The following is a 282,004-nucleotide window of genomic DNA, read 5'->3' as shown; positions in this document are numbered from 1 at the left end:
AGTGGAGTGCCGTTAAGGAAAGCAGAGGTGTACGGCTCAGAAACACGGTGAATTACAGCAAAGAAAGGACCTGATCCGGACAGTAGGTCAGTGCTCGTAAAAGTACAGCGTGGACAGTCAGACAAAAATAACATGAGGCCAGATTTCACTGCTGTGTGAACATCCTGACTCACAGCACGTCTCACACATGAACCTCGCTGTCAGTGTCAAACTCGACTGAAGAAGGGGGGGGGGGGCAGACTCTTAATGTGAAATCACATCTCTGCTTCATTCCTGAAAGTCCTTCTTCGCGCTGATGCAGTTTTCCGTCTTTTTTTTTCCTCGGAGTTGGTATTTCGCCAAAAGCAACAGGATGAATTAACAGGCGACTCTAATCCAGACCGACGTGAGCCGGTGGATCCTGTCGTCCGCAGGTTAGCTGAAGGCTAATCAGTAAATTCAAACTGACTGCCGGGGAGAGAGAGATACTCAGCGTATCTCCTGAGGGAGAGCGAGAGGGGAGCTCATCTCATTATAGCCACCATGTTAACAGATTCATAGATTGATAGTCAGACAATTAATCTGCAACAATTTTGATTCATTATTTAAGTAATCTTAAACCATACTGCCAAAACTTGACTGGTTCCACTTCCTAAATGTAAAAATTAAGCCCGTTCTCATTCCAAACTTGTAAAATACTGCCGCCGTGACGGTGCTTTTGGCGTAAGATCGCGGCGGCAGAAGCCGCCTTTGGTGTGTGGCTGAAACGTCGCTGCGCGGCGTCAGACAGAGCTGTTCGCGGTGTTGTGATACGCCGGCGACCGTCCGACAGAACTAATCAAGATTTGTCAAGACAAAATGTTTCTCTCAGTTTCCTGATGGTCTGAATGAGTCACATCGTTTGTCACTTTTTAGTTATAAAGTCATGAAGTTGCTAAATCGATTGAGAAAGTCGCCAAATTGTTAACACGGGTCCAAATTGCACCAAATTTGAAACTGCGCGTCCCCGGCTCCTCAGAAATACACCCGCCAAGTGTGAAGTGGATCATATAAAAGGTCAAGATATTCAGCGGACACATTCACACACACAGATTTCTCGCTTTATTGTTTTTTGCAGAATTTTGCAGATTTTACAGGATACCAAATTTAAGCTCATATTTAAGTTCTCTTTCAGAGTCATGATTTTTTAATTTAAAGGACACAAAGATCATTTTGTCTTTATGAACTCAAAATCTACTGTAAATCACTTATTAAATGAGTGCATTTATCCCAACAGATACAGCTTCTTTTTCCCTAAAAATATAGTCTTTTTTTAATGTTTTGGTGGCTGTTTGCCTGCTGATGATCAGCGACTGGAGGTCAGAGGTCATTGCGCTTCTTAATTCACAGCTGCATGGCCGCCGGCAGCGAGGAGAGGAGGACGAGGAGAATGAAGATGTGGAGATTCGTAAAACTGAAAGTGATGGCTGGAATAACTGTGACCTCGGGGAAGAAGAAGGAGAAGAAGAAGAAAAGCGGGTTAAATAAAAACGATGAGGAGGAGAGGATGAAAGACAGCAGGAGAGAAACGGAAAGAGGAAGAAGTGAAGAAATGAAGGAAAAAGAGGGACGATTCAGATGGAGAGCAGAGCTGCAGTCCGGCTGTACTCGCTTCATTTATCCTGATGATCTAAACACACAACCTGAGGCCATAAAGACAGATAGAGCAGTGTGTGTGTGTGTGTGTGTGTGTGTGTGTGTGTGTGTGTGTGTGTGTGTGTATGTATGTGTGTGTGTGTGTGTGTATGTGTGTGTGTTGTGATTTATCATCATAACGCTCCTTTTACTTACTTCATTTTCCTCACATTGTATTTCATATTGAAGACATTTTAAATGTTAAAGGGGACGTATTGTGCCAATTTTCAGGTTCATATTCATATTTTTTGGTTTCTGCTGGAACCTGTTTACATGTTTTAACCCCTTGAAATCTGAGAAAATTGGCTTGATTTTTTTTTCCAAAAACATGCAGTAAAGGTGATGAGCAACAGAAAAAGAAATGTCCCAAAATTTAGCAAGAAATGATTAAAAACTACAAAAATAACTACTTGAAAATTATTTTATTAAGAAAAAAAAAAGAAAAAATGAATGATGAATGAAACTTGGAAAAGGGATGAAAAATATAATTTTAACATAATTTAATATAATTTTAAATATGTAATTAATATTTTCCCTTGCTTTTTTACTTCTATTTCTTGGAGGTGTTGTGGCTGTGTTTTAGTTATTAATTCATCCATCCATCCATCCATCCACTTAACCTTTAATCCATTCATCCAGCTATTTATCTGTTTTTTTGTCCATTTATCCATCCTGTCATCCCCTCCATCCATTTACCCATCAGTCTGTCTGTCTATCCATTTCTTATCCCTTTATTCATCTGTCCAACCAACCAATCAACAAGTGAGCTGTTCATCCATCTGTTCTCTCATCATATTCATCCAAAATTTAGAAAACTTTTTATTAAAAACTAGGGAAAAATATTTATTTTATTTCATAATTACATTACAAATAACTATATATTTAAAATTGTAATAATTTATGTTAAAACTACGTTTTTAAGCACTTTTTGTGGGTAATTTCCCTGTTTTTTCTTTTAACTTTTTTCTTTAATACGTTTTTCCAAGTAATTTTCTTGTAGTTTTTAATAATTTCTCGCTAAATTTTTGGCCATTTCTTCTTTTGTTGCTCATCGCCTTCTTTGCTTGTTTTTTTTTTTTTTTTAAATCAAGATTTCTCAGGTTTCAATGGGTTAAAGCATGTAAAAACAGTTTCTAGTGGAAACCCAAAAATGTAAATATGAACCTGAAAATTGGCTTTATATGTCTCCTTTAAGATTTTAAGTGTCTTTGTTATGAGAAACACTGTGAGGAAAATAAAGTTACATAAAAAAAATAATTATTTCTCAATCCATCCTCCATTTTTTAACCCTTTAATCAATCTATGTATCCATCTGTAAACCACTGATTCATCTTTTAATTCATTCATTCATCATTTTCAGTTCATCAGTTCGTTCTTTCCTCTTTCCATGAATTCATCCCTCCATTCGAAGAATCTTCCCCCTCATTAAACGAAGGACAGACAGAGACTCAGGTTAAAAAAAAAGAAAAAAAAAAAGGGTCTCAGACGTTGCATCAAATCACATCATCACGCCAAATTACCCACGAGTCTCTGCTCATTTGTCTCCCGTTGTGTCCAATCTGTCCGTCTGGCTGCGACGCTCCGCCGGGCAGCGCTGTTCGGCCTGACCGCTCTCTGGATCCTCCGCTGATAATTTGACCAAAAAAAAAGAAAAAAAAAAGAGGAAATGGATCTGCAGGGACAGGAAGGAAGTGACAAAAACCCTCGTTTGAATCTGTGGCAGTTTACAAACACGAGTAACGTTAAATATGGCCGGAAGGCGGGAAGACAAAGTGTGAAGAAACGGACGGATAAACTGGATGTCCCGAATTTCTGTTTTATTAAACAACACTGATTAAAACAAACTTTTCGGGGCCCTCGGCAGAATTTGCTGCCCTACCGCCCGTCATAAAAAACCCCTGCAGGGCCGCGGCACATAAACTGTGTAGTTATTTAACCCTTTAACTGGCTTGTTTTATTTCAAAAACATGAAAAGAGGGCGACTTTAGTTTCATTGTATGTCGTTGTTCGTCTCTCTCGACTGTTTGTATGCTGTCGTGCTTGTTTTCACCTGTTTAGTTGACACTGCAATTCACAATAAAAAAGAGAAAAGAAATGGCCTAAGAATAGCCAGAAAATGGTAAAAAGTTACAAGAAAAATAAGAGAAAACAATGCAAAAAGAAAGAGAAACAAAAACAAGCAAATGAACTCCAGAAAACCCCAACAACTCTTTTTTCTTTTTTTCTGTGACATCATTTTAAATATATAACTGAGAGAATTATTAGTGTAGTATTGTTGGCCATTAAAAAAAATCTAATAATGCAAATTGCTTTTTTTTTTTTTTTAAACAATTGTGAATTATAAATGTGCACACGATATGTTGACTGGTCCAGCAGTGAGATTGCTGATGGACAGACAGACACACACAGACAAACACACACACACACACACACACACTCATGACCAAATGCAGATTTTCCTGTAAACAAAGTTTAATTTAAGTCTCAGTGAATGTTTACATCCCAAGAGACAAATACACAACACGGAGTACGATGTTAATACAAATCCGCCGCCCCCACGAGTGTGATGATGTGAAACCAAAAGCGACCATAAAAGAATTCAGAGGAATGACTGAATAAACGCAGAGTGAGGTGTTTAATCAACAGACTTTATTTCTTCTGGCCTGTGTTTAAAAAATAATATCTGAGAGCGATTAAAAGTGGCCTGAAGGTAGAATAAATAATCACATCGCAGCGCTGACTCCGCAGTGTGTTTCTGATAAACACACATGCTTGTGACAGCACGCCCGCTCCGCTTACATCCATCCGCTTTTTATTTATTCATTCATGTCTTCCTGCAGTTCGGCTCCTCGTCGAGTCGTTTGTTTGTCAGGAGAGTTTTTGTTTTTCTCGCAGTGAAATGTTGGTGGAAAGATCCCTCAGGGTTTGTGTTTCCCTCCGCAGCAGGAAGTTCCACCTCAGTGTAAAAAAGACAGTTTATTCATTCATTCATACATACACTCATACATTCATTCATACATTCATTCATACATTCATTCATTCATACATTCATACATTTATACATTTATTCATACATTCATTCATACATTCATACATACATTCATTCATTCATACATTCATTCATACATTTATACATTTATTCATACATTCATTCATACATTCATTCATACATTCATTCATACATCCTGCTATCTGTTAATCTAGGAAAACATTTTTCATCCGTCCACTCGTGGACCGTCTGTCCGTCCATCCAGCTAACCAACTAATCAACCAACCAACACCATCATCCATCCTAGTCACCAGTCCATCTGTCCGTCAGTCTGTCTGTCCGTTGATCTCTCCAACAGAGAGAATAATTTCTTCTCAGCAATCTTACAGAGAGGTGCACAGAGAACAACCTACTGCTCAACGTCAGTAAAATCAAGGAGCTGATTGCTGATTTTAGAAAGAAGGAGGCAAAGACACACGCTCCTGTCTACATCAGTGGAGCTGAGGTGGAGCAGGTGAACAGCTACAGGTTCCTCTGAATCACTATCACTGAGGACCTTTATTTATCACACATCACCACCCAGGTTACAAAAGCACAGAAAAGGATCTACTTCCTACGGAGGCTTAGGAAGGCTAAATTCCAGATTAAGATTCTGGTTAACTTCTACAGAGGAGCAGTAGAAAGCATACTGACTGGAAACATCCCCAACTGGCATGGTTTGTGCACGGCCCAGGACAGGAAGCTCTACAGGGGGTGATTCAAACTGCCCAGAACTTCACTGGTTCCCATCTACAGGGCATCACTGGTTCCCATCTAAAGAGCATCACTCGTTCCCATCTACAGAGCATCACTGGTTCCCATCTACAGAGCATCACTAGTTCCCATCTACAGAGCATCACTGGTTCCCATCTTCAGTGTCCTCGGTGGACTGAGGTGTCTGCACAGAGCTCAAAGGACACTGAAAGACAGCAGCCACCCCAGACACAGTCGGTTCACCCTGCTGCATTCTGGGAAAGAAACAGAAATATCCGCTGCCGAACCACCAGACTACAGAGCAGCTTCTTTCCCCAGAGACTCCTCAACTCCTCCTTCAGTGCCAAAAGGTGTAGCAGGATTTAGGATCATCTTAAACTTAATTTCTTCTTAAACTGCATTTAAGAAAAATAACCTTAAATCTACCTTGTACCTTATTTTAGCTGTGACATCATAGTGTTAAACAGCCAATCACAGTGCTCGATGCACAAAAAAGACAAAGACTTGATCGATTTTATATATTTTTAAGAAAAGATGTAAGAAAGAGCAGCCAACCATCCATCTGCCTGCCTCCCCAACCAACCAGTCAACCAACCAACCAACCAACCATCCAACCAACCATTAACCAACCAACTTACCATCAACCAACCAATCAGCCATCCAACTAACCATCCAACCAACCATTAACCAATCGAACCAACCATCAACCATCCAATCAACCATCCAATCAACCAACCAACCATCCAACCAACCAACCAACCATTCAACCAACCATCCAACCCACCATATACATCTTCTGGGTATACTGGCACCGTATGTGGTGCAGACATTCATAGTTTTTTGGGCGCCTGTTTGGGAGCCCTGTCTGTGTCTTTCTTCGGTCACGATATAAAACAGCTTCAGTCCTCCGCGTGTTGCTGTCAGAGAAGTCGATAAAGAAAACTCATTAGGCCAAAATAACACTTCCTGTTGGCCGGTGCTGCGGTCTTTGTGTCGCTCACACCAGGCTGCTGACTCTGAAAACCATCCCTGCTGTAAGGAAAAAACCAAACTGTGCAACACAGAACAGGAGTTTTGGCTCAGCTGTGGTTATTTTTCGGGCCAAATCTTTGTAATGATTCATTCAGTTTGTGAAGTTCTGCTGGCAAACTGTGTGTTCCTCTGAGCCGTGCAGCGTGTTGCTGTTTTGATTCTTTTTCGGTTTAGGCCAAACAGCCCGCAGCGTAACACCGAGCCTCTGACGCTCACCGCTCATTTTTATTCTGGATAAATATTTACTCTGGGTGGTGCTGGAAGATCTTGTGGTTAAAAAACAGTTTGTTTTTTTTTGCATGAAAAACATGAAAGACTCCCATCATCCTTCATTTTTGATTTTTTCTAAATTTTATTTTATTTTATTCTAGTTTCAAGTCCCCAGATAGGATTTGAATCAACAAACCTTTTTTCTTACCAAACTCCCAACAGAGCTATCGATGTGCGTCACCTCTTAAAACAACGAACAGATTAGTCATACACAGACATCAGATGAGTTAAGCCTGTTAACCCTTTGAAACCTGAGCCATTTGGCTTGATCTTTTTCAAAAATGTGAAAGAAGAATTGACCCCAAATTAGCAGGAAATTAGTAAAAAGTACAAGAAAATCACTGAAAATTTGTAAAAAGAAAGAAAAACACAAGAAAATAACATGGGAAAGTAATTTAACAGAATTTTAAATATGTATTTATGATAATTATGAATACACATTTCTCTGGCTGCTCTTCTTCTCTTCTTTATCTTTTAAGGTAATTTTCTTTTACTTTAAGTAATTTCTTGCAAAGTTTTGGGTAATTTCTACTTAAGTTGCTCATTGCCTTCTTTACATGTTTTTTAAGAGGTCAATCTTCAATTATTTGTGATTTACAAACCATTTAAATGCACCTAAAACCTAGTAATTCTACATTAAAAATAGTTATTTTATTTTATTTATTTCTTCTTTTTTTAAACTCCTTTTCAGGTAGTTTTCTTTCACCTTTTTTAACCAATTTCTTGCTATTTTTTGGATTATTTTTGCTTTAGTTGCTCATTGCCTTCTTCACATATTTTTGAAAGAAATTCATTATTAATCATTTGGAAATTTACAGACCGTTTAAGTGCACTTTAGAGTCGGTGCATCACTTAAAACTACTAATTTCCTCTTAGGTTAGCACACATTGCTTCAGTTTACGGCCTTCACGTCTGTGTGATGACATCCAGCAGTTCCCCCTCGCCGCCGTGTGGGGCCGCCGGCGTGCGAAGCGTTTCTCACAGCTGATGTAATACAACTTTCCTGCTGTTGCTTCCTTTTGATTCTGATTCACTCACTTCAAAGGCAAAAGTCCTTTTTACAAGAGAGACGGAGAACCACCTGCAGGGCTGTCTCACCCTCAAAACTGAGTGTGTGTGTGTGAGGAAAGTGTGTGTAAACCTGCGTCAGTGTGCGTTATAGTGTATGTGTGTGTGTGTGTGTGTGTGTGTGTGTGTGTGTGTGTGGTGAAGAAACTCTCACTCCTCATCTCTGACATTTCCAGGTCACTCAGTTATAAAATGGCTCCTCTGCCTCCCGCCCCCTCTCTCCCTCTCTTCCCTCTCTTTCCTCCCCCCTCTGCCTCTCCGGTTTTACCTCTCGCCGTCTCTCGGAGGCAGCGAGGACGTGAAGAAGAGCTGGATGAAAAAAACAAGACGAAGAGACAGAAGACGAGAGGAAGTCTGGTGTCTTGTCTTCACCGCCGAGCTGCTAATTTAACTCATTTATTTAACAGACATGTTTCCTTTTCTTAATGAACTCTGATGTTGTTTTGCAGAAGTCGAACTGGAGCGCTCATTCATCACTGACACGTGAACTCAGAAACATAAATCATCAGATGAACAGAGTTTATTCACGCCGAATATTTCCATTCAATCAAGTAAAAACCAGTCGACTGTTTTCTGAATACCGAACACATCAGCGAAGAAGCTTGATGTTCCTTGATGTTTAAAGTGGGAGCTACGGGAGCCCTGAGGGTCAAAACACTGCAACATTTCAGAAAACACAATATTTTCTAAATAAAGCAACATTTCCCAAAACACTACAACTTTTCCCAAAAAACTACATTTCACAAAACATTTTCCAAAATAAAACATTTCAGAAAACAAAATAACGATTCTCGAAACACGACATTTACAAAAAGCAACTTGTTTGCCCCAAAATAAAACAACATTCCCCAAACATTAAGAAATTTCCAAAAACACTACATAATTTCCCCAAACAAAACAACATTTCAGAAAAGCAAAACGCTTCCCAAAATACTACATTTCCCAAAACAAAAAAGTTTTTTAATGCGATCTGTTTAATGATTATAACTATAACTAATACTAATACTTATAACTATTGTTTTTAATGTGTTTATGATAACTTGCAAAACAGCACTTTCACATGTATTTACATATAATATAATAAATATAATGTAATATAATATAATATAATATAATATAATATAATATACACACAATGATGGAGGCTGAAAAGCAAAACTGAAAAGCATTAGATGGAGAATGTACCTGTATGTAATTTTATTTTTCATATATTTTCCTGTTTATTCATCCTCTCCGTCCTCTTATTTTTACTCATCACTGCCGCCTCACCAGGGATGCTTTTTTGACATCACATGCATAGCTGCAATGCATTGTGGGTGATATAGACCTCTATTGAACCTCAGACCAGTTCATTATTTAGAGGCTCTGCACACTTGTTGTTCTCCACCTGTCCACCAGAGGTCCTCAGAGTTCCCCCCACAGGTCCAGGTCACATGACTCCACCTGCTCACCTGCATCTCATTCACCAATCACAGTCAGTATTTATACCAGCCTGCTTTTCCTGTTTGCTGCACAACCCAGTAAGATCACGAAACCTCTGAGCCCTAAGCCGTTTTTACCTAGTTTTGGCTCACCTGGACTCTTTGTCTAATAATGCACTTAAAACCTCAGTCTCTCAATGCACAATGAAGTTATATACATCTTTATTTTCATGACAGCCTGGGCTATCAGAATATTTAGGCTGCAGTGATGTGACTTGAATGTACAAATAGTTATGAGACCATAAAGACAAAAGAAAAAACAAGAAGGAAATTGAATTGTTCAGATTTTTAGTGATAAATCACCCAAAAGTAGTATGCAGAAGCTAATTTGCTGTAGAAAACCTTTCTCAGAATCAGAAAGTGAAAAAAAATAACATTAAAACTATTATATATTATTATGCTATTATATCATAGTTCAAAAAATGAACACACTTTTCCAAAAAAAGTCCCCTCCTTTTTGTTTTGCAGCAGTGTATCTCATTATCTGTGCCATTCTGCACAGCAGCTCCTCTCTGGGATGGTGCAGAGGGCCACGATTCTCCTGCCTGCTCTGCCTGCAGTCAACACAGGGTTAACATCCATATGAGGCCCTGCTGCTTCTTACACTGTCTCCCGATCTACCGTTGTCTCTTACTTTTATTTTTATTTTTATTATCATTTTATTTTTATTGTTATTGTTATTGTTATTTTTATTATCATTTTTATTTTTATTTTTATTATAATTTTTATTTTTATTTTTATTTATTTTTTTATTTTTGGGGCTACCAGCGTTTATTCTGATGCAGGAGTTTCTGCCAATAACACAGAGCGATAGAGGCAGCAGGATTCGGCCAATCACAGAGCAGTTTGCTCCAGATGACGTAGGCATACGTAAGCGGATACAAAGCGTCTGTCGGTCTTCCGATTGGACAACAAGACCAAAACAAACCTCTGATCTCTCCAAAGGAACTATGGGAAACCAATATGGCGTTTAGCATCAATGCTAATATACTTTTATCAGCGAAATATGATTAAAATACGGACGGAAGACACCCGATATCCGATCGATCCTCACGGATTTATTGATACGATGCCTCGGAGACATCCCCGTGAAGGACTCAGCCGGGATCTTCGCACCGCCGGAGACAGTAAGACGGTCCGGGCTCAGAGTTAGACACTGAAGCGGAGCACAGTTTAGTCTAAAGGGTTAAAACACACCTGCGTCTCTGCGTTTTGGACCGAGCTGTCTCGTCCTCTCCTGTGAGACACAAAGTTCACCATCACACAGATGCAAACAGTGGAGGGAGAAGTTTTCAGGCTCCAAACTTCAGTAAAAGTACTTAAACTACTGCGAAAACAGGGTATTATGACGTCATTTCGCTCTCTTTAACTCTTTATATCCCGATGGGTGGTTTCATCTACAGCGGTGCATCATGGTCCATAAGATCAGCATGTAGCGTGGCTGTCCTGTGGGAAACACGTCAAAGTCAGAAAAACAGTTCAGATCAGCATTTTCCAGCTGATCCATGAGAGTTTTTAACCCTTTAGGGCCCGCTTTAATATAACCCACTCACACCGCTCTGCATGCAAAAAAAAAATTACATTTATGATTTTCTGCTTTCAATGAGTTTATTTTTTCATCCATTTTCAGAAGTTAAAATATATATGTATATATATATGTGTGTGTGTGCGTATATATATCTATGTATTGTTTGTATTTTCTTTAATTTTTATGCATTTTATACACTATTTTTAGCCTTATTTTTATTAAAAATGTCAATTTGTTTCATGTTATTTATTTTATTTTCCATCTTATGATATGCATTCTGTGCATTCAGTTAAAATTTTTATTTTATTGTACTTTTACCGGTATTTTTAAGGGGGTTTTATCCTTATTTTATTTTTACATGCAGGTTTTATTATGTTTATGTCTTCTACGTCTTTTTATAAGAGGCACTTGATGCACTTAATTTTTTTTATGTGAAAAGCATGTTGAGCTGCATTTCTCGTATGAAAGGTGCTGTACAAATACAGTTTATTATTATTATTATTATTATTATGTTGCACAGGTCACAGATGGTGTTTTAGAGAGACTTGATACTGGACTTGTAGTCAACTGTGATCAATAAAAGTGAGTTTTCTGTCTGTCTGCAGATACACACTCTGCTGGAGTTACATCGACGAGGATAAAACCGGCGAGCAAGAGGTTAAACTATCTGCAAACGACCAGAAAAGGAAAGAAGGAAAGTGACGTCGTGGCGCCTGGTTAACGGTAAGATGACACTCCTGAACTCTCACGACAAATGTTCAGTCACAGAAGAATTCACTACGTTACACGAGAGACTTCTGAGTCCCGCGTTTCTGTGAAAAATGGCTCAAATACACAGTTAATACTACAGTTAACCCTTAGTGCTGCTTTAATATTGCACAGCAAAATGTGCTTTATGAATTTACAAAACCTTTGTCCACAAATGTGAAAATTTGCCTTCAGTTTCACCATTAAATACTTAATAGACTGCTCAAAGAGCATTAAAACATAAAATAAAAAAACTACAGCGATACATTTCACCTAAAAAGTATAAAATATGTTCGAGCAGATAAAATTCACAATAAGTAAATATTCATGTAGAATTATCATACCGTGCTGAAACCTCCAGCAAAGTCTCAGGAGCACCACCAGCCTTTTTTTAAAAGCTTGATTTTCAAAATATTTCAATCTCTCGCCTCCTTTCATGCTTCAAATAAAGGCGGCAAAAAGCCAGAAAAATAATCTAAAAAAAAGAAAGAAAAAAGAAATCATTGGAGAAGAATCAATGAACAAAAAAGTCCAAGAAATAAATAAGTAAAAGGTGACAATTAGGTGACAAAAAGGTATTTTTCTTGCTTTTCTGACTTTTTCTTTCACTCCTCATGGTGAAAAGTTTAAAAATACTGCTGACGGGCATTCTGGTTTTGTTTTCTTGCTTATATTTTATTTTGTTCTCCTATTTTATTTGGCATGTTCCTCAGAAAGATCGAACAAACTAACAAAAATCAATTTGATTTATTTTTTCTTTTTCTTTCTTTTTTTCTTTTACACAAAAATTTGCTTTGGTCTAATTTTAAATTTAATACGAGTTCATCCGAGCACATGTTTAATATATGTTATATAACCGAAAGCTCTGATGTGAGCGATGAATCAGAGGAATAACTGCAGATAACAGAGATGTTTTTCAGACAGTTTTACTTTTGTGTTTTTCTGATTCTTTGAAAGAAACGTTTTCAGCTGCAGGCGTCATCGAACTACAGCAGCCGAGCTTCTTCCTCTGCGAAGCAAACTGATTTCTGTTGTTTGTTTTCAGGCGTCTTGAATGGTCTCTACTCTGTTTTTCTCTTTTTGTCTGGGAGAAAAATATCTTTTTTCTCGCCCGTCGTTTTTATTGCTGCTGTTCTCAAAGCGAGTCCTGATTCAGAGCCGCTGCTGCTTAATTAAGTTCCTCACAGAAGTGTTTCATCTTGTGTTTAACATCCGAATGAACACCTAAAAGTAAAAATGATAAGTTCTCTCTCCAGTCCACATTAGGGTTGTTTACATATATTTTATTTATAGTGAAATTATTCAGCTTGAAAGAAATAAACTAAAAGAATAAAGAAACAAACAGAAACTGAAATCACATAAATATCTCGCTAATTAAACCAAAGACGTTGAGTTTGGGGAAATTGGTGTTATTTTTCATGATAATGGTGGCCGATGCATCACCGGAAATTAGGTGCAATTATGGGAACAACTGGTCTTTGATTTTACACAGAAACTAACAAAAGCAGCTTCTCATTTCTATCTGCGGCTCTGCGGAGGCGACGCTCACTCACCAATATCCAACTACGATTTTTTTTCTTCCAACTAACAGCCCGCCGGCAAAATCTGGCCCCCGGTGGTCCCCGAAACATTTCCTGATTCACAATCAAAATAAAGTGATTCACATGGGAAGTGTTTTGTACTTTTAGTCTTCATGAAAAGTCAGAGTGAATAAAACAGCATCAAAATAGAGCTTATTGATCAAAAAAAGAGCCAGTGGAGGATCCCCCACACCCCCGACAGAGGACACAGATAAGACACTAATGTCCTAAAATCCTAGAAACATCCTATAATTCTGTAAGTCCTAGAATTGTCCTAAATCCTAGAAATGTCCTAAAATCCTGGAAAAAATCCCAGGATCGTCATGAAATTTGGAAAACATCCTAAAATCCCCAAAATATCCTATAATACTGGAAATGTCCTAAAATCTGAGAAACGTTCTTTAATCCTTGGAAAGTCTTAAAAATTGGAAAACATCCTAAAGTCCTTAAAATGTCCTAAAATCCTAGAAACATATAAGAGGCTGCTGCTGCGGCGCCCCGGCCTTCTGTCATTCTTGCAAAATTGGCCTCAAAGCAGAGCAGTTTGAGCCTCCAGCTGAAGCTGCTTCATGTCAAACAAAATCGAAACACAAAAAGCATCTCTTTCAGCGCAGACAGCGCTGAGAAATATTGAAAATTCGGGGAGATTCTTCAGGCTGAGAATCACTGTTACTGTTGCATCAATATTAAAAATCAGAAAGCTGCTGCTGATGTTCGCTCGCTCAGAGCAGCAGATATCGAACAGTATGAGGGAAAAAGAGAATATGAGAGGCTGCATATTGTATACAGGACTACCACACACACATTTCTATAGTGAGAAGCGGTGTGTGTGTGTGTGTGTGTGTGTGTGTGTGTGTGTGTGTGTGTGTGTGTGTGCGCGTGCGTGTGTGTGTGTGTGTGTGTGTGTGTGTGTGTGAGCAGCTGCAGGAGGGGGAATACACAATTTGTTGTGTTTAGAGCCGAGATGCTGAAATCAGCAAAAACGTTTTGCTTCAGAAGAGTTTTGCGTCTGCTTTCTCTGCACAATTCCCTCTGAAACGGCCGAGACGGGCTGTAATTGGTCTGCCTCACCTGCTGAGACACACACAGGTGACAGCTAAACAAAACTGTCATGATGATGATGATGATGATGAGGATGAGGATGAGGATGATGATGATGAGGCTGTCTGAGCAGTCAGCTGAGTCCTGGAGGAGCAGCGGAGCCCGGCTCGTCCTCGTGGGGGACGGAGCCGATGAAATATTCAGCCGGCTGCTTGTTAAAGACACTCAGCTATTTTGGTCAAATTACAGGAGCTGGTGTGTAATATCAGTCTGAGTCTCCGGAGCTTCACAAGTCGACTAAAGAAATTATTGACTGTGGAGAGAAGAGGGGCCGTTGGGTCTTTGAGTATTTTATTCTAGTATTTAAAGACAACTCTTCCTGGGCTCAGCTTTAATATATATATTATTCTTTACAATGGCCGAATTTAAAGAAGCTCCACCAACACACGGCTGCAGAAACGAAGCAACACCTCCACCAGCGTGGAAAAAATGTTTGAAATATTAATACTAATAATTTGTTTTTCTCTTTCCCCCAGAATTTGTTCCCTAGCTTTTTAAAAATAATCTTCTCGCAATTTTTTCACAAATTGTAGAACATTTCTTACCAAATTTCTAGTTGCCTTTTTTTCACATTTTTTGGGAAAAAAAAGCACAAATTTGCTTTTTCAGGTTTTGAACCCTTAAATGCTTGTTAAAGACATCTGAAAGCAGCACAGACTAACCCCCAGAATCTAACACACACACTAACCCTAACCCCCAGAATCTAACACACACACTAACCCTAACCCCCAGAATCTAACACACACACTAACCCTAACCCCCAGAATCTAACACACACACTAACCCTAACCCCCAGAATCTAACACACACACTAACCCTAACCCCCAGAATCTAACACACACACTAACCCTAACCCCCAGAATCTGCAAGAAATTAGTAAAATCCAAGAAACATCATAAAAATCAGAGAAATAGCCTATAATCCTAGAAATGTCCTAAAGTCCTAGAAATGTCCTAAAATAAAAAAAAAACATCCTAAAATCCTAAAAGTGTCCTTAAGTCCTAGAAATGTGCTATAATACTAGAAACATTTTAAAATCCTACAAAAGAGATTACCTAAAAAAGAGCTAAAAAAGTAATAATAATTTTGTAACATAATAAAAATGTATATATAATATTAACATAATATAATAATATTTTTTCCTAACATTTTCCCCTACTTAAAAAAAAATTTTTTTTTTTTTTTTGTAATTCCGGGGACATTTCATTGCAAGTTGCTCATTGTCTTTTTTCCCCATTTTTTTTTTTTTTTTTTTTAATTTTAATTTAAATTTATTTAAAAGTGATGCTGGTCCAGGATTCAAAGGGTTAAAAACTTAAGCAGACCTTAGCCACAGAGCGTAGGACAGATGACCTACATTCAGCAGTACAGTTTCGGGGCGTAGTTAATGAGGCGGCCTGTTAAACGGTGCTAATGAAACCAGTAAATCAGGGAGACGTACGGTGAGCGGTCGGATCTGAAGCAGCTGAATATCGGACTCACGGGAGCGATTCGAGCAGAGTGTTTTATTAGCACACAGATCAATGCCTGTCAGGCGATTAAAAACCTTTTAGGTTGTGTCGATGTGTTCATTATCTTGTGTCCCGGCGCGTCGTCTGATGTGCTCGGCCTCAGGAGAGCTGACGAGCGCCCAAACACGGACTCAACTTTAACGTTTGTCACTTCAGAAAGAGACAAGGCGGCATTTTTACGCATTAACTATGACAGAAAGTTTATTAGACATCGTATTTTGAGAGTCGTTCACACTCTGCTGTATGTGAGGACGCTCGGGTGTGTGGAGGTTAAAGAGATAAGAACTTTATTTTTGAAGCACCTTTGACCCTTTGAAACCTCCAATCAAAAAACATGGAAAAAAGGCAATAAGCAACTTTAAAGATTTAAAAACTCAGTAAAGACTTTAAAAATGACCAAAGGATTTGCAAGAAATAAGTAAAATGTAACAAAGAAATTACTCAAAAGTGGTCAAACAAAAATAATAAGAAAAGTATTAAGAACCAAAACAGGAAGTGACCTGAAAAAGTGCAAAAATAGAGAAGAATTTCTGATAATTATAATAATTTTAAATATATATATATATATATATATATATATATATATTAGTATTTTTCCTTAGTTATTTGAAAAAGATCCCAATAGTTATCTGTCACCTTTTTAGCTATTTTTTTTTTTTTTTTTTTAAAGTAATTTTCCTGTCATCTTTGACTTTTTTTGTTTTTAGCAGTTTGCCACAAGATTCACTGCAAAGTTTTTTACTACCTTTATGGCCATGTTTTTTTTCTAAATCACAAAAATATCTGCAATGTTTGAACTGTATAAATGCTTGTGAAAGGCACATCCTGGAAACATTCTAAAATCCTAAAATTGCAGGAAAAAAGTAAAATAAAATTGCATAAAAACTGAAAAAAAAACAGATACAGAAAACAAAAAACAAAACAAGAAGATCATCTGAAAAAAAGAGCAAAAAATTAATACTTATTTTGTAGCATGATTTTAAATATGTAATGTTCATAATAATATAAAATATTCAATATTCATATGCTAAATCTTCATAATATAATATAAAATCGATCTTTAAAGAAATGGGCAGCCGGTGTAAATTCATTAAAACTGGAGTAATGTGTTCCCTTTTATTGATTCTAGTTAAAAGTCTCAAAAGTGTACAGTCTGAAGTCTATGAATTCACCTCTGATTTACACGTGTTAAACGAGCGCTGCGGTAATCCAGTGTGGAGGAAAGAAAAGCACGAAGGACGGTTTTGGTGTCATCAAAACTCTGAATTCTAGCGACGCTCCTCAGATGAAAGTAACACGACTGGATGTTTTTTTGGTACGTCCCTCAAAGTTGAGGCCGTCCTGTTGAGGTCGGGATGTTAAATCATTTAAAGCCGTAGATGACAGAATACCGTCCGAAACACGGAAAATTAAAAAACAGCAGCCAACAGTTTAGGAAAATGCTAAAAGTTACAGAGCTCAAGTCAAAGGAGCCGATGGATCACATTTTGTACCTTTTTATAATTCAATGTGACAAATAAAAGATTGATGAATTCACAATGGAAATATTGTAGATATTTACATATTTTATTAAATATGCGCCTTTTATTTGTGTTTATCTGAACGTGTTACTTTACTGTTAATAACTTTGTGCCAGTTTTCACCCCGAGTGTAAATTATTCAAGCAAACACACACACATCCATGCTGCTGTGTACGTGTACCGTTGTTTGTGTGTGTGTGTGTGTGTGTGTGTGTGTGTGTGTGTGTGTGTGTGGCTGGCCGCCCTCCTATCACTCCTGATTTCCCGGCTCTGCGGTGAACACGCTGCCAGTTTGATCCATATAAAACTGTTATGGTTTATTGATCAGTGAATATAAATAATGGAGGTTGTGTTTAAAGATTCACGGGGCCGCTGGGACGCCCCGGCGATGAAATATTTAACCTGCTGTACACAATAGAAGAATATGAATGTTGTTTGCGTAATGAAGCGGGTTTGAGGCTGCTGTGTGTTTTATGGTTGTGTGAATGGAATAAAATAAAGTTCCTGGAGGCTCGGCGGCCGCAGATGTGTCGGTAATAAAAGGTTTTGGTCTGACAGACGGAGCTGGAGGGAGCATTCAAATCCTTTACTGCACTAAAAGCACAAAAAGTTCACCTTTGTTTTCTGTTATTTAACAAACTGGTTAATTGACTTATTGTGTACTTGAATATTTTCGTATCTTTTATGTGCAAAAATCATCAGTCTGCATTTATGCCGCGTGGCTGCAGGTTTGGATTCAGCTGTCAGAGTGAACGCTGGGATTGTTCATTTCTGTAAACCAGCTTTCATACGCATCTTATCAACATTTCTACAGTGACGCCGTGTCTGAGCTGACTTTTTCATCAGGAGGTGGAGCAGCTGGTGGATGATGTGATGAGGATGTGTGTTTTTAGCAACCCGTCGCCATAACGTCGTCTTTTATTTACCATAATTTAGTCTTTTTGTGCTGAATTGTAACCACAAATTGACCTAAACGTTACTGAAGCACCATGTTTACAGTTATCCACCACATTAGTGACACTTGAGTTACAGCCTGTGGGCCGAATCTGGCCCCGAAACGTTTTCTTATTTACATTAAAAAAGTGACGCACACTGGGAATTGTTTTTGTCCTTTTAGTCTTCATAAGGTGTCAGAGTCAAATTAGAGCTTGATGATCCAAAAAGAGCCAGAGGAGGATCCTCCACACCCCCCCACAGAGGACACAGCTGAGACATTAATGTCCTAAATCCTACAAATGTCCCAAAATCCAAAAAAATTCCTGAAATCGTTGAAATTTCTAAAAATTTTAGAAATTCCTTTAAATACTAGAAATGTCCCAAAATCCAAAAAAATTACATAAAATCCAAGAAATTTCCTAAAATTGTTGAAATTTCTAAAAAATTTTTTTTTTTAGAAATTTCTTAAAATACTAGAGATGTAGTAAATTTCTAGAAATGTCCTAAAATCCCAAAAATGTACCTAAAACCCTACAGATTTCCTAAAATCCTAGAATTGTCCTAAAATCCTTAAAAAAATAAAAGATCAAAACTGAGCTTGTTTTGAAAAAAGTGCCCATGGAGAACCACACCCACCCCCCGACAGAGGTCCTTGCAAAGCCCCTAATGTCCGAAAATCCAACAAATGTTCCGAAATCTAGAAATGTAGTCCTAGCAGTGTCCTAAAATCCTAGAATTAGGATTCTGTTCTGGAAAGTTCTGGAAATGTCCTAAAATACAAGAAGTGTCCTGAAAGTCTTAAAAACGGAGCAGTGGGCTCCTGGTAACCTCGGCCAACAGCGTGTGAACGGGTCTAAAACTGTTCTGAGTATTCGGGAGACGAGAAAGGTGCTACAGGTGCGTGTCCACTCATCATTTCACGAAACGTTTGTCCGGAGTCTGTGCTCTCAGCGCTGTTACATCTGCGACTGAACGGCGTTTCTGAACCACGTTACTCTGTATTGTTTTGCTGACCAAACATCATGAACTGCGGTCAAGACGAACATGTACAGCTGAATTATTGAAGTCCACTTTAATCACGAGAGAGTGAACGCACATGTTAGAAAAACACTCATGAATAAAGCTTTGTCCCTGTGCAGCCATGATTTATTAAAGATGATCAAAGGTGAAAATACACAGTCGCCAAACCGCAGATACATTTGTACGTTTCATATTCATCACATCGACATGCGTTTGTCTTCAGGGTGAGGATGGTCGATTTTGTGACACCGCAAAGCTGCAGGCCTCTGTTCAAAACCAGCAAAAGACTTAATTTTTTTAACTCATTACAATATTGCCAGCAGCTATTGTATCCCAAAAAAAGATTATTTTAATTCTTTGAGACTTTGAGTGAAATAGTTTTCCTTGTACAGCTTCGCTTTTGCAAGTATTTACACCTTTTATCCTTAAATAAATGCCATTTCTTTCAAAAACACGGGAAACTTGGTAGGAAATGTTACACTCATTGAAAGCACTTAGTAGATTTGGAAAACTATTTTTAAAAAGCTAGTGGAAAATGTCTAGAGAATAAAGAAAAAAGCTATGGAAAAATTATATTTATAGCTAATTACACTAATTACATATTAAAACTATGTTACATAATTACTATAATTTTAAGCACTTTTTCCAGATCATTTTTTAAAAATTATTTATTTATTTTCATGTATTTTAATTGTACTTTTTTAAAAAAACTACTTACCTGCATATTTAGAAGTCATTCTTCTGTCTTTGCTCTTTGCCTTTTCCATGTTTTTGAAAGAAATTAAGCCAGTTTGTTCAGGTTTCAAAGGGTTAACCCAAAACACGATCTTCTCCTAAGCACAACCAAGTGGTTTGCAGAAATGTCTGATGCCAACATTTATTTTGGCGGTCAGGTCAGAACATGCACACCTTGATGCTGCACACACACTGCTGTCAGTTGTTTGTGTGTATTTTAGCTGCTGCATTATAGATAACTGACAGAACAGCTAGATTCAGATCTGAACCTCAACATCCTGCTGATTCTTGTGTTTCCTCCTCCATCGCAGGCCGACGTGCAGCTTTACATCGAGCGCGTCCTCTGTCTGACCCGCCCGAGAACCAAGAACAAACGTTCACAACCACTGCCGCAAACAAAGACGCACACGGTGAGTATTTGGGGCAAGACTGTCACTTTAAGGACGTGATTTCATGACTTTATTCAAAATGCTAGTCAAAATGTGGTGAGAGCGCGGCCGTCATGTGAGAACCAACCGCAAAGTCGACTTCTCACGGTGTCGGAAAAACAGCAGTTTTCAGCTTTGTGATGAAGCATTTTCCAGCTAATTCAAGAGAAACTTTCCACCTCTGCAAATGTGTCTGTTTCAGCGCTGTGGCTGTCAAACACTCAGCTGTTCGACAGTCAGAGTCCTTCACTGCATTTGGTTCTCTGATATCGTTATTGTTTTATCGCCTAGCCCTACCTAAGCTCCAAGAAACTTATTAAAATAACAGAAACATCTTTAAATCCTACAAATGTCCCCTAGACACATCTTAAATACTAGAAATGTCCTAAAATTAGAGAACCATCTTTAAATCCAAGAAAAGTCCTTAACTTTTAGAAATGTCCTGAAATCGAAAAAAAATGTCCTAAATTCTTACAAATGTCCTAAAATCCAAGAAACATCTTCAAATCCTACAAATGTCTTGAAATCCTAGAAATGTCCTTAGCTCCAAGAAACATTTCAAAATCCTAGAAAGGTCCTAAAACTTAGAAACGTCCTAAAGCCAAATAACATCCTGAAATCAGAATATGTCCTAAAATCCTAGAAATGCCCTTAAAATCAGATAAATGTCCTAAAATCCGAAAGACACCCTTAAAATCCCAGAAATGTCCTAAAATAGAAACAGGTATGGGGTGCTGTGACTGGCCCCTGGTCTCTGTCATTTTGGAAAAGTGGCCCCAAAGCAAAGAAAGTTGAGTGTAATATCTTTTCTGCTCCATAAAGTAAAGACAAAGACTTGCTGTCTTTTGATAACTCTCTGGTTTCGCTCCTTTGTGATCGTCCAGCTGACGGTTTTCATGTGAAGTTTACTCAAAATGAACATCTCTGATAAACAAACAGCAGCAGCCGACAGCAGATTAACCCAGACCGCGGCGTGACATGACATCAGTTCCCAGAGTCCCGCAGAGCTCGTTAAGACTCGTTAGGGCTGATTAGGCAGCTGACAGCCATGAGACGCCTCTGCAGCCCGCTCACTGTCTGCAAACTACTATTAAAATGTACTTTTATTTGTGTGAGCGCGCGTGTGTGTGTGTGTAATAAAACGTGTTTTCAGGCCCGTGTTTAACAGTCAGGTGTGTACGAGCGTGTGTTTGTGAGTGTGTGTTAAACGCCTTTTCCGCTGCTGCTGAATGTTTGATAGGTGGGGAGTGGCGGGCCCTGCCTCATGTATTTTTAAAGCAAAAGTTACCCAGGCGTTCTCTGTGCTTTGTTCTGCCTTTTCGTTGGCCTACTTTAAACTTTGCAGCAGCAGCAGAGAATCAGAGGTCGACTCCGCCGTAAACAACGGTTTCACACCTCCCGAGCTCCAAAAACCACAAACGGTGCGTTCGCTTCCACATGAACATGAATTTCACAGATTTCTAATCCCCATCCTGTCCACTGGAAACCGTCTTTCCATCCTTCCAGATGGTTCCTCTCCTATTCTCCTACTTCGTAACAAAGAACGTTTTTATTTTGGTAATTTGACTCTTTGTGATTTTTTTTTTATTTTTATATAATTGATCACATGACACACATGTTGCTAGTTGAGTTAGTGTTCATCGTAGCGACCGAATCACCAGAAAACCTGCTGGAAGTTCACAGATGTGTTGCATGTGTACGTTATTATGCAGCTGCTGTAGGATGAAATGTTCCTTTACCTTTCGACAACGCTGTGGTTAATGTGCGGACGGATCGGTTCAAACAAAACTGCTTTTTGTGGAGCTCTGTCGGCATGAAAAGCTGGGATGTGCGGTCTCTCATTGGTGGTGCTATTTCGGCAAAAAATACGCCAGTGGCACAGTTATAAACAGCCAGGGTCAATGTCTTTAAAAAAATAACCACTTTTGTGGCACTGTCTTGGCAGGAAGCGCAGCGATGTCTCAGTTAAAAAACAGCTGCTTTTTGTGGCTCTGTTCCTGCACGAAAGGCAGCGATGGTGTAGGTGATAAACAGCCGCTCTTGGCATTATCCAGGTGAACTACAAACACTTTTCGTGCTTCACTGGAAGGGAACACAGTGATATCTCGGTTAAAAAAAAAAGGATCACTTTCTGTGACGCTATCCTGACAGAAAATGAATCGATGTCTCGGTAAAAAACACCCACTTTTAGTGGCACTTCACTGACAGAAAACGGCAATGTCTTTGTCAAAAAAACAGCTGCTTTCCATCACACTATCTTGCCAGGAAATTATATTTTTGGTAGAGACTTGGCAACACGTCTTTGGTAAAAAAAAAAAAAAAAAAAAAAAAGGGCACTTTTCATTACACTTTCCTGGAAGGGAACACACTGATGACAAAAAAATCACTTTCCTGTTATGATAAGAAAGTTTCACTTTTAATGGCCCGACCACAGCATGAAATGCAGTGATGTCTGTTAAAATACAGCCACTTTTTGTCTCTGCAACAATCACTTTTCATGGCATGAAATGCAGCTAAATTTCAGTTAAACAGCTGCTTTTTTTCCTGGTAATAAACGCAGCGATGTCTGGGTGAAAAACAACCGTCAGAGGCTCCCCACATGCTGATGGTGCAGCCACTTAGCTCAGATCGATCACTCTGGAGGGAAATTATCTCAAAATCACAGCTGTTTTTTAGAAAGTGAAAATGAAAGCTGCGTGTTGATGCCTCAGCGGCGGCGGCGGTCTGTGCCGACTCTCACCTCTCAGCCTGTTGCGTGTTGTGCTAACATGATCTCTGCCGTCTCAGTGAAACAATCCCCGAGGCAACGCGAGACTCGGGTCTCCGGAGAACCTCTCTGTCATACGGCCTAAGTGCTGCTCCAGACAGGACAGATTTCTGCTGCGTGACGCTGAGCCGACACGAGTTGGGCAGGAAGTGGATTTTCATGTAAAGCGCGCGGCGCCTGGGTGTGAGGGAGGATTCCTCGGCAGAGGTTTGCAGAACAGCTTGTGAATCAGGTCTGACGGCAGAGTTTCGGTGGTTAACACGCTGGTTTTAAGGCCCTCCTTCACGTATTCAGCCGGACTCTAAGTGCTCCGTCATGCATTCGTCCCGCTGCGGCGCGCTCCTGCTTAATGAATGAATAATGAATGGCTGATTCTTTTTAATGCAGAGCTGCTGAGCTGACCTGTAACTGCTGAAAAGGGTTTCCTGTCTGCCGTCCTGCAGCTCGTCCTGCAGCACGGTTTCCAACCCTTCCTCTGAGCGGCTGAAACGTGTCTGTGGAGTTTTCAGTTCTCGTCGGCTCGTCGTGGTCAAACGTGTTTGAGCTCAAACAAATAAACAGTTTGTTTGGAAGCAGACTGATGTTTTCAGGTCGCCTCCGTCAGCGGCGTCTTCAGAAGCTTCAGTCCCGAATGTTTCATAAATAGCCACAGATTTAAACGTGTATATGTATATATTAATACATACACAAGCCTGTCGGTTTTTTTGGAGCCTCCCCAAAGCTACAAATATTTTTCCCTCCCTGAGTGACTTTGGGAAAATGGATGAAGTGTCTTTCCTATAAAATCACCCAAAAATTTAAAAGGAAAAAAAATGGTTGCCTGGTGGCTCAGTGGGAAAAGCGGGTGGCCCATGTACAAAGACAATGTCCTCGCCTTCAGTTCACCTTCAGCTCGTAGCCCTTTGCTGCATGTCGTCCCCTCTCTCTTTCCCCTTTCACGCTTAGACACTGTCCCATCAGATAAAGGCAAAAAGCCAAAAAAATATATACAACATCAGCTGTAAAGTACCTTTTTTACTCAGTAATACTTACTGACAACTACTAATATTTTAACATCACTGTTCATAATAATGTTAAAAAAAGTTTGTCAGGGTGCTGCAGATGTGGTCTACTGTATTTACAGCGGTTGTCGTGGTAACAGTGGGTCTGCAGTTTGTTGTTGTTGATGTGTTTTAGTCGGTGTGTGTGTGTGTGTGTGTGTGTGTGTGTGTGTGTGTGTGTGTGTGTGTGTGTGTGTGTGTGTGTGTGTGATGCTGCAGGGGGCGATCACAGAGAGACAGAGAGACAGTGCTGGTGTGTCACTCTGTCAGATGTGAATGAAAGTCAGGGACCAGCCTGAGGACACTGCTGTCACTCTGTGTGTGTGTGTGTGTGTGTGTGTGTGTGTGTGTGTGTGTGTGTGTGTGTGTGTGTGCTTACAGTCAGCAGTGATGTATCGACAGCTGTGAGGGTTTGATTACACTGAAGAGCCGGCAGGAAGAAAGAAACAATAAGCAGAGACTAAAAAGACTAAAAACAAATGTGCGTCGGAGGCGAAACTGTAAGAAAATATAACTCGACCTTTAATTTGATCTACAAAAATATGACATGTTTTTTCTTCATATTTCACAAAATAAAAAAGCAAAAGATATTAATCTAAAAAAAATTTAAATCTAGAAACAAACTTAATGTTTCTGAACACTCCATCAGTTATTTAAACAGTTTTCTAGCTGTAATGGATTCATCATTTATTCCTCTGGCGCCACTGTTGGGTTTTTGCACCGCAGGTAACGTAACGTAATGACGTCACTATGAGCGTACGGCGTGATGTCACGGAGCAAGAAAGCCTCAACTCTCTGCTGCAAAAAGAATAAAAGTCCCAGCTGATATGGTTCTTATTTTAGATCGAATCACGCAAACCTCCACAGCCGTCCACAAATCTGAGCTGTTCTGAACACGTGCTGCCTTTAAAAATAGATTACTTAAAGGGATTACTTTTTTGTTTTGTCTGCTCTAACACAGTTACTGAACGCGACCGAGCGAGCGTGCGACAGTTTGACACATTTATTATTCATGATGTTTTTTTATTAATATTATTATTCTGGCTCTCCGTCACCTCAGAGATCAGCTCTGGCGAGGCGGTTTGTTTTTGGATGACAATGCAAATTTGTGGGTCGATCTTAAAGTCGAAACAATAAACGGTCGAAAAGCTGCTGTGACTGCAGGTGTGAACAGATGTGACGATGGTCTGAGTCTCTCTGGTTTTAACTTTAACAGAAGGAAGCCGCTGAAGAAAAAAGTTTTCTGCCGAGAGACTGACGCGGTGTGTGTGTGTGTGTGTGTGTGTGTGTGTGTGTGTGTGTGTGTGTGTGTGTGTGTGTGTGTGTGTGTGTGTGTGTGTGTGTGTGTGTTTTGCAGGCTGTGTATAATTAGCTGTAGTTGTGAATTGTCTATAGTTATCCTGTCGGCTGTCTCCAGCTGTCCGCAGAAACCCTCTCTCTCTGCATCGCTCTTTATCTCTCTCACTCACTCACACACACACACACACACACACACACACACACACACACACACACACACACACACACACACACACACACACACACACTTCCTGTCTCCTCCTCCTGTAATTATTGGTGAGTGTTCAGTCATTTTGGCTCCTGTATGGCAGCTGGCTGACAGGGATTTTTGGACACCTGGCTACACACACACACACACACACACACACACACTGCTACAGGCTGATGTATGCTAATCTTGGCTATAAAAACTGCACAGTGTGTATTTTTTTCCTCTTCTGGAAAGAAAAAGAAGCTTCACTGCGTTGCTGTCAGAGTTTGGAAACAGGGAGAGATTTTGTTTTTGCGTTTCTAACTTTGAGTTGATCTAAAGTGCTGACATCACATCCTGTTTACTTGAGTGAAAGTAGTACTACCACAGTGTAGAAATACTCTGTTACAAGTGAAAGTCCTGCATTAAAAATCTTACAAAAGAAAAATGCCAAAGGAGGAACTTTTTTCTTTCTACCAAACTACAGCCAGCCTGAGGTTCAGTCTCTAGAGGAACATTTCCTAGAAACGTCTTTAAATCACAGAAATGTTCTTACGCTAGAAATGTACTAAAATCCCTATAGAAATATCCTGAGATCAGAGAAAAGTCCTAAAATCTGCGATACATTCTTAAATCTTAGATCCTTACATCCTAAAATCCTACAAATGTCCTTAAGTTCTAGAAATATCCTAAAATATTCCAAACATCCTAAAATCCAATAAATTTCCTAAAAATCCCTAAAAAGGTCCTGAAATCCTAGAAATGTAATGAAATCCTAAAAACTTCCTAAAATCCTAAAAACTTCCTAAAACCCTAGAAATGCCCTAAAATCCAAGAAATATCATAAAATCCGAGCAATGTTCTAAAATCCTGGAAATTCCCTAAAATCCACAGAAATGTCCTAATATCCAAAAGATGTATGGGGCCCCTGCGACTGGCCCCTGGCCTCCTGTGATGCTGCTAAAGTGGCCCCCAAGAAAAGCGAGTTGAGTATCTCTGCACTACATAATAATGTACAAATATAACATCTGTGGTTTGCAGAAACGTGCAACACCAACAGTTTTTTGCGGCGATTGTGTTGATCACTGCACAGAAAGAAACAATTAAAATCTTAGATCTCAGGCGCCCTCAAACATCGCTCACTAAATATGTTACGTTTAAAAAATTGGGATAAAATACACGGTTTTTAAACATTTTATTTCTCCCAGAACAGATCCTGAAAGTTATTGTTTACACACACACACACACACACACACACACACACGTAAACACCATCTCCCAACACGAGTCCGGTGCCAAAGAAACAACACGCAACATTTCATTAAAATTCTGCTGTGAACATCATGTACGTCATACATTATTTATCTTTGTAGGAGTTACACAGAAGCCAACATACAGTAACCCTCTGAGGGCTGGAAGGATTTCCTGCATCCCGTAAACTCCACAGCGAGCAGTTAATTAAGATTTTGGCGTCTCTTCAATCATCATCATTATGCGTCATCACTGACAGCTGTTTGTTTTCAAAACGGTGAATTATCCACTTTGAACCGGGAGAGATCAGAACGGCAGTTCACTGTATAGATACTGTACGTGTGTGTGTGTGTGTGTGTGTGTGTGTGTGTGTGTGTGTGTTCATAAATGCCTGCACGACCACTCATCGTTATCTTTGATGCCTGTTGCCATGGTTACAGCTGGTGTAGAGCAATCCCAAATTTTTCTTGCAGCTCCACACTTTGTGTGTGACCTGCAGATAGATGGAGCTTTACTGTAACCTGTCAGTGTGTAATCACACGTCCGCTCACACCGTCTGAGCTGAAGCCTGCAGGTGTGTGAGGGCGTCACGCCGACCGCCGGCGTGTAGAAAACATCATTATGTTCTCTGGAATCAGACGAGCACGAACAACCCTCAATCCGAACACACCCCAACCTGCCCAGGGCCGTAAATATAGACAGCGCAGGCAGGGTAGGTGCACGGGGCCCATGAAGTCGGGGCCCCTCAGCAATATGTCAGAGGGAAGATGGGAGCTTTTCAGAGAGCAGCACCATGGAAATCTACAAACATGCTAAAAATAAAAAAATAAATAAATAAAAAAATGAAATATATATATATATATATATATATATATATATATATATATATATATGTGTGTGTGTGTGTGTGTGTGTGTGTGTGTGTATATATATATATATATATATATATATATATATATATAAAATCATTACATATTTTAATTAGAATTTTTTAAAGCACCTTTTCCAGGTCATTTACTTGTGTTTTTTTGTTTTTATTTTGCTTTTTTTTAAAGCTAATTCCAAAAAACATGCTATATTTATAATGATCAAAATTCCACATTGAAATGATTTTAATTTAAATCATAATTTTTAACACACTTTCATCCAGGTCATTTTCTTGCTTTTAAAAAAAATTATAATGATGAGAATTACATTTTTAAATTATAGGTGTAATTTTTAAATTTTTCTTTTTTTGAGGTAATTTCTAGACACATCCTAAAAATTATACAATATAACATATTTAAATTATTTAAATTTAAATTATCTTATTTTTAAGCATTTTTTCCAGGTCATTTCCTTCTTGGTGTTTTGTTTTACTTTTTTTGCTTAAAAAAAACAACACTTCTAACCCTAACCCTAACCCTAACCCGTTTTTGCCAATTTTTGGGGGTGATTTTTTCTTTTACTGCTAATTACCTTCCTCCAATGTTTTTGAACAAAATAAAGCCAATTTGTTCACGTTCCAAGGGGTTAAACCATAATGTTGATTTAAGGGCTGAAACTAATTATCCTACAAAATGACAATTAGACACTGACTGTTTCGGGTTTTTTGTATAATTGGGTTCTTGAAAAGGATGTTTTTATCTCGGAGTGTTAACGTCAAACACAACATCATTACCATCATAAAACCCTTTCAAGCACCTACATGCACATAAGTGTTCAAATTGCAGCAAAGTGTGTAAAATGATTGTAGTTTAAAGTTAAAAAATGTTCTGCAATGTGCCTGAAGTAACAGAAAACATAGTTTTGAAGTCCAGTAAAACTTCAGTGTCCACAAATGTTCAGACTGTGATAAATCCCCCAAAAATACTGGTCATATTGTTACAAGATTTGGAGTAAACACACTTCCCAGAGGTTTCCCGCTTTTTGATTTCGATGGCCTGCAGGCACTGAAACAGCACAGATATTCACATTTGTATTGAGGGGCAGCTAACAACACTTTCACACGGTCCCCCATAAACACACGCTTTACAGAAACAGATTTCTCTCTGAAAAAGCTGCAGCAGCAGCAGTTATGCTGCATTCATGTGCCGGTGGGAAGGTCCGACACCAGGACTTTAAATAGAAACCTGCCAATGGGAAAGCAGAAGAGCTGTGAGTGTGACTCCACTCTTCCTCTCTCTGTCTGCATCAGTGTTTGTGGCTGAATGATAGATAGTGTCCATGTGTGGTCACTGAGAAAAGATTGTTTTCAGCAAAAAATCTATGGTTCAACCTCTGTAAAAATCACTTAAGTTAACATGCACAGCTGGAAGTACGTCGTCTTCCTGTACCTCAGTTTTCCATCGCCTGTTTCTTGAAAGTTCTCCTCAGCTCCGAAATGTTTCTCTTCTGTTTATATCCCGTAAATTTTCAGAGCTCGACTACAACGTATGTGTGCAAAGTTTGTCACTAGAGATATTTTCACTCTTTTAAAGGCGGCGATGTCTGTGCACCACCCCCGCACACGAGGTACGCCCAGCCTGCTCTCACTCCAAATTCGTCAAATAGTGCTGCTCTGTCGGTGCTTTCGGCATACGAGCATGACGCCACAAGGCGCCTCCTGCTCGGACAGAAGCGCTGGTGTTGTTATTATAGACTGGCGGATAGCTGGACAGCACCAGGCATGCCCACATGCAACGTGCACGGACGGCGTCACTGGATGCACGACCAGACAGAACTGGTTGTGTGTGCTCCTTTCAGGACACTATTACTTTTGTTTTCTTTGTTTTTTAATATGTTGTTTTAATTTTTTGGTTTGAAATAAAATCATTCATACATTTGTTCAATACACGCACACGTGAATGGTGCCTTTTGTCGCCACACACTTGTGCCTAAAGACAGAGCGGAGCTTTTATGTCAAGTTCGTAATGACACCGGGTGGGACCTTTGTGCTCCTTATGTCACGTCAAAACAGGCAGCATTTCACATGATGCAGCGTTTCAACGTGACGCAGAGCTTCAGTGTGACGCAGCGTTTCAACCTGACGCTGTCCAGCAGTGTATCATGCGGCTGCGACAGGTTCCAATAGTTGTACGCTGAAAGCATTGACGGGGCGGCGCTGTTTGACGAGTTCAGAGTTGGAATGATGTGGACTTACCTTGCATACATTTGAATCTCAGATTTTAGGGACGTGCACAAAAATAACAGCGTGAACCGCACTCTCAGCTGACGCCCTTCCTCAGCTGCGTATCACGCAGATGCAGCGGAAGTTGGCTTTCGGCGTCGGGATCTTATGCCAAAATCACTGTAAAAGTGGTGGTATATGACAACTCCATAATGACAACCGGCTACAACACAGGGTGGGATGGGCACAGATACAAAAGTTTAAGATAACAGTAAGTTGCAAATACATATAAATATATATATTTACAGTATGTATAGTGTCTACAATCTTATCTTATATCAGCCATCGATAATTTTCATCCTGTGGTGGCTTTTTCATTGTTTCCATCATAAATGTAGCAGTGACTGATGATCTCCGCTCTGGCAAATTGATCAGTTTGAGATGACCACTTGTACACTCTGTTAAACAATTTCCCAATGAACAATGGATTATGGGATACTGATTTCTTATACGTATACACTTTGATATATATTTCTTACATACTTTCTCGAAACACCAAATGCAGGTAAAAAAGTGTTGCAGCCCCGCCCAGCCTGTTTGATTGATGTGTCGACTGGAAGGTTTGCAGCAGAAAAAAACGACCACATTGATGCACGTTTAGCATCAAATACGGAAAGCCGGAAACCAAAAAAACACCATGACGATTGCCACTTAATGAGCTGCAGAAAGCTGCTGAGGAATGAAAATTAAAACTGAGCCGCTGGAGACATTATGTGGGCCACATGGAAGTATATGCAGCCTAATCTAATTACACACAAAGAGGTGTGTAGGAGAGCCGTGTATTGTATCAAGTGCCTGAGGAAGAGGAGGAAGAGGAGGAGGAGGAAGAGGGGGGTTGAGAGGTTTATCGGATGACAAATATATACGTCCACAGGGCTCCATTCACTGCCAGACAAAAGCTTATGGATCTCTGCGACGACACGCACAATAACTTCATTTACATAGAATGGAAACAAGCTCGATTGGACGTATGAATATCTGATCGATTACCGTGGTGACGGATACGTAGGAAAACACGTTTGGTGTCGGCTGAGTTAAAATAGATGGAAGGTGGATGGAAAACCACGTCATTTAATCAGCTATTGTTGTGTGTTTGTGCTTGTGTTTGCAGATTGTTTAAGAAAACAGAAAGGTTGGGAAGGTGTGTGTGTGTGTGTGTGTGTGTGTGTGGGTGGGCCCATTAGTGTGTGTGATTTGTTGCTGACTTCAGGATTTAAAAACCTCCTCTCGTCTCTCCTTTGTTTTCTTCTTCTCTTTCGCTCTAGTATCTCATCTCTTCTCTCCCCCTTTCTTCTTCTTCCTCTCCGTCTTCTCTCGTCTCTTCTCAGTCGATAAATTTTGAAACTGCTTATTATCTTTTGTATATTTGGACTCTTTTTTTATCTACACTCTTCCAACTTTGCGTTGCAGCTGCTGCACAGAAATTTCCCTCAGGGTAAATAAAGTTTTATCTTATCTTTGATGGCGCAGCAGCCCTAAAACCCGGTCCAGTTGCCAGGAGGAAATGTTGGCGTTCTGTGTTTCTGCAAACCATGAATCCTCAAAATCTGCACAGTAAACGAATCATATCAACATTTCTTAAGTGACGTAGTATAAGCGCTAATTAAAACAGACGACAAACCTGCTACAACCTGTCACTCTTTCTCCAGCAGCTTTTTAGGCATGGAACATGGGTGTTTTGTAGCAACCTGTTGCTTTTTCCACCATTTTTGTGTGGAGGTTTTATAGCGACCTGTCAGGTACCACACATGTTTTGTTCCGACCTTTTACTCTATCCAGTGGCTTTTTAGGCACTAAACATAGGTGTTTTGTAGCAACCAGTCCTCTTTTTCCTGTGGCAGTTTTAGGCACTGAACATGGGTGTTTTGTAGCAACCTGTTATTCTTTTTTCAATGTTTTTGCTTGGGTGTTTTATAGTAACACGTCACACTCTTTCCAGTTGCTTTTTAGGCACCAAACATGACTGTTTTGTAGCAAGCTGTCACTCTTTTCCCAGCGGCATTGTCTTGGTTGTTTTCTAGCAAACCAGCACTAATTTTTATAACAGCTCTTTTAAGCACTGAACATAGTATAGCAAGCTGTTGCTGTTTTTTCATCAGCTTTACAGACACTGAATGTGGGTATTTTGTAGCAACCAGTCTTCTTTTTCCTGACAGTATTTTGTTGTGACTAGTTGCTCTTTTTCCAGGTGCTTCTTAGGCACTGAACATGGGTGTTTTGTAGCGACCTGTCACTCTTATTCTAGTGTTGGGTGCATGGGTGTTTTACAGCAAAGTGTCCCTTTTTCTTCAGCAGCCTTTTAGGCACCACACTTAGGTGTTTTGTAGTGGCCCTGGCACTTTTTCCAGCAGCTTTACAGGCACTGAATGTGGGTATTTTGTAGCAACCTGTCACTCTTTTTACGATAGCTTTTTAGTTACCAAACATGGGTGTTTTGTAGTGACCCATCACTCTTTTTCCGGTCACAACAATCTAAAATGTGGACGTTTAGCAGCTGAAATGTTTACCATCATCTGGCTCCTCAGCACTGAAAACCAATACAGTGTGTAAAATGTTCTGCAGGTATTTTGTAATAAACCAAAGTATTGGACACATTAAGATTTTGACCTCCATGGTGGGGTGAGAGAAAAAGTCAAGACCACCAAAGTTTTTAGGAAACATCGCCTCAAACCCTCGAGGCATCGTGACTCAGTGGCCCCAGCCTGGAGCTCTGCAGCAGCTCAGTATCGAGCTGCTCTGAGAATGAAAAAAAAAGTTTTTTAACACCAGCAGAATATGATTTTGTTGCCAGCAGCACTTGTAATATAAAACAGAGGTAGAATGAATAAAACAGTGTGGACTCAGTGTTTTGATTCCCCAAATTCCCATGGAACAGGAGTGGAGATGGAAATATTGACTTTCATTGTGAACTTGTGTAACATTTATAAAAGCTCGCTGCTGCTCTGACCAGTGAGTCACGCCTGGTGCTCCCTCGTCTCTCTAACCGCTTTATTGGCAATTTCCTCCCCCTCTCAGAGACACCATATACGGCGTATCATGTCACAATGATGAAGCAAGCCTGGAAATAATAATACTTTAACCTGCTTATTAGACTCAATTCAATTTGCAAGTTATGAAGAAAATACGTTTGGAAGCCCGAAGCGCCGTTTTTAGTCCTTCAAAGGCTTCAGTGTTCAGGTAAATTTAAGACAGTTTTAAAGCAAATTGTGAAACAAAATAGGTCCTCGAGTACTACAAGAATAGTTCTCAGGTGTTATTTTTTTTGTGTATGATGTGTTTAGTTTGCTCTGTCTTTTCTTCAACATCAATAATAATTTTACTAGCTGTAGGGTCAAGTCATGTCTGAAGTCACTTGATAAAGTCCGTCCTGAGGACATCTGAGACAGGTCCAAATCAAATCTCAAGTTATTTGAGCCAGTTCATGTCTGAGGTCAATTAAAACAGCAACCTCCAGGGCAAAAACAATGAAGCAAAGAGCCAAAAACTGTCACTCAAGGCCGCTGCGACAGCGACAGCCACGGCTAAGACTATTGTCTGAATCTGAGGTTACACCAGGGCTGTTGGATATGACGAAATGTATTGTCTGACAAAAAAAAACATCAAGCGTTTCATATTATGCTATTAAAACATCAAAACTTCCAGCCTGAGATGAACAAAGTCCTTCAAAATAAAAACACCATGAAGTCCGCTTTGATTTATTTAACTATACAAGTCTGTGAAAACCATCCATTGTCATTTTTACTGTTAGGCGATTTTGCGTTAAGATCTTCGTCTACTGGAAAATGCATTAAAAATTAAAACCTAATAAAGTATACTTATCAAAAATAATTTTTTGCTCATGTTTTTTTCAGTGCATTTTCTTTTTTGGGTGTTTGGACATGATTTGGTTCTGAACGGGTTAAGATCTGTCTGAGTAAATTTTAGGTTGATGAAAAAAGCATCAACTGTCAATTTCAAGTCATTTTAGGCAAATCTAACTGACTGTTTTTATTCTTCGGGGTAGTTTTGGGAACTTTTGGTATCAGTTAATCCCTCAGTCGGTCCAGCTGGCAGCTTTTAAAAGAGAGAAGTCTCTCCTCAGATGTTTACCTAATTTGAATCGAAGGAGCCACTGGCCAATCAGAGTCCGGGATTATGACTATCCTGCCTTCAGGAAACAGTGTTCATATTCATTCAATCATTTTCTTTAAACTCAACTCTGACTGTTTTTTCAAAGAGCAGCTTTCTCGCCCTCGGGTAAACTTAAAAACGGAATAATCTGGGATCTTTTAAAAAAAATAATCCAGAAGAGACCTCATGTAGATTCTGACTGCACTCAAACTCTGTGACACTGAAGCAGCCGCTGAACACTGCTACATATGCATGAAATCGCCCTATGGAGCAAATATTCTTGCATTTACATTTAAAGCCACTCAAGGGGGAACTTTAAAGGGTGAGCTGAGTTCAGGGGAGTGTTGCGGCAGGGGTTCCTCTGTTTGGGCGTGTTGGGGAACTCCCTCCGGGCAAAAGAACCGGATTTGGCAGCAATTAAGCCAATCCGCTCAGAGCTATAAGACCGTGTCTGAGCGTTAATTCCTCCTTATAGTCTTTGAATGTAGACCTCAAAGCAGCTCCGTGGTCAAGACGGAGTCATAACTTACTTCATTAGCGGCGAGGAGGAGAGATCCTGTTATGGCGCCGAGGCAGAGGAGGGAGAAGACGAGGGAGAGGAGGGCAAAAGAGGAGGAGGATGAAGGCTCTGCAATAATGAGGCCAAGCAAGCAAACATGACCTCAGCCAAAATATGTCTGCATCATCACTGCCTTATTAAAGCTCGCTTCGGGGGAAAAAGAACAACTTGAAGTCTGCAAACTGCAAACAACGAGTGAGAAAGGAAAGAAAAGGAAACTGAAGAAGAGGAGGGAGGAGGCGAGCGGACAGAAGAGCTACCAAATGTCCTCTGGCAGCCAAATTTCCTCCTCGCCTCCTCTCGTCTGAAGGAGGACAGGTGTGGAAAATGCTGTTGAGGATTCTGGGAAAGGTGGGCGGTCAAATTTTCAGGTGCGATTGGAAACGTGTCCAAAAAAACTGAGCTCAAGTTAACTTTGTGTAAAAGTTTGGACGAATCGAGCAGCAGGTGTTTGTTCCTCTGGGATTAAAAAGAACGTCGATAATGTCACGGTGACGCTGATGATCGTCTCACTGTGATCGTCCGACACGCTCTCGTCACAACTCGCCACATGGTGCCGCTCTGTCTTTGACCCTCTGCGTCTACTTTTCACGTTTTACGTGTCCGTCTGCATCAGTTTCTGCTCCTGGATGCCGTTACAGCAGGTTTCCATCACATTGCGCAAATTGAAATTGCGAATACAAAATACACCAAATGGAAAGTCAGTTTTGAAAAAAACTCCTGTTTATCGCAAAAAAGTTTTTACGCTTGCATGAGGTGGTATTTGATGTGAAAAAGCCATGTTTCGCAAAACTGCAATGGAAACACATTTTTGGCTTTTCAACCCCATATGATGTCTAACACCTGGTGGCGGTTATACGACTTTATGGACGCCAACCGCCATTAAACCCAAAGAAGAAGAAAAAGGACAACAAAGTCACATGACATACAACAAAACATGACTCTGTATGTGAGGATGGAGAGAAAACGAACTCCAGACTCCCGCACAAAGGTCTGTTGTTTGTGGGGTCCGTCCACCTCCTCACCCACCCTGTTAGTGTGCTCCTGCTCCATATATTATGTGGTTACTAGCAGCGGTATTAGCTGACGCCGTCCTTCGGTATTTCATGTGCACGTGACCAGTTTCGTCTTGCTGCACTCTCAAGTGACGCTGCCCGTGTGTGTTGCATGTGGACACGCCCGGTGCCATCTAGCCGTCTGCCAGCATGTAGCCACTGGTTCTGTGTGAGCACGTTCTCGTCTGACGCCATCCAGCCGCGTTGTGGTCGGATGTGGAAAGTGGTTTTTGGCGTCTCCCTCGTACGGAGAAAATACTGACCGAACAGTGCCGAACAAGAAAATTAACCGGCAAAAAGACTTACAAAATATAATCAATAATTATCACAATTATAGTTTATTTTTAGACATTATCCCTAACTTTTTTTTAAACAAATTGCACAACTATTTGTAAAGTTGCTTATTGCCTTGTTATCATGGAAAAAGGCTTCTGAACTCAGCACAAGAAAAAAAATGAAATGAAAAATGAATCCACAGAGATGTCCATGTGATAGATGTAATGTGGCGCCCACGTTTTTATTTCTTGTGTGCTTAATGAAGCACAATATCCCGATGCTGCCTTTAAGATCCCACAGCTCTCCTGCTGTCTCCGTGATGTGAACACTTGATTCATCGCCCTCCCAGTTTTATTTTGAGCATTCTGGTTTTACTATAGAAATGCAGAAGTGCGGAACAAAACTGAATCTCAGTCAGCCGAGTAAAGACAGTTTGTCCAGCTGCAGTTGTTCCAGCTTCTCGGAGAAGAGCTGCTACGATGTTCAGATCAGAGTTGATGTAGGTTTAACAAGCGGATGCTTCAGTGGCCCGTATGCACCGCTACCGCCTCGCTTCTGGTGCGAGTTGTGGGTCAAGTGGTGTGCATGAATGATTGTGTGTGATTGTGCAAGTTTTTTTTTTTGGTTGAAATGTAAAGCAGCAAATCTCTTTTTGAACAAGTGGTTAATTGTGTATTTAATGGATGATAGGATATTTTGTCTCTTTTACAAATCCTCTCTACCAGCTGAGCTCTCAGGGCCTTTTGAGCTGGAGCAGCTTTCACGCAGGTTTAAGGCTGAGCATGAGGTTCGGACCAAACAATCAGCTCAACATCAGACACGTGACAATAAATATAAAGTCATACATATTTGATTTGCATGATTTCTTCTTTTCTTATTCAGCTGTTGCTCAGAGTGATCTTTTTTTTCTTTCAGTGTCAGTCTGGTTGAACCAGCGATAATCATTTTGCTCTCCAAGTACAAAACAAACTTTCATACTAAATAACTTATTTTTATGAAGTAGATTTCCTACAACGTAAAACCATCAAAGAGCATTCAAAAGTAAAGTCGTCCTCTCATACATCTGACTGGACGTCATCAACCTCTGTGGGAGGAGTTTACACATTTTTGAACATTATTTCGGTCCGCATGTGGACTTCAAGTGAAAGCATGTTTTATAGCGAAAAAACAAGGTAAGATTTAGTGTGCAGTTTATCAGATTTGACAGTCTTACTGTACATCAAACAACACGACCACCAGAATAAATGTTGGTGTTTTTAAAAGTCGTGTTTTGGCTTAAAATACCCAGTTTTGGTGCTATAATCACATCTGGAAATGCTGCCGATGCCTTACTAACAAATTACTCAATTTTAGTGCTACAGCTGCTGCCAAAAACGTGGCTATTGTCGTTCTACAAAACACCCAATTTTGTCACAATCTTTGGTGGAATTTCAGCTGATGTTTCACCAAAAATCCCCCAGTCATGTGTCACAAGAGCGGCTGAAAATGCAGCCAATGTTTTGCTAAACGTTCTCATCTCAGGTCATCACATGTTGCCAACTTGCAGTGGACTTCTGTGTCTACATATTACGCTTGAGATATCCGTCTGCGTCTGCTGTTGACGTTCCAACACAAGGACATAGTGGCATCATGGCAAGCAGCTTTATTTGTACAGCACATTTCATACAACAGGGCAATGCAAAGTGCTTTACAGAGTAAAATATGCAAATATAAAAGCATAATAAAAGATACAGATTTACAATAAATCATTGTGCTGCACGTGGTTATGTTTAAGTAACAACAGCACATGGCAGCCAACGCCGGGACGTCAACAAACACACATGCGGGCACGGCTGGTTAGAATTAGGAGGAGACACATGGTAAGGTGCAGACCAAAAACATCATATTCAGTTGGGAAGCGAACACCAGACTTCTGCATGAAATCCAGGTTTTTTAGACTCAACCACCAAAATGCAGCATTTAGCTCCTTATATTACGTATACCTTATATTACCTATAACCTTACCTATATACCTTATATACCTTATATTAATGGCAATTTGTCAACCTGACGCTGTCCAGTGTTTTATCACACAGACACGACATGTTCTCTCTGACCACATTCTCAAGTGACACCTCTTGTTTACGTGTTATGCGGACACGAAAGGTGGCTTTTGGTGTCGGGATCTTATGGCAGTTGCTTTTGTATTCTGTTCTTGTATTTGTATCTGTATTATTCATGTAAGTGTTTTCAGTATTTTTTAATTCTCTATTTTCTTTTCTTTTTGCAATTTGTGTAAAGCGTCTTTGAGTACCTAGAAAAGCACCATATAACTCTCATCTATTATTATTATTATTATCATTATTATTATTAAAAGCACCGCAAAAGCAGGGGGGTTTGATGGCTTCAAAATGAGAACAGGCTGGATATTCAGGCTCTGTCTTGCTATAAATCAGCCAGTTTTGGTGCCATAATTGCAGCTGGAAATTCAGCAGATTTCTGCAAAAGTACAGCCAGTTTTGCTGTGTGCTGGTCTTGAACAGTGCTCTGCAGAGGTCAGCAGCTTACCAGCTGTCTTTCTTTGGTGTCACACCATCCACCCCCCCTCCCCTCCACTGATATGATGCTTTTGAAATGTAGCGTATTTGGTGTTTAAACATTTTCATCTGGTAAATGGGACCAAATCCAACTGAATCTCTGCGGGTCCAGTTAGTCTCAAACACTTGTGAAGCGTTTAAATAAATCCCTCACAAGTCCTAATTTCCTGGCACATTCCCTGCGTGTCCTGGGAATTTGTCATGCAAATAAAAACCTGTTAGAATCCCATTTAAGTAATTAGGTTTCTCCACTGCTAATCTGGGGTTATATTTATTCACTTAATCTGCAAAATGAAAGCTGATTTCCTGCTTATACAAACATTTGTGAAATCAGGTTAGAGCTAAAACTGGAGAGCTTCTCAAAGTGCAGCGTCTTCGGCGGACCTTCACTGTCAGACCGTGTGACAGCGGGCTGCGTACGACTGTTTGAGCTTTGTCTGTAAATATGTGTTTAGCTGCGTAATACTTTAAATCTGCTCCTCTTCATTTGTCCTTACCTTCCCATCTCATTTCTTCTTCACCAATGTAGGTTAACAGTGAAGTTGGCAGCCGTGAAAGGATTTTTGAACGTTTTCCACTGCTGTGTCCTCACAGATGACAGCTGTTATTACCCGGTGAACAATAACGCAACAGTCAGCGCTCCTGAACGGTGCTTAATATAGCTGCTGTTTCACTGTCACTTCCACAGGAGGAGGAGGAGGAGGAGGAGGAGGAGGAGGAAGAGGAGGATACAAAGTGACAGGAGGCAGCAGGAAATATTACAGTAGAAGAAAAAAGTGGAGAGAAGGAAGAGGATGAGTGATGAGGTGAGTTTACACCCTGTTGGTGTAATTGGATTAAGATTAAATCGTTAATGTTAACAGAAGGATAATCCCCGGAAAGTGTCAACACACAGCGCTGCATCAAAACTATTAATTCAATCTAACACTTCCCACCGTACCACAGAATAATTAAAGAAAAAACAAAAATTTCAGTGGATGGTTCCAACAGTCGGTATAGTCAGTCGTTAACGTTTCAACTGCAGGAGAAATAAGACTGTGTGCTGTCATACAGGATGTGCGTCACCCTGTCTGAAGATGAAAATTAACACTTTCTATGAAGCCCATGTCTACAATGCATTATAAAGCATTATGTACATACTTATAATGCATTGTGATGCCTCTATAGTGCTGTATAACCCTAACCCTAACCCATGGTTGTCTTTAATGCTTTATAAAAATAATCATAAGTCACTGTGATGTCAATGTCTATAATGAATTATGAACAGACTTATAATGTGCATATAGTCAAAAGAATTAAATAATATGTGTATAACTGTATATCAGTGACACTCATGTGTTGTACTCTCTTATGCCACAGCTGTGGTTTCTTCCTAACCAGCACTCCCATTCAGTCACTCTGAGGTGTTCTTTCTAAATATTTATAAATGCTTATAATTATGCACAATATAACACATCATAAGTATGTTCATAATTCATCATAGACATTGGTGTCATAGTGAGTTATGATTATTTTATAAAGCATTACAAATAACCCTGAGTGCTTATATCTATTATTATACAGCACAGTAGAGGCATTAAGATGCATTATAAGGATGTTCATATTGTGTTATAATGCATTATAGACAATGACTTCATAGATGGTGTTATCAGCATGTTAGCACTGTCATTGTAAGCATGTTAGTGTTTACGTACAGGCTCGCTGAGAAGCTGTGGAGTCTTCTGCTCATGTTTGTTCCCTGCAGCTTCATAAATTAAGATTTGGTTTTCTTTCCAGCACTTAAATATTGTGGCTGTGATGAACTCTGCAGCCTGTAGGGGGCACCAGCTGTACTAGTGCATTCTTTGTTTCTCTGTATATGTGTGTGTATGTGTGTGTGTGTGTGTGTGTGTGTGTATGTGTGTGTAAGTAGCCACTCCTGACAGGTGTGTATTTTGTGTGTGTGTCTGCAGGTGAACTGCTTCAAGGGATGCTGACACTGCTGTTCCAGCTAAGAGCTCCACTTGGCTCCGAGGTACACACACACACACACACACACACACACACACACACACACACACACACACACACACACACACACACACACCATCTGGAAGAAAAGCTTTTTCATACGAACGTGCTGTCATCTCAACCTCGTAACACACACACACACACACACACACACACACACACACACACACACACACACACACACACACACACTCACTCACACACACACACACACACACACACACACACACACACTCGCTCACTCACTGACTGTAATCGGCGCGTGTGTGAGTGTTATATGTGTGTGAACGATTGTAAACAGCGGGGAATGTTGAATGTGAAATGGCCTCTGGACAGGTGGGACTGTGCAGAGGTGCATCATGGGAGCTCAGGGGAGCGGTGATTGAGAGCAGAAATAAACAAAGAGAGAAGGCGGAGAGGAGAAGGAAAAAGAATAAAAGAGAGAAGAAGCAGAAAGGTGAGAGGAAGAAAATGGAGAAAGGCAGAGAAAACAAAGGTCAGACTGTTATTTTCTAGATTTGAGGCACAGAAAACTAAAAGTCTTAGACTGCCTTCATGGGCTCCTCGGAAATATCGTATATATATCGATGTTTCAGAGCAGCAGAAATGGCGGAAAGCTTTGAAACAGTGTCAACAATTGATGGTAAAAAAATATGTATTTGGTTATTTTGTTCCTAGTCGCTGTCATTTACTTTTGCAGACTTTAGTATATGAATCTATTAGCTGCCGCAAGCAAGCAAACTCTGAAGTCTAAAGCAGCCAGGCGAGTATCCTAACACTGATAACAGTATTATTATTATTCATCTAAAAAACGTAGTGACAATGACAATAACCTGGCATTTAAAGGGTAAAAATCCCCCAAAAATAATGAATATTTGATATTTATGATTAGGACTGATTGTGTTAAATTAAATGAACCAAGAAAATAATATTAATGCATATATTTTTATTGCTTGATTTTGAAAAGCAGATTTTGTGTGCAGAGTAGTACAGGAATGTGTAATCTTAAAGAGGACCCTGAAGGTTAATTCAGTCTTTTTTAATCCGAAATCTAATGTATTTTCCACTTCTTTTATACTGCTTCACTGTGCCGTCCAATCTAATCTCACCTCGTCTTGTTTTCTCTAATGTAATCTGGTGTCATTTAATCAGAATAATCTCTTCTAATTGCCCCGCTTTGATTGCAGTGTTCAACAATAACAAAAAAAAGATCACTAAAGCTTTCTGATTGCCTCCAGAGTTGCCATGGCAACTAACGAAGAGCACCTGAGTGTGAAAATCAGTTTTACTCGCGTCGAGCCTAATCGCTCACGTCTGTTCATCCCGTAACGTCTAATCGTTACTAACTACTTTAACTGCATTTCACTGACCTTTTCCCCTCCTCCTCCTCTTCATCCTTCGCTTTCCTCATTCATGCATCTCCAAACACACACACACACACACACACACACACACACACACACACCTGTCAGTCCTGCTGCGTGGCTTATTAACCCTCGTTAGCCATTTCTCTCAGATATTAATGGGACGGTCTCGTGACTAACGCTCCCCGCTGAGCGCGCTGGGTTTGTGTTTTGTGGGCCTGAGAGTGGAGGAGAGGAGGTTAGAGATGAAGAGGGAGAACAGACGGAAAATCTTGGACGGGCTGATCAGAGAAAACGAGGCTGAATATGAGCCAGGACTCTGAGAAAAAAAAAAAACATCAAAAAGTATGTTTGATGTTTAGGAGCCATCCTATTTAACGTCACACTCCTACAACACTCAGACTCACCTAAAAAAAAAAAATCGATGCAGCAGAGCCAGAAATATTGCTTTTATCACAAAAAGTGCAGCAGGCGACGTACACACTCAGTGAAATACTGATTCGTTTTCAGGGTCACTGTGACCTTTGTTCTGCAAACTACAGATATTAAACATTTGTTCTTTTCCTGTTTCCTGCTCCTGCAAACTTGAACAGGTTCATCTCAAATTTTGGCAAAAGAGCCATAAGACCTCGTTGATGCTTTATTGTGAAGATTGTGAGTTTTCGTCGAACAGCATTCCCGTGTCAGTGTGGTGAATTTTGATGTTTCGACATGATATTGGAAGTTGTTGTAATTCGACACCAGATGGTCAGGTCTTCACAAAATTTCAGACATTTGATGACAGTCCATTTCTGAAGACATCCGCAGTAAAATTTTGAATCACGGTCATAGCGCCACCTACAGGCAACAGGGGTGTTACTATTATTAGGGCCCAAGCATGAACTGTGCGAGGAACCTCTTGGAATGCAAGGAATAATTATTTTCTCCCCAATGACTCGCATTTTTGCAGGCCTCAACATTCCCAAAAACTCATGAAAAGTGGTACGCTTGTCCAGCCTGGCGAAGACGTTTGTATTTTGGTGGTTTTCAAAATGGGCGTGGCAAAATGGCTCCACAGTGCCCCCCAACGTGTAGCCCCAATGCCCAGTTTAACTTACATTTACAGAACCCGACAGGAAGTCGGCATTTTTTAATTTTGTGCTGATTTTTGGGGATTTTGGGCCCGGTACTTTTGCAAACTTGTCCTAAAGGATTAATCTGATCGACTTCAAATTGGGTGTGTCCAGTCCTAACGTCTTCATAATTAAAAGTTATCAAAGGTCAGTGCAAAACTTTTACGGTTTTCCTGTGTTTGATGCCCTGAACACATCCGTATGACAATATTCACTAGTCGTAATAAGGCCACCTAGTGGCAAGAGCAAGTAACTCTTGAGAGACAATTATCATTGGATTTACATGACATTTACATGGTTTAATCTACAAATTATGTACACCAATATGACATGGAATTTGTGCTCCCTCCGCTGCCACCTAACTGCTACTGGAAGTACTACACCATGTGAAATAGCTCACTCCAGAGACCTTTTTTACTTTTATGTTCTCCTTTTAGTAGGTTAACCAGATCGACTTCAAAATTTGCGCAGAATAGTCGTAAGACCTTGACTATAATCAGAAACAAAGCTTTTGAGTTTTCATCCAACGCTGTTGCCATAGTGACGCATAATTCGCCATAAAAACAGGAAGCTCTGTTTGGGGTCTAGAGACTTTTTTTGCTTTTCTTTTTTGTTCCAAAGAGGCTCAGTACTGCCCCCTAGAATATTTCCACAAAGCAGCCTGCACCGTACATTATGTCTATAGGTATGAAAATTAGGAGGTGTGTGTAAAATCTCAAGATTTATGAAAAAGCCTCTTGGAGCCATGCCCTTAAGCGAGCAGGAAGTCAGGTGTTTTGATTTTACATTTCATTTTTAGGGCTTTTCTTTTTGGCATTTTGTCAACATGACTGCTTGGTAGGCGTCTCCCCATCAACCACGCCCTCCCTGTCCTCAGATGTAACATATCTGTGGTGTCATACGTATCACATCAACATTTCTGGCAAATGTGTCTTATTCTGGTGACTGGGTTAGATTCACATGGTCCTCAGTATTGTTCAGTACTGTTACACCCCGTTTGGACATCAGCTGTTTATCAGAGCATTCAGGTCCTCATAAAATTATAAAGTCAGTAAATGTCTCATCGCCACGTCCCAAACGTTTTATTGCTTTTATTCTGATGAATACGGATGGATGGATGGATGGATGGATGGATGGATGGTTGGATGGATGGATGGATGGATGGATGGATGATGGATGGATGGATGGATGGTTGGATGATGGATGGATGGATGGATGGATGATGGATGGATGGATGGATGGATGGTTGGAGGGTTTGGAGCTCTTGTGCTGATATCATTGCCTGCTAATGGATACACACAGCACACAGACTGGGTCATTACTGGAGCTCCAGGATGGGCCCCGGGCCCTGCAGAAGTGTCCCCCAGCTGCGAGGCCCTCGGGCCAGGCAGCTGACAACAAGAACATACCCCTCCTCCTCCTCCTCCTCCTCCTCCTGATTCCTGGTTCTCTCTATCTTTCAGAGAAATGAGGCAATGAAGGAAATGGAGAGGAAGAGGAGGATGTTATTGTGTATCTGCTCGAGAAAAAAACCTTCAACAATTAAAAAAAAAGATACAAAGCAAACGAAAGTAAATTAACTGGATGTGAGGGTCTAAGGACAGAGGGATGTCGTACACTGTAAAGCCATCTGAGGCTCATTGTGATTTGTGATAATGGGCTTTATAAATTAAAACTGACTTCACTTTTTCTGCATGTATTTACAGCTCTGGTTTAGGGGAGAAAAAGATGCTTTTACGAATTTGAGCAGGTTAGTTTGGACACTTTGTGAGACTCCTCTGCTGACGACAAAAGATCAGTGTTAATGACAGCAGGGGAACACTGATACTGAGAACAGCAGGCAATCAGACAGTGGAAGGACAGCGGCTGGCTGCATGGATGGAGGCGAAAGCTTCGCGTCAGCGCCCTTGAACCTCCTTCCTGCTGCAGCCGGCGATGCTTGTGGCTCCTCCGTGACCTTTGACCACGCTGCAGCAGCCACATGGAAGTGTGAAACTGGTCACAGTGAAGAGGATGTGGGGGGCTGAAGCGCTTAGATACAGAAACCAGAGCAGTGAGCCGAACACATTCACAGTCATGGAGCTTAAAGCGTGCAATCAACCCTTTACCATGTTCATACTGTGTGTGTGTGTGTGTGTGTGTGTGTGTGTGTGTGTGTGTGTGTGTGTGTGTGTTACTGATCATCCTAAAGCCTTCCATGTATTTCTGAACAAGCAGGATCAGTAGAGCATTAATGGAGAAACATGCTTATACGGTACACTGCACACACACATATGTAACTCCCACCGAGAGTCTGTGTTGTGGAAAATGAATCTTCAGGAGACGATGCTGAGCCTGTGCTCTCCTTACAGACGATATTAACAAAGTATACAAATCATCAGCTGCGTGTGTGTGTGAGTTTGTTGCGTGTTCTCGATTACAGCCTGAAAAAAAAAATCATGTTTTTTCAGGTAGCAGCTGATTTAATCTACAATTTTGAATGCAGGACCTTGTGGTAAAGTAATACATCTGAGCACTTCTTCCACTGCTGCATTCAACATTGTAGGTGTGTTTTCATTAACCCTCATATCATGCAAATTCAAATTTCAACTATAAAATACACCTAATGGAAACACGTTTTTACACAAAGTTTAGTTCTTTTGAAATTCTACGCTATAAACTTCTTTAAATGCTGTACCATAAGTTTTATCAACATCTGGAACGATGACTTTTTGGACCGTTTTTACCACAATCAATATAATAATGTTCTTCAGAATGGTATACTATGACTTTTTTTAATATTTTGAACAACTGTTTTTTTTTTTTCAGTATGGCGTTTTGCGACTCACTATAGTATGACTTTTTTCATCATTTTAATAAACCTGCTAATGTTTTGAACATCCATATTGTTAAGTTGCTCATTGCCTTCTCCCCATATTTTTTTATAATAAATAAGGCCAATAGATGCAGAAATAAACTACCAAAATACTTCAAGGATGATAAGAGTAATCACTTATCCATTCTTGCGTCTGTTTTGTTAAATCTAGCTAAAATCTGCCTTCAAAAAAAAGTGTAGACTTTGTTAAAATGTAACACTTTTGACATTTACTGCAAATTGAGTTAAAGTGTAACAGTAAAGGGATCTGCAGGGATCGGTTTCCATTGAAAATTCACCTAAAATATATTTTAAACCTTCTTCAGGAAATACGTTTTCTGAAAATAAGCCTGACTTACAGAAGTAATCTTGGTTTAACCGATAATGTTGTTGCACAAAACGTCTTTCAGACCAATTTAATTTCCTTCGTTCATTCCTCTATTTTTAAAGTAGAAATTAAAATAATAAGAAATGCTCAGGGATCGTATTGTAATTATATTTTTATTCTTTAATTAGAATATAAAACAGAATCAGAAGGAAGAAATCACTTTAAAATCTGATAAAAGATGCAATCATTGTTTATGATGCCGTTGGATGCTGATTAAAAATTTTATTATCTGTGAATTTTGTACTGCTCATTGGCTTCAACTACACAGTGAATCAAGACAGTTTCATTTTCAGATCTATTACGTGCCAGAAATGTTCAAGACAACGATAAAACAATAACAGACGGGAAGAAAAAAAGGAACTTCCCGTCTTACACGGTGAAAATCAGATGACCACTGAAGGTGGAATGGCGATTGTTACTGTCAAACACTATTGCGTTGCCCGGCAGATGCAAATATACAGCATCTCCAGCCTCCAGAAACAGGTTAGCGGCATTGGAAGCAGACCCAAAGTGAGAACCTTGTTTCTCCCACGCAAGAAAAATGTGCTCGGAGTTCCTGAACAGCGCAGCCGCTGTAGCATGAGCATTATCTCCACGTGCACCCACGCTCCACTCAAAGTTGTAGACTCCTCTCACCGGTGCAGTGAAAATACCTAATGGACATTTGATTTTGTCATTTTAAATGGAAAATTCAAGTTTTAGAACATCTGTAAACAAGACTGACATCAGCAAATTTAGAGTTAAGATGTCAGAATTTAGGTACCTGTTTCCGGGTTGTAGGCTTGTCCAACGTTTGTGGTGATACGACTGAAGATCAGCTGAATGTGTGTGTCAAAGGGTCCGAAAGTTTTGTCTTGTGAATCGACCAGAGAGGCTGAGAAAGCCACCTGTTTGACTGAGAGAGAGAGAGAGCAGTGTTCATGTTTTTTTAAATCAAATATCGTCTTGAGTTTAAAAAAAAACAGAAAAAAAAATTCACAAGAACATTTGAAAGCCATGTTTGACAGTTCGAAAGCTTTACAGAAGGTGAAAACTGTGGTGGTTGCAAGTATTTTAACACGTCTTTTCTAGAGTTTGAAAACGAATTATCTTGCAAATAGAGATTGTAACTGCAGTTTTCTTAAGCAAGCAAACACTGTTTCTGTAGATAAAAATCACGCTAAAATCTTAGACTGGAATCATCAGCCGGAGATTCCTCATTCGACTGAGATTGCCTCAAGTCGAGACGTCGCTTTTACGCCCTCTTAAGTTGTTATCAGACTCATAAAATCCCGTATCAGTCGAGCACTAAGTCACATTCATTTTCCCCAAACACAAACATTCTAGTCAGGTCCTGATCTTAAAGGAATAAACTGAAAAGAAATTACATGTTAGAATATTGATAGTCTCGTAAATTTAACTTAACAGTTGAACATGTATTATTAAAATATTCATTGTTTTTGGTCACATTTTCTATGAAGACCACATCTGTGATGCATTATGAGGTCATTCATAGTGAATTATAATGCATTCATAATGCCTCATGACTGCACTCATAAACACACATAATGCTTACTGATGCACTACATCAACAGTCATAAAACACTATAGATCTGACGTATGATAAATTAACCCTTTTACACCTGGATCGACATCAGTTTTGTTGTGATGCACTTAGATGCTTTTCACAAGCATTTAACCTCTAAAAATATGGGGAAAAATGAGCAATTTGGTAAGAAATGTCCTGCAAACTGCAAAAAAATGTAAAAGGTGACAAGGGGTGAGATAATTAGATACTATCAAAATACTTGTTTTTGGTTTTTTTTTCTTATTATTTTTGGGTAATTTTCTTTTTTTTTTTTTTTTACCTTTTTTTCTAATTTCCTACTGATTTGGGGGTAATTTCTTTTTAAATTTCTCATTGCCTTCTTCCCATGTTTTTTTTAATGAAATACAGCCAAAAAGCTCAGGTTTTAAAGGAGTAAAAGTGACAAGTGGACGAGATGTTGGCCACTGAGGCTTATAACGCATTATAAATACCTATATTCACCAATACACAAATCAACAGTTACCTGCAGTTAGGACTCATAGAGTACTACAAGTAAGTGTTATTGATGCATTTATAACAATTTAAGCTTTATCATAATGTTTGATTGTTGGAGTCGTGCAAAGTGAAATCATTTTCATGCATTTCTAAGAATCTATGCTGCATCATAAGTGATTAATACCTTCCATGCACTAGAATACTTTAAAAATACTATATATAATCATATACATTGCATGTATTTTTAATTTTTTATAGAAATGATCAAAGCTGTTTTTATTTTAACAAAATACCCTGCAACTGTTGCTTCAGCTTCTCCATCTCAGTCCTGTGCTCCTCCAGTTCTTTCAGCGTTGCTGCTTGTTCTGCAAAAAGGAGAAATAACTCGTGAGTTTGATTTCACTGCACCATCAGTTTCTTCCGTATGTTCCTATCCCCTTGTAAAAGGACTCCAAAAGAAGCGTTACCTCTGCCATTACCTGATTAATACTCTACCTTCATTCTCTCTTTTCAAGGAACTGATTTCCATCTTCTGCTGAGCACACATGGCCTTCACCTCTCTCAGCATAGCGAGGATGTCTTGCATACACGGCTCTTTGTTTGTGGTACTTTCATCCGTGGAGACGGAGCCGACCAGCAGCAGCAGCAGCAGGGAAATCACAGTGATCCGCATTCTCACTCTGGCAGCTTAAACTGTTGAAGTGTGTCATCTGTAAACCTGCATGAGCTTTATGTAGTAGCCGGCGGCAAAATGAGGCGTGAAGGTCAGGGTCACAAACAGGAGCTGTATTGTTCTTGAAGATTTCCTCATTCCCCAAAACTCAAAACAAACTGACAATGCATTTTTATAAAACGTAGTGTTTCAACATCACTAAGAGGAACAAACCACTGATGCTGAATTTCAGCCTCCTTATAGGCGTCCTCTTGCTCCTTATATAGCGTTGTTACACTCTGACCCCATCCTGATTCATTTCGGGACGTGACAGACTTCATCCGACCATGTTCTCAACTGACGCCGCACATGTGCATATTGGGCAGATGTGTCATGTCCTGTTTGACCGTTGGACAGTGTCTAATGCCGGTATTCAGTGTGTGATTCTGGGCTATCCCAGATGAAAGATGACCATTGTGAAAGAAATTTCCTGAGTTTGTTTCATTCATTCTTCGTGCTCCTTATATTATGCTGTAACGGTGCATCATGCAGCTGCGGCAGGTGCTATCTGGCTGAGTGGCGGCATTACAAATGGATCTGTCCGTTCTCAGCTGATTCTGTCCAGACGTGTTTCATGCGGACGCAAAAGGTGGCGTCTCGGATCTGATGCCGAAATCTGTGCAAAACTTTGAAGACTTTGAAACACAAAAAATCTGTCAAATCTCAAAGCCCACTGTGCTCTGCCACTGCCAGTCAGCTGCCACTCCTCCACAGAGGACGCTTGCTGCCACTCAACAAAATCTGAGACTGTTTCCTGTCCTCGCTCCACAGTAGTGAAACAAAGTCCTCACTGACCTCAGGACAGCAGAAACTCTGCACATCTTCACACTGAGTGCTCATCTGTGCAGTCTGCACCTGGGACCATTACATAAAAAGTAAAAGCTTTCTTTGTCTCTAAATATTACACTTAAAGCAGCTCGGCATATTTGCTTAAGTTGATGTTTGCGCATGATTCTTACTCTCTGAGGGCCGACATGGTTGAATGAACTTATTGTGAGAAACTTTTGACAAAAGTGTCGGCCAAGTAAAAGCAATAGAACAAATGAGGGGTGAGAAGTGATTGTGGTCCATTTTCTCACACTTCTGGCACATCTTATCAGTTTGTTTTGTGTTTTTGACAATGAGTTTGAGTTGAACCAGGAAAGCACCAGCTTCAGGGAAGTGGTTGCTGATCTGATACCCGGCTCGTCTTGTTCCTCTTCTTTTGTGCTGTGCACATTATCACGTAGATTCTCGTTGGTGTGTGAATTAAAAACAGGAAAAAGCTGAAGTTTAATTCATATTTTGATCTTCCTAACCATGGTAGCAGCTCTTCTGCAACAGTTTAATGGAACCAACTGCAGAATTGGCTCCACCAACTGTTTGTCTGCAGAAACCAATGATTTCATGTTCACACAGCAGAAGTGGATGAAATCGGGCATCCATAAAGAGACAGCCAGTGTGCAGAGGGAGTAACTGCTTGAAAAATAATCATCCAGACTGTAAGTCAAATGCTAGAGGCTCGCTGAGACTGTCAGCACGCCAGCATGCTCACTGTGTGCATGGATGTATTAGGAAGATCTGGATACAGCACGGAGGCGGGGCCCCCCATTAGTGCATAAAGCAAAAATATTTTGGAGTATGCATGTAAATGGGAATATTAGTGAAATATTTATTTTCATTTGTCACATAAACAGCTTATTAGGAATATTGTCATTTTCAGAATAAGAGCAAGAAAAAAATCTGAATATGATGCATGTGATCGTCGCCACTCGGCTCCGTGTCTCTGCTGCTCTGAGGTCAGAGGGCGAAGAGGAGATTAACGCTCAGAGCATTTTCTTTAACATGAAGGTCTGCTCCTTTTAACCTCGGAGTTAACGTGCTGCTGCGTCAGGAAACCCCCCCCCCCCGACCCCCTCACATCCACACACACTCATTTTAGGTTTGTTGCTGCACATTCAGAGAAAATGTTAATGTGTTGGGACGACACATGAACGCGTTTATTACAGACTGATTTGTTTTGCTAAAAAGGGATTTTACAAACATCATTTTCACAGAAAAAAGGTGAAACATTCTCATCCCGACTCGTCACATAGCGCCGCTTTGCGGACGTCATGATGGTCGGGATTACGCAACAAAGTCGCGGACGGTTAGATTTCGACAAAAGAGGCACATGATAAGGTGTAGAAAAAAAAATGCATCCACACAGGAAACAAACACAGGATTCCCACATGTTTTGGGTTTGTTTGATCCTTCCACCCATCCTGTAAGCGCCCTCACACTTTTTATATTAAGCCGTCACCAGCATCTTTTTAAACTTACTCTGCCCTTCCTGTTTCATACGCACACCCCCGGCTCCATATGGCAGCGTTCTCCGATGACGCCGCCCGTGTGTTGTATGTGGACGAGCCTGGTGCTGTCTGGCCATGTGCCGGTGTGTAATAAAAATGCCAGCGGTTTTGTACATCTGAGTTTTCAGCTGATGCCATCCAGCTGCGTTCCAGTTGGATGTGGAAGGTGGCTTTTGGCGACACACTCGTACTCTGAGAGCACCGACAGAGCGGACAAATATCTGATGACTGTGAAACGAGAACAGACTGAAAAAGGTTAGATATTACCGAGATACCTCAGTATGGCACAGATTTAACACATTGACACCCTACAGCTTCAATAAGCACTTTAACCCTTTGAAACCTGGAGCAACATCACTTTTCTTGTGTCCCTTTCACAAGAAAATTACCTGAAAATTAGTAGGGGGAAAAAATTTAAAAAGAAAGCTAAAAAAAAAAAAGAAAAAATGAAGGACATGACCTGGAAAAAGAAACATCTAATATTTTTGTAACATAATTTTAAATAAATATAAATATAGTTTTTCCCTTGCTTTTTTATAAAAATAATTTTCTAAATCTTTTAATTTCTTGTAATTTGTGGAACATTTCTTACTTGCTGGTTTTCTTTTCCCCAAGTTTTTGAAAGAGATCGCACCAACTTGCTCAAGGTTCAAAGGGTTAAGAAAGGAAGACTTTTGTGGTGTTTAATAGTTTCGTCTTTCAGTGGAGCGAGCAGTTTTACCGGCTCTGCACGCCGCGCTTAACACATCCTGAACCTCTGCACAGCGGTACAGATTAAACTGATGTGCTCTCGTCTGACTCTGTGGAAAAACACGACGCCTCAAACAGTTACAGTGGAGAGACTGTACAGCTTGGTGTGTGTGTGTGTGTGTGTGTGTGTGTGTGTGTGTGTGTGTGTGTGTGTGTGTGTGTGTGTGTGTGTGTGTGTGTGTGTGTGTGTGTGTGTGTGTGTGTGTCCCATAGGTATGAAAGGTGCTGCTGTCAGCTGCCTCCGCTGCTCCTCTGGTAATGGATATGACCCTCTGTGCCTCTGTGTGTGTGTGTGTGTGTGTGTGTGTGTGTGTGTGTGTGTGTGTGTGTGAGTGTGTGAGTGTGAGTGTGTGTGTGTGTGTGTGTGTGTGTGTGTGTGTGTGTGTGAGAGAGTGTGTGAGTGTGTCTTTGCGTTGCTAAAAGCAAATTCACACCTCTGCTATGTGATCCGAGGTGTGAAAGTGGAAACGTTCGTACATCAAGATGACCAGGTGACACTTTCACATGGACACAGTGAAACCAGCTGCCGGGAAACTGACTGTATTTACACATCAAACCAAAAAAAACTCAAAAAACAACAATAATACATTTATACAAATCAGATGTTACAAAATGTCTCATGCAATATTTAGTATGGATATGCACACATTAAAATTAATATTAAATAGAAGAGTTGGTAAAAAGAAAACCTTAATTTGCTTTAATATCTGCGACACTTTGGCTGCTACGATCATGTCTATTTTTTACATTTTTTAAGAAATATATCTATTATATTTTTATTAAGCTACTGTTCTCTTTGCTAAATTTAATTTGGCCTGCACACACACACACACACACACACACACACACACACCCACACACACACACACACACACACACACACACACACACACACACACACACACACACACACACACACACGGAGTAAGAGAGCTGTGTAGTCGGTCTGTAGCTGGGCAGGATCTGCAGTGATCTGCAGTGAGTGTGACTCACACAAACAGGAGGCGATTACATTAATGTTCGTCTATAAAACGATAACAACCCGGCGAATATTGTTAGGAAATTATGCAGGGAACGCCTCTGAGGAGACCGATCTCAGAGTGACTTCATGAAATATTTACACCGCAAAAAAAACTGTTTCTAACTTCAAGGTAAAATATCGGGACGATAAAAAGCAAAAGTAGTAAAAAGGGCTTTCATCCTTCTTTATCTCAAACTATTCAGATTTATTCAAAACAAAACAGAAACGTTAACCACATCGCTGTCCGTCTTTATGCACGATCTTTGGGTAAGTGAGCTCCTGAATCTCATTGTTCTTTCATTTAAAGCTGCTGCTCTTCTCTGTTTTAACCGATGCAAACAGTTGCTTTTTAAATATCCCGCGGTGGGTCGCATTCATAAATACGACATCAAAATGTCACACCTGTGGCGCCACTCATCACGTCTTTCCAGCTATTACACAGACCTCATTTCAGGTCTGTTACTACCTCTGTCCTAGGCTCAGAGGTGAGTCCCCCTTTCTTTCATCAGACGTAATATACAGAACGGCGAGGTATTCCCGCCTTGAACAGGCAGCGTAATCGTCAAAACACTACTGAACATAGTCAGTAGGTGAGTTTCCATTAACCCTCAAATTGTGCAAATTAAAAATATAAAATACGCCTAATAGAAATGCATCAATTAAAAAAAAAACAACTCCCATTTATTGCCCCAAAAAGTTTTACGCTCACATGAGGTGGTATTTCAGCCAGTTTAAAAAAGCCGTATTTCACAAAACTGCAATGGAAAGACTTGTTAGTCTTTTCGAGGTCACATGACGCTGTGAGGTCACATGACACTGTGAGGTCACATGACGCTGTGAGGTCACATGATGTAATGTCTATGTAGGAACTGGCTCCCTCATGATGCAGCAGGAGCTACAAGAGCTGTTATTGCATCACATAGCTCTGAGGAAGTTTTGAATCCACAGTTTCTCTGTGAAATCATGGACTACATCTCCCAGAAATCCCTCATATGTGGCCACTCCCACGTGTAAGGGGCTCTCCTTTCCATCATGGCTCCATAACACGCCTACGTTGCCTACGGAAATAATGACGGCTAGTTTGGTGGCTGCAATAGAAATAAAGCTCCTGATGTTTTGAACATCCATCGCCATGGTTACTGGGATGTTATCGCCAGAGGAGAAGCTGCAGAACATCACTCAGTAAAAACGCAGTCATCTCAAAATTGTCTTTTATCGACATTTTTAAAATATCCCTTAAGTTTTGCAGAAATATCTAATGGAAACCCTCTTAGTAGAAACTTTCAGGCGAGCACTTCTCATTTGAGTGATTGGCACCATGTCTGGTATCCAGTTTTAATAAAACATTCATGCAGTTTCTCCTTCTGATAATAGTTGTTGGGAAATTCAGTCTGAATCCAAAGACCGCCTGACATAATTCCCCCTGGAGCCGAAACCCCCCAGCAATTATTCTGTGGCATTTCGTACATCAGCAGTTCTACTCCGAGAGTCGGTGAAAACTCTGGTGTGAAATCGAGCTTTCTCAGCCGAGAACTCCACTGATGAGCCTTTTAAAACAGGCCATCATCTGTTTTCATTTGTGCTCTCCATCATGTTGTCGGGGCAGGTGACCAGCAGCTTCTCGCCGAGACTCTGCGGCCGGCTGACTGACGGCCAAAAACTAACCTGAGCACAGAGAGAGAGGAGGCTCGTTTCAGCATCTCGCTGCTGTTTGGTGTTTTGTTTACATTCACTTCAGCGGCACTGAGAAACTTTTTTTTTAAAACCTTAATTAATTCAGACCTTTTGACACTGAAATCATTTTTCCCCGCAGAGCTGACTAAAATCATGTTATGCAAACTAACACAAAGATAACGAGCGCAGAAAGGTGAAGAATAAAGACGTTTTTTTTAGTCTGAAGTCCTGCTGACGCCTCCTACAGGCTGCAGTCGTCATTACAACCACAACAAAAGCTGTCAGGGGTTCTTGTAGGAAGGCAATATTTTACCAATTTTTTTTTAAGAAATCACACTGTGGTTGTTTGAGTCCAGGGTATATGGTTATAATAATAATAATAATAATAATCATAATTACAATAATAAAGAGCAGAATATAGAAATGAAATAGAAAAAACAGCATTAAATTCTTAGATAAGAGAAGTGTGCTTCGGCTGCTGTCCGTGGTGCTGATTGAAGTAATGACTGAGGAGAATTCTGGACCCTGTGGCTCGACCAGTTATTTTTGATTTATTTCACTTTTATTTAACCAGTAAAAACCTCTTGAGATTAAAAATCTCTTTTCAAGAGTTTTTCTGTTGCTGCCAAGACAGCAACAGAAGTTACACACAGACATCATACGAGCCGATCTATGAGAATATGCTGCATCTGATTCTGTCAGTGTTTGAACCGACTTCTTCTTCCACAGCGTAGTGACTGTGCTGCTCAGAGTGTGTGTGTGTGTGTGTGTGTGTGTGCGTGCGTGTGTGTGTGTGTGTGTGTGTGTTTGCTGGCAGCAGGTCTGTGTTGTCTCCAGAGTGTGTCTGTAAATGGGACAATTACCCCGGCCTGCTACTGTACCACTGGATACACATAACACAAGTACTCAGCACATCAAAGTGTGTGTGTGTGTGTGTGTGCTTGTGTGTTTGCGAGTGTAAACATGCATGTGTATTGGAATGAGCATCTGTGATTATGTACAGCTGCCAAATTGTGTATTTCTCTCTCATTTGTTGGATTTCTTGGCAGTTTACAAGCATGAGTGTGTGTTTTGGCAAAAGATGCATGACTGTGTGTGTGTGTGTGTGTGTGTGTGTGTGTGTGTGTGTGGTCCATCAGCTGTTTTTTCCGCCGACTCCTCGGTTTTCATAATGACTGGACCTGAAGCACAGCAGAGGTGGAGAAAGTACTGCGATCCTTTACTGAAGTAAAAGTATCAAAATATATATTAATAATACACTTCAAAATGTACTAAAACTACCAAAAGTAAAAGAGTAATTATGCAGAATGACGTTTATTATATTTATGGATTATAATTATTGATGCATCACAGCAGGGATACTTGACTGGCTCTGCTCTGGAGGCCAGGGGCCAGTCGCGGCAGCCGCATACTTTTTTCTAGGATTTTACGAAATTTCTCAGACTTTGGAATATTTTAGGGATTGTAGGACTTTCTCGAATTTGAGAACATTTCCAGGATTTTAGGTCATTTCTCAGATTTTAGGAAGTTGCCAGGATTTGAGGACATTTCTATGATATTAGTACCTTTCTCAGATTTCAGGATGTTTTTACGATTAAAGACGTTTCTAGGATTTTAGGATATTTGATTTTTGAATGTTTCTAGGATTTTAGGACATATTTGAATTTTAGGATGTTTCCAAAATTTTAGAACATTTCTCGGATTTTAGGGCATTTCTAGGATTTTAGGTAGTTTACGGGATTTAAAGACAGTGTCTGTGATTTTAGGAAATTTCTAGGATTTTAGGACATTAGGGTCTTATCTAGGACCTCTGTCGGGGGTGTAGGGAATCCTCCTCTGGCACTTTTTTGATCAACAAGCTCTATTTTGATGCTGTTTTATGCTCTCTGGCATCAAAATTGTGATTTAGAAAATGTTTGGGCGACCATGTGGCATCCCGTCAGGGGCCATATTTGACCTGTGCGCCACAAGTTGAGTATAATTGCATGAATGTCACTTTAATAACTTTATATACTGTTGGGTAATTTAATCTGTGAAAATACATCTTCATTAATTTGTTGAGTGTTGTTGAATATTTGAGTCTGTAAAAAGCAACTAAAGATTTCAGATAAATGTAGTAAAATGTACTCATATAGAGTAAAAATACTTCAAAATTGTGCTTTAGTACAGTACCTGAGTAAATGTACACACACAGCTGTTTCTCCTCACAGCTGAAGTTGTGTTTCCCGTCACAAATTTGACTGCCGCCTCCCAAAATAAAACGTCTGGATCTATTTTAACCGAAGCACGGCTCTTTAATCAGGGTGAGAACAAAACAGTGAAACAACAAAACAATCTGCTGTCCGTCGCCTGAACATCGGCCTCGTTTCCACTCGTTTCTTCTCCTGCAGAGCGTTTGACGATCAGTCGCCTCACACACGTGCACGAGCACACACACACACACACACACACACACACACATACACACACACACACACACACACAGCTGAAGGTTTTTGGATTTCTAAATCAAGCCAGACTTCAAAGACGTATTCTGCTAAAATAGGAAAAGCGAAGCGGCACTCGGGTGTTTTGGCTCGATGGACTCGAATGTCTTCGGAGGAGTGACCCTTTTCTAATTTTCTATATTCAGAGTCCTTCTGTTTAACGTCCCGCAGTCTCGTCCTGAGTCATCAGTGTATCTTTACTTCTGTATTCTTATACTTACAGTCTTGACGGTGGGGGAGAGGTATTAATATCCTTTACTTTTACGCAGATTACCTTCATCTGTCAGAAGGTGAAACACCGCTGCATTATGTTGCATCTCATGAGAACAAAACTAACGTAGAGGGCTGTGCCTTCACTGTGGGAGCTCTTACTAACATTTGTACACATGAATAATTTCCACACGGAGCCTCGTGTCTGCGGAGGAACGTCACTTAAAATCACTGAGGAACATTTTGGGGGTTCTGAGCGCTGCCATATGTCAGGAAGTTTTTGTCTCCCAAAAATCCAGCCAGCAGACAGTCATGGTTGAAAAATTAACTGAATGTTTGGTGGAGTGTAAAAGGAAACTAATGGCTTCCAGGGAGGCTTTCAGAGCTAAAGTAGCTTCACAAAAAAGAGAAGAAGAAGGAAAAGAGAGAGAGAGACAGCCGGAGCAGCGAGGGAGGAAGAGAGGAAGAAACGGTGTCAGAAAAAGGACAAAAGAAGAAGTTAGAAGAAGAGATGGAAGTTAAAAATGAGACAAAAAGCAAGTTTGAGATTTGAAGCGAGCTTCTGGAGGAAGACGGAGCACCGAGTTGTTTTGCTTTTTTTGCTTTCTCATTTCACATCGAAGACTAAATAAGACTGTCCAAACAAAACGAGAAGGAGGACAGAAAGGAGGGAGACAGATGGGCGGATGAAACACAAACAGGAAGAAAAAAAAGGAACAGGAACAAAGAACGAGTTGAAGCGGAGAGCAAAGCGAGAGCGAACAGAGCGGAAGACGACGGCAGCAGAAGGTGTCGATAAACAGACAGTTTGAAGCAGGTTAATGAGCCGACATTAAACAGAATGACAGAGTGAGGACGGTAATTAACACCGTTACAGGCTGACCTGAGAGCTGCAGGTAGAGCTGCAACACCTCCGCTACCTCACACACACACACACACACGCACACACACACACACACACACGCACACACACACACACACACACACACGCACACACACACACAGGGAATCGGATTAGTGGAGAATTCAATAAGATTTAGAGTCATAATAACTAAAACATCTCTCAGGAGTGAGGTTTTGCAGATTTTCTCCATAAAATGAAAAGGAAAAGTTTGGATAATCTCCTGCGAGCTTTGCTCAGAAGAATATTCGATTAGAGACTATTGACAGAAAAGTTTGTCATTTTGGCTTCTTTGCTTTCTCTCTGACAGTAAGATGATCATATCCACGACACCCATGTCTGTACGCAAAATATGAGGCCAAAAGAAAAGGACTAGAAACGGAAAAAACAGTTGGCCTGGCTCGGGTTAGTTGCCATGGCACCCATCCAGTGGAGAAAACGTGATTTTGTGCCATCTAGGATGCCCTTCTATTGGGGAAAACATGATGAACTGCCCTTTAGGTTACCCATCAGTGTAAAAAAACATAATGAAGCATCCTTTAAGTGCCCAATTAGCGGAGAAAATGTGACGAAGTGCCCGCTCATGGTGCCCTTCTGGTGGAGAAAACGTGATGAAGGGACCCTCCAGTGAAGAAAGCATCATGGAGAAAAAATAATAATGTTGGAGAAATCTTGATAAGGTCGCCTCCAGAGCGGCCTTTGAGCACACAGATATAAATGTGTTGACAGAAGTGTTGATGACAAATCAGTTTAGTCACTTTTTTTATCGAAGAACATTCGTGGAAGTTTCAAATGAATCAAAACAAACTGTGCTGACAAATATCTGTAATTATGCATTTTGAATTAACAATATCTGCAGTGGCTTTGTTGAGTGGCTGTTTGTCCTTCCTTAAATATCCCGGATGGCTGCAGGTCACGGAAATATTTATGTGCTCCATCCATCACTGTCAGGGAGCTGTGACCGCTGACCTTTGACCTCATTGTTGTTGCTCTTTGCTACGCCTGAAATCCTGGAACTGATATGACTCTGCATAGAAAGCAACATGTCTGTGGTTTGCAGAAATGTACATTGCTTCAAATAATATTTGATTTTGGAGACTGACCTGGAAATCAAGTGGCCAAAAAAATCAATGCATGCTGCTTTAACCCCTTAGGGGTTATTTTTTTTATTTTTTTCATAAATAATTGTGGCTTGTACTCTATGTGCATGTGCACTGCACTGCATTTTGGTATACTTGCTCATGTGAATGCACTTTTCTGCTCAAAGTACAGCTATGAAGATATAAATTAGAGGTTATGATTATAGTTCCAGTAAATCTAATGAAGCCTGAAAATAAACAGGTGGTTTTTGCTGTTTAAATTTTAACTGTTTGTTTGTTTTGTGTCTCTGCAGGTGACCTGCTCAGTTTTTTACGTGTTGGCTGTGCGGATAAAGCCGTCATCATTTCTAACCACAGGCTCCACATCAAGTTCAAGGACTGTCATCAAAGTAAGTGCACGTCACAGATTTTAACCCTTTGACACTGCACAAAATCATACTATTACTGCTACTACTACTACTAATTTAGTGACTATCCCAGGCTGTGATAATAAAAAAAATCTACTTTTTATGTAGTTTATATTGTGTGTGTGTGTGTGTGTGTGTGTGTGTGTGTGTGTGTGTGTGTATGTGTAGGAGGGGATCATGGTATCATGACAAAAAACTGGCATTTAAAGGGTTAATATTAAGAGAATGAATGAATATTTAGTATTTATTATTAGGACTGATGTTGGTAAAAAATGAACTTGTGAAAGTTGAACATAATATAAATGATTCATATTTTTTTTAAGCTTGATTTTGAAAAGTGCATTTTCTGCACAGAGCGACACAAGTGTGTCATATTTCAGCGGTAGCTAAAGGGTTAAACAAGAAAACTCCACCTTTTGAGGACTTTCTCCGGAGTCATAGCCATTGTGAAGCCCCTGCAGGACACGATACCGATCTTAGACCATGACAAACGTTTTTGTGAAACATAAATTTAAATGTGTGGCTGTGAAGAGACAGAATAATTCGGAGGAAACAAAGTAAAAAACTTCAGCCTCATTGTGTCGGATTGCTCCCAGCGTCACATTCAAACACACGAGGACTCGCATGTCTTTGAGCTGTCAAGTTTTCGCGACAGTTGAAACTCCCACACGTCCTGAATGCAGCACGAAGCTGTCACCGCTGGCGTCGTCCCTCCCTTTCTGTCTCCTACATTTTCATGTCTGAGTCTTCACTTTTTGATTCCTGTCGGCGTTTGTGTTCTGGAGTTTGACTCGTCCTCTCTCGTTGAGGTCGGGCGTTGGGTCGCGGCAGCTGTCGGTAAAGTTGACAAATTAATGAATTTTGGTTAAACGTTCGATGGGTCATGAATGCGATGGAATAAATTCAGGCTTCTGCCGATTTTTACTGCAACAAACAAACACAAAAACCTCACTGACTGAATCTGTGCAGATGTGTGCAGATGTGTGCAGATGTGTGCAGATGTGTGCAGATGTGTGCAGATATGTGCAGATGTGTGCAGATGTGTGCAGATGTGGACCGTGCTCTCCGGCTAAAAGTAATATCAGCTCATAATGTGAAAAATTTCAGGTCGAGAGATCTTGGCGGTCCAGTATTAGTTGCAAATTATTCATCAGATTATTGGATGATTTATTGATGAGCCGGCCAGGAGAGGCCGAGGTGGAGCGGAGAACTCTGATAATGTGTTTGAAACAGGAGGGACTGTCCCTCAGTATGTTTTTATGATTCATACAGACGGACAAACTTGACTTGGACTGTGTGTAATATTTATTCATATTCATACGTAAAAACAACATTACTTTACTTTGTATCTTGTGGTAAATAACCTCCAAAGTGGTCTGAGGAGGAGGAATATCCTGGTGAGTTTAGCAGCGTATCGACCTCCTGAAGCAGCAGACAGACTTCAGTCGTCTCTGTGGTCGTTCTGCATCTCTTTAAAATCAGTAATTTTATAGTTTTTGCATTTGTTTTGTGACTCTTTGTGATCATTCTTCATCTCTTTGCAGGTATTTTACATGTTCTTTTAGTAGTTTTTTGTCTGTTTGCAGTTGATTTGTGTCTCCGAATGGTTGTTTTGCATCTTCTGTTAGTAGTTTGGCGTCTCTTTGTGGTAGTTTTGAATGTCTTTGTGGTCATTCTTGGTCTCTTTGCACTCATTTCGTGTGCATTTTTATTCGTTTTGTGTCTCCTTGTAGTTGATTTGTGTCTCTTAATGGTTGTTCTGTTTATTGAGGGTTAAATTTCCATTTAGTGAGTTGGATGCTGCAGAGTGTGTGAACGGGCATCATTACCATCATCATTGTTCTTACTGGACAATCTGTGGAGTCCGTTCACTCAAAAAATCAGCCGAAAAGCTTTAATTCATTCATCATCACTGAGGTTCTACGTTGGTACTCAACTACTTAATGCCTTTCTTACATTTTCATCTCTTGGTCGTAGTTTAGCATGTCTTTGTAGTATTTTGGTGTCTGCAGGTTTTTGGGTTCTTTGTGGTTGTTCTGCATTTTGGCCTCGTAGTTTTGTATGTTTTTGTGGTGGTATTGTGACTCTGCGGCCGTCTTGCATCTTTGTGGTCGTTCTTCATCTCTTTGCGGTTGTTTTGCATGTCTTTTTAGTAGTTTGTGTCTCTTTGTGGTTATTTTACATCTTGTTATCTTTTTGTGATTTTGTGCTCATTATGCGTCTTCTCGTGGTCATATTTGTAGGCCTTATGTGAGATGTTTTGCATCTTTCTGTAGTTGTTTTGCATCTCTGTGGTTGTTTTATGACTCTTTGGGGTTGCTGACTTTCCTTCAATAAACAGGCAGTTCAGACAGAGGCTCCAGCCTGGGGGCCTCCAGATCCCTTTGGTCCCTGTTCAGTAATCCATCCCTCACAGCAGACTGACCCCTTTCTTTCGGTGAAATCACAGCTGACCTGGAAACGGTCGCTGTGGTCGTTGTGTGATATGTTGGGAAGAAGGTGATCTGTGTGTGGAAATCTTCCTTTAACATGTGGAGGACTTTGCGTGGGACGAAGCACGCAGGGACACACGGCTGATTAAGCTTTCTGAGCGTGCGGAGCTGCACTCTCAGGGCTCCTCCGTCCATTAGGCTCGGAGGAGTTAAATCAGGCGTACGCCCCCGCCGCTCCGCTCACCTTGCATTAAAACAACACTGGACATTAACAGACCCCATGAATATGTAACGCTGCATGAAACATCATTTAGGTTTACAGTCGTTCTACAGCAGAGAAAATCCCACTGAGCACCAGCGCTGACTCGTGTGGTACTGTGAAAACCTGCATGTGTTGGTTTCAGACCAACAAATGCTCGCAGCAACTAAAGCTTTAAGAAATTGAAATAACTGTTAAATAACAGAGCACCTGGTAAAAGTTAAATATTAACCCTTTGAAACTTGTGCAAATTGCCTTGATTTCTATCAAAAACATGGAAAAAAGGCAATGAACAACAAAAGAAGAAATGTACCAAAAAAGCACATTTCCTCTTAGCAAGACATTGTGAAAAAGTACAAGAAAAATGCCTCAAAATTAATAATAAATAAATAAATACAAATAAAAAATATAAAAGGCTAAACAAACCCAAAGCAAATAAGACTTTAAAAATTGTATATCATATAATAAAAAAATAAAAATGTAATTATGATTATTATAATTTCCCTCACTAACGTTTTCCTTTTCCCTGTTTGTTCGTTTTTCCTAGCTTTAAAAATTACCAAGTTGCTGACTTGTTGTTGTTTTTGCTTTGTTTAGAAAGAAATCAAGGGATGTTGCTTCAGGCTTAAAAGGGTTAAGAAATATTAAATAACTTGAAACTTGACATTTTTTTAAAAACATTTCACCTTATTTTACGTGGTTTTAAATCAGTTTGTCTCTTAGTAAAAACACTCTGCTGTTTAAATGTTCCTGCTTCATCGCATTTGTCTCTTTCTGTCTGTCTTTTATGATGGACTCAAGGTGTGGACGCTCGTCTCTGGTGTTAAAGTCCCTAACTCACCAACCCTCTATCCTAATTCGTATTATATTAATAACAGACTGTATAGAAAAGTTTGGCCTTTTGGTCTTTTTTTTAGTTTATCATTATATTATTATTAGTATTTTTCAGTTTGTCATTAACATCGACACATCTGGAGATTCGTGGTTTTTACTGGACAGGAAGGGCAGGAATCCAAAAAGTAACTAAAGCTGTCCGACAAATGTGCAGTAAACAGTTCAGAGTTGACCTTTGACCTTTGGTGGAGGAGAGGACAGCGTTAAAAAGAATAAAATAAAGGGACAGCAGCTGATGGTGTCGTGTTTGAAACACCTCGACACGATGCAAACGAGCAGCGGAGCAGAGCGAAGCGAGGAAACAGCTTGACAAACCGTCTGCTGACAAGAAGGAAAAAACAAAATGCTGAATTTGTTTAGCTTCAGCCTGACAAGCTCTTTTCTTGGAGAGCAAACGTGTTTTTCCTCAAACTGTTTGGATGAAAGCGGATTTTCAGAACTTTTTGGCCCATATTGAAACAAACTTTCCGTACAACAGAAGAGCAGCAGGTGATCCAAAAAAAACCAAAAAAAACAGAGGAGATATACGAGGAAATGTGGGGTTGTTTAAATCGAGGAGCTTTATTAAAAAGATCTCCTGCTGTTCTCAAAGACTTCGTCTTCTCCATCATCCTTCAGTCTCTCCCCCTCTCTTTGCTTTTCAGAATAAAAGTCCTGTCTGCACACTTAAAGACACATAATAATTAACCGCTTGTCACATTAACTCTTTGAACCCCCTGGATTGAAATCACTTCTGTCGTGATGAGTTCAGATGTGTTTTACAAGTATTTAAATCTTTCAATCTGGAGGTTATCAATTTGATTTTTTTTGTTAAAAACATGGGAAAAATGTAGTGAGCAACTTGGCAAAAAAATAGTAGATTTAGAAAAGTATTTTTAAAAAGGCTAGGGGAAAATTTCCAGAAATGTGTATTTCTAATTGTCATTCTTATTTATTTTTTAAAATTATTGTACAGAATTAATATAATATATAAGGACTTTTTTAGGTTATTTCTTTTTTTAACTTTCACTTTTTTGATAATTTTCGGGCATTTTTTTTTGACCAATTTCATGCAAATTTTTGGGTCTTTTTTTCATTGCTCCCCAAGTTTTTGAAAGAAATAAAGCCTATTTATGTTTCAAAGGGTTAAGCATAATGTGCTTGCGACCTGTGGCTGCATCATTTCCAGCACTTTGCACAACCAAACTTGGATGTGTAGCGACCTTTAGCTCCATTTCCACTAGCTTTTGTACCATCAAACATGGATGATTTTTTTCCGAACTGTTTCTGCATATCCAGCGCATTTGTGCCCACCGACATGCAGGTTTGTAGCAATTTATGGCTGCACTTCCAGCAGTGTTTGCATTACCAAACAGGGATGTTTTTTAGCGACCTTTGGCTCCATTTCCACCGGCTTGTGTGCCACCAAACATGGATGACTTTTTTTGAAACTTGTACCTGCATTTGTGGCTGCACTTCCAGCAGTGTTTGCACTTTTGTTTGCAGCTTTTTTTAGCAACTCCTCTCTGCATTTCTATGGAATGTGCGTTACAAAATTAAAGTGTTTATTAGTAACCTGAAACTGCATTTTCAGCGTCATTTGTGCCACCAAACACAGGTGATTTTATCAACCTGTGGATGCTTTTCCTACAGTGTTTGGGCCACCTAACATGAATATTTATTGGTGATTTGAGACTGCATTTCTAGCGATGTTTGTCCCAGAAGACCCTGGGTGTGTTTAGTATCCCCTTTGCATTTACACCACCTAACATGCACATTTTTAGCGACCTATGGCTGCACTTCTAGAGGCGTTAGTGCTACCAAACACTGAAGGTTGTTTTGCCACCTGACACTGTATTTCCAGCAGTGTTTGTGCCATTAAAGATGATTGTTTAATGCCAAAGCATGATCTTTTCCTGACCAAAACCAAGTGGATTTGTTCCTGAATGCAACCACATGTTGACCACACCACTGTTGAATCGTACAGAAGCGTAAAGTTTCGATGTATCTGCTAATGCACAAATGTTGCCAGTGACACGTGTCCCTCCTGGGGACTTTTGGGGTCCTTTCTCAGTCCTTTAAGTGCTCTGCCTCTACATCCCGTTTCCATGGAAACACAACAAACCACAAAGGAGAATGAATCAACTTGACATTTAAGAAATAACTGGTGAGAGGAGTAAAACACTTTCAAATGCGGTGAGTGTTTTAAATATCGCTGATTGTTTGCTGCTGTTTTACTTCTTTGTTGGTGTTTTATGTAACGTTGGGGGGGCAGAGAAGTTCTTGAACATTGGTTTTGTTTGGGCATCTTATCGACGCTGCTATGTTTTCCTCTCGTGGGCTTATTAACCTTCTTGCTTCAGTTTGGTTTTATTTCTTCAAATGAAAGTTCTTGTCTTCTTGTTCTTTTGTTTTGGTACACACTTCAGCTAACTAACTCGGGTTAAAACAATTTCGCTTTTTATAATAAAAAGTTTCATTCACCTTCTCGGCTACAAAAGAAAATCACCCACAGCTGCTGACCTTTTGACCCGTCTCTCAGAGAAACAGAAATTCTTGAGGCCGAATATTCATGGATGAAAAATCAAATTGCAGGAGCTCATTGATTCTGAAAATCTCGGCCTCCTTTCCAACTTATTCACATTTTATTCTTGAAATATGTTGCAGTGAAAATACTGCTGTTTTAGAGTTTTCTGTCATTTAGGTTCGATGCAGTCATGCAAACAGCTTTACCAAACCTCTTTAAATGTTTATACGGCTCCTCCGCTCTGCACATTTGTTGAGCTATTTGTCGTCATGCTTCACTGTGATTGGCTGATCACCAAACTTTGCACAAAAATAGCGTGTTTGTTTGTAGTCCAACACTTGCACTGGTCTTCACAATAAAGCTCACATTCAGACAGACAAAGAAGAAAGAAGAAAAAAAAAGCTTATTTCTGAATCACTTTTTGTCACATCAAAGTTAATTTGGCTCACGTAGAGAAGAGAGGGTGATACATTATGTGGGATATGAGGAATAAAAGACACCTTGAAGCTTCTTTAATATCACGAGCATAAAAAAGTGTCTTTTTTTATCCTGTAAAAGCAGTTTCAGGGCTCTCCGTGATTCTGCGTTCAGGTGCTGCCGTGCTGTGATGATTTGTTCAGTCAGCAGTGAGTCAGATTTATCTTGTCAATCTGCAGATGAAGCAGCTCTGCAGTGCAGACCGCGGCGGATTACTGCGGTAATAAAATCTAATGTGCAACATTCATTTAGACTCCCAAATAATGGCTCGAATTTGACAGTTGGATCAGGATGGAGTGAATATTGTCACAGGAATGTAACAGTGATTCCAGCAGAGCAGATGAGATCATTTTCATGCCTCTGTGATGAAGCCGAAAGCCACAAAAGTTTTCTTTTTGTCCTTCTGTCATACTTATGGCAGACATGATTTCTTCTGTCTTCATTCCCGTCCTGATTCGCTGCCAATAAGGTAACAGCTACTCTTCCTAATTCAAAATAACTATAAGTGGTTAACTCTGTGAACTGTTTTTGTCCTTTTAGTCTTCATAAGGTGTCAGAGACATAAAACAGCATCAAAATAGAGCTTTTTGTTAAAAAAAAGAGCCAGAGGAGGATCCCCCACACCCCCGACAGAGGACACAGCTGAGACACTGATGTCCCAAAATCTTCAAAACGTCCAAAAATATAATAGAAATATCCAAAAATACTACAAAGACCCTAAAATCCAAGAAATGTCATAAAATCCTGGAAATGTGCCGAAATCCTAGAGATGTCCTAAAATTCTAGAAATTTCTTAAAATGCTGGAAATGTCCTAAAATCCTACAAACATCCAAAAATTTAAGAAATATCGTTTAATCCTAAACATGTCCGAAAGGCCTAGAAATGTGCTGTAGCTAATCCAAGAAATGTCCTAAAATTTAAAAAAAAGGCATAAAATATAAACAAGCTAAAATTCTAGAAATATCCTAAAATAAAAGAAATGTCTTAAAATCTTACAACCTTCCTTAAATCCTGAAAAAGTCCTAAAATAATAGAAACATCCTAAAATATAAGAAATGTCCTAAAATCCCAGAAACATCCAAAAATCTAAGAAATATCCTGAAACCCTGTAAAAGTCCTAAAGTCCTAGAAATGTGCTATAATCCAAGAAATGTCCCAATATCTTTAAAAGAAAGTCCTAAAATATAAATAGACTAAAATTCTAGAAATGTCCTAAAATACCATAAATGTCTTAAAATCTTAGAACCTTCCTTAAATTTAAAAAAAAATAAATAGAAAAAATAGAAAAAATAATAGAAACATCCTAAAATCCAGGAAATGTCCTAATGTGGACACCTGGCCGTCTCGGTGACTGCGGGTGTTGAGGGGGCGGCGGTGTCAGACTCTGAACCCTCCTGGTTTTAGATCATTTCGGTAAACTGGACTCATTTTCAGGCCGTCTGATGGCTCATGCGGTGATTTCTCGCCGAGCCTTCAGACATAAATCTGTCAGCTCGTCTTCAGATCTCAGCGGTGATTAGTGACTAAAAGACGAGGGAGGACGGACGTCCAAAACTATCAAAAAACCATCCAGATTTTTAAAAAACGAAAAGATGAAAACAGATTTAACTGTGATTTCTGCCCCGGAGCTGTGCGTGTCCCGTAAACCGCCGTCTTCTGTCTTCACCTGAATTTGTTCTTCATTTGTAGCGTTTACATTTCATCTTCTTAAGCTCTCGGGGCTGTTAGATTCTCCTTTTTGTCAGCGGAGGATCTTTTGTCTGACAGTTCCCCCCTTCATTACCGCATCGCCTCTTGATTTGCATGACTTTAATCCTCCCCCATTTTGGGATGTAATTCAATCTGTCAAGCAGAGGCTTTTTTGTACAAAGTGCCGTCAGAGCCACAGTTGTGAATTCCTTCCAGCTTTTCTTCCTCTGCAATCCAATTTGATGTCCTAATGATCACCCCCATTTCCATACTGACTGCTGGAGGGGAGCGCGCCCCCCTGCCATGAGCCCAATTTCCAGGTGCAGCCGTGCTGGGACGCGTCTCCGTGTTGGCTGAGACGTTATAGAAACAGACTCTGAGCCATAAGAGCAGAATTACTGTCTTTGCTGTTCTGTTTGGTTGCATTCTGGTACCAAATCACGTTCTTATGTCCCCAAAACTGCAGGACGGGCGGAGACCACGCTTTGCTAAATTAGCTTGGTTCGGAAGTGAAGTTAAGTTTGGGAGACCGTAAACGGCAGGACGACCAGCAGCTCTGAAGCTCAACAATTAGCATGTTATCTTTGTTTTTTCAAATCGAAATAATAAAAAGATAATCTGGGTTTTTTTACTGAGAAGTCACTGCGAACGGAGAGAAAATAGTTCCCCATAAAACCAGCAAATTGTTGCTTTTCTATTTCTGATGGTGTTAAAACTAAACAGACGGGACACGGCGTTTTCATAGCTTTATTTTTTACCTTGAGACAGATCCAGGTTGTCTTTTTAAAGCAGTAGTCACCTTTCTTTTCCAAACAAAGACGCATTTTTAAGTATCACAGAAATTACATCCACATCACGAGCTACAAAACCCCGGACTATGTTAAATAACATTTTTTTGGTTCCTAAATCTAACGTTTTTAAAAATTAAAAAGGGAACTACGGTACGTAAATGTAACAAGGTCGCACTTCCATCTCAGTGGTCCTTTGCTTTAGTTTATCAGTTTCTGATTGTTATATGCCATAGTGTCTTTTCAAAATAAACTTCTGTGTTGGTTAGATTTAGAAAAAAGATCACGCTTTAGGTTAAAAAAGCATGTTTCTTAAGTAACTTTCAGCAAGTTACCTCACAAGTTTATCACGTGATGTTAACTACATTACATAGTTTTAAAAAAAACTTCTCAGTTTTGACAGGACGCAGCCAGCTGAAACACTGTCGGTCACCACGTAACATAAAGAGTGCGAGCGCACTCACAGGGCCGGCGGGTTTGGGAGGTGGATGAATCACAAAAACAAGATTTAAAATTCAAAAAACTTTATTGTCTATCACATAGTGACAGAAAATTGCCAGTTTGGGGCTCAAACACAAAGAAAAAGCATCAACAAATCAATAAAAACACGTGTGCAAAGTTACGTTAAAAAAAAGTAGCGACTAACTGACAACTGACTTTTGTGCAGGAGTGTGTGTGTGTGTGTGCGTTTTCTACACTTTACAACGTGCCTCTTTTGCCTGAACTGAACCACTGTGACAGTCTGCGCTGTCATGTGACCATGAGGACGTGTGCATTTGTTGACATCACGAAAATGGCATCCCGGAGCATAAACAGCTGATGCAAACGGAAACCTAAAACACCATAAAAAGACGCTCTAGGTCACTGACAGAGCGGCGTCATGTGACGTGCTGGCATGAGTTCAGTAAACCCTGTCGGTAAATAAACCGACAAGGTTTACTGAACGGAAAACTGGATATTTTGATGGTGAATCACGTCTTTATCATTTCGAACTGATGCAGTAGAGATACATGTTTGGGTTTTTATTGGAAATAGATTGAAGAGAAAGACTCAGGCCATCCTGAATCAATAGTGTAATTTTAGTCATTTATGTTTTAGTTTTGTTACAGGCGCTCACAGCCTGTTCTTATTTTAAATTTGTCACATAGTGCCGCTCTGTTAGTGCTTTTGGCACCAAAAGCTGTTAGGAGGGGTTGGACCCAATAGCAAACACACCGGACAAAAAGTGGAAAAAGAAGACTGATTTAATGAAGGTATGAATGGAGGGAGGTTGGGCGTGGAGTTGGGGGATGGGAGCCAGGGAGCGCGCAGGCAGGTGAGGCTGGTGTGGCTGACGGTGGACGTGAGGCGAGGCGAAGCGTGAGCAGAGCATGGAGTTGATCCGTGGTGGTTTGGGTTTTGAATGGCTGATCTTGAGGCGAAGGGCTGGGCGGTGAGGCACTGGAGCCGCCCAACTCTATAAACCAACTCTACTTCCTCTTGCGATCGGACCTTTTGACCTCGGAGGATTTGCTGAAATGTCAGTGAAAGACCTGCAAAACTGGATATTTTCATAGTGAATCACATCTTTATCGCTTTAGACTGATGCAAGAGGAGATGAGTTTTTGGGTTTTATTGGACAGAAATTGAGTGGAGAGCGAGCGTAGGGACGTTCTGAATCAATAGCATCATTTTAATCTCGTCTTTTAGCTGCGTTACAGTCATTCGTCCAATCTGCTGCACACCCACTCTGACTCGTGTTGTGCTGCTGATCAGTCAGCCCGACAGAGAAACTGCGCCTCTATAACTGTGCTATTTTGATTTTAAAGTCTGCACATTCTTTTGTTCGGTGTTTGAATGAGTTGGTTTGTTTCCCGATCTCCTTTCAGCAGCAGCTGAGAGGAGCTGAAAGGACGGACTGTCTTTCAGCGCCGAAACTCTCGCTCCGTCGGAGTGGACAGAAAGAGTTTTCAGTGACGGAGAGTGACAGGGCTTTATGTCCCCGCCGGATTAAGTCCTCCCCGCTAAATCTGAAAACAGGAGTCTGTAATTAGATTTGTTGAGGTGGAGAAACAGCTGACAGCGTGGTAAAAAGATGAGGAAGAACAGAGGAGACGGTGTCGATGTTTTCAGAAAACGTGTCCGAGTGGATCATCCTTCTGTTAAACTGACGTCTCATAAACAACTTCTGTTCTGAGCGCTTTGTTTTCATAACGAGCTCACACACACACACACACACACACACACACACACACACACACACACACACACACACACACACACTCAGCGGTGCCTAATGTGTGTGTGTAAAGTGCTTACACTGCGTTGTTGTTGGAGCTCGTTAGTCCTGAGATCACTGATGAACAGCGGGAACGACACACACACGTGTACTGAGATACTTGTGAGGACCGTCGCTGACATGATGCGTTCCCGACCTCCCGCCACTGACCCGAATCCAACTGTGAGCTCCACTCAGCTCAGAGCCTCCTGCCTCAGAAGTGCTTTAACCCTTTGAAACCTGAGCAAATTCCTCTCAATTTCCTTCAAAAGTATGGAAAGTAAAGAGCAACTTATGATGAAATGACCCAAAAATTTGCAAAAAAATAAGTAAAAAAGGACAAGAAATTAACCTGGAATATAGCAAAAAAAAGAAAGTCAAAAACAACAAAAAAATATGACCTTAGTGCTTAAAAATAGTAAAGTAAATATAAAAAAAGATGATTATAAATAAAGTTTTCTGTAATAAAAAAATCCTTAGCTTTTGAAATGTAATTTTCTAAATTCAAAGTTTCTCTAAATCCAAAGGTTTATAAAATACTTGTGAAAGTTGTCTGTAAGCAGCACAAGAAAACTGATGCCAGTCCAGGTGTTTAAGGGTTAAGCCTGGTATACAGTGTGTGATTTTAGGTTGTCCCAGACGAGAGATAGTCATCGTGAAAGAAATGTGGCGATATCTTTGGTTGTTGGCTGCAGAGTGAGAGGATGAGCAGTCAGAAATGTACACGCCGTCCTCCGGCGGCTTTATTTGTTTGGCACGTTTCAAACAGCAGAGCCGTTCAGAGACCTTTACAGAGCAGTAAAATATCAAATAAAGGATACAGATTTACAGTGAAAGAGTAAAGATTCAGCATGTAAAAGGTAAAATTAACAATTTTTTAAAAAATATCGAATAAAAACCCTTATTTAAAAAAGCAAAAGTGCAGACGAGATGCAAAGATAAAAAGATAATTTAAAAATGATTTCAAATCCAGCTTAAAAAATAAGTTTGCAGTCATTAGCGGGTGGAGCAGGAGTGTAAAACAGGAATGTTTTTAGCTTCGACTTAAAAGTGGTCAGAGTCGCGGTTTGTCTGACATCACCTGGGAGGTTTTTCCAGGTCTGAGCTGCATGACAACAAACGCTGCCAGGTTTAAATGCTGCCGGTGACGACATCAGAAGCATGAGGGCTGATGGAGGGTCAAACAAACACCAGACTTTCATGTAGGAGTCCAGTGTTTGCTTCTCCTAATCCTAACCGTCCGTGTTGTTGCCTAAACATAACCACGTGCAGTTTCGTCCCACATGTGATTGTTTTTACATCACGGTAGCATCCTGGAGCATCAGCGGCCGTCGCTGAGGGACACCGAAGTAAACTAAAGAGCGGCAACACGGGACGATGTTGCAATGTATTTAATGACCGACACCCTCCACTACACTATCACGACCTCCTCGGCTGTAGCCTCGTTTGTTGTTGTCCAAAACTTCTGACTCTGCCCTCTGGTGCCATTTATTGGCTGTAACTATGGCAACATAAAGGACACATGGAGGTGTGCGGGCAGTGACATTTTTAGCAGGAGGATCTGTTTCTGTACGTTAAAAAAGAGGATAAACGAGCTGATATTTCTGAGGTCTGTGTTATAGCTCGTGGTCATCGCGCAGCTGTAGGTGTTTTTTGCTACGGAGCGTTTTTATCACATCCGCTGATGTGACGACGGGGATTGAACCTGTGAACTTCTCTCAGCTCCCTGCAGGCCGGCGGCTCACTGAGAGTTTTCCTGCAGATCTGAGGATTAAAACACTCGTCACTGCAGCTGCCTGCCTCCCTGCCAGCTCCGTACAACCACCAACACAGCGTGAACACCGCAGAGTGTGTGTGTGTGCGTGTGTGTGTGTGCGTGTGTGTGTGTGTGTGTGTGTGTGTGTGTGTGTGTGTGTGTGTGTGTGTGTGCGCGCGTTTTGCTGCACTCCTCTCTGTAAATTTGTGCCCCAGTAAATCTGCAAATCATCTTCAGCGCTGCACACACACACGCACGCACGCACACACACACACACACACACACACACACACACACACACACACACACAGTGTTTCTCTCGCTCTCTCTGAACCAGCAGTTTTCTGTTCTCTCTTGTCAAACCATTAGCGGCCAATCAGCTTTTAAATCACTTTCTAATTGCTTTTTTATGACAGTTGTCATGGCAACCACGCTACTCTTTGAAGCCCGTTGATGGTTTTTAGGCTCCTTTGGGGCTCCATGCCTGCGTGTGTGTGTGTGTGTGTGTGTGTGTGTGTGTTTTGAGAAATTTTACAGCCTCAAACATTTCTGTAACCCTTTTTAAGACATTGAACACGTACATTTCAGTGGTAGAAGAAGTATTTAGACCCTTAAAAGTACTTATACCTTGATTTTGACTTTATTACAGTACTTGAGTAAATTTACTTAGTTACATTCCACCAGTGATGGATTTTGTCTTTTTTCTATCTGCAAATTTGTCGGCTTTTTTGTTTCCTTCTCGGGAATCCACTAACTGATTAATATTCTGGTCAGTTTCATCATTTACACAAACATCCTAAAATCCTAGAAACGTCCTAAAATTCTAGAAATATTTTTAAAATCTTAGAGATGTCCTAAAATCCTGGAAATGTCCTTAAATCCTAGAATCATGTATGGGGCCCCTGGCCTCCTGTCGTTTTGCAGAAGTGGCCCGAAAGCTGCACGGATCTTAAATCATTACGTCATTATAAAGTTCCTCGATGCACAACACAGAGAAATAAAAATAAATCCTCTCTGAAATAAATGTGAACGTGATGTGTGTTGACCTACATATGCATCTAATTAAGCAGAAATACCATCAAAGAAACGGTTTTGTTTCCTCCAGAAAGGCCCACAGAAGTCGAGCTACCATCTCCTCCTCCTCCTCCTCCTCCTCCTCCTCCTCCTCCTCCTCTTCTTCTTCGAGTAAAAACAAGAACATTTTCTTTCGGTTTAGACGGATCACACAGATTATAACGTGCAGACGAGCTCTGTCTCTCACCGACGACCCTTTGAGCCAGGCAGCTTTCTTGTTTTTATTCCTGGTGGAAATCATCCCCCGCTCTTCTACATCAGTCATCTCCGTCCAATCAGCAGGCTGTCAGAGCTCACAGTGATCCTGACTGACAGCCGACCGTTAACGGACACGCTCTTTCTGATTGGACGGTAGGGACAACTAATAAACGTCCACGCGTGATCGATAACAGATCCTGCTTTTGTCTCTACCGTCTCTCTGATCTCCAAGCTTTCAGCAGGAAAAACTGCAGACGACAAAGTGAATCCGCTGATAACTCGTGATTAAAGTTACAGCTGAGGGTCTGTAACAGCCCACAGACGTAAGAAATTACCCACAGACGTAATAAACTAACCACAGACGTAATAAACTAACCACAGACGTAATAAACTAACCACAGACGTAAGAAATTACCCACAGACGTAATAAACTAACCACAGACGTAATAAACTAACCACAGACGTAATAAACTAACCACAGACGTAAGAAATTACCCACAGACGTAATAAACTAACCACAGACGTAATAAACTAACCACAGACGTAATAAACTAACCACAGACGTAAGAAATTACCCACAGATGTAAGAAATTACCCACAGACGTAAAACATTACTTAAACTTGTGATACTTTCTAACGAGCCGACTCAAACCCATCGTCTGGTGTTTAAATAAATAGTATAATAATAAACACACAACAATGACCACAGAAGTCATTTTTCATTTTCATGTTACATTACTTAACTCATCTTTGTACCTCTGTTCAGTTTGTTTGTTTGTTTGTTTGTTTGTTTATTTGCTCGTTTGTGTTACCTTTTTTTTTGCAGGAAATTACGTGTTGCATTTGTGGGAAATTTCTTACGTTTGTGGGATTATTACATTAAAAACTGCAGATTTATAGATTATGTTTGTGGGTGTTACATGGCGATCCAGGTTTTAAAGGGTTAAGTAAACATAACTAGGGGTGTAACGACACATGCAGTGATGCGTTGGTTTATATCCACATAATATCATCGTGCTATTTATCTTCTTAGTATCGATACATTCGATTTAAGCCTTAAAAATGATTTTAGATCCGTGCAGGTCGTCGTAACCTGACAAGCTAACATGAAGCATGTGTCACCGGTTGTTGTTGTTATTTTTTGTCTCTCAGACTTTCGGGGTCAGTCCATCAAGTGCCGCCTCCACTTCCTGTTACCGTGGAAACACAACAAAGCACAGAAGGAAATAAGTCCACTTGACATTTAAGAAACAGCAGATGAGAGGAGCAAAATGTGATTTTAACATCCCTGATTGTTGCTGCGTCTGAAAACTTCCCGCGTTTACTTCTTTATTAGTGTTTTTTTTTTTTTTTTTTACGTAACTTCGGCTGCTGTCGCTACGAAGGCAGAGAAGTCCTCTAACCTTCACTTCCTCTCTCTTTTTTAATCTCCTTCCATCTCTCCCTTGCTCTTATTTTGACAGGTCTCGCAGTAGGGGGTTCATCCCACAAAATAAATTACCCAAAAAGATGAATGAAAAAAAACTCAGCTCTTCCTCTTCTTCATCCTCCTCCTCTCGTCTCCTGCAGCTGTAACCACGACTGACAGCCGAGCAGGAGAGGAGCAGTCTGTCCTCTTTCCATCCTGCAGGAGACGAAAGACGGATTGGCAGCACAGAGAGACGACCTGAGTTCGTCCAAAATGTTTGTATCGTACATTTTTGTGAACCCAGAATATGTTTCTGCACGTTTTACAGAAAGTGCAACACATTCTCAGGCTGCTTTTACGTGCTCCACGGAAACTCACATTTACGAGTTACGAGCACGTGAACGGCCCTCCAAAGTCGTAATTACGAGGAAATTGTGACGTTTTGATGATACCGGAGTTGTGACGTTTGCGTGACGTTTACAGGGCAACAGAAATGGCGGCCAGCATGGAAACAGCGTTCAGCAGTGGACGGTAAAAATTATACACGTGGTTATTTTGTTCCTAGTAGCTCTCACTTACTTTTAGTGTCACATTTTCGTATCTGCATCTTTTAGCTGCAGCAAGCAAGATAAGTTTGAACTCTAAAGCAGCCAGGTGAGTGAACTAACATCAGTAACAACGTTATTTTATAACATGAGTCGCTAACATTAAAGTCCGAGGTTTGTTTGTACTGTTGCCTGCCCTAAAGGGACCTTCGTGCTCCGTACGTGACATCGTTATCGTCAGTGTTGCAACCTGACGCCGTCCTGCAGCGTATCACGTGGACGAAACAGGTTGTCTTCGGTCGATTTCACATCTGACAACAATTGTCCGCATATCATGCCGGCGTTCAGCGGCGTATCATGCTGCCATGAAAGGTGGCTTGTGGGATCTTATCCCAAAAACACTGCAAAAGTGGCAGCACTTCTAAATAAGAACGGGCTGTAAAGTGACGTAGTGTTTGGGCAGATTTTGTCACCTGGACATGGAGGGGATGTTGGATGTTGGATGTTGGATGTTGGATGGTGGATGTTGGATGTTGGATGTTGGACGCCTGCAGAACTTTATTTGATTGTCCAACAAACAACAAAATCGGATCTTTTCTAGCGATCTATCACTTTTTCAAGCAGTTTTTAATGAGTTTTTGGGAATCCGTCTCTGTTTTCCCTCCAGCAGTCACTTGGCCCCCACGTCGTGGTATTTTATACCAAAACATGATCCAACCATTAATGTTTTTTGTGCCTCAACATAACCACACGGTAACCACAGCGTTGTTCAAACTTAAAATTTTGAAATATCTGCTACAAAATAAAGTGCAAATGTATCCGTGGTTTGCAGAAAGGTGCATTGCCAACATTTATTCAGGCGACTGGGTCGCAGCACTAATTTTCACATTTCAGATGAATTAAACTCTTTTTTAACATTAAACTTACAAAACTGGGAGGAGCTTTTAGGAGGCTTTCCAGCAGCTAAATTAACTCTGAAGAGGAGATATATTTGGGGCTAAAAATCTGCAGGATGTGAGTGCAGATGGATGCAGATCATTAAAAAAGACTTTAGCCTGTTTCATTTGCCTTTCTGTCACGTCACAGTTTAGCTTTTGTTTGTTGACTGAAGACTGAGCTGAGTTTCATCATCGTTTTTTATTTTTTTAGAAGCTTCTTTGTTTAGTTTTCCATCTTAGAAAAAAGGTCACTGGTGAAAACTGTGCCAAGAGAATATTCATTGCCCTTTTTTCCCCACAACAAAAGCAAAATCAGAGCTGGAAAAGATGGAGAGTACAAACCGAGAAAAGAGGGAGGAAAAAAGAGGAGGGGGTGTCGAGAAAGAGAGAGAGGAACAGTGATCTCCTCACTTCACCTCCTCCCTCCTTCGACTCAGATCCTCTCCTGCAGTGAAATTATACCGACTCATTTTCTCGTAATGCGTTCTGAGTAAATGTTATTTTTGGCCTTCGACGTGCCACAAAGTGCTTTTGTGTCGTAAGTGCTTTTGTTTAAAAACTGCTTTGGCGAAGGATTCGGTGCGACGGCGAGCAGAAAGCAGCTGACGCCGGATTTCAACTTGCGACCTGAGAGCTGATGTCCTCTGACAGCAGCGATAAATAAAACAGGAACTTCCTGCTTCACTCAGGTGTTTGGTGGCACGATTAAAGGGACAGTTCGCCCAAACAATTAAATATTCGTCATGAGTTACCGTACATTTCCTGTGTTAGTTCACAGCTAATTTACTCATAAAGTTCTTTCATTTTTTTACTCAAAAATGTGCTTTCCTCAGTCGAATTTGTTCAAATTTGTATTTAGACTCCTTCTCCACTACAACTGAGAAAGAAATTATCTTAATAAGTTTGAAGAAATCATACAAAACATCAACCACAAAAGTAGCAGCAGCAGAGGTTAAAGAAATACTCTGATCCGTTTCTTAAGTAAAATTACAACTACAGTGTAAAAATACTCTGTTCTGCATTCAAACTCTTGCATAAGTAAAACTTAAAGTACCAAAAGTAAAAGTGCTTATAATTCAGAATACTTTTACCATATAACTCAGTTGTTATTATTGATGCATTAATCTGTTAATCGCTTTAATGTTGCAGATGGTAAAGGTGGAGCTCAGTTTAATTACTCTTTAATATTTCCAAGTAAAGTCTTATTTTTACTCAATAATCATACATTTATTTTTGATAATTTATTTGATTAATCATCTAAATCTAAAAAGAATGTAGTGCAGTAAAAAGTGCAATATTTCCCTCTGAGATGAAGCGATGTCGAAGAGTAAAGTAGTATAAAATAGAAAAACTCAAGTGAAATTCAAGTACCTCAAGATGTTACTTAAGTACAGTAGTTAAGTAAATTTTCTTAGTTACTTTCCATTACTCGCCAGCAGTGTAAACTCATTAAAATGAGCACCGACATTACCAGCAGCTGCATCAGTGATACACACATTAATGCATTTATAATTCAGTCAAATTTCAGAAGCTTTATTGATATATTGACACAAAGTTCACAGCTCTTTGTGGAAAAAAGCCCTCAGAAAATCCCTTAACATCATTTTTGGTGACCTAATGCCTTAAATATGCACGTCAAGCTTGTGCTTTTCACAGATGCTCATTTATGAATTTATTGACATTAAACCACTTCTCACGTGTCCGTTAAATCCTGTCGCAACTTTCACGGTTTCCTTTTTAAAACAAGCCCTCAGCAAATCTCTTAGCATCATTACCCGTGACTTATTGCCTCTTATAGACCATGATGCATTGCTGTAGATTCAACTACCCGACAGGATAGAAAGGAGTCAAAATGAGATCGACCTGAAACATCCGGAAAATGCAAAAAACACAATAAATCAGCAGGAATATTAAAAACATCAGAGAGAAAAAACATTTTACTGCAACATTCTGACTTTTACTTCAGTGAGGTTTCGAGTACTTTTACTTGTCTTGGAGTATTTTTACAGTGAGTAAATGATGTCAGTACTTCCTCCTCCGCTGGCGTTGTGTTCTCTTGTTCACAGTTCAGCGAGTCTCTGCAGTCTTGCCATTAGGACTAATTCCTTCACATTTATTGCTCTCAGTGTCTGATCTGATTCTGGGTCAGATTAAAGTCATTTTCAGAGGGAGAGCTGCCACTGCAGTCACATCTCTGCAGAGAGAAACGCCGCAGCGTCGCCTCTCTGCTGCAAACACGTCTCCTTCTGTCGCTGACTTTTACGGTGTGTTTGTTAGAAGCTGCCAAACACACCTTTTTATCGCTGAACACAGAGCGGCGGACGTGTTTCTCTCCTAACACTTTGAAACTAGATCGACATCAATGCTGCTCTCAGTAAGTATTTAACCCTTCAAAAACTGAAGAAATCGATAAAAATTATTTCCAAAAAATGATAGTGTTTTTTTAAAAAATAGTTTTAAGTGACTTGGTGACTTAAAAAGTGACTTGGTAAGACATGTTTCACAAATTGCAAGAAATCATTATATATTTTTTTAAAGAATCAGAAAAAAAAAGAAATTATTATCTCAATAATCATATTGATAATTACTATAATTACTAAATGTTTAAGTCTTATCTCAAACTTTCATTTTCTTTTTTCCCCTTTTCACTAATTTTCAGGTAATTTTCTTATTTTTTTTTTTTTTTTTTTTTTACTAATTTTTTGGCTCATTTGTAAAGTTGCTCTTTGCCTTCTTGTGTATTTTTAAAGAAATTTAGGTGATTTGCAGGTTTTAAGGGTTAAGGAAAGAGAAAGACTGAGTGAAGCTGGAGGTTTGCTCTCGAGCTCAGCTGGCAGGAAGTCACAATCAATAACAACAATGGCTTCACGGAGCAGTTAAATGCAGTTAGAGCGGGAACACGCTGGCAGACTGAATGGATGTGAAGCTTTGTGCTAAACTGCAAAACACAACCAGCAATATTTTATGTTGAAGGCAAATTATCGTTTCTGGGGAAAAAAGTTTGTTGCGAAAAGTGTTCATTCAGCTGAATATGAAGAAGTACACTTACTCAAGTACTGCACATAAATACAATTTTCAGGTACTTTTTTTGAGTATTTCCATTTTATGCCACTTTCTGCATCTACTTTATTTAATAACTTCAGTTTTCTCCGGGCAGGCCCGGTTTTAGACCGCTTTGGTGATATGAGTTAATCTGCAGGACTTTATGCCGAATTGTTTCATGTTTTTATCCAAAGTTAAATAATCGACTTTGAGGACATTTGGAGCTTAGACCTGACCTCAACAGAGGGTGCAGGGGATCCTTCCTCTGGGAAATTTTTGGATAAACAAGAGCAAATTTTGTGCTTTTTTATGCACTTTGACTGGAATACTCAACTTAGGGCACATGGGCAGAATCTGGCCCCCAGTAGGGTCCATATTCAAATTCATAATAAAAATCAAGTCATGCACACTGGGAATAGTTTTTGTACTTTTAGTCTCCATAAGGTGCCAGAGTGCATCACACAACATGAAAATAGAGCTTGTTGATCAAAAAAAAGTACCAGTGAAGGATCAAATGCTAGAAACATCCTAAAATCCTAGAAATGTCCTAAAGTCCCAGAAATGTCCCAAAATCTCAGAAACGTGTGGGGGTGCAGAGTCTGGCCCCCAAGCAAAGCAAGTTGCTCATTGTTGCTTTAGTGACAATAATTGCTCAAAGTGAGATTTTTTGGGGGACATAAGTGGGGCAGGCTGAGCGTTTTAGGGAGTACGAGGTTCCCTGTAGGGGCAGCAGCGGATGGATCCAACAAACAGCAGACTTTCATGCGTGAGTCCGTTGTTCGCCTTCCGTCTGATTGTAATTTTTTTATTCTACACTTCACGATCGGCACCTTCCTCTAATCCGTCCGTACCAGCGTGTGCGTTTGTTGACGTCCCGGCGTTGGTTGCCATGTGCTTTTGTCGACATCATGGAAGCAGCATCCTGAAACGTCAACAGCAGACCCAGAAGAATACCTCGAGCGTAACTGACGAAGCAGCAGCACGTGACGAGTTGGGATGGAAACGTCTGATGAGGAATGAGCCACGTGCTTCTGTTTGGCAAAGTGTGGCGTATTTTTAGAGAAACGGCCCCTCGGAGAAATGTGCTTTTGTTTGTGTTGTACTGAGGTATAGACGCACTGGATTTGGGTCTGATGGGACATTTATGGGACTGCTCGAGCTTCAGAATAATGTGTCGTTGAAACAATGGAGAGGCACAAAAGAAATGACTTATGTCTGAACCCCAGCAGCTGTTTTATCAGCTGATTCTCCAACATCACGGCGCTTTCCAGTCCATGTTACTGTCATGTAATCTAATGTACATGACTAAACTCCTCACATGTTCTCATCCACTATAATCTGCGTTCAGATCAAGATTTCATGTTGGTTTTGTTCCACTTTGTGTCGTCTGACGTGAATCTCAAACCTCCAGCTGCAGTTTAAAGCTCCGTTGTTGCCTTCAGGTCCGAAGTACGATCTTTCTGTACATTAAATTATCTAAAACAGCCCGTGGGCTCATGAAAGAATGATGCGTTTAATCTGCAGTTTTCCATAAAGGATGATGGGAGGATGAATAAAAGATGAGTGCATTGTGCCCACACAGCACTATACTGCAGCCATGCAGAGTGTATGTAGTGTGTGTTTATGATGCTCGGCGCTCAGATTCAGCTCTGGTGAGAGTTAATCGTAGATGTGGAGGAAAAGAGTTCCCACTCTGCTGATGCTGGAGCTTTGTTGTTCTGTCTCACCTGTCATCTGCATAACCGCCGAACGGCTGACGTGACCTACACATGTTCGTTCACATGTTGTAAGCAGGTCATCATGTAAGAGAACGGCTGCGGCGCTGCTTTGTTTTCACCACAGAGCGAGTTTTCCGGCTCAGAGGGATCTCCATCAGAGATCTGCTGCATCACCGGCAGGTTTCCAAAATCTTCTGATCAGGTTTCCCAAATCTTAAAAACTAAAACAGGCTGATTTTGGGGCACCTGTAAAAACTCAAAGGGCCTCTTTCACACCTCGTTTGGTCCGGACTCTTCGGTTTATCAAACGCCAAACTTTGGTCTGACAGTCCAACGTGTTCTCATCCGAACTCGTCACATAATGGCGTTTGGTCCAGATACCATCCATGTCGACCCACAGCGTTTTAGGTGTCCTTCCCACGTCAAGCTGTGGCGCGCATGGATCCCGCCACAGAAATGCACGTGGTGGGATGACGTCATAATGGGATGACGCAACCCGTTACCGTGACGTCAACAAATGCACGTGGTGGGTGAAGCAGCACGGTTCCTGTGTTCACGCGGCTGTCATGGTTGTTGGCATTAGGCACCAAAGTCACGGATGGCTACGTTTAGTCGAAAAAGGCACATGGTAAAGTGTAGAAAACACACACGCATACACCCACACGGGACTCGAAGGTGGCTTTTGGCATCGGGATCTTCTGCCAAAACAAATAAAAAATAAATTAATTAAAGTAAAATGTAAAAATATATATTAAAAAATATTAAAAATATATCTATAAAAATATATATAAAAAATATTTAAAAAATTAAAATATAAAAATATAAAATTTAAAAATAAAATAAAATACCAAACAAAAAAAATCTGCCAAAAAAAGAGCAAGACATGAAATTAAAAGACTATCAAAGAATTTACAGATTTGAAACCTGTAGACTCTGAAACAAACTGCTTTGGAAATGTGCCGATAAATATGGAAAAAAATGTCTTTATTTACAATTTTTCAGTTTGCTTTGTGACCTAAACTCCTCCACAGAGCATGATTCATAAGTAAAAGTTTACAAGTGATTCCAACCACTAAATTAGCACTTTAAACTGTCAGTTCGCTCCCCAAACAGCACAAAATAAATGCTGGTGCAGACAAAGTAAATAACAGCTAAGCCTCGGATTACGTCCGTTAAATAGAAATAAACAAAGCGGCCTCATTATGACGACAACAACGAACTGATGAATCAGCTCGGAGTTCGGTCCTCTGACCTCCAGCTGTCTGCTGCTTTTGTCTGTCGTGAAATTTAGTTTTTCACCGCAATTCTTCTCAGACAAAAGCAAATCTGTTCGTGCTCGTCCTGAGAGGACGAGTCCCGCCAAAATCTCCTCCAGATCTTATCAGCTAATCACCTCCGCCCGTCAGCAGGCAGGCGGCCGTCAGATTACACTGTTTGATGTCTCAGTGTGTGTGTGTGTGTGTGTGTGTGTGTGTGTGTGTGTGTGCGCTGCTTCAGCTAATTACACACTGCGCTGATTAGAGTCTAAATGAGCCGAGGAGGCGACGACAGTGGACGCCTCAACTCATCAATGACTGCTTTTACTACTGCTAACACTACTACTACTACTACTACTACTACAAATATGACTTGCACTGCTACCACTGCTAACATTACTTTACTACTACTACTACTACTACTACTACTACTACAAATATCACTGGTACTCCTAATACTGAATCTTCATAAGTATTATTTTAATTAATAATGATTATTTTGAATTTAGTTCATTGGAAATTGCTCCAAGAGCCTTTTCTAAATAGTCCTCAACATCTGCTAATCACTTTTTTTTGCGTCTCTCTTTATAACTATGCTGATAATACTGTCTTCTTTATTGTTCGTGGTTTCGGTTAATATTCGGCTCATTTTCTTGTAACTTTTCCACATTTTTTTGCTGAGTTTTGGGTCGTTTCTTGATGCCTTCTCCCCGTGTTTTGTAAAGAAACCAAACCAGTTGTCTCAGGTTTCAAAGTGGTAAAAGACAGAAATTAACCTTTTACTCAGGATTGTTTCCAGACCTGGCTGTGATTTATTTATTTATTTAATTTTATTTGATTTTATTTATTTTTTTTAGTTTTTTTATTCGTATGGTAACCATTTTCTACCAAAGTGGTCGTGGATGTTTTCGGCCAGTGAAACTAAAGTTATCAGGTAGTCGTTAGAGTAACTGAGCGTTTCTTGATCCAGATGTGTCGTTCGCAGCAGCTGGATGGAAACAGATAAAAGAGCTCAGAGGGAACGAGGCGTCTTCAGCTCGCGTCACCGGGAGTTGATGATGTGTCTTCAGTGTTTTCGGCGGATCCTCCCACGCCGCTGTTAGCCTGTTTGTGGAGTGCAGATAAATAAATTAGGCAGGGATGTGGATGAAAGAGGCTGATCATGTTCCTCTCTCTCGTTGTTTTGTCTCAGTAAATTGGCTGGATGGAGGCTGAATAAAAGGAGGATTACCGGCGTCCCCGTTATTCCTCGTGTGGGCAAACCGTGGAGGAGGGCGGACATTTTTTCTGTTAGACGCTGCAGAGACCAACAAGTTAAAGTGTTGGCTGTTTTTCCTTTGGAGCTAATAAAGAAATCCCCCTCAGCTCTGAGGACTTTAGTTTGCTTTTAGAAGAACTGATGGAGGATAAAGAGCAAGGATTTATTTATTCATCAATAATGCCATCATAAAATCACCACATTTTTTTTTAACCTTTGTAAATTTTCCTCATCGTTCATGCTCTCGTTAGGATGAACCAGATGAACTTTGGTGGAACTGATAGGTTAGGGTTAGGGTTAGGGTTAGGGTTTTTCTGTCCATCGAGGCAACATTTTAACCCTTTAACACCTGGATCAACATCAGTTTTCTTTAGCTAAATTTTAATTCCTTTTATACCTTAACCATATATATATATTAAAAATATATTACAGAAAAAGAAACAAAATATGTTGGTTGTTTGGGGTTTTTTGTTTGTTTGTTTGTAATTTTATTTTCCCCAGATAATTTTCTTGTGACTTTTTACTTATTTCTTTCTCATTTTTGGGCGATTTATTGTTGAGTGTTGTTGAGTTAGTTAGTTAGATAGATAGATAGATAGATAGATAGATAGATAGATAGATAGATAGATAGATAGATAGATAGATAGATTTTAAATATGAAATTATTGAGGGGAGATTTTCCTTGAGTCATTTTTGAAGATATCTAATAAACCCTCCCTCAATTTTCTTAAGTTCTCAAAGACATCTGAATGTGTCCAGGTGTTAAAGGGTTAATGGAGAGACAGCAGGTTTTCCAGACGCCACTTGTAGGAAGCATTTCTAATCTTCCGACCACTCAAAGTGCTTTTACAAGCAGTCACACACACACACACACACACACACACACACACACACACACACACACTCACTCACTCTCTCTCTCTCTCTCTCTCTCTCTCTCTCCCCCACACACACACACACACACACACACACACACACACACACACACACCTGCCACTCCGGTGAACACTCACTGAGATTTGGGGTTCAGTATTTTGCTCAAGGATGCTTCAACATGCGAACCGTCGGTAACCTGCGCCTCCTCCTGAACCGCAGCCGGTAACATTTGTTCTGGTGATTGGCTGCAGATGATCAGTGGGAGAGAAGGAGGAGAAGAAACTGCACAACAAGCAGATCAGTCGGACAAATGTCGAAGAAAGAAACATTTTCCATCAGAAACGTCAACAAGCAGCTGAAAATACAGAACAGTGTACAGCTCAGGAGTCAGTGCGCAGGGTGCTGATTGGTCCTGTTACAGTTTTCTATAAGTAGACAGAGAGAGAGAGAGAGAGAGAGAGAGAGAGAGAGAGAGAGAGAGGGAAGGAAGGGAGAGAGGGGGAGGGTGGGGGGTGAGGTAGTTGGATCAGAAACACTGAACACACTCTGACACTCTGTGTCGGTGAGAGTCGTCGCGGCAGCAGAAGCTCTGCGCTCTGGATGTTTGATCAGAGGGACACACTGAGAGAGAGAGACACGGAGACGCAGACAGGACCGGAGCGGACTGCCGGTGGATGTGTGAGTCCGTGGCCGGCCTGCGGTGGATCTGCGTCGGCCCCGGTGTGAATGGGATTACGCCGGAGGAAACATGCGGCCGCAGAGCTTCCCGGTCCCCTCGGCGCTCCTCGCGCTGCTGCTGCCGCTGCTGCTCGGGCTCTGCAGCGGCACAAGTTTCCCAAGTAACATCAACATAGGTGAGTGAGCGGCGGGGCGCGCGCACCCCGGGGGCGCTCCGGGACCAACCCGGCGGGAGCTCATTATCTCTAGTTCTGCTGAAATATCTCAAATATTTCATGCTGTCTGTGAGACTGTGGGCTGCGTTCCTATATTTTTAATCGAGCCGCCTACTTGCGTTCATTCACGAGCTCGTGCATCAATTTAATGACGCACTGTATGAGGCGCTCCCAACTCCAGCAATAAACACTTTCCCCAACACATAAACAACCCATTTATGCCTTTTTTGTCATGCAGTATTTGGACTTGGAAAGATTTTTTGGAAGCCAAATGCTCCATCACTAGTTTCAGTCGGTGGTGTCATGCAACACTTCCAAATGCAGCCTCTCATAATAATATCGTCCTTTATTGCCATAATATATTTGTTATGACATATCGTATTTTTGTAGCCCCGCTCACCACCCCTGTAATAATGCCTGTAGCTTGGATTCCCTTTGTGACTTACAGTATGTTAGAATTCATATATTCATTATATGACTTAAAGTGTGTATTGTGTCTCTTGGACTTCCTACAACATGCAGTGAAAAGAATACAATAATAAAAACAATATTTTAATGAACCAAGTGCCCAAAACTACAGTAATATTGTTTTTTGCTTCGAGTAATATCTAAGGAATCAGCACCAAGGACAGGGAAACTAATATTATAGAAAACAGCACCATGGACAGAGAAACTAATAATATAGGGAAAAGCACCATGGACAGAGACAAAGTGATATCATAGTAATCAGCACCATGGAGTCATATAGTGCTGTTAAGAATCAGCACCACGGAGAGAGACACGCATTAATATTAAAAGAATCCGCACTGTGGTCAGAGTCTTGCATTGGTATTACTGGACCATGGACAGAGTCATATAGAAATAATAAAAGATAAAGTGATTTAAAATAAATCAGCACCGTGGACAGAGTCATATAGAAATAATACAAGATAAAGTGATTTAAAATGAATCAGCAGCGTGGACAGAGTCATATAGTGATGTTAAGAATCAGCAGCGTGGACAGAGTCATATAGTGATGTTAAGAATCAGCAGCGTGGACAGAGTCATATAGTGATGTTAAGAATCAGCATGATGGACAGAGACTCATTAATATTAAATTAATTTGCAGTGTCGACAGAGACAGCGATTTCATAGTAATCACCACCATAAACACACACACAGTGATATCATTGTAATCAGCACCATGGACAGAGACAAACTGATATCAAAGTAATCAGAACCATGGACAGAGACATAGTCATAGTAATCAGCACCATGGACAGAGACACACCAATTTCATAGTATTCAGCACCATGGTCAGAGACACAGTGACATCATAGTAGTTAGCACCATGGACAGTGTATAGGAATAATACAGGATACATTGATTTAAAGTGAAACTGTGCCATAGACAGACTCATACAGTGCTGTTAAGAATCAGCACCACGGAGAGAGACAATATTAAAGATATTAAAAGAATAAGCACTATGGACAGAGTCTTGCATTGATATTATTGGAGCATGGACAGTGGCTATAGTGGTACTACAGGAGTTGGCATCATGGACAGAGTCATATGGTGTCATTAATGGAATCAGCACCATGGACAGAGTCATTAGGTGGTAATATAGGAATTAGCACTATTCACCATCTATATTAGCACTATTAATCACCATCTTGTATAATGTCATAGAGTGACGTCACACAAATCAGCACTCATGGACAGAGACATAAAGTGATATTAAACGTATCACCACCATGGACAGTGTCATATAGTGATACTATTAGAGTCTGCACCATTGACGGAGAGATTGTTAATTATAGCTATAGTATAATATCAGCACCATGGACAGAGTTTTTTAGGGTTTCATAGGAATCTGCGTTGTGGACAGAGTCATGTAGTGATACTATTGTAATCAGCACTATGCACAGAGTCATACATGCACATTATAGGAATCAGCACCATGGACAGAGTCATAAAGTGATTTAATTGGAATCAGCACTATGGACAGAGTCATACAGTGATATTATACTAATTAGCCCCATGGATCGAGTTTTACAGTAACAGGATAGAAATCAGCACAATGTACAGAGTCATGCAGTTATTGATAGGAATCAGCAACATGTAGCAATACTATTGGTTGCTATTGTTTTACTTAACAGTTGAGCAGGACGTTAAGACAGAATTTATTTTGCTGAAACACCATTTTACGAGGTTACTGTTATATACTATATTACACTGAGAGATTTTTATCGATGTATCATTGTGTAAACAGCACCTTAGTGTTGCAGTTGGTCAAGATGTAGCTTTTTTTGCCATTTCTATCCTATTGGATCTTTCATGCACAATTTTATTAGCTGATGACATAGTGGTTATGTTACCATTTAACCTGTACAGAGCCTTGAAGCTAAAGGTGTCAGATAAATGTTGTGGAGTAAAAAGTTAAAAATAATTTTTTTTTAAAGAAGAAAACAAAACTAGGAAAATATGGAACGAAATATTTATATTTATCATAAGGATATATTTAAAAATAATTTAATGAATCATAAGAATTTATAAGCCATTTTGTTCAGGTCATTTTTCCATTTTTTCCATTTTATTATTTCATATTTTTTGTTGTTGTTTGTTCAGGGGGATTATGTTTTTTCTTTTCTTTTTTTCCTAATTTCTTCATCATTTCTTTTAAAAATTGCTTATTGCCTTCTCCCCGTGTTTTTGAAATAAATCAGGTTTCAAAGGGTTAAGACAGACTTGTAAATTACATAATTTAATCACATTTTCTCTTTCCATTTTACCATCTTGGTTGTGTCTTGTACCGAACACCTCAGCCACTCAGGTTTATTTCCTGTATTCAGTATGAGTCCTCTCAAAGCGCCTCTCTCTGAAACTTCTCTCACTGTGACATTCGTGCGCCGGATGAATCCTTCCCGCTGTTTTTTTATTCCCATTTGAACCTGGACTGGTTTGGTCACATTGAGCGCGGATCAGCTGTGGGCTGCAGAGCGTGTGACTCTCCCAAAATGAACTCATAATGTGATTCATCAGACCAGTGGCCCAGAGTTTCCGCTCATGTTTGGTGCTGATGTGGCATCAAGTTGAACTAACCTGCATTTCAGTGGAATAAAAACGCCTCCTGCAGCCGGCGAGCAGCTGACCTGCAAACCAACGAGCGGCTGCGGAGCTCAGAGTTAAAACTCATCAACGCTGCTTTTCTCTGTTTGTTAACCCTTTAAAACCTGGATCACCTTTCTGGTGCTGCATTCAGATGCCTTTCACAAGTATTAAGTAAAATACATATCAGTTTATAATATATATATATATATATATATATATATATATATATATATATATATATATATAATATATATATATATATATTCCCTCAAATTTTCTTTTAATATCACAAAGTTGTAATCATGAGCTCTTTTGGCCACAATAATAAAATAGAGAAAATCTGATATTTTGTCTAAGTTTGGAGAAACATTGTGAAGGTGTCACATTGAGCTCTGGGTCACTGTATTGCAATTTCTCTCTATTTTCTTTTTATTTTATTTATTCATATCTACTTTTCTTTCTTTCTTTGCTTCTTTCTGTATTTATTTATCTATTTATTTATTTAATTTTTTTTTTTCAAAAATAAGAATAGGCCTAATAATAAATACATTTTTAAGTGTAAATAAGTTGCCAGAAAAAAAGCATCAAAGTACAGCTTGTTGATAAAAACAAACAAACAAACAAACAAACAAACAAAACAGATGCAAAGGATCTCCTGGATCTCCTTACTGACATCCAGGTTTGGCCCCAAATTTCCTCAAATCCTCTGACCTCCCCCTTTGAAAAATGGAAGTGACTTTTACTTTGTAGGAGAGTATTATTTTTAAGTGTGGAATGAGTACTTTGACTTCAGTAAAACTGTAAAGCTATTAAACATTGTCTTTCGTGTAATTTATCCTTTTTCACATTAAATCCTTTCATGTGTAATTTTTTTTCGTCTCTTTAGTTTTATTCTAGATTTCGGAGCTTTTATTTTGAATGCGCGTTTCCGGCGGCAGTGACATGTGAGCCTCAGCTCGGTGAAAAATGTCTCCGCTAAACACATAAAACACAGAAAAAGCTGCGTTTTCTGCTTGTTTGTCTCCTGACCGATGCAGACATGAGGTTCCTCCGTTTTTCGTTTATTCTCGTATTTAATGTAAAGTGACATTTTATCGTATTTCGTATCGAAGTTTTAAAGTGACTGCGTGAGCTAGCAAAACTGCTGGATCAGACTCCCCCTTCACTTCCTGTGGTTAGTTTTTGTGTTTTCAGCTTCAGTTTCAGTTCATCTGCGTCTCATGTCACACAAAACTTACTTTTCACACTCAATCTTTAAAAACTATTATACGTTGATATTATTTTCTACTTTCATTGAATGTACTTTTTTTAACCAACATGAGTGCCAATAATAATAACAAATCTTCATTCATTATAAGAATTTTAACGCTTTATATACCAGGTTTTTGTTAATATTAATTAATTAATTAAGGTTTTTTTTAAAAACATCTAACAATTATTTTAATCATCGATTGATATGTGGATTATTTTGTCATTTAATAGGTCGTTCAGAAAAAGTGAAAAATTTCCATCAAAAATGTCTCGTTTTGTCCGACCAACAGTAAGAGATCCAAAAATACTGAATTTTCTGTCAAAGTAAGACAAAGAAAAGTAGAAGATTCTCCCAGCAGAGAAACTGAAACCAGAGAATTAAGATTTAAAAAAAACAGATGCTGATCAGCTAATCAATAATTGCATTAAAGCTGCACCTCTAGAAGGTTTAGAAAAGACAAAACCAGAATGTTTTACAACATGATTTTTCTGTGTGAGATGGAGTCATTACAGCGGCTGAAGAAAAAGTTGATTTTAACATTTGAATGTAGTGGCTGCAATCAAACATGAAAACTGCCTCTGCACACTTCAGCGCCGAGAAGACAAGAGGGTCCATCAGCCAGAGTTTAAGTGTTGAGATAATTTCACAGCGACCCTTAAAATCATCATGTCGAGAGCGAGTGAGTGGAGCGAAAAGTGGAGTGAATGAGCGCCGGGAAAAGAGGCTTTGAACCGCAATTACTGCAAAATGCAGACCTGATTATTTATAGTGGCGGTGCTAAACTCAGTGTCAGCCGCCGTCTGCTGAGCTGTTAGTGCAACTTTGATCAGAAGTTTCGAGCCACCGGGAGCGCTGTGGAGCAGTGGCTTCATGAATGAGTCTCATCTTGTGTGTGTGCACGAGGACGGTAACACGCCAAGAAACAAAAACAAGTCAAAGGAAGACTTCAGCGGGTCGGTTAAGACTTGTAAGTTTTAAGTTTAGGTATTTAGTTATTAGCCAAACCAGTCAGGGAAAATGTTGGTATTAAAATTTCTGCAAACCAATCGTTAACCTCATGGTTAGGAAAACCTTCTGTTTCGGCTTAAAATTCCTGCTTTTTGTTGCACTATTCTGGCTGGAAATGCAGTGATGTCTCTGTAAAAAACAATGACTATTTGTTGTTCAGTTGGCTAAAAAACAGCCCTGTTTGGGGCCAAAAAATTACGCTTGAAAAACAGCAGCGGGGCCTGAAAAAACACACAAGTTTAGTGCCTAAAATTCAGCTAAAAGCCACTAAAGAGCCACTGGAAACACAGTAACAGGTTGCTAAAACACCCACATCTGTTTAACAGCAACACTGGAAAACAGCCATATGTGGCTTAAAAGCGTCCTCCTCTGGTGTTCAGAAAACAGCTGGAAAATGAGCAGGGGGTCGCTAAAAATCACGCAAATTTGGTTCTTAAAAACTGCTTGAAAAACTGTAAGGCGTTGCTTAAAAACACATCTGGCGCCTAAAATACAGCTGGAGGAGCAGCAACAAGTGATTAACAAACACCCATGTTTGGAGCTTAAAAGACCGCCGGAAAAACAGTGACGGGTTACTGAAAACACACATTTGGTGCTGAAACTGCTGGAAAAACAGTGGCTGGTAACTACAAAACATCCTCATCTGATACCTAAGATGCAGCTAAAAAAACAGCGGTGGGTTGCTAAAAACACCAATGTGTGATTTCCAAATTCCGCTGGAAAAATTTGGGGCTGATATTTGGCATTTTGACGATTATCTGTATCTGCATTTAATTAAATGATGGCCGATTATTAAAGTGTCAGCATGGGAGGGACTTTTACTTTGTAAAAGTACTGGGAGCTATTTTTATTCATTTATTTGTTATTTAAATTTTCATTTGACTTTATCAAAAAAGTAGCAGGGAACTTGCTGTATTTGATGTTGAACGTTTCAGTTTTGATTAAACATTTGATATTTAAGGCATTTCAACAAAGTTTTGTTCTGGAGTAAATATCGACAGAAAACTTTTCATTTTTTTGTAAATGGTTAACGGTCTCATTAACTACTAATAATCTGTATGTGCATCAGCCCCGAGAAACCAATATTGGTTGACCCCACTTTAGACGCCCACATTTCGGGCCTAAAATACCCCTAGAAAACACATGAAGACTTGAGCAGAGATCTGCAGCCCTGCAGGCGTCTCTCAGAGTCACACCGTCCACCGTCTCCTCGTCCTGCAGATGACAGAGTCAGCTCAGATACTGCGTCACTTTAGAAGCACCGATATATGTATGAAATGTACACACGTGACATATTTGTGGTTTGCAGAATCGTACAGTGCAAAGATTTTGTTTTGGCGGACTGAGGTGAAGTTTCGTCTTTCTTTTCTTCCTCGGCTCTTCGTGACAGTAAATAATTCGCTGTGTTTATCTCTGTGAAACAGGAGGCCTTTTCCCCACCGGCTCCCATGAGTACGAGGTGTTTCGCTTCGCCCTGGCGCAGCACCAGGACGTCCCCAAACTGGTGCCACAGGTGGACATGGTGGACACGGGGAGCAGCTTCGCCATGACCTACGCCTGTAAGTTCACACAGAGGAGTCTTCCTCTCTGCTGTGATGTTTTTTATAAATGCCAAGGACGTAAAAATGTGTTTTGTTATTATCGTGGATCCGCAGACCTGGCGTGTGCTCGGGCTGCATTTTAAGCGATGACACTTCGGTGCAGTAACTCAGCCAAATGTTCTCTCTGTGACCTTTTATGGATTTATTTTTTATATGAATTCTGAATCAAATGAGAAAGTGCTGCTCGCGGTGTCGACCCTGAAGATAATTACGGCGACTCTGCAACTCGGCTGAGGTTGTGATTTGACAAATATCTCCTAAGTTAGATTTTTCCCCGTCTGATTCAGTCTGATAAACTCACTGAAGTCGACCTTCTCAGCAGCAAACGGCAGACGGACACAGTTTGGCGTCAGCAGCGCCGAACGTGTTGTTTTTATATCAGCGCTCATGTTATCAAGTTAGAGCATTCACACCGCCCGAGCAGCAGTCAGGCGCGTCTCAGCTGCGTATCAGCTGCAGCACATCCAGAGAAACGGGGACTTTCCGATTATTTACTCGTGCCGCGCACTTTTGTCAGCAGACACAGACAGTAAAGACGGTGTTTTGATGATAATATTGACTCAACACCACTTTTTACTGCAGTTTGAAGTCTCTGTCACAGAGAAGAGGAAATACAAAGACGTCTGTTTTACTCAAACTTCCTTGCTTCCCTTTCAAAACAAAAGCCCTCTGACAACGTCTCTGTGGACAGAATCCCCTCAGTTGCTGATACAAGGCATTTTATTTTGAAACATTTACAGGAGCATGTTGTCAGCTGTGCAGGAGCTGCACGACTTCATAAATGAGGGGAATATGTGCTTATAAATGTGGAAAAACAGCACATATAGCTGCGAGCAGCGACGCAGCAGCGACGCAGCAGCAACACAGCAGCAATGCAGCTACAACCCTGCAGCTCGGTGACGCTGCTGTCATGCACTGCTGACGCGTGCTGTGTGAAACAGGCCTTAGAGACGAGCTGGTGAACGTGGTGGAGCTTTTAGCGGCTAAAGAGTCAAATGTTTCCATCAGGAGTCGGTGGAGACCAAAAACTGAGCTCACAGAGAGACGACATTGGACTGACGCTCAAGAGCACAAACTGTAACAGCCGGAGGAAATGTATACTGGATGCCGATGTTGCATCAGTGTTTTGTATGAGTTCGTTTTGGAGTCTTTCTTGTGCAGCTGATATTTTATGCGTCAATGTCAGCAATAACCGAGGCCGGATGTGTCGGGTTTTCGGGCTGTCGGTCTGTCACGGACCAGATCTGAAAACAGTTTTAAGAAAAAAAAAGGACAATATAAACAAATGTGCTTGACCCCCACCTCTCATAAATAACAGTCCCTAAACTATATTTAAATATTCAGTTTTAATCTCTCTCTGAATTTATTATTATTTTTGATAATATATATTTTTTAAAAAGCTAATATATTGTAATGAAAGAGAACAGAAAAGGAGTATCTGTTTCTTTTTTTAGAGATTGTATGGTCTTTAACATTTGCCTCAAAGTCCTGGAAGTGTACAATGAACCCTGGATTTGTCGGCTGGTTATGTTGTTGGTGCAACATTGGACCGTGTCATGAGGTGGTCACCGTCCGCTGTAGTCCCCATCACGGGTCAGTGCGCCTCTCTTCCACCTTCCAGACTCCATTCAGCAGAGTTTGGGTTTATGGAAAATAGCTCTAAAAGGAGGGCGGCTTTGAAAGAGCAGTCAGCAGCAGTAAATGGACGTAGACCGCAGGGAGCTCAGCACTAAATGGACTGTGGCCCCGGGGAGCGTTCAGCGCGCTGCAGCAGGTTTACAGAACAATGTGCTGACCTTGTTTTTATTCTGCCGCCGAAACGGTGAATTTAGCAGCCAGCTTCATTACACCTGAATTAAAATCTAAAGGCATAATGACACGAGCAGCTGCCTTCATCTGATGGCAGCTTTTTAAACGAAACTCTCACAGATGTTTTAATACCTTTGATTTTTTTTACAACGTTCATTTATAAGTATTGCAAGATTTATTAAAAGGAGCAGTTTGTAACAAACTCTGTAACACTTAAACTGTCTCTCTAAAAAGTTCTATAACTCTATTTATGATATAATTCTGCAGAATATAATTATGCTTATTTATACATTTTTCAACAAAAAACTCCTGCTGTTGTGAACACAGCTATATTCATGTTTGACGCTTTAAAACCTGGATGACATCTCTTTACTTGTGCTGGTTTCAGGTGCCTCTCACAAGTGTTTAACCTTTGAACCCTCAGCAAATTTCTTTGAGTTCTTAATAAAAAATGTAGTTGTAGAAAATTATTTTTAAAAAGCCAGGAGAAAATCTGAAGGGAAAAAAGACAAAAGCTAGGGTAAAACTACGCTTGTAGCTTATTTAAAAAGAATTACAATAATATTTACATACATACAATAATATAACTTTTTTGGAATTAATATAGTTTTTATAGCAGTTTTTCAAAATCATTTTCTTTAAAAAAACAAAAAAAACCCCCAAAAACTTGTTTTTCACTTATATATTAGTGAAAAAAAGGGAGAAAGTATGAGTTTTATAACTCATACTTTCTCCCTTTTGACACTTTCACAATGTGTGCACTTGCTATTTTTTGTGATTTAAATTTAAGCACATTTTACTGTGAGCGATGGATTAAAGGCTCATTGAAAGTCATTTAGTTTACATGCTTGTATTAATGTATTCATTTGTGGTGTCGGCTTTTATGGGACGGGGATGTTGCGAGTTGGCCATTCGGACAGATACCCTATAAAATCTCCCTCTTCCTCACAGCCCAATGTTGGCAGCTATGGGAAGATAGAAAGTCACCATCTGTCTTCATGTCTCCAGATTATTGTCCAGTGCACAGCTGATAGCTTTGTGGTTTGTTTACATGACATAACAGATGTGCGTATTTCACGGACTCACGGTGGACAGAAAGCTTTGATGTTACTTGAGAGTCGGACGCTCGTTCACTGTTGGGACGTGATGTCATTAATTTCCACTTCTCAATGAAGTCAAATTTAACACGTGTGAAAATCCTATATATCATCCTATAAAACAGAAACGTTTAGAGTATAAACTCAGCGTGACATCAGCGTCCGCAGTGAAAAGCAAAGTCCCAATCTGCATCTTCAACATCAAAACTACATTTTGCAGAATATTAAACAGGTTTTAGTTTCGTTTTGAGATTTTAACGATGCTCTCTCATTCAGTTTTAGTGCTCAGCAGGGCCGCCGAATTCCCAAAATGTGTTTCCCAGCTTGATGTTTGGAAACTTGAGATAGTTCTCACAGTGGTTATTAATCAACAGGTGTTTTTCTGCTGAGTCATGCTTCATGTATTCCCGTAGAGTCCCACAGAGCGGCTCCTCTGATATCGTTCAGATTCTTAACCCTTTGATACCTGAGCAGGTTGGCTTGATGTCTTTCAAAAATATACATAAAAGATAAAAAATTTAATTAAAAATTAAATAAATAACAATAAAAACAAGAAAATTTGCAAAAAATGAGAAATAATTGAAAAAATAAGTAAAAGGAAAAAAACAGGAAAATTTGCTTTAAATAAGAAAAAAGAAAAATACAGTAAAAGAAAACAAACAAACAAGGAAATGACCTGGAAAGGGGCTTAAAATAGTAATAGTTCTGTAAGATAGTCTTAAATATACAGTTATAATTACAGTTTTAGATAATTTTAATTGCCTCTTTCAAAATAATTTTCAAAATCAACTAATTTTTTTACAGTTCTTGCAGAAAAAGTTCTCGCTTGCCTTTTTTATTCCCATGTTTTCAAAAGTCAGCAAACCAGTTTCAGATTTCGAAAGTTTATATACTCGTGAAGGTGTCTGAATGCAGCACAAGAAAAGTTGATGCTGATCAAAAAAAGGGTTAAAACTGGAGGAGCGTTCAGGGTGTCAAACTCAGTGAGGTGAGACATCGTAATCAGACTCTGAGACGTGATCCTCGTTTAACCTCAGTTTACCTCTTTATTAGAAAAAAATCAGGTAGGAGTTTTGGGACAGACAGAAGACAGAGGTCTTTATCTTTTACTTTTTAATGAGACAGGATTCGTGGGACAAACAGAAGACAGAGGTTTTTATCTTTTACTTTTTAATGAGACAGGATTCGTGGGACAAACAGAAGACAGAGGTTTTTATTATTTTTGAGGTTTTAATGAGAGACGTTTGGTAGCAGAAGGTTTGTCCTCGCCGTGTTCAGAGCTGCAGGTTATTTTTCTGAAGCAGACGTGAACAGAGTCTGAATGACGGAGCTGCTGCACCTGAGCTGATCTCACCTGCCCTCTGGACACTCAACACAACCCTCCGCCTGTCTGTCTCTGTCTCTGTCTCTGTCTCTGTCTCTGTCTCTGTCTCTGTCTGTCTGTCTGTCTGTCTGTCTCTTTCTATCCACCTGTCTGTTTGTCTAATTTTATCCGGCTGTGTCTTTTTCTGTCTTGCTGTCTTTTTATCTGTCTGTGTCTCTCTTTCTATCCATCTGTCTCTTTGTATTAGTCTGTCTCATTCTATCCATCTGCTGTCTCTTTCTATCTCTGTCTGTCTCTTTCTGTCTTTGTCTTTTTGTATCCGTCTGCCTCTATCTGTCTCTTTTTCTATTCATCTGTCATCTATCCTTTTCTCTTTGTCTGTCTCTTTCTGTCTGTCTCTTTCTGTCCATATGTCTCTTTCTATTTGTCTGTCTCTTTCTGTCTCTCTCTTTCTGCCCATCTGTCTGTCTCTTTCTGTCCATCTTTCTCTTTCTATCCGTCTGTCTCTCTCTTTCTATCTGTCTGTCCCCTTCCATCCATCTGTCCTTTTATATCAGTCTGTCTGTCTCATTCTGTCTGTCTCTATCCATCTCTCAAGGTCCAACTATCAAGTAGCATATTGTATCATCGGAGCTTTCTGTCCTCACTGAGTCCATTAAAAATGCACTTCTGTTACTTCATGTAAACAAACCACTTAGTTATCAGCTGTGCGCTCCAGATCAGACTGGAGACGTAAAAAGAAAATGTTGAAGAGCCGACAGCATTTTTTTAAAACAGATAACACACATTTTATATCATAAGATTTACTGGAAATGACAAACAATATGACCAGCAGCATTTTAGTTATGATCATTTACTTTAGCAGAAAATTTCAGCTTCCCGGCAACTTCCCTCCAGCCAGCTCACTCTGTGTTTAAGTTTTTTTAGTGAAATAAGCAGGTTTCAAATAAATAACTCCCCGTTTCAACTTCATGAATCAGCCGGTCCTTGTCTGCTACAGCGCTTTCAAAGCGAGCGTCTGATATAATGCAGCCAGTAAGGAACGCTCTTTCGTTGACTTCAAATCCAAAATGTTGTCATATTGCTGCTGTTTTAGTATTTTTAATAAAATAACTCATTAATGTCCAAAAAATAAACAAACACAGGGTGCTACACTTCCATTTACATAAATTAAACTGGTTTAAGGTTGTACACCGGATGAAACCAGACCGGCAAGACTGGAAATTGACCCAACTGTAATGTCAAACTGATTCAGCAGCAACAACAGGTTAAAAAGATAAAGCTAGAATTTAAAAACCAAATGTACAGCACTTGAGTAAAAGTTACTTTTCGCCACTGCTGAAGAAAAAGAGAAGATTCAAAGAGCTCCAACGAAAAAGCTCAAAGAATGAAAAACCATGTGGAAGAAAACCTGGTTTTATGTGTTAATGTGAGGCAGGTTACAGTCTCCTCATCGCTCCACACACATCATGATTTTACTCTTCATACTTCACATGCATGATCATTTATTCACTCAGTCTGTTTCTGCTTTTATCCAAAAAACAACTTTTACCCCTCAGAGAGGTTTTTTTGTCTCAAATATGCAGCGTTTCAACTCAGGTTTATTTAATGTACAGATTGAAAATGTGCATAACAAACAGGTGGATGAAACACACTTGCTGTTACTGATGTGAAAAAATGCAAATTGTAAAACTGTACCATGTGTACCAACCTCTCTCTTACTACGAACTCCCCCTCTCTCCTCTCCCCGTTGTGTTGTTGTGTGAAATGTAAAACAGACTGAGCTCTGCCTCCTGTGAGACTGACTCTGCAGTCGGAGCAGAGCAGCACGGCTGCATCTCCTCAACGCGCTTTGAGGTAGAAAAACAAATATGTGTCTGAGACTCAGAGCTGCTGCTGCATCTGACACCTCAAACTTTTATACTCAGAGACACAACTTATGCTCAGAGACACAACTGAAAGTCACTTTTTTTTATCAGGAATTAGTGTCAGTGACGACGAGCTGCAGGACTGACAGCAGTTCAGATACAGTAAACCGGATCAGGGATATAAAATAACTGCAAATAACACATGGACTCCTGGGAAACTGGAAACATTTTTATATTGAAGAAATAGTTCGACATTTTAGGAAAAACTCTCATTCTCATAAAGTGCCAGAGTGCATAAAACAGCATGTAAATAGAGCTTTTTATCGAATTGATCCCCCACACCCAGCAGAGGTCCTTGCTACTATTGTCTTAAAATCCTACAGATGTCCTAAATCCCAGAAACGTCCTGAAATCGGAGCAATGCCCCAACTCGTAATAATGTCTCAAAAACATCCCAGAATCCTGGAAACACCCTCAAATCCTAGAAACGTCCTAAGATCCTGGAAACATCCTTAAATTGTTGAAAAGTCTTACAATATGAAATATGTCCCAAAATCCCAGAATTGTCCCAACATCCTAGTAACGTTGCAAAATCATAGAAATGTTCTAAAATCCTAGATATGTCCTAAAATCCTGAAAGCATCTTAAAATCCCAGAAACGTCCTAAAATCCCAGAGATGTCCAAAATCTTTAAAATGTTGTGAGGTCATAGAAACATCCTAAAATCCTAGAAATGTCCTAAAATCTAAAAAATGTCCCAAAATCCCAGAAATGTCCCCAAATCCTAGTAACATTGCAAAATCATAGATATGTCCTAAACTCCTACAAATGTCCTGAAATCCTGGAAAGGTTAAATCCAACAAAGTCCCTTAATCCCAGAAATTTCAGGAGGGTTCACATAACCCTCTAATTTAATCTGCATGGCAACTATCCACACAGGGAACAGTGCAAGTGATCCATTATTATTTTCGGAGGAAAACTCTGTGTTTGGTGTAAAACGGGTTTTACTCCGATTGTCATCAAGCTGCAACACGTGGACCTGAAGTCCACACAGTTCAGTGTGTCGCAGTAATCTCATCAGACGTTTTGTTGCCCAGAGGAAACTGCTGCTGCTCACGATTGTCTTTTTCTTTATCTCCTGTAAAAAGGAATCGTATTCTCATTTTTCAGATTACTGAATCTTATCTGTTTCCCTCAAAGCCTCCCTCAGGAGAGCTGAGGAGCAAAGATCAATCTCAGATAAACCATCCAGAGGTAGCAAGGAAATCACTTTTGTCACCTGAGCTGAGTGTCAGTCAGTCACTGTCAGACGTACAGACCAAGAGGAATCGTTTTTGTGTTTATTTCTCAGTATGTACTCAGTAGTATTCCATAGTACAGAGTACACAGTAGGGACAGTAGGGTGCATCTGTGCAGGAGGAGGGTGGTGGGGGAGCAGCCGAGCGTCTCGGGGGAGTTCAGCTCTCACATCGTATAAATGAAATGAGCTGTGAGCTTCCTGTCAAAAGCTGCAGCTGCTTCGACAACAGCTGCTGTTACTGTAAAGAGAAAACGCTTCAGCATCAACAGAAGGTCAGGACTTGTAATGTAGTGATGTATTTACACTTTTATTTCCACTGAGAGAGAATCAGCGTTGTCCTCTAACGTCACCGCCAAAAATGGAGGCACAGCTTTTCACTGGACTCTAAAAATGTCTGTGCTAACAACATTATAGTTAGTCATGAGAGTAGTTCTTGTTGTTTGGTTCTGAAAACTGTCACTCTGGGCTCACACTGTCTGTTCAAGGGTCACCCTGTCAGTCAGTCACAAAGTTTTACTCGGCTGAGAGACACGTCAGATTACACGATAGACCGCAACCAATTTTAGCTCGATGTCTTTCCAGCCTGAAGTCGTCAAATAGCCGCTTTTGCGTTTATTTTGTAGTTTCTGCCAAAAGTCGTCTTTCATAGCTGTATTTGACGCTGAACGCAGCCAGACTTTCCCAAAGAGACAAAGATTCAGAACCATGTGGATTTTGACTCATTTTATGGCATATCCTCACCGTGTTTCTCTTCATACCCCTAACTACGTAAACTTCTGTCAAGACCTAACCTCTATAACTTCACTTTCATTTTGTAACTTTACATCATGGACAGAATGCCCTAAAATCCTTGAAATGTCCTGAAATCCTTGAAATGTCCTGAAATCCTTGAAATTTCCAAAAATCCTTGGAATGTCCCCAAATCCTACAAATGTCTTAAAATCCTAGAAATACCCTTAAATCTAAGAAACCTCTAAAATCCTAAAAATTTCCCAAAATCCTAGAAATGCTGTAAAATCTTAGAAACATCCTAAAATTCTCAAGATGTCCTATATTCTTAGAAACGTCTTAAAATCCAAGAATTGCCTTATGAATTATCTTACGAATGCCCTAAAATCCTTGAAATGGCCTTAAAATCTGAAAAATGTCCCAAAATTCTAGAAATGTTCTGAAATCCTACAAACCTCCTAAAATCTTAGAGAAGCAGTAAATCGGAGAAACATCTGAAAATTCTCAAGATGTCCTAGGTTCCTAGAAACGTCCTAAAATCTGAGAAATGTCCTGAAATCCTAGACACGTTCTGAAATCCTACAAAAATCTTAAAATCCAAGAATTGCCCAAAATCCTAGAAATGTCCTAAAATCCTACGGATGTCCTGAAATCCTAAAATGTTCTAAAATCACAGAAATGTCTAAAAATTACAGAAATTTCTTAAATCCTAGAAACATGAATGAGGCTTCTGCGACTGGCCCCTGGCCTCCTGTCATTTTGCAAAAGTGGCCCCTGATATAGAATTACACACATATAACAGAGTCTTCATCATCATCATCATCGTCATCGTCATCAGACAGGCGCTCAGTGACTAACCTGTGATGTGTCTCAGATCTGTCACACCGTTGAACCCTCAGAGGACGCCTCTGTCTCTGTCCCTGTCTCGGTCTGGACAATTTCTTATTGTCTCCTTCCTTTTCTTGTATTTACCGACTGCTCCACTTTGCCGCCGTCTTTGTTGGCGAGATAATTCTCATTTGCATATATTTCATGCTTTTGATATTGCCTTCCTGTGTTGTTCCTTTGACTCAGTGTTTTCTGCTGCTAATATTTTGCAGACCGTGCATACATGCTGTTTATTTATGCTTATTAAGCACCAGTGCTGTTGTTGACTTTGTGTTTATTATCCAGCACTTGGAGTCCAGGAGAGATTGTGAGCTTCTGAAGCTGAGACTCTGAGCTCAGTTCACAGAGATAAAATGAGTCTGTCCTCTCCAGATAAACAGCAGCATTAGCCGTTTGTTCTTTGAACAGTTTGTTTTCCTGACAGCGCTAATATGAATAATTATTGTCCTCTCTGAGCGGTGAATGTGGAGATAACCTGACGAGGTCGGGGGGAGATTGTTATTCCTACAAAGTGTTCAACTTCCTTCTTCAAACAGTCAACAAACAATAGTGTCTTTTAAACAGAAAGGTGATATTTCTTTAGCCGTAATCAAGAAGTGTGTAAGGAGGCCCTGAGAGCTCAACTCACTACAACTTAAGAAAAACTTCACATCAGTTTGACAACACAAAGCTGCAAGCAGAGACACGCTCTGCAGGAAGCACCACACAACAGCGAAAACTGGTCCAGGAGTCCATAAACAGCAGGGCTGGGTATCGTTTAAACTCTACCAATTCTGCTTATCATATCTCCCATCAGATTTCTACTTTTTTTCCAAAGATTTGAAGAAAAGACTAGAGGATAGTTTCAGGATGTGGAAGGCTGCTCTCTGAACTCTATCTAAGAGAAATATATGTTATAGTAACAGCTGCTGCATGACACTGAGTCATGGCCGGGCATTTTTAGCAGCAAGCAGCAGATGAATTGGAAGACAATGAACAACTTTGTGTAACCGTGTGTGAGTTTCTATTCAAAGTCAATGCAAAGACGCAGACAGACAAGATATTTGGGCCGGATGGCGCAAAGACACGTATTTTTGTTGTTGAAATGTTTCAACTTGAGCGAGGTTTTTGCGCGGGCTGTGTTGCGATAGTCTGTCAGTTGATATTCTCCTGACGTCGCTAAGACACGGAGCTTCACTCAGCGTCAGTGCTGCAGAGACACAACAAATAAGGACCTGAAAGCCTCAGAGAGCAAAGCTAAAAAGTTACATGTTCAGCTCTGAAAGTATACTTGTGTCTGTGCAAGCTGCTTTTGTTAAGTTGCTTCTCAGCAAAACGCTCTGAGTAATTTAAGTTTGAAAGTAAACAGCCGATGGCGTGTAATGCTTTCTATTGTATTTCACTTCAAATACCTTAGCCGTTAGCCGCCTCTCCTAGCTACCATAAGCACAACCACAGCTGCTGAGAGCGGCGTGAATGTGCATTCTGCATCACATGAGGTTTGAACTCTCAACCTCAGACACCAAGGACAAGTCAGTATCCCAGTGAGCTCCATGCAGAGAGAGAAAGCAGACGGCTTCATGCCGTGACTGAGCCGACCAGCAGGGGGCAGGATATCAGCTGTCTGTGCATGGAAAGGCAGATTTCAAACCGCTGCCAAAAATTCACTCATCAAAACGAAATGATGAGAATCTGCAGACTTCATCTAGACAGCAGAGAGATGTTGATCATTTGTTTTTACAAAGATTGATTCGATCCATAAGTGAAAAACTGATGTTTAAAGTAGTTTACATGAGGGCAGAATTCAAAATGCTGCCAAAAAAGTCAATTTTTCAGATACAATTCTGAAATGTTACACTCACAAAATTTTGTCAATTTTCTGTGAACCTTGAAGATTTGAATGCAAGAATTTACAAGAATTTGATTACAGCAGCGTTTACAGTCAAACATTTGATGCGCTGTAAGCTCAGATTTTTGATTGATAAATCAAAAATCTGCGTAGATGATTTGTGTTGGACAGTCTGAAGACATCCTGTAGCAAGTTTGGTGTCATTTGAGCCAAAAGAGAGAGATTGAATTAGTTTTACAGTTTTTAAAATCATTTTGTTGTAAGTTGTAAAGCTGTAGCGTGTGATTTATAAAGTCGCTGTGGTGCCACCATCAGGACTGCTGGCTTGTGTTTGCAACTGAGAAAATTTGGCGTTGGACTGGACTCACGTGCAGTTGGTTTATCAATCTTCTTGTCTATTGTCTCTTACCAAGACAAGCACATTTCTCAAATGTGGCTTCTTCAATGAGCTGAACTCCTGAGGTTGAGAAAAGACACGAGGGCAGAGGTCGTGACCTTTAGAGTCACTGCAGATGACCAGAGGAGAGAGAGAGGGACGTCTGGACGGTAACGAATGTGTCCCTGCAACAATAAAGACATCTTGTGGAGAAACGGCACTTTGGCAATACAGCGCAGTGCAGCATTCATGCCAGCACGAGTGAATGAGGAGGACTGAATAGAAGAGGAGTGAATTGAATCAGGAGAAGCAGCGAGGAAGAGCGAGGAAGAGCGAGCTCGTGTCTAAAAGAGCCTGTAACAAGGCTGTGACTGCAGCTCGAACCTGAGTGTGACCTCGTGTTAACTCAGACCGAGGCTCTGCTGATGGCTTCGTGAACTCTGCCCCGCATTAAAAACTCCAGGACGAGACCGTTTTCATGACAACATATTGGTTTTTTTTGTTCCTCCGGTCTGAAGTAAATGGGGTTTGGGACAGAGCGGCAGGAAAATCCAGCCGTCAGCAGAGACGGAGGAAAAGTCCTGAGAGAACAGAAAATGAAAGTTTTTTTGCTTTTTCTTTTTTTTGGTTAGGTAATTTTTCGGGCTGTTAACTCGCTCCGTCACGGTGTTCACCTGAAGGATTGTAGAATTAAACAAGGTTGTCTAGACACGGAGTCGACTCAAAAGAGAAGTCTTCGCTGCTGCAAATATTCACGACTCACTCTGCTTTCAATGCAAAATGTGACACATCTGTATTTCTGTGAGTTAGATGCTGGATTTTGTTTGCTTCATAAGTCTGTCGTGTCACTGTTGCTTATCAGATTAGTACAAAGTGTAAGTACTGAGACAGTGAAAAGCAGTACTTATACTTCTGAGCACTGCTCATCCTGCTGTTTCCACAGCACATGCTTATTTATAGCACACAAAAATATGCCTGTATTTATTTACTGTTTTATTTTTTGGTAGCGTTCATTGTACAGGTTCACTTAAGGGCAGCAGTTTTCTGCATTTTGAAATAGCCAGAAATTAGCAGAGATGTCACCTACTAGGATCGGAAATATGTTTTTAATGTGAAAAAGTCCTAAAATCACAAAACGTATTAAAATCAGATAATGTCGCTTCACTGCTTATTTCTCTGCTAAAATGTTTCCCGAGAGTTGTTTTAATGCCACACAGTAAAACAGAGGCCGACTGAACTTTGATAAAATGGCGAAACTAAGCAGCGCTGAGCGAATATAAGCGAATATTCTGTTGCTGAGTTGCAGATTTCTCACCTCAAATGATTTAAGAAACGTGTTTTAGGGTTAGGATGAGGTCGCATAATGTCACCCACCAACGGGAGCGTTTGTCGGTCTGATCCGACGCAGTGCATTCTGGTCGATGTAGGTTTTCTACCTCTGGAGCAAAGCACCCTTTTTTGATGTTTCCTCTCCTAATGTAGCACTAACTTCAGAAGTCTCTCTGCAGAACTGACGGCATTCATCAACCTTAGCTGGATGTGCATGCAAACACGCTAAACTAAGATGGTGAATATGTTAAATATACCAGCGGCATGTTTGTCTTTGTGCCGATTTTTCCTTAAAAACTAAAAATACAGAGAGAGAAAAAGCCAACAAACAGAGACGAGGGGTTAAAAATGAAGAAATGATGTCAGTGTCGAGCTGTGAAGCTCCTCTGCGCCTGCAGCACTTTTATTCTGAACTGTCTCCTCTGAGCAGCCGCTGATGAGAGCCAGCTAACTAACATTTTAACTCACCGCCCTCCCAGAGGTGCAGATGAAGATGGGAGGAGGAGGAGGAGGAGGAGGAGGAGGAGGAGGAGGAGGAGGAGGGGAAATGAAGTGGTGTTTCTCTTGTGTTTGGCTGCCAGGACTTCCCTTATCAGGAGCGTACAGATTGAGACGACAGAAGGAAAGGACACCACTGCCCCGCTCCCCGTAGCTGCTCTTATTTATTGTTTATTGGTGTAGAAAATAAAAAAAAAAGCAAACATTTCGGCAGGAAGCCCGGCGGAGAGAGAAAAGAGAGCTGGTGACATTTTGCCCTTGAGGACTCGCTCGTAGTTTCACGCTCAGTTGAATGCCTCAAATGTGGAATGAGGATGAAGTGCAGCTGCATGTTTTTTGCCCTGGAAAGACGCTTATCTGTCTGCAACAACACGATTTGGCAAATAACGACGAAAAGGGAAGAAGCGCCCGTGTTCAGAAAGAAGCAGGAAAAGGGATTATCTTAAATTAATAATCTGGAGATGTAGTTTGTCATCGGGACAAAACAGAAGATCAGATGTTGAGATGCATTCAGACGGGAAACAAAGAGAGGAGATAAACTGCAGGGTCTGTGTCTTTTTTAATTATTTTGCTGAAGTCCTCTGAGAAACAGAAAATAGACACATGAAACATTTTATTGTTGACTCCAGCAGCAGTGAAAAGAGATTTAAATGTTGAATCCTGTGAGCGTTTAGTCGCCTCCTGCAGGGAAACTTCTCAGTGAGTTTGAAGGTCAGGCGCTTTTTTACTCAAGGACACTTCAGCAGCGCAGATACAGACCTTTAAATCAGGTTATTGAGTTCTTTTACACCAGTGATGCTCAATTTATGGCCCGCGGGCCCCTGATAGGGTGCCTGGGGCCCGCCCCCAACCAATCTCTAATCCACATAAATACAAAATCATTCACACTGTGAAATGTTTTTGTACTTTTAGTATTCATAAGGTGTCAGAGTGCATAAAACAGCATCAAAATAGAGCTTATTGATCAGAAAAGTGCCGGTGGAGGATCCCCCACACCCCCGACAGAGATTCAAGGAAAGACCCTAATGTCTTAAAGTTCTAGAAATGTCCTAAAGTCCAAGTACTGTCCTAAAATGTCCGAAAAATAATAAAAATGTGCTTAAATACGAGAAATGTCCTAAAATCCTCAAATGTCCTAGAATCCTTAAAAGGTGTCCTAAAACCCAAGAAATGCCCAAAAATCCTAGAATTGTCCTAAAATCATAAAAACGTCCTTAAATATTAGAAAAAAATCTTAGAAATGTCCTAAAATCCCAGAAACATTTTTGGGGCTGCAAAAGAGGCCCCAAAGCAAAGCAGGTGAGATTTCCTGCTTTACAGCCTCTTTAATCCAACTTTTACTCTGAAGTAATCCTGCAGCTGACTCTGTGTAGTCGCCAACTTAACCAAACTACAGGAGCTAACTTCCTGTGGTTTTAACCAGCATGCACCTGTTCCTTCGCCCTCCGTGCTCCCCCTGCACCTCTCTGCTCCTCGCAGGTCGAGAGCCCTCTGGTCTGGATTAATTACAGTATGAGCAGCTGCACGTCTGGTGAGCTTTGTTTTGGTGTTTTTGCTGACGACAGTGAAGTCTGGTCAGTAAAGAGTCACTGTTCGTAACTCCGTGAAGATGGAAAACAGGCGGCGCTGCTGCAGGCGTGTTGTTTAAGGATCCTGCGAGACAGTTTGGGAACAGATGGAGCAGTTTGACGAACAGATCTGTTAGTTTAAAGGTTGCTGTCGTAAAAATCTGTGAAGGGACTCTTCTCAGTGAGTTTCTGTTATGTTATGTTCGGTGCTCAGAGGGGAACAACAGGATAAACTGGCAGGAAATCCCGGCGCTCCAAACAGGAGCAGGGAAATGCTTCTCTCAGTGGGCAGGTTTACATCACAGATTTGTGCAAAACTTAAGCAACATTTTCAAAATGTGTATAAAACTCAACGTGAAGGTGACTGTGTTTCCACTGAGTGATGTCATGTGACGTCTCCTCTGGCGATAACATCCCAGTAACCATGGCGATGGATGTTCAAAACATCAACAGCTTTATTTCTATTGCAGCCGCCGTCATTATTTCCAATCCAAGGCCACGTAGGCGTGTTATGGAGCCATCATAGCGTCACATGAGTTACGTCACGTCAGTTTGCCCAATTCAGGGGTTAATGAAAACTCGCCTATTGAAGACAGTTTATCCTTTCAGCTTTGCTTCAGTTCAGAAAGCTACTAAACTATCCGCAAACTCTCTTCTTCTACTGCTGAATATCAGCAGCTGGCTTTGCTCAAAGTCACATGGTTTGGATGGAGGGGGTTGGTGTCGCTGAGTGGATTGTGGGTAAATCTCTGCGGACGAGTGAAATGTAAACGTAGACATGGAGACAGATGGGATTTGAACCTGCAACTGCTGGAGAGGAGGAGCGTGTGTGTGTGTGTGTGTGTGTGTGTGTGTGTGTGTGTGTGTGTGTGTGTGTGTGTGTGTGTGTGTGTGTGTGTGTGTGTGTCAGAGCTGCATCCTCAGCAGCAGATCATTGTGTTGATGCCTCGGAGGCAGCAGTTGCCTAAACGACTTTAGACTCAGCGAGTGTGTGTTGTTGCGTACTGTATGTGTTTGTGTGTGAATCAGCATGTGTACGTGTGTATTAGGCTTTATGTATGTGTGTGTGTGTGTGTGTGTGTGTGTGTGTGTGTGAGAGTGTGTGTGTGAGTGGTGTTTCACCCTGAGGAAGGCAGCCATTTAATCTATTATTCAGCATCACTGCTAAACACATTAATTAGAGCCGGAGGTTGAGGCGGGTGCTCGCTGCGGATGGAAACCTCATATCTGCTGCGTTTATCTGAGCTCAGGGTCCAGTTGTTGACGCCACAGACCTGAAAACCAGGAAACACAAGAGAGAACTCAACTGATCAGAGATCAGCAGGATGGCTCACCATCTGTAGGCGGACCTGACGGCCTGCCGCGGTCCCTGGTTGGTCTGTTGCCGGCAGGCAATTCAGAACACGATCAAAACACGGAGGACTTAAATAGAGAAATAGGGTCTGGCCGGTGTGAAAAATTTCAAACTGGTTTGATATTTAGTCAAACATCGGACAGGTGTTCCCCACGCTTTCTCATCTCAAGTCGTCACATGGTGCAGCTCTGTGAGTGACGTTCTGCGTCTACTTATGACGTTTTTGGTATCCTTATGTGTCAGCTGGTTGCGCTCCAGGATGCTGTTACCGTGATGTCAACAAATGCACATGGTTGGATGTCACAGAACGTTCCTCACGTTTACAAAACATTCATAGTTTATTCACAAAGTTGATAAAAAATAGAAATACAAACATGATTTCAAGTAAAATTAGACGTGAAATGGGATATCCTGATGAGCTATTCAAAGCTGTAAACAGCAAGTAACGTTAGCCGGGCTGAACTTTCAGCTTCCTGGTGATCTCCCTCCAGCCAGCTGACTCTGTGTTTCGGTTTTTGTTGGGAAATAAGGAGGTTTTCGTAAGAATAGTTCCTCATTTCAATCTCATGACTCAGCTGATCCTCATCCACTGCGGCGCTTTCAAAGCGAGCGACAGATATATAAAGAGAAGCACATAGCGTCTGTCTGGCGAAAATTCAGCTCACACACCTGCAGCCACCAAGGACAGCTCTTTACTCTTCAAATCCGAAATGTTGTCACATTGGTACAATTTTAGTCTTTTTAATAGACTAACTCTGCGTCTCCATTATCAGCCCAAAAACTAAACAAACATGGCGTGCGCTGCTCTCCCCCCTCAGCTGAAATGAACTGAAAACTAATTTTCAGGTAGTTTTCTTATTTCTTGCAGATTTTTGGGTTCTCCCATGTTTTTGAAAGAAATCCCACCAGTTTGCTCGGGTGTTAAAGGTCTCAATACTTGTGAGAGGCGTCTGAAAGCAGCAGAAGAAGAGTGATGTTGCTGCAGGTTTAAAGGGTTAAACCACTCTTGATCTCTCTGGAGTGTCGTGGTGTTGTACAGTGTGTGATGTCGTGTGATGGATGTCAAAGTGTCGGCTAAGTGACGTGAACGCACAGCGACGCGGTGAAACAGTGACCTGATCATTGGGTGTGTCTCCGGGCCCTTCGGTCTCGTGTCTCGTGCAGAGGGAGATAAACAGTTGAGCCGCGGGTCGCAGGACGATGGCGGCGAAGGCCTCTGGTTCACAGACGTCCTCGCGGTTACCCGCCAATAACCCTTCAGCTGAACAATCGGCTCTTTTCTGGTGATTAATATTTATCGCAGAGAGGGAGACGGATCAGCAGTACGGACAGAGATGGACGGATGTGTCAGGAGGAAGAGCAGCTCTGTGGGGAGACGGCGAGGTCTCAGCTGTGGGGCCTGTGGCGCTTGTTGCGGCCGTCTCTGGGCTGTGTTTAAATAAAGCTCTTTCTAAAAGCCTCAGGTGGCGAGGAGCGAGATGTCTGACTGGAGGACCCTCAGTGGGGATGAGGCGGGGTCGGCTCAGTCTCTGCGACGTTACCACGAGCGTCCTTGTTCCCTCATCAGCGTTTGTCTTCATTGATGTTAATTGTCAAAGGGCGAGGGGGGGGACGCAGCCCGAAACATTTCCATCAGGAGAAATGTGCTGCAGCTTTAAACATTACAACCAAAAATGTTCCAAATTTTAAAAAAAAAGTTGCAAATGAAAAAAATGTGTTGCAAATTTAAAAAGAAGCTGTTTCTAAGTAAAGAAAATCCTGCAAATGAAAAACGCCGACAGGAATTTAAAAAAGATTTTTTTGTGAGCACCTGACAAGTTTTCTGCAGCAGACACTTCTGAGCAGAGTGAGGTCAATGATACAGGACGGCCTTTAGCGTGAATCAGAAATCATCGTGTCCACATCTGGAGCGCCGTCACGAGGTCGCCGCTGACCTGAACACAAATACACAGAGGGCTCTCAGCATCTGTCGACTCTCCGCCGCCCGGCCCTCCGTGATGGAGGACCGCCGCGGCGTCCTGGCGGGACAGCGGCGCTAATGCTGAGAGACAGATACCTCGTTAGCATGATAGCGTCCGCCTCGGGGCCAACGTCTATTGTTGGCATGATCGCATGGCCCCCAGAGGGAGGAGTTATTTCAGTGCTGGCCCCTGCTCTGAGGGGCCACGCTGGTTGTAAGCATGTTGTACCAAGGACGCACACACACACACACACACACACACACACACACACACACACACACACACCCACGTGTCAGTCTGCAGAGAAATTAATTAAAGGGGAATTTCTCGTTTGCACACACATATTTCTAAAAGTAGAATTTGGGCGCCTTTTTGCATTTAATGCAAACTGTTATATAGTTTCCATTTTTCTTGTTTTCTTTGTTTTGAGGTCAAATTTATTTTAACGACACTTTGCTGTTATTTGTAGCACTAACTTCAGAACAAACTTTAATATATCAACAGAACACTTATGATTTTATTTTATTTTTAAGTATTGTGCTGTGGCTGTGATGGTGCTCTGACTTTTGTTTTATTAAGAAGACATTAATCCTTGTTGCCTTGATTTCTTTCAAAAATATGGAAGGAAGGAAATAAATAATATTAGTAAATATTAGTAAACATATTTAGTAGAAATAATAACAGTAATAAAAATTATTGTTATTATTATTATTATTATTATTATTATTATTATTATTATTATTATTATTATTATTATTATTAATAATAATAATAATAATAATAATAAAACCAACTAAACAAACTATTATAAAGATTTTGTTACTTGATTTTAAATCTGTATGTTTCTTTGATTTCTATCAAAACATGGGAGGAATACAATAAGCACAGAAAGAAGACCTGACCCAAAAATCTGCCAGAAATGAGTGAAAAGTAGAAGAAAAGTTATAAATGAATAAAATAAATACCACAACTACTACTACAACTACTAATAATAATGATGATAATAAAACCAACAAAACAAAGAAAAAACAAAGGAAAAAAGTGCCAGAAATTTGTAAAAAGTACAAAAATGTGTCCAAAAAATTAACCTTGATAATGAATAAATGAAACTGACAAAACAAACAGTAAAAGGAAGTCAAAGTGCCTAACAATTATAATAATTCTGTTACTGTGATAATTATAAATATAGTTTTTCTGTAGCTTTTTTCTTTTTTCCCTCGACATTTTACCCTAGCTTTTTAAAATTATTTTTAATTTTAAAAAGTTAAGTTTGTGCAACATTTCTTTCCAAGTGTCTCATTGCCTTTTTTTTCCTCTTTCTGAGAGAAATCACACCAGTTTGCTCAGTCCAAAGAGTTAAGTGCTCGTGAAACGCGTCTGAAAGCAGCACAAGAAAAGTGACGCTGCTGCAGGTTAAAGAGGTTAAGCCTTCAATAAAAGTGTATTTTTGGGTGTTTGTTTGATTGACAGGTGTCTCTGTCCGTCATACTAATCCGCGCTGGAAGCTTCACCTCTTTTTTTGTCCAAAGGAGGATTTTCTGGGTGATGCCACAGATACTGCGGACATGTTTTTACACACTCCAAATCGGATTGTGCCGTAAAATGAGACGGTGATTCACAGAACGAGTCGCGGCGCTTCAGCCGTGAGAATTATTTTGTCTTAAGCCTTAATCCCTGACTGAAGGAGCCCTGCATGAAGAGTAATTTGATTAAAGCCATTGTGCGTACGGGGATTTAGCACGTGGAAGTCTTTTGTGTTGGAACGAGAAAACTGCACTTTATCAGCTCCACAGCAGCAGATAAATCCGAGCTGAAATTATGTCTGTCTGCCATGAAGATAAGAAGACTTTATCGTCCGTTAGATTACTACCAAGTGGAGATTCTGCTGCTCTTTGCTGCGCGCAGATTCAAAAAATTAGACAAAAGAAGATAAAACAATAAACGTGAATGAGTGTGCGGAGACGCGTTGGTGGAAAGACAGATGGAGGACAGTTTATTTAAAATGCAGAAGGAAAAAAGGAAGGAAAAATAAACAGTTAAAAGCTGCATTTTATTTTGGTAATGCCTGTTATATTTTTTCATTTTTGAACTGAAGAAAAAAAGATCTGCGTTTCATTCTGCAAATTAGCTATTTTGTTTAAAACTTAAATCATTTTTTGTTTGTTTAATTTGGGGTTTTTTCCCCAAGAAAAAAAATTTTTAATTGATTTTTATTTTTTGATGATGATCTCTGGTCATGTGGCACCAGTTTCAGAGACATCCTAGTTTTATTAACAGACTATGTGAGAAATACTTCTTTGAACACGCAGAGTAGTCCTCTCACACATCTGAGAGGACCACATCAAGCATTGTGGCAGCACATCACAAACTTTACAACATTGAGTATGAACTTTGTTTTTCTTTTGCTTTGTTTTTGTGACCTGGATTTGAGGGCAAAAAAGGGAACTGGAGCTTAAAAATGAGACAGACAACAAGACATGTTCGGTTATTGGACGGAGAAAGATGTAAGAGAAGAGGACGGAAGGTGAAGGAGAGCGTGGAGGATGGAGGAATTCGTACTGACAGACAGAGAGAGAGGGATGAGGGAGGAAAAAGAGGAAAAGAAGAACTGTGGTACTTAAAGCCATGCTAAAAAAAACAACAAAAAATAATTCACAATAGAGGTCTCCTGATGTCTGAGTGCAGTCATGGGTGTACAGTGTGAACAGGAGGGGGCCGAGCACACAGCCCTGGGGGGCTCCGGTGTTGAGCACTAATGTAGAGGAGGTGAGACTGACAATCCGAACTCTCTGGGGTCTGTCGTGATGAAGTCCAGTATCCAGTTGCAGAGTGTTGTACTGAAGCCCAGAGTGTTACGTTTTCCGGTCAGAGAGATTGTGTTGAATGCTGAGCTGCAGTCAACAAACAGCATCTTGATACAGCTGTTCTTATTCTCCAGGTGACTGAAGACTGCTGTCTCTCGTTCCAGGTAGAATATCTTACGTTTGGGATGTTAATGAGATGGTATCCCTTACGTACATGATGCTATCTCCTACATAGGAGATATTATCTCTGTACAGGATTTTTTTCTCCTACGTAGGAGATTTTTTCTCCTATGAGTGGGATGTTATCACATACATAACGGATGTTGTATGAGATGTTATATTCTACGTACTGGATGTTGGGCAAGGTGAAAAAAAATGTTGGGCTCAAACCATAGTTTATCTCCTACATATGAGATATTTTGTCCTGTGTAGAAGGTTTTATCTCCTACATGGGAACTCTTATCAGTCGTTAGAGATAGCATCTCTTACATTTGGGATGTTAATAAGATGAGTATCTCTTACATACAGGATGCTATCTCCTATATAGGAGATATTATCTCCTTCAGACGTTGACGATGTTTTCTCCTATGTGTCAGATATTTTCTCCTATGAATGGGATGTTATCTCCTACATATGAGATATCATCTCCCACATACCGTATGTTATATCTCAGGTATGAGGTATTATGTCCTATGTGCAGGATGTTGGGAAAAGTAAAAAAACAAATGTTGCGCCAAATCATAGTTTATCTCCTACATATGAGATATTATATCCTATGCAGAAGAGTTTATCTCCTACATAGGATCTCTCGTTCAACCCTCAAATTCAACGTTGCACTTCTGTTCCCACTTCCAACACATCATTTCAAAGCAAGATACCTGCTGACGAAACAAGGAGCTCTGTTTTCATAACCCTCTTCTTCTTCCTCTTCTTCTTCCTCCCAGTCTGCTCCCAGTTCTCGAAGGGAGTCTACGCCATCATGGGTCTGTACGACCGGCGGACGGTCAACATGCTGATGTCTTTCTGCGGCTCTCTGCACGTCTGCTTCGTCACGCCGTCCTTCCCCGTTCAGACCAACAACCAGTTCGTTCTGCAGCTGCGGCCCCAGCTGCAGGAGCCCCTCATGGCCCTGCTGGAGCACTTCTACTGGACCAGGTTCGTCTACATGTACAGCTCCGACTCAGGTGAGGAAGCAACATGCATCAGACAGCACAGATCACTTTTATATGCATGTTAGAGATTTATATTTTTGATTTTAGCATTCAGTGGCAAAGCAGGAGGTAGTAACGTCCATGCAAAGCAGTGTGAAATGTGGATGTGTTGATCTTTGGGTGGCGGTTATAAATGTTTGGCAGGTTCATGTTCTGACTCATTATAGTTAGTGTTGATGCAGCAATAACATCAGTGCAGCATCCAAATCAGACTCAGCACTCTGCGTGTTCGGGTCGAACTCACTGAGGAATTCCAGTCACTTCTACTTTGCCGTATTTTAATTTAGAGTCGAGCCGCTGTCAGTGAAACTCATCACTTTGCTGCAGATCTTTCACAGTAAAAGAAGAAAAGATTGAGTCCTTTGGCCCTCTGGTATGCTTTTTTGGGTAGATAAGCAATGTTCAAGAGAAGCAAAGCAGATTGACTCAAATTAATTGTTGAAAAAAAACATTATTAGAGGTAAACAGAAAACAGGGAGACTTCTTAAAATATTATATTATCACATATACTTCAGGAAGGGGGAATAGATTAGAAATAAAGGCCCATCTCTGATATAACTCAGTTTCAAGTAGAGGCCTGGGATGAAGGAAAAACCCTGAAAAAAGAAATAATAATGATTTTAATGTTAAAATGTTACCAGCAAATGTCTGATACTTTGAGGAAAAATCCAGGTTTTCACACATTCACAAGAAGTACGGCAGCATTACAGCAACAAAATATTGCTTTTGGGTTTTTTTGTTGTTGTTTTGTTTTAGTCATTTAATTCAGTATGTCAATATTTCAAGAAACATTTCTTTATTTTGTATTCATGTGATATAACAAGAAATAGTAATATGTCAACAAAAAAGTAACTTACAAAAAAGTTACTAAAAAGTAACAAAAAAGTAAAGTCCTCTTTTTTTCAAGTCATCATAACTAAAAATGTTGATATGATATTTGAGTGATGATATTTTAGAAAAAAAGTCATTCATGTTTCATTTAAAGATTTTCTGTAAATTCGGCTAGAATTGAATTAAGTTGAGTAATATTAAGTAGCAGCAACTGAAGTACATAAATAAAATACAGATAACTCAAAACTTTACTCAGGTGCAGTACTGGAGTAAATGTACTCAGTTACTTTCCAACACTGCAGAGGAAGAAGTGATTCAGAGAGCCCCAAATGATGGAAAACCACAAAGAGGAAAATGTTACCACGAAAATCAGTTTTGTGTATTAATTTGAGGGAGATTTCAGTCTCGTCATCACTCCACACATTTCATGTTTTCAGCTCTTCATCTTTCATATGTGACTTTATTTATTCACTCAGTCTGTTTCTGCTTTTATCTGCACAACCGCTTTTTCACCTCAGACATCAGGAGAAACTTTTGTGATGTTTTGCAACATTTCCGCTCAGTTTGTGTCATGCACAAATTGGGAATGTGCAGAAAAACAGGTGGATAGAATCACATTTAATGAGTCGGCTAAAAAAAACAACAAAAAAAAAAACAGATTCAGGCGGTTAAACTTTTGCAGAACAGTTTTTAAACCTCTGCTGTACAGGAAGTGCAGAAAAGTCAGCGAGCATAATGATGGTGTCTGACAGGAAGGACTCACACTTACTCTTCATCATCATCTCCTGTAGCTTGTCAGCCAGGTCTGCTGCAACTGCAAAAAAAAAAAAAAAATCATATTTAGAGACACAAACTGTGAGTGTCCTCCAGCTCCTCAAATCAAACAAATAAAGTTTTGGAGAATCAAACAAAAAGGCAGTTATCTCCGTCTCTCAGCCGGGTCTCCCCTCGGCCTGTGATCTGACGTTATAGTCCATTTGACAGTTGGTGGCAGACTCTGTCTAATCTTATTGCCTTTTCCATCTGCCCAGAACCCGTCGCTGGAAGTCTATCCAGCGTAATAGTGCGTAACTGTCTGCCCCGATGGTGCAGTCTGTCTAATGTTATTGCTCCACCGCAATCTGCCGAGGAGACGTTAGATTTTTGTTTGGAGTCAGAGGGGTTGTCCTGAGGCTGAGAGCTCTGCTTTATGTCCACTATCAACACACACACACACACACACACACACACACACACACACACACACACTCACTCAGAGTGCCCCCGGTGGTGATGAAAGAGAACGATCGATAAAAACACACTTTTTACACACATCTTCTAAGAGAAAGACGATGCCGGAGATAAGATACAAAAGAGGAGGAAGATTTTGTGAGCCACACGTGTGCTTTGAGTTACACGAACAGTCAAGGATGAAGGAGCAAAAAAATAGCATAAAAATTACATTTTTAAGGAACTTTTACTTGGGTTTGAGTATTTCAGTCTTATGCTACTTTAACTTTTATTTCTTTGCATTTACAGAATAAACTTTATTGACTGCAAGAGGTAATTTGTCTTGAGGACAGGACAACTATCTGTTGCTTCACATAAAAAACATCACAAACAAACATGAATCTAGATGCTTCGGTGTGACAGGGACGTAATCTCAATTTGAGCTGAATGTATTAAATATTACTTCTTCTGTAGGAGATTTTATCACTAGAGAATTTTATCTCCTTAGTAGGAGATAGTATCTCTTTGGCCTACATATGGGCTAATATCTCCTATGTATTAGATGTTATCTCCTATGTAGGAAATGTTATTTCTTCCTTATGAGATGTTATCACCCACATATGGGATGTTATCTCCTACATACACAATGTTTTCTCGTACATACAAGATATTATCTCCTATGTACGGGATGGTATCTCCGACGTAGGAGAAAACATCTATGATGGGAATGTTATTTCTTCCTAATGAGATGTTATCCTCAATGTGTGGGATGTTATCTCCTATGTGGGATGTTAAGCAAGAGAGGTAACAGACAGTGTCAGCTATGCACAGGATGTTATCTGCAATGTAGGAGAATTTATTTCCTTACAAGATATAATCTCCTGCATTCGGGATGTTATTGAGATAGCATTTCCAACCTTCGGAATGTTTTCTCCTACATACGAGATATTTCCTACCAGGATGTTATCTCGTACACGATATTATCTATGTACACGATGATACGTCCTTTGTACATGATATTGTCACCTACTTAAGAGATGCTATCTCCTCTGTACAGGATGCTATCTCCTACGAGACGTTATCTCCTACAAATTATATATTTTCTCCAACATGCTGGATGTATATCCTCGGTATGAGGTATTGTGTCCTACGTGCAGTATGTTAGGAAAGGTGAAAAACAAAAGGCAGGCAATGGTGTCCAAAAGTCTATCTCAAACATAGGTGACATTATCTCCAATGTAGAGGATTTTATCTCCTACATAGGAGAGCTTATCTCTCATTCAACCTCAAATCCAACGTTACACTCGTGTTTACATTTCCAGGCCCACGGGTTAAGACAAGATACCTCTGCTGTCTTAATCTCTGTCAGTCTCAGCTGTACATGAGCAGGAGTCAATTTTCTTTACATCACAAATTTGCCTCCAGGAGTTTTACATTCTGTGCAGCAGACATCTTTCCTCCTTCCTCCTCCTCCTTGTCCTCCTCCCGTTTGATCTCGTCTTTGTCCTCTTGCTCCTCGCTGTCCTCCTCTCACCTCTTCTTCTTCTTCTTCTGTTCTTTGAACTGTCCAGAGGGCTGAGAAAGCTTTTGCATGTTCCTCTCTTTCCTCTGCCGCAGACTTTTTATTTTGCTCTTCTTGGCCCGCCATCAAAGTTCCCTTGAGCAAGGCGTTTCATCTCCAGTGGCCTGAAGTGGGCAGCACGGTGCTCACTCAACCTTTCCATTGATTAAAAAAAGTGAAGACAAAATAACAACATCGGACGGACAGACAGACAGACAGACAGACAGACAGACAGACAGACAGACAGCAGCTGCCAATGAAGTAAACCGTGGAGGGAAGCATCAGCGCGCATGAACAGAGACAATGTGTAATTGAACATGAAACTGATTTTGTGTGTGTGGCTGACATAACTGCTGCCGCATCACTAGTCTAATGTCTCGCTAACACACCGTTAGACACGCCACATGCACGCCTGCACACACACACACACACACACACACACACACACACACACACACACACACACACACACACACACACACACACACACACACACACACACAGAGTTATCCACACATTCATGCTGCAGCACACACATTACAGGCTCTGTTAACAGTCAGACAGTCTGGCTTCCTGTTCTCAGATCAAAAGGAGGTGGTCACTTTATTTTAAACTCTCGCTCTGCATCAACAGGTGTGTGTTTTTTTGTTTGTCGTGATGATTTTATTGTTTATTTGATGGTTTATGAAGTTCAAGGCCTTTATTGCCATATGTACAGCAATCACGCTGAAGCAGTCCTAATCTCAGGCTCCCTCCACAGTGCTCGTAGGAATATGTATTTCAAAATATGAATAATTGACCTGATTTTTGGCTGTGTTTGCTCCAGTTTTAACCCTGTGTTGGCTCTGTGCTGGCTCCTTAATGGCCCTGTATTGGTCCCGTGTTGGCCCTATGTTGGCTCTGTTTTGGCCCGTGTTGGCCCTGTGTTGGCCCTGAATTGGCCTCTATATTGTTGCTCTGTTGGCCCTGTATTGGCCCTTTACTAATCCAGTGTCGGCCCCATGGTGACACCAGTTTTAACCCTGTGCTGGCCCCATGTTGGCCCTGTTTTTGGCCCTGCGTTGGCCCTGTTTTTGCCCTGCGTTGGCCCTGTTTTTGGCCCTGCGTTAGCCCTGTTTTTGGCCCTGCGTTGGCCCTGTTTTTGGCCCTGCGTTGGCCCTGTTTTTGGCCCTGCGTTGGCCCTGTTTTTGGCCCTGTTTTGGCCCCGTGTTGTATCAGACAGACAGTAGTTTTAATGAGTGTCTGAGGGCAGATGGAGGCTGATGCTGTAATTCTCTGTAAGAGCTCTGCTGGGAAAACACTGGGAGAGATGGAAATATACTGGTACACTGCAGAGGAGTCTCCTCCTCCTCCTCCTCCTCCTCCTCCTCCTCCTCCTCCTACTGTCTTCATCTCCTCTCTCTTCTCCCCTGTTTTCTCCATCCTATCCCCCTTGTTTCCCCTCCCTCCTCGCACTAAGTGCATCTTATTTACGGTCCTTTTTTACCTCTCCTCTCCTCTCCTCTCCTCTCCTCCTCTCCCCTCCTCTCTCTCTCCTCCTCTCCTCTCCTCCTCTCCTCCTCTCTCCTCTCCTCTCCTCTTCTCTCCTCCTCTCCTCTCCTCTCTCTCCTCCTCCTCTTTCCTCCTCTCCTCTTCTCTCTCTCCCCTCCTCTCTCTCTCCTCCTCTCCCCTCCTCTCCTCTCTCCTCCTCTCCTCTTCTCTCCTCTCCCCTCCTCTCTCTCTCCTCCTCTCCCCTCCTCTCCTCTCTCCTCCTCTCCTCTTCTCTCCTCTCCCCTCCTCTCTCTCTCTCCTCCTCTCCTCTTCTCTCCTCCTCTCTCTCTCTCGTCCTCTCCTCCTCTCTCCTCTCCTCTCCTCTCCTCCTCTCCTCCTCCCTCCTCCTCTCTTCCTCTCCTCCTCCCTCCTCCCTCCCCTCCTCTCCTCCTCTCCTCCCTCCCTCCTCCTCCTCCTCCTCCTCCTCTCCTCCCTCCTCCTCCCTCCTCCCCCTCCTCCTCTCTCTCTCCCCTCTCCTCCTCTCTCTCCCCTCTCCTCCTCCTCTCCTCTCTCCTCCTCCTCCTCTCTCCTCCTCTCTCTCCTCCCCCTCCCTCCTCTCCTCCTCCCTCCTCCTCCCTCTCCTCTCCCTCCTCTCTCTCCCTCCCTCTCCCTCTCCTCCTCTCCTCCTCCTCCTCCCTCCTCCTCTCCTCCCTCCCTCCTCCCCTCTCTCCTCCCTCCTCTCCTCTCCTCCTCCCTCCCTCCCTCCTCCCTCCTCTCCTTCCTCCTCTCCTCTCCTCCTTCCCTCCCTCCCTCGCTCCTCTCCTCCCTCCTCTCCTCCTCTCCTCCCTCCTCCTCTCCCTCCTCCCTCCTCTCTCCTCCCTCCTCTCCTCCCTCCCTCCCTCCCTCCTCCCTCCCTCCTCCCTCCTCCTCCCTCTCCCTCCCTCCCCTCCTCCCTCCCTCTCCCTCTCCTCTCCTCCCTCCTCCTCTCCTCCCCTCCTCCTCCCCTCTCTCCTCCTCCCTCCCTCCCTCCTCCCTCCTCCTCTCCTCCTCTCCTCCTCCTCCTCTCCCTCTCCCTCCTCCTCCCTCTCCCTCTCTCCTCCTCTCTCTCCTCCTCTCCTCCTCCCTCCTCCCTCTCCTCCCTCCCTCCTCCCTCCCCTCTCCTCCCTCCTCCTCCCTCCCTCTCCTCCTCCCTCTCCCTCCTCCCTCCTCCCTCCTCCCTCCTCCCCTCCTCCCTCTCCTCCCTCTCTCCTCTCTCTCCTCCCTCTCTCCTCCTCCCTCCTCCTCCCCTCCTCCCTCTCCTCCTCTCTCCTCCTCCCTCCTCCTCTCTCCCCCTCCCTCCTCCTCTCTCCCCTCCTCTCCCCTCCTCTCCTCTCCTCTCTGACGTGTTTACAGGATGTTTTTGGTAAATTAGCTGCAGAACGTTGATCGTGTCTTTGTTTATGAAACTTTCTCTCTCTCTGCAGTTTCTCTAATTGAAGGTTACGTTATCCATTAACACACACTTGACTTGTTTTAGTCGGTGTGTGTGTGCACATGCGTATGTGTGTGTGTGCTGTAAACAGTGTGTGGCTGTGTGGAAGCTAATGAGCAGTTACCTATCATCACATCATCACCTCCGACTGTCACGCAGCACCAATTATCAGCAGTTTCCTCCTCCCTGCGCCTCCTCTCTGCTCCGCTCTGCAGCAACCCGTCACTACATGGACAAAAGTATGTGGACAGCTCCACATTTCAGCGTATACGTATGTGATAGTAGGACATTAGCCAGTGTGATAGGTGCTGTTAAATGTGGGCATTTTCTTTTTAAATGGCTGCAGAATGTTTTATTGTTGGTGCAGGAGACTTTTATCGTTTCTCTAAACGTATTTTTTTAGTAAAGGCCGAGAGGAGCTGCAGATTGAGCTGACAGCTTTCTGCAGCACGGATACTCGACTTGCTCTACCCGGGGTCACGTTTGCAAAATGACAGAAGTCCAGGGGCTGCTCACAGCAGCCCGCATATATGTTTCCAGGATTTTAAGGCATTTCTAGGATTTAGGGATGTTACTCAGATATTAAGACGTTTCTGGGATTTAAGGACGTAAAGGATGTTCCTAGAATGTGAGGATGTTTTCAGGATTTAAGGATGTCACCAGGATTTTAGGACGTTTCTAGAATTTTAGGAAGTTTCAAAGATTTCTATGACATTTCTATGATTCCCGGATGTTTCTTAGACTTTAGGACATTTCCAGAATTTAAGGACTTTTTTGGATTTGAGGATATTCTAGGATTTGGGAACGTTATTTGGATTTTAGAACGTTTCTTGGACTTTAGGATGTTTCTATGATTTCAGGACATTTTACAGATTTTGGGACATTTGTAGGATTTTAGGACATTTCTAGTATTTTCGAATGTTTCTTTGATTTTAGGATGTTTCTGTTTCTTGGATTTGGACATTTCAAGTATTTTAGGACGTTTAGGATTTTGGGATGTTCTTGGATTTTAGGACATCAGTGTCTCAGCTGTGTCCTCTGTCGGGGGTGTGGGGGATCCTCCTCTGGCTCTTTTTTTGATCAACAAGCTCTATTTGATGCTGTTTTTTGTCTCTGACACCTTATGGAGACTAAAAGGAGAAAAACTATTCACAGAGTCAATCACTTAATTTTAAAATGTTTGGGGGGACCACCAGGCACCCTGTCAGGGGCCAGTTTTGGCCTGCGGGCCATAACTTGAGTATCCCTGTTTTTGAGGTTCATCAGAGTCGCACTCGACACATCGTCACACTCACATTTAGCTCCAGTGTGTGTGTGTGTGTGTGTGTGTGTGTGTGTGTGTGCGTGTGCAGCGCAGAGTACAGTTGCAGTGTGTCACATGAACGTACAGTCTTTAAGAATTTAAGTTTCTCAGCTCTGACTTTGAGACACACTGAGGTAATAACCCCTCAGGAAGTGTGTGTGTGTGTGTGTGTGTGTGTGTGTGTGTGTGTGTGTGTGTGTGTGTGTGTGTGTGTGTGTGTGCGTCACACAGTATCTTTGAAGTTCCTGCTTCACTGTGTCTCTCTGTTCATCTCTCTGCTCTTTGAAGTCTATCTGAATTTTGCTGACTTGTCTTTTGAACACGGTGTGGATGCGTCAGTGTGTGTGTGTGTGTGTGTGTGTGTGTGTGTGTGAGTGCGTGTGTATGTAAAACACTGATGTGATTACTCTGTGTGTTGACTCACAGGGTTTTCAAGCACAGAGAAAAAAAACACGGTAATACTGCGATATTGTGATAGTGATGTCATGGCGGGGCGGTGATGAGACGGTTACTCTGCCGACGTTTAACTTCCTCTTTTTGTTAAAACGATCGAGACTCGTTATTAACACTCGCATCTTAACCGAACCTCAGGTTGACCATCGAGCAGCGTGAGACATAAAAGAGTTCGCCCACGAAAAGCCTCTCTGATCATTCATTATCATCATCCTCATCATCGATATCAGTTTGTTTATGATGTATTTCAACTGCGTTTCTTATTTAAATATATATATATATAAAGTATATAAATATATATATATATAAAGCATGTCTGAGTGTGAAGCAGCTTTTTGAAGTCTGACCCAGGTCGAGTGCGGCCCGAGGCGGACTGCAGACATCATACCGCTCTGACTCCACGGTCAGTCTGAGAAGACGTCTCGTCTTCAGAGTCTCACACAGAAAATATCTGAGTGTTAAATGTGTTTAAGCTTTGAGGTGGACAGTGTGGACGCGAGACACAGAAAAATACAAGATAGAGATCAGGGATACTAAACACGCTTTGTTTGGGGGCCACTTTCCCAGAATGAAAAAAGGCCAGGGACCAGGGGCCAGGGACCAGGGGCCAGGTGCCAGGGGCCAGGGGCCAGGGGCCAGGGGCCAGGGGCCAGGGGCCAGGGGCCAGGGGACAGGGGCCAGGTGCCAGGGGCCAGGGGCCAGTCACAACAGCCCAGTACATGTATCCAGAATTTGAGGACATTTCTAGGATGTTAGGACATTTCTAGGATTTTAGGACATTTCTTGGATTTTAGGACATTTCTAGGACATTAGGATGTTTCTGGGATTTTAACACTTTTTTTTTAGAAATTCAAGACATTTTCAAGATTTTAGTACATTTAAGGACATTTCTAGGATCTTAGGATGTTTTCAGGATTTTAGGATGTTTTCAAATTTGGGGGTATATCCAATTTTAGGGACACAGATTTTAGAAATCTTTTCCCCTATCAATTGAATAAAAATATTTTTTCTAAATCTTCTACTTTTTTGTAGTTTGTGGATATTTATTGGGAAGTTGCTCATTTCCTTTTTTGGTCTTTAGTCTTTTTTGGACTAGTTTGATTTCAGGGTTCAAAGGTTAAAATACTCCTGAAAGTGATGTCGATCCAGGTTTTAAAGGGTTACGTATGTTTAGGTTTTGGGCTTTTAGTATATTATTTTATGGTCAGATCACAAAAAACTGTCTCTTGATAACAGCATGTGGATTTATCTGAGGAAAAAAAACAGGAAAATGAAAACACACGAATGGATTTGATGCCGTGATTTAGCGTCCTGAAGTATCAGACGAACTGATGTCGTCCCGTCTTTTGTCTCGCAGGTCTGTCGGTGCTGCAGAGGATCTTGGACACGGCGGCGGAGCGGAGCTGGCAGGTCACCTCCGTGAACTTGGACACTCTGACGGAAGTCAGCTTCATCAAGCTGCTGGCCGACCTCGACTTCAAGAAGGACTTTCAGATCATCATCGACTGCGAGCTCGAACGACTCAACTCCATCCTCAACCTGGTACGACTCTCACTCGGCCCGCGGTCGGTCCACCGTCGTCACTCGAGTCCAATAAGAGCAAAAGATTAAAATACAAACATCACTGAGGACACGTATTCTAGAAATTGTCTTATGTCCCCAACACGTCCCCACTGACCTCCGCGGTGCTGAAGTGCGGTTAAATTATCAGATACGGGCGTTGCCATCTTTCGAGGGCGATGTCAATGAGAGCCAGCCGCGATATCCGCGGTGGGGGAATTTCCGCTAAAACACCCGTCCGACCAATCGTGAGCATCTCCATTGATGCAAGCGCACTGATTGGCCGTCACGGCTGTCAATCAATTTAATAACTCGTTAAAACCTAAGTTATCACGCCCAGAGCGGGCGCCGCATGTTCAGAGGCTGCGTCCAATCGTCCAATCGTCCAATCGTCCAATCGTCCAGATACCTCGTCCAGGAGATCTGCACTCCACTAAGTAAATTTTTCTACTTCAGTCTGTGATTCAAACAAATACTGAGCCCCTTTTTTTGCTGTTTTGCTGTAAATGTTGCCGTGGTAACGTCAGCTCGTGCAAACTTCACCTTAGTTCAGACTTCGCTCTTAATGACAGTTTTATGAACACCTGCATGCACCTGTCCCTTCGCCTTACGCTGTCTTTTGTTGTACATTTTTCCCTCCATGCTGATCGTTCAACTCTCCCGTACCCGTGTGTGCTTAACCCTTTAACACCTGGATTGACCTTTTCACGAGCATTAAAACCTCTAAAACCTGAGATTTAGTTCTTTCAAAAACATCGTGAGCAACAGAAATGTCCAGCAACTGCAAAAAACACAATTAAAGGTCAAATGATCTGAAAATTAGCTGCGGGGGATTTTCCTTCTTTTTTTTTTTTAAGTGGAAAAAATGTCTCGAAAACTGTATTTATTATTGAAAAAAAAACACTTTATTGAAGTAATTTACTTGTTTTTTGTTGATTTTTTGGTTTTGTTTTTAACTTTTCTTAATTTTTTTTCATTTTTGCTTATTTTCAAATAATTTTAGCGCAACTTTTTACTTATTTCTCATTATTTTTGATGCCATTACTTGCTGCTCGTCAGCTTCCTCCTGTGTTTTTGAAAGGAATCAAGCTCATTTGCTCAGGTATCAAAGGGTTAAAAGAGTCGCTCAGCCTCTTGTTTTGACTCACGGACCCTCGGAGCAGTCACGCCGTGAGTTCCTGCTGTGCAGATCTCTGTGCGTCTGTCGGTCTGCAGAATATTCTGGCTCCTGATTGGCAGCGGCATTGATCGCTGAGTGTTGGCGGAGAGACGGCGAGTGCTGCTGCAGGAGGATGTTCGTGCGCTGAACAGGATGTTGAAGTCAGCCGATAAGAAGCAGCAGCTCAGCGTGAAGTCTGGACAGAAACCAGCCGATAGTTTGGGAAACTCCTCCTCCTGCTGAACTTCTGTAGCTGGCCGACCGGCAGGAGGGTCAGCTGCTGATGGCTTCATCTGAGTTTACTTTGTATTTACTTTTAACTCTTTGAAACCTGAGGAAATTGTTTCTGAAATTTCTTTCAAAAACATTAGAAGAAGGCAATGAGCAACGAAACAAGAAATTACCCCAAAAATTTGTAAGAAATTAGATAACGTCAAATTAAAAATAAAAAATGTAGGAGACAACATGGAAGAACTGCTCAAAAAATATGTATTTATTTAGGAATTATAATATAAATTTGAATTTAAGTTATAATTGTGATATTTATAAATATAGTTCTTCCGATGCTTTTTTCTTCTTCTACATTTCTCTGTATTTGTGGTGTATTTTTTGCCAAGTTGCTCGTTGCCATTTTTTCTCATGTTTTTGAGAGACATCGAACCAGGTTTCAAAGGGTTAATGTGCTCACTTTGACTCTTGATTGGCTTCATTTGGTTTGTTTAGCTGCGTTGGATTTCGGAGAATCAGGTGGATCTGCAGAGAGATGATGTCGAGATGATTATTGGTTAAAATCGTACGTAAATGGTGAAATATTTTGAGCTTTTTCTAATTTAGTGAACAAACTTGAAGGACAACAAAGACCAACTGAAAATAAAAGAATTTAGGAGTTTTGGACATTTCACGGATTTTGGGGCATTTTTATAATTTAGGGACAGTTAAAGGAATTTAGGTTATTTCTCAGGTTCTGCAAAATTTCTAGGATTTTTGGACATTTCTCAGATTTTGAGACATTTCTAGGTTTCAGGGACAGCTAAAGATTTTAGGACATTTCTCGTATTTTGGGACATTTATCAGATTTTAGATTTCTAGGATATAAGGATGTTTATAGGATTCTGGGACATTTCTTGGATTTTAGGACATTAGGGTCTTAGCTAGAGGGAAGGAGGAGGTGAAGAGGATGGAGGCGGTGAGGAGGAGTAACTGTCCAAACAGCTCCCTCCTCCCTCCGTCCTGCAGCGCTGCGGAGCAGCTGTGTTAGTGAACGCTCAGCCACTGATGCTCATTAGGAGCTGGACCTGAGACGGACACACCTGCTTCCTCCTCCTCCTCCTCCTCCTCCTCCTCCTCCTCCTCTCCGCAGCTGTTTCTCTCTTCACCTCTTTATAACCTCTCCTCCATTTCCTCCTCCCTCTCTTCCGTCCTCCTCTGCCTCTTTTCCTCCATCTCTTTCTGATGCTGAAGACGGGCAATTAGTTCCTCAAAGACGAGTGGAGTCGACCAATTAGCAGCTGTTTGAGAGCACACACACACACACACACACACACACACACACACACGCACGCACGCACACACACACACACGCACTCACTCACACACACACACACACACACACACACACACACACACACACACACACACACACACAGATGGGTGTGATGAATGTGTAATGGATGCTTTTTATCATCATTAGAAACATCAGAAAAATGTAATTATCGTTTCATTCATTCTGTCCTCAGATTGCTGCTCAGAGGAGAAACTTGAAGAACTATCACTACATCCTCAACAACCTGGTGAGTCCCGGCGCTGCCGAGAGGCGGGAACTCGCTGTGCAACTGGACGCTCTGACGTGTGTGTGTGTGTGTGACAGGGCTTCATGGACCTGAACATGACGGAGTTTCAGAAACTCGGGCCGAACGTGACGGGCTTCCAGCTGGTGAACCGGTCCGATCCGGCTGTGGAGAAGATCAATCAGGACTGGCTGGACTTCGACAGCAAAGACCTCAAACTGGCCCGCAGGAGTCTCAGGGTACACACACACACACACACACACACACACACACACACACACACACACACACACCTGCACTGCTGACTTACATTCATTCAGCAGAAGCTTCCTGAGCTTTCACATCGAGGAGGTTTTTCACGTCGGGGCTCCAGGTTCAGATCTGAGTTCAGGGGCCAAATGTACCAAAAAAGATTCTGATTTATAAAACCATGCGTTCACCTGCTCGTGTGCAAATCTCAAATCAACCTGCTGCTATCGGCACGTGGACCAGGTTCCCACAGATCCTCAAAGGCATTAAATTCATTTATCTAAAAATAAGACTTTAATTGGTATTAAAATGACTAATTTTGGACAGTCCTAAAGATGTTCAGACTTGGACAGAAGGATTTTATCGTTGTTTTTTGTGTTGTAAAATCTCTTAATAATTCAACTTTTTGTCAAGTAAAAAAAAAAAAACTTATTATATTTCCCACTTCTGTTGGAAAAACAAATGCATACTTTCATGATAATATAATAAATCTATAATTTATTATAATCTATAATCTATTATAATCATTGTGTTCTAAACACAGTTCTCTAGATGTAAATACTTTAACTTTTTCACGAAAAAACCAAAGACCAAAAAACTGTTACAAGAAACTTTTGGGCAAAATAAATAATTTGATTTCTCTAAAATAAGTTTACAACGTCGTTCCGGGTGGCGTTAAAAAATTCTTCATCAGTCTTGAACCTCACCTGCCTGAAGCTGCAGGAAAACCTGCTGGACCCGCCTCACGTCCCGCCTCATGCCCCGCCCTCGACACACCTCACGCCCCGCCCTCGACACGCCTGTTTATGAATGATTTCTTTTGTTTTTTTTTCGTGTTTCTGTTATTCTGGTTTTCGTTTGGTAGATTTAGGAAAAATATGCTTCAGGCTTCAGCCTTTTTGAATACTGAATGAAAAAAGTGTGAAACAAATTGTCTGTATGATTCACAAAACCAAAATGAAGTATTCATTCATTCATTCAAAATGCGACATAACAGGAGAGTACCTGAAATTAAAAAAATAAAAAACTCGGTATGATGTAAAGGTGGAGGCTAAAAAAGAAATGGCACATTTTTGTCTTTTCTGATTCTTCAGTTGATATTTGCTGCTGTGTTTCTGCAGACTACTTTTCGTTATAGTTTTCATTAACGAAATTAACACCGCGTCAAACTTAAAAACAACCTTGAAATTTGCAAAACCTGCAAATTTGGACATTCAGTATACGCATCCACGCACTCATACGTTCACACAGAAATGACCTCACAAACACGTCATCTTTGTTCCAAAGTGAGCGAGCTGAAGAGTTTGCATCTACAAAGGCCGAGCACAACAAAGATAAACGATGAATATTTCTTCAGCGTCAGGATTAAACCTCCTGGTCCTCCTCAGTACACAGGAGCTCTGACCTACGACGGCGTCACCGTCATGGCAACGGCCTTCCAGAACCTGCGGCGGCAGCGGATCGACATCTCTCGCCGTGGCAACGCAGGCGAGTGTCTGGCGAACCCTCCGGCCCCCTGGGGACAGGGCATCGACATACAGAGAGCGCTGCAACAGGTGACCACACACACACACACACACACACACACACACACACAGAGAAATACACAACAGCGTCAAAAAACACTGAAAGATTTACCCTGCGTACCCACCAAACGCGATGAAATCAAATGAAATCGCATCGCGCCGGACGCTCCAGTTTTGACGCTCGTACAAAAACCCCAAAATGGGACAATGTTGTTGTTTGGGCGGGCTCGACACACGGCGCGATTTCGTCCGCCATTTCATTCTCTCGTTGACCATGCCTGAGATAACCACGATCGCTGCACTGTACCTGCTCTGGAGAAGTTCCCAGCGTCGTCTGCGGGAACACCAGGACGTCCAGCACGTCGATGACGATCTCAACGCTGATAGGCTGTCGCGGCGTGTCTTCACGCGACGCCGCCGCAAAAGTTCAATTATTTCAACTCGAGCGTTGGACGCGAGGCGTTGGACACGACGCGAATTTCGCGTCCAACGCGCCGCGAAATCGCGTCCATCGCGTCGCCCGGCAAAATGACGCGTCAAATCGCGTCTTTGCATTGACTTTGTATGTAATCTTGAGGCGCGATCATTTTTAATCGCGTTTGGTGGGTACACGCCGTTAGAGTCAACATTTTTGTGTGTGTGTGTGTGTGTGTGTGTGTGTGTGTGCAGGTGCGTCTGGAGGGGCTGACGGGTCGTGTTCAGTTTGACGAGCGCGGACATCGGACCAACTACACGCTGAGTGTGATGGAGATGCGGCTCTCGGGGCCCCGGCAGGTGCGGCTGCTGCTCGTCTTCTTGTAAAAAACGAGCTTCGCTGTGCGGAGCTCACAGAGTCTGCAGGGTTTTTGTTTTTTTTCACCACGTCAGCTCATTTCAATAATTAGCTCCCTCCTCTCTGATTTAAAGGGGAGATAATCAGTGAAATCAGCTGCTGCGGCGCCTGTTTGGTATTAAAAACCTGCAGACGCTCAGCTTTCTTTAACTCCATCAGACGCCGCGGCGCTTCAGTATCAGCGGCGAGGAGGATCACCCGGCTTCTGCTGCTAAACCTGCACGAAGAAGACAAAAGGAAACTGTAGATCTCAATGCACCTGCGCAGGCTGAAATACATCCATGACTGCCAAACAAATAATGTCAGATCCAGGATGACTGGAAAGCACAAGCAGACGTCATCATTTTCATTACAGGTCCTTGAAAACGGAAAAAAGTGCAAGATGAGCAGTTTTGGCTCCAGGCAGACCCCAAAGTATACACATCTGAAGTTTACCTACTGCCTGCAGGATCTGATTGATGTTAGATAAAATTTTAGCAGATTTTTATGCAGAACAGGGTTCCTACGGTCATGAAAAATCTGAAAAAGTCATGAAATTAGCAATTTTCAGTCCTAGAAAAATTTTGGAAAACAGAATATACCCTGAAAGTTTTGGAAAAGTCCTGGAATTTTGTATTCCAAAACTGTGTAATAACACATGATGTGTTCAAGGACTGTCAGATATTTAAAAATCTAAACAATAATTCCTGTTTTACAGTTTGTGGTTGTGATAAATGATGTTTTTTTTCTTTTTTTGCTTTAAAAATGTTTTCTTTTCTTAAAAAAATGCTTTTTTTTTTAAAGGAAAACAAAAAATTGCCTTTAAAAGAAATCTACAAAAAAAAAAAAAGAAAAAATCCTTATTTTTCAACATTTTTTTTTTCAAGAAATAAAAATGCCAAAATTTCTCTGTTTTGTTGTGACGTTTCTGCCTCCACGTTTTCAGATCGGCTACTGGAACGAGCGGAGAGGCTACGTGAACACGGCCGTCTACAAACCGGTGCTGGAGGAGTTTCACGGTCTGCTGAACAGGACCTACGTCGTCACCACCATACTGGTAAGACTGGGAGGACGTGATGCTGTCCACAACCTGTCCTCTCCTTCCTGTGGTTAACAGTAGCAGCAGTAGTAGTAGTAGTAGTAGTAGTAGTAACTGACAGACATAAAAAATAAATGACAAAAGAAGACATTAAAAATGTAAAAAAACACATCACGATTTGATACACATAACCGAGAAGAATTACTACCTTATTTAATCCCCCCTTATCCATAACTTAATAATATACTAATAACTTAATTATTTTATATAAAGCTATACAATAATTATTCTCCAGACTTCTTCTAATACATTATCTTAATTACCAAAAATCTTTATCTTGCAAGATATAAATGAATTACAAAAATAATTCTTATTCTTACATATAAAAGTTATTCAAAAATACAAAAAATAATTGCTGACATATTATTCTTTTCTGTCTTTTTAATTCTTATCATGACAGCTATGTTTCACTTAATCAAGATATGCATGTATATATACATATACTCATACTAACACACATACATGCACAATTTGTGTTTTAAGTTGCAAGTTCCTTCCATGTCTATCTCTAAAATGTCATAAATAAATTAAAAAAGAATTCAAAGAAAAAAATTTGCCAAAATTAAAATAAATAAATGAATAAATAAATAAAAATTACCAACAATTTTTTAAGGAAAATAATGTTTTTCTTTTTAATTTTAATTTTTTTATTTTGATTTTTCATTTTCATTTGAATTTTATAAATTTTTTTTATTTTTGAAATTTAAAAATCACCAAAAGTTTTTGTTAAAGAAAAAAAATGTAAATAAATAATAAATAAAAAATAACGGCGTCTGTGTCCGTACAGGAAGCTCCCTACATGATGCTGAAGAAGAACCACGAGCAGTTTGAAGGAAACGAAAGGTACGAAGGTTACTGCGCCGAGCTGGCGGCGGAGATCGCCAAACACGTGGGCTTCGTGTACCGGCTCGAGCTGGTGGGTGACGGCAAGTACGGAGCCCGAGACAGCGAAACCAAGATGTGGAACGGCATGGTGGGAGAACTGGTGTACGGGGTGAGTGGGAGCTGAACACGGGGATCATACGGTCATTGAAAACCTGGAAATGTCATGGAATTTGCAAATAGCAATTTCCAGGACTGGAAAAGTTTTGGAAAATTAAATATACCCTGAAAGGTTTTGGGAAAGTCCTGGAATTTTGTTCCAGAAACCTGAATATTTTTATTAGGTTATTTTTATTAAGATATTTTTTCACAGAAGCAAAATGCTTAAGTAAAAACAAAATAATTTTTTAAAAATAAGTCCCTACCCAGGCCTTTGACACACTCTCCCTTTTTGCATCCCCCTCCTCTCTCATAAATATTGAACAGTCCCTAAGTTATGTTTTAATATTCAGGTCTAATCCTGCTCTAAATTCATCTTTTTAAATAATGTATATTTCTAAAAGCTGTTATATAATAATCAAAAAGAACCAGTGGGGGGTCTTGAATGTTGGTAAGTAAAAGTCCTGGAAAAATCCTGGAAATATTCGGTAAAAGCGTGCGTGTGCTGTGCTCGTCTCGCTCTCGGCAGAAGGCGGACGTGGCGGTCGCTCCGCTCACCATCACTCTGGTCAGAGAGCAGGTCATCGACTTCACCAAACCCTTCATGTCTCTGGGAATCTCCATCATGATCAAGAAACCCACCAAGTCCAAACCGGGCGTCTTCTCCTTCCTCGACCCGCTCGCCTACGAGATCTGGATGTGCATCGTCTTCGCCTACATCGGAGTCAGCGTCGTCCTCTTCCTGGTGAGACGCTCCGTGTTTGAATAGGTTACAGGAAAACACTCTTATTACTGAGATAATACTCTGTAGTACTTTTACTGCCGATACTTCGGCCCCACGGTACGAGGCCAGTGGCAGCAGCCCCACACATCATTCGAGCATTTGGGGACATTTTCAGGATTTTAGCATGTTTCTGCAGTATCAGGAAATTTCTAGTAATTTTGGACATTTCTTGTATTTTCGACAATTCTAGGACTTAAGGACGTTTCTCGGATTTTAAGATTTTTAGGATTTTAGGATGTTTCACAGATTTTAGGATTTTAGGACATTTCTAGGATTTGAGGACATTTTGTAGATTTTAGGACATTTCTAGGATTTTAAGGTTGTTTTTAGAATTTTAGGGCATTTTCAGGATTTTAGGACTTTGGGACATTTGTACGATTTTAGGATGTTTTTTTATTATTTTGGACTTGGAGATTTTAGGACATTTCTAGTATTTTAGGACATCAGTGTCTCAGCTGTGTCCTCTGTCGGGGGTGTGGGGGATCCTCCTCCGGCTCTTTTTTTGATCAACAAGCTCTATGTTGATGCTGTTTTATGTCTCTGACACCTTGTGGAGACTAAAAGGACAAAAACTTCACAGAGTCAATCACTTTATTTTTATTGTGAATTAGAAAATGTTTGGGGGGGCCACCTGGCACCTGTCCGGGACCCGGTTTGGCCCCTGATAAGCTGAGTGTCTTCGCTTTAACCACGTGTCTCTTGTGTCTCAGGTGAGTCGTTTCAGTCCGTACGAATGGCACGGTGAAGACTCCGATGATGAAGATGAAACTCTGGCCTCCTCTGGTTCTCGACGAGCTCTGCCGACCTCTTCCTCTGAGCTCACTCACTCTCCAGGTACCGCCATCGTCCTCGCCATCGTCCTGGCCATCGTCCTCTTCATCACCGTCCTCGTCCTCCTCAGTATCCTGATGGTGTTAAAGTGATAAAACTTGGTTTTCTTTTCGTTGTTTTTCAGGTTACTCGCAGAACCAGAGCCAGCAGAAAGAAAAGGAGACTCCAGAACACACCAACGACTTTGGGATCTTTAACTCTTTGTGGTTCTCACTCGGGGCGTTCATGCAGCAGGGCTGTGACATCTCCCCCAGGTAGGCAGGACACCTGGACAAACACGGCTCAATCATATATATATTTTTTTGTGATCAAAAACTGTTTTAAATCTTGGTAGTTGGACAAAATTACCTCCAGAAGTCAAGTTCTCAAAGAAATTCTTCACCCTCCAAAGGATCACTTGTATATCACTTCACCACCCTGAGTTATTTCAAATTGTCAACAAAATGTTATTTTATTTTTTTCCCACGTGCCTCTGAGGTGAACCAAGAATAAAAAAACCCAGAAAATTCTTCATAAACTGAAGAAATGTGGTCCACGTTTAATAACAGGTGGCCCGATTCTCGTCATTATTTTACAATATACCTCCAAAATAAACAACAACAAAATCTCACACACTGTATAAAATACAGCGGCGTGGTGTACGGTGATGCAGACGGGCGGTGCCGTGAAATAGTTAATGTTTGTGAGTAACGAGATCAGACTGCAGACAGGAAGTGCTCGTTAATGTAATCAGCTGCGTCCTGATGCTCAGCTGCTTGTTCACAGGTAGTCAGATCAACATATAGAGTCCACGTGAGCGCACCGTCACTGATGTACAGCTCTGATTAATGCAGACACACCGTCTCACACACACACACACACACACACACACACACACACACACACACACACACACACACACACACACACACACACACACACTGTTGTGAAACGCATAGAATCGTGTGTGACGTGCTGCCGGGTCAGTTGTATGTTACTGCTGTGTGAAGCCCCGAGGCGGTTTCTATTCTGGATCTACTTTGTTGTGTGTGTGTGTGTGTGTGTGTGTGTGTATATTATTTTCACACTGTGTGTGTGTTTTCAGTAATCATTTTCCTCATTAAAGCAATGTTGCGGTCAAACGTCTCCTTATACACCATATACTGTATATTTAGTGTGTGTGTGTGTGTGTGTGTGTGTGTGTGTGTGTGTGAGAGAGAACATAACAAAAGTCACGTGCGCAGCAGGTGAGATCGTCAGGTGCCGTTTTGTCGCAGAAACATTTTAAAGTGAAAAACAAAATCGACCACTGAAGAACTTTTCCGTGAATTTATTCGGAGCGAGCGACGCGTTTTCGCCCGCAGCTTCTTCGTGTTCGCTCAGTGAAGTCACACCAGCATCCACAGGTGCGACTAATACACGAGCCACGTGACGCATCATCCACATCTTTTTAAAAAAATGTTTCTGATTTTATCAATATCCTATTTTCTAAAGTGAGCATAATTTAAAAAAGCATGACAATATTTATAAAACGTATCAAAACAGCATGACATCATCATCAGAGTCACAATATTTACAAAATAACATTCAACAAAAACATCAAGAAGCCGAGAAAAGTTAAGAATTAATTAATTAATTAATTAATTACGCTGTTTCATCGCAATAAGGAAATTAATTTCTATTCAACAGAACAAATTTTAAACTTAAAAAGAACAAGTTTATCCCTTTTGAAAATTATGCTTTTTGAAATTTTATTTTATTTTATTTTATTATGTTTTCATTTACTTTATTATTCTTAATATGTCATATATTAATGTATTTTTTTTATATTATTAGGTTTTAATTTTTAGCACTCTGAGCTGCATTTATGTATGTAAGTTGCTAAACAAATAAATTATTAGTAATGATAATAATGATTTAATATCTGTTATAATTTTGGTATTTTTATTTTTAAAATTGTTGTTATTATATTGGAGTTCTTACTATCACTGTGAGGACATTTTGTCACATTTTGTCCTCATGACACTGTTAGTGTGTTTGTGTGTTAGTGCTCCACATTACAGGGTCACCTTTAGACGAGCTGGTCCAGACTGCAGGGCCTGTGTGTGTGTGTGTGTGTGTGTGTGTGTGTGTGTGTGTGTGTGTGTGTGTGTGTGTGTGTGTGTGTGTGTGTGTGTGTGCTGCAGGCAGAATTATCTTTTTTCAGCCTCAGTTGTGTCGCCTACTGTAGGAAGTAAAAATAATTTGTGTTATTTGTGTGGTGATTCAACAGTGAGAAGATCAGCTAAACATGTCGTTTTTTTATCGCCTCTGTGGCGGCCGTTTTGAGGTCAGCTTTTCCACGAAAAGTTCGTCGAGGTTCAGTTAACCCTTTCTGTCTTGTGCTGCTTTCAGACACCTTTCACAAATATTGGCTGCTGAACCAATTGGTGCCATCTCTTAAAAAAAAAAGAAAGGCAACAAGCAAATTGGTAATAAATTAGTAAATTTAGAAAATTATTTTTAAAAAAGAACAAGCTAGGAAAAAAACATATTTCAATTAATTAAAATTACATATTTAAAATTAGATTATAAAACCCTTTTCTGGGTCATTTATTTATTTATTACTTTCTTTTTCATTTTTTTAAATAATTAAATAATTTTTTGCTCTTTTTTGAGGTAATTTCTTTCTTTCTTACCATCACAATGCTATTTTGCACTAGCGTGTTAATGTTAATTCCCATTATGTGTTAGCATGGAGCTAACGGACTCAGCGCTTGTTATTGGTAATGTGATTCCAACAGTTTGATTGTGATCAGGTTTGTTACCAAATAAGTTTTTACTTGCAAGGAGTCCGCCCTGGTGTTTGGTGCAAATATTTCAAATTATTGAGGGGAAATAAATTTAAAGTACTGCAACAGTCAAAATCAAGAGGCTGGGATAGAAAACATTACAATAAAAATATAAAAATAAAAAACGTATAAAATATTAGAAAATAAAAATGTGCAAAAAAGCTGTTTCGGCTGTTGTGTTTGAGTTATTTTAGAATTACACTTTACTTTATAGTTGATTGAGTACAGTTTTTATATAGAAATATGCTCTAATATTAGCCTAATAAATGGTAGGCTATATATATATATATATATATATATATATAATTTTTTTTTTCTTTTTTATAAATTAACACTCAACATGGGGACAGGATGGGAAAGGAGTCATACTTCCAAGACTGGGATAGGACAGGAGCGTCTGTTATAAACACAGAGATAAAGAGAGACATTCGTGCGTAGAGAACAGAAACCGGAGCGTGGGACTGACGGTGTTCTCCTTCGTTCTCCTCAGGTCGCTCTCAGGTCGAATCGTGGGAGGAGTTTGGTGGTTTTTCACCCTCATCATCATCTCCTCCTATACAGCCAACCTGGCGGCCTTCCTCACCGTGGAGAGGATGGTGTCCCCCATCGAGAGCGCCGAGGACCTCGCCAAGCAGACGGAGATCGCCTACGGTACCCTGGACGGAGGATCCACCAAAGAGTTCTTCAGGGTGAGAACACGTTTGTTCCTCTTACTTCTTTAACCCTTTTACCCCCTTTTACTCATCCATGTTGTGATAATTGTGTGTGTGTTGATGCATGTGTCCTAAATGTAGTCCAGATTGTGTATTTGAGTGTAATCAGTGAATTTGCAGCTCAGCTCCTACAATAAGTCTAAAATACACTGTGGAAACTAAATAGTTACATTCAGACTGTTCAGGTCCAAAAATGCTCCATTGAAACCCATTCAAACTGACATTTTTGATCCCACAGCCATCAGAGCAGAAAAACAGGACTTGTATTATTTCTGGGTGTCATTCTGGGCTTTTGACTCTGAATTTGTCATTTTGACTATTTTCCACCTGATGAGGTCATTTTGACCATATTTGGCATATGGAGGAAATACATGCTATTTCCACTAGGTGACCTGTCACAGTCAATGTAGCTGCTGATCACTGACATATCCCAGACTGTCAGCAGCTACACTCACACACTGACATATCCCAGACTGTCAGCAGCTACGCTCACACACTGACATATCCCAGACTGTCAGCAGCTACACTCACACACTGACATATCCCAGACTGTCAGCAGCTACACTCACACACTGACATATCCCAGACTGTCAGCAGCTACACTCACACACTGAGGAGGAGGAGACTCAACATAAGTCTTCTTCTTAAAAACAAAATGGCATCATGGCAAAAACCTGGCATTTAAAAGGTTAAAATTCAGAAAATTTATGAATATCTGAAATGTATGATTAGGTCTGATATTGGTAAAAACATTACAATTCATGAAAGTAAAAAATCATATTAATAGCATTTTTTATAGCTTGAAAGGTGCATTTTCTGTGCAGAGCGGTATGACTGTGAGTATTTGACACTGCACGAAAAATAATGATGTATAAAAAACAATGTTGCTGCTGACCATTAACATATCCCAGGCTTTGATAATTATTTAAAAAATCTACTTAGTTTTTAATTTATCAAAATAATTTTGTTTGTGGTTTTTTTTTAATTTATTTATTTTTTTAAATTTTCTTTATTTTTATTTTTTAGCATTTTGTGTGCAGAGTAATATAAGCGTGTGTAATAAGGTTTTTTTTGTTGCCGAACTTGACGTTTGTTTCCACAAATCACGTCAAAATAAGAGTAAATCTTTTTGGCCTCAATTTCTGCTTCAGCGGTCAAAAATCGCAGTTTTCGAGAAGATGTGGTCGTACATGCGGAGCGCGGACCCTTCGGTGTTCGTCAAGAACACCAACGAGGGCGTGATCAGGGTCAGGAAGTCGAAGGGGAAGTACGCCTACCTGCTGGAGTCGTCCATGAACGAGTACATCGAGCAGAGGAAGCCGTGCGACACCATGAAGGTGGGAGGAAACCTGGACTCGAAAGGTTACGGAGTGGCCACGCCCAAAGGATCGCCCCTCAGGTACACTCTGAACCTCCGGACACGGGGACGCTCTGTGTGGGCTTCATGTCGGTGTCCTGTTCTGTCTGTCTCTGTGGGATTTTAGGACGATCAGACCCCTCATGTTACATATTAAATTCATCACAGCATGCTGACGTATTAAACTGGGTTTTTATTCTTTGATTTCTGTTTTTTAAATCGAAGGTGAATTTATCCAGTTTCAAGAGGTGATTTAATCAAACATCATTAACCAAAATACATTTGATTTTTTAAAATAATTTCACAACATGAATAAATTCGTGCTCTGGGATACGAGTTCGGCTGCGCGCAGAGGTTTGGACTCAAGTCATCGGTTTGACGACTTCAGACTCGACTTGAATTTTGACCCGAGAATCAGCGACTCATACACAGCGTATTAAAGGGATAGTTCTGTTTTTTTGAAGTATGAAGTGTGTAGATGTCAGTCGGCACATCTCTAATTTGGAGAAGCAGACTGAAGTCATACTTCAATTTCATTCAGTCATTTGTATTTAGTAGCTAACATTAGTCTAAAGGACATTTAAAAGATATCGAGATATATATATCGTCTATCGGGATATATCCTTAAAATTATGTGAAAGCCGTATCGTCCAGCTCTACGTACACTTAAAACGTATTTTTTCAGCTAAAATCTGCGATGCGTCTGCAGACCGGAGGCTCCCGACTGACCGATCGACGACCGCACTTTAAAAAGTCAAATCCAAAAATTATGATTGACTGACTTAATTCAGGATTTCATTTTGGTTTGTAGGGTCTACTGCATCTAATACTGACAAAGCGTTTAAGTTTTTAATGTAAACTATAACTCTTTGACATTATGACCTGGTGACGGTTTGTTTTGTTTGTTTGTTTTTTTAGTGACTGTAAAAGGGCGGCACAAAAACTATCTCAAAAACAGGGTACTGAGAGGTAATGCGTACACTGGGTAGATAAACAACACAAACAAACAAACAAACAAACAAACAAAAACAGCAACAAACATGCAAAAAAAAGAGAAACGGTAATTTTACTTTGCTGTGGATGGTTATTGAGGATGTTTATATTAGTTATATTAGATTAAATTAGATTAGATTTTAGACATAATAGTAGATATACAGTATAACTTTGTGTTTGTATATATATATATATATATATACATTTACATAATATGCATAATATACATGATAGTGAATATAATACTAAAACAATAATAAATAATTAAGTAAATAACATATTAAAAAGTAAATAACTGGGTGGAGTTGACCTGAAACTCAAAGTTCAGAGATCACGACTTGATTTCAGACTCGAGCTCAAACAGACTTGTGACTTGAAATCACTGACTTGGTTCGACCTCTGCAGCTGGTCCGAACCCCCCGCCCCCCCGCAGGCCTGAGATCAGGGTGTCAGTCTGTCAGTTTTTGGGTTTCAGACCTGTTAACTGTCTGTGCGTCTGTCTGTCAGTCCGTCTGTCCGTCAGTCTCTTAATCTGTCTCTCTGTCTGTCTTGTCTCTCTCTCTTTCTCTTGTCTGTCTTTGTCCGTGTGTGTGTTTGTCTGTCTGTGTGTCTGTCTCAGTGTTTGCGTCTGTCGGCCTGTTTACCTGTCTGTTGTCGTGTCCTCTGTCCTGCCTGTCTGACTGCCAGCCTGCCTGTCTCTCTGCGTCTCCAGTCACCATCACACTGACCACTAACAGCCACATCTCCCTGTCTCTCCTTCTGTCCACCTGTCTGTCCGGAGCATCGCTGCTGTCAGATAAAACTCATTTTCTGAAGTTTTTTTTTAAAATAAAAAACAAAAAAAATAAATAAAAAAAATAAAAATAAAATAAAAAAATGAAAAAATTAAATGTAATTAAACATATCTAACAATTGCTGAATTATACAAAAAACTAACTATATACAAAAAAAATATGCAAATTACTACTGAACTTATTTACTAATAAAGAAATCCTCTGGGAACTGTAGCGGGGTAAAATAAATTTGCAGTGACATGAAGCACCACCAATAAACAAATCAACTTTTACAAATGTGACGACTTCCAAATCTGTGTGCTGTTGGTGAGTTTGTAGAAACAAGCGAACATGAATTCTGCTTCTGTTTTACTGTAAGACGAGAATTATGTCCTCAGCAGCCGTGATTGCTGCAGGTGCATCATTTTAACGACACGAGTATGCATTTAAAGAGGAATAAGTAAAAGTGAAGGATTTTACGAGGACACGCAGATGTTTTAACCGTGCTTTTAACAGCTGCGGTCACCATGAGCACCACGTACAGATGTCATGAATGTTTAAATTATATATAGAGACCAAAACTCCAAATCATACACAAATTTCATATCATGGAAACTAACAGAAGCTATAATCTCTGCATGTGAAACATTAGGGTGGAGGCTGTTTTATGTTAATACGCATTGACTCTATAAAATCTGTCCGACGTAAGAGACCAGCGTCTTTTTTACACCATATCGATGCCAGCAAGTTACACTGAGACCAACAACCTGCCAACCACCATGTAACACCAAATTAAATGAAACAAGAATGCATATATCATCTTTTTTTATCTTTGCAAGAAACTGGAAATGCAAATTTGTCTGACTGTTTAATTGTGATCTAATAAGTTTTTGGTTGAACAGTCTTAAAGATGGATTATCGACAGCCCCTTTCCCACTGCACAAAAAATCTGCTAACTTCTGGCCCGAGTGTATGAGCTAATTTTAGCTTCCGTACTGGCGAGATGCATGGACGCACCAGCACAAAATACCGACCATCTCCACCGAAGCAGCTCAAACATCAAACCAAATTAGTCTGCACCGATTATTAAAGAGAATGACTAAATCAGAGAAGAAAAAGAAGTTAAAAAGTAGCAATAATAAAGAGAATAAAATATAATGATAATAATAATAATAATAATAATAATAATAGTGAAAAAATTCTAGCATTAATAATAATTTTAAAAATAAATAACCATTGCAAAGTTTTCACTGGCCTCCGTACTGCTTTCTACTGTTTACTAACCTGTTCTTCAGGTTGTTGGTGATGTCGCCAATGATACAAGAAACCCAGCAAACACACACACACACACACACACACACACACACACACACACACACACACACAGAAAATCACTTGTCTGCTGCAGAGCCGTGTACATGGCTCTGCTCTATTGGCAATGGGAAAGGACCGGAGAAAACATATTAAGCAGGTTATAAATACGTACACGTCCTAATTGTGATGGAAAGGGTTAAATCTCTTCTGTTGACCACACTGTCAACATTTGATCAATATTTAAATGGTTACTGGATAACAAAAAAAAATCTTAACTCAGTTTAAACATAAATAATAGTGTTTTTATCTGGCAGCAGCGTTTGAAAGTCACGTTTCCTCCCTTCCTTTGTTTCAGACATCAGCGGACTTTGTCCGTGTTTTTATCAGATGTTCTGTGAGGGAACATCTTGTTCTCATTCTTTCTGCTTCACATCAGCATTTTACAGCCAACCCAGAGTCAGAGGACGGAAATTAGCTCCACAGATGAGATTAGTACACGCCGAACGTAATAATATGTATGTTCTGCCTCTATGTTATGAAATTAATCACTGGAAAAAAAGTGTGTGTGTGTGTTTGTGTGTGTGTGTGTGTGTGTGTGTGTGTGTGTGTGTGTGTGTGTGTGTGTGTGTGTGTGTGTAGGTCCTAACAGTATCAATCAGTGTTAGACAGAAAAACCGAATCGAGCACATTGGCTTTCTGCAAATAATTAAGTGCGAATCTCTGACAGCAGATTATAACTTCTACTGACATTATTGAGAAAAAAGGAAAAAAAGCGGAGCAGTGGATGTTATTCACCATGTCTGAAAAGACGGTGTCGGTCTTTGTGATCAGTTTCCTAGCAACACACAGTTGTGTTAAAGCACTCGAATGTCGAGCACGTTGGATAATCACCTTTACACAGCTCATTAGGTCCATTTGAACAGACTGTGGACTCTTTTCTCTGGGTTGACCGGCTCTCAGTACTAACAGCTGACAATAACAAGTTCTTCATTTCATCGTTTCCACACAAAAAAACCTCCATCAACCAGCGTCTGAGCTCACGTTGCTGCTGTATCTGCAGAATCACAGCTGCCAGGACTCAAGACAACTGTGCTGCTGTTCAGTCTGAGCGGATCATTCGGAGAGTTTTGCTCTAAAACGACATTGTTGCAGTTTACGTTATTTATATATTCTATAAGTATCAGATTGATTGGGCACAAAATATAAGAAGCAATGTCGGAAATGGGTGTATGACCAATAGTACAGGTGAGATGAATGAGAAGCGAGCCAAATATGAACCCATTTATCGAGCACTGATTGACAGAAAATGGCTTCTGTATGCCCCATTTCTTTGTTCTTTTTTTGTTGTGTTTTAGGCTGAGGGACTACAGATAAAAACTAGCCTCCTGGCTGATTCTGGCATTTTTATACCTTATCTATATCTATTACTTCACACTGTCCCTTCTTAACTAAACTAAACTAAACTAAATCAATCAAATTAAATTGAATCGAATCGAATCGAATCGAATTGAATCAAAATGAATCGAATTGAATCAAAATGAATCGAATCAAATCAAATTAAATTTGGAAAAAAGGAACTTAAGTTTTCTCCACAAGGCAACACGACGTGACTAAATGATATACTTTTTTTTAAAGTATTCCTTTAAGAAAACATGCAAATACAGGAACTCACTACAAGCAGCACCACAATATTAATCTGTCTCTGGGTTACACTAAAAAAATGATGCACATGGCTGGGACACGCTTGTTGCCATGGTTTTAAATAGTTATTGGAGTCTGCTGTCGGTCAGTGGGGAGTTATTTGGTTTATTGGAGAAGATGTTTGCTTAATTAGTTTTGTCTCTTTGGATGCGTTTTCTTAATGTGCCACTGAGATGATGATTCTTTAATTTGGTTGTTAATAAGAATTCTGCTCTTTTAACTCCAACTATCACTCTGACCAAAGTTTAATGACAACTTTAATGGTGTCGAGAAATACAAAGTAGTTTTAAGACCACGCAATTTTACCGAATTCCTTGATTTTTAGGTAGTGGGACATTGCTGTTCTTGATTTTCAAAAAAATTCAAATTAAGTTGGATTCAAATAATTTTCATGTGGATTGTTTAATCTTTTACACTCAAGTGTCTGTTGTATATTTTACTTTACATAATGCAATTTAGAACAAAACTCTTCTTTTGCTGCTGCCATTGTCACATTAACCCTTTAAAATCCTGAGCAAATTGGTTTGATTTCTCCTGAAAACTTGGGGGAAAAGGCAAACAGCAGAACAGCACTCCACACACACATTTCGGGCTGGACGCCCTTTTAGCATGTAGATTTGGCAATATTACAAATGTGTAAAAAAAAATGTTCTGTAATATTGCAAAATTTACACATTGAAGAAGGGCGTCCAGCCCGAAACGTCTGTGTGACAATAATTAAGTTATAATGAGTGCTGTTCTGATTTTTTTACTGCATTGATATCCACTTTGAATATTCGACACCCAGTCTAGAAAGAGTTAAATCACTTGTGAGCATGTTAATGTGTCGTATTTTGGGGAAAAGGCAATAAGAAGCTTGACAGGAAATGTTCAGCACGTTGCAGGATGTGATAAAAAAATTACCTGAAAATTAGGGTTATTTGTTATTTGCTTTTCTTTTTCTTTTTTTCTATTTATTTTTGGGCCTTGTCTTGTTCAGTTTCTCATTGCCCTCTCCCCATGATTTTTTCCAAAGTAATCAAACCAATGTGCTCATGTTTCAAGGGGTTAATTATTGCTCTTGTCCCTTCACACTGAACTAATGCTGGTTGACTCGTCACTGATCATTTTTAAAATTCGTCTTTCTTTGAAACATCTCCACTTCCTTCTGCCACTCGAGCTTTGACCATCACTGGTATGTAAAGAGGAACAACAGACATTAGTGGGCAAAATAATAATATAATATACAATAATAAAACACGGTCGGTAAAATGTAACAGGCATTTTCTCACCTACTTCACTTTAGTATTTCAGCGCACTATTTCATAACACACTTGGTATTTCTGTCCAAACATTTGACTGTTGTTCCTCGTTTATTCATTAGGTAATGAATGGAAAGTAGTCGAGGATTGCTGCGCAGTAGTCGGTAGCAGGACACATTTGCTGTTTTTCAACCCAGACTGTATTAAAATGTCTTTTTCCTTCACTAGTGAATCAGAAATGAACTCTTCTGCTGCAGCTGATCACTGGGCTCAAAGCAAACTTACAAAGCAATTTATTTCCATTCATCAATCGATTCACAGCAGAGAAAAACTCCCTCTATTTCTTCCTGGAGGATCCCCAAGTGATCCTAAACCAGTTGGGAGACGTAGTCTCTCCAGCATTTCCAAGTTTTACCCATGGATGTCCTCCCAGTCTGTCGTGCTTGGGACATGTCCAGAGAAAGACTCCCAGGAGAGTTTCTTTCTAGGAATCTCCTTATGGCTCCTCTGAAGTAGAATTGGTTTCATTTGGACGTCTTCCCAAAATATCAAAGTCCTTCCTCTATCGTGTTTGGTGACGCTAACGCCATGCTGACTCACTTTGTCCTCGCCGCTTGTATTAAAGTCTCATGTCTTCAGGTGCTCAAAACAAACATTACATTTAAGTCCATCCCAAAGACGTATTACTGCAGCCAGGATGGTTCACTCCCTGAAAAAGACCGTGATCCTGGGTTGAGAACATAGATCTTAATCTAAGTGTATAAAGAACCCCAGAAATGAGTCCTAAAACCTGGAAATCAGTTAGCATTTTAGTACTTAAGTCAATGGGAGCTTTTAATGTGGTTTTGGAATATGTTTTTGTGTTAGAAGCAGTAAATAAGGTCTAACACACACGGTTAACACAAGCTGGAGAGATTCTCAGAGAATTGGCCTTCAACCAACTCAGGTTCCCCTCAACCTCCAACTTTCACCTTTTCATTGAAGAAACCACAAACTGATGGTTCCAAGACGCTTTTTCTTGCTGCTTTTTGACTACAGGAGTCACCTGACTCCTAAAGACTGACTACTAAGAAACATACGTGCAGTGTGCCGGTCTGTGATATTCTAAAAACCTACCAGTTCGACACAGCCTTTCATCTCTACAGCAAAGACTCTCTGTACTTTTCTTCAGTTTGTAGCTGAATATCATCTGTAGTTTCTCAAAAATGAAAGTGCTGTGCCTGAACTAATTTGATACTCCATGGGCCGTACAAGGTAGATTTATTTGTCATTCTTTGTAGTTTCAAAAAAATGAAATTAAAATTTGTCCCTAAATCATCTGCATCTTTTGGCCTCTAAGGAGGAGTTTATGAGTCCCACAGCCTGGAGGAACAATCTTCTCCGGAGTACCAATAAATTGGTATTGTCATTTCTTTTTGGAAATTTGGAAGCTCACAGTCGACAGACATTTCTGACATTTGGTTTGCGACTGCTTTTGTAGTGTTGTCTGCAAGATTTTGATTTTTTAAATGGGATGGTTTATTCTGTTTTTTTTTTCTTTTTGAGCACCTGAATGGCCGCAGCAGTCTTTCACACTCAAACTATGTGGATGTGGGATATGCACAACTTTAAAAGATGAGAAATAACATTTTAACAAGGTCTGGGTCGAAAAGCAGCGAACCTCTCCTTTAAAGGACCATTCATTTGCAGAATTAACATGCCTGACATAAGCAGATTACTTGTAATGATGTTGCTTTCTTCACCATGGCAGTCCTCTGCTCATTAACACCTAGTTCCCTTTTATCCCTTATTACTATCATCCTCGTAGAAACCCTGTTAACTTGGCAGTATTAAAACTGAACGAGCAGGGCCTGTTGGACAAATTGAAAAACAGATGGTGGTATGACAAGGGAGAGTGCGGCACCGGGGGAGGGGACTCCAAGGTCAGATCACCGTAACCCCCAACGGGTAACGACAGGCAATGGCACACCAGGGTAACCGGCAACAACCCACAACTTAAATATCATGCAGAAAACACTCCGGATGGCACCGCTGAAACTGTACCTAAACCTGCTGTTTGGTGTCTTTCACAGCTGTGGAAACACCGGTTCCTCTGGAATACAACGTGATTTGATCCATCCGAATTATTCACTTTTAGAAAAACATTGGTGATTTCTCACCTTCTGATCCAGGGGGTATTTTACATAACTAATTTAGAAAGTTGAATTTCACCCTGGCAGCTCGGATTTGTCCGTGTTTCAGCCATCAATGGGCCTATTTAAATAAGTTGAGAAAATGAAATTGAAACCGAATTTGCAATTTACAAAATGTACATAATTCCTGAAAGGCAACTTTTTTTGGTGCAATGTTTGACAAAACCTGATTTATCTCCTATGTGCAAGATATCTTCTACCTACACAGGGATTTTATCTCCCTCATACAGGATTTATCTCCTACATAAGTGATGTAATTTCCGAACCAACAGGATTTTATCCCCTATGTATGATATATTGTCTTCAATGTATGGGATGTTATCTTCTATGCAGGAGACATGCAGGATGTCAGTGGGATATTATCATTTATGTACAGGATGTTATCTCCTATGTAAGGAGATATTATCTCCTACATATGGGATATGGGTTATTTTTTACATAGGAGATATAATGGTCTATATTATTCACCACGTAAAAGATCAACCTGTAGGCTTAATTAGGTTGTTTTAAGAATGAGACAGCCGTGCAAAGTTAAGCTCTTAGTGCACAATACAAGACCATTTTCTTTTCTTTAAATATGAAATTGAGCCTTCTCACGTTTTAATTTTTAAAGTTTCATGAATCAAAACAAACCTTTGCACTAAATGCAAGAGCCCTTTAGGTTATTTTCTTGCAATTTTCAAAAGACAAACATTTGGGAAACAGGACTCCACAATTATGTATGTGTATTAAGTAACTGTCAATACAATTTTTGAAAAGATTAGTTGCTTAATTTAGTTAGTTTCAGCATCTTTTTTCATACTGTAGGTAAAGAAAGGTGGCACTGGTACATGGGCATCATGGAAATATAATCCAAGTCTAAACATGGAAATAATTTATTTCACCGTAAAGCAATATAGCCGAGATAACGGACGATAAACCAGGATTATCTTGGTTGGTAAAATATCCCCTCTGATCATCTTTGGAGCCAATTCCCTGTTAATGAACACTTCATTCCCCCCAAAATGTTAACTACAGCAGGCCTGCACCTACTCTCCACAAAATGCACACGACTTGTTTTCTGGTTTCTGTTCAGACTGTTTTGTTTCGTGAATCCCGGAGTGTTTTTTAGCTTTTGCCGGTTACCCGAAGTGATATAGTAATACACATCTCGCACGTAGGGAGTCAGGCCAGAAACAAGCTAGATGGAGTATTAATGCATATCACTTTGACGCTAACATTTACCAAAACATGTTTACGTGTGATTGTGCCTGTTTTTTGTTTTTCTTTCTGTTGTTGTTGAGGTGTTCTCTGTAGCGTACCAAAGAGACTGTACTGCAATGCCACTTTTGCTAAACTCATGCTGCTGCTGTAGCCGCCGCAGCCGTGTTGCTGTGCAGCTGAACAATAACATAAGATAACATGGAGGTGCATAATGTTATTTATGTTATTTCCACCCCCCTCCCCCTCCCTTCCTCACATGGGTCTTTGAAGAATCCCAGTAAACCTAGCAGTACTGAAGCTCAATGAACAAGCCGTCTTAGACAAGTTGAAAAACAAGTGGTGGTATGACAAGGGGGAGTGTGGACACAAGGACTCCGGCAGAAAGGTCAGTTCTTGAGGTTGCTCGGCCTGGTCCCGAGGTCATGTGTTGGTTTACCCCACCCCACCTTACCCTCATCAGACCCACACCCCCAAATACCCCAAACTCCAGCAGGCACACTCTGAAAAGAAAAAAAATGTTTTTTTTGCAGATTTTGTTCTTGAAGAATATTAGAAAGTGCAGTTTTTGTGTTTTTTTATTGCTAATTTTTCTGGTCCAATTCAGCGCATTTGTTGACTTTTTTCGTAGTAGAAATAGTAGTTACCAGGATGTAACTCTATTTCTCTGAGTGTGAAAAATATATGCAGCTTTAAAAAAAAAAAAAATACAAATCATCAAATGCATCATTAAGTTCCAGTATTTGGACGGCTGTTTTTGCCACCAGGTGTTGAACGTAAATTTGGTACACTGTGAAATGTTTTAAATATTTTTAAAGTTTTATTATCTGTAACCGAAGATTTCACCAAGAAGACGCAACTTTCAGCCTGATGGTTAGGATCGCTTTAAGATCCAACTCTCAGTAAGAAAGAAATTAGTTGAACTTTTCCTTTAAATTTAAGTCAAAAACAAACAAGAAAAAGGTGCTTAACATATATATATATATTTATTCTGTTACATACGTTTAAATATATAATCATCAATATACTTTCTCGACATTTTTCCTGACTTTTTATTATTATTATTTTTGATAATCCCCCTCCCCATTAAAAAAACAAATTTTCAGTTTTTTTTCTTTCTGGCAAGTTTTATGAAATTTCTTGTTAAATTGATCATTGTCTTTTTTGCCTGTTTTTTAACATTAAAACAATGCTCAGGTTTCAAAGGGTTAAACAGCTTTTGAAAGGTGTCTGAACGCAACACAAGAACACTGATGTTGATCCAGGTTTGAAGGGGTTAAGACACGATGTATAATGTCATAGTTTGAAATGCAAATTCAGATCTACCAAATTTAGGTTCAGGACCTGCTGGCACAAAAATCTGCATTTGTGATTAGTATTTTATTGAGGGAACGTCTTTTCGGTTTGTGGAAGCTCTTTTTGTTTTTGGAGTGTGACCCTGCTGCTCAGCTGACCGTTCTGAAGAGCCGGAGGAAAAACTTTTGTCTGACGGCACGTGGAAACCTCAAACTGCGAGGCTGTCCGCCGCCGAGCGCCTTTCATGACCTCAGAGCTCGTTCCAAAACTACAGTCAGATACGTTTATGCAAACTGATGAGAAAATGAGCCGGGCTTTTGCCCGCTCAGACAAAGCAGCCTTTTTTTTGGAGATAAGGGGTTTTCACGTCTCCAGATCAGATTTCTTCAGAGGCTTTTCTCTGCTCAGCTTCCTTCTGTTCTCCAGAATATTCTGTGGTCAGCACAGTGAGGCAGCCGCAGACAGACAGACAGACAGACGGCGACTCTGCTGAAAAATCTGACTTTTTACATCACTTTAAATCCAAATTCCAACTTTCTTTAGTTGCAACTTTTATATCGACGTTTTTAAACCACGCTGGGTGTCGTACGGTGTCTGAAAAAAGACGTTTTTGTGGGGTTTTTGTCTTTCTAAAGATAATCTGCATCAGAATCTGGCCCGGAAGAGACGCCGATTTTCCTACATTCAGATGTAAAATGTCAGATTTTGGAAACTGTTGCTATATTTCTTTCTCTCTCTCTGTCAGCCTTTGACTCTCGACCTCCGTCTCTCTCTGTTTATGGCTGCTAACCGACACTTGATGAAATTGAAGCCACTGACCACAGCCTTACCACCCCTCCTCTTCCTCCCCTCACACACACACACACACACACACACACACACACACACACACACACACACACACACACACACACACACACACACACACACACTGGTGCTTTTGTCTCCGATCTGTCATGTACCTCCTGCTGTAACAGACGAACCTTCATCAGTCGTCAGCGTGGCGACGAGGAGAAAAGACTCAAAGTCAGACTGAAACTGCAGAAATGTAAATTAAAGTGTAAAAATGACACAGGTAAACGAATATACATGAAAAGTAATTAAGAAACACTACAGAAAAGTAAACTAGAGGAAAATAAAATAGAGAAAATAAAGGAAACTGTAAAGATGAACAACAAAAAGGAAACTACAATAAACTACAGCAAACTGCAAACAGGAACTATGTGAAACTACAAAAAAGTAAACTGCAGGAAAAAAAATAAAAATAAACTACAAAGAAATAATTAACTACGGGAAACTACAAAATACAATTACAGAAAAGTACAAAAAAGTAAAGTACTGGGAACTGCAAAAGAGGAAACTGCAGTAAACATGAGCAAACTACAAAAGATATAAACTACAGAAAACCACAGAAGACAAAACTACAAAAAATTCAAACAAAGGGAAACAGCAATAATGTAAACTACAGCGAACTGCAGAAGAAGAACTACAATAAATCAAACTACTGCAAACTACACATAGGAAACTACAAAAAGAAAAACTACATGGAACTACAAAAGAGGAACTACAATTAAGTAAATTACAAGTACAAAAAAGGGAAACTACATGAAACTACAAAAATGTAAACTAAAGGAAACTAAAGGAAATATGTGGAAGCTACAATAGAGGAAACCAGAAACAAAGAAAGAAAAACGACGTAAACTACAGGAAACCACAAAAACAGAAACTACAAGAAGGTAAAAAATAAACAACAAAAAAGGAAACTACAGGAAACTACAAAAAAATAGGTTAATTATGGGAAACTACAATAAAGTATTAATAAATAATTAAGTAGTACAGTAATACGACATGATATAACTGTGTGTGAATTTGAGTTAAGACTAATATATTAAACAAATAAATGTTTTTATTTCAGTCTGACTTTGATGTTTCTTCGGTATAATTCGACAACATCTGATTGGCCGAGAGTTTGACGACGTGACAATTTGGAGAGGAAAGCTCTCTGATAGGCTCCGCCCACCTTCACCACACTTCCTGTTGAAGAGAGGCCCCGCCCACTATGAGTGCTGTTTTTTTTTAAATTTAATTTAATTTTTAACAGACTGCATGCTATTGGATGAGAGCGAGACAAGTCACGCCCACCAGAACTAAGTGACGCATGTGATGGAGAAACAACCAATTATGTAAATTTTAGAAACAAGCTCAGCAACCAATCAAATCTCTCCTTTTCTCAAAAGATTAAATGATTATTTTTTGTATGAGTCAGTTTGACAGAAGTTATAAAACATATTCTGTGAAGAACTGAGCAGATTTATTTTTTATTTACACTGAATTTAACTGTGGAACCTGAAAACAGCACAACTGAAATGTGAACTTGCAGATTTAAAAAAACTTTTCTTTTTTTTTTTGAAGCGGCTTAATTAAGAAAAACAATCAGTCTATAGAGACGACTTCTGTCTTTGTTTTCCCTCACTCTGTTTGCATTTCTGTGCATGAAAATTGCATGTGGCAGATATATAAATATGGATTTTCCAAAGGCTGTGATTTGAGGCAATGAAGATGGTAAAATTAAAGGGGTAGTTCACCAAATATAGTACTATAGTATAGTATAAAATGAAATAAATGATAAATTATACATTATAAATTATAAATTAAAAAGCATATGAAGACCACACTTAAACTTTTATCCACAGACAGAGTTATGAATAAACTGTCCTAAAATCAGTGGAGTGCCCCTTTAATAAATTAATTAATTTTTCTATTATTAAAATAATATTTATATTATATGTAAAAGTATATTATTTAGTATTTTTACACGCCTCTGTATCACAGCATTTGGACTTTTAAAAACTGTCTTAGTAGTGAGAAATATTCTTTTTTTTTAGCTTTTGATAATTATAACTGTAGTGATGTCATGACTCTCTGCTCCGCGATTGGTCGTCCCTGACCCCGCCTCTCTGTGCTGACAGGACAAGACGAGCGCGCTCAGTCTGAGCAACGTGGCCGGCGTGTTTTACATCCTGATCGGAGGTTTGGGGCTCGCCATGCTGGTGGCTCTGGTCGAGTTCTGCTACAAGTCCCGGATCGAGTCGAGACGGATGAAGGTGAGTCCAAACTGGGCGGAGTAAACCTGTGTGGTGTTATCAAACAAAAATTAACCCGCAATTTATACGGTTCTCGTGGCATTTTGAGGATTTTAGGAAGGTCCTAGGATTTTTTGACGTTTGTTGGATTTTAGGACATTTACAGGATTTTAGGACATTTCAAGGATTTGAGGATGTTTCTAAGATGTTGGGACATTTCTAGATTAGTTGGGATATTTTGAGGATTTTAAGACATTTCTGGGATTTTTGGACATTGCTCAGAGTTTAGGGTGTTTCTTGGATTTTCAGGACATTTCTAGGATTTTATGACCTGTCTGGGATTTTAAGATGTTTCCAGGATTTTGGGACATTTTTCAGATTTTAGGACGTTGCTGCTGCTCTTTCCTAACATTTTCTCCGAGCGTTGATGGTTGAAGTGCGTTTTGTGTGTAAATGCTCTCAGTGACAGACAGTTTTGTTGCCCCTCTGCTCACCACCTCAGCACCACACACACACCATGTTGTTGATGTTTGTGGTACACCAGAGAGACGTACATGTCCCCGCGTCTTTCTCGGGTGCAGTTTTATTTCTTGATGATCAGATTTTTGTGTCTTTATGGCGGCTCTCTGCAGAGCAGCCACAGGGCAGGAGCGCCAGCGTCGCTGCCATTTTTAAGCACCAGCTGAACTCGTCTCATCTGACTCTTGAGCTCCTCTTCATCGCCGGCGTCTGATGAAACTGCGGCCGCCTCATTACAGACTGGTGGTGGTTTGTACCGAGACTTTGATGGGCTGCTCAGAAGGAACAAACAAGTCATTAGAGCCATTTTTCCTCAGCGGCAGTCTGCTACTCTCATCTCTGCTGGACTCTTGTTATTCTCTTCACATGCGAGTCTGAGCACAAAGACTCTAAACTCCTCTCGCTGAAGGCGGCACTGACCCAACATGTGTGGAGGATTTCATCAGTGTGAGCAGATGGAGGGTTGTGCAGAGAGAGGGTGAGGCTGCGGTTACCTGCTGCAGAGGTAGATGTATTCACACGGGACTAATAGTCAATATACCCCGGTACATTCTCTGCTGATACATTATTGATACTCGGCCATAAATTTTGCAATGTGAGCTCTTGTGGAGAAGAATCTTTGCTTTGCTGCCGGCATTTTAACTGTGAACCGTTCTGGTGTCTGCGGCTGAAACCTCTCAGTTTATGGCTCTTTGACATTTCAGTTTTTATAGTTTGAAGTGTTTATGCTGTTCTGTTTATGCTGCAACAAGATGTCAAGTCTAAACCCTCTCGAGCTCAGAGCCTCAACGGTGAAAGGTAAATATGAGGATGGTGATGGAGAAAAGGTCACGAGGTCAGGACAAGAGTCTGCAGCCGTGCTGGCGGTTCTGTGAGGCTGTAATTGGTCACAGTGGTGCTTTGATCTGCGAACATGCTCACAATGGCAATATTAACATGCTGATGTTTTAATGCTATGATGTTTACAATGTTTAGCAGCTTTTTACCTGCTGATGGAAATATTGTGCAGATACAGCAGTTTGAATCATGAACCATGTACTCTATTAAATGTGTGCAATTAAAAAGTAAGTGAGCAGTCATAATATAATATGTAAAAAATTAAAATGAAATAAAAAATGTTACTGAAAAATGGAAAAATATTTAAAGAATAGTATATCACAAAAAAACTGGGAAAATCTGAACGTACAGTATAAATACATCAAAAATGGCATGTTGCTAAAAATTCCTTAAAAAAAAAATGTCATAGGATTATGGTTATACAATTTTAAAAAATAATCAAAAAACAATATAGTATAGCATGGTGGAAAAAAAATGATACCTAAAAAATCATACAATACAATGTCATTCACAAATCATTAAAAATGTCAAAGTATAGTGTGTCTTAAAAAATAGCTTAAAAATAGTATAGTATAGCATAGTATGTAGTTCAAAAGTCATCAGAAAAGTAATAGTATAGTATGTCATGTAAAAAAAAGGGATCAAAAATGTTACATTATACTAATGTTATATAGTATAGTACGTGGCAAAAAAATAATGTTGTATGTCATTGAAAAAAACATCAATAATGACATAGAATATTATGTCAATACAATCATAATTGAAAAAAATTGTCGTAATGTAGTAGTGTAAAAATTGCGAAAAGTTTCACAGTATGTTGCAAAAGAATCGTCAAGAAATGTAACGTGGAAAAAATGACTGAAAATGCAAGGCTATAGTATGGCAAAAATGTCAAAATATGACATGTCCCAACAACTGCTGAAAACCACATAAAACCATATGAAATAGCCATCCAAAACACGCCGTAGCATAGAAAATTGCAAAAAGTCCCCAAAACACAAAACTTTGACATGTGGAAAAAATGTCCGAAAATGCAAGGCTATAGTATGGCAAAAATGTCAAAATATGACATCTTCTGAAAACTGCTGAAAACCACATTAAACCACATGAAATAGCAGTCCAAGACACGCCATTGTGTACAAAGTTGCAAAAACGGCCAAAAACACAAAGCTTTGACATATGGGAAAAATGACCAAAAATGCAAGGCTATAGTATGGCAAAAATGTCAAAATTTGACATTTTCCAAAAACTGCTGAAAACCATATTAAACCATATAAAACAGCAATTTGAGACACGCCATTGCATAGAAAGTTGCAAAAATGTTCAAAAACACAAAAATTTGACATGTGGAAAAAATGACTGAAAATGCAAGGCTATAGTATGGCAAAAATGTCAAAAAATGACTTCTTCCGAAAACTGCTGAAAACCACATTAAGTGACATAAAATAGCCGTCAAAGACACGTCGTAGCATACAAAATTACAAAAGGTCGGCAAAACACAAAAATCTGACATGCAGGAAAAATCAATGAAAAAGCAAGGTTATAGTATGGAAAAAATGTCAAAATATGACATTTTCCAAAAACTGCTGAAAACCATATTAAACCATATAAAACAGCAATTTGAGACATGCCATTGCATAGAAAGTTGCAAAAACGTTCAAAAACACGAAATGTCATAGGATACGCGGGAAAAATGACCGAAAATGCAAGGCTATAGTATGGCAAAAATGTCAAAATATCACATCTTCTGAAAACTGCTGAAAATCACATTAAGTGACATAAAATAGCCGTCAAAGTCACGCCATTGCATAGAAAGTTGCAAAAACGGCCAAAAACACGAAACTTTGACACGCGGGAAAAATTACCGAAAATACAAGGGTATAGTATGGCAAAAATGTCAAAATATGACATGTCCCAACAACTGCTAATATTCACATGAAACCATATTAAATAGCCATCCAAAACACGCCGTAGCATAGAAAATTGCAAAAAGTCTCCAAAACACAAAACTTTGACATGTGGAAAAAATGTCCGAAAATGCAAGGCTATAGTATGGCAAAAATGTCAAAATATGACATCTTCTGAAAACTGCTGAAAACCACATTAAACCACATAAAACAGCAGTCCAAGACACGCCTTAGCATAGAAAATTGCAAAAAGTCTCCAAAACACAAAACTTTGACACACGGGAAAAATTACAGAAAATGTAAGGCTATAGTATGGCAAAAATGTCAAAATATGACATATTCTGAAAACTGCTGAAAACCACATTAAGTGACATAAAATAGCCGTCAAAGTCACGACATTGCATAGAAAGTTGCAAAAATGGCCAAAAACACGAAACTTTGACACGCTGGAAAAATTACCGAAAATGCAAGGCTATAGTATGGCAAAAATGTCAAAATATGACCTTTTCCAAAAACTGCTGAAAACCACATTAAACCACATTAAATAGCCGAAAAAAACGCTGTTGCATATAAAATTGCAAAAAGTTGCCAAAACACAAAAATTTGAAATGCTGCGGAAAAAAAATCAAAAAAGCAAGGCTATAGTATGGCAAAAATGTCAAAATATGACATCTTCTGAAAACTGCTGAAAACCACATTAAACCACATTAAATAGCAAGTCAAGACACGCTGTAGCATAGAAAATTTCAAAAAGTCGCCAAAACACAAAAATTTGATATGTGGGAAAAAAATTAAAAAAGCAAGGCTATAGTATGGCAAAAATGTCAAAATATGTCATTTCCCAAAAACTGCTGAAAACCACATTAAACCACATGAAACAGCAATTTGAGACACGCCATTGCATAGAAAGTTGCAAAAACGGCCAAAAACACAAAACTTTGACATGTGGAAAAAATTACCGAACATGCAAGGCTATAGTATGGCAAAAATGTCAAAATATGACATTTTCCAAAAACTCCTGAACACCACATTAAACCACATGAAATAACCGTCCAAGACACACCGTTGTAACCATAGAAAGTTGCAAAATTCGGCCAAAAACAAGAAAGATTTGACATGTGGGAAAAATGACAGAAAATGCAAGGCAATAGTATGGCAAAAATAACAAAATATGGCATCTTCTGAAAACTGCTAAAAATAACATTAAGTGACATAAAATAGCCGTCAAAGTCACGCCATTGCATAGAAAGTTGCAAAAATGGTCAAAAACACAAAAATGTGACATGTGGGAATAATGACCAAAAATGCAAGGCTATAGTATGGCAAAAATGTCAAAATATGACACGTCCCAAAAACTGCTGAAAACCACATTAAACCATTTGAAATAGCCATCCAAAACATGCCGCAGCATAGAAAATTGCAACAAGTCCCCAAAACACAAAACTTTGACATGTGCAAAAAATGACCGAAAATGCAAGGCTATAGTATGGCAAAAATGTCAAAATATGACATTTTCCAAAAACTGCTGGAAACCAAATTAAACCACATATGATAGCCGTCCAAGAAACGCTGCAGCATAGATAATTGCAAAAAGTCCCGAAAACATAAAAAAATTGAAATGTGGGAAAAATGACCAAGAATGCAAGGCTATGGTATGGCAAAAATGTCAAAATATGACATTTTCTGAAAACTGGTAAAAACCACATTAAACCACATGAAATAACCGTCCAAGACACGCAATACCATAGAAATTTGCAAAATTTCCCCAAAATAGAAAAATTTGACATGTGGGAAAAATGACCGAAAATGCAAGGCTATAGTATGGCAAAAATGTCAAAATATGACATTTTCCAAAAACTGCTGAAAACCACATTAAACCACATAAAATAGCCGTCCAAGAAACGCTGTAGCATAGAAAATTGCAAAAATCCCATAAAACAGAAAAATTTGACATGTGGGAAAAATGACCGAAAATGCAAGGCTATAGTATGGCAAAAATGTCAAAATATGACATTTTCCAAAAACTGCTGAAAACCACATTAAACCACATAAAATAGCCGTCCAAGACACGCTGTAGCATAGAAAATTGCAAAATTTCCGCAAAACAAGAAAATTTCACGTGGGAAAAATGACCGAATATGCAAGGCTATAGTATGGCAAAAATGTCAAAATATGACATTTCCCAAAAACTGCTGAAAACCACATTAAACCACATAAAATAGCCGTCCAAGACACGGTGTAGCATAGAAAATTGCAAAAATTCCATAAAACAGAAAAATTTTACATGTGGGAAAAATGACCAAGAATGCAAGGCTATAGTATGGCAAAAATGTCAAAATTTGACATTTCCCAAAAACTGCTGAAAACCACATTAAACCACATAAAATAGCCGTCCAAGACACGCTGTAGCATAGAAAATTGCAAAAAGTCCCCAAAACATAAAAAATTTGACATGTGGGAAAAATGACCAAGAATGCAAGGCTATAGTATGGCAAAAATGTCAAAATTTGACATTTCCCAAAAACTGCTGAAAACCACATTAAACCACATCAAATAACTGTCCAAGACACGCTGTAGCATAGAAAATTGCAAAATTTCCCCAAAACACAAAAATTTGACATGTGGGAAAAATGACCGAAAATGCAAGGCTATAGTATGGCAAAAATGTCAAAATATGACATTTTCCAAAAACTGCTGAAAACCACATTAAACCATATAAAATAGCCATCCAAAACACGCCGTAGCATAGAAAATTGCAAAAAGTCGCCAAAACACAAAAATTTGACGTGGAAAAAATGACCGAAAATGCAAGGCTATAGTATGGCAAAAATGTCAAAATATGACCTTTTCCAAAAACTGCTGAAAACCACATTAAACCACATAAAATAACCGTCCAAGACACGCTGTAGCATAGAAAATTGCAAAAATTCCATAAAACAGAAAAATTTTACATGTGGGAATAATGACCGAAAATGCAAGGCAATAGTATGGCAAAAATTTCAAAATGTGACATTTCCCAAAAACTGCTGAAAACCACATTAAACCACATAAAATAGCCGTCAAAGACATGCTGTAACATAGAAATTTTCAAAAATTCCATAAAACAAGAAAATTTGACGTGGGAAAAATGGCAGAAAATGCAAGGCTATAGTATGGCAAAAATTTCAAAATATGACATTTTCTGAAAACTGCTGGAAACCAAATTAAACCACAGGAAATAGCCGTCCAAGACACGCTGTAGCATAGAAATTTTCAAAAATCCCATAAAACAGAAAAATTTGACATGTGGGAAAAATGACCGAAAATGCAAGGCTATAGTATGGCAAAAATGTCAAAATATGACATTTTCCAAAAACTGCTGAAAACCACATTAAACCACATGAAATAGCCATCCAAGACACGCTGTAGCATAGAAAATTGCAAAATTTCCCCAAAATAAGAAAATTTGACACGCAGAAAAAATGACCGAAAATGCAAGGCTATAGTATGGCAAAAATGTCAAAATATGACATTTTCCAAAAACTGCTGAAAACCACATTAAACCACATAAAATAGCCGTCCAAGACACGCTGTAGCATAGAAAATTTCAAAAAGTCGCCAAAACACAAAAATTTGATATGTGGGAAAAAAATTAAAAAAGCAAGGCTATAGTATGGCAAAAATGTCAAAATATGACATTTTCCAAAAACTCCTGAAAACCACATTAAACCACATGAAATAACCGTCCAAGAAACGCTGTAGCATAGAAAATTGCAAAAAGTCCCCAAAACATAAAAAATTTGAAATGTGGGAAAACTGACCAAGAATGCAAGGCTATAGTATGGCAAAAATGTCAAAATATGACATTTTCCAAAAACTGCTGAAAACCACATTAAACCACATAAAATAGCCGTCCAAGACACGCTGTAGCATAGAAAATTGCAAAACTTCTGCAAAACAAGAAAATTTCACATGTGGGAAAAATGACCAAGAATGCAAGGCTATAGTATGGCAAAAATGTCAAAATTTGACATTTCCCAAAAACTGCTGAAAACCACATTAAACCACATAAAATAGCCGTCCAAGACACGCTGTAGCATAGAAAATTTCAAAAAGTCGCCAAAACACAAAAATTTGATATGTGGAAAAAATTACCGAACATGCAAGGCTATAGTATGGCAAAAATGTCAAAATATGACATTTTCTGAAAACTGCTAAAAACCACATTAAACCACATGAAATAACCGTCCAAGACACGCAATACCATAGAAATTTTCAAAAATTCCATAAAACAGAAAAATTTTACATGTGGGAAAAATGACCGAAAATGCAAGGCTATAGTATGGCAAAAATGTCAAAATATGACATTTCCCAAAAACTGCTGAAAACCACATTAAACCACATAAAATAGCCGTCCAAGACACGGTGTAGCATAGAAAATTGCAAAAATTCCATAAAACAAGAAAATTTGACATGCGGCAGAAATGACAGAAACTGCAAGGCTATAGTATGGCAAAAATGTCAAAATGTGACATTTCCCAAAAACTGCTGAAAACCACATTAAACCACATAAAATAGCCGTCAAAGACATGCTGTAGCATAGAAAATTGCAAAAAGTCCCCAAAACATAAAAAATTTGAAATGTGGGAAAAATGACCAAGAATGCAAGGCTATAGTATGGCAAAAATGTCAAAATATGACATTTTCCAAAAACTGCTGAAAACCACATTAAACCACATCAAATAACTGTCCAAGACACGCTGTAGCATAGAAAATTGCAAAAAGTCCCCAAAACAAGAAAATTTGACATGCGGCAGAAATGACGGAAACTGCAAGGCTATAGTATGGCAAAAATGTCAAAATATGACATTTTCCAAAAACTGCTGGAAAACCAAATTAAACCACGTATAATAGCCGTCCAAGAAACGCTGTAGCATAGAAATTTGCAAAATTTCCCCAAAACACAAAAATTTGACATGTGGGAAAAATGACCGAAACTGCAAGGCTATAGTATGGCAAAAATGTGAAAATGTGACATTTTCCAAAAACTGCTGAAAACCACATTAAACCACATAAAATAGCCGTCCAAGACACGCTGTAGCATAGAAAATTTCAAAAAGTCGCCAAAACACAAAAATTTGATATGTGGGAAAAAAATTAAAAAAGCAAGGCTATAGTATGGCAAAAATGTCAAAATATGTCATTTCCCAAAAACTGCTGGAAACCACATTAAACCACATGAAATAACCGTCCAAGACACGGTGTAACATAGAAATTTTCAAAAATTCCATAAAACAGAAAGATTTTACATGTGGGAAAAATGACCAAAAATGCAAGGCTATAGTATGGCAAAAATGTCAAAATATGACATTTTCCAAAAACTGCTGAAAACCACATTAAACCACATCAAATAACTGTCCAAGACACGCTGTAGCATAGAAAATTGCAAAAAGTCCCCAAAACAAGAAAATTTGACATGCGGCAGAAATGACGGAAACTGCAAGGCTATAGTATGGCAAAAATGTCAAAATATGACATTTTCCAAAAACTGCTGGAAAACCAAATTAAACCACGTATAATAGCCGTCCAAGAAACGCTGTAGCATAGAAATTTGCAAAATTTCCCCAAAACACAAAAATTTGACATGTGGGAAAAATGACCGAAAATGCAAGGCTATAGTATGGCAAAAATGTCAAAATATGACATTTTCCAAAAACTGCTGAAAACCACATTAAACCACATAAAATAGCCGTCCAAGACACGCTGTTGCATAGAAAATTTCAAAAAGTCGCCAAAACACAAAAATTTGATATGTGGGAAAAAAATTAAAAAAGCAAGGCTATAGTATGGCAAAAATGTCAAAATATGTCATTTCCCAAAAACTGCTGGAAACCACATTAAACCACATGAAATAACCGTCCAAGACACGGTGTAACATAGAAATTTTCAAAAATTCCATAAAACAGAAAGATTTTACATGTGGGAAAAATGACCAAAAATGCAAGGCTATAGTATGGCAAAAATGTCAAAATTTGACATTTCCCAAAAACTGCTGAAAACCACATTAAACCACATAAAATAACCGTCCAAGACACGGTGTAACATAGAAATTTTCAAAAATTCCATAAAACAGAAAGATTTTACATGTGGGAAAAATGACCAAAAATGCAAGGCTATAGTATGGCAAAAATGTCAAAATATGACATTTTCTGAAAACTGCTAAAAACCACATTAAACCACAGGAAATAACCGTCCAAGACACGGTGTAGCATAGAAATTTTCAAAAATCCCATAAAACAGAAAAATTTGACATGTGGGAAAAATGACCGAAAATGCAAGGCTATAGTATGGCAAAAATGTCAAAATATGACATTTCCCAAAAACTGCTGAAAACCACATTAAACCACATAAAATAGCCGTCCAAGACACGGTGTAGCATAGAAAATTGCAAAAATTCCATAAAACAAGAAAATTTGACATGCGGCAGAAATGACAGAAACTGCAAGGCTATAGTATGGCAAAAATGTCAAAATATGACATTTTCTGAAAACTGGTAAAAACCACATTAAACCACATGAAATAGCCATCCAAGACACGCTGTAGCATAGAAAATTGCAAAATTTCCCCAAAATAAGAAAATTTGACACGCAGAAAAAATGACCGAAAATGCAAGGCTATAGTATGGCAAAAATGTCAAAATATGACATTTCCCAAAAACTGCTGAAAACCACATTAAACCACATAAAATAGCCGTCCAAGACACGGTGTAGCATAGAAAATTGCAAAAATTCCATAAAACAAGAAAATTTGACATGCGGCAGAAATGACAGAAACTGCAAGGCTATAGTATGGCAAAAATGTCAAAATGTGACATTTCCCAAAAACTGCTGAAAACCACATTAAACCACATAAAATAGCCGTCAAAGACATGCTGTAGCATAGAAAATTGCAAAAAGTCCCCAAAACATAAAAAATTTGAAATGTGGGAAAAATGACCAAGAATGCAAGGCTATAGTATGGCAAAAATGTCAAAATATGACATTTTCCAAAAACTGCTGAAAACCACATTAAACCACATCAAATAACTGTCCAAGACACGCTGTAGCATAGAAAATTGCAAAAAGTCCCCAAAACAAGAAAATTTGACATGCGGCAGAAATGACGGAAACTGCAAGGCTATAGTATGGCAAAAATGTCAAAATATGACATTTTCCAAAAACTGCTGGAAAACCAAATTAAACCACGTATAATAGCCGTCCAAGAAACGCTGTAGCATAGAAATTTGCAAAATTTCCCCAAAACACAAAAATTTGACATGTGGGAAAAATGACCGAAACTGCAAGGCTATAGTATGGCAAAAATGTGAAAATGTGACATTTTCCAAAAACTGCTGAAAACCACATTAAACCACATAAAATAGCCGTCCAAGACACGCTGTAGCATAGAAAATTTCAAAAAGTCGCCAAAACACAAAAATTTTACATGTGGGAAAAAAATTAAAAAAGCAAGGCTATAGTATGGCAAAAATGTCAAAATATGTCATTTCCCAAAAACTGCTGGAAACCACATTAAACCACATGAAATAACCGTCCAAGACACGGTGTAACATAGAAATTTTCAAAAATTCCATAAAACAGAAAGATTTTACATGTGGGAAAAATGACCAAAAATGCAAGGCTATAGTATGGCAAAAATGTCAAAATTTGACATTTCCCAAAAACTGCTGAAAACCACATTAAACCACATAAAATAACCGTCCAAGACACGGTGTAACATAGAAATTTTCAAAAATTCCATAAAACAGAAAGATTTTACATGTGGGAAAAATGACCAAAAATGCAAGGCTATAGTATGGCAAAAATGTCAAAATATGACATTTTCTGAAAACTGCTAAAAACCACATTAAACCACAGGAAATAACCGTCCAAGACACGGTGTAGCATAGAAATTTTCAAAAATTCCATAAAACAGAAAAATTTTACATGTGGGAAAAATGACCGAAAATGCAAGGCTATAGTATGGCAAAAATGTCAAAATATGACATTTTCCAAAAACTGCTGAAAACCACATTAAACCACATGAAATAGCCATCCAAGACACGCTGTAGCATAGAAAATTGCAAAATTTCCCCAAAATAAGAAAATTTGACACGCAGAAAAAATGACCGAAAATGCAAGGCTATAGTATGGCAAAAATTTCAAAATGTGACATTTCCCAAAAACTGCTGAAAACCACATTAAACCACATAAAATAGCCGTCCAAGACATGCTGTAGCATAGAAAATTTCAAAAAGTCGCCAAAACACAAAAATTTGATATGTGGGAAAAAAATTTAAAAAGCAAGGCTATAGTATGGCAAAAATGTCAAAATATGACATTTTCCAAAAACTGCTGAAAACCACATTAAACCACATCAAATAACTGTCCAAGAAACGCTGTAGCATAGAAAATTGCAAAAAGTCCCCAAAACATAAAAAATTCGACATGTGGGAAAACTGACCAAGAATGCAAGGCTATAGTATGGCAAAAATGTCAAAATATGACATTTTCCAAAAACTGCTGAAAACCACATTAAACCACATAAAATAGCCGTCCAAGACACGCTGTAGCATAGAAAATTGCAAAACTTCTGCAAAACAAGAAAATTTCACATGTGGGAAAAATGACCAAGAATGCAAGGCTATAGTATGGCAAAAATGTCAAAATTTGACATTTCCCAAAAACTGCTGAAAACCACATTAAACCACATAAAATAGCCGTCCAAGACACGCTGTAGCATAGAAAATTTCAAAAAGTCGCCAAAACACAAAAATTTGATATGTGGGAAAAATGACCAAAAATGCAAGGCTATAGTATGGCAAAAATGTCAAAATTTGACATTTCCCAAAAACTGCTGAAAACCACATTAAACCACATAAAATAGCCGTCCAAGACACGCTGTAGCATAGAAAATTGCAAAAATTCCATAAAACAGAAACATTTTACATGTGGGGAAAAATGACCGAAAATGCAAGGCTATAGTATGGCAAAAATGTCAAAATATGACATTTTCCAAAAACTGCTGAAAACCACATTAAACCACATAAAATAGCCGTCCAAGACACGCTGTAGCATAGAAAATTGCAAAAATTCCATAAAACAGAAACATTTTACATGTGGGAAAAATGACCGAAAATGCAAGGCTATAGTATGGCAAAAATGTCAAAATTTGACATTTCCCAAAAACGGCTGAAAACCACATTAAACCACATAAAATAACCGTCCAAGACATGGTGTAGCATAGAAACTTTCAAAAATTCCATAAAACAGAAAAATTTTACATGTGGGAAAAATGACCGAAAATGCAAGGCTATAGTATGGCAAAAATGTCAAAATATGACATTTTCCAAAAACTGCTGAAAACCACATTAAACCATATATAATAGCTGTTCAAGAAACGCTGTAGCATAGAAAATTGCAAAAAGTCCCCAAAACATAAAAAACTTGACATGTGGGAAAACTGACCAAGAATGCAAGGCTATAGTATGGCAAAAATGTCAAAATATGACATTTCCTCAAAACTGCTGTAAGCCAAATTAAACCACATAAAATAGTTGTTAAAGACACGCTGTAGCATAGAAAATTGCAAAAAGTCCCCAAAACACAAAAATTTGACATGTGGGAAAAATGACCAAAAATGCAAGGCTATAGTATGGCAAAAATGTCAAAAAATCACACGTCCCAAAAAGACATTTTATTTTATGGAAATCTTGGCTGTTTTTCAAAAACTATGACGTGTCTCTGCATGCAATTTTAATAGATTGCTTTTTGTCCAGAAACCTTTTCCTTCTTTTATTTTGTTTTGTCATTTTAGTCAGTCACCAGATCCTCGGAAGGATGAAATGCGAAAACCCAGGATTGGTAGACAAAGGTTAAAACTGCTCGAGGCAGGCTTTATTCAATGATCAAAATGTCAAAAACGTATATCAAAAGCAACAGTAACCTTACTCCTTTTTATGGGAGTTACATATACAGTCAAACACAAGGTGTAAGCAAGGTAAGTCACAGCACAAAAAGCCCCAAAAAGCACACACAGTGATCTGCTGTTCCTCTTTATCTGGAGGTCCATCGTGTCATCACTCTCTCCACTGTCCGTCTCTCCTCATTGGCTGGCCGTGGGCGTGGTGTGTTCGGTTAGAAACTTCTTTCTCCTGCTTGGGGAGTCATGTTTAGGTAGAAGCAGCTTCTTCTTCTGCTGGGGAATTTCCACCAAAACATTTGGATTCCTGTTACTGATTGTTCAAACTGTTGATTCAAGAACATGTTAAAAATGCTCAAGAAGCAGAGTGCCACTGTTTGCATATTAATGAAGGGGTTAATTTCCCATAGAGGGATGAAACAGCTTGGGTTCAAATCTGGGTCTGAGTCTCCAATCTTATCTGATCTCCCACCAGTCATGTTTTGGCAATTTTCTGCATTTTCATTTGTTTTTTAGACATGCTATATTATTATATTTTGGGAAAATTTTGCAACATTCTGTTACTAATGCATGTCTCGGCAGGCTATACTATACTATTTTATGTGGTTTTCAGCTGTTTTTTTGTACATGTCATGATTTCACATTTTTAGAAATATTATGCGATGACAAACAGATTATGATGTCATATCCCCAAAACAGCTGAAAAACACATTAATCCACGTAAAATAGCGTTCCAAGACACGCCATAGCATAGAAAGTTACAAATAGTACCCACAATACAAAAATTTGACAAATTTGATTTTTGGGATAAATGACCAAAACTGCAAGGGAATAGTATGGCAAAAATGTCAAAATGTGAAATTTCCCAAAAACTGCTGAAAACCACATTAAACCACATAAAATAGCCATCCAAGACACGCTGTAGCATAGAAAATTGCAAAAAGTCCCCAAAACAAGAAAATTTGACGTGCGGGAAAAATGACCAAGAATGCAAGGCTATAGTATGCCAAAAATGTCAAAATTTGACATTTCCCAAAAACGGCTGAAAACCACATTAAACCACATAAAATAGCCGTCCAAGACACGCTGTAGCATAGAAAATTGCAAAATTTCCCCAAAACAAGAAAATTTGACATGCGGGAAAAATGACCAAGAATACAAGGCTATAGTATGGCAAAAATGTCAAAATTTGACATTTCCCAAAAACGGCTGAAAACCACATTAAACCACATAAAATAACCGTCCAAGACACGCTGTAGCATAGAAATTTTCAAAAATTCCATGAAACAGAAAAATTTTACATGTGGGAAAAATGACCGAAAATGCAAGGCTATAGTATGGCAAAAATGTCAAAATATGACATTTTCCAAAAACTGCTGAAAACCACATTAAACCACATAAAATAGCCGTCCATGACACGCTGTAGCATAGAAAGTTGCAAAAAGTCCCCAAAACAAGAAAATTTGACATGCGGGAGAAATGACAGAAACTGCAAGGCTATAGTATGGCAAAAATGTCAAAATTTGACATTTCCCAAAAACGGCTGAAAACCACATTAAACCACATAAAATAGCCGTCCAAGACACGCTGTAGCATAGAAAATTGCAAAATTTCCCCAAAACAAGAAAATTTGACATGCGGGAAAAATGACCAAGAATGCAAGGCTATAGTATGGCAAAAATGTCAAAATTTGACATTTTCCAAAAACTGCTGAAAACCACATTAAACCACATAAAATAGCCGTCCAAGACACGCTGTAGCATAGAAAATTGCAAAATTTCCCCAAAACAAGAAAATTTGACATGCGGGAAAAATGACCAAGAATGCAAGGCTATAGTATGGCAAAAATGTCAAAATATGACATTTTCCAAAAACTGCTGAAAACCACATTAAACCACATAAAATAGCCGTCCAAGACACGCTGTAGCATAGAAAATTGCAAAAAGTCCCCAAAACAAGAAAATTTGACATGCGGGAAAAATGACCAAGAATGCAAGGCTATAGTATGGCAAAAATATCAAAATATGACATTTTCCAAAAACTGCTGAAAACCACATTAAACCACATAAAATAGCCGTCCAAGACATGCTGTAGCATAGAAAATTGCAAAATTTCCCCAAAACAAGAAAATTTGACATGTGGGAAAAATGACCAAGAATGCAAGGCTATAGTATGGCAAAAATGTCAAAATATGACATTTTCCAAAAACTGCTGAAAACCACATTAAACCACATAAAATAGCCGTCCAAGACACGCTGTAGCATAGAAAATTGCAAAATTTCCCCAAAACAAGAAAATTTGACATGCGGGAAAAATGACCAAGAATGCAAGGCTATAGTATGGCAAAAATGTCAAAATATGACATTTTCTGAAAACTGCTGAAAACCACATTAAACCACATAAAATAACCGTCCAAGACACGCTGTAGCATAGAAATTTTCAAAAATTCCATGAAACAGAAAAATTTTACGTGTGGGAAAAATGACCAAGAATGCAAGGCTATAGTATGGCAAAAATGTCAAAATATGACATTTTCCAAAAACGGCTGAAAACCACATTAAACCACATAAAATAGCAGTCCAAGACACGCTGTAGCATAGAAAATTGCAAAATTTCCCCAAAACAAGAAAATTTGACATGCGGGAAAAATGACCAAGAATGCAAGGCTATAGTATGGCAAAAATGTCAAAATATGACATTTTCTGAAAACTGCTGAAAACCACATTAAACCACATGAAATAACCGTCCAAGACACGCAATACCATAGAAATTTGCAAAATTTCACCAAAATAGAAATATTTGACATGTGGGAAAAATGACCGAAAATGCAAGGCTATAGTATGGCAAAAATGTCAAAATATGACATTTTCCAAAAACTGCTGAAAACCACATTAAACCACATATAATAGCCGTCCAAGAAACGCTGTAGCATAGAAAATTGCAAAAAGTCCCCAAAACATAAAAAATTTGACATGTGGGAAAACTGACCAAGAATGCAAGGCTATAGTATGGCAAAAATGTCAAAATATGACATTTTCCAAAAACTGCTGAAAACCACATTAAACCACATAAAATAGCCGTCCAAGACACGCTGTAGCATAGAAAATTGCAAAATTTCCCCAAAACAAGAAAATTTGACATGTGGGAAAAATGACCAAGAATGCAAGGCTATAGTATGGCAAAAATGTCAAAATTTGACATTTTCCAAAAACTGCTAAAAACCACATTAAACCACATAAAATAACCGTCCAAGACACGCTGTAGCATAGAAATTTTCAAAAATTCCATAAAACAGAAAAATTTTACATGTGGGAAAAATGACCGAAAATGCAAGGCTATAGTATGGCAAAAATGTCAAAATATGACATTTTCCAAAAACTGCTGAAAACCACATTAAACCACATAAAATAGCCGTCCAAGACACGCTGTAGCATAGAAAATTGCAAAAAGTCCCCAAAACAAGAAAATTTGACATGCGGGAAAAATGACCAAGAATGCAAGGCTATAGTATGGCAAAAATGTCAAAATATGACATTTTCTGAAAACTGCTGAAAACCACATTAAACCACATGAAATAACCGTCCAAGACACGCAATACCATAGAAATTTTCAAAAATTCCATAAAACAGAAAAATTTGACATGTGGGAAAAATGACCAAGAATGCAAGGCTATAGTATGGCAAAAATGTCAAAATATGACATTTTCCAAAAACTGCTGAAAACCACATTAAACCACATAAAATAGCCGTCCAAGACACGCTGTAGCATAGAAAATTGCAAAATTTCCCCAAAACAAGAAAATTTGACATGCGGGAAAATGACCAAGAATGCAAGGCTATAGTATGGCAAAAATGTCAAAATATGACATTTTCCAAAAACTGCTGAAAACCACATTAAACCACATAAAATAGCCGTCCAAGACACGCTGTAGCATAGAAAATTGCAAAATTTCCCCAAAACAAGAAAATTTGACATGCGGGAAAAATGACCAAGAATGCAAGGCTATAGTATGGCAAAAATGTCAAAATTTGACATTTCCCAAAAACGGCTGAAAACCACATTAAACCACATAAAATAACCGTCCAAGACACGCTGTAGCATAGAAATTTTCAAAAATCCCATAAAACAGAAAAATTTGACATGTGGGAAAAATGACCGAAAATGCAAGGCTATAGTATGGCAAAAATGTCAAAATATGACATTTTCCAAAAACTGCTGAAAACCACATTAAACCACATATAATAGCCGTCCAAGAAACGCTGTAGCATAGAAAATAGCAAAAAATCCCCAAAACATAAAAAAGTTGACGTGGGAAAACTGACCAAGAATGCAAGGCTATAGTATGGCAAAAATGTCAAAATATGACATTTTCCAAAAACTGCTGAAAACCACATTAAACCACATAAAATAGCCGTCCAAGACACGCTGTAGCATAGAAAATTGCAAAATTTCCCCAAAACAAGAAAATTTGACATGTGGGAAAAATGACCAAGAATGCAAGGCTATAGTATGGCAAAAATGTCAAAATTTGACATTTCCCAAAAACGGCTGAAAACCACATTAAACCACATAAAATAACCGTCCAAGACACGCTGTAGCATAGAAATTTTCAAAAATTCCATAAAACAGAAAAATTTTACATGTGGGAAAAATGACTGAAACTGCAAGGCTATAGTATGGCAAAAATGTCAAAATATGACATTTTCCAAAAACTGCTGAAAACCACATTAAACCACATAAAATAGCCGTCCAAGACACGCTGTAGCATAGAAAATTGCAAAATTTCCCCAAAACAAGAAAATTTGACATGTGGGAAAAATGACCAAGAATGCAAGGCTATAGTATGGCAAAAATGTCAAAATTTGACATTTCCCAAAAATGGCTGAAAACCACATTAAACCACATAAAATAACTGTCCAAGACATGGTGTAGCATAGAAATTTTCAAAAATTCCATAAAACAGAAAAATTTTACACGTGGGAAAAATGACTGAAACTGCAAGGCTATAGTATGGCAAAAATGTCAAAATATGACATTTTCCAAAAACTGCTGAAAACCACATTAAACCACATGAAATAGCCGTCCAAGACACGCTGTAGCATAGAAAATTGCAAAAAGTCCCCAAAACAAGAAAATTTGACATGCGGGAAAAATGACCAAGAATGCAAGGCTATAGTATGGCAAAAATGTCAAAATATGACATTTTCTGAAAACTGCTGAAAACCACATTAAACCACATGAAATAACCGTCCAAGACACGCAATACCATAGAAAATTGCAAAAGTCCCCAAAACAAGAAAATTTGACATGCGGGAAAAATGACCAAGAATGCAAGGCTATAGTATGGCAAAAATGTCAAAATATGACATTTTCTGAAAACTGGTAAAAACCACATTAAACCACATGAAATAACCGTCCAAGACACGCAATACCATAGAAATTTGCAAAATTTCCGCACAACAAGAAAATTTGACATGTGGGAAAAATGACAGAAAATGCAAGGCTATAGTATGGCAAAATGTCAAAATATGACATTTTACAAAAACTGCTGGAAACCAAATTAAACCACATATAATAGCCGTCCAAGACACGCTGTAGCATAGAAAATTGCAAAAAGTCCCCAAAACATAAAAAATTTGACATGTGGGAAAACTGACCAAGAATGCAAGGCTATAGTATGGCAAAAATGTCAAAATATGACATTTTCCAAAAACTGCTGAAAACCACATTAAACCACATAAAATAGCCGTCCAAGACACGCTGTAGCATAGAAAATTGCAAAATTTCCCCAAAACAAGAAAATTTGACATGCGGGAAAAATGACCAAGAATGCAAGGCTATAGTATGGCAAAAATGTCAAAATTTGACATTTCCCAAAAATGGCTGAAAACCACATTAAACCACATAAAATAGCCGTCCAAGACATGTAGCATAGAAATTTGCAAAATTCCATAAAACAGAAAAATTTTACACGTGGGAAAAATGACTGAAAATGCAAGGCTATAGTATGGCAAAATGTCAAAATATGACATTTTCCAAAAACTGCTGAAAACCACATTAAACCACATAAAATAGCCGTCCAAGACACGCTGTAGCATAGAAAATTGCAAAAAGTCCCCAAAACAAGAAAATTTGACATGCGGGAGAAATGACAGAAACTGCAAGGCTATAGTATGGCAAAAATGTGAAAATATGACATTTTCTGAAAACTGGTAAAAACCACATTAAACCACATGAAATAACCGTCCAAGATATGCAATACCAAAGAAATTTGCAAAATTTCCCCAAAATAGAAAAATTTGACATGTGGGAAAAATGACCAAGAATGCAAGGCTATAGTATGGCAAAAATGTCAAAATTTGACATTTTCCAAAAACGGCTGAAAACCACATTAAACCACATAAAATAGCCGTCCAAGACACGCTGTAGCATAGAAAATTGCAAAAAGTCCCCAAAACAAGAAAATTTGACATGCGGGAAAAATGACCAAGAATGCAAGGCTATAGTATGGCAAAAATGTCAAAATATGACATTTTCCAAAAACTGCTGAAAACCACATTAAACCACATAAAATAGCCGTCCAAGACACGCTGTAGCATAGAAAATTGCAAAATTTCCGCAAAACAAGAAAATTTGACATGTGGGAAAAATGACCGAATATGCAAGGCTATAGTATGGCAAAATGTCAAAATTTGACATTTCCCAAAAACGGCTGAAAACCACATTAAACCACATAAAATAACCGTCCAAGACACGCTGTAGCATAGAAATTTTCAAAAATCCCATAAAACAGAAAAATTTGACATGTGGGAAAAATGACCGAAAATGCAAGGCTATAGTATGGCAAAAATGTCAAAATATGACATTTTCCAAAAACTGCTGAAAACCACATTAAACCACATAAAATAGCCGTCCAAGACACGCTGTAGCATAGAAAATTGCAAAAAGTCCCCAAAACAAGAAAATTTGACATGCGGGAAAAATGACCAAGAATGCAAGGCTATAGTATGGCAAAAATGTCAAAATATGACATTTTCCAAAAACTGCTGAAAACCACATTAAACCACATAAAATAGCCGTCCAAGACACGCTGTAGCATAGAAAATTGCAAAAAGTCCCCAAAACAAGAAAATTTGACATGCGGGAAAAATGACCAAGAATGCAAGGCTATAGTATGGCAAAAATGTCAAAATATGACATTTTCTGAAAACTGGTAAAAACCACATTAAACCACATGAAATAGCCGTCCAAGACATGCTGTAGCATAGAAAATTGCAAAAAGTCCCCAAAACAAGAAAATTTGACATGCGGGAAAAATGACCAAGAATGCAAGGCTATAGTATGGCAAAAATGTCAAAATATGACATTTTCTGAAAACTGGTAAAAACCACATTAAACCACATGAAATAACCGTCCAAGACACGCAATACCATAGAAATTTTCAAAAATTCCATAAAACAAGAAAATTTGACGTGGGAAAAATGGCAGAAAATGCAAGGCTATAGTATGGCAAAAATTTCAAAATATGACATTTTCTGAAAACTGCTGGAAACCAAATTAAACCACATATAATAGCCGTCCAAGAAATGCTGTAGCATAGAAAATTGCAAAAAGTCCCCAAAACATAAAAAATTTGACATGTGGGAAAACTGACCAAGAATGCAAGGCTATAGTATGGCAAAAATGTCAAAATATGACATTTTCCAAAAACTGCTGAAAACCACATTAAACCACATAAAATAGCCGTCCAAGACACGCTGTAGCATAGAAAATTGCAAAATTTCCCCAAAACAAGAAAATTTGACATGTGGGAAAAATGACCAAGAATGCAAGGCTATAGTATGGCAAAAATGTCAAAATTTGACATTTCCCAAAAATGGCTGAAAACCTCATTAAACCGCATAAAATAACCGTCCAAGACACGGTGTAGCATAGAAATTTGCAAAAATTCCATAAAACAGAAAAATTTTACATGTGGGAATAATGACCGAAAATGCAAGGCTATAGTATGGCAAAAATGTCAAAATATGACATTTTCCAAAAACTGCTGAAAACCACATTAAACCACATAAAATAGCCATCAAAGACATGCTGTAGCATAGAAAATTGCAAAAAGTCCCCAAAACAAGAAAATTTGACATGCGGGAGAAATGACAGAAACTGCAAGGCTATAGTATGGCAAAAATGTGAAAATATGACATTTTTTGAAAACTGCTGAAAACCACATTAAACCACATGAAATAACCGTCCAAGACACGCAATACCATAGAAATTTTCAAAAATTCCATAAAAAAGAAAAATTTGACATGTGGGAAAAATGACCAAGAATGCAAGGCTATAGTATGGCAAAAATGTCAAAATATGACATTTTCCAAAAACTGCTGAAAACCACATTAAACCACATAAAATAGCCGTCCAAGACACGCTGTAGCATAGAAAATTGCAAAAATTCCCCAAAACAAGAAAATTTGACATGCGGGAAAAATGACCGAGAATGCAAGGCTATAGTATGGCAAAAATATCAAAATATGACATTTTCCAAAAACTGCTGAAAACCACATTAAACCACATAAAATAGCCGTCCAAGACAGGCTGTAGCATAGAAAATTGCAAAAATTTCCCCAAAACAAGAAAATTTGACATGTGGGAAAAATGACCAAGAATGCAAGGCTATAGTATGGCAAAAATGTCAAAATTTGACATTTCCCAAAAACAGCTGAAAACCACATTAAACCACATAAAATAACCGTCCAAGACACGCTGTAGCATAGAAATTTTCAAAAATTCCATAAAATATAAAAATTTGACATGTGGGAAAAATGACTGAAAATGCAAGGCTATAGTATGGCAAAATGTCAAAATATGACATTTTCCAAAAACTGCTGGAAACCAAATTAAACCACATATAATAGCCGTCCAAGACACGCTGTAGCATAGAAAATTGCAAAAAGTCCCCAAAACATAAAAAATTTGACATGTGGGAAAACTGACCAAGAATGCAAGGCTATAGTATGGCAAAAATGTCAAAATATGACATTTTCCAAAAACTGCTGAAAACCACATTAAACCACATAAAATAGCCGTCCAAGACACGCTGTAGCATAGAAAATTGCAAAATTTCCCCAAAACAAGAAAATTTGACATGTGGGAAAAATGACCAAGAATGCAAGGCTATAGTATGGCAAAAATGTCAAAATTTGACATTTCCCAAAAATGGCTGAAAACCTCATTAAACCGCATAAAATAACCGTCCAAGACACGGTGTAGCATAGAAATTTGCAAAAATTCCATAAAACAGAAAAATTTTACACGTGGGAAAAATGACTGAAAATGCAAGGCTATAGTATGGCAAAAATGTCAAAATATGACATTTTCCAAAAACTGCTGAAAACCACATTAAACCACATGAAATAGCCGTCCAAGACACGCTGTAGCATAGAAAATTGCAAAAAGTCCCCAAAACAAGAAAATTTGACATGCGGGAAAAATGACCAAGAATGCAAGGCTATAGTATGGCAAAAATGTCAAAATATGACATTTTCTGAAAACTGGTAAAAACCACATTAAACCACATGAAATAACCGTCCAAGACACGCAATACCATAGAAATTTGCAAAATTTCCGCACAACAAGAAAATTTGACATGTGGGAAAAATGACAGAAAATGCAAGGCTATAGTATGGCAAAATGTCAAAATATGACATTTTACAAAAACTGCTGGAAACCAAATTAAACCACATATAATAGCCGTCCAAGACACGCTGTAGCATAGAAAATTGCAAAAAGTCCCCAAAACATAAAAAATTTGACATGTGGGAAAACTGACCAAGAATGCAAGGCTATAGTATGGCAAAAATGTCAAAATATGACATTTTCCAAAAACTGCTGAAAACCACATTAAACCACATAAAATAGCCGTCCAAGACACGCTGTAGCATAGAAAATTGCAAAATTTCCCCAAAACAAGAAAATTTGACATGTGGGAAAAATGACCAAGAATGCAAGGCTATAGTATGGCAAAAATGTCAAAATTTGACATTTCCCAAAAACAGCTGAAAACCTCATTAAACCGCATAAAATAACCGTCCAAGACACGGTGTAGCATAGAAATTTGCAAAAATTCCATAAAACAGAAAAATTTTACACGTGGGAAAAATGACTGAAAATGCAAGGCTATAGTATGGCAAAAATGTCAAAATATGACATTTTCCAAAAACTGCTGAAAACCACATTAAACCACATAAAATAGCCGTCAAAGACATGCTGTAGCATAGAAAATTGCAAAAAGTCCCCAAAACAAGAAAATTTGACATGCGGGAGAAATGACAGAAACTGCAAGGCTATAGTATGGCAAAAATGTGAAAATATGACATTTTCTGAAAACTGCTGAAAACCACATTAAACCACATGAAATAACCGTCCAAGACACGCAATACCATAGAAATTTTCAAAAATTCCATAAAACAAGAAAATTTGACGTGGGAAAAATGACCAAGAATGCAAGGCTATAGTATGGCAAAAATGTCAAAATATGACATTTTCCAAAAACTGCTGAAAACCACATTAAACCACATAAAATAGCCGTCCAAGACACGCTGTAGCATAGAAAATTGCAAAATTTCCCCAAAACAAGAAAATTTGACATGCGGGAAAAATGACCGAGAATGCAAGGCTATAGTATGGCAAAAATATCAAAATATGACATTTTCCAAAAACTGCTGAAAACCACATTAAACCACATAAAATAGCCGTCCAAGACAGGCTGTAGCATAGAAAATTGCAAAAATTTCCCCAAAACAAGAAAATTTGACATGTGGGAAAAATGACCAAGAATGCAAGGCTATAGTATGGCAAAAATGTCAAAATTTGACATTTCCCAAAAACAGCTGAAAACCACATTAAACCACATAAAATAACCGTCCAAGACACGCTGTAGCATAGAAATTTTCAAAAATTCCATAAAATATAAAAATTTGACATGTGGGAAAAATGACTGAAAATGCAAGGCTATAGTATGGCAAAAATGTCAAAATATGACATTTTCCAAAAACTGCTGGAAACCAAATTAAACCATATAAAATAGCCGTCCAAGACACGCTGTAGCATAGAAAATTGCAAAAAGTCCCCAAAACAAGAAAATTTGACATGTGGGAAAACTGACCAAGAATGCAAGGCTATAGTATGGCAAAAATGTCAAAATATGACATTTTCCAAAAACTGCTGAAAACCACATTAAACCACATAAAATAGCCGTCCAAGACACGCTGTAGCATAGAAAATTGCAAAAAGTCCCCAAAACAAGAAAATTTGACATGTGGGAAAACTGACCAAGAATGCAAGGCTATAGTATGGCAAAAATGTCAAAATATGACATCTTCTGAAAACTGGTAAAAACCACATTAAACCACATGAAATAACCGTCCAAGACACGCAATACCATAGAAATTTTCAAAAATTCCATAAAACAGAAAAATTTTACATGTGGGAAAAATGACCGAAAATGCAAGGCTATAGTATGGCAAAAATGTCAAAATATGACATTTTCCAAAAACTACTGGAAACCACATTAAACCACATATAATAGCCGTCCAAGAAACGCTGTAGCATAGAAAATTGCAAAAAGTCCCCAAAACAAGAAAATTTGACATGCGGGAGAAATGACAGAAACTGCAAGGCTATAGTATGGCAAAAATGTGAAAATATGACATTTTCTGAAAACTGCTGAAAACCACATTAAACCACATGAAATAACCGTCCAAGACACGCAATACCATAGAAATTTTCAAAAATTCCATAAAAAAGAAAATTTGACATGTGGGAAAAATGACCAAGAATGCAAGGCTATAGTATGGCAAAAATGTCAAAATATGACATTTTCCAAAAACTGCTGAAAACCACATTAAACCACATAAAATAGCCGTCCAAGACACGCTGTAGCATAGAAAATTGCAAAATTTCCCCAAAACAAGAAAATTTGACATGCGGGAAAAATGACCGAGAATGCAAGGCTATAGTATGGCAAAAATATCAAAATATGACATTTTCCAAAAACTGCTGAAAACCACATTAAACCACATAAAATAGCCGTCCAAGACAGGCTGTAGCATAGAAAATTGCAAAAATTTCCCCAAAACAAGAAAATTTGACATGTGGGAAAAATGACCAAGAATGCAAGGCTATAGTATGGCAAAAATGTCAAAATTTGACATTTCCCAAAAACAGCTGAAAACCACATTAAACCACATAAAATAACCGTCCAAGACACGCTGTAGCATAGAAATTTTCAAAAATTCCATAAAATATAAAAATTTGACATGTGGGAAAAATGACCGAAACTGCAAGGCTATAGTATGGCAAAAATGTGAAAATGTGACATTTTCTGAAAACTGCTGGAAACCAAATTAAACCACATATAATAGCCGTCCAAGAAACGCTGTAGCATAGAAAATTGCAAAAAGTCCCCAAAACATAAAAAATTCGAAATGTGGGAAAACTGACCAAGAATGCAAGGCTATAGTATGGCAAAAATGTCAAAATATGACATTTTTCAAAAACTGCTGAAAACCACATTAAACCATATAAAATAGCTGTCCAAGACACGCTGTAGCATAGAAAATTGCAAAAAGTCCCCAAAACAAGAAAATTTGACATGTGGGAAAACTGACCAAGAATGCAAGGCTATAGTATGGCAAAAATGTCAAAATATGACATTTTCTGAAAACTGGTAAAAACCACATTAAACCACATGAAATAACCGTCCAAGACACGCAATACCATAGAAATTTTCAAAAATTCCATAAAACAGAAAAATTTTACATGTGGGAAAAATGACCGAAAATGCAAGGCTATAGTATGGCAAAAATGTCAAAATATGACATTTTCCAAAAACTACTGGAAACCACATTAAACCACATATAATAGCCGTCCAAGAAACGCTGTAGCATAGAAAATTGCAAAAAGTCCCCAAAACATAAAAAATTTGAAATGTGGGAAAACTGACCAAGAATGCAAGGCTATAGTATGGCAAAAATGTCAAAATATGACATTTTCCAAAAACTGCTGAAAACCACATTAAACCACATAAAATAGCCGTCAAAGACATGCTGTAGCATAGAAAATTGCAAAAAGTCCCCAAAACATAAAAAATTTGAAATGTGGGAAAACTGACCAAGAATGCAAGGCTATAGTATGGCAAAAATGTCAAAATATGACATTTTCTGAAAACTGCTGAAAACCAAATTAAACCACATGAAATAGCTAGTCAATTTATGCCATAGCATAGAAAGTTGCAAAAACAGCTAAAAACACAAAATTTTGACATGTGCTAAAAATCAACGAAAATACAAGGCTATAGTATGGCAAAAATGTGAAAATATGACAATTTCCAAAAACTGCTGAAAACCACATCAGACCACCTAAAATACCCGTCCAAGACATACAATAGCATAGAAATTTGCAAAATTTCCCCAAAACAAGAAAATTTGACATGTGGGAGAAATGACCAAGAATACAAGACTATAGGATGGCAAAAATGTCAAAATGTGACATTTCCCATAAACTGCTGGAGACCACATTAAACCACATAAAATAACTGTCCAAGACACGGCGTACCATAGAAATTTTCAAAAATTCCCTGAAACAGAAAAATTTAACATGTGGTGAAAATGATCAAAAATGCAAGGCTATAGTATGGCAAACATGTCAAAATATGACATTTTCCAAAACCTGCTGAAAACCACATTAAACCACATGAAATAACCAGGATATATACTCTATAACATAGAAAGTTGCAAAAACAGCTTAAAACAGAAAAATTTGACATGTGGGAAAAATGACTGAAAATGCAAGGCTATAGTATGGCAAAAATGTCAAAATATGACATTTTCCAAAAACTGCTGAAAACCACATTAAACCACATAAAACAGCCATTCAACACACGCCATAGCATAGAAAGTTGCAAAATCGGCTAAAAACACAAAACATTGATATGTACAGTAAACCACATAAAAATAGCCTATCGAGACACGCCATTGCATACAAAGTTGCAACAATGGCCATAAACACAAAAATTTGACATGTGAGAAAAATGACCGAAAATACAAGGCTATAGTACGGCAAAAATGTGAAAATATGGCATTTTCCAGAAACTGCTGAAAACCACATTAAACCACATAAAATAGCTGGCCAAGACACGCAGTGGCATAGAAATTTGCAAAAATTCCCCAAAACATAAAAAATTTGACATGTGGGAAAAGTGACCGAAAATGCAAAGCTTTAGTCTAACAAAAAAGGCAAAATATGACATCTTCTGAAAACTGCTGAAAACTAAATTAAACCACATACAATAGCCAGTCAACACACGCCATAGCATAGAAAGTTGCAAAAACAGCTAAAAACAAAAATTTGTCATGTAGTAAAAATGACCGAAAATGCAAGGTTATAGTAAGGCGAAAATGTAAAAATATGACATTTTCCAAAAACTGCTGAAAACCACATTAAACCACATAAAATAACCGTCCAATACACGTAATATCATAGAAATTTGCAAAATTCCCCCAAAATACAAAAATTTGACATGTGGGAAAAATGACCGAAAATGCAAGGCTATAGTATGGCAAAAATGTGAAAATATGACATTTTTCAAAAACTGCTGGAAAACCACATTAAACCATGTAAAATAGCCGTCCAAAGCAAGCCGTAGCATAGAAAATTGCAAAAAGTCCCCGAAACATAAAACATTTGACATGTGGGAAAAGTGACCAAGAATGCAAGGCTATAGTATGGCAAAAATGTCAAAATATGACATTTTCCAAAAACTGCTGAAAACCATATTAAACCACATGAAATACCCGTCAAAGACATGCCTTAACATCGAAATTTGCAAAAATTCCCCGAACAGAAAAATTTGACGTGGGAAAAATGACCAAAAATGCAAGGCTATAGTATGGCAAAAATGTCAAAATATGACATTTCCCAAAAACTGCTGTAATCCACATTAAACCACATAAAATAGGCCTCAGACATGCCGTAGCATAGACAATTGCAAAAAGTCCCCAAAACACAAAAATTTGACATGCGGGGAAAATGACAGAAAATGCAAGGCTACAATGTCAAAATGTGACATTTCCCAAAAACTGCTGAAAACCACATTTAACCACATAAAATAGCCAGTTGACACACGCCATAGCATAGAAAGTTGTAAAAACGGCCAAAAACAAAAAAACAAATTGACATGTGGAAAAATAACTGAAAATGCAAGGCTATAGTATGGCAAAAATGGCAAAATATGACATTTCCCCAAAACTGCTGAAAACCACAAAAACACACATAACACACATTCCGAGACACGTGTTTTTGGCCCTTTTTGCAACATTCTATGTCATGGCGTGTGTCAGCATGCTATTTTATCCAATTCTGCTTATTAATACAATTTTCAGCTTTTTATTTTGAAGTGTCATCTTCGTCATTTTTCGCCATCCTATACAATGACGTTTTATCAACAATTTATATCATGAGAGTTTTCGCCATGTTTTTCAACATTCTATATTATGGCGTGCCTCCACATGCTATTTTATCTGATTTCTTTTTGACATGTCATATATTGATATTTTTCCTCATACTGTGACATATCTCGAAATGCTTTTTTTTAATGCATTTCATGTCCCCCAAGTCATTAAAAATTATTCACATCGGAATAGTATAGTGTGCTCAAAAATCATCAAAAACATCATTGTATAACCTGTCGCCCAAAAGTTATCAAAAACATCATTATATAGTATCTCGCTCAAAAATTATAAAAACATCATAGTATAGTATGTCTGCCAAGAGTTAGCAAACATAAAAAAACATTGTATGGTATTAGTGTAAAATGAGCAAAAAACGTAATAGTATAGTATGTCATCGAAAAGTATAACATAGTATAGTATGTTGCCCAGAACTCTTCAAAAATCAATCAGCATGTTGTCAAAAATGGCGACAAAACATCACAATATGGTTGGTCACTAAAAATAATGAAAACGTTATGCTGTTGCTGTGGTCCTGTCTGAGGCTGCGCCTGTGTCGTGGGCCTTGGATGCACTGATGCTGTGATCCTGCTCGACGGGACCTTCTTCTGCCGTTATGTGTCATGCAGTGTGTGTAATAGTTCAATATGTCCTTAAAAATGTTTTAACAGTCGACTGTTTGCCTGCAGGCATCATATTTTAGAGTGACGCAGGTGCCGTGCCGTGTGTGTTACTGCAGATGTAGTATTGTAGTATGATATATACTTGGTTTGTCAGATGTGGGAGTGCTGGCTCTGAGGTGTTTGAGAGCGTTCGAGCCGCTCCGGTAAATGAATAAACGTGGGATTTATTCGTACCAATCTGCCTGACGACTGTCGGAGCCGAGCAGCCAGCGGCGAGGGAGCGTGGGAGCCTCAGAGGCCTGATCCAGGATATTAACTCTGGATCCACGTCGTTAGTTTCCCTGAGAGGAGAAACACGGAGAGAGAGAAAGAGTTCACTCTGCTGCTGTTACACTGCTGACGACCGAAAACACACAGACACGTGTGAGTCGACGCTCAGCGGGACTTTTTCTTCACAAAAAATACTCAAGTTTATGTTACGGTGCATGCAAATGACAGGCTTCATACAAATTTTTACCAATAAATTTACATAATTTTTCAATGATTTTCCTCCTGAAATGACCTCTGATACTCCTCACTTCTTTTTTTATTATTTTATAAAAACATTTTTAAGAAAAAAAAAACAAAAAAAAACAATCTGTAGTAAAATAAGTACAACTTACATGCTCCTTTCCTTGGCCAAATTTAAAAAAAAATGTCTTAAGTGCTTAAAAATGAAATTAAACAAATTTTGTTATATTTAGTTGCATTTAAATATTCAGTTAAAATACTGTTGGGAATTCATAATTTCTTTTTAAATGAAAAAATACTGAAAATAACCGATGAGGAGTTTCAATGTGTCATTAAAATTTGCTTTCAATTAATGGAAAACATATATATATATATATATATATATATATATATATATATATGTATCATAATGAAACGGCAATGGGTAATTTTAAAAAATGACCTAAAATATTGCATAGAAATTACCTAAAAATTACTCCCTAAAAATTCGCAAAAGAAAAAACAAACAAGGAAATAACCTGACCCCAAAAGAAGCTCTAAATATATATATTTTTAATCTATAAAATCATTTAAAATACATAATTATAACAATTCTAAATACATTTTCTAATAATTTTCTGTCTGTTTCTTGCTTGTTTTTTTCTTGTCACCTTTTATGAATTTCTTGATATTTGCAGAACATTTCTTGCTCGGTGTCTCGTCGCCTTTTTGCAACGTTTTTAAAATTAAATGGAACCAATCTGCTGTGAAAGAAGTGACGACGATCCAACTTACTTTTCTGTCTTTTCCATCTTGCAGGAGCTCATTGATGCGGCCATGACGAGCGGAGGAGGAGGAGGAGGAGGAGGCACAGCAGGGGGCGTTTATGGAGGAGGAGGAGGAGGAGGAGGAGGAGCATCAGGGCTCGGAGGAGAGAACGGACGCGTGGTGGCGCACGATTTCCCGAAAGCCGGAGCTCAAGGTTTACCCTGCATGAGCAAAGCTGCCGGCCTGGGACTGTCCTCCACGGGCATGTGATCCAAACGGAGACTCCTGATTGGACGCTTCTGTCTGTCTGTCTGTCTGTCTGGCTGTCTGTCTGTGAGTAAAGAAAGAAGAAAAAAGAGGAAATTAAATGACTTTAGGGATGAAAATGAGAAAAAAGAACAAGAAAAAAAAACAGCATTGTTGCGAGGCAGAAGGATGAGCGTCCGCCGTGACTGAACTCTGATGACCAGAGGACACCTGAACACAACGCACGCTCCTGCAGAGACGAGCGACTGGGCTTAACAAACTCTTTTTCTACGAGCGCTGTCTTAATCTAAACGCCTCCTCTTCTGCAATAATAGAACCAGAGGAGGAATCCTTTTTTTAATTTATTTTAAATTAATGCACCTGCTCTTCTCTTCTTTTGCTCTTCATCCCGCCCTTCACTCCTCTTCCTCCAGTTCAGCAGCTTCGTCACATTCACGCCAAACGCCACCGTCATACCTGAAGAGTCTGAGCATGAAAATTAACACACAGACACGTGTTGGTGATGAACGACTCGAGGAAACTGCTGATGAGATTCAGGAGAAAATCTGATCAGTGAGCTGCCTCCAGAAAAATAATAATAATTTTAAAAAATGTATATATACATATATACATATATATATATTTATTTGTACACATAAGTAAATATCTATATCTATATATATATATATATATATATAGATATAGATATAGATATATATAGATATATAGATATATATATATAGATATATATATATAATAATACACACGAAGGCAGTTGTGTCACATGCTGAGTTTTCTGCACAGAATGCTTTTTGTTTTTGTATATTTTGTGGCGAACGTACGTTGTGATGTGATGTTGGAGGTCTTCATCGGTCCAAACACTTTGACCTGAAATGTCCCCGCGGCACCAGAATGCGACCTGCAGAGACAGAGAGAGAGCACTGAAATAAAACATCCATTAATGAAACAAAAATAGCCGCCTTTATGTGAAATTTTGTTGTAATTTGTCATATTTTGGAGTTGTGGCCAAAAACATATTCATGACATCACCGAGACCTTGACCTTGAGTCCAAGTGGACGTTGAAAATTATAAGAAATTCCCTAAAGGTGTTCTTGAATTTGAAGACTGCTGTCCAATCACAGAGCTAAAGGGAACGTCAAAAACTCATCACATGTCCAGAGGTTTGGCTCGGTGGGTAAATCAGGCGGTTAGCGTGCCGAAGGTTGATGGTTCAAGTCTTACCTGGGACAGGTTAATTTTGAAGACTGGAACTAAAGGAAACATCGAAAACATGAAGTTAGGTTGAGAGACATGAAGAACAGTCAAGAGACAAGAAGTTGTGGGAAAGACAAGAAGTTACGTTAAGAGACAGGAAAGTCAGTCAAGTTACAGGCAGTTAGGTTGTGAGACAGGAAGTTGAGGTGAGAGACAGGAAGGTTAGTCAAGTTACAACAAGTTAAGATGACAGACAGGAAGTTGAGTGAAAGTAAAGGACTGGAATAGGAAAGTCCGGAAAGTAGCAGAGTAGTGAGGTAGGAAAGTCAGGAATAGTACGACACAGCCAAGCATGAGTCTGGAAAGATGAAAGAAGAAGATGGTACATCCCTTAGGTCCTAAAACGAATGCAATGAACACTTTAACAGTTAAAAACACACAATTGTCTCCTTGTCTCCTGAATCTTTATATACTGAATACTGAATTTTCCCAGCCAAGAACTTAGCTGATTTATCGGCCTGACTCATATATCAGCCGAGTTTTCGACAGACGTCACTGCCGATACTGAATTTTCCGTTTCATCACCATATGACCCTTATATCAGCAGGGCAGAGAGATATATAAGCCGATATTTTATTTTATTTATGCTATAAAATATCATTTGGCTGTAGATTCATACAGTTTAGACACTGACTGTGATACTGCAGAACAAATTAAGGCACCTAAAGTTTGGCGATATATCATTTTGGCCGATAAATCAGGTGAAGTTTTCCTGAAACAGGTAAAACCAGTATTGGCAGATGCGTCTGTCGAAATGAAGGAATATCCGCCTGGCTCATATCAGTCGAGTTTTCGACAGACGTCACTGCCGATACTTTTCTGTTTCAACACCATACGACCCAAACATCAAAAACATATCGTTTGACTGTAGATTCATACAGTTTAGACACTGATTGTGATACTGCAGAACAAATGAAGGCACATAAAGTTGAGCAATACATTGTTTTAGCCAAAAAATCATGTGAAGTTTTCCCAAAACAGGTAAACCAGTATCGGCAGATGCATCTGTCGAAATCAAGGAATATTGGTAAAGAAATGTCAAAGTAAAATCTGAGGTAATTTAGAAACTGTGACGTTTTAATATTCAAGTGTATAGTATTTTGTTTGTGACACAGTTGTCTCCTTGTCTTGTATATGTATAGTTTTCGCCAATTCTGGCATTATTCCGTAAAATTTCAGCCATGGATTTTGTACTGTTGTAGAAACATGTTGCTTGTGAGGCTCGAACTGCCAACTTCTGAGACTCCAACCGGCCGGGTTATCCCTGAGCCACACTTCAGTTAATCATGCTGTTGTGGACGTTCTCTTTACCTTTAAGCACATTTGAACAACACCTTTTAAAAGTCACCTGTCCCAAACAAGGCTCAAACCCACAACCTCAGACACTCTAACCGGCCATTTAACCCACTAAGCCAAACCTCCAGACACTTTGACTGTTTTCGACTCTTGTTTAGACAGCAGTCTTTAAAACTCTGTCCTGGATAAAGTTCAATCTCACAACCTGAAACACTCTTAAAGCAAATCCTGCTGACACTTAAACTACTTTCGGCATTCTTTTTTCTTCTACAGCTGCTTGTAAAACTCACGTGTCCAAAGTGGGATTTGAACCAGTAATCATGTAATTTGCAAGGAAGCGCTCCAACCAACTGAGCTAAACCGACTTTCACAGAAATGAACGACCGCTTCAGCTGGAGTTCACCAGTACCGCAACATATGTGATGATGTGAGGGCCCGTTCATCGCTGCTTGCAGCTTTAATTATTATTGTTTTTTTTAAACATCACTGTAATTAATTTCAGAGTAATTACCGGCCATCCTGAGCACGTTCAGGTCCTTTCGGATCCACGTGAGTGTGAATAAATACTGGTGCACAGACCTCAAATGTTTTGGATCTGTGAAGATCTCTAACTGATGTTCTCTGCAACAATTTTTATTGGAGCTGCACTGATTAATTGATGAGTGGATTAAAAGAAAATTAATTGGTAACTATTTAGAACATTTAATAATCGTAAAGAGCAAAAAAAAAACTTTGCTGTTTTCCCGCTTATTATATTATATGATTTTTTTTTTGTCATACATAATAATCGGGAAATTTGATGTCACCATTGTGCCCGCCACAGTTGATCAATCAGCTTTTTTAGATTTTAGGATGTTTCTATAATTTCAGGACATTTCTAGGATTTTAGGATGTTTCTATGAATTTTTTTATGTTTATAGGGTTTTGCAAAACAAAAGTGACATCTTTAAATAAAATTCAATAAAACTCCTTTGATTTTAAATGGATAGCCATCCCATTGCTCAATCAACTAACCCTTGCAGCTCTATGTGAGTTAATACGTTCAGAAAAAAATAGCTGGGAATGAATAAAAAATGCAAATTTAGAAAAAAATTCTTCACCACTTTGACCACACAAAGAAACACTGCAGACACACATTTTTGTTTTTTTTAACGTCACTTTTCTAGCTCCACTTTCTTCTGTACGACCTGCAGCTTTTGTCTTTGCATTTCTTTCTGTGTTGTCAGAGTGTTAAAGATGTTTTTTTTGTTTTTAAGTCGCAGTGGGAGGAGCTCTCTGAAGTAAAACGATAAATGTCCACATGATCACACGATGCAGCGAACTTGAATATTTTTATGTCCTCAAGTATTATCGTTTCAGACTGCAGATGTTAACAGCTACAAAGTTTAGAAAGTGTTGTTCTGTTCATTTTTTTTAGGTGGTCATGCCGTTTGCTTCATTATTTTACAGGAAGAATAAAAACAGCACCGTTTGTGTGAATCTTTCTTTAACCTGGAGGTCGAGTGACGTTCACTGAACCACAAACACGACCTTTACCGCTAACAGAAACCTGCTCTCAACTTTTTATACTCTGAAACTGAACAAATATCAGGAATATCGCTTCACATTCGTATGATATGAATGAAACTGTGCCGAGGTTCACTTTTTCTTTTTTTTTTATTAATTTATCAGTTTATGATCGTTTTGATTTATTTAATTACTTTCAGATAAGTTACTCTATTTAATAAAAACTCTGAACATCACCTTGACTCTTGTCGTTTTTTTGTACTTTAATAAACACTGTGACACGGACACGAAGCTTGATTTGTTTGGGGGCCACTTTTGAAAAATGACAGCAGGCCAGGGGCCAAATGCAGCGGACCCACACATGCTCCTAGGATCCCCGGACTTTTCTCAGATTTCAGGACATTTCCAAGATTATTTGGGATGTTTCTAGGACTTCAGGAAATTTCTATAATTTTAGGGCATTTCTAGGATTTCAGGACATTTCTTTGATTTAAGGCCGTTTCAAGTATTTTAGGATATTTTTCAGATTTTAGGAAGTTTCCAGGATTTTTGGACAATTCTCTGATTTTAGGAAATTTGCAAGATTTTAGAACATTTCTTAGATTTTAGGATGTTTCTAAGATTTTCTTTCGACGTTTCTAGTATTTTACGATGGTTTTCGAATTTTTAGGATGTTTTGTGGAGTTTAGAACATTTTTTAAATTTTAGGAAATTTTTATAATATTGGGACATTTCTCGGATTTTGGGATGTATCTAGGACTGTAGGGCATTTTTCGGGATTTTTTTTTAAGTTTCTAAGATTTTAGGGCAGTTTTAAAAATTTTAGGAAATTTCTATAATTTTAGGACATATCTGGATGTTATAGGGTTTAGGGATGTTTCTAAGATTTTAGGGCAGTTCGCATATTTTAGGCTGTATCTATTGTAGGACGTCTCGGATTTTAGAAAATTTCTTTTTTGGACATTTCTAGTATTTCAGGGCATCAGTGTCTCAGCTGTGTCCTCTGTCGGGGGTGTGGAGGATCCTCCTCTGGCTCTTTTTTTGATCAACAAGCTCTATTTTGATGCTGTTTTATGTCTCTGACACCTTATGGAGACTAAAAGGACAAAAACTATTCACAGTGTGAATCACTTTATTTTTACTGTGAATTAGAAAACGGTCGGGGGCCACCTGGCACTCTGTCGGGGTCCAGATTTGGCCAGGGGGCCCTAAATTGAATATAACTGCTTTATAGTCTCTTAAAGATAAATTAAAATGTTGACAAAACAATCTCCACGTACGGTCCACTTACTCGTTTCGGAGCTTCAGACCGGTTCTCTCGCCTTCGTCAGCAGACGTTTTGTCTTTCTGTTGATCTGTAACGACAAAAAGTTCAGAATCTGAACACCAAAAAATCATTATTATGGATGAATACAAAGCCTATTTTAATAAGGTAGTAGGCTACTTGTGTGCTAAATCTCCTGTATTCCTGTAAGACAAGGTAGAAGAACAGGGGATTTGAAAAAAAAGCATATTTACATTCATAAAAAGAGGCCAGCTGGTTTTGTTTGGTCCGTTCTATTCTTGCTGCTGTGCTGTCATTAATATCTGCGGTTTGTTTTCCTCGTCCATCATGTTTTAAAATAATTTGATGACGCTCAGCCGGCGACACCAGATGGGAGGTTAAATCAGATTTTATCTTCCAGCTCGACACGAGATGCATCAGGACTCTTTATTTCAGTCTGTCGGAGGAAAAAAAAAACGGCTCTGAAAGGTCGGCGCACACTGTGACTTCCACTTCACTTATCGGCCATTATTTGGACCAACTGGCAGAAATGACACTTTCTGAGCATAAACGCCGTCTGCAGAGAGACGTAACATGAGCCTCTGTGAAAGTTTCTCCGTTTAGACATCGGGCTCAAAGAGAGACTGGAAATTTAAAAAAATAAAAAAACTGTTTGCTGACAGCAGGAGGCATTTCTGACAAGCAGCACTCCGAAAATCCACCTTCGACTGACTGACGGGGAAACTCGAGCCCGCCGGCAGAAACACGTCAGAGATCTGACTCTGCTGCTGAAGCGATGACATGACGAGAGGCTGCAGGAGCCTCAGCAAACATGACCGAAGACACTCGATCAAAACGCCAGAGACAAACGTGAACCTGCTTTCTCCGATTCACGAACAGACAGAATTCTTCTCTGCAAAATAAAGGACAGAGGACGATGTTCAGTCCAGTTATTTCTCAAATTTTAGTAAGTTTACAAGATTTTAGGACATTTCTTAAATTTTAGGAAACTTCTAGAATTTTTGGACATTTCTAGGATTTTATCGATTTTGACAATTTGCAGATATTTAATACTTTCTGATGATATAGTTTTTAAGTAAAAGTAATCAGTATTACAAACTGAAGTACAGTTGTTTTCTGAGGTAAAATAAACAGTTGATACTGCTGCTTCACAAAAGCTGAAGTGAAGGTTGCAAAGGTTGATTTTTGATGGTCGTAGTTTAATTTTTTTAAATTTCTTTTTTAACTGAAGACGCATTTTGACTTGAGCTCAGATTGTCGGTTTGTTGGTACGTGAGGACTTTTGAAAAGGTGGCGCTATTTTAAAAACAACGTGCTGTTTTTGTCTTTTATTTTCTGTAAAGGTCTGCGTGAGCGCCGTTTTGGGAAAGTAAAACCGTGAATAAACGTGCCAGAGCAATCGAGAACAACTGTAATTATCAAAAACGTTCTTCAGTTTTTCACAGCAGAACTGGAGTGTTTATGGGAGGACACGAGGCTTTTTCGGATGATTTTTTTCATACCGGAAAGTTCAATCAAACGAACATCTTTGTCTTCGCCTCCAGAGTCGGTCTTCAGCTCAGTCCCTGATGGCTCTTTCACCTTCTCTTCTTTTTTTGTGTCTTTGCTTTATCGATCTGTCTCTCGGCACAGTGTCCTAATTTCCACTTTCCTCTGGAACTCTTTCTTTCTTTTCTCTCTCCAGGACAAAAACCCTCATCGCCGTATCACACTTAAAACCCGATCTTTCTCCTACGACTTCGTCTCCTCGCCCTCGTTTCTGTTCATTAGCTCCTCCCGGAGCTCCCGGGTCCTTCTCATTGAACGGGTCCGTGTCCCGAGGGGGACATCATATCACGAAACACCTCATTACTCCCCCGGCTGCGAGGGAGGGCCAAGACGGACGGGGCCGAAACAAAGCCGGCAATTAGCCCCCGAAAGGCCCTGATTAGGAGTTTGTGGCCCATTACCTTCCACCGCTCGCCGGCGAAGAAACTTCCAGAAGAACGTCGATGAGGACGAGGAGGAAGGCTGGATCCCTGAGGGGCCGCCGAAAAAACACCAGACCATCATCGACCGCTGAGACATAACGAGAAGTCTGAAATAAAAAAACGAGTGAACATTAGCTGAAATGTTTCTGGAACTCAGACAATAAAATTAAAAGTATTAAAAGAAAAAGTGGGAAAAGTCGTGTAAAAAAGGAACGAAAATGAAAGAAAAAAAGGAAAAATGGAAAAGGAAAGAAAAATTATGGAAAGTAATGGGGAAAAAAGAATGAAAAGGAATAAAAATAAAAGCAACAAAAGATAAGAAAAAGGTAGGAAGAGCAAAGAAAAGAAAATGTGGGGAAGACAAGATAAGAGGAGATAAGAGAAGTAAAGAAATGGAAAAATGGGAACAAAAAGAAAGCGAAAGTAAACAAAAGGTAAGAAAAGGAAAGGAAAGGAAAAGTAACCAAAAGAACAGTAAATGTAAGAAAAGTTAAGAAATGGAAAGAAAAGGAACAAAAAGAATCTGAGGCTAAGAAAAGGAAAGAAAAGGAAGTGAAATATTTTAGAAAAGCAACAATAAAATCAGGCATTTTAGGCCGCAAAAATCCAAAAACAATTCTGCGTAACTTTGGTGGATCTGCGGTTTGCACTTACTCTACACGCGTCTAACACGAATCCAAGTTATTTTATTTCATACAAGTTATATTTTATACCTAAATTTAACCCTCTGCACTGTTTTATGTGTTTGATTATTGCTTTTTTTACCTGCTTTTTGAAATATTTAATGAGTAAGTCAGAAAGTACTGAGAGGAGGACAGAAAACCTCTTTAGATCTAATGTTTGTGGTGCTGTCGATGTTTGTGTTTACGTCACAGAGAAACCTCGACTGATCTTTGGTGCATTTCGACAATCAAATAAACGACTTTCCCAACAATAAACGTAGTAAATCTTTCCGTCTCCTGATCTCCATCTTTTCCCGCCTCCTCCTGCAGAGTGAACAGCTCGAGGCGATGAGACACGTCTGAGGGGAATCTGATTAATGAAGGTGGATTTTCAATTTAAAATAACACATCGCGGCCTGCAGAAACTCGCCTCGCCTCCCTCCGCCAGCGGCTCTATCGGCGCCGTTTAAGCCGCTTTATAGACACATTACAGCGTCTCAGCGCGGGATCTCTGTCAGCTCCTTGTAGCTGTCTCGTCACAGTCCGCCTGCCGGGGAAATAACGGCTACGCTCCAATCAAAACGACCGCGGCCTCCCCGTGGTGCTTCAGCGGCTATAAATGGCGGCGTGGCGGCCTCCTCCTGCCTCTCATTCTCCCCCGTGCTGTGAAATCCTCGAAGACACCGAGTCGCTCTGCTGATGTGACAGGAGGTTTATTTTAGACCCATGTTGTTGGGAATGAGACGGCGAGATCCTGGAGGAGACGGAGAAAAATGTTAGGAAACACAGGAGAGTTTAACGAACACGTTTTAACCTGTTTTTGTCTTTTATTCGACACTAAGAGGCATTTTCTGTTTTACTGTCTGCACTTCTCACTGTTCACACGGCTCGTTTCCTCAAGTTGGTTTAAATAAAATGAAAAAAAACACAGACGTTTTCACCTCTGGTTTTATTTCCCTCCTTCCTGAACATCCTGAAATCTGAAAAACGTACTAAAATCCAGGAAATGTCCTTAAAGTGTCCTGAAATCCTAAAAATGTCCTAAAATCCAAGAAACGTCCTCAAATACTGTCAACGTCCTAAAATACAAAAAATGTCAGAGAAACATCCTAAAATCTGTGAAGCGTCCTCAATCATAAAGTCAGAGATTAAAGTATTAAAACGTCAGATAATTACAGAAGATCTTACAGCTCATCCGGAGGGAACACGAAGAAAGAGTCGGGAAATTTGTTTCATCGTTCACGTTGTGGAAAAATGATGAAATTAACAGTTTTTCTGTGAGTGGGAGGAACACAGCGGACCAGAAACCATCATTATCGTCACAATAAACACACCAATGTTAATTATACACACACACACACACACACACACACACACACAAACACGTGTGACGGAGCTCTGGTGTGTTTTGGGGGATTCGAAAACTCACACACGACACAACACAACGCCGGCGAAGCAAACAGACGATTAACGGAGGAATTACGGAGGAACATCTGTTGAAAACTGTCAGATAAGAAGACGAGCGCAGAACGACACTGAAGCCGTCAGACAGGAAGGAGAGAAGAGGAGGAGGAGAGGATTATGGGGGTTTAAAGTGACCGTCAAACGCGGACGCCAGTTGAGCGACCCGGACCGGAGGAGCCGCTCCGATTGGCTGTCAGGGAATTAAGGCAAAGCCAATCAAATCGGCAGGATGTAATTACAGCGTTGGTTTGACTGGTTATCAGCGGCGGCAGATGGAGCCGCGATTATACGTGTGAGAAATGACCGCGGCGGAACGACGGCGATCATCGTGTGAGGAGGTTTGTTAAACCCGCAGAGTCCGAACAGCTCGCAAAAAACTGACGACGAATATTAAAAAAGAAAGTGTTTTCTGTGAGCTGAGACACGAAATATGATCCAGCACCGATACTCACAACTCAGACCAAACCTGGCCCCTGATGGGGCCCCTGATGGGGCCCCTGGTGGCCCCCAAACATTTTCTGATTCACAGTAAAAATAAAGTGATTCACGCCGTGAATAGTTTTTGTCCTTTTAGTCTCCAAAAGGTGTCAGAGACATAAAACAGCATCAACACAGATCAAAAAAAGAGCCAGAGGAGGATCTGAGAAATGTCCTAAAATCCTAAAAAAAAAGACCTAAAATTCGAGAAGCGTCCTAATGACCGAGAAACCTTTGAAAATCGGAGAAACATCCTGAGATGCTAAGAATGTCCTAAAATCAAAGGAATAACTGAAAATCCAAGAAATGTCCTAAAATCCTACGAAAATCCTAATATCAGAAAGACATCCTTTAACCCTCGAGCTGTCCTTCAATCTGACAGACTAAAATCCTTTTACTGTCCTAAAATCCTTTACAAAAACAAGACAGAAAAGACAGACAGAAAGAAGGAGACAAAGAAAGACAAAAAAGACAGAGACAGAAAGAAATACAGAAGGACAGAGACAAAGACAGAAAGAGACAAAAAAATAACAGAGACAAAGACAGAAAGAAAGAAAGAAAGAAAGAAAGAAAATTGATTGTCCCCTCCTGACCTGAAAATGGATCCAGTCCTCTGTCACGAGGACGGTTCACTTCACCTGTCTCTGAGGAAACACGAGACCGTCCCTCCGTCCCTCCGTCAGTATGTTGTGCACTCGCCTGCAAAGTGTCTCTCAAACTAAGACGAATTGACCTGGAAGAGACTCAGAATAACCAGGAAAAGACTCAAGGGAACTGAAAAGAGACAGAAAATGACTGAGTGGACAGAAAAAAATGGACAAAAAAAGACAGACTTCAAGGAGAAACAAAACGTCTTTAAAAGAACACAAAATGACAACAAAGACATGTAAAAGAACCACAAAAACACAAAAAACAGGAACTAACAGAAGAAAAAGACACCAAGGAACCTCAAAGAGACAAAAATGACCTTTGAAGAATGTAAATGAGCTACAGATGGACACAACGTCACTGAAGACGAACACAAAATGGACAAAAAGACGAAATTAACAAAACTAAAAACTCAGAAACGTCTACATATATATATATATATATATACACATATATACACATATATATATATATATAGACGAGGCACCAGATACAGAGCTCCGTCCGTCCGTCCGTCTGCTGGTTAATTAATCCTCGGAGGTTTCAGACGAAACTCTTCCCTGACAACATTGTCTGTCCTCGGTGACGGTTTTGTCCTCAGGAGACGCAGCACAACGGAAAACAGAGACGATGGACACTTTCCACGAGCAGAGAGGAACACGGAGGACTGAATATGTGAAAATATTCATGTTTTCTTCTTTTTTCTTCCTCTCACGTAACTTTGATTTTTAAACTCCGGATCGGCAGTTTTCTGCGTCACAAGCTTTTTAACCCTTCGAAAACTGATTTCTTTCTTTCTTTCAAAAATGTGGGAAAAAATCGACCAAGACCAACTTGAAAACAAATGTCGTACAAATTATAAAAAGAAATAAATATCAAAGGTGACAAAAAAAGAAGGGGGGAGAAATATCAGAAAAATGTCAAAAACCAGGAAAAAATGTCAAGAAAAATATATTTCTAATCAACTAAACTATTCTATATTTAAAATATTAAAAATAATTAAAAAATACATATGTTTATATATTTGTTTGTTTTTCCTTTATTCGGGTAGTTTTCTTGTTTATTTTTTACTTTTTTTGTTTTGCTTATTTTTAGGTAATTTCAGAACTTAATGACTTGTTTCTTGCTAATTTTTTGGTTTTTTTCTTGGAAATTTTGTTCTTATTTCTTGCTCATTTTTGGGTCATGTCTTGTTAACTTGTTCATTGATCTTCTGCTGAAAATTTTTGAGAGAAATCAAACCAAACCTGCTCAGGTTTAGAAAGGGTTAAAGTGCTTTTTAACTTAAGTTTGTTTGCATTATATTCATATATATTTCTGATATCTTTTTCTGTCTTTTACGACCACATTAACACTTTGAAGCGTCACTTTGGGCTCTGCTGATGCAGTTTCTCCTCATTTTTGACGTTTCTTAAATTAAATTAGCTGAATAATTAAAACAAAAGAATTCATTGATACTGAAACAGTGATGTTTTTTAAAAAAGACTAAATTCAGCATTTTGTTCTTTATTGAAATGTTGAAATGATCTGTGTGCGTTACAATAGAAGGATACATATATTAAATTAAAAAAAAGAATTATTAAGTTTGATGAGTTTCAGGCTTCAGAGACCATAAATAAAACTAAAAACAGAGTTTTTATAATTTGTCACAGAAGTTTCACTTTAAATCACATTTTTTTTCAGAAATGCTGCAAAAAAAACCTCAAAGAAACAAAACATTTGTATCAGATAGGATTTAAAAAAAAAATTAAATTAAGTTTTGTTAAACAGTTCGACATAATTCACTTCCTGCTCTTTAAACATGAAGCTGCTCTGTTTGCTTCACCTGCACCCAAAAAAATTAATTTATTGTAAAAACATCAACTTATGCAGGAAAACTTAACTCACATTAAATAAACCAGATTTAACTCGTTAGAGAAAATATATTTCCCCAAAATAAAGCTGGGACCTGCTGAGCTTCTGTTTCCATGACAACATGAACTCATAACGACATTAATGCAAAGTGACGTCTGCCGAAAACAAAATGAAACAGCTGTTCTTCTGTTTAAACACATTTTTAAAGTTTGTTCCTCTGAGCTTCATAAACAGACGAGTCTTCAGCTGCACACACACACACACACACACACACACACACACACACACACACACACTCTTCATTAACACACTGACCATCAATCAGTGAGCACACCACTTCTTTAATATCTATAATTTAAATACACTAAATGACCAAAATGACATTTTCTGCAGACAAACAATTTTGTCAATAAATATCAATTCTTTTTATCCACAGGGGTCTTGTTTGCATTCTTCTTGTATTTTTACTCATTTCTTGCTTATTTTGGGGTCATTTCTTGTGAAGTTGCCGATCGCCTTCTTTCCATGTTATGAGACTAAATCGGCCAGTTTGCTCAGGTTTCAAAGGGTTAAAGTGCACGCTGAGTGATGGTCAGAAAATCTCACAGAAACACGAGCGTGTGTGTGTGTGTGTGTGTGTGTGTGTGTGTGTGTGTGTGTGTGTGTGTTGCGGCGGCTTCATTAACTCCGGCCGTCAGCAGAGAGGACGCTCAGTAACTATAACAACCAGAAGACAATCGAGTACGTGAGACAAGAAGACACAGAGAGACGTCTCACGCTGCTGTCTCTTCCCGTCTCCACAGTAACAAGATTTTCATCCCTGAAATGTTTCTTTTCCTTCATAAAAACAAGCCGACCTGTTGGGCTTCAGGGCCTCTAGTTTGACGCTAAGAAACTCACAGCAGGCGGGTTTACATTTCAGATTTGTGCAAAACTTCTGCAATATTTTTGAAATTACAATAAAACGCAACTAATTATTATTATTATTATTATTATTATTATTATTATTATTATTATTGATAATAATATTTTATATTTCTGTTTTAACTACATCATATTTTGTGTTTTCTGCCACAGAGATGACCATAATTTCAGCACAAAATCCACTAAAATGACAATGATCAGAAGACGTCCATTATTAAAACCGCATTTTAAGCAAGTTTTGTCTTTGTAGTCAGTTATTTATCTATTTAATTATTTATTTAATTATCTTTTTTAATTATCGTCATGTGTTTTGTTTACTGCCACAGAGATGGCCATAATTTCAGCCTAAAAATTGACAAAAGACGATATTGATCAGAGAACAGACATCATTAAAACTGCATTTTAAGCAGTTTTAATGCATTTTTAAATTTTTGTCTTTGAAGTCATTTATTCATTTCTTTACATATTTATTTAATTATTTATTTATTTATATTTTTTTATTACTATCGTCATCACGTGTTGTGTTTTCTGCCACAGAAATGGCCACAATTTCAGCACAAAATCTAGTAAAATGACAATGATCAGAAGACGTGCATTAATAATCTGATGTTTATCTCTAAATCAGCCAAAACATTCACCGTCTGCTTTTATTCTGAAAACACAAACTTGTGTATCATTTCATGTGTTTGCAAAATGTTCGTATTGTGTCTGAGACAAGCGAGAAATAAAGTTTACTAGTAATTTAGAAAAAAGATTTTGGGTGCAGACACTCTTCAGTCTCTGCGAGCTCACAGTCGAGGTGTGAGCTCTCACGTTACGAAAAGTGAATTCATTATTTAAAGTGAGCTCGGTTCAGAGCGGGTTTCAGGTGGCTCTTTTGTTCACATCATCAGACGATTTTCAGCGTCGTTTTTATTCAGAGACACGCTGCCGTAAACAATCAGCAACAACTGAACGCCGCGATTCTCCGTCAAATCCCAAATGACGAAATAAAGGAAAGAAGCTCCTAAAATTTCTCAGAAGCTTCAAGAAAAAATTAAAACACAAAATGTAGAGTTTTTTTTTTCTCTGTAACAAAAGTCTTTAAAAAATTACCCAAAACTCTAAAGAAAAACAATTTTGGCTTTTTTTCTAACTCTAACGTTTTATTTCACGGCATTTTAAGCCCACGTCGTTTTTATGGGTTTGCGACTGTTCGGCTACAAAGTGTCTCAGATGTCCTCCAGAGGAGGTGTGAAAAGTTGGACTTCAGTCTTTAAAGCATCTTGGACGCTTTTAATTTTAAATATCAGATATTTGGCTGCAGGAAGTGACTCGGAGAAAACGGACTCCTGTTTTAGGACCTTCACGGACGTCGACGGTGACCCGTCAAACTAGAGGCCTTAAAAAAACTAACATAAATAAAAATTAAAAGTGCGCGCAGACCGACAGTACGAAGACTACAGCACGGACCGCTCTGAACTACAAGGTCCAGACAGGAAACACAAACCTGTGTCTCCGCTCTTCGTCTTCTGTCTCTCAGCTGATGATGAAGACTCTCGGTCCGTCCTCTCTCATGGGAGGAAGACTCTCTATCACCATGTTGTCCATCAGTCCATATTTGTCCTCCTTTTTGTTCCTGTGTCCTCCGCCTCCTGCTGCTGGTTGTCCATTGGCTGAATTCTCGTCTGCAAGCCCCTCCCTCTCCACCGGCTGAGACAGCTGATTGGTCAGCTGCTTCATCGTCAGCTGAAAGACATCAGAGCTCATTTAATTCACGTGTCTCATCTACGTGTTGAAGCTCTAGGACATTTCAGCATTTCAGGACATTCCTATGGTTTTAGGACATTAGTGTCTCATCGCCGACCTGTTGTCTGACGTCTGAGCTGAACGAGGAGGAGGAGGAGGAAGACAAGGAGGAGGAGGACTCACCTGCAGCTCTCTGAACAGGTGCAGCATGGCCACGCCCACCACGATGACCAGGAACGCCCCCAGCGTTGTGACCACGTCCACTGCCGCCATACTACGCCACTCCTGGAAGAGGATGATGGACGTGGACAGGACGACGGACGTGAAGAGGACGTAGTAGATCGGGTAGACCAGCAGCGTGTTGAAGGTGTCCAGAGACTTGTTCAGGTAGTTCACCTACAGAGAGACAGAAGGACAGACAGGTGAGAGACAGGTGAGAGACAAAAGGACAGACAAGTCAAAGACAGACAGACAGACAGGTGAGAGACAGACAGAGAGACAGGTGAGAGACAAAAGGACAGACAGACAGACACAGACATGTATTACGTGTTTGGTGTTTTGGTGAAACGTGTGACGCAGATTTCGGAGCTCACCTGGGTGACGATGGAGACGATGAGCGTGAAGAGCAGGATCCAGGTGAGCGGACTCGCCAGCACCGAAATATCATACAACACTAAACACAGAAACACACATCAGCGCTCTGCGACGTCTCCTCTGCCGATAACATCCCAGTAACCATGGCGACGGGCGACATCAGCATCTTTATTTCTATTGCAGCCGCCATTATTTCCAATCCGAGGCCACGTAGGCGTGTTACGGAAATCATCGTAAAATAAATGCAGGCGTGCAGAAGCTGGACTGAGAATCAAAGCTTTACTCTTGACAATATTTTGGCTTTTGTTTTAAATTTGGGTCGTTAAAGATGCGTGTGCGTGTTTGGGGTCTCACCGGTGTTGATGGCGATGGCGAGGCCCTTTACGGAGGAGACGGTGAAAGCTCCGAGCAGCGAGCAGATGCTGATGTAGACGAGGATGTTGGAGCGACCGACCCGAGGAGAGAAGTACAGGATGAGCACGACGCACAGCAGCAGGACGGCCGAGATGTACACCAGGAAACCTGAGACACGCACGCACGCACGCACGCACGCACGCACACACACACACACAGACACACACAGACACACGCACACAAACACACACGCACGCACGCACGCACGCACAGACACACACACACGCACACAAACACACACACACGCGCACACGCACACACACACACACACACACACATATTCACTGCGGTTTGAATGCTTTTACAAACATCCCCTGATGATGGCGCTACATGTCAGAGCATTGCTGATGTCATACGGACGTCCCGACATCCCATAATAATCTTAATAAAAACTCACCGGGCTCCAGCAGCTTGCTGGTCATGTCCTGCAGTGATGTCACTTCCTGTTCCTGCGGGGCGTGGATGACCAACAGGACGCTTCCCAGCACGCACAGCAGACAGCCGAGCTTCCCGACGACGTTCAGCACCTCCCCCAACAGGTAGGAGGACAGAACGGCACTGTGGGGATTTAAAATGTCTTAAAACCCGAAAAATGTTCCGGAGAAACACTTAAAATCTTGAAAATTTCCTAAATTAAAAAAAAAAAAGTCCTAAAATCCTAAAAAATGTCCTAAAACCCTAGAAATGTCCTAAAAATCAACACACGTGCTAAAACCCTAAAAAAATCTTAAAATCCAAAAAAAGTCCTAAAATCCAAGAAACCTCTTTAAAATCTTGGAAACACTGTAAAATCTAAAAAAAAAAGTCCTAAAATTTGAGAAACATGCTAAAATCCTAAAAAGGTCCATAAATCTGAGAAATTTCCGAAAACCCTTAAAATATCCTAAAAAGCACCACATGCTAAAATCCTTGAAACCTCTTAAAATCTTGGAAACAGCCTAAATTCTGGGGTAAAAAAGTCCTAAAATTTGAGAAATGGGTTAGAAATTCAACAAACATTTTAAAGTCCTGGAAACGTCTTTAAATCCTAGAAATATCTTAAAACTACAAATGTCTTAAAATCCGGCAAACATTATAAAGCCGAGAAACTTTCTAAAATCCAAGAATTGTCCTAAAATCCTTGAAACATCAAAGAATCTTAAAAACGTCACAAAATCCTTGAAATGTCCTAAAATTAAGAACACGTTCCAAAATCCTCGAAATGTCCTAAAATCCAAGAAACCTCTTAAAATCTTGGAAACATCCTAAATTTTAAAAACGTCCTAAAACAACAGAAACATCCTAAATACTAGAAATGAGAGAAAAAAAAGAAAACTCCTAAAAAAGTCTTAGAAACGTACTTAAATCTTAGAAAGTCTTAAAACCTAAAAATGTCTTAAAATCCAGAAAACGTTCTAAAATCAGACAAACTTGCAAAAATCCATGAATTGTCCTAAAATCCTACAAACATGTTTGGGGCTGCAGGGACTGGCCCCTGACCACCTGTTATTTTCCAAAACCGGCCCCTAAACACAGCAGGCAGAGTGTCTCAGAGTGTCTCAGAGTGTCTCTGAGTGTCTCAGAGTGTCTCAGAGTGTCTCTGAGTGTCTCAGAGTGTCTCAGAGTGTCTCCGACTGTCTCTGCCGTAAATCTGTTAATAAACTTTGTTGTGATGATCTGAAGCTGAACTTTGACACAAACCTGATGAGGACGCTCAGAGCGCCCAGCGGAGTCACCAGCGTGGCCGGAGCGAACATGTAGGCGGCAAAGTTACAGACCTCTCCGACTCCCACTGCACACACACACACACACAGAGACACACACACAGAGACAGACACAGACACACACACACACACACACACACACAGACAGACACACAGACACACACACACACACACACACACACAGACACACAGAGACACAGACACACACACACACACACACACACACACACACACACACACACACACACACACAGACACAGACACAGACACACACACACACACACACACACACACACACACACACACAGAGACAGAGACAGAGACAGAGACACAGACACAGACACACACACAGACACACACACACACACAGACACAGACACACAGACACACAGAGACAGACACACACAGACACAGACACACACACACACAGACACACACACACAGAGACAGAGACACACACACACACACACACACACACACACACACACACACACACACACACACACACACACACACACACACACAGACACAGACACAGACACACACACACACACACACACACAAACACACACAAACACAAACAAACACAGACACACACACACACACACACACACACACACACACACACACACACACACACACACACACACAGACACAGACACACACACAGACACACAGAGACAGACACAGACACACACACACACACACACACACAGACACACACACACACACACAGAGACACACACACACACACACAGACACACACACACACACACACAGACACAGACACACACACAGACACACAGAGACAGACACAGACACACACACACACACACACACAGACACACACACACACACACACACACACACATCTGTATTAACGTCAAATCACATCAATAATAAGAATCAACAGGATGCAGAGTCGGCACATTCTGCAGAAAACAGGTGAAGTTGCGTGATCGAATTATTGAAGACACGTTAATAAACTTTATCTTAAATCAGATTTCAATTTTAAATCAGTTTATATCAGTGATGCACGATAATGATTTTTTCAACCGATACCGATAAACCGATAATTTCCATCTTCTCGTGAGCGATACAGATAACTTATTTTTGACATCAGCGGAGGCACCGGCGGACAATGTCAGCAGAAAGGACGCTTCACCGGAGAAAGAGAGCGGAGTGGACAATCGGAGACACCGATGGAGACACCAGCGGACAATGAGAGCGGAGCAGACACCGGCGGAGACACCGGCAGCAGCAGTTTGACACGCAGCATGATGCAGTGTGTGTAGGACTGGAGGAGCGAAACCATGGCAACACGGGACAAATCAAAGCAACTCATGGTCATAATTATCGGTTCTATTTATCGCCCAAGAATGTTATTATCGGAATTATCGGTGTGACGTCAAAAGTCCCGTTGTCGGTGCGATAATTATCGTGCATCCCTACTTAATTTGTCAGCTAACTCCTCACGTGGCATCTTTAACATTATATATATTTGACAAATTAATGAAATTATTTGAAAATAAATATGGATGGATTTTTTTAGAAATTAATTGCTTTATTACTTTTTAAGAAAAGAAATGTTAAAAATGTTGGTCTTTTTTATATTTGGCAAGTTTTGAGGGAAAAAAATGGGGGTTACTTCTGAAAAATATATTTTGGCATTTTTTCTTTTCTTTAACACGTGCATTACAAGCCTTTGCATGTTATTTAAAAAAAAAAAATTATATTATATTAATTATATATTATTAGGAATACATATTATCACAGCCAGAAATGATAAAAACTGAAATTATTGTTGGATTTTCAAAGTTCAGACAGTCCTTGAACACATCATGTGTCTTCTCACCAGAGAGTAATAATTTTAATAGTTTCACTGTATTTCTTTATTTATTCTGGTCTCTGCGGATCACTTAAACCCGTCTGTACGGAAATGAATCTCTTACTGGTGATCAGCCCTCCCCACCACAGCCAGTCCTTCAGGTAGCCGTGACCTCCGTCACCTGGACACGGAAAAATCACCGTCAGCGTGAAGCAAACGAATCCTGATCATGAACTTTTAAAACATTAATTTTCTTTGTTTTTCAGCCAATATAACTGAATATTCCTCAATAAATCTGACTGAATATGAGCATTTGTTGTTTCAGTTTCTTGTGAAACAAACTGAACTTTAAGTGAAAAGAAAAAAAGAATCAAAAGCTGTTGAGAAACTTTTCTGTTTGTTCTCGTTTCAAAGGTCCAAACTCTGTTTCTCTGTTTCTCGTTATCTGCAGCTCCACGTTTTCATCAATAAGTCGCAGAAAAATACACAGAATCGTGTTTGGACACATTTTAGGGAACTGAATCATTCGAGCATTTCACATTCCTGCCGTAAGATTTTAGATTTCAGAAGATTAACAATAAAAATTTAACTAATCTGTTTATTTGTCAAATTAATTTAATTAACTGAAACTGATTTATTTGATCAGCTGATTATCTGACAAAAGAATGAATTTATTTGATAAATTAATTTATTTATTTGACAAACTGATGGATTTAATTGTCAGATAAATGGATGAGTTTGACAAAATCAGTTAATTATTTTACAAATCAACAGATTCATTTGACAAGGTGTTATTGATGGATTATTCAACAGATAAACAGATTATTTAGACAAAATTTATGAGATTATTTTACAAATGATTTATTGTTATGATGTATTAATTATTTGTTAAATAATTTGGTTTTTGAATTATTTGACAAACATGTTTGTGTTTTTTTAACAAACTAATGGATGTATTTGATCAATTAATGGATTAATTTGACTAAATGTATTAAATATTTACATAATACACATACATCACTGGATTGTATGACGTTTTTTTATTGTATTAATTTAGCAAATACTGGATTATTTAACAAACATGTTTGTTGTTTGTTTTAACAAATTTATGGGTTAATTTGACAACATTTCATTAATTTGACAATTATTTTTCAAATTAATTACAATCCAATCCAAATGTATTTATAGAGCAAATTTAAAAACAGAGTTGACCACAGTGCTGTATATCGATAAATATATTAAAAAATAGTGATAGATGATAAATATAAAATAGCACAAATGACATAAAAGAGGACAACAAAAACAAGAAAACCAAAACTATCAAAACTTAGAATTAAACTCTTTAAAAAGAAAATAAAACCACAAAATAAAGAGTAAAATATTAATAATATTTGACAAATGACTTGATTTATTTGACAAAATGTATAGAATTATTTGACAAACATATTTTTTTATTATTTTATTTACAAATTAACAGATTATTTGACAAAAAAAATGGATTATTTGACAAACCTGCTCTGGTGTGTCCGGCGCTGGCCAATCGGAGGAGAGCTTTCTTCTTCAGGATGACGCTTCCACCAATCAGCACGGCCGACAGCAGAGCCAGAGTCAGACCCAGCCAGGGGTTAAAGGTGACGCCCGTCCGCACATCTGGACACAAAGAGTGTGTGTTCATCACAGTGTGTGTGTGTGTGTGTGTGTGTGTGTTTTCTTTCGTGTAAAATCGCCTGAAATAAAAATCGTGTTACAATAAAAGAGGAAATGCAGAGAACTAAAATGCTGCGAGACGAAAAATCGTTTTTATGTGAGGAGGAATCAGAGAAATTTATTCTTCGTTATAAACTTCGGTCCTCAAAATAATGATAAAACATCCGATTTATTCATTTAGCTACATTTTAACAAAAAACTTATTTTTGTTGTTTTTGTTTTTCATTCACTGTTGTCTTTATTTTTGTTGTTTTCATTGCTGTTTGTCCGCTCTCAGATTCCACCACTGTCCATAGTCACATTTATTGTCTTTGTCCTCTTATTTAAAAAGAGTCAAATCAATGTCCCTAAAAACTGTCAAACATAATCACATAATCCTGATAATAACAGATTTCTTCGCTCTCAGACCTCTGACGTACTTTTGTTTGGGGATATTCGAGCTCTGAGTTTTTAATTACAGTTCCTGTAACACGTTTGGTAAACAGTCTGCGGTCGTCACGGTTACTGAAACAGCCGCTAAAACCACCATGTGCACTTTGGAAAGCAAGAAGTGATTATTAAAAACAGAAACTGACCTCAACGTTTCGTTTAAATGTCGGAACAACGAGCCGCTGCTCTTCTGTCTGCTTTCTGTTTGTGGAAGTCTGAAAACATTTTCCCTTTTTCACAGAAACATTTCTCTGGACGGTTGTCTGCAGACCAGTATGAACCAGTTCACCCACTACAGACACTTACACAGGTCACCAGTGTTTTACAGGTTCACACTCATCTTTACCAAAAAAATTCCAGGACTTTCCAGGCAAATCTTAAAGATCATATACTCTCTGAAATCACCATCAGAGCACCTTATTGGTTATTTCATCACTATATAACAGCTTCTTTAAATATAAATCATTTCAAAAATAATGAATTCAGGACAGAAATCAATGACTGTTTGTTAAATGGCTGCATTTAGTATTTATAGTTTTTTTAAAAGTTTTTTTATTTGCGTCTTTTTTCTAAAAGATTTGGGGGATTGTTAAAGAATAATGTTAGATGATTTATTTTATAATTTATTATAACAATATATATATATATATATATATATACAAGAAAAAATGTAAATTTTAAGGTAAAAATTTGTGGGTTTTTTTCAACAAAATTATATTTTTTAACAAAAAAATATATTTGTTCTCTTGAAAAAACTTTTAAAAATTAATAGAAATTAAGTAAAGGTTTGCGAAACAAAATTCCATGATTTTTCCAAAACTTTCAGGGTATGTTTAGTTTACCAGGCCTGGAAATTCCTATCTGCAAATTCCATGACTTTTCCAGCTGTTCACAAACAGATGAACCCTGCTTATATTACGCAGCAAATCAAAGAAAGAAAGAAAGAAAAAATCTGTTTTTTCCCAAAACGTTATGAGCCTGAAGTGTTGCTGCGTCGTTTTAAAACCCGAAACACGATAATTTGAGCAGAATAAACACGTCACGCCTGTTAAATAAACACAGATTGAAACACAGGATGTTTAAACTCAGCAGAGCTTTAACCTGAACAAACAAACGCCCATTTACACACACACACACACACACACACACACACACACACACACACACACACACACACACACACACACACACACACACCTGAACAGCAGCCCCAAGTCACACGCACGTCTCGTGTGTGTGTGTGTGTGTGTGTGTGTGTTACCTGTGGTGTGAGTGCTGTTGGTGTCACGGTACGGGTGGAAGAGCGGCTGATCTGCGGCGGGTGAACAGACGGCGGACTGAGAGCCGCACCACAACCTGACCAGCGACCCTGCAGAGACAAACCATCACAACCAGTTAGTCTGTTGTACTGGGAGCATTAAAAAACACTTTTACTCTTGTTTCCTGTTTAAACTTTAACTCTTAATAAAGTAAAAAAAGGAGAAAGGAGGAAGAAAAACGTAATAATAAATACAGAAAAAATAAATGTATGAATAAATAAATGTATATAAAATTATTAAAAATACAGATTATTAATATTATGTGTATTATCGCTGTATGTATCAAAATACAGATAAATAAATAAATAAATACAGAAAAATCAATACAAAAATAAATAAACAAATAAATGTATAAATATATCAGGAATACATACAGTACATATGGAGATAATTGCATTAAACACTGAAAGAAAGAAATAAAGAAATAAAGAAGTCTCGAATTAAATACACATATAAATAAAGAAATAAATAGAGAAAATATTATAAATATTACACAGATAATAAAAAGGATATATAATTAAATAGAGGGGGGAAGAAATGAATAAATAAATGTTGGGAAAATGTATAAATAAAGACAAAAACAGATGATTAAATGGAGAAATTTTACAAAAAATGCAGGAAAAAATGTATAAATAAATGAATAGAGATAAATGAATATGTATAAACAGATATGTGAAAACAATAAGTATTTAAATAAATAAATACATTTATGATAAAATAAAGGAAACATGTATGAGTAAATAAACAGTGAAAAATAAACAAAAGTCTAATAAAATACAAGAAAAAATATATCTGTATTAATTAAGAAAAATACTGAGATAAAAATCAGAAATAACTACAAGATTAATAAATAAAATTATAAATATGGAAATAAAGAAATCAAATAATTAATCAGAAAATAATCCCGTAATTTAACGCACACCATAAATAATTGTTAGTTACTGAAAGTTACTTAAGTAAAAGTACACAAGTATTATCAGTAAAAAGGCCTTTTAAATTGTTATCATTTTTTTAAGCAAATTGATGATAGTATATTTTTTAAATATTTTTATACATTTTATTAACTATTAATGACTATATTAATTATCGATTAATCTGCAGATTTTTTGTCAAATTCAAGAAATTTATTTTAACAAACTTCCACAAAACCGCGACCGTGACGGATAAATAATAACGTTAAACATCAGCGTGTGGACGAGCCGTTTGGTCGGTTTTGACTGTTGTCAGTTCGCTGTTTGCTGACGGGACGGAGCCGACAGGTTTAACCACCGAGCTGATTACATGTAACATGAAGAGGAGAGCTGGCAGCAGCACACGGCTCAATATTTACAGTGTCAACAGTGAGGCCTCCGACACACACACACACGCACGCACACACACACACACACACACACACACACACACACACACACACACACACAGCTGCAGTTTGTAACTCTAACACACATGACCAGACAAAAAAAACATTTCTTTTAAAAGCCAACAACATTATAGGAATGTCTACTTAATATATATATATATATATATATATATATATATATATATATATATATATATATATATATATATATATATATATATATAAAATGAATATATATAAATTTAGTGAATCAATTAGCATAATAAATAAAAGGTAGGTAATAAAGAAATAAGACAAAAAATAAAATAAAAACCTTCAGGGTCTGAAGAATTAAGAATTAAACTGAAATGTTTAAATAATCTAATTGTTTTTGCCTGTTTTTAAGATTTTAATTTAAGTTTTATATTTCCGATTGTTATAGTATAAGTATTTTTTAAAATCTGAAAATATAAAAGGAGGGTAGGTTTTTTTTTTGTTTTGTTTTTTTTGCCAAGTCATTTCATGTAAGTAGTATTTTGTTAAAATGGTAACCAGTTACATAGTTTCATCATATGAGTTTCTGATAAATACAAGTTACAATCTAATTTTGTTTGTGGGACACTTTTGAAAAAAAATGTTCAATAGTTTTTTCTTCAAAATTGCAAAAAGTTTATCTGTTGTTTACATTTGGGGGAAAGAAAATTAAAAATATTAACTAAATGGTTTTTCAGGGTCTGCTATAAAAACCGAATTGCACTGACATCTATGTAAACTCATCATTTTAGTCTTTTTAAAGGTGATGTTTCAGTTTTTTTAAACCATATTTTAAAATCAGTGTATCTAAAAATATAATTTAATGTATAGGGTATTTTACTGAAATAATAACCAAATTAACCACATACTTTTCATCATATGAGATTCTGGGACTGTTAAATTAAACTTAAATATAGTTTGTTAGTGGGACTTAACTGGACTAAACTTTAAGTTTTTAAATGCATTTTTGTAAATCAAACCAAAACCAGATGAAAATAAACAACATAGAAAAATAGCTCAATTACAAAAAGTGTTTCTATTGTTTAAATGTGGGGATTAAAAATGAAAAATATTACCGAAATAATTTGTGACTAACTGAGAACAATGTAAAAAGTGTCACAGCAGACCCCGGTCTCCCCTACATGAATGAAACTCAGATTATGTTCAAGAACCTGAAACTCGGTACAAACAGTTTGTTTACGCGGTGAAAACGCGGTAAAACGGTTAAAACGACGCAGATTATCGATAAAAACACACTTTTATTGATAAAAAACACACTTTTATCGATTGATTGGGGATTATCGGAGGCTCTTCTTACCGTTTCTGCATGTCTCGTTGCTCAGGTGAACATCTTGCATCGTGTCGGTCAAACAATCCGCACAAACACCGGAAAAATAATCCCGCCAAAACTGTCAGAACCGGAGCGGCGCGTGCTCCAGGTGGGTCACTTGTCCGGTGGTGACCGCGAGCACCGATTAAACGTCGAACATCGGCGGGAGGCTCTCCGGTGTCGGCGGAAACAGCTGAAGTTTGTGTTTCACGAACAACGCCGACTGGAAACTGTAAACAGGGAGACACCTGAGCCCGCCCAGCTCCGCCCCGCCCCCCGGGCTGCGCCGGTGTGTCACCTGACACACACCACGTGACCTACAGTGACCCCTCCTCCAGATAGATAGATAGATAGATAGATAGATAGATAGATAGATAGATAGATAGATAGAATAACAAAAAACTAGTAAAACATTTATACAATGAATAAGTAAATAATACAATAATAAAATAAATTAACAAATGATAAAAAAACACAATGATACAGTAAATTAATATTAATTACACAATAAACACACAAATAGAAGAAAATAAAAATAAGAAAATAACACAGTGAATAAATAATTAAAACACTGATTCAATAAATAATTTTAAAAAATTATTAAAAAAACAATACAATAAATAATTAAATTAATAAATAAATATAACAATATAATGGATTAATACGTTAACTAATAAAAAAATGATACAATAAATTAATGAAAAATAATAAAGTAATCATTATTATCAATAAATACAACAATGACACAATAAATAAATAAATGTTGATTCAATAAATAATTAAATAATACAATAATACAAAAAATACTTAATAAATAATGAAAAACAATTGCTATGATAGTTAACTGATACAATAAATTTAAAAAATAAATGATAAACGTATGATAAATAAATCATGAATAAACAGTGAATAATAAAGTAATAGGATTTTATAAATAAATAAAACAATGATACAACAATTTAAAAACTAAATATAAATAAACAATATAAACAATATAATGGATACATAGATAAATGAATAAAAATGATACAATAAATTAATAAAAAAATAATAAAGTAATCATTATTATCAATAAATACAACAATGACACAGTTAATAAATAAATAAAATTTAGGATTAATATTTGTTAAACCATTTGATTTGATTTTATTTAAACAGCTCCTCCAATCATTTTTCAGGATGAATCCATAATCAAAAGTTAATATTTCAAAATGAGCTCCAGCTCGACCGACTTCTGCAGTAAAAATCTGTTTCTACACGAATGCACGAGATCAGATATGACAGTAAAACAGCCACATTAAATACTTTGAACTATATTTTACTGATTATTTTTATTTCTTATTATTTTACTGATTGCTTTTAACAGAGTGAGGACTTTTTTCAGTCAATAAAACATAAATCTGAGCTTCAGGTCTCTTCATGTTGTGCAGAAAGTGGCTGCTGACCCCTCGTGGCGGACGTTGTAAAAACACAGAAGCGTTAATCATAAATCAGTTTTCTGAAAATAAGAGAAAAAAGAGATGAATTACATTTGGGATTGCACCAGTCTGTCCCAGTTCAAATCAATAATCAGAACTCACTTTTTTTGTTTTTATTTGTGCAAAGTATCTTTGAGTACCATGAAACACACTCTTTAAATATAATTTATTTTTTTAATTAATCAAATCTAAATAAAAAAACATAAATAAATAAATAGTGTTGGGTTTTAGTCGATTATCCTGTGATGTCACAAAATGAATATACTGCGTTCAGATTATTTTTTAATCATATTAATTATCATTTTTTTTAATTAACTGAAGTTTGGAGTTTTTTTGCATCCTGCTGCTGTGTGAACAACTGTTTGTGCAGCAAGAAATCACGTCCCTTTTTATTTTTAATATTATTATTATTATTATTATTATTATTATTATTATTATTATTGACTGACTTCTTCTTTATATATTATATTGTATTATATTATATTATATCTGACATAACAGATAACAAAGCTTGGTTTCTCAAGAGTCTGGGAAACATTTTTATTTTCTTATAAAAATGGGTTAATTATTTCGATATCTGTGAAAAAGAAATTAAGGCATGATTTTGAGGTAACACCAATAAAACAATTATTGGAGGCACAGCCCTCATTGGCTTCCGTACAGTAGAAGTTAGTTAGTAAAAGTTGTTATTATCATTTGTGTGATTATTATTGTTATTATTATTACTGTGATTAAATAACAATAAAGACAGAGATAAAATAAAAATCAACATTAATAAACACGCGTTTCTGAAAATCTCAATTCACAAAACTTTATTTTTTATGAAAAATAATTTCATACATTTCTCAGCAGGTGACGGCAGCTCTGCCGTCACCTGAGGGGGGAGGAGCTGGGGCGGTCGGAGGTGGGCGGGGCTCCAGGCTACGTTAGCCAAGAAGCTAAGCTAAGCTAAGCTAGGCTAAGCTAGGCTCCTGGTAGCTGTTCAGTTGCAGTAGTTCTGCAGGTCGAAGATGTTGCAGGGTCGGTGGCAGCATTGCTCCACGATGCCGCGCTTCACCATCATTTCCATCTGGTCCTTGTAAGCGAACTCCGCCACCTCGTTCTCGCCGCCCGCCGCCGCTCCGCCAGCCTTCGGAGGGAGGAAACCTGACGGGACAGACGGACAGACGGACAGAGGGACAGACAGACAGACAGACGGACAGACAGACAGACGGACAGACAGACAGACAGACAGACGGACAGACAGACAGACAGACAGACAGACAGACAGACGGACAGACAGACAGACAGACGGACGGACAGACAGACAGACAGACAGACGGACAGACAGACAGACAGACAGACGGACAGACGGGGTTTAGGCGTGTTTGTCAGATAAACCTGCGCTTTTTGTTTTTAGCTCAGCCACATTTTCAGCGCAGTACTTTTATTTGTTACAGAGTATTTTCACAGTGTATTTGTACTTTTACTGCAACAAGCGGTCTGAACCTGGAAAACTCAACCGGCTCTGTGTCGGGGCCCCTTTCTCTTAATGACAGGGGCCAGGGGCCAGGGGCCAGGGGCCAGGGGCAACGTACAAACACGTTAAGAAGTTTCTAGTATTTTAAGCTTTTTGGGTTTCAGAGCATTTGTAGGATTTTAGGACATTTTTTGGAGTATTGGACATTTGTAGTACTTAAGGACATTTCTCAGAATTTAGGATATTTCTGTATTTAAGGACATATCTGGGACTTCAGGATGTTTCTTGGATTTTTGGATGTATTTCTGGATTTCAAGACATTTCTAGGTCTTTATGATGTTTCAAGGATTGCAGGAAAAATCGTATGTTTATCAGATTTATGTATGTTTCTGTGATTTTAGGACTGTACTAGAATTTGAGGACATTTCTGCAGTTTGAGAATATTTGTGGGATTTTAGGGAGTTAATCAAATTTTAGGAAGTTTGTTAAATTTTTTTGCACATTTCTAAAAAAAATTTATCACGTTTCTTGACTTTTGGGACATTTCTCGGATTTAAGGGCAATTCTAGGATTTTAGGACATTTCTTACATTCTGAGTATTCCTCAGAATTCAGGATGTTTCCAGGATTTTTGGATGTTTGTAGGATTTTAGGGCATTTCTTTGATTTCAGAATGTTTCTGGACTGTTTGGACATTTCTCAGATTTAAGGACGTTTTCAGGTGTTGGGATGTTTCTTAGATTTTAGGACAGTTTGAGGATTTAAGGGCATTTGTCGTATTTTAAGATGCGTCTAGGATTTTTCCTTATTTAGGACATTTCTAGGATGAATTGCTTCATTTTTATTGTGAATTAGAAAATGTTTGGGGGACCACCTGGCACCCTATCGGGGCCATATTTGGGATTTTAGCCTGAAAACGCTCAGAAGACGTAAAAAAGACAAAAATGTTTTAGGTTTTCAGATTTGACATTTTGTGATGTTGGACAGCGTCTGTTTTTGTGTCTCACCCATCAGAGAGTCCACGTCTCTCTTGGGGTTGTAGAAGAAGCCTCTGTCCCCGCAGACCAGGTAGAGGGCGTCGACCAGGTGAGAGCCGCACAGGTGCTGCGGGGCCGTGGCGGCCTGGGAGCCCGGCCACGACACGACCAGTAAGACCAGCAGAGAGACAGACTGGAGCCACAGAGCCGCCATGGTGGAGCCGAACTGGACACACGGACACGGACACGAGCACGGACACGGACACGGACACACTTTTTATCTTCAGACGGACAGATTCTCTTCATGAAATCAACATGAATAAAGATTTTTGGATTTTATACGTAATATTAATGAACATCGAGCACAAACATAAAGTGTAAAAACAAACTATGTTATAGAAACAGATTTTACAAATAATTTATTAATATAATATAAAATGGGTTTCACTCACAGTAAATCCATTTAATTTATTTCAAACATTATTTTATCACTTTAAAAAAAAGCCTACAGTAAAATATGAAGGACATAAACAACCAAAATCAATAGTAACGATGGTGTGACGAGAAATATTTAGGAAATAATAATTTAATTAGAATTTTTTATTTAAAAAAGCCAAAATGTAGAAGAAAAGAGGGAGAACGGAGGTGAATGAACAGAGGAGGAGACGGAGGTGTAGACAGAGGAGGAAGAGGAGGAGTATCTCACCTGTAGAGGAGGAGATTCTGTGATGAAGAGGAGGTGCAGGTCAGCTGGGAGCTGGTTGGTGTGAGGCAGAACGGAGGGTCTCCTCTCCTTTTATCCTCCATCACCTCCATCACCTCCTCCCTGTGAGTGTGTGTGTGTGTGTGTGTGTGTGTGTGTGAGTGTGTGTGAGTGTGAGTGTGTGTGTGTGTGTGTGTGTGTGGCAGCACTCAGTAAAACAAACAGAGTTAATGATCCGGTCTGATCTGATCTGATCACCTCGTATTGACGAGCGCTGATCAGCTGCTGAGCTCAGCTCGCTCCGCACGTTTATTAAAAATAAAAACATTTAAAAAGTAAAATCTAATGTTATTATTATTATTATTATTACAAAAACAAGCTCTACTAAACTCATTTGGCCTTTTAGGGTAAATGTGGTGAAACTAAGATAATAAAATTTAAACAAACTATTTGCTTAGAAATAAAAAAAAAACATTAAAAAAACCCTGATTATTAAATGTTGTTAAATGACACTTTTAAAATCTGTTTTATATGAACAGAGAAAAAATTTACTGTCTAAAACCACGTTTTATCAGACTTTTGAGTCAAACTTTTGTGGTAAAAGTTGTGATGTTAAGATAACAAATTTACATTTTTTATTAAATATAAAAGGATTAATATTCACTGTCGTATATTTAACATTATTCCATTTTATATTTGAAAAAGAAATTATATCAGTAAGAAAGCATGTTTTACCAACTGTTGAGTTTGCCTTTTATGTAGCCATGTTAAAATAATAAATTCACATTTTTATGAAATATAAAAAATATGAATACTCACTGTTAATACCATATAATTAATGTTATTCCATTTTATACTTTATGAAAGAAATTATATTAGTATGATTTTTTTGACTGTTTAAAACCATGTTTAATCAAACATTAGAGTTGGTATTTTATGGTAAAAGTTGTGATGCTGAGATAATAAATTTACATTTTTTATTCAATAAAAGAAGGAAAAATATTTACTGTTGTTAATAACATAGATTTAACATTATTCTATTATATATTTGATGAGGAAAATTACATCAGTATGATTTTTACAGTCTAAAATCATGTTTTATCAAACTTTTGAGTTGATCTTTTATGGTCAAAGATGTAAACATTTTTTATTTAAATTTAAAAAAAGATGATTACTCACTGTCATTAATACCATATATTTAATGTTGTTCCATGAAAGAATTTATATCAGTATGATTTATTTACTGTCTAAAACCATATTTTATCAAACTGTTGAGTCAGTCTTTTATGAGACAGAGAGAATCATAAATGTATGATTTAACTAGAGGAAAAGATCAAGAACAGAGACCAATGTGTGTGTGACATGTCTGATATTTTAAATTTAATAAGCAAACAAACGAACAAAAAAGACAGAGACAATCATAAAAGGATCACATAACCTGGGGACAATATCAAGAAAACTAAAATTATAAGTATTATGATTACATATTTAAAATTAGGTTAGTTATTATTTGTATTTATCATTTTATTTTATCATTTTTAAAAGTCATCTTTTACTCATTTCTTGCTAATTTTTAGGTTTCTTACGTTGCTTATTGTCTTCTTTCCATGTTTTTGATAAAAATAAAGCCAGTTTGCTCGGGTTGCAAAGGGTTAACTAAAAGTAGTAATACCAAATTTTACTTAAAAGTTGTTATATATATATATATATATATATATATATATATATATATATACTTTAGGTCCTCTCTAAGGAAAAAAAAGAAAAATCAAATATATAATGGAATGGGATCAAATATATGATATTAAAAATCATAAATATTCTTTTTTATTTCATAAAAAAATGCTAATTTATAATCTCAGCATCACTACTTTGACTCTTTTTTGGTTGTTTTTTGGAGCTCAGATAATTTTCTCGTCACTTTCTTGTTTCTTGGTTTTTTGTTTTGCATTAGCGGGACATTTCAAACCACGATGCTGGTCGCCTTTTCGTAAGAAACGTTTTTAAAAAGAAACCAAACCATTTTTTTCTGGTGTCTCAAATTTAAATGCTGGTGAGAGGCGGCACGGTCGCGGGTTTCAAAGGGTTAAGCAGCAGATGTGAGCGCTTGTTCCAGCACTTGGACGACCACTCAGTGACACACACACATCATTAACTCCAACATGCACACACACACAGGCGGCTAATGACCGTCATAGTCTGCTGACGCCGTGTGTTTGTCAGTCAGAGAGAAACCCAACTAACCGTGGCGAGCGTCACCGTGACGAACGCAAAACAAAAAAGTGTTTCTGAGAACTTCAGAGCGAAGACATCTCGTCTCAAATCTCCCAGAAACCAAAGCTGCTGCCTCTCAGTCACGCCTTCATCGCCTGAGGGTCAAAAAACATCCTGCAGAAGTTAGTTCATAACTCGTGTTTCTCTGTATATTTCATACGCTGTGAATTTTATTATAAGTTACTTAATAACTCATATTTCTCTGTAACTTTCATATATGTTGTGCACTTTACTGTGTTAAATATTGATCAATTTAGTGCAGCTGCAGCTTTATATTAATTCTTTTTCTGTTGGAAATTTGTCTTTTTTAGTCCATTTCCTTGTATTTTTTGATGGATCTTTTCTTTGTAAATGTTCTTTTTCATTGATTAAATACGTTCAATAAAAGGAAAAGTAGGTAAACAGAAATGAATATCTCATTTACACGTTCGTGAATGAATTTGGGGCGTTTGTTGCGTATATGTCTATTTTTGATTGCAGGTTATCGTTGTTTTTTATGTAGTTTAGACGGATGATGTTTCTGGGGCGGCATATCGTCCTGTGTTAGTTGGTTATTAGTTATTTGGTTTGTTCATCAGTTATTTTCAGCTGGTTGTTTAATGATCTTTGAGTTGGATGATGAAGAATGAGACTTTATTGTTGTTTTGTGTGTTTTTTTATTTTATCTTTATTGGTAGATTGATCGTTTATCGTTTATTACTGCTTTTTTGAATTATCATTAATATAATATATTATATTTCTGAGCCGTTAAAGGGAACGTGGCGTCTCCGGGGCTTTTCTGTGGAGTTTATGTATCTGACTGCTGATGAACTCTGACCTGCCCGTACTCCACCGTTTCTACGCAGGTTTCAGCCTCACGTTTCTTCTGACGCATCCGAATCTTCACGTCCGCGTACGTGATTTCCCCATCATCTGAAACACCAGAGAAACTTCTGCATCAACCGTTTATTTACAGATAATTCATGATTCTCTGGCTTAAAAAAAACAGACTTTTGTCAGACAGGAACTTTAAAAAACTGCAAACTTTGAAAATATCTGACACTCTGGTATGGTGAAGTCTTAAACACCCAAAATTAGGGGCTAAAAAGCTGCAGGAAAATTGGCGATGGGTCCCTAAAAAACACCTAACATTGGGGGCTAAAAATCTGCTGGAAAAAGTGATGGGTCCCTAAAACACATCCACACTTGCTACCTGAATATCCACTAAAAAAAACCCGACAGGTCCCTAAAAAACATTAAAAACATGGGGGGGTAAAAGTCGCTGCCATATGAATGAATTAGATAAACGGTTTTGTTTTTTTCCTACATTTTTTATCTTTAATTTGACACTTTGACTCATCTTACACTTAAATTTTCACTTCAGCTTCACTCAGCAGACACAGACGCCCACAGCAAACCTAAAAAAGGACCTAAATTTCTGAATAACGTTGTGTGCACGGTGCTGAAAACTGCATGTTTAACATTTAAAATGCTGAAAAACGTTGAAGCAGCTGAAATACAATCACTGAAAACAGAAGCCAAAGCTTCGGTTTAAAGTGAAAACGCCTGTTTATATCGTCTGTAACTAAAGATAACATTGGGTATATAATTGGGTGAACCGGCCCTTTAAACGGTTCTTACCTCCATCATCATCCGGAGAGACGCGCGTCTTGAATAACAGGACAAAACAAACCGACAGAGCGAGGAGGAAGAGGACGGCGGCGGCGGCGATGACCACAGGCGCATACAGGAACTGGAACCCAACAGCTCCAAGAGATGAAATACAGACATGAAAAGAGTTACGTTACTTTTACTTTACCTGCAATTTACAAGAACAAAACTACAACCACTAATAAAGTATATAACAGTACATAATTAGGTATATCACAGTATATACGCTCACAGGGGCTGTTTCTCTGCAGGTTATTTTACTGATAATATTTGTACGAAGCATCCTCAGTGCAGGACATTCAGTTATAATGAAGTATCCTTAGTGTGGTTTTAGTACTTCTGCCTCAATGCATTACATTTATTTAACAGCTTTAGTTACTTTTCATGATCACAAAACAGCAACAGGGCACTAAAAAACACCCACATTTAACACTTACACTTATGTAGCGACAGGTCCCTAAAAGAAGACCCATCTTTGGTGCTTAAGACGATGTTGGAATAACAGTGACGGGTCCCTGAAAAACACTCACATTTAGGGTCTAAAAAACTGCTGTAAAAACAGAGACAGTTCCTTAAAAAATCACCATGTTTGGGGCTAAAACGCTGCTCCAAACACAGTGACAGTGGTCCCTGAAAACACCCAGATTTGGGGGTTTAAAAGCTGCAGGAAAAACAGCAACAGGTCCCCAAAACACACAAATTTTGGGGCCACTGCAAAAAGACTGACCAGCTCCTAAAAAGCAGTTCTGACTGCTCAAATACAGCCGTTTTTTGTTATTGATTTTGTCTTGTGGTCTGCAGCTCGGCAGGCGTGTCACGTTAGAAATGTCTATAATGCGTAAGGAAGATGAAAATGTACCTCGGTTTGCAGAAACGTACAACGACAACATTTTCTTCTGATGACTCGGCTGTTCAGTCTCACCTCGACAGTCCGTCAGGCGCACGGTCGTCTGCCAGCTGCCGACCTCACAGGTCACATATCCGGACTGATCTGCCTCCACAGCGACGGTGCTGCTGACAGGACGGTCCGGCGGCTCGGCTGCGGGGTCGGCGGGTGGCGAGTTGTGGTCGGTGTGCAGTGATTGGTTGTTGAGCCTCCAGGTGAACTTGACATTGTGGCCTTCGGAGGTGCAGGTGACCTCCCTCCGTCCTGACGACGACACGCACACCTGAGAGACAGCTGGCTCCAAAACAGAAGCTGAGACACACAAATAAAGTTTAAAAACTGTCCTTTACCCGTACGATCACACAGGACGCGACGCGGCGCAGCATGTTTACGTTCAAAGTCAACGCGAAGACGCGGACAGACACAAATTCAGACCGGGCAGCTTTAAATGCTTTTAAAAAGGGTCTGAGCGCAGAAAAACTGACGTCGATCCAGGTTTCAAAGGGTTAAAGAAGTTTTCCAGCTTTGGACCACGCGTTCAACAGTCGTCGAGATTTTTCGTGAGGACCAAAGTGGCAGACAGCAACACCAACATCGTTTTTAATGAAGAAAATATAAACCAAAGTCGATGAACGCTGTGAATGTTTTAAAAAACAGCAGTGGGGATAAAAAAAAGGTGAAAATATCGTCCGAACTATCGCGATGAATTTAAGGTGAATTCATGGGTTTTACCGTGAGCTGCTGCCATCAGAGCGGCGAAGACGACGTTCAGAGGAATCATCTCTCACGTTTCATTTCTTGCAGCAATTCGGTGTTTCTGCTTCGCTCTGACCGAAGAAACTCTCATCAGCGATTCTCAAAAATATTCTCTGGTTTTGTTTATTTCCCACGCAGCTCCGTCTGCGCTGCTGTTTGCAGCCGCGCTCTCAGGTAACAGCTGAACAGGAAGGAACCAGCGTTCAGCTCTATAAACCACAGCATGTAAATAAACAGGAAACCGAGACTGTAAACGACAAAACAATCAGGCCTTTCTAACATACGAGAGATTAACTTAGTTACCTGACTGTGAATCTGACGTGTGTCTCGTGGCCGACTGGCTGCTGCACCAAAAACCTAAAAAGATTCGTGAGGCGTGTTTTATTGACTTTGGTTATTGAGTTCGTCTGTACGTCTGCAGACTGAAACATATACTGTCAACCATCACATAAAACAAACACAACAGCAGGTTTCACCACTGAGAAGCTGCAACTTTGACACTTTCAGTCAAAACAGTCAAACAAATGAGTCACATTTTGAGTCGTGCCAACACCTGAGAGGCTGCGTGCTGAGTTAACCTCTTAGTGACTGTGTGGTGCATTTTACGCGCTTTACATTCTTCATTTTTTGATAATTTTGTCTGTGTTCATGCACGTGGCAAACATTTAGTCCAGATTGTGTGTTTTAGTTTAAAATTTTAAATATTTATTTAAACATCTACAGTTTTACGACTGTTAAACTCAATCTGCACATTCCTGATATAGTCAGTCAGTCAGTCATTTTCTGTAACCGCTTGTCCTCGTAAGGGTCGCAGGGGGGCTGGAGCCAATCCCAGCTGTCATCGGGGGGAAGGCGGGGTCACCCCGGACAGTTCGCCAGACCATCGCAGGGCCGACACATATAGACGAACAACCATACACACTTACAGCCACACCTAAGGGCAATTTAGAGTCATCGATTAACCTGAGCTGCAGATCGCAGTGAGCCAGTAGCATTATCGATGAGACAGTCAATTTGGGAATGACTTAAGTTAGTAGTAGTGTGCTCAGGAGTTGTAAGACATGGTAATGATGTCAAAGCAGAGGGAATTAGTTTCTTAAATTTAGCCACTGCTGAATCAGATAGACATCTAGAAGAGTAGCTCTTACTGAGAGGCTTGTAGTCAAGTAATAAAAAATTAAAAGTTATCAAATAATGGTCAGACAGAGCAGGAATCTCAGGAAAGACTGATAAATCTGCAATATCAATGCCGTACGCAAGGACTAAATCGAGGGAGTGATTGTAGCGGTGGGTGGGTTTATGTACACACTGACTGAAGCCTATTGAATCCAAAAGTGTGGAGAAAGCAGAACTAAGGCTATCACTATTAACATCCATGTGAATGTTAAAATCCCCCACGATAATAATTTTGTCTGATTTGAGCACTAAACTTGATATAAGCTCAGAGAACTCAGATAGAAATTCAGAGTATGGGCCGGGGGCGCGGCACACTATGACAAACAGAATTGGCTGTAGAGTTTTCCAGGATGGGTGAGAAAGACTAAGAAAAAGGCTTTCAAATGAATTATAGTTTAACTTGGCCTTAGTGTGAATTGCTAAGCTTGAATCAAAAATAGCAGCGACTCCCCCTCCTCGGCCAGTGTCCCGCGCAACGTGACTATTTATATGACCAGGAGGAGTGGATTCATTCAGGCTAACGTACTCTTCAGGACAGAGCCAGGTCTCAGTGAGGCATAATAAATCAATATGGTTATCCGATATTAAATCAGTGACTAAATGAGCCTTGGTTGATAAGGATCTAACGTTCAAGAGTCCGCATTTAATTCTCCTGTTATGATGCTGTATGACAGGAGATGAGTTAATTTTTATGAGATTTTCATGTACAACTCCCCTTTTGTTTATTTTAGTATTAAACAAATGAAGTGGTCGGGGGACAGACACTGTTTTTATAACATTTACATTATGGGTGTGTGACTGTGCTAGAGGAAGCTCAGACCGTGTAAGACTGCGACTCTCAAACCTGGTCCCAACTCTGGTTCGTCATGGCTTTGGGCCTCTAATAAACTCGGCCAGATTCTTAGAGAGGAGAGCGGCTCCATCCAAAGTGGGATGGATGCCGTCCCTCCGGATAAGACCAGGTTTACCCCAAAAGGAGCGCCAATTATTAACGAAGCCCACATCATTTGCTGGACATCACCGCGACAACCAGCGGTTGAGTGCTGACATGCGGCTAAACGTGTCATCACTGGTCACATTGGGGAGGGGTCCAGAGAAGATTACGGTGTCCGACATCGTCTTGGCGTACTCACACACCGACTCTATGTTAATTTTAGTGACCTCCGATTGACGTAACCGGGTGTCATTGCCGCCAACGTGAATAACAGTCTTACTGTATTTACGTTTAGCCTTAGCCAGCAGCTTCAAATTTGACTCGACGTCGCCCGCTCTGGCCCCAGGGATACATTTGACTATGGCCGCTGGTGTCACTAACTTCACGTTTTGCAAAATAGAGCTACCAATGACCAGGGTTGTGTCCTCGGTCGGTGCGTGGTTGAGAGGGGAGTACTTATTTGAAACGTGAAGGGGGGGTGGGAGGTGTACCGCGGGCTTCGGCTTACTACGCTTCGCTCGGACAGTCGCCCAGCCTCCCGGCTGCACGGGGGCTGCCGGGGGACGGCTAGCAGAGGCTACGCTATGTCGGTCCGCGCCGGCTACAGGGGCTCGCTAACTATCGCAGCTACAGAGGGATTATCCACGGTGCGGAGCCGCGCTTTCAGATCGCTAAGCCCCGCCTCCAACGCAGCAAATAAACTACACTTACAGGAAACACCATCACTGAAGGAAGCAGAGGAGTAACTAAACATCTGACACACTGAGCAGGAGAGGAGCAGAGGGAGAGGAGCAGAGAGGAGAGGAGCAGAGGGAGAGGAGCAGGGAGGAGAGGAGCAGGGAGGAGAGGAGCAGAGAGGAGAGGGAGGAGAGGAGCAGAGAGGAGAGGGAGGAGAGGAGCAGAGGGAGAGGAGCAGGGAGGAGAGGAGCAGAGAGGAGAGGGAGGAGCAGGGAGGAGAGGAGCAGAGGGAGAGGAGCAGGGAGGAGAGGAGCAGTGAGGAGAGGAGCAGAGAGGAGAGGGAGGAGAGGAGCAGAGAGGAGAGGAGCAGAGAGGAGAGGGAGGAGAGGAGCAGAGAGGAGAGGGAGGAGAGGAGCAGGGAGGAGAGGAGCAGAGAGGAGAGGAGCAGAGAGGAGAGGGAGGAGAGGGAGGAGAGGAGTAGGGAGGAGAGGAGCAGAGAGGAGAGGAGCAGGGAAGAGAGGAGCAGAGAGGAGAGGAGCAGGGTGGAGAGGAGAGGGAGGAGAGGAGCAGGGAGGAGAGGGAGGAGAGGAGCAGGGAGGAGAGGAGCAGAGAGGAGAGGAGCAGAGGGAGAGGAGCAGAGGGAGAGGAGCAGGGAGGAGAGGAGCAGGGAGGAGCCCTCGCTAACCAGAGCTAATGCTAACGCAGCTAACGGGCTAACAGTGAGCGGCTGTGAATACGCAGGAAAAGCCGCTGAGAGGAGACAGCTGTGAGAGATTCAGTAAAACTTGAGTGAGTTTTCAGTCACAGACAGATAACAGCAGCCGCAGTCAGGAACAAGTTAGAAGATCAGCTGAGGATCGCTCGTAGGAGCAGCTCAGAGACGCTACCAGAGACACAGACGAGGACACCGGAAGTGATGTAACGCGCTTACCCGCGGTACGTCAGCACGTCAAAAAGCAGCCTGATGTCTCTCAGTGTTTGGAGGAAGCTTCATCTAACTCTGAGTGATTCAGAAATCGTTTCAGAGATGCCCACCAGCAAAAAAAAAGATGACTGGAAAGATCAAATTCCACACCTGCTGACATCCCGTCTGCTAATCCTCAGTGTTTGAGGCCAGGACAGGCCTGTCCCGCCGTACAGGCCTGTACGGCGGGACAGGCCTGTCCCGCCGTACAGGCCTGTCCCGCCGTACAGGCCTGTCCCGCCGTACAGGCCTGTACAGCGGGACAGGCCTGTACAGCAGGACTCCTGATTATCATCACCATTATTCGGCCTTTGTTTGCTGTAATGCATATTTCTGTAACGTAAGCCTGTGCTGGTTTTATGTGAGCCCCGGTCGGAGCAGCAGAAGATGGAGAGGAGAAGGCAGTGCCAAGTGCAAAGAAAGTGAAAGAAAAACAAAGCAAAGGATACTTGTGTCAAATGTCACATAGGTAGTGTGCGGGAGCTGCACGTGGAAGCTACAGGTTACCTGTGCTGACAAAAATGGCATCATAACAGCAGAGTGTCTTCAGCTGGCTGGCGGTCATCACAGCATTTTGGGATCTTCATAATAGTTAACATTTCTCATTGTTAAGGTCTAATGATGACACCAACCTATTCTGAAAGCAGGACACATTTGTTTTTATTTCGCAGAGTTTGCCTGTGTAACTGCAGAGAATCAGAATCACAATGCTCTTTATTGTCATTATACAGTCCTTCAGTGCAAGTACAAAAGCTTTTTACAGAATTAAGTACAAAATAGGTAGAAAAATAGCAATAGGAATATGAATAAAAAAGACAGAAATAAAAATAAAAATAGACTTATATACAGCTATGTACATGGGTGTGGAGGTATAAGTTAAATAATAAATATGAGCAGAGCGACTCGGTGTATTGTATGACATATTGCACAGTATGTGAAGTATATTGCACATAGAAGTTATGTTGTGTCAATTAAATAAATAAAACACTGATTCATTATAGTTTTCATTTACTGTCTTGATGTGTTTTTTACCTATTCCACCAATTTATTCTTAGATGTTTTTAATGATAATCCAAATTATAATCAAATAATGACCATAGCATAGCATACTAGAATGAATCATTCTAGTACCGAGTGTTAAAAAAATCACCAAAAATAAAACATTTATCACAGCCATGATTAATGCTGTATTTTCATTAGTGATCTGTCTCTACCTGAGCGGCTCATGCAGCCCGTCACTCAACCCCCCCAATGTTCAACTCAACGCTACGCCCTTGGTTACAATAATGTATAAATAACTACATAATACCACAACAGCAAAACTTACATTTGTGCATGTATGTTTCCATGTTTTTTATATTCATTATTTCATTCTGATTTGAGTAAAGTCACACACATTAAACTGTATTTTCATGTGTAAAAACTGAGGGTGAAACAAGTTAACAGTGAAGAAATGTGTACAATTAAATGCAAAGATAACATTACCTGATAAATGATCAATAATCAATATGATGTGTGTTTACAGAAATACAGACTGCAAGGGCCAGAAATAAATTTGAAAGTTAACTTTATATCTTATCACAACTTTTGAAATGTAAAAAACTACAGCAGGTCCAACCAGCTCATAAGTAGTGAAAAATAAAATGCACTTTTTAATTTGCTTTATACACAAGTTTCTTTCTCCTGTTTACTGACACATTTTAACTCCTAACTGTTGATTGGTTAATACCTGTGATAAATAGGAAGTAATTGATTAAATATGTAAATAACTGATCAATAATAAAACACATTGGCAGATATTTTCAATGTAAGTGAGGAAATGAGCTCTGAGTAGATGGAGTGTGGCTCTGAAAAGAGCCTTCTTGTTGTTGTTGTTGTTGTTGTTGTTTACAGGTGAGCTTCCTGTTTACTTGGAGCTGGTGTACTTGGTGACGGCCTTGGTGCCCTCGGACACGGCGTGCTTGGCCAGCTCCCCGGGCAGCAGCAGGCGCACGGCGGTCTGGATCTCCCGGGAGGTGACGGTGGAGCGCTTGTTGTAGAGCGCCAGGCGCGAGCCCTCACCGGCGACGCGCTCGAAGATGTCCCCGACGAAAGAGTTCATGATGCCCATGGCTTTGGAGGAGATGCCGGTGTCGGGGTGGACCTGCTTCAGCACCTTGTAGACGTAGATGGCGTAGCTCTCCCTCCGGCCTTTTCTCCTCCTCTTAACAACTTTGCTCTGAGTTTTAGCGGCTTTTTTGGAGCCTTTCCTGGCGGGTTTGGGGAGAGCTGAGTCAGACATTTTCACGGAATTTAATATAAACAGTTATCTGAGACGCGAACTCGTCTTTTAACTTATATGCGCTTTATGCAAATGAAGTGTGCCGTCGCACGTACGGGATTGGCTGAGCGCTGTGATCAACACTGAGCATGCGCACTCACAACCATCCTGAGTTTGAATTTTTAAATATCAGAAAAAATATCATGTAATTCACGTTTAACCCTTTGAAACTGTTTTCATTTATTAGCAAGAAATTCGCGAAAATAAAATAAAAATACCTTAGCACAATTTAGAAAAAATAAGAAAAGGACAAGGTAAAAAAAAAAGAAAGAAAAATGAATTACCCCAAAAACTGCTATAATTTAACAAAATGTATCTATTTTTATCCTGTAAAATAATTTTAAAATCATAATTATAATGATTATGAATATAGTTTTCAGCACATTTTAAAATAATAATATTAATATCATTAATATATTATATTTTCGGGTCTTTTTTCTGGTCCCTTTCACTAACTTGTTGTAAATGTTGGACATTTCTTGTCTAGTTGGACATTGTCTTTTCACTCATATTTTAGAAAAAAGATCCAGCTTTCAAAGGGTTAAAGTAACCAAGTACTTTTATTCCTCTAAGTATTGCACTGATATACAATTAGAGGTACTTCTAATTTTGAAGAATATTTACATCTTTATATAATTTTTAAGCACTTTTCATTTTTGACCAGTGACCGACTTGGCAAAAAGTGTCCAATAATTTGCAAGAAATTAGTTAATGGGACAAAAATTAAAGGCAGATCAATAGATCTTTAGGGGTTTATAGGGTTAAAGTGCATTTATCGAGCATTAACACCTAAAATCAAGCAGGTGATTTTAAGCACACATTATTGAGAGTACCGCATTTTCAAAAAAATGACGCTTTTGTTACGTTTTTGGTGGGAGGAGTGTGCTTATTACATTGATCTAATTCCTTCAGTGTCAATAGGGCCTTATGATAATATAAATAATAATCAGTCATGATCATAACATTCATACTCAGAATTTATGTTGCACTTTTTAAGATTTAAGGTTTTTTTCGTGCATAAAAGCCAATACCGTGAGGATGTGCTTTCAGTCGTTCATCATCCTAAAATTTACAATTTATTTTGTTTTTACAAAACAGATCATAGAAAGACTCTTTTTTTTGTAAAATAAATAAATAAATAAATAACATAAAATTATATTTTATTTCAATTATATATGACAGAAAAAGGACAAATGATAGACAAAAATAGAGGAGGGGGGCACTTCTAATTTTAGAAAATCACAATTATAATAAAAAATATAAATATAATCATAATATTTTGTTGACCTGCTGTATTTAAATCGCATCTGCGGACGTAAGAGAAGACGGTGGGCGGGGCTAAACTCAACATCCTGCCACTTTTTTCTTACTCACATTTTTTCATCATTATTTATTCATTTGTAACTGGTAAAATTCATTTCCTCTCCTTTTAAAGCTTTAATTTTAAACTTTAGATTAATTTTATGTATAATATGTAATTTATAAAAGACGAAATAAATTCTGCAGCTCTAATTATTCATTTTAGAAATTTAGTAATCAATGATTTAGGTTAAATATTTCTGTTCCATTTCCTAAAAAAGAAGTGTTTCGATTAAAATATATATTAAGAAAAGGACAAAAATGCTGCAGCTGACATATTGCCTTATTATATTTTTGGAGACCTCAGTAAGGTTTTGGGAAATTTTGCTTTTCATTCTTTAAATAAAACTTAACTGGTTTCATTACTTACATTTCCAGTTTTTCATAGAATCAAAGCTTAATGCAGTATTATTGTTATAGCGTAAATATTACTGATTTTTCACGATCAAACTAAACGTTATGAGGCTCAAAACATTTGATTATAACTCACATTACAAACATGTAAGTGCTTTAAATAATAATAAGGGTTGGTCTTTAGATCGAAGTGTGTGGCTCTTAAAAGAGCCGTTGTTTGACGCCGGGGTTCCCGGTACTGGTCTACTTCTTGGGGCCCTTGTCGGTCTTCTTGGGCAGCAAGACGGCCTGGATGTTGGGCAACACGCCGCCCTGAGCGATGGTCACTTTGCCCAGCAGCTTATTGAGCTCCTCGTCGTTGCGGACCGCCAACTGCAGGTGTCGGGGGATGATCCGGGTCTTCTTGTTGTCGCGAGCTGCGTTCCCGGCCAACTCCAGGATCTCGGCGGTCAGGTACTCCAGCACCGCCGCCAAGTACACCGGAGCCCCGGCGCCGACCCGCTGAGCGTAGTTACCCCTCCGCAGCAGCCTGTGGACGCGGCCCACCGGGAACTGCAGCCCGGCCCGGGAGGACCGGCTCTTCGCCTTCGCTCTGGACTTTGCTACTCCTTTACCGCGGCCGGACATGACGAGGCTGTTAGATTATTAAGAAACAAAGAGAGAATAACTTTGTCTGCTCACAGCGGGAATTTATAACAACACAGCTGCTCGCTGATTGGTCACATTGAGCGTAGCTAAGCTCGTCCAATCAGAAACGAGTGCGTCATTGCCCCCGCAGCTTGCCGCTCAATCTAGTTAGGATATTCAAAAAATAAATAAATACATTATAAAAAAAAGGGGACAAAGTAAGAGATTATTATTATTATTATTATTATTATTATTATTATTATTATTATTATTATTATTATTATTATTATTATTATTATTATTATTATTATTTCTGATGATTCTAATAATAATGCAAATCATTTTCATGGTGTTTTTCAGTAAGTATTTTTTTTTGTAAAAAATTCTAATGATTCTCTCTTTTCTCTAAAACAAACTATTTGTTTGCAGTTTGCAGGACATTTTATACCAAGTTGTTGACTGATTTTTTCCCCTGTGTTTTTGAAAGAAATTGAACCATTTCAAATTAAAACCACATTATTTTTATTAATAATACTAATTATTATAATTGATGAATCAAAAATAAACTGAACGGGTAAAAAAAATTAAATTTATTCAGGAACAGTGCTGCCTTTACACACACTCTCTGTGACTGACTAACTAAATAACTAAAACCATAAATGAATAAATAAATAATATCATTTATAATAATAGCCATAAGAATAGAACAGAATAAATACATTTCTAAAAGTCTTGTTTCTCGCTCTCTTCTATTTTTAACATTAATTTTCAGGTAATTTTCTTGCTCACTTCCTTTTTCTCAAGTTTCTGAAGGGAATTCAACCAATTTATTCAGGTTTCAAAGGTAAAATACTTGTGAAAAGCATCAATGCAGCACTAGAAAAGCTGATGTCGATCCAGGTTTCAGAGGGTTAATCCGGATCACTTCAGGTCCTGTTTATATAAAAATAAAAAATAAAAATAAGAGTCTGAACTCTTCAGCAACATAAAGAGCACTGACAATGAAGCTGATACTTTTTCTTAAATTTATTTTATTAATTCACTTAAATTATCACTTTTAATCACAACACGTCAAACTCATTAAATATCTTAATTCATAAACACCAACGTTTAGTGAATTCTTCTCCGTCCGTCTCCTGCTGCTGCGTCAGCACAGAGGTAGGTCCACGGCGTGCTTAGCTTAGCTTAGCACAAACACTGGAAGTGGGGGGAAACTGTTAGCGTCCCGACAATCTTTCCTGTGGTCAGCTGACTTCAGCCAACAACAACAACAAAACACAGCACGATAATAAACAGTGATGAGAAGCACACACACACACTCACACACTCACAGCAGGACGTTTAAGATTCGGTGTGAAGTACAAAAACACCAAGCAGCAGCTGCACTTCCTCCGACGTCCACCAGGCGCCGCCGTCATCACAGTCCGCGTTTAAATTTCTCCGGACAAAGTTCAGCTCCGAGAGAAGATTTTCAAAATAAAGGTTCAGTCAGGGAGATATTAAGGCTTTAACAGGTCCGAGTCTTCTCGAGTCCACTCGATATCACGCATGCTACGCTAACATTAGCATTAGCATTAACAGCGAGCTAACTAGCGAATTCGCTCATCATGTTAATTCCTACGATCGCAGCTGCTCAGCTCTCGAGCTTAACTTTAAAAGTGTTTTAAATCATCAAATACTGTTTTTACATGACAACAAATAAAAAAATGTTTGTAGTTAGCATCAGTTAACATAAAATTAAGTTGAGAATAATTTAAGTTCCTGGTTCCTTCTCAAAAACTAATTTCAGCAGAACTTTGACTCGTTTTTTTTTTTGGTGGGGGTGGAGGGGGGGTGATTTGTTTTGGTTTTTACTTTATTTTTTAATTAAATTAGAAATTAAGCTCAGTTTTCTGAAGCTCAGTTGAAATAAAGAAGAATTTGCTGTGTAAGAAAATCACAAATTTACATTATTTATTTAGTTTTTAGGTTATATATATATATATGTTTTTTCTGTTTGATTTCCTGTTGACCTAATACATATTTATTTACAGGGTTCAGACACATTTTTATAGACTTTTCCAGGACTTTTCTGTGACTTTGAGGCCAATTTTAAAGGTCATACATTTTCGGTACTGACCACTGATACTCCTTCATGCTTTCTCATCACTATTTAACAGGTTTTTTTATATATTATCTAAAAAATAATGATTTCAGAACAGGATTAGAGCTGAATATTTAGATATAACTTGGGGACTGTTTGTCATTTACTGTTTTTTCATTAACATTGTTGGCACTCTATAAAGAATAATTTTGGCAATTATTTTTTCTTAAAGAATTTTTGAAAACTTTTAAAGATTAAATTTTGGCCTTTATTTAAACTTTTGGCAATTTTTAAAGAAATAGTGTTGGCATTTTTAAAAAATGTTAAAGATGAAATATTGACAATGTTTTCTTCTTTAAACCTTTTTATCAATAAAAAATATTTTTTTAAAAACTGTTCGATAATTTTTTGGCATTTTTCTGTACAATTTTCAAAGAAAATCCCTCAAAATTACACTATTTATCAGCCAGAAACTGTAAAAACTAATGTTATCCTTGGATTGACTTTGTTTTTTGACAAATTTAAATAAATTGTAGCTCAAATAATTCACTGCGTGTACATTTTACTCCCGACAGACTCACCAACCAGCAATGACAGCTTGAGGACTTCAATATTAATTTTAGCACCAAATCAAAATAAATAATGTCAACATTTCTTTGTTTAGTTTCACAAAACTTTGTTTTTCCGACTTATTTAAGTCAGTTTCAAAGTTGGGAGCTTTTTTCAGGACAATTTCAGAATAAAAAATATTAAAAGCATGACAGTAAATAAAATGTTATTTTTTTCATTTACAGAGAGAAAGCCGGTGTTGAGTTTTAATCACTGATGTAAACTGAATTTAGTTGTTTTGATGGTTATTTCCATATTTGGGTTGAAGTTTTCGGGAGTTGCTCTGTTGCAGTCGAGGTTCTGCTCGGAGACGTCAGCTGGTAAAAAAAAAAAAAAAGAAAAAGTCTTCAGGTGTTTGAGTTTCATCATCACACCTGAGCGTCTGGTGACGTCAGCAGTGACGCCTGCGTGTGGATTCAAAAACAACTTCCTGTCCGCTGCAGGTTGGGGGCGTGTCGGTCAGTGTTTGTTCACGTTCCGACCGTTAACCGCCATCCCCGCCCTCGGGCCCTTAGCGAGTGGGGACACGGGGCTCGGCTGGACCCCGCCGGTCGGCCCCGGGAGGCGTTCTCTGTCGGAGGAGGAGGGCCACGGCGGGGGGCGGAGCCTGGAGGCGACGCAGCGCGGGCTGGGGCTGATGGAGGACAGCGTCTGCTGGCTGCCGTTGAGGAAGGACGAGGTGTTGGAGCCCTGATGGCTGCGGTAGTTATAGTACGCCTGCCAGCCCTGACGCTTCCTCTTCCACCGACAACGCAGGATCCGGATAAACGCCTGAGAACACGGAACACCACCACAGGGTCAGTGACATCATCACAGGCATGGACGAAATTTTGATTTTAGAGGTGGGGGGGACACAAGTGTTTTTCATAAAACACGCACACACACACACCACACAGAGGCACGCCGCACGCACACACGCGATTCACAACATAGATAGCACGTGGACATAAATTAAACATTAGTGTAAATGAAATCTCTAATATTACAATCCGTCTTGCTGACGTGATTCAGGCAGAACAAACGTCCAACATGATGTTCAAAAACCTAGCCGACAGGCAGCAGCAGATCACCGGGAAGCTCGAGTCGGGAGCTCCTGTCTCGGGCAACTAACAAACCAGCGTTCAAATCCTGGCGGTTTACGACCTGATTGAGTGACAGGGGGGGACGGCCAATCACACAGAAACGGCAGAGCCAATCGAGGAGTGTGTGGGCGGTCTAAACAGGCTTCAGCTTTAGCGGCCGTTTTCCGCTTGGTCCTAGTGCCTGACGCGTCTCAGGTTAATATAGTGTAACACTGTTTCTGTTGAAAAAGTGTAGGGGACATGTCCCCTGCGTCCCCCCCTAAAATTACGTCCGTGATCACAGGGACATACAGAGCACACGGAATACATGGAACACGTGAAACACGTGAAACACGTGAAACGCATGAAAGTCTCTATCAGTAGTACTATGAGTATTATCAGTAATATTATCAGTAGTATCAGTAGTAGTACCTGTTCAAACTCACGGCTGTAGCAGGGGTAGATGATTGACTGACTGAAGTTCTGTTAGTATCAGTAGTATTATCAGTAGTAGTATGAGTATTATCAGTAGTAGTAGTAGTACCTGGTTGAACTTGCGGCTGTAGCAGGGGTAGATGACTGACTGACTAAAGTACTGGTAGTATCAGTAGTATTATCAGTAGTAGTATGAGTATTATCAGTAGTATTAGTAGTAGTATGAGCAGTAGTACCTGTTTGAACTCGCGGCTGTAGCAGGGGTAGATTATGGGGTTCAGGCAGCTGTTGAAGTATCCCAACCAGAAAATCACTTTAAAGAACGTCTCAGGAGGACGAAGACTGCTGTTAAAGGAACCTGAACACACACACACACACACACACACACGCACACGCACACACACACACACACACACACGCACACACACACACACACACACACACACACAGATGCAGAGTTAAGCTCTGATGACTCTGGAGGTGAAGATTTAATGAAGCGGCTGCAGTTGAGACATGAAACCAGCAGGGAGCAGCAGGTGACCATCACCTCTGATGTACACGGACGTCGGGGGGCTTTTTTTCTTATTTTTGATTTGCATGCTTAAAAAAACAAACATTAAATACATTTTTTTCCAAAATGTTGGTGAATTTAAAAAAGTGTGCTTTGATGATGCCATGCCTTTTGCATGTTTCCATTATAGATTTTTTTTGCTGATTTTTCTTTTTATTTAAATTTGTAGCTTTTGTTTCTTTTCAGTTTTTTTCACTTTAAAAGAAAAGGGTTAAAAGAGCTCGCCACGCGCTGGGAGGAGCTTTGATGTGAGGAGACGTGAGCAGTCTCCTCGTCTCCTTGTCTCCTGTGTCCTCGGGTGATGTGCGGCGTGTCGGAGGTTTCAGGAGGATTCTGGGGGATTTCTGAGGATTTCTGAGGATCAGGTTTCTCCTCAGATAACGGACTCGTGATCAGGTGGATTATTTCTCCCTGAACATGGACTTGTAAGGCCATCCTGCGCCTGAGGCTGCGGGCTCTGACTATATATGAAGAACCTGACCTCCATCATGTGAAGAACATGTGACACCTGCACGCGCTGCATCACTGTCGGCTGAAAAAACACCCCGCTGTCTCCAAGTTTGGAGAGAGCGGGGGAGTGATCCAGGAGCGGCGCCGGACTCCACTCCTGCTGCTCCTCGTCTTTAATAAAAAGGCGTCCCGCTGCATTAAACCCGGTCTTTAAAGGCCGCAGGAGGCGCAGAGTCACCCGCTGCTGATTTACCGAGGACGCACTGCAGATCATGACTCAGCAGGATGGCGACGCTGCGTCAGCGTCAAACTCGGCACCTCGCCACGCACCGTCACACAGGGGCCGCTGTACCGTCAGAGGAGTCTGGGGGCCCGGACCTCCGTGTTCATGCAGGAGCTCTATTCTGACGCCTTTATGCAGTCTGGCTCCTTATTTACCCCCAAAACTATTTATAACTTTAATTCTGAATATTGATGATAACAAATATTACTGGTTGTAGAAAAAGAAAACTGCTATCAGGAAACATTTACTTTTTGACTAAAGAAATAAAAAAAGTCTGTATTTTAGTTAAAAGTGCAGGAATCAAACTGTCAAGTATAAGTACGGACAGATTATTAGATCCAGGAATTTTATTAATATTAGGGACTGTTAGTTATTTATGGGGGGGGGGGGTGCAAAGAGCAAGAGGCATATTAAATATTTTTTAAGCACTGGGGAGGGACTGATGTTTCTATTTGGGCTTTTCTATTTGCATTTTGTTTAAAATTGTTTTTATTTTTACTGACAAATTTTTAAGAATGTTTTTTCTCCGCTAAATTTTAGCATTTTTTTTTCCTGAAGTGTTTGGTGATTTCTTTTTTTTTTCTTTAAAATGTTTTGACAGTTTTCAAAGAAAAAAAAAACATTTTTGGTGATTTTTAAAGAATATTTGCTGATTTTTTTTCTTTATAATTTTTTGGCAATTTTTTTGTCTTTGAAACATTTTTTTTTTTTTTTTTAATTCTTGGAGATTTTAAATTTTCTTTTTTAAATTGTTGGCAATTTTTGTTCTTTGATATTTATTTTCAATCAAAATGTTTTACCATTTTTATAATCTTGGTAAAAAAAAATATTTCTTTAATTTTTTGGGCATTTTTTTTCTTTGAAAATTATTGCTGATTTTTTTGTTGTTATTTATTTCCCCTTTTTTCTAGGAACACAACTATTCACTGTTGAATAACAGAGTTTTTAAAAGTCATTCAATCCTTCATTAAATTGACTTTGTTCAAAACCTAATAATACAACTTTAAGATTTTTTTTAACAAGAAAAACCCATTTAATTAGCTGCTTTGAAAGCCTTTTTTACTATATATAATATTTCAAACTTTCCTCTCTAATATTTCTTTTTATTGCTCATCAACACATTTCTCCTCCAAACAGCTGAATTTATTCAACTTTCTCACCAAAAACTACATTTTAAAAGACGAGTGTTGATGTGTTTGTTTCCATAAATGGGGAATAAATAACAACAGAAACTAAAGAAACATCAAATCAGCCAAGAATAACCATCCCTAAAATAAAGAATGATCATAAATATCTGAGTCTGGTGCAGCTCAGATGGGACACGTTTTTACTTTTTGTCCTAAAACGAATGCGTCACTGAACATTTTTGATTTCCGTGTGCTGCTGCGGCGTGGACGCGGCGAGCGTGTTTGTGGTCAGAGTCAACATGTCGGATCACAGCTGTGTTTGTCTGAGCATCAGAGGATCAGCCGCAGAATATTAAACCTCTTTATGAAAGCGGCGGCGCTCCAGAGGTCACCTGCTGAGCGCCGCGGCTGAGCCCGACACCGTGTTATCGTGTTCAACGCTTACCGAATTTAACAGGAGCCTTTTTAGGAAATCAGGGACTCTGACTCCGTCCTCAAGTCCTGAATCCAGTTTGGATTTTCTGATAAGCAGAAAATATCCGGACGGAGTCTGAATGAAAATGCAGAGAGACTAACTACGTTTTTTAAGAAAAATAATTCTTGGTTTTTATGAGGGGGGATTTTTAGCAATCATTTTTTTCTTTAAATTTTTTCCACAATTTAATTAATTTATCTTATCTTGTCTTGGCCCTTACTCGACCATGACTTGCCCCTTACTTGACCCAGATTCGACCCTAACTTGGCCCAGACTCAACCTCAACTCGACCCTGACTAGGCCCTTACTCTTCCCTGAGTCAACCCTGACTAAGCCATGACTCGACCTCGACCCTAACTCAGCCCAGACTCGACCCTGACTCGACCCTCACTCGACCCTGAGTCAACCCTGACTAAGCCATGACTCGACCCTGACTCGGCCCTTACTTGATCCTGACTTGACCCATACTCGACCCTAACTCGGCCCAGACTCGACCCCAACTCAACCCTTACTCGACCCTGACTCGACCCTCACTCGACCCTGAGTCAACCCTGACTCTGCCCTTACTCGACCCTGACTCGACCTTGACTCGATCTTGACTCGGCCCTGATTCAACCCTGACTAAGCATGACTCGACCCTGACTCGGCCCTTACTCGACCCTGACTTGACCCACACTCGACCCTAACTCGGCCCAGAATCGACCCCAACTCAACCCTTACTCGACCCTGACTCGACCCTGACTCAACCCTCACTCGACCCTGAGTCAACCCTGAGTCAACCCTGACTCTGCCCTTACTCGACCCTGACTCGATCTTGACCCGATCTTGACTTGGCCCTGATTCAACCCTGACTCTGCCCTGACTCGATCCTGACTCGGCCCTGACTCGACCCTGACTCGATCTTGACTCGATCTTGACTTGGTCCTGATTCAACCCTGACTAAGCCATGACTCAACCCTGACTCGGCCCTTACTCGACCCTCACTAGACCCTGAGTCAACCCTGACTAAGCCATGACTCGGCCCAGACTCGACCCTGACTCTGCCCAGACTCAACCCTGATTCGGCCCTGATTCAACCCGGACTCTGCCCTGACTCGACCCTGACTCGGTCCAGACTCGGCCCTGATTCGGCCCACTCCATCTTTACTAACATAAACAAGTTCCCGTCCAGCCGCCTGATCCGAGGCTCAGCTGTAATCCGTGTCAACAGCCGCAGGGAACGTCTGGCGTCGCGCCAGCGTCCGTGTGGTGGGAAATAACGAGTGTGTCACTTCCTGTGCTGATGGCGTCTCCGTCACTGTGAGAAAACTGCTGCTGGCTGCTGATTGGTCGCCGCCGCGGGGTCAAATACTTCAGATATGAAGGACACCGAAATGACGTCGAGTTTCTCAGCATCAGGAGGAGTTAGCGAAAAGGAACGGACTCTTTTTGACGCTTTGATTCATCACAGAAACGTTTAAACATAAAACTGTCGTCTTTCTTCTCAGCAGACAGCAGAGGCTGCGTTTGAAAGAGATTCAAAGATGAAAGTTCGCTCCACATTTCTTTGTTTTGTGAGAGCTGATTTAATCAGCGGCTGTCAGAGGACACGAGTTTCAACCTCCACACAGACACGATGCACATTTACGAAGAATTCAGCTTCAAATCGAATTATGTTTCTGCTTCTTGGTAGTGAGATCAAAAGGTCCGAGTTTACAGTCAATCCGGACTCAAATACTCGTCCGTCTTGTTATTAAGAGTCAGAGTTTCAGATTTGGAGCTTTTCAACTGATGATCAGGAAAACTATGAAGGACAAAAAGGCAAAAATGTGACCTGAACTAAACAGCATTTTTGTCTCAAGACTAAGACTAAATGTGAAATAGCTGCCAAAATTAACACTACTTTAAAAATGTAAAAATTAATGAATAAATAAAACTCAGCGCAGGTCTGTTAACCCTCTGACACCAGAGCAAATTGGTTTGATTTCTTTCAAATACGTGGAGAGAAGGCAAGGAGCAACTTAACAAGAAAATGAGCACAGAATTTGTAAAAAAAAAAAAAAAAATACAAGAAAAAAATGACAAGAAAATTACCTGAAAACATGCAAAAAGTTTTTTTTTGTTTTTTAAAAGAAGAAATTTACCTGAAATTAGGAAATAAAATAAGTTTAAAGAAGTTTAAAAAAAAGAAGTTTAAAGAAATATTTATATATACAAAAAAGTCACAAAAAAAGATAAATACCTTAGAAAATGCTACAAAATATTTATTTTACATATTTTGTTTTATTTTTTCTGGAACATAATTTTAATTACAAAGTCACTTAGTTTTCGGGACATTTTCCCCTATTTTTGGATAATTTTCTAATAATCCTCTGCTTTTGAGGAGCATTTCCTTCCTCGTTTTTATATTATTGAAAGAAATCAAACCATTTTGCTGTAGTTTCACACGCTCAAATATCTCGTGAAAGGCGTCTGAACGCAGCGAGTAAAGTGATGTCGACCGGTTTTCTACGGCTCGCGGGCGCCAAACGTGCTCAAACCGCCAGTAAGTTTCTCGAACGCACTTTTAACTGAATTCGTTAAACGAGAGAAAAGCTGACAGGAGGTTTTCAGTGTTGCAGTAGTTTATGTTTGGAGCCTCCTGCGGTGAGTTTTTTGTGTTTTTTGAAGTTGTGTGTGGTCAAACTCATGATGGTGGTTTTTAAACCTGCAGCGCGTTGAGTATTCAGGGCCGCCGTAGCGGATTGGACAGTGAACGTACCGATGGGCAGAGCCAGGAAGAACGGCAGCCAGCACAGGATGAACATGCCGACGACCACGCCCAGCGTCTTGGCCGCCTTCTTCTCTCTGGAGAACTTGAGCAGCTTCACGGTGAGAGTGCTGCGTGCAGCCGAGGCACCGCCCCCTCCGGCCTTGGGGGCGGGGCACAGTTCGTGCTGGTTCCTGCAGTGGATCCTCAGGGTGAGCTCGGAGTCCTGCTGGCGCTCCTTCATCACGCCGGCCTCCAGGTTCTTGGTGGTGCGTTTGGCCACGATGTAGACGCGGAAGTACATGGCGAGGATGACGGCCAGCGGGATGTAGAAGGAACCGAGCGACGAGAACAGGGCGTAGAACGGTTCCTCGGTGATGAGACAGACCGTGTCGTCCTGCAGGAGGCGCACAGAGAAACGCTTTGGTCAGAAACTTAATTCCTTAAAATACAAGGTTCAAACACATTTCTACCCGCACATCTCCAGGACTTTTTCCAGGACTTTTTCCAGAACGTTGAGGCAAATTTTAAAGACGAAAACTTCTCTGAAACGACCATCGATACTGCGATTTTCTTATTTTCATTAAAAATCACAGCCAGAATCTGTGAAAACATAACTAATCTTTGTCAGACATCATGTGTTATTATACAGGTTTGTGGAACAAAATTCCAGGACTTTTCCAGGTTTTTCATGACCTTGTGAACCCTAAAAACACCTCTGTGCCTGTCAGGGACGACCTGATGCGTCTCAGCAGTGCATGATGGGAGGTTTCCGTACCTGTGAGGGCGGCTGCTTCCAGCCCAGCAGCGGGCCGATGGAGATGACGATGGAGAGGATCCAGACGCCCAGCATGGCGAGCAGCGCCCGCTTCTCGGTCACGATCATCGGGTACTGCAGCGGGTAGCGGACGCCGATGTAGCGGTCGATGGAGATGACGCACAGAGACATGATGGACGCCGTGCAGCACAGGACGTCCACCGCCGCCCAGATGTCACAGAAGATCCGACCAAACACCCAGTAATCCAGAACCTGCAGAGACAGGAAGTGACGGACAACACTTCCTCTTCAGGTCAGAGGTTCTGGACAGAAGCGTAAACATTTAGTATTATCCAACGGGGGAAAAGTCCAGAAACCAAAATAATACATTTCAAATTATGTTTATAAGCAAAAATATATCCATAAGTATCTGCATTTTTTCTTGAGGTCATTGTCTTGTTTTTTATTTTTGCAATTTTCTTGCAAATTTTTAGATTTGGGGAATTTTTTTTTCAAAAAGCTAGGGGAAAAATATCCTTAAAAAGGGTATTTTAAATATCATAATTATGTATTTAAAATTATTTTAAAGAACTATTATTATTATCTTTAAGCATGGTTTTTTTTTTATTTTAAAGAAATCCAGCCAATTTACTCCAGTTTCAAAGTTTATATTTAGTCTTTAAGTAAGTATCAGAGAATTGTAAAATATCCATCCTGGTTTTGTAGTGTACTCAGTTAAAAGAGGAAAAGAAAATGATGTGAAATTCAGCCATGAGATATTATCCAAAAATGGGGAAAATGTGGAGAAAACCATAATATTTTAAAATTATGTTGTGGAAAAAAGAAAATTCAAATATATATTTACATTTACATAAAGACATTATCATTCTAGATTATTATTGACTTATTTTTTCTTTCTTTTATTCAATGTTTAGTTTTTTTGTTTGTTTGTTTACATTTTACTTTTTTCTTGCTAATTTTTGGGTTAGGGTTAGAAAATGATGTGAAATTCAGCCATGAGATATTAGATTAGATATTATCCAAAAATGGGGGGAAATATCCAGAAAAGATCAACTATTTAATTAATAAATTACTATTATTATTATTTTTTTAAATCATGATATGGGAAAAGTAAAGTAAAATATATCCATATATATTTACATTTACATATGAAATTAACTTTTTTCTTTTTCGTTTTTTTCTTTTGTACATTTTGCTTTTTTTTCTTGCTAATTTTTGGGACATTTCTTGAATTGATTTTTTTTTACAGAAATCCAGTCAGTTTCCTCGTGTTTCAAAGGGTAAACTAACTGATCAATAATCGATAATAGTCTGACCTCCAGGGTGGCGGACACGGGCAGCACGGTGGTCCCCAGCAGCAGGTCGGCGATGGCCAGGTTGATGATGAAGTAGTTGGTGGGGATCCGCAGGTGTCGGTTACAGACCACCGACAGGATCACCAGGATGTTCCCCACGATGGCGAACATGATGAAGAAGGCCAGCACCATGCCCACCGGCACCGCCCGGCTCAGGTCCAGCGGGGGCTGCGGGCCGTCGGAGCGGTTGGAGGAGGAGTTGGAGCCCGGCAGCAGCGGCTCGGTCCCGGGGTAAAGATCCGCGGAGGAGCCGTTAGTCCACAGACTCATTGCGAAAAAAACAACAGTTTTCTTTTTACTTTTAAAGATAATTAAAAACACTTAATTTGACAAATTTTAACACAAGAAACAGCAGCGTATCTCCTCACTGCCGTTTAACGGTCCTTAATGTTTAAAAAACCCGAGTGTTTTTTGGCAAAAATCCGTAAAAAGCCGAAGTGAGAGCGCTCGTGCTTAAACCCCATGGCTGAGAGAGGAGCGCTCGTGCCCCCCGGGGCTCAGTTTGCGCGGGAGGCGCGCGGCAGCAGCAGCAGGTGGAGGTCTGCCGGCGGTCACTCTGACCGCCTGCTGCCGGCCGGAGGAGCTCCTGCTCGGCGTAAAAACTGCGGCTGCGGCGGCGTGTCGCGGATCTCTGTGTCCTTTTATGGTCCAAGTGTTTAATGTGGGAAAGTTTCAGCTGAAGGAGAGAAAAAAGAAAAGAGACAGCGAGTCCATCTGTCTGTCTCTCAGGGGGACAGAGACACACTGACAGCCTGTCTCTCTCTCTCTCTCTCTCTCTGGAGTTTAATGCAGTGTTTCTACAGCAGGTTGAACTGTACGGAGGCCCTGAAGTGCTAAAAATACAACAAACTAGAAAACTGATATTTTTCAGTTGTGCATTTTCTTCAAAGACCAGATTTTTATTGTGAGTAAAAAATAATAATATTAAATTCTGAAATTGTTTGTACAGTGGCTCAGAGTGCAAAAAATACAACAAAATAGACATTTTCCGCAGTCAATTTTCTTCATAAACAAGGGATTTTTGTCTTGTTAAAAATTAATAATATTAAATTCTGAAATTGCTTTTTCGGTGGCCCACAGGTTAAAAATATACAGCAACAAAAAGAAAACAGTGCTAATTTTCCACAGTACCCTAGATTTTCCTGAACAACCAGAGATTTTTTTCTAGTTAAATTCTGAAATTGTTAGTGCGGTGGCCTAGAGGTGCAGAAATTACGACAAAATAGAAAACTAATAATTTTCCGCAGTAGCCTAGATTTTCTTCAACAATGAGAGATTTTTACTAGTTAAAAATTGACATTATTAAAATCTGAAATTGTTTGTATAGTGGTACAGTGGTGCAAAAAATACAACAAAATAGAAAATTAATAATTTTCCACAGACAATTTTCTTCATAAACAAGAGATTTTTTCTACTTAAAATTAATATTATTAAATTCTGAAATTGTTCATACAGTGGCCCAGTGGTGCAAAAAAATAACAAAAAATAATTATTTTCAATATGTTACATGCTAAGTAGATTTTATTTTCTTTTTTTATATTGATTTTATATGTTTTTTTTATATAAAAAAAATATGTCATTGTAATATGAATATATATTTTTTTAATTATGTAGAAACATAACACAAAGTCCAGTCCTGTAAAACCATACCAAATGTTAATCTTCCAGTGAACGGCCAGAATAAACTGGTTTATTTAGGGCCTTTCTGTTTAAGTTCAGACACGTGGCTGCGACCTTTAAGTGAATAATCGAGTCACTTTAATTCACTTTACAGAACAGCGATCATTCGCTGAAGCAATTTAATTTATCTTTACCCATTCATGAGGGTCAACACACACACACACAAACACACACACACACACTGTCCTGCTGACACAAATGCTCACCACAGCAGCAAACATGGATTAATCCGCCGCTGAAAATAGTCCCACAAAATGTCACTATTTGCTCCTGTTTGTTTGGTAAAAACTATAAGCAGCTGTCTGAGGAAATGACTGATGAAACTATAGATTTGTGTGTTTACATATAATAAAAATAAACCAAAATATTCATGCGTTACCGCCCATCAGAGGATACTGTGCTTTTTGCACATTATTGTTCATCTTAATTGTTAATATTTTCTTTTTTTGCATTCCTTTTTTCTCTTACTATAATGATTTCCACCTAAAGTTTTGTGTTAATGTTGATTTCTGTTAAATTAAAAAGCATCCTTCTGCTGCTGGCTGCAGGAGAAAAGTGTGTGTCTGTGTGTGTGTGTGTGTTGGATCTATTTTCAGTCAGAAATGTGCATCACGCCGTCGGCAGCGGAGCAACAATAACCTCCTGTCGATGTGCCGCTGTGTGGGCAGAGCGGCGTCCAATCAGAGCGCAGATCCTGAGGTGGGCGGAGAGAGTTCCTGTGATTTCTGTCATTGCTTCATCGCAGACTTTCTGAGTTTAGATTTAAAGATTAAAAATAAATAAAACTGCAGGTCACTTGTCTTCCTGCTGCTCTAAAGACGTGTCGGACAGCCAGTCGCGGTACTGACACTGAAGAACACGCAGACCCACGGGCTTGGAAAGCATGCTGTCTTTAAAAATCACAAGGAAGGAGCCAATTCTTTTTTTTCATTATATATTGCCAAAAATGTTAGAGATAAAAATCAACAAAATATATTAAAGAAAAAATATGCCAAAAACAAAATCACTAATACTATTTAAATCCCTAAAGAAAATTAAAAATCACAACAAATCTTTAAAAAAAATTGCTGTAATTTTTTCTTTAAATTTATTTTAAAAAAAAGGAATCATCAAAATGTTTACTTTTTCAAATTTACAAAATATCTTTAAAGTTTTTCAAATTTAAAAAAAAAATATTTTTTCTGTAAAAAAAAAAACAAGCTAAAACAATTACAGAAAAAAAATCACTTTTCTTTAAAAATCGACAAAAATATGAAGAAAAAGAAGTTTTTATAAAAAAGAAAACTAAAAATGGGCCTAATTATTTTTTTCTTTAAAAATCACCACAAATTTTAGTGAATAATTAAAAAAAAAAGAAAACATGCCTTTGCACATGTGTAAAGCACATTTTCTTTTTAAAATCATCAGTAAAATAACACACAAAATACAGCCCTTTAAAGTTGTACCCCCCAAGCATAAATAAAAACCTAAGTTCCTCCCAGCGCTTAAAAATGACTTGACATGCCTCCCTCTTTTTTCACCACCCCTCCCATTTCATAAATAACAAACAGTCCCTAAATTATATTTAAATACCCAGTTCAGAAGCCTTTAAACTTTGCCTCTAAGTCCTGGAAAAATCCTGGAGATTTCTCGTTAAGAAAGGACCCTCCTGCAGAGTAACGTTGGGGCGATGCAGAGCCGTACGCAGACAGTATCTGAGTATCAGATGTGTGTTTGTGTTGCTGTGATTGGTCGATGGAGCGTCCTGACATGCTGTCGGTTTGTTTATCCCTCAGAGAGTTTCATTTTTCAGGCCCGTCATCCGTGAGCTGCAGGAGTTCAGACGAGCTGCTCGCTCTGATAAAAACCCTCAGTCTGTGTGCGTGCGTGCGTGCGTGCGTGCGTGCGTGCGTGCGTGCGTGCGTGCGTGCGTGCGTGCGTGCGTGCGTGCTCAGTTTCAGCTGCAGGCCTCGTCTGAAAATGAGCTTTGTCAGCAAACAGAGGATTAATAAAGGTTTGGACGCTGCAGGTTGATTTGCTCTGTGAAGCTTCATAAAAACACACACTGAACAAACACACTGACACACACTGAACACACACGTCAACACGTCACAAAGAGCGATCACACTCGCAGAAAAAAATGCAAAAACAAAAACATTGTGTGCAATTTTGGATTTCACTGTGAATTACAGCAGCAGTCACAGTGACTGAAAGTGTTATTTCCTCGATTCTCAGCTCGACAAGAACTGTTCTGCAAATCGCACAAAATAAGTAAATTAAAAAACTATTTTTAAAGAAGTTAGAGAAAAATGTCCGAAGAAAACTGACACAGAGGCTGTCAGAGGAGCAGCTCTCATCTCTTAACGAGCTGCGGCTCATTTCTGTCCAATCAGTGAGGCCTCCTAACAGGTGTTTTCAATTAAAGCTGCTGAGCTTTCAAACTGTCGTCCACACAGAATTAAATCAGACGCGTCATGTTCCTCCTCCTTTTACTGCCCCTAATACAAATGTTAACCACATTTCTTCATGTTTACGTTGAGCCCCCGAATCTGATTAGACTACGTTTAAAAGTCCAAACAGTTTAACCCTGTTTGTCTCATTTTAGTCTCTTTTCACTCTTCATGTTTTGATAATTGTGTCTGTAAATCAGTGAATTTGCAGCTCAGCTGCTGCAATAAGTCTTAAATACACTGTGGAAACTAAATAGTTACATTCAGACTGTTCAGGTCAAAAAATGCTCCACTCAATGAAAGTAGAAAATTATATTAATGTACAGTATTTTTTAAATTCAAGTGTGTGTGAAGTTAAAGCACTAAGGGCGTCCAGAGGAACATTTTTACTTGATTGACACTTTAATTTAAAATGTTTTCTAATTATTATTAAGTCGATTTTGATTTAATTTTTAAACTAACAGAAAAAAAACAAAAAACTCTAATTATAATTATTAGATTTATCATTGAAATTATTTTACATAATTTGTGTGATTATTTAAGTCCATTGTCAGGTAATTTCCTTTTTCTTTTTTTAAACTTTCTATGTGTTTTTGTGCTAACGTTCACGTAATTTTGTTGTACTTTTGCACATTTGTGGGTCATTTTGGCTCATTGCTTCCCTCCAAGGTTGTTGAAAGAAATCAACCCTATTTTGCTCAGGTTTTAAAGGGTTAACGTGTCCAGGATCCTGTTCAGTCTGAGAACTGATGTTGTTCTCTCACAGAGTGAAATATGGACGCTGTCAGCAGCTCGTAAAGCAGGAATGTGTGTGTGTGTGTGTGTGTGTGTGTGTGTGTGTGTGTGTGTGTGTGTGTTGTATAACCTCTGCTGTAATCACATTATATCGTTACATCTTTAGGTTGTCGGCGTTCCTGAAAAACTGCTGTGAACTTTTAACAAAAACAAAATAATGATTTTATTTAATGCATTTTTTCAACATTGTGAAGCTACTGTATGATGCGTCTCTGCAGACAGTTTAACTGAATTATCACACTTTGTTTTCATGGAAAAATAAACAAACCGAGGCGCCGGTTATGGTTGTCGAGCTGTGATTGGACAGTCGCTTCTAGGGGGCGGGGCTTATGTATGGTAACTTTAGCTGGTTTTAATCCACAAGACAAAATCGTGTTGTTTTTTTCTGCATGAAAGACTCAAAATTCTTCGACTGTAGAGAAAAAAGATAATGAAGCAATTTTGTAGATGAATAAATTAAATAAATATTTAAATGAGTTTCTTTAGACTCTGATTTTTTGTCTAAATGATAAACAATAAATTAAAATAAGAATTTTAGATTAAGACTTTATTTTCCTCCGTCCTATTCTGATTTTATAATAAATCAAAATGTGGAGCACATGATTTGTACTTCCTCTGCTGGCCAACATGTTTTTTATTATTTAATTTGTATTATTTAATGTTGTTAGCCTTCACAAGTGTTTGTTGTGTTGTCTTTTTGTTTAGTTTAGTTTTTTTTGTCTAAATTTAACTTTTACTAATTTAAATTTGGCTTAAATTCTTTCTCAGAATGATAAAGTGTTATATGGAAGTTTGTTTCTGCCAGGCAAAGGAAGAACACGGAAGAAAAATTTAAAAATATGTGACAATATATCAGAATTATGAAATATAGAATTAAAAAATAAACAGTATTTACTCAGTATAATTGCTTTTATAATTTTGAGCAAAAAAATTAAATTGAAATCATTAGTATTAATTTAATTACTTTATTTGTATTTTTTTGCCTCTATATATACTAATATAGTTTTTCTATTTTCATTTTTCTTGTTTTATTTTTCATACCTCTTTTTTTTTTCTTTTACTTCTTGTACTTTTTTTTTCGTCTACGTGCTGTTGACAAAACCAAATTTCCCATCTGTGGAGCAATACAATTAAAAATATGATTTTTTTCCTGCATTTTAAAAGTGTTCTGTTTTCAATGTTAAGCACTTTGTAGTGTTGTTTTTTTTTTTTTTTGAAAAGTGCATCATAAATAAAGTGTATTCTTGTTATTATCATTATTATATTTTAGTTTTTTTTGGCAGAAATGAGCTTCCATACTTGTGACTACAAACATCCAATAAACACTTAAAGCAATTCACAGTGAGTATTTTACCTGCATTTCTTTGGTTTGTTTTGTTTTTGTTTATTTTTTTGCATCCATATGTCCATAAGTATGTACCATTTCTTTTATATTTATTTTTCATTTTTTTCTTTTACAACCTTTATATATCTATTCTTTTACTTATTATTAGTATTATTATTACTTTTTTTAAATCACTAAAATGAAAATGTATTCATATGTTATATCTGTCATATATTTTTAGATGTGTCTTTTTATATTGTAAAGCACTTTGTAAAAATGTTGTGAAAGATTCTAGTTATAAAACAATAAAGTTTATTATTACTGTTATTATATTTTAATGTTCCTGGCAGAAATTAGCTCCCGTACTTGTGACTACAAACATCCAGGAAACTTTTTTTTTAATTAACCTCCATTTAATTGCTTTTCTTAAACTGTTGTTATTTTCAAAAATACAAATTAAACATCACATCTCCTCTCATTTCTTCAGAGTTTTTTTTAATTGTTTTGCTGATCGCGTATCAAAAAAAAAAACATCAGACCGCCGTGTGTTTATTGTGCCACAGTGGACAATAATAAAACGCTGGCAGCCTCCCACAATGCACCGAGGCAGGGAGCTGTGATTGTGATGTTTGTTCGCAGTTTGAGTCAGAGGCTAAAATAAGTTTCCTCTTTGTTGCTGAGCTGCAGGAATAATGTGTGCTGACAGACGGTCCCTGCACGACGTTAACTCTCAATAAATACTTCAACTCCACAGATCAGAGCCTCAACACACAAAGAAACACACAAAGAAACACAGAAATAAACACAATAAAACACGCAACAAAACTCACCAGATACTCAGCAGCAGCAGCTCGGTGAAATCAGAAAGTTGAGTTTCAAATATTGGACCCGTTTTAGGACAGTTTTCCTCCCACGATTCCCATCTGAGAGTTTATGTCTGTGTCAGAAAGAAATGTAAGAAATTTGGAAGCAGAAAAAGAAGTCAGACTCACACTTACTCTGATTAAACTGTTGATAATTTAGCAGAAGTTTGGTTTGTTTAGTGGCTTTTTTCTTTAACGTGTACTAAAATAAATATTGTTATACATGTTATTGAAGGATCATTATGACCTGTTGTCACTATAAAGTGTTACTGAAATATGAGAAAATATACAAAAAAGATGTATAGTTTATACACAAAAAATCTAAGAGACTGTGAACAAAATAATAAAGTAATTTGACATTAATTTAATTAATTTATCATTTGAACAGACATTTTCATGGACAAAATATATTTATTATTATTTATATATTTATATAAGTTTTCTTCCTTTAACTTCTGATGATTCTTTTTTTAAAAAACTTTTTGGTGATTGTTTTTTTCTCCCTTTTTTTTTATTTGGCAATTTTGTTATAGTTTAAAACTTTTGGTGAATTTTTCAAGACATTTTTTCATACAAAATTTTTGGTGGATAAAAAATGTCACTTACGCACTCCTGCACATAATTTCTTTGTTGTAAAGCATGTTGGGCTGCATTTTTTAAATGAAAGGTGCTTTACAAATAAAGTTTAGTATTATTATTATTATTATTATTTCTTTTTTTTAAATGGCCTTTTTCTTTAGAAAGTTTTGGTGATTTTTTTTATTTATAAAATTGTCGATTTTTATTTTTTAACTTTTGATGATTTATTATAGAATTTTTTTTAAATCTTTTTTTTTAAATGGTGATTTAAAAGATCATGAAAATCGTGAAAATGACACCATTTATCACCGCAAAAACGTAATCTGAAAATGATGTGAGGCCTTATCACAGCTGTCTCACAGATATGGATGTCGGTCTCAGAGCCAGAGGAAACTTATTTTCTTAAAGCAGCATTTTGTATCTTTTCCGCCTTAAAACAGCAGAAGTTGAAAGTATACTCACTCAGCAGAAAACGTCGTCTTTTCCACAGATGGTCACCTGCTCATGAATGTAACCGGAGAAAAAAGCGTGTTTTACGGTAAAACGGCGCACACCTGTCTGCGGCTGAAAGAAGCTAGTTAGCTCGTGTTTGTATCGGTACTGTTTGATAAAAACGGCTGCGGCGAAGAGACAGAAGAGGACGGAGACAGAGGAGAGGAGAAAAAGACGGACCGACGGAGACAGAAGCAGGAGGACAGTGAATATCAGACAGTTTTACGGGAAACAAAAGGCTGCGAGTCCGACGCCGAGCCGGTTTGTTGCTGTTGGACAGGTGAGTAAAACGCTTGATTGCAGGCTCTTTTTATTTTCTTAATTATGGCATTTAATTATTATTAGCTCTGTTGTCCCGTTGTTGTTTTTATTGTCATTCTGCCTGTCTGGACAGAGGTTTAGCATGTAGCATGTTACAGCCCGATGTTAGCAGAGCATTACTGTCCCCTAACACGTTAGCTAACATTAACGTTAGCTATCTTTAGGCTAACATTAAGCTAACGAAGCTAACTAACGCGTCACGCGGAGACAGTGACGCGTCAGAGTCCAGAGGACAAACTAGTGTCTGTGCAGTCCAATGAGACAGCTGCTATCTGTTTTTGGTGTCTCAATATAAATAACTAACTTACTAAACGGATGATGTTAATAAATGGTAAATAAGGTTAGTTAATTTTAATTTCCACCTTTTAATGTTAATGTCAACTGTTCAGTAACCTAACATTAGCTAACTTTATTTTCTAGTTTCTATTGTTAGGTCAATTGTTTCATTGGCTAACGTAACTAACTAACATTAGCTTACTTTATTTTTGACCTGCTTACTAACTAACTAACTGTGAGTATAAATGTATCCGAGGTTCGTAGAAATGGCAGCATTTATTCTGCTGATTGGGCTACATACGTACATTATATTTTGTTTATTTTTTGTAGCTGTTGCATAATAAGATTCACTATTATGAAGTTGATATGGAGGACAAGACGTGATAAATCTTTACGCTGTGTGATTTGGTAATAGAGAATTGTGATGACACATCAGGGTTGAATGAACCATCAATGAATCATCAATCAAACTCGTATTATGAGTGATCCTTAAAAAAAAACAAAGAAAAGTGTGGGGTTTGATTGATCGATTTCCCGCTGTGGACACGATCGTCGTTACTGTGACGTCATCCTCCAGACCTCCTGTTATAACTTACGTTATACAGCAAGCCAATGAAAGCGTACAAGTGTCCGGTGGACTGCAACTATTCTGTGTGCGGTTGCGTCGATGACTGAAACAACTGCTGTCTTGTTTTTGGCTGGGTGAGTATTTGTTTTCGAGTGAACAAAAACTGTCTTTTACATTATAACTTTGTATATAGATGTACTGCTGCCAGGCTGCTAGCTACTGTTAGCTAACTTTTTTTTACCTAGTAACGTTAGCCTAATTGCTCCATTAGCTTAATTTACGAGCTATCATTAGCTACTTCAGTACATGTCAATACATGATTTGAGTCCCCACGCAATGTGAGGCGCGCATGCACACAACGGTCTGCCATCTTTGACAGACAGCTACAGCTGCACCACTTGGACAAACTACATAGTACCGCTGCTGTGCACAAGCATGATAATCAATGTAAATTACATGCGGATAGCTAATTAGCTATGCTAATTACCTTTCAAATGACAGTGCATGCCTCAGGGTAGTCCTCCGTCTCTCTGCCTTTCCCCAGCTGGAGTCAGATGGTCTTTTTTTTTTTTTTTATAAACATGTATTTATTGAGTTTTGGAAATTTTTTGTTGACAATTTACAAGACACTGAAATGGATCATACAACAAGAACAGTAAATGAACGAAAAAACTCACCCACCCACCCTAAGGGAAAAAAAAAAAAAAAGATGACATCGATGTATATATATGGACACCAGGCAATTTGTGATTTACTTGGTTTACATAAATGGACATTGCGTCCGTCACTTTCATTAACTTCCCAGAGCTCACAATTTTCCAAAAACGAGAGAAAGGGGCTCCAAATGTCCTGAAATTTAGTCTGTTTTTTCTTCACCGAATAGGTCAGTTTTTCAAGGACAAGAGCTCCAGAGAGTTCCTTCAGCCAGCGATTGAATGATGGGGCTTTCACGTCCTTCCAGCAAAGAGAGATAAGACGTCTTGCTTGCAATAGACATAAATCAGTTATTTTCCTCTCTTTGCTCCTCGAAGCACAGTCCTTTGGGTACAAATTAAGGATACAAAGTTCAGGGCAGTGGGGAACTGGACTAAAGGTAATTTGGGATATACAATCTAAAACGTCATTCTTGAACCTTTGAATCTTGGGACATTTCCATAAACAATGCAATAAAGTGCCTGTTTCAGCACTACATTTGACACAGAGATCAGGAATATTAGGATTCATTTTGTTCAGTATGACTGGAGTTACATAAGTCCTCATGAGCCAGTTATACTGAATCAAGATGGTCTTTTTTCTGAGTAAGCTTTCAGTCGGTAAAAATGAAACTGACTCATTTTTATTTACCACGTCCACGGTTGAAAGTCGAATTGTGACAGATGGCAGACGTTTTCAAGCGAACACACCTTGTATTTTGTGTGTACCATGTAGTTTGTTTACATTGATTATAATGCTTGTGCACAGCGTCGGTACTATGTAGTTTGTCCAAGTGGTGTAGCCGTAGCTGGCTGTCAAAGATGGCAGATCATTGTGCGCAGAAAATGTTAGCCACCTTCATTTCCTGCCGGCTATTGCTAGGTTAACCATTGTCTTGCTAATTTTATCAGCTAACATCACTAGCATTTTCTACCTGCTAACATTATGTCTATCATTCTGTCAGCTTATGGTACTAGCTAACTTTACCTAACTGTATCTTTCACGCTTTAACATTAGGTCAACTGATGCTAGCTGATGTTACCTATCTTTATTTTCTACCTGCTAACATAAAGTGTATTGTTTCGTGAGCTTAAATATCTAGCTAACGTGTTTTCTACCTACTATATCATTAGCTAACATTACTTATTTTTTACCGACAAAGTACTAGTTGTTATTACTAGTTAACTTTAGCTAACTTTAACTTCTACCTGCAAACGGTAGATCAGTAGTTCTGTTAGCTAATGTTACTAACGTACAGGAATGTTTTTGTATTTTTGGAAATGTTTTAGTGGTTTTATGAAATATAATATTTTGGGAAATGCTATTTTGTTTTCTAAAATGTTGTAGTGTTTTGACCCTCAAGGCCACCGTACATGAGAGCTGTATCAATCTGAACATCTGACGCTCTGAAGATTAACCTAAATGAGGACCTTTTCTTCTACCTTGTTATTTTATCTTGTTTTTCATTGTGTGTAAATCCTCCAGGTGTGTGTGCAGGAGCAGAGGTGGATGTTGTGATTTCCTGCTGTGACCTTTGACCTCCTGCACGGAGCTGCGGCTCAGTTTCCATAGAAGGAGCAGCGGGCGGAGATCGGCCCCGCTAAGGATCAGTTTGGTTTTAACGGAGACAGAATGATTTATCTCCACGTCTGAGGAAACTCGCGTTATTGAGTTTGTTGTTGAGCTGCTCTAAAAACAGCCGAGTGAGAAGTCGTGGAACGAACATTAAAATGTCAGCGGACTTCTTCTCCTCAACGCCGCGACCCTGAGTTATTAACTGCCAGGCTAAAAATGGCAGCACGGCCCTTTATGCATTCCTGAGACTTTCAGTGATTCTGCATTTTCTGACGTGAACGAACAAACTGTCTTTGCTGTTACTTTAATGTATCTGAAGGATTCCTGAAATATTTCAGTTATTTATGCGTTTCATGAAGGAAGTTTTCAGTCCCCGTCTGTCAGATCTGCACGCTAAAAACACATCAACTTTACTCTCAAATGCAGCAGGTTGGGTTATCAGGAGTTTGGGAGGATTATGAAAAAAATCTGTACGATATTCAGGCAACACTTTTGTTTTTTGCACTCAGTTTTTTCACATATTCACAAATTAAAGATCTTGAGGTTCATTTCAGGGTTTGTGCGGTCATGAAAAACCTGGAAATGTCATGGAATTTGCACTTTTACTGCCTGGAGTTTTGGAAATATAATTACAGCCAGAAAGTTTTGAAAAAGTCATAGAATTTGGTTTGACAAACCTGTATAATAACATGTTATGTAAATCCGACGGTAATTTCTGTTTATTACAGTTTCTGGTTGTGGTAAATGGTGTCATTTTTGGAAGCTATGAAAGGCATGCTGTCTTAAAAGATCAGCTAATAAAGAAAAAAAATGAATGAATCTTTTTAAATCTTTTTTAAACTTGCAAAAATATTTATAGAAAAAAATTGGCACCATTTTTTAAAAAAAAGAAAACATTCCTTTGGAAGGCAAAGGCCAAAAAAATAAAACATTTTAAAGTCATATTTTCTATCCAAATTGCCAAAAAAATAAAGAAAAAAATTTAAAAAAAAGGTTCCCTCCAAAGGACCCATTACAGTGTTTACAAAACCTAGTCTTAACCTTTGTGCAAGAATATGCAACCTCAGGATTAATCTGATAAGTAACCTCAAAAAAGTTGTCTGTCCCTCCCCTAAAGCCAAAATAAAAAGCATCACTTCCTCCCCAGGGCTTAAAAACTTATTTGACATGCCTCCCCCTTTTTGCACCACCCCCTCCCCTCTCACAAATAACAAACAGTCCCTAAATTATATGTAAATATTCAGTTCTAACCGTGTTTGCATTTCATTACTTTTTTAAGTACTATACATATTTTAGAAAGCAGTTTTATTGCGAGAACCGATCAGGAGTAACAATGGTTGTTTCAGAGAATGTACAATCTATAAAATTTACCTTAAGTCATTGAAAAGTCCTGGAAATTTCTTGGTAAAAATGTGCACGAACCCTCGTGTTGCACAGTCACACAAGTCTGCCACCGGTTGGAAATTTTAGAAAAATTCCTATTTCAACACTAAAAAGAAAGAAGCAAAATGACAAGCAGCTGTAGGTGCTCCAGTTTTCCACATTTAGACGTGATAAATGTCATATTAGGCCACATTAATAAGAGTCTGCATGGCTGCTGATTAATCGGTGTATTAGTGGAATATTAATTTTCATTAGACATGTAAAAAGATTTGCAGGATGTTTTTTAATAAGGACAAAAAACTGAATATTTTGTGCATGTAAACACAGTGTTGTGTAATTAATCATCACATTTTATTTGACCATCCTGAGGCACACCTGCGCAGTGACCATGATGTTTAATCAGCGTCTTGATTTGTCACACCTGTCAGTAAAAAAGGAGAAGTGCTCACTAACTCAGTGTGCATTAAAAAAAAAAGTCTTAGATTTTTAATTTAATCCTGTAAAGAAAATTAGGAGAAAAGACAAAAGTGTTGCTGTCACAATTTTTGTGCTATTTTTGATTTTTTTTTTTTTCATTTAATTTGTTTCATTTTTAAATTGTTTATTTAACTTGAGACGTTGGACTTTTCCCCCAACGGTCGAGGAACGCTTCACATTTTTCTGAAAAACTCCCAAATTAGGAGATTGGTGTTTTTCAGGGGGCAGAGTTCCACCTCTGCTGGTGTTTTTCATACATATTAAATTACTTGAACACCAACATTGAGTCTGTTTCAGCTTCAGCGTGCAGAAGCTGTGAGAGAGCTCTGAAATATTTGGTCAGATTTTCTCTCGGGTGCACTTCGTCCTCCTCCGCTCCGGCTGGAGATGAGTTATGGCGGCGAGCAGCAGCCGCTCGTACAGCTGGTGGGAGTTTCTCCACTGATGGATGGACGAGGACGAAGAGGAGGAAGAGGCAGCTCTGAGAGAGCACTGTCTGTCATTTTATTATTTAACCCTTTAAATTCCTGCTGAACATTCCCCAAATCATTAGTTTCAGTTCATTTCAGCCCGGGTTTATTGTTATGACACACATTTCCTCCCTCATGTAAATTATTTGTTTTCACTTCTTTGAATAATGAGACTCTCCTCTTTTCTGAGTTTTAAATGTTGTTCATCTAAAAGCCTTTTGAAGTGTCTCTGCTGTTTGGTGCTTTGTAGATAAATGTTTTGTTTTTAAAAGAAATGTTGAAACAGTTTGATGGTGGACGGTCACATTCAGATTTACAGAACCAGTCAAACTCTTGGATGAACGTCCTGTTGCTGTAGTGGAAATAATTTGTTCACTGTAGCAGAGTTTTTACATGAGATTTACATGAAGTACTGCAGAGAGGACAGGACGCTCGCAGAGATCCTCGAGAAGGAGAGGAAGAGATGGATGGATGGTTGGACAGAGACTTTTTGGAGATTTTTTAAATGTTGGGCAGATTGTGTCGTTACGTAACGATGATTCAGAGGAAAAACAGAAGAAAGCAGATAAAGTGACGGTGATGATGTTTGTAACTGTTTTCAGACACAGTTTCATCGATGTGTTTGTATATTTCTTAGTTATAAATTCATAAACCTAAAATTTCATAAAGTCACTAAAAAGTGATTAAAAATGTAATGAATAAGGTTTCTTTTATGTCAGACAGACAGGCCAAATCTGGCCCCCAACCATTTTCTAACTCACAGAAAAATAGCGATTGACTCTATGAATAGTTTTTGTCCTTTTAGTCTCCATAAGGTGTCAGAGACATAAAACAGCATCAGTATAGAACCAGAGGAGGATCCCCCACACCCCCACAGAGGTCCTAGATAAGACACTAATGTCACTGTCCTGGAAATGTCCTAAAATCATTGAAATGACCCAAAATCCTAGAAATGTTTAAGGACTCCAGTGTGGTTGGGGGCATTGTGGGTAGTATGATGTCACAGTGATGATGGGCACAGTGATGATGGTGATGATGATGTTGATAATTGTGATGCTGATGATGATGATTATGACAGTAATGATGGTGATGATGGTCATGATGATGATTATGACAGTGATGATGGTGATGATGGTCATGATGATGATTATGACAGTGATGATGGTCATGATGATGATTATGACGGTGATGATGGTCATGATGATGATTATGACGGTGATGATGGTGATGATTATGATGGTGATGATGGTCATGATGATGATTATGACGGTGATGATGGTGATGATGGTCACGATGATGATGATGGTGATGATTATGATGGTGATGATGGTCATGATGATGATTATGATGGTGATGGTGATGATGATGGTCATGATGATGATGGTGATAATGATGACGATGATGATGACAGTGATGATGGTGATGATAATGGTGATGGTGATGGTCATGATGATGATGGTGATAATGATGACGATGATGATGACAGTGGTGATGGTGATGATGATGGTTACGGTGATGATGATGGTTACGGTGATGGTGATGATGATGGTCATGATGATGACAGTGATGATGGTGATGATGATGGTTACGGTGATGGTGATGATGATGGTCATGATGATGATTATGACGGTGATGATGGTGATGATGGTCACGATGATGATGATGATTATGATGGTGATGATGGTCATGATGATGATTATGACGGTGATGGTGATGATGATGGTCATGATGATGATGGTGATAATGATGACGATGATGATGACAGTGATTATGGTGATGATGATGGTGATAATGGTGATGGTGATGGTCATGATGATGATGGTGATAATGATGACGATGATGATGACAGTGATGATGGTGATGATGATGGTTACGGTGATGATGATGGTTACGGTGATGGTGATGATGATGGTCATGATGATGACGATGATGATGACAGTGATGATGGTGATGATGATGGTCATGATGATGATGGTGATAATGATGACGATGATGATGACAGTGATGATGGTGATGATGATGGTGATAATGGTGATGGTGATGGTCATGATGATGACAGTGATGATGGTGATAATGGTGATGGTGATGGTCATGATGATGGGGTCCAGCTGGAGTCTGCCAGTAGATGATGAATCACGGTCTGAATCCTTCGTCTGTTTTCTCCTTAAAAAGATGTTGAGTGGGCAGACACACACACAAGCACACACGCACACACACACACAGTAACACACACACACACACACACACAGTAACACACACACACACACACACACACACACACAGTAACACACACACACACACACACACACTGTAACACACGCGCGCGCGCGCACACACACACACACACACACACACACACTGTTTATGGCTTCTTCAGACTATATTTAATCTCCGCTGAGACGTTTCAGAACTTTACAGCAGCCTCCATTTTTCATCTCTGAGTCTCTTCCTTCTCTCTGTTTTCTGTTTCACATTTTAAACTTTCAACTTCGTATATAAATCTTTATTAATAATTACATGTACTCATCTTCTCTGTATCTTGTGTTAAAATCAGACTCTGTGGTTCTAACTGAAGCATCGTTTCACATTGTTGCAGCCTGCAGTGAACATAATAAAATCAGCAGCAACTCCCAAAAAATGTCAATAAGACTAAAGTTAGAAAGGATCAATGTGCATAATCAAAAAAAGACACAGCAGCTGTGCAAGCAGCAGGGAGGATCTCTGATATCTCTACCTTTAAAAATAAAAACCTATAAACAATACTTTTAAAGAACAAGTAAGCATTATTGTGACAAAAAGTGAAACACAATTCCGAAGTGTGTTTCACTTTTTTCGTGTTTAAATACACAACAGTAAAACAGTAGTAAATGTAATTCAGGGGACATGCTGACATTTGTGACTAAAAGTGATTCCAACAGAATTCTGCATCTCAGCGCTCCTGTCCGCTCATATGAGGTAGAAAAAATCACGTCTATACATATTGATAATTAAAGTGAGCACGCAGATCAATAAGCTGTGAGGAGGATAATAATGTTTGGATTACAGGCTAAGATAAGATCTCTGACCTTCAGAATAAAAGCACCAGTGGATTAAGAGAGTTTAAACTTAAATATAATATATAATATTATAATAATATAATATATATACTGAAGCCATACAGAACATAATAAATGATGTCATTATTGTTAATACTCAGTAAATATTCAGGGTGTAATAGTCAGTAAATGTGTTACATCCTCCAGCAGGTCGGCAGACAAAAGCGGAGAGGAGGAGAAAGTTTGAATGAGGGTAGAAAGGGTTAAATCTCCCGTTACGTTTGAGATGTTTGAAACGTTTGGTTTTAACAGGTCCTGGATCAGCTGTACTTTGATGTAAAGTGGCTGGAAAACACAGTTGTAAAAAGTTACGAGCACTTTGAGATCATGTTGAGCTTTTAATATGAGAGAGATCCATCTGACTCTTTTCAACAAACCTCACGATTCACCCAAAACAACAAATACATAACGGAGAGGCAGAACAACGGAGAGAGAGAGAGAGAGAGACATCATACAGAATAAACAAAATAAATCTTACAAAAAAAATCTAAAATAATAGATACATCAAATATTATTACATTAAACAAATGTAAAGAACACTTTAAATTAACAAAAAAAGTACAATGTACAATTTTTTTAAATTCTAAAACAAACAATTATTATATATATTTATAAAGCCTCATCATATACAACATTCGTAAAACTAAGAGAAAACTATACATGCTTTACAGCAGTGGTCAAGATCAGCGCTCAGCGAGCGTGGACAACTGATAAACAACCAATCACAGCAGAGCGTCCCGCCGGACCGACCTTTGTTTAATCCTGTTTTATGTCCTGCTGCTGCTATAAAACCAGAGAAGAAGAAGAAGAAGAGGGACGGCACTAACAGTCATGAGCTCAGTGTGTTTATTATCAGGTGAACGTCGGACCACCCTCGCTCTTACTCATGATCGCACTGTGGCACAGCAGCTCTGTGGTTTTAATAAAAGAAATATTTATTTTATCTATTAATTAATTTTAATTTTAAAATTAATTATTAATATATATATATATATATATATATATATATACATGTATTTATATATTTTTAAAGAAAACATTTGGTTGTATTATTATTATTATCTTTGTTCTTTTGCAATTGAAAAGAAAATTGTTTTTTTGCTGTAAATATTTTTTGCTATTTATTTTCTTAAAATTTTTTTTGCGATTTTGAACGAAACACATTTGGGCTTTTCGTTTTTGCAATTAAAAAAAATAGTGATTTGGTTTAAAAAGCATGTTTTCTTTAAAAATCATGAGATGTGGTCGGTCTAAACAAAAGTAGTGGAAGCTTTTCCCTCTCTGCATGTGTAGCTGGTTGTAAAAGCCAAATTAGGATCCCTCAGACCCCCGACAGAGGTCCTAGCTAAGACCCTAATGTCCTAAAATCCTGGAAATGTCCTGAATCCTAGAAATGTCCTAAACCCTTGGCATCCTGTCATTTTTCAAAAGAGGCCCCCAAGCAAAGCAAGTTGCTCAACCCCGTTCCCTCAAGAAGCTTTGCTTTTTGTCAATCCTATAAACGTCCTAAAATCATAAAAACACCTATTTTTTTAAGTCCTAAAATCTGAGAAATAACCTTAATAGAAGCTTTCTAAAATCCTAGAACCGTCCTAAATCCTTGAAATGTCCTAAAATCCTTGAAACATACTAAGTCTTTGAAACATCCTAAAATCCCTGAAATGTTCTAAAATCCTAGAAATGTAAGAAACTAGAAACCTACAAAAAGTTGCTCCACTCGTTACTCAGGAGGTTTTGCCTTTTGACGGGTCGCCGCTGTAAACTAGGATTAGTTCTCAGTGGTTTGAATAAATTATATTCAACATAACACATATATTGTGCGACTTTTAGACACATCGAAAGGACATAGATTACTTGATAGAGTGTCGAATGTGTCAAAGTTTCCAATGATGAGAAAGAAATTTTGTTAATAATTTACATATTTAACATACATTTTTGATCGCGTGTACAGTGTAATATGGTATTAATGTTAACTGCTGTCCATGTAGAGTGACATATATTAAATATAAAATATATAATATGTAATGTATGAAATATGTTTAAAAAAAACGTATAGAAATCCAGTATTGTTCAGACAATAACAATATGTTGTTTTGGCTAAACAACACAGATATTTTTACTCTTTTTATGTTTTAAGGCCAAATAATTTAGCTATTAATTGACAAAATATTCTGCAAATTAATCAATAGTGATTTGTGTTGCCAAAAATATAAATTTATCAACACATATCAGTATCAGTATCGATACTCATATAACATCATCTTAACATATACTGTATATATGTGTGTGTATATATATATATATATGTATAAAGCATTAACATGTAACCCATCTTTACGACCTCAAATCACACGAACACAACAAAGTCAGAAGAACGACTTCCCAGCTCGGTTACACAGACGTGAATAACCTGTTTATGAGGCTTTTATATTTTCACACATAAACAGGTTATTTGAGTCCATGTAAATGAATTAAATATAGTAAAGCAAAAACGCATGATCACAAAAGACCTTAACTACCAAACTGAAAGAATGAATGAGGCTTTTTGTGTGTGAGTGTGTGTGTGTGTGTGTGTGTGTGTGTGTGAGTGTGTGTGAGTGTGAGTGTGAGTGTGATTGTCTGTGTGTGTGTGTGTGTGTGTGTGTGGGGGGGGTTAATGTAGCAGTGCTGGATTTTTTTTGGCCCCATGCACTGATGCACTGCGATTAAAAATCTGCTGTGTGTGCAGGAGGCTGGACTGCTGCAGTGTGTGTGTGTGTGTGTGTGTGTGTGTGTGTGTGTGTGTGTGTGTGTGTGTGTGTGTGTGTGTGTGTGTGTGTGTGTGTGTGTGTGCCAGCTTTGCTCTTCTTCTTCTGTCCTTCGTTCGTCTTCTGTCCGCTGTCTTAATGGACCATTGTACCGGCGGTTTAAATGATTTATTTGTCATTTCTGCGATCACACACAGGGCAGTGTGCAGTGAAATTGTTTTTAGGCAGCTCCAGAAAACAAAAACTGTCAAATATAGAAAAAAATAAAATAGGTCACAGTGACCTTTGACCTTCAACCACCAGATTCTCATCAGTTGATTGTTGAGTCCGAATGGATGTTTGTGCCAAATTTTAGGAAATATCCTCAAGGCGTTCTTGAGATAACACGATTACATGAATGAGACATTCGCAAGGTCACACTGACTAATCAAATCAAAAGCTTGGTGACCTTTGACCACTAAATTTAAATCAGTTTAACGCTGAGTCCAAGACGTTTGTGCTAAATGTGAAGAAATTCTCTCAAGGTGTTCCTTAACCCTTTAACACCTGAATGTCAAACTGAAAATAGGCACAAAAAGTGATAAAATAAAATAAAATATGAAACAAGAAAGAAGAAAGAGCTAAAAAAAATCATTTTTTCTGTCATAATTTTAAATCTAAAATAAAGAGACTTATAAATATGGTTTATTGTATTTTCTAATTACAGGTCATCAGGTCACCTTTTTCTGTTTTTTTTTTTGCAGATTACGGGACATTTCTTGCTAAGATGCTCTGAATGTTTTTTGTCTGTGTTTTTGAAAGAAATGAACTCAGTTTTCACAGTTTTTCGGACATTTAAATGCTAATGAAAGGTGTCAAAATGTAAATTAATCCAGGTGTGAAAGGGTTAATCAAACTGTTGAATGAATCAAACTTGATAAAAGGTCTGTTGTTGTTCTAATGTTGAGTTTTATCACCTGATTGTGCTGTGACGGCAGATAAATTGAAGACATTTGGGTCTTTTTTGGGGCCCAAACTGTTTTAACTGTAAATGTCGGGTTTGGTGTCTGAGTGACGGACGGCGGCTCGTCTGAATCAGACCGAAATGTCTCGATGGTTCTTCACAGACACTCGAGCGTTTCCATTTTCAGCTGAGAGAGGGAACAAAAGCTTCAGACAGACGACACCGAAACCTTTTCTCTTTAATCCTCAGCAGCTCTAAACGGCCTCTTGTCTCTTAAAAGGATTCAGTTATTTGATCCTCTCTGACTCGTGAACGCAGTCGGCGGCTCAAAAGTGCTCAAACATCCGACCGAGGTGAATACATGAATACTGAGCAGCGTTCATCATATTGGGAGCGTCAGAAACGAACCCAAACGCCTTAAATCCACGCTCCTCTCACACGTCTGTTTATATACTTTTACGCCTCACTATTTTAACGCCAAAATGTAAAATGATAGCCGTCACAGAGCCAGGATGTAAAGTAAAGCAGTGGTCTGTAGAGATCTCTGTGGGGGTCTGTAGTGGTCTCTGTGGGGGTCTGTAGTGGTCTATATAGATCTCTATGGGGGTCTGTAGTGGTCTGTAGAGATCTCTTTGGGGGTCTGTAGTGGTCTCTGTGGGGGTCTGTAGTGGTCTGTAGAGATCTCTTTGGGGGTCTGTAGTGGTCTCTGTGGGGGTCTGTAGTGGTCTATATAGATCTCTAAAGGAGGTCTGTAGTGGTCTGTAGAGATCTCTTTGGGAGTCTGCAGTGGTCTGTAGAGATCTCTTTGGGGGTCTGTAGTGGTCTCTGTGGGGGTCTGTAGTGGTCTGTAGAGATCTCTTTGGGGGTCAGTAGTGGTCTCTGTGGTGGTCTGTAGTGGTCTGGAGAGATCTCTGTGGGAGTCTGTGGGGCCCTGGGGCACCTGAAGGGTTAACCCACCTGGCTGATCAGATCCAGTTCCTGCAGTGATTATCAATCGTCTTCATGCACCTCACTTGAGTGCTGTTGCCATAGAAACAGCCGATATGAAAACTGTCTGTTCTTTCATCTCGACGCCTCCTCCTCCTCTCTCCTCTCTCCTCCTCCTCTCTCCCCTCCCTCCTCCTCCTCTCTCCTCCTCCTCTCTCCTCCTCCTCTCCTCCTCTCTCCTCCTCCTCTCTCCCCTCCTCTCCTCCCCTCCTCTCCTCCTCTCTCCTCCTCTCCCCTCTCCCCTCCCCTCCTCCCTCCTCCTCTCCTCCTCCTCTCTCCTCTCTCTCCTCCTCTCTCCTCTCTCCTCTCCTCTCCTCCTCTCTCCTCCTCTCCCCTCTCCCCTCCTCCCCTCCCCTCCCTCCTCTCTCCTCCTCCTCCCTCCTCTCTCCTCCTCTCCCTCTCCCCTCCCTCCTCCCCTCCCTCCTCTCCTCCCCTCCTCTCCTCCTCTCTCCTCTCTCCTCCTCCTGCTCGTTTTTTTAAACCTCCGTGTCAGATCCACTCCAGCTCGCGTTAGCACGGAGGCTATCAGCGGCCTGTTGAGGCTAATTACATTATGCTAATGAGGGCCGACTGTCTCGTTAATGCCGACTGTCTCGTTAATGCCGACTGTCTCGTTAATGCCGAGTGTCTCGTTAATGCCGAGTGTCTCCGTACAGACGAGCGTCTCCGTACAGACGAGCGTCCCGCCAACAGGCCTGAGGCGCTTCAGCGAGACGCTAATTAGCACGATGCTAATGCGAGACACTCACCGACACTCGAGCTGCTACAGAATAAAACGAGATTTACATCCAACAAATTAAAAACACCAAATTAATGAAAACTCTGTGTGTGTGTGTGTGTGTGTGTGTGTGTGTGTGTGTGTGTGTGTGTGTGGGCGTTAGTCATCGTCATCTCCATCCTGTCGGGGTCACACAGGTCGGAGGAAGCGAAGCTGTCGTCATAGCAACAGCCAATAAAATGACATCAGCGCGTACTAAACGTGTCAGTTTGAAACTTCAGGGTGAGTGAAGGTCCTCCTCCTCCTCCTCCTCCTCCTCCTCCTCCTCCTCCTCCTCCTCCTCTTCTTCCTCCTCCTCTTCCTCTTTGTCTCTGTCGGGTCGACACCCTCCTCTGATTTTTATTTCTGATTTTTATTTTCCAACATTTACTGACTCGAGGCGGAAAAACAGTGGACAGATTAGGGTTAATCCTAACCCTAAAAAAAACAGCCATCACCCTGCTCTGATAAATAAAGAACGGTCCCTTAGACCTTTTTTCCAGCGTTGCCGCTCTGATCTGATCTGAGAGCGCAGACTTTAATACGCTGGACGAATATCAGAATATGTTGAGTAAATATTTGGTGTATTTATGTTTCCTGACGCAGGAAGAATGAGATTAGACAGGAATGTGGCACAAAATTAAATCAGAGAAGAAGAGAGGCCAAGAAAAACTGACCTTTGACCCCCAACATGTTTTCACTGTAGGAAAGAGGAGACGAGACGAGGAGGGGAGGAGAGGAGGAGAGGAGAAAGGAGGAGAGGAGGGGAGGAGGAGAGGAGAAAGGAGGGGAGGAGGGGAGGAGGGGATGAGAGGAGAGGAGGAGAAGAGAGGAGGGGAGGAGAAGAGAGGAGGGGAGGAGAGGAGGGGATGAGAGGAGGGGAGAGAGGAGGAGAGGAGAAGAGAGGAGGGGAGGAGGGGAGGGGAGGAGAGATGAATATAGCAGAGGAGGAAAGGAGGGGAGGGGAGAGGAGAGGAGAGATGAAGAGGAGGAGGGGAGAGGAGGGGAGGAGTCTAATCAGTGTGACGGGACACACCTGCACAGGTAGGCGCAGATCTCCTCTCATTAAACACATTTATTTTTTTGTCTTTTGTCTGATTTTTCGTCATTTTTAATGCAGATTTTCATTCATCCATCACCAACTCTACAGATTCATGTCGTCTCTTTGTTTGTTTGTTTGTTTGTTTGTTTGTTTGTTTGTTTGGCTCCTTTGGTTATTTATTTAGTTAATTAATCTCTTTACTTGTTAGTGATGCATGTTTCTGCTACTTTTACAAAAGCTGGACTGTGACAAAAGACGGGGAGGACGTGCAGAGACACGAGGACACACTGACCTCCAGAGGACAGACACACAGCTGCAGAGAAGAACAGCTTTGAAACCTGAGAAAGTCTCTTCAAACATGGGACGAAGGCAATGAAAAAATTATAAGAAAATTTATTTATAAAAAATTATAATCATTTTCAAACCCAATTTGAAATATGTAATCAGAACAATTAACTATAAATGTTTTTTTAAATCATTTTTAATTTCTTCCATCAATATTTTCCCCCAATCTTTTTAAAATAATTTTCTAAATCTGCAAGCTTCTTGTAGTTTGCGTAATAATTATGACCGAGTTGCTCGTTGCCTTTTTTTCCATATATTTTTTAAAAATAAATTTCACCAGTTTGCTCATGTTTCAGAGCTTTAAATACTCGTTAAAGGTGCCTGAAAGCAGCAGTGAAAGTAGAAAATTATAATAATGTTCATTGTTTTTAAAGCTTGATTTTTGAAAAGCAGATTCGTGTGATAGTAAAGGGTTAAATGATTTTTTAAAGCATTTTAAACATTTTCCTGATGTGACACAAAGTTACTCCGCGTGTTTTTGAGTTTCTTGTGTTGGCCGTTATTTTAAAAATAGTTTTGTCTGTTTGGCAACTTCAGTCTGATGGAAACAGGAAGTAACATCGGTGACTCGTCTCTGTCTCCGTCTGTCTCCGTCCGTCTCCGTCCGTCTGTCTGCCGGACAACATGCCGCCGCTGCTGCTGCTCCTTCACACCTTCACCTGCGTCTGCGTCCTCCCAGGTGAGTCTGAAGCTCCTCCCCCTCACCTGGTCACATGATGTCCAGCAGAGACACACTGAGTGAGACGATTTTAATCTTTTGTTGTGAGACTTTCTGTCAGATTGGTGCCTCAGCTGTTGTTTTGTTCCTTTTTCTGAATAATTGTGGATCATTTTCCCACTTTTTTCATAAACAGTAAATTAATGAATAATTTAATAATTAAATAAATTAATGAATAGTTGAATTTTTACTCTCCAGGATTTTTCCAGGACCATCAATACTCTTTCTTATTTCTTTTTTATTATTAGCTTTTTAAAAAAATATATTATTTGATAAATCAAGACAGAAGAGGAAAACAATTTTAAATGGCTGGATTTTGTATTTATTAAACATTGATTTTTAACAAAAGCATGTTTTTTTTTCTTTACAAACAAAAATGGCCGTTTTTTTTTCTTTAAAAACTTGGAATTAGAGAAAATATGGATTTGAAAAAAATTTGGCAATCTTCTGAAATATTTTGACATTTCTTCTTTCTCTCTCTCTTTGGAAAAATCACCAAAAATGACGACAGCTGAGTGTGCGTGTGTGTGTGTGTATCAGCTAGAAACTGTGAAAACAGAAGTTATTGTTGTATTTTCACATTTCTGACGGTCCTTGAACACATCCTGTGTTATTATACAGGTCTGTGAAGCAAAATTCCAGGACTTTTTCCAAAACTTCAGGGTATATTTAGTTTTTCAAAACTTTTCCAGGCCAGGAAATTACTATGATGCAAATTCCATGATTTTTCCAGGTTTTTGTGACCACACGAAGCCTGGTTCCTAATAAACTGGACACATTTAAGGGTTTAAAGCCCGACAGTCTGAAACTCTGTTGTTTTTGTTGTTTTTTCCTTCAGGAATATTTTCCCAAATTCTCACCGTCTGTCAGACTGACCTTTGACCCACAGGTGCAGCTCAGTGTGGGAACGCTCAGTCTCTGCAACTGTGTGAAACGTCTCGCTCAGGTTTCCGTATTTAATGACATTTTTACTCAAAATGGTGAAACGGTCCGCTGTGTGTGGTTTGGCAGCCGGCGTGTCGGCGGTGACCACGGAGACGGTGGTGGGCGTGGCCGGCAGGAAGGTGACGCTGCCCTGTCGCTCCGAGGCGGCGAGGAAGGGAGGACTGGATGTGTGCTGGGGGAGAGGAGAGCCGTCACTGTTCACCTGCCACAACACCGTGATCCACACCGCCGGAGACCAGGTGTCATACAGGAAGTCATACAGGTACGACCTCACAGGTGCATGATGTCACACAGGTACGACCTCGCAGGTGCATGATGTCACACAGGTACGACCTCGCAGGTGCATGATGTCACACAGGTACGACCTCACAGGTGCATGATGTCACACAGGTACGACTCCTTTGTTGACTCAAAGTGAGCGTTTGTGCCAAAAAAAAAAAAATGACCTCAGAGTTTGTCCTCTTCATTTAGTTGAAATTAAAAAAAATAATAAATACATCTGAATACTGATGTGAGTGCTGATGTGTCCTGCAGGTACTCGTCGTCCTCCTCCTCGTCCCCATCTTCTCTGTCCATCTTTAACGTTCGTCCATCAGACTCCGGTTTCTATCACTGCAGAGTTCAGCTGCCCGGTCTGTTCAACGACCAAACGTCCACCGTCCACCTCATCATCATCAGCCGTACGTTGACGTCCTCCGTCCCTCCGACACAACACAGACCTCCGTCAGCATCAGCTTCAGCACTAACACTGTCTCTCTGTCTCTCTGTCTGTCTCTCTGTCTCTCTGTCTGTCTCTCTGTCTCTCTGTCTCTCTGTCTGTCTCTCTGTCTCTCTGTCTGTCTCTCTGTCCGTCTGTCCTCCTGCAGCTCGCTCTGTTATCTCCGACTCCTCAGACAGCGATAGCGCTCCACACACAGCAGGTGAGTCCACGACACACCTCACCAAACATTATGAATAAATAAGAATTAATATATAAATAAATACAGAAATAAATTAATTGATTTGAAAACAAATAAATACATATTTATATATTATTTATTTTTAATTTATTCCTTGATTTATTTATGGAATTGTTTTTATTTATTTCCTTATACATTTGTGCATTTATAAATATATTCTTGTATTTATTTATTCCTGCAGTTAATTCATTTATTTATAATCATATTCATTTATTTCTATATTTATTTATTTTACCTGTTTTTCTTTATACAGTTATCTTTTTACATGTTTATTTTTTATTGTTGTATTTATTTATTTTATTTGTTTTCAAAATAATTTTTCCTCCTGCATATCTCATCTGACTGACAGGTTACATCACAAGAGATGTGACGGTAATGACAGGAAGTGACATCACAGGGGACGACACCACGGGACCGATGGTGGCGCTGGTTCAGGTAACAAAGACAAACCTGAATTAAACACGTTATTGTTTTTATTACTTTTATCATTTCTAACTGATGTGTTGATGAGTGGTCGAACAACTTTTAACCTGTGTGTCAGATGTGACTGAGTCATGGTTACCACGGCAACAGATAGAACAGAGCAAACATGTCATGTTTGTTTGTTTGTTTGTTTGTTTGTTTTTTTGTTTGTTGACAGTCGTCTGCGCAGCAGCAGGTAAACAGTCTGCAGAGCTTCATCGGGAACACAGTGAGAGCCTCCTTCATCGTCTTCATCCCCGCACTGCTGCTGACCGCCGCCTACAGTCAGTGCACACACGCACATGCACACGCACACACACGCACGCACGCACACACACACACACACATTCACACACGCGAGCGCACACACACGCACACACACACTCACTCGCGCACACACACACGCACACATGCACACACACTCACTCGCGCACACACACACACACGCACACATGCACACACACGCACGCACACACACACGCACGCACACACACACACAGATAACTGCAGCTGAGGACTATTGTTTGTTTGTTTGTGTGCAGGAGTTTGGAGGTCTGATGCTGACAGGAGGCTGAACCAATCAGAGGAGGAGGAGGAGGAGGAGGAGGAGGCGGGCAGCTCCGTGTAGACGACAGGAAGTTCTCTCACTTCTTCACTCGAGTATCGAGCGCTGACGAGATGAGTCCTAAAACGTGGAAGTCTGTTCTCATTTTTTTTTTATTGGTTTTTGGGTCAGACGTCTTAAATAAGGCCTGTGGTTAACGCAGGCTGAAGATATTTACACGTTTTGTTCTGCAACGTAAAATCCGTACGTTTAAACCCAATTTCTGAACTTTTAAGGGTTTTATTCGTCCTAAAAAAGGCGCTTGCTAATAAGTGGCTCTCGACGGCTCTACAGAGTCGCGCTCCAATCTGTTTATAATATTTTTTTGTTCGTGTTTAGCGTGTTTTTACAGTGTTTGTAGTTGACAGCTTCATGACGTGTTCATGTGTGAAGATCATCACGCTGGGCCAAACCTGTGAGGATCATAAACTCGTGTTCGTCACTAACTTCCTGTTCGGCCTACAAAAACACGTCATCACTTCACTGCTCTGTTACAGCTCAGTTTGGGGATCATTATTGTTCTTTTAGTATTTCACTTTATATTTCTCCTTCAGCACATCTCGGAGGGAAATATTTAACTGTTACTGCACTACATTCATCTGATAGCTTCAGTTATTTATATAGATCATTTTTAACATAAATACACGTGATAATCACTGAAATAAACAACTTTTGTGATATAATTTCCCTTCTGTGACCCAAACGAGGTCCACACAGCAACTATTTAAATAAACCCCGAATTATTCAGGACAAGTCAAGATAAAATGTTTGATACTTTTTTTTCCTTTAAAAATGTTGTTGATCTGTCTTTTCTTTTATATTTTTGTATTTTTTAAAATGGTTTTAATTCTCTTTTTTCAGAAATGTTTTCTCTATTTCCTTTACAATTTTGGGAGATTTTTTTAAATGGCTTTTTTTTCTTTAAAACTGTTTTTTACACTCTAGTACTTTTTTATCTAAAAAAATGATGTTTTCGTTAAAAATGTTTGTTGATTTTTTCTTTCAAAAAATTTGGCAATCGTTCTTTTTATTTAGCTTTTTTCAATAGTATATTTTATTAGATATTTTTCTAGAAATATTTTTAGCATTTTTTGTCTTTGTCTTTTAAAGTTAAGAGTAATTATTTTACTTTTTGTTCTTTTGGGGGTTTTTTTACTTGCTAAAAATGTTAAGGTTTTTTTTGAAAATGTTTGGTGATTTTTATGGCACTTTTTTTCCTTTAAATATTGTTGGAGAGTTCTTTTTTTCTTGACTTTCAGCCCGCGTTAGTCTGTAGAGCTCGTCCTGTTGTAGCTCTTAATAAGAGTCTGTAACAGTAAATTATTGCACAGCAAACCGGAATGAAAATGATTGTGCATATTCTTGTATTTGTTTTTGCAAAAGCTGAAAACTAATGTGCAAAATTAAACTTTAATTTGCAGTCTGTCGAAACGTTTCCTTCTGTGAGCAGCAGAGGGCGACACTGACCGCACATTAAAACAGAGTAATAATCTGCATGTTGGAAGGACAAGAAATGATCAAAGGAATAAAATAGTAAATAATTTAAAGAATAAATACTTTGGTGAATAAATTAATTTATAAATAAGGAATTAAACAATAAATAAATACATGAAGAAATACATTAATAAATAAAAAACAATTTTAAAAAACAAATAAATAATTGTTGATACAAAGAAGCTGTGTAAATAAAGAAATATATGAAGAAATAAAACAAAAAAGTTTTGGATAAAAAAATAAATACAGGAATAAACAAAATAATAATAAAATAAATAAATATGGGATTAAAAAAATACACAAAGGCATAAAATATATATTTCTACACTTATTTATGCAGTAATAAGTAAAGGCATTGATAAAAGCTTAAATAATACATACACAAATACACAAATAAGTGCATAAACAAATAAAGGTTTATATTAAACAGGGCGTAAATAAATTCTTTTTTAAAAATATTTTTGTACAATTACATTCTGTCTGATTCATTTTTCTTTACATTGATTCATTTTTCTGTATTTTGTCACTATTTTAAAGCATTTATTTATGTTTGCATGAATTCGTTTATACCTGTATTTATATGTATTAAGTAATTGATTGATAATGGAGTAATTTTCTGTTCTCCATTATATGTATATATATATAGATATAGATATAGATATAGATATAGATATATGTAAATGTGTCGCTAAATATTCTCACCCTTTGATTTGTAGCTCAGTGTATCATTGCTGAACACTTGTGTGCGTTACTTCACGTGTTTTTGCTAAAATATGTAAATTTGTTTTTCTCTCCAGCCCAATAACAGCAGAGGAGTAGCGCCACTCGGCCATACAGCGGTGTGTTGTGGATAAAGACGGTACTGCACGGCGGTGGTATTACAGCTCTCCTCGTTAGTATAGTGGTAAGTATCCCCGCCTGTCACGCGGGAGACCGGGGTTCGATTCCCCGACGGGGAGGAAAAATTTATTTTGATTTTTATCACGAAAGAAGTCACGGAGCTGAATAAAGTGATCATTTTGTAAATATTTATTTTAGTTCTAAACCAAAACATGGTATAATTTATCTTAAATATGAATTACGAGTGTCCTCTAAAGGCAGCAGGGATCATAACATAAGCCAGAAAATCAAACTGGGTTTGTACGTCATCAAATACGAGCTAAAGTCATGGACTTTGTAGGTGGCAATTCCCCGGCCTTTTGGAAAACCAAATATATCCGAAAAGTTTGGGGAAAAAAGAAATCTGTTTAAGAAACCTGTATAATATCACATGATGTCTTCGCGGACCATTGCAAATTTAAACAGAAAAACAAGGATAATTTCTGTTTTTACAGTTTCTGGCTGGGATATAAATAAATGGGGTCATTTTGGTCATTTTTTTAAAGAACAATGCCTTCCAACCTGTGTTTTACAGAGAAAAAATATTGTTGTCTTCAAAAGTCCCCAGTTGAAAAAACAAAAGCAAATCGTAAATGTGGTTTCTTTTAAATCTCCAGAAGGAAAAAGGGGGGGGGGGTCACCCAAAAATGTTCAATTTCCTTCATTTTTTTTTAAAATAGTCATTTATTATAATTATTATTATTTAAATTGGCCAAAAAAAAGGGAAAAAAAGGTAATTTTCAAATAGAAAACAAGGCCAGCTACTTTGCCAGGAAGGTTTATTTTTTAATTTGGCAGTAAAATAAATAGAAAATACAGCCATTTTAAACCATATGTCCCTCCCATAAGCCAAAATGGTAAAAAAAAAAAAAAAAAAAAGTCCCTTCCCAGTGCTTAAAATGATATATATATTTTAAAAATCTATTATATGATAATGAATAAGAACTGATAGGGAGTATTAATTGTCATTTCCAGGAAAAGTCCTGGAAAGTTTTTTGATGTGTGTGTTTGTTTTTTCAGCTTTTTGATGAAATAAAAGTCCGAGAATCAGAAACAGGAAGCAGCCGACACCACAAGCTGCCAACAGGAAGTCATGTGCTGACCGCGCTCTGGAGATCATCTGCGCCACACGTTTACAGCGACGCTCTGCAGACCAGACGTGAGGTCATCCGTCCTCTCTGAGACAATCAGGACCGTCCACTCAGAGTCCACCTGTCTCTGACATGTGGACTGTCCTGTCTGTATGTAATGAGACTGAAGCTCATCGACTGTTAACGAACAGGAACAAAACCTTTGACAAGAAATTAAAACGGCCAAAAGTTTTTAAAAATCACCAAAAATGTTGAAGGAAAAAAAATCACCAGAATTTTCCAAGAAAAAGATATTCACAGATTTTTAAGAGGAAGAAAAAAAACGTGACAAAAAACGTCACAAATCACAATAAAATATAAAGAAAAAAAGAATCCAATAAAAGTAAAAAGAAGAAATGCCAAACATTTTTTCAAATCACCAAATCACCAATTTGAAATAAGGCCTTTTAGAGAAAAAAAAGTTTTAGGGGAAGAAAAACATTGCCAAAAAATGTTTGAAAATCACAAAAAAAGTAAAGAAAAAAAATTGTCTCTCCAAAACAGAAAGTGTTTTTTTAAGATCACTAACACTTTCAGTGGGGGAAAAATCAGTAAACATTTCAAAGGAAACACGAAAAAGCCAAATTAAAAAAACAAGGCAAAAAATTAAAAGAAAAAAAAAAGAAGTCTCTCCCCAGAGCTTAAGCACTAATTATTAACAACTACTAACATTTTTAACAGTACAATTCAGAATTCAAGTTTTAATTATTTTTTTTAATTTTCAGGGTAAATAAAGACCAGAGTGCCCCTGAGCGACGGTAGATTTCGGTCTGACGTGGATGAAGTCGTGCTGTGGACGTAACAAAACTGTTTTATTCACCTAAAAATGTCACGATCAGCCGATGTTTACACTATTATCAGAATATTCCTCACAAACCCACAGCTGCTGTGTTTTTCTCAGTAAATCAGTGTTTTTGTGGATGGACTCTGGTGGCCGCGAGGACAAAACTGTCGAATATCTCAAACTTTATTCAAATATCGAGACACAAAGTCATAATTTGATTAGTTTTCTGACAGATGAAGCTGCTTACGCTCGTCTGACATTTCAAACGCTCGATGATACTGAAACTACAACAGCTGTTTGTGCAGGAAGTGACTAGGCGGTCACATATCAGGGTGTGTGTGTGTGTGTGTGTGTGTGTGTGTGTGTGTGTGTTTAAAGTGACAAGATGATTTTTTTTAGCGTGTGGTGTGTGTTTAAATGTGTGTGTGATGACCGTTTTTCAGTGTGATCACGATGAGGTTCGCTCTGCTCCTCGCTCTCCTCACAGGTAACTTTAATCTCACTTTTTATTCACTTTTTATTTATTTAAAACTGATTAAAATTACAAAACTTTATCGTGATGAAGCAGCTCATTTCTCAGCAGCTGTTACTGACAATAACACCGTGTTTCTTCTTCATGTCCTTTATTTTTTACACATTTTTCCAACAAACCAAACCAAACGTTCATGAAAAACTGTTCAGGAACTGTTGAAATATGAAAATCCAACAATAATTTCTGCTTTTGCAGTTTCTGGCTGCGATCAAACGTGTCATTTTTTAAGATTTTGGGGGGTTTTATTTCCGTCGGGTTTTTGTTGTCTCGTGGTGAAGTGAAACTCTGAGATCAGCAGAAACAGATTCAAAGCAGAGATAAAACTCAGATTCAGTCACATCTGATAAAAACGTCTTTACAGGGTGCGTCTGTGTCTCTGCGGTCGGTGTCGGGGACGGCAGCACAGTCGTTGGTCGTCGGGGTGAAGACGTCACTCTGTCCTGTAAATATGACATCAAATACAACGGGCCGCTGCACGTCTGTTGGGGTCGAGGACAAATACCAAACTCAGGCTGCAGCGAGCAGCTCCTCTACGCAGACGGATACAAGGTGACGAAGGGGAGCCGAGCGTCCCGCAGGTATCAATTACTGGGACGACTGGACGAAGGAGACGTGTCCCTGACGATCCTGAACGTCTCAGAGCAGGATGCTGGACGGTACGGCTGCAGGGTGATGATAAAAGGGATTCTCAATGACCTGAAATATCACTTGGATTTGGTCGTTGAGGAAGGTGAGAAATTCTTTTTTTCTTTCCTCTTTAATTTTACAATCAGCTGATCACAAAACAAACAGTTAAAGTCTGATGATGCTGTTAAAAGGCTTTTTGTTCCTAAAAGACTCCAAAAACGTTACTAACAGGGTTCATAAGGTCATGAAAAACCTGGAAAAGTTATGGAATATGCAATTGCCAGGCCTGGAAAAATGTCAGAAAATTGAATATACCCTGAAAGTTTTGGAAAAGTCACAAATCTGTATAATAACACATGACGTGTTCAAGGACCATCGGAAATGTAACAATACAAGGATGAGTCCTGTTTTTACAGTTTGTGGCTTTTATAAATGGTGTCCTTTTTTGGTGATTTTTAAAGAAAAAAACCCAAAATTAAAAAATAAATTTAAAAAAACAAAATGTTTCACTTTAAAAATCACAACAAAGACAAAATAATTTCTTGTCTTTAAAAACTTTGTCAGCTTTTAAATATTTTTTCTTTATAATCGCCAATAAACTTTCAAGAAAAAAAAGCCAAAAGTTTTTAAAGAAAAAAAACAAAAACAAAACTGATTTTTTTTCCCCTTAAAATAACCAAAGAATTTTGATTTTAAAAAAGGCGTAATATTTAATTAAAAAATTTAAAAAATGTTAAAACGCTGCACTTTTACTTTTTACTTTTAAGAGTAAAAAGTTCAAACCCCGCCTCCTCTCCCACCTGCTCACACCTGACCAATCAAAGGACCTGATGACTTCATTATATTTGTTTTTAACTGTTTCAGCTCCTCAGACGTCCACAGCGACGACATCACACAGAGAGACGTCGACAGAGCACACAACCAACCACACAACAGGTACAACACACACACACTGACCTTTGACCTCCAGATCAGAATCAAATCTGTTTCCAAACCTTCGTCATGACATCATGCCGCTGACACAGCTGCTCTAAAAACATCTGCTTTCGTTTCCTCGTCCTGCAGGTCATATGACCTCGACTGACCGCCTGCTAACTTCCTCCTCCAGCAGCATCACGGCCGAGGTAAGACAGACGCACTTCCTGTGTGCAAACAGTAATGTGGTCGACTAAGTGTGTTTCATAATCCAGACTCGTTTTTTTACAAAAACCATGTATAGCACTAATTAAGTCCAATCTATTATTATTATTATTATTATTATTATTATTATTATTATTATTATTATTATTATTATTTAAACATAAAATCACCATATTTTACACACTGAACAGATGCTTGTGATTGGTTCACTGGGAAAAATTAAAGTATTCTTTAAGTTGCGAAAATATTACGAGGTAAAGGGAGAATTAAAAAAACTAAAGAAAGTAGCAGTGACCTCCGTCTTCAGTCTGGAGGAGCAAAGTCGACTAACGTGACTAATATTAATCTCAATATTTAGTTAGTCGACTAACGTGAAATATTGATGTTAAGCAACAAAAAGTTCGAAAAAAGTTAGCTAACATTAGATAGTAATATTGGCTAAAGGAATAGTTGACTCTGAATTTACCAAATAAAGTAGCCTACGTTAGCGAGTAGCAGTTGACCCCACATCAGTAGGTGGAAAAAAAAAGTTAGCTAAATTCAACCGGTAATTTTAGCGTTCAATGGAACGGTTGACTTAAGTTAGTGGTAGCAAATAAACATAACTGCGTTAGCTAGTAAATAAATAAACCTAACGTTGGCTTGTAAAATAAATGTATCTACTGTTAGCTAGTAATGTTAGCTAAAAGAGCACCTAACCCTAGAAGGTAGAAAGTGAAGTTAGCTAATATTATCTAGCAATGTTAGTTAATAATGGTTGACCTGATGTTAGTATGGAGAAAAAAGTTAACATTTGGTAGTTATATTAGCTAACGGAGCAGATAACCTAGAATTTAGAATATAAAGTACATTAACTAGTAACAGTTGACCTATAGTTAGTAGGTAGAAAATAAAGTTAGCTAACATTAACAGGTATTAGCTGATGGATCTGTTTACTGGTAGAAAATAAACATAATAGTAAACTAGAAAATACTAGTAAACTAGTAAATAAACGCAACTAAGGTTAGCTAGTAAATAAATAAACTTAACGTTAGCTAGTGAAATAAAGTTAGCTGACATTAACTAGTAATGTTAACTAGTAACTAGCAATGCAAACATAACAGTTCATCTAGGGGGTAGAAAATAAAGTTGGCTAACATCTAGTAATGTTAGTAGTAGTAGTAGCGTTTGCTAGTAGTGGTTGACCTAACATTATTAGGTAGAAAAAAGTTAGCTAGCGTTAGGTAGTTATGTTTCCCGGCTGACCGGGAAGGTATAAAATAAAGTTAACTAATGTCAGCTAGTGGAACAATTAACCTAACGTCTCTGGAAAACACAGTCAACTGCTAGCTAGTAATGTGAGCTAACAGAATGGTTGATTTAAAGTTAATAGGTAGAAAATAAATATAGACAACATTAGCTAGTAATGTTCGCTAACAGAACAGTTGACCCAATGTTAGAAGGTAAAAAATAAATTCAGCTAACAGCTAACAAGTCATATTAGCTAACAAATCTGCTGACCGAATGGTGGTAGGTAGAAAACTATGTTAGCTAATGTTAGCTAGTTATGTAAGCAAAATTTAGCAACAGTTAGGAGCAGCAGTTAGGAGTTTGTTGTGTCTTTTAATGACATTTTCAAAGATATATTTGTATAAAACATAGTTTTTTTTTCCTTTAGCTCGATGCTAAGTATGGTGTTAGCTCGACCACAAAGAGAAATTTAGCCATATTATTATTAATCTTTGTGCTCCGTCACAGAAACCTTGATAATGTCTCAGTTGTATGAGATTGGGATCTTGGGATTGGCACATTTTTCTACCTATGAAGCAACAACATGAACAAATGTCATGAGCATAATGCGGCGTGTTTGGCTCTGACAGGAGAGCAGCAGTGTGAACGTGGTTCTGCTGTGTGTTCTGCTCGGGTTGGTGGTTTTGGTCACAGCAGGTGCAGTTTTCATTTTCGGTAAGTGCGGTCAGTATTTATGTTTGTCCTTCGCACCCACAACAGCAGAGAGTTAAATATAAGTTAAATATATAAAATAACTGCAGTCGAACGTCCTGATTCAACCCTGAGAGGAACCAGTCGGCCACGATGGTCACGTGAAGTTCACGGCAGGCGTTTGTTCGAAGCCGATAGGTTTGACAGAAGCGCAGAAACTCGACTGCCCACCGTGATCAGTCCTCGAGTAAACATATGAAGTCTGTTCACACAGTTTTATCAGAGCTGTTAAATGTCAGTGGGGTTTTGATTGAGGTTTTCTTACTTCTTGAACAGAACCCAGAAGTTCTGGTTTCTCTTCGCCTTTATGTGGCGCCGTGGTCGCCGAAAGCGCCAGCCATGAACCTCCTCACCTTTTGTTTATTGTCAACTTGGTGACAAAGACATAAAAATGTGTTAAGATCTCTCAATTCCTCAAAAAGTTATTTTCTCATAATTTTAAAATAAAAATGTCACAGTAACAAGATAACAGATATTTCCAGGCCTGGAAAAGTTTGGGAAAACTAAATACAACATGATAGTTTTTGGAAAAGTCATAGGTTTGTTTCACAAAACCTCTACAATAGCACAAGATGTGTTCAAAAGCCATCAGAATAAATTAAGACGTCGTTTTAAAAGAAAAGAAATTGCCAAAATGTTTATTTTAAAAATTGACACTTAAAAAATCAGCAAATGTTTTAAAGAAAAATGATCACTGAATATTTTCTTTAAAAATATTTATAAACATTTTTTAAGCAATCCTCAAAATGTTTTAAAGAAAATATATACATATATTTTTTTTCTTTTCATCACCCCCCAAAAATAAAAAAAAATCATTAAAAATCATCCAAAGTTCTCTCTTAAAAAAAATCGCAAAATAATAAAAAAAAAACAAAAACAAAAGAAAAAGACCAAATTTATTTTTTACTGTTTTCTTTGAAAATCGACAGTAAAACAAAAAATAAATAAATCCAATATACAGCCATTTAAAGTTGTATGCCCCTCCCCAAAGCCAAAATAGAAAAAGGTTCTTACCCAGTGCTTAAAAAAACATAACTGACGTGCCTCCCCCTTTTTGCACCACCTCTTCTCTCTCATTTATAACAAAAAGTCCCTAAATTTTATTTAAGTACTCAGTTCTTATCCTGTTCCGAATTCATTATTTTTTGAATAATAAAAAACTATTGTAAAATAATGAAAAAGAACAGATAAGCAGTGTTGATGGTTGTTTCCGGTCTGGTCTTTAAAGTTTGCTTCAAAGTCATAAAAAAGTCCTGTGAATTTTTTGCTAAAAAAGTGTATAAACCCTGAGATTTGTATTTATTCAGAACTCATGACTCTTCAGTAAAAGTGACCTCCTTTCTTCATTAATGTTTCTATTTCTGATGTGTTTCTGTCTCTGCAGCGAGCCGAAGGAGGCGACTCAACAAAATGTAAGTTTCATAATGTGACTCAGATTGGGAAACTTCTTCTTTTCTGGTTTTGTTGCTTTTTCCAAATTTAGTCTCTGAATAAATTCTCATCTGGTAGCTTGTTAGCAGCTCAGAGACGTTCATTAAAGGTTGCGGTCGATACAAAGTTGCTGGAACAAACTGCAGCTCTCTGATGACAAATCGTGACTCAGCAGAACCTTTGTAATGACTCGGTAGTTAAACCACAGGGTGGGGAATCTCGCTCTGCGTCCTCGCCTTCGTCCTAGCATCATGTTCGTATGGTTCAGTGATGCCGCGACGTGTTCAAACTGAAACTCAGTGATGAGAGAAAAAACCCAAAACCACAAACCACATGTCAAATTTCTGTCCAAAAGACGCCAAAACACAAAGCTCAGGTTTTTACTCTTTTTCCCTCCACCATCCTGCAGAGCGACCCGCATTTAGAACCTTTTCATGTTCATGAAATGTGACTCGTACCCTCCTAAACGTGTCTGTGCTGTAACAACGCTACAAAATTTAAAATTTCCATCAGACTCGAGTCACACCATCACACCATCCCGACCCAGCAGGACAAATGTAAGTCACAGAAATATCTCTATAACTTTTGCCTAAAGTGACTCGGAGCAGCAAATGCTACAAAAAGTAATACACCAGAACTGTGTATTTTCCTATGTAATCGTGAAGGCTGCGATCACGTGACCAAGTAAAGAGGGAAGTGACGTAAAGAGCGAAACTCTGTGTGAAGAGGCAGAGTGAGGTGGTCAAAGAAAAACAGGACTTTCCATCAGCAGACAGGTGTGTGTGTCCCTTGTGTGAAACCAAGTGAACTCTGAGATATTTTAAGGTACACTACTTAAAGAACGCGACTTTATAGTAACGTACATCACCCAACCATGTTTGTTTTCCCAAACCTGACCCACTTTACTTTCCTAAACTTCACATACTTATTTTTATTTTCCTAAAACCAACCTACACAACTAAACTTTCCTGAAACTAACCCACACAATTTTACTTTTTAAATTAAATATACGTAACTTAACTTTCCTAAATAAAATAACAACTTTACTTTCTAAACCTAACATACAAAAACTTTACATTCCTGAACATAATGTACGTAGCTCTATTTCCCTAAAACTAACCTACGCAACTTCTCTTTCTTAATGTAATGTACACAACTTTACTTCCCTAAACCTAACGTACGTAACCTTACTTTCCTAAACGTAATGTGCGTAACTTTGTACTTTGCTTAACCTAAGCTACGCAACTTTACTTAAACATAATGTATGTAACTTTACTGCGCTAAAACTAATGTACAAAACTTAATTTTCTAAAAGAAACATACATAACTTCACTTTGCTAAACCAATGCTAGACAACTTAACTTCCCTAAAGCTAACGAGGCAACTTTACTTTCTGAGCCTTTCTTACATAACTTTATGTGAAGTTTGTAACTTTATCATGTTAAGTAACCTGAAGATCATCACTCTTTTCCTAAACCTCCCCGAACAGGTCGGGGTCCTAATTAGTTTCGTAATAAACAGCGTATGAGGACACGTTGTCGGAGCTGATGTGCTCTTTGTGCTGAGGTCAATACGTCCTTTCTTCTTTCTGCAGAGATGAAACTGATCTGATTTGAGAAAAGACAGAAATGTTTACTGACGTGTTGTTGATTCATTAAACATCTCTGAAAGGGTCATAAAAATATAGAACAACAGTTCGTGGATCTGTAACTGGTTATTTGGACCTGAAACCCGAAGCCGTCGCGTGATTAACGGCCTCGCTGCTCCATGAAAACCAGATGATGTTCCTGGACGGTCTGAAGCTGCGGCCGGTTTTCTTTCACCAGAAACAGAAACTTTGAAACTGAGATGAAAGCGAAGAGAGGAAACCTCGAAGGTTTCCTCTCTGACTAATGTGACATTCACAGAGCGCGCTGAGGACGCTGGCACAGAAAGTCACACAGTAAACGTCACGTGACCGACGGAGGAGGTGTCTGATGTAACTTGGTCAACCCGAACCGCAATTTAATCATAACCAGCGAGCATCTTTTAAATGCGGATTTAATTTGATGACGAAACACAAATGTTGAGAAAAATTCAAATGACAAACTGAGACAGAAAAATGTAATTCAGGAATGTGATAACTGATGTGTAACTAACATTTCTGAGGACATTTTAGCAAATGTGGACAGTTACAGTCAAATCAAATAACTTGGGTTTAACTGGAAATTTCTGAGGGATTGTAACATATTTTTAGCTTTTATTTCTAAGCATTCCTCTGGATTATCCACGAGCGTTTATAAATACAAACAAATATGTAATATTCCCTAAAATAAGCGCCAAATCATGATAAACTTACAGGGAAACTGTTCAACCTCGCTGGCTGCACACCACAGAGACGGAAATAGTCTACTTTGAGCAAAAAATAAATAAAACTTAAAACGGACAAGACGATATTTTTAAACTGCTAACCTTTAAGCAGAGTAACCTAGAACTAGAAATTTTCTAAAATCTTAGAAAGGTCCCAAAATCCCATAAACATCCTAAAATTCGAAAACCTAGAAATGTCCAAAGATCCAAGAAATGTCATTAAATCCTAGAAATGTCCTGAAATCCTAGTAATGGTGGCTCACGCGTTTTCTTTGACATGTCTCAGGTGTGTCTCAGGTGTGTTTTCAGGTATGTTTTTAGGTGTGTCTCAGGTGTGTCTCAGGTGTGTCTCAGGTGTATTTTCAGGTGTGTCTCAGGTGTGTCTCAGGTGTGTCTCAGGTGTATTTTCAGGTGTGTCTCAGGTGTGTTTCAGGTGTGTCTCAGGTGTGTCTCAGGTGTGTCTCAGGTGTGTTTTCAGGTGTGTCTCAGGTGTGTCTCAGGTGTGTCTCAGGTGTATTTTCAGGTGTGTCTCAGGTGTGTCTCAGGTGTGTCTCAGGTGTATTTTCAGGTGTGTCTCAGGTGTGTTTTCAGGGGTGTCTCAGGTGTGTCTCAGGTGTGTTTAGGTGTGTCTCAGGTGTGTCTCAGGTGTATTTTCAGGTGTGTCTCAGGTGTGTCTCAGGTGTGTTTAGGTGTGTCTCAGGTGTATTTCAGGTGTGTCTCAGGTGTGTCTCAGGTGTGTCTCAGGTGTATTTTCAGGTGTGTCTCAGGTGTGTTTAGGTGTGTCTCAGGTGTGTTTTCAGGGGTGTCTCAGGTGTGTCTCAGGTGTGTTTAGGTGTGTCTCAGGTGTGTTTAGGTGTGTCTCAGGTGTGTTTTCAGGTGTGTCTCAGGTGTGTCTCAGGTGTGTCTCAGGTGTGTTTATGTGTGTCTCAGGTGTGTTTTCAGGTGTGTCTCAGGTGTGTCTCAGGTGTAGTTTCAGGTGTGTCTCAGGTGTGTCTCAGGTGTAGTTTCAGGTGTGTCTCAGGTGTAGTTTCAGGTGTGTCTCAGGTGTATTTTCAGGTGTGTCTCAGGTGTGTCTCAGGTGTGTCTCAGGTGTGTCTCAGGTGTGTTTTCAGGTGTGTCTCAGGTGTGTCTCAGGTGTGTCTCAGGTGTGAGGATGTGTAAATGTGTTCTCACTAAAGCAAACACAGTAAACAAACACAGTTCCTGCTTGTTCAAATAAACATTTTTCCAGTGACGAAAAGTCCAAAAACAAATCAGTGTTCATGAAAATAAATCACACAAATAATTTGTGAAAATTAAGGTCAAATAATGACATAAATGATCATTTTGGCAGGTAAACAAAGGAAACTAAATAAATAAAAAAAACAGATGAATGATCAAAAGTATAAATTCTGTCTTTCAGCCCTCAGCGGTTCAGCTCGACTCCGTCCACTCTGCAGCTCCAGAGTCGAGGCTCGGCGGTGGAAAACATCTACCAGATCGACGACGACGGCGACGCCGACAGAGGCGAGTACGAGTACTGCCCCTGAGCCCCGAAGCTCCGCCCACTGACCTGCTGACCTCTCCCATCAGTCCAGGACCAAAAACATCGACTCATCACCCCGAGGACCGCTGTCCTCCAGACTGCCGGCAGGACGACTTGTGAAGGACACGAAACTGTCAACAAACCATGAAAACACTGAAGCAAAGAAAAAACTGCTCGTTCATTTCAAGGAGCAGAGTCCGTGCGGTCATGAAAAACCTGGAAACGTCATGGAAACTGCAAATAGCAATTTGCACATTGCACATAGCAATGTCCTATTGAAAATGGCAATTTCCAGGCCTGGAAAAGCTTTGAAAAACTAAGTATACCTTCAGGCTGACGTTTTCTTACTTCTCAAGCAGAATCCAGAAGTTCTGGTTTCTCTTCGCCTCTCTGTGGACCTGGTGGCCTAAACCATGAACCTCAGTGTCTCCGGGCCCTGTTGGGCTGAAGACGTTTGTCTTTCCTCGTCTTCATTTCCTTTTATTTATTGTAAACTTCATGACAAAGACATAAAATTGTGTTAATATCTCTTGATTCCTCAAAAAAAAAATGCCTAAA

The 282,004-nt window shown here is 39.1% G+C and overlaps 10 protein-coding genes, 1 long non-coding RNA gene and 1 other non-coding gene across 26 annotated transcripts in view; 5 read left to right on the top strand and 7 right to left on the bottom strand.

The window, feature by feature from the left end:
* Nucleotides 1–10,205: 10,205 nt before the first annotated feature.
* Nucleotides 10,206–20,335, top strand: LOC148187184 (uncharacterized). Its single transcript, XR_015779034.1, has 3 exons — nucleotides 10,206–10,373; nucleotides 11,380–11,497; nucleotides 20,236–20,335. It is a non-coding gene; the product is annotated as an uncharacterized LOC148187184 (long non-coding RNA).
* Nucleotides 20,336–39,348: 19,013 nt separating this feature from the next.
* LOC121938644 (glutamate receptor 1-like) lies at nucleotides 39,349–188,025 on the top strand. Of its 7 annotated transcripts, XM_088088067.1 has the most exons (20): nucleotides 39,349–39,429; nucleotides 40,576–40,637; nucleotides 59,852–59,947; nucleotides 93,005–93,139; nucleotides 114,859–115,098; nucleotides 124,781–124,965; nucleotides 127,879–127,932; nucleotides 128,010–128,168; nucleotides 129,567–129,734; nucleotides 130,374–130,478; nucleotides 131,462–131,572; nucleotides 132,402–132,608; nucleotides 133,125–133,340; nucleotides 134,090–134,213; nucleotides 134,335–134,464; nucleotides 137,511–137,709; nucleotides 138,885–139,132; nucleotides 148,778–148,892; nucleotides 152,770–152,904; nucleotides 183,517–188,025. In XM_088088067.1, the coding sequence occupies exons 4-20, from the start codon at nucleotides 93,100–93,102 to the stop codon at nucleotides 183,733–183,735; spliced, it is 2,655 nt and encodes an 884-aa protein (XP_087944193.1). In that variant the 5' UTR covers nucleotides 39,349–39,429; nucleotides 40,576–40,637; nucleotides 59,852–59,947; nucleotides 93,005–93,099; the 3' UTR covers nucleotides 183,736–188,025. The 7 variants fall into 7 exon arrangements, 3 of the variants coding, with proteins under 3 accessions (XP_087944193.1, XP_087944191.1, XP_087944192.1); XR_015778853.1 differs by lacking the exons at nucleotides 39,349–39,429; nucleotides 40,576–40,637; nucleotides 59,852–59,947; nucleotides 183,517–188,025 and adding exons at nucleotides 85,871–86,191; nucleotides 146,920–147,059 and having other exon boundaries at nucleotides 152,770–152,788; XM_088088065.1 differs by lacking the exons at nucleotides 39,349–39,429; nucleotides 40,576–40,637; nucleotides 59,852–59,947 and adding an exon at nucleotides 85,871–86,191.
* Nucleotides 46,446–49,092, bottom strand: LOC121952992 (complement C1q-like protein 2). The gene is made up of 4 exons (XM_042499889.2): nucleotides 48,870–49,092; nucleotides 48,668–48,739; nucleotides 47,115–47,246; nucleotides 46,446–47,004 (listed from the first exon to the last, which is right to left on the bottom strand). The coding sequence occupies exons 1-4, from the start codon at nucleotides 49,045–49,047 to the stop codon at nucleotides 46,721–46,723; spliced, it is 666 nt and encodes a 221-aa protein (XP_042355823.1). The 5' UTR covers nucleotides 49,048–49,092; the 3' UTR covers nucleotides 46,446–46,720.
* A 7,760-nt stretch (nucleotides 188,026–195,785) lies between the features above and the next one.
* LOC121967022 (magnesium transporter NIPA2-like) lies at nucleotides 195,786–209,752 on the bottom strand. The gene is made up of 10 exons (XM_088088550.1): nucleotides 209,486–209,752; nucleotides 206,738–206,845; nucleotides 204,853–204,990; nucleotides 203,465–203,521; nucleotides 201,490–201,580; nucleotides 200,207–200,367; nucleotides 199,750–199,917; nucleotides 199,395–199,474; nucleotides 198,985–199,197; nucleotides 195,786–198,801 (listed from the first exon to the last, which is right to left on the bottom strand). The coding sequence occupies exons 1-10, from the start codon at nucleotides 209,523–209,525 to the stop codon at nucleotides 198,592–198,594; spliced, it is 1,266 nt and encodes a 421-aa protein (XP_087944676.1). The 5' UTR covers nucleotides 209,526–209,752; the 3' UTR covers nucleotides 195,786–198,591.
* A 2,020-nt stretch (nucleotides 209,753–211,772) lies between these two features.
* On the bottom strand, nucleotides 211,773–214,268 carry ins (preproinsulin). The gene is made up of 3 exons (XM_088088357.1): nucleotides 214,117–214,268; nucleotides 213,441–213,636; nucleotides 211,773–212,121 (listed from the first exon to the last, which is right to left on the bottom strand). Exons 2-3 carry the CDS (start codon nucleotides 213,622–213,624, stop codon nucleotides 211,958–211,960), a joined length of 348 nt encoding a protein of 115 aa, XP_087944483.1. The 5' UTR covers nucleotides 213,625–213,636; nucleotides 214,117–214,268; the 3' UTR covers nucleotides 211,773–211,957.
* Nucleotides 214,269–215,463: 1,195 nt separating this feature from the next.
* LOC148187183 (uncharacterized) lies at nucleotides 215,464–223,490 on the bottom strand. Of its 3 annotated transcripts, none has more exons than XM_088088338.1 (6): nucleotides 223,399–223,490; nucleotides 219,983–220,036; nucleotides 219,656–219,888; nucleotides 218,960–219,187; nucleotides 218,008–218,133; nucleotides 215,464–217,299 (listed from the first exon to the last, which is right to left on the bottom strand). In XM_088088338.1, exons 3-6 carry the CDS (start codon nucleotides 219,702–219,704, stop codon nucleotides 217,175–217,177), a joined length of 528 nt encoding a protein of 175 aa, XP_087944464.1. In that variant the 5' UTR covers nucleotides 219,705–219,888; nucleotides 219,983–220,036; nucleotides 223,399–223,490; the 3' UTR covers nucleotides 215,464–217,174. The 3 variants fall into 3 exon arrangements, with proteins under 3 accessions (XP_087944464.1, XP_087944462.1, XP_087944463.1); XM_088088336.1 differs by having other exon boundaries at nucleotides 218,960–219,235; nucleotides 223,399–223,485; XM_088088337.1 differs by having other exon boundaries at nucleotides 218,960–219,235; nucleotides 219,656–219,860; nucleotides 223,399–223,475.
* A 1,491-nt stretch (nucleotides 223,491–224,981) lies between these two features.
* On the bottom strand, nucleotides 224,982–225,882 carry LOC121965861 (histone H2B 3-like). The gene has a single exon (XM_042515975.2). The coding sequence runs from the start codon at nucleotides 225,710–225,712 to the stop codon at nucleotides 225,338–225,340; it is 375 nt and encodes a 124-aa protein (XP_042371909.2). The 5' UTR covers nucleotides 225,713–225,882; the 3' UTR covers nucleotides 224,982–225,337.
* Nucleotides 225,883–227,000: 1,118 nt separating this feature from the next.
* LOC121966950 (histone H2A-IV) lies at nucleotides 227,001–228,116 on the bottom strand. The gene has a single exon (XM_088088339.1). It carries the CDS (start codon nucleotides 228,089–228,091, stop codon nucleotides 227,708–227,710), a length of 384 nt encoding a protein of 127 aa, XP_087944465.1. The 5' UTR covers nucleotides 228,092–228,116; the 3' UTR covers nucleotides 227,001–227,707.
* A 1,951-nt stretch (nucleotides 228,117–230,067) lies between these two features.
* LOC121963605 (alpha-1A adrenergic receptor-like) lies at nucleotides 230,068–248,316 on the bottom strand. 2 transcript variants are annotated; one of them, XM_088088993.1, is made up of 7 exons: nucleotides 248,179–248,316; nucleotides 247,105–247,211; nucleotides 240,008–240,722; nucleotides 238,692–238,943; nucleotides 237,926–238,310; nucleotides 232,516–232,637; nucleotides 230,068–231,554 (listed from the first exon to the last, which is right to left on the bottom strand). In XM_088088993.1, the coding sequence occupies exons 3-7, from the start codon at nucleotides 240,314–240,316 to the stop codon at nucleotides 231,243–231,245; spliced, it is 1,380 nt and encodes a 459-aa protein (XP_087945119.1). In that variant the 5' UTR covers nucleotides 240,317–240,722; nucleotides 247,105–247,211; nucleotides 248,179–248,316; the 3' UTR covers nucleotides 230,068–231,242. The 2 variants fall into 2 exon arrangements, with proteins under 2 accessions (XP_087945119.1, XP_087945120.1); XM_088088994.1 differs by having other exon boundaries at nucleotides 240,008–240,311.
* Nucleotides 248,029–269,487, top strand: LOC121940697 (hepatitis A virus cellular receptor 1-like). 6 transcript variants are annotated; one of them, XM_088088997.1, is made up of 10 exons: nucleotides 248,468–248,488; nucleotides 262,625–262,743; nucleotides 263,781–263,911; nucleotides 264,425–264,566; nucleotides 265,617–265,812; nucleotides 266,085–266,230; nucleotides 266,417–266,470; nucleotides 266,859–266,944; nucleotides 267,150–267,255; nucleotides 267,514–269,284. In XM_088088997.1, the coding sequence occupies exons 4-10, from the start codon at nucleotides 264,512–264,514 to the stop codon at nucleotides 267,597–267,599; spliced, it is 729 nt and encodes a 242-aa protein (XP_087945123.1). In that variant the 5' UTR covers nucleotides 248,468–248,488; nucleotides 262,625–262,743; nucleotides 263,781–263,911; nucleotides 264,425–264,511; the 3' UTR covers nucleotides 267,600–269,284. The 6 variants fall into 6 exon arrangements, with proteins under 6 accessions (XP_087945127.1, XP_087945122.1, XP_087945125.1 ...); XM_088088996.1 differs by lacking the exon at nucleotides 262,625–262,743 and having other exon boundaries at nucleotides 248,030–248,488; XM_088088998.1 differs by lacking the exons at nucleotides 248,468–248,488; nucleotides 262,625–262,743 and adding an exon at nucleotides 263,525–263,544.
* A 469-nt stretch (nucleotides 269,488–269,956) lies between these two features.
* Nucleotides 269,957–270,028, top strand: trnad-guc (transfer RNA aspartic acid (anticodon GUC)). Its single transcript has one exon. It is a non-coding gene; the product is annotated as a tRNA-Asp (tRNA).
* A 2,173-nt stretch (nucleotides 270,029–272,201) lies between these two features.
* The window catches only part of LOC121964431 (hepatitis A virus cellular receptor 1 homolog), a 10,622-nt gene continuing 819 nt past the window's right edge, over nucleotides 272,202–282,004 (top strand). The window contains exons 1-7 of the mRNA XM_088088995.1: nucleotides 272,202–272,349; nucleotides 272,756–273,124; nucleotides 273,886–273,957; nucleotides 274,087–274,145; nucleotides 276,021–276,105; nucleotides 277,526–277,553; nucleotides 281,324–282,004. The exon at nucleotides 281,324–282,004 is cut by the window's right edge and continues 819 nt beyond it. Coding sequence (XP_087945121.1) covers nucleotides 272,316–272,349; nucleotides 272,756–273,124; nucleotides 273,886–273,957; nucleotides 274,087–274,145; nucleotides 276,021–276,105; nucleotides 277,526–277,553; nucleotides 281,324–281,450 — 774 coding nt within the window. The 5' untranslated portion in view covers nucleotides 272,202–272,315 and the 3' untranslated portion in view covers nucleotides 281,451–282,004. The remainder of the gene's footprint in view (nucleotides 272,350–272,755; nucleotides 273,125–273,885; nucleotides 273,958–274,086; nucleotides 274,146–276,020; nucleotides 276,106–277,525; nucleotides 277,554–281,323) is intronic.

The sequence above is a fragment of the Plectropomus leopardus genome, chromosome 15 (assembly GCF_026936395.1).
Source record: "Plectropomus leopardus strain MGB_pleo_1.0 chromosome 15, ASM2693639v1, whole genome shotgun sequence".
Taxonomy (NCBI): domain Eukaryota; kingdom Metazoa; phylum Chordata; class Actinopteri; order Perciformes; family Serranidae; genus Plectropomus; species Plectropomus leopardus.
Note: the sequence above shows the minus strand (reverse complement) of the source record. Positions and strands in the feature narration are given on the sequence as shown.

Bases quoted from the DNA above. Each gene is read 5' to 3' on its own strand.
- ins (XM_088088357.1), bottom strand. From the start codon at position 213,624: ATGGCGGCTCTGTGGCTCCAGTCTGTCTCTCTGCTGGTCTTACTGGTC. The intron at 212,122-213,440 runs GTGAGACACAAA...CTGTCCCGTCAG, and splicing joins AGACGTGGACTCTCTGATGG to GTTTCCTCCCTCCGAAGGCT.
- LOC121967022 (XM_088088550.1), bottom strand. From the start codon at position 209,525: ATGCAAGATGTTCACCTGAGCAACGAGACATGCAGAAACG. The intron at 206,846-209,485 runs GTAAGAAGAGCC...TTGTCTCTGCAG, and splicing joins CAACGAGACATGCAGAAACG to GGTCGCTGGTCAGGTTGTGG. The intron at 204,991-206,737 runs GTAACACACACA...CTTTGTGTCCAG, and splicing joins CAACAGCACTCACACCACAG to ATGTGCGGACGGGCGTCACC.
- LOC121963605 (XM_088088993.1), bottom strand. From the start codon at position 240,316: ATGAGTCTGTGGACTAACGGCTCCTCCGCGGATCTTTACCCCGGGACC. The intron at 238,311-238,691 runs GTACGGAAACCT...CGCCTCCTGCAG, and splicing joins GGAAGCAGCCGCCCTCACAG to GACGACACGGTCTGTCTCAT. The intron at 231,555-232,515 runs GTACTACTGCTC...CCGTGTTCTCAG, and splicing joins ACAGCCGCGAGTTCAAACAG to GCGTTTATCCGGATCCTGCG.
- LOC121938644 (XM_088088065.1), top strand. From the start codon at position 86,086: ATGCGGCCGCAGAGCTTCCCGGTCCCCTCGGCGCTCCTCGCGCTGCTG. The intron at 127,933-128,009 runs GTGAGTCCCGGC...TGTGTGTGACAG, and splicing joins ACTACATCCTCAACAACCTG to GGCTTCATGGACCTGAACAT. The intron at 137,710-138,884 runs GTGAGAACACGT...TTTCTGCTTCAG, and splicing joins CCACCAAAGAGTTCTTCAGG to CGGTCAAAAATCGCAGTTTT.
- LOC121940697 (XM_088088999.1), top strand. From the start codon at position 264,512: ATGCCGCCGCTGCTGCTGCTCCTTCACACCTTCACCTGCGTCTGCGTC. The intron at 265,813-266,084 runs GTACGACCTCAC...TGTGTCCTGCAG, and splicing joins TCATACAGGAAGTCATACAG to GTACTCGTCGTCCTCCTCCT. The intron at 267,256-267,513 runs GTCAGTGCACAC...GTTTGTGTGCAG, and splicing joins GCTGCTGACCGCCGCCTACA to GAGTTTGGAGGTCTGATGCT.
- LOC121965861 (XM_042515975.2), bottom strand. From the start codon at position 225,712: ATGTCTGACTCAGCTCTCCCCAAACCCGCCAGGAAAGGCTCCAAAAAA.
- LOC121966950 (XM_088088339.1), bottom strand. From the start codon at position 228,091: ATGTCCGGCCGCGGTAAAGGAGTAGCAAAGTCCAGAGCGAAGGCGAAG.
- LOC148187183 (XM_088088336.1), bottom strand. From the start codon at position 219,704: ATGATTCCTCTGAACGTCGTCTTCGCCGCTCTGATGGCAGCAGCTCAC. The intron at 219,236-219,655 runs GTAAAACCCATG...TGTGTGTCTCAG, and splicing joins TCTGATGGCAGCAGCTCACG to CTTCTGTTTTGGAGCCAGCT. The intron at 218,134-218,959 runs GTGAGACTGAAC...CATCTCTTGGAG, and splicing joins GCGCCTGACGGACTGTCGAG to CTGTTGGGTTCCAGTTCCTG.
- LOC121952992 (XM_042499889.2), bottom strand. From the start codon at position 49,047: ATGCGGATCACTGTGATTTCCCTGCTGCTGCTGCTGCTGGTCGGCTCC. The intron at 48,740-48,869 runs GTAGAGTATTAA...TCCTTTTTGCAG, and splicing joins CTTGAAAAGAGAGAATGAAG to AACAAGCAGCAACGCTGAAA. The intron at 47,005-47,114 runs GTACCTAAATTC...AATGTCCATTAG, and splicing joins AGCCTACAACCCGGAAACAG to GTATTTTCACTGCACCGGTG.